This window comes from Sceloporus undulatus, chromosome 6 (genome assembly GCF_019175285.1).
Source record: "Sceloporus undulatus isolate JIND9_A2432 ecotype Alabama chromosome 6, SceUnd_v1.1, whole genome shotgun sequence".
Lineage (NCBI taxonomy): Eukaryota > Metazoa > Chordata > Lepidosauria > Squamata > Phrynosomatidae > Sceloporus > Sceloporus undulatus.
In genome coordinates, this window is record NC_056527.1 from 118,425,834 (window position 1) to 118,671,825 (window position 245,992).

Genomic DNA, 245,992 nt, shown 5'->3' on the forward strand with positions numbered 1-245,992 from the left:
TTCCAGAAAAGGAACTGTTCCCAAGTTGAAAATTTTCCCCAATTTCTATTCCTTTTAAGTACAAATCTCATCATCCCCAAATCCTAAAGTTTGTAGGAAAAAAAGAGGGGGGATAATAAGTTTTCCTAAGCAGAAAGCTTTTTCCAGGTCCCTTTCTTTGTAAGAAAAATCCCATCGTTCCCAATTTCTGGGATTTGCCATTTAAAACAAGGAACTCTTCCCAAGCAGAAAGTTCTTATGGGTTCCTAACTAGGCATTTATGGGGTCAGTATTTCACTTAATTTTTTAAAGGAATTGTTCTGAAACGGGAAATATTTCCAGTGTTCTTTTTGGTCAACAAATACCATAATTTGCTAATTCTGGGACTTATCATCATCATAATAAAAAGGACAATGTTTCCTAAATGAAAAATTGTTTCCAAGTTTCTTTCATTCTGGACTACAAACCCCAGATTCCCCAAATTCTGACCCTGGTGATCCCAAAAACTGCAGGAGAGAGAGAGAAGATGCCCTTTTCAATCAGAATCACCAGAAAGTCATACATAACTTTCTGCATGTTCCCAACTTGGGAGATTCCAGAATTTGTAGTTTCCCCCTAAAAAGAAACTCTCCTCCCCTGACAGCTGTTTGTTTTACTTTTGGGGGTCGCCCCTAAAAGCTAGACAACTGAGGTTGGAAAGAGGTTGGGGAGCAGGAGAATGCAGTTGGATCAATGGGCCCTTTGACCCCCAAAGCATCCCATTTGGGCATCCAGAGACCCTGCAATGACGTCAAGCCAGCGAGGCCTGAATGCCGCCGTTGGCAAGGGAAATCCCCAGCCGGTGCCAAGAATGTGCCCCAGGCCCGTCTCTCTGAGAGCATCTCCATGCGCCCCCATGGTTGCCACCGCCCCCACTTCCCTTGCCAAAAGTAGGGGCTGTGAATGCAGGGGGTCAAGGGGCTTTTTTTAGCCATCTGCTGGACCCAAAGGGGACTGGTGGCCAGGAGATGCGCAATGCGTGTCCCCGAGAAACCTTTCTTGCGAAACCCACATCATGCCCAGCCTTTCCTTTGTCTCACTGGAAAGCATGGAAAAAGTGTGGGATTTTAAAGGACTTGGGGGTCCTGTTTCCCATGCAACCCCCCCTCCAACAAGCTCTGTCATTACTGTACATACTCATGTATAAGTCTAGAAATTTAGGTCTGAGGTGACTTATCCACAGGTCAATATTAGTACTGTACTTGAACTCTTATTTCAAGAAGGAAGCATCCCTTGGTGAAAGGCAAGAGCGCAGTCTGTCTGGAAGCACTAACCCAGCCTTTAGGGTCAGCAGAAACAGTGAGGACCCAGGCAGTTTTCCATGTTCTTTGGCATCGTTTTCCTTTGCTTCGTCCTTTGGCTCATTTGCTACATGCTCCTAGGTGTTACCCTCGACTTATCCATGGGTCATATCAACATCCTTCATTTTGACCCCCAAACCTGCCCTCGACTTATACATGAGGCTGGCATATAGTTGAGTATATTATATACAGTATTTTATTATTGGATTGGTTTTATAAACTGCCTTCCTCCTGGTGCTCAAGGCAATGCTCTCAGTCCTCTTGGAGGTCCAAGACACACTTCTTCCCTGCTCTTGCGGTACAGTGGCCAAGGAGAGACTGAAGAGGAGGAAATAGAAGGAAGGAGGGAGAGATGGAGGAGGAGAAAAGAAAAGAAGGAAGGAAGGAAGGAGGCGAGATGGAGGGGGAGAAAAGAATAGGAAGGAAGGAGAGATGGAGGAGGAAAGGACTAGAAAGGTAGGCTTGCCCATCCCTGTATTAAAGGCATGGGAGCCTGTCTGGAAAGGCAGTCTGCGGCCTCCTTGAAGAGGGGCTCCTGAGTCTTTCCACGGCTGCTGTGAGCCAGTGTCCCCTGCTTGACTCTGGTTGCTGGGCACCTTTCCTTCCTCAGAGAGGAATGTCCCTCTGCTTTGCTCATCTTTGTGACTTATTTGGGGGCTATTCTTTCGGGGGGGGGGGGGGGAAGGGGGGGGCAAGAGGATGCCCAGGCCATTCCCCTGATGGGGAGATGGATGGATGGACAAAGAGCAGCAGTCAATGTGAAGACCCCTGGTTTCACTCTTCCCCCCTCCAGAGAGTGGGGGGGGGGCAAGTCATTCCAGTGGGGCCTTGGAATCTGATGGGGTTTTCAGGACCCCAATTGCACCCCAACATCCCTGGATGCTCAGGTCTCATTATATGCAATAGAGTGGTAAAGAGGTGTCCCTTCTATAAAATGGCAAGAGCAAGGTTTGCTTGATGCCATTTGTCTATTTCGTATAATTTTATAATAGTGTTTTCAAACGATGGTTGGATGAATCTATGGACAGACTGTATGCAGCGCATCAGGGGTGCCTCAGGGAAGAGTGGGGTGGATGGGGCAGGAGGGCAGGGGGCGAAGGAAGGAAGGAAGAATGAGGAGGAGAAAGGAATAGGAAGAAGGGATGGAGAGAATGAGGAAAAGGAAGAAAGGAAGGAAGGAGAGATCGAAGAGGAAAGGAATAGGAATGAAGAAGGGAATGAAGGAGAGAATGAGGAGGAGGAAAGGAGAAGGAAGGAGAGAATGAGGAGGAGGAAAGGAAGTGGGGTGAAAGGAGATTTTTCCCAAGCCCTGGCATACCCCAGTTGCAAGGGTGTGCCTCTTCAGTAGGCCACCCTTCCTCCCCATCCCTCTTTTCTTCCTGCCCCATTCTCTCTCTCTCTCTTTGCCATCCATCCATCCATCCATCCATCCATCCCCTCGCTCTCCTCCTTTCTCACCATTCTTGGTGCTCCCTCCCTCCTGCTGCCCTTTCTCCTGCTGCCTTCTCTGGTCCCTTTTCCCGTCAGTGTTCCCCTGGGCAACGGATGCCTTTCTCTGGGGCACAAAGGCACCCCACAAGAGGGGCACACCCCCACAGTTCCTTGGCTGGGGCAGCCAGAGGTGGGCCTAGTTGCCCCGGGAGATGGGCCGGGGAGGGGGTCCCCGTGGCCCTATAAGAGGGTCTTCTGGGGCAAAGGGAGGCCAGACGCAAGCCAAGCATTGCCCCAGCACCCTCCAGCTTGGAGCCCAAAGAAACAGCCCTGGTCACTTTGGTCAAGGATGAGGACAGTCATCTTCCTGTTTGTGGTCCTTCTACCAGCGGCCTCCCTGACCCCAGTCCACTCGCCCCAGGTAGGCTGACCCCTGGCCCACAAGGCCAGGGGTCAAAGGGCAACTGGAAGGCCCAGGCCCAGAGGGTTCCACTATGGTAGGGGTAGGCAACCTTTTTGAGCCAGGGGCCGGGTTGCTGTCCCTCAGACAACTGGGGGGCCGAAGCCAAAAAATAAATAATTTAAAAATTAAAAATAAAATAAAATATATAAATAAACCAGGACAAATGTAGGACAAAATTTTCAAATGGAAGATACTTTTTTAAAAAAAAATGGAGGACATGTGAAAAAAATTGCTGATTTTAAAAAAAATGTTAATATAAATGCATGTTTCTGAGGCTTCTATAGACAATTGCCCCCCAAAGGCCCCAGCGGCATTCGGTGGCAGGACCAGGCCGAGGGCCGGTCCCAAGGCCTTGCCAGGCCGCATCCGGCCTGCGGGCCGCAGGTTGCCTACCCCTGCACTATGGCAATGTCCAGACTGGCTCAAAAGCCCCCAGTTTTGTTCTTTCTGGTTTTATGGTGGAGGTCCCACAATATTAGCTGTCAGCTCCTGGTTCAACCAGAGACTTTTTGTGCCAGTTCTTCTGTGTCCAGAGGAGGGCAAGCAAAATAGGGAAAGGTCTGGAAACCCCAAAGTTCTATGAGGAGAGACTTAGGATGCTGCTGGGTCTGTTTAGCCTGAGAAGGGAAGGTTAAGAGGTGATATGATGGACCTGTTTAAGTATTTGAAGGGATATCATTGAGGAGGGAGCAAGCTTCGTTTCTGCATCTCCAGAGAATAGGACCGAATGGAGCAATGGATGCAAACTATAAGAAAAGAGGGCTTGAGTTGTATCATCCTGCATAGAATCCTAGAGTTGGAAGAGACCCCAAAAAGAGCCCTGATTCAGTCCAAGCCCTTTCTTCTGCCATGCAGGAACTCTCCATCAAAGCATCCCCATTGACAGATGGCCATCCAGCCTCTGCTTAAAAACCTGGGGTTAGACTGGATGGCCCTTGGAGGATCCCTTCCAACTCTATGACTCTAAGAATAAGGCTATTATAGTGATGGGTTACCTGCAACCTTCCTCCAAAGATGCTGACCATTGCCCTTCCTTCTCAACACAGGCTTTCTTAGAGATCCTGGGGGAAGATCTGGAAGCGCTGCTCTCAGAACGCGATGGGGACCCCCTTTTGCTCCCCCAGGACTCCTTGACCCGGCTCTTGGGCAAACAGCGGCCCTTCCTCCGTGGGACCCCCTCCGGCCTCCCATCGGCGTCTCCTCCAGATGAGGCCTGGATCCACGTCCTGCGCGACCTCCTCAACACCCAGAAAAAATTTCGGGGCCGCACCAAGAAGATGATGATGGGCCAGCAGGGCTGCTTTGGGATCAAACTGGACCGAATCGGGACCCTCAGTGGCCTGGGATGTTAACCGTGAGTCCAGATATAGAATAAGAGGGGGAGACCTTGGTCAGGGTTGGGGGGCAGAGAGATGTTTAGGGAGACAGCATTGGCATACTTCATTTAACAAAGCCTCTGATAAAGAAACTTCCTTTTCATATAGACTTTTTCCTCCTTGTCCTCTGTCCAGTTGGGTGTGTTTTCTAGCAGCATCAGCATTGAAAGGATGGTGAAGGAGAGCTGGAGGGACAGACATGTTAGTGTTGGGTTGCATCAATATGACTGCCATAAATAATGCAATGAAGCTTGATCTGGGAAAGAATGGGATTTTTATTTGGCCAATATTACTAATATTGTGTGGGTCTACCTCCAAAGGGCAAGGCAAACAGCAGCTGCCTCCATAATCCTTTATTAAGCATGCATGAAGAGCAAAAAAGATTAGTTCTATTTTAATATACTATGTTTGTATATATGGTATTTTTTAATGTTGTAAGCTGCCCTGAGTCCCAACAACAACAACAACAACAATAATAATAGATAAAAAGGAGGGGAGCAGAGAAGCCCGCCTCACCAGCAAACTACATTAAAGAAACATAGGCTGCGTCCGCACTGCAGAATTAGTCCAGTTTGACACTGCTTTAACTGCCACGGCTCATTGCAATGTAATCTTGGGATATGTAGTTTTGTGAGATGTTTATCCTCTCCGTCAGAGAGCTCTGGGGCCACAACAAACTACAAATCCCAGGCGGCTTGGAAAAGTTACACATTTGTAACTGTAAGTCCCAGAATCCTGGAACGTTGTTCTTTGAAAAGTTATCAGGTTTCTTGACCCTGATAAGAAAAATGGTGGATTTCGGGAATCTGGGTCTCCAGGTCAGTAAAGAGAGAGAAAGGAAGAGAGATGGAAGTCGGAAATGCCTGGATTTTTTTATTGATTGATTGATTAATTGATTGATTGATTGCTCAGTATGGGGGGCTCACATCAAATTCGAACAAACTACAGTGAAAACCTATTTCATACAAATTTTGAAGATTTGATATAATATGTTTGGGATTTAATATTAATTCTGTGGATTGGATACAGATTTTTGGGTGTTGATACAAATTTGGGGGGTTTGATACAACGTGTTTGGGTTTGTCGACAACAACAAACTTTGTTTCATGCACAAAATTATTAAAAAAGATTGTACTGTATATGAAATCGCCTTCAAGCTACGTGTATAAAACATATAAATGAATCTTCTGTTTAGACTCGGGTCCCATCTCCAAAATATCTGACAAAGAAGTGTCTGCAAATATTCCCAAATCCAAAGAACCCGAAATCCAAAATACTTCCGGTCTCAAACACTTTGGAAAAAGGACCCTCAAACTGCATCTGTGTTTTCCCAAAAGTACTTCTTATCCTTTTAATGGTGGGCTGTTTTAATGCTTTTTAAAATGCTGCTGACACTTTGCTTGCATTTTAGCGCTGGTCTTTGTGTGTGTTTTCAATGCGCCGCAAGAGTTCAAACGCTGCGGACCTTGTGCTGATTTAATCATATTTAAAATCTTTTGTTAAAATGCATTTTATTCTTTTCATGGGCGATATTTTTAGATACTTTAATAATTTAATTCTATTTTAATGCTCACTCTTGTAAGTTGTTAATTGCACTGTTCTTTTACATCGTAAGCTGCTTTGAGCCCCATTTTAGGGGGATAAAATACACATTTTAGAAAACATAATAATAATAATAATAATAATAATAATAATAATAATAATGTATTACTATTATTATTATTTCCAAAAGTTGTAAGTGGCCTTGATTCCAAGCTTTGGGGAAAAGGCGGATACAAATAACCATCATCACCATCATCCACCTTCCCCTGTTTTTCCTCTCTTGCAGGCCTCCAGCCTTTGACGACGCTCCTGCGGGGCAGACATTCTCCACCAGGACAACAGCACCCATGGTGCTGGCAAGGGTCCAGCTGCACTATCCCCCCTTGATGGCTTTGGAAGAAGGGAGTCCTCCTCCACCGAAAACTATAACTCCCCTCTGGCTAAAACCCACATTTCTCTCTCTGCCTGAACACACTGCAATTGTTATACCACTTCTGTACCACTTTAACTCACGTGGCTGTGGCTTGGGCCTATGGATCCTGGGATCTGTAGTTTGGGTAAGGACTTTGAATTCTACTGTGCATTCCTCTACAGAACAGAATTCTGAATCCATCCCTCCAAAACTACAAATCCCAGGATTCCACAGGAGGGAGCCATGTTGGTTCAAAGAGTATTAAAGTGGTTTCGAAGTGCTATAACTGTGCAATCTGGACACTCCCCTGGGCACCTCCTTCCCCTTTATATGGTGCTTGCAACCAACTGGAATATGATTTTGGAGAGGGTTGGTTAAGAAAAACAATGTTTGCAAAGCATTTATGTATTTCCGTTTGGTTCCCTGCGTACTCCAGGTTACAAAAATAATACTCATCATCATAATCTGGTTTAGTAACTCTACTGTATGTGTGAAACATGGCATTAAGCCAGTATGGAGTCAGTGCAATTGAAACATCAAGGCAGGTGTATGTTTATATATGTGTGTGTGTATAACATATGTGTATATACTACTTATATATGCATAAACATATACATATACACACACATATATACTTCTGTTTGGCAGCTCTGACCCCATATTCTCAAGGGTTCTGGGTTATTCAGTGCTGAAGAAAAGGCATATATATCCATATAGATAGATATAGATATAGATGAATGAATCTATCTGTCTGCCTGTCTGTTTGTCTATCTATGAATCTGTCTGTCTGTCTAGAAATTTATCTCTCTATGAATCTTTCTGTTAGATAGATGGATGGATGGATGGATGGATAGATAGATAGATAGATAGATAGATAGATAGGAAGGATAGGCAGACAGATTGGATAGATAGATAGATTGTCTGTCTGTCTGTCTGTCTGTCTATGAATATATATATATTGTTGTTATGTGCCTTCAAGGCAAACCTATCTTGGGGTTTTCTTGGCAAGGTTTGTTCAGAGGAGGTTCTCAGCCAGAATGGAGGAGGAGAGGCCCATTCAAGGCAGGAAAGTGGCCAGAGAGTGTGCTTAAACAACTGTTTCCTGCAAAAATGCAGGTTGTTGCTTTTTCTCCCGAGGTGAAATAATGGGATCCGCCACACGGTGTCGCCCTCGCTCCCTTGAGAACTCTGGAGTCAAAGCAGGGAGCTTCTTTCACCTTTCACCCTTCCAGATGTTGTACTGCAACTCCCAGCATTCCCCATCACTGGCTGTGCTGTCCGGGGCTGCTGGGACTTGCAGTCCAACACCATCTGGAAGCCTGCAGGAGCCCTACCTGCGACTTACAGACTTATAGGTGGGAAGAATCATGTGTCCCGCCTCCAGATGTTGTTGGACTGCAAGTCCCAGCAGCACAGGACAGCGCAGGCAGTGATGGGCGATGCTGGGAGTCACAGTACAACATCTGCAGGGACATTATATCCCTTCCCAGCTTGCAGAGTCAAGTGTGGGGTTCATAGGGCCCTCCAAATATTGGATTGCAAGTCCCAACAGCCTGGCTAGTAGCACAGCTGGCAATGAGGGATGCTGGGAGTTGTGTCCCAAAAACATCTAGAGAGTGAGGCAACTGAAAATGCTTGTTTTTTATGAGGCTGCTGCAAATGGATCCTTTCAGTGGATGCTGGGAATAAAACCCTTTTCCAACCAATAAAAGCCCAACTTCTATGCAGAAATGAAAAGAGAAATGCTAGTTTTAATTTGGGATGGGATGGGAGGGAGGAGAAAGCCCATCGTCCCCTCCACAGCTGGAAGCAAACCTAGGTTTATCCCAATGCAGCAAAACCTTTGCTGAGAACATGCTTCTCTCTGGCCTTATAGATGTTATTCAGGTAGGTATATATATATATTATTATTTTTTTCCTGGAGTCGGATTTCCTGGATTTCGCAGCTTACTCAGTTTATGGGAAAGAGAATGGAAAGAGGAGAAAGGAAAAGGGAATGGTAATAATAATAATAATAGGGTTGTACCCACCTAAAGCATATAGGAGAGGCCTTGCAAAGAAGGAAACCAGCTGGGAAAATCCCATTAAACAGAAGAACCCTTTGCAAGGAAAGGAAGCTGAAGGTCAGGTCCTTTGTCCAAAAACAATGGAGAAAGAGGACTGGGGTTAATGGGATTTGGGATGGTTTATGGGCAGCAGTGGGCCTGGACCTATACCTTGGCCTAATCCAGTTCACAATTTGGCATTGCTGCAGCAATGTTTCATGTATTTCTTTGGATAACAACTCCCAGCATCCCCAGCCGGCATGCCTCGGCCTTCCTCTGAGGCTGAGAGAGTGCAGGTTCTATGGCCAAGTGGAGATTTGAACCCTGGTCTCCAGAGTCCAATGGTTAAACCACTACACCACATTGTCTCTCCTTGGAGGCTACAGCCCCCTGAATCCCCCACAGCCTGCATGCTGGGAGTTGTAGTCCTTGGAAGTCCATCTCTTGGCCAGTGCATAAGCAGAGTGCCTTTCTTTGTCGTTGTGTGCCGTCAAGTCATTTCCAACTTACATCAGCCTTATTATCACAGGGTTTATCTTGAGGCTGAGAGAGTGTGACTTGCCAATGGTCACCCAGTGGGTCTTAATGGCCGAGCGGGGATTCGAACCCTGGTCTTGAGTCATAGTCCGATGCCCAAACCGCTATGCCTCACGAGCAGACTGGATCATTAAATTAAATGGATAATTAAAGCACTTTCCCCCCACTAATAGCCACTTCTCTGGGATCTGTAGCTCATTGACTGCCTTCAGGATTCTCTATGGCAAGAGACATGCAAATCTATATAACACTATAGAACGACATTATTGTGTGCCCCCAAGCTTTTTCAACACACAGGTTGTGAACTGTGCTTTGTCAAAGCCGGTTAAACCAGGTTTGCTCCTTGTTGCAAGGAACTGCACAGACTTGCCCTTCCGGAGTGTAAACCCAAGCGCCTCCGACACCGGATTAAAACCAAATGTTCTTGTTCTGACAAGAGAAGCCACATCTCCACCAGAAGACTGAAAAAGAGGCTCCTGGGAAGAGAAAGGCATTCTTCCGTTTCCTTCTTTCCAAGACAGCTTTTAACCCAAGCCTTTCGGAGGAAGGAATTAAGCAAAAGTGCAAGCCGCCATGAGGACTAGAAACAACATACAAAACAGGTTTCTCTGCGCATTGCCATTCAAACACTGTGGGCCCTTGGGACCCGCTGGGGTTTGGTTCTCGGGCCCTCTGTGGAGAATGAAATCCGTGGGTACTCAAGTCCCATTATATGCAATGGAACATTATTATTATTATTAGTAGTAGTAGTAGTAAGAGCTGTAGTGGTATTACAGTGGGTCCTTGGTATCTGATGGGGTTTGGTTCAAGGACCCCCATGGATCCCCCCAAATTTGTGGATGCTCAAGTCCCATTATATGCAATGGGGTATATTGTTATTATTATTTGCAGTGAGCCCTTGGTATCCGCTTGGGTTTGGTTCTAGGACCCCTATGGATCCCAAGTCCCATAGCAGGCTAGGAGATTCTGGGAACTGTAGTCCAAAGAGCATCCCGTAATTTTGCTTGTCCAAAACGCTTGCTTGCCCCTTGGGATTGCAATTGGCCAGCCAGAGCAGATTCCCCCATACCCTTTGCACTATAAAGTCCAGACGGATCCAAAGGGCAGGAGACTCTGACTCAACCGGAGGAAGAAGGTCCCAACAGTCAGAAGTGTTTGATGCTAAATGGCCTCAGAAAGTGGTCAATATCCCCCCCAAACCAAGTTTGATGGTCTACCTTTCAGGGAGGTTTTGGCTCTATAGATTTCCTGCATGGCTGGGGGTTGGACTAGATGACCCTTGGGTTCTCTTCCACCTCTGCTATTCTATCATCCAACATTAGGAAGAATGCTTCCTAATGGGAGGCTTGTCAGGGTCGTCTTAGGGATGCTTTAGGGTTCGACCAGATGCCCTTTGGGTCTCCTCCCTTCCAGCTCCACAATTCAATGAGCTTCCAACATCATAGATAGGCAAGGAACTCCATCTTGTGGGCTACCTTTTAATAAAAGAGAGAGAACTACTGTTTTTATTAAATAATCAATAATTAGAAGCATTTTTTTAAAAAAGTGTTTTAAATTAGTTTTTCCCCCAGACAACTATTCTGTCCTATTTCTGCATCAATGCGTGGGAGGAGCATCTCTGAATGAATTAAGTCCACTTGCAAATTTGTGCAAATTTGTACACATTTCCATCATATAATTAATTCTTCTATATGGCCAGGGGCTGGGATGGATGACTCTTGGGATCCCTTCCAACACATGGATTTTTGTCCTTATCTTTTGTTCAAAAGGTAAAGAGAAATTTGGGGCATACACACACACACACACACACACACACACATATATGTATATATTTTCTGGGAAGCACAAATTTGGTTAAGTTCACATTAAAACGTCAACAAGAATTGCAACCTCACCTAATGTGGAATCAGCAATTTCAGTGCCATATTTTGGCATCTTGAACTTTCCATTTCATAAAAGACAAAAAGAAAGAGGATGGCTTGAAAGACAGATGAATGAATGAACAAATGAAAGAAGGAAGCACCAAAACCTTCCCCCAGAAACAAAACTTCCCCGAAACTCTTAGCAACATTCCCTTCATTTTGGTTTATAAGATACATTATTATTATTATTATTATTTTAATAAAAAAGTAACATCACTGCCTTCAATATGAAGGTTAACGAATAATACAAAAGAAACGGCGCTTATGACATCACAGGTCATTCCCCATGACATCATCAATCAGCGCCCGCGTTTTAGGCGGAGGCACACGGTTTCAATGTCAGTAAGAGTGAAACTCATCTCCCTTCATCCGTTTTAGCTTCTCGGCAGTGGCATCTCATTATCCCAGTGCGCCAGTTGCGCAGAGATGACATCACCGCTGGGTTTCTGCAGAGATGACATCCTGAGCCAGTGCCTGGTATATTCGTCCAAGCGACTCTTGGTCTTAACAAGGCAATGCGAGATATTTCGAAATCCAAAGCTTCACTTCTCTTTGTGACATCATCAAAAAGTGCACTGTTTTCCTGATTGTCACACGGTTACATCATCACAATAGTCCCTCACATTTCCACAGCGTTTCCATCCAGGTTTCCAGCTCATTGGCTGGAGGTTATGCTGTCACAGCCTTGCTCCCAATGACATCATACAGCGGCTAGGTTTCGTCCATCTTTGCGCAGAATATGATGTCATGCGCAAGTTTTGCTCTTACATGGGCAACATTACCAACATTATCACAAACACACCAACAGCTAGTTATCGTTCTTTGGCTTTTGGGTCACATAATGTGAGGGGCTGGGCCCCCCAAGTGTACAGAAACCCCATAATAGAGGAACAGGCCCACTTTGTATCAAATAACTCTCCCTTTTCCCAGAATTCAATCCAAAAAGATGGACGATGAGTTTCTATAAGGCCTCTGGTGATTTCCTCAAAAGAGCACCTGTTACGGTGAGGCTAAGCATGGCGGTGGTGGCGGCACAAACAAGCTCACAATCTCCATTTTGGAAACCAAGTGTTCACAAAATGGCTGCCGTCAAGCAGTTCCACTGGAAGAACTTGATTTTCTCCTCATGTTTCAACGTGGCAGCTCCCCAAGGCAGCCATAATGGCTATCTCCAAACTTAGAACATCTGCTCCTGAGGAGTAAGAGGAGGGCAGCCATTTGGGGTCAGTTTCACAGTATGGGATGTTGACGTCGGTGCGGCCATCTTTGGCATTTCTGTGTTTCTGAGGGATTTCTGAGGTGATGGCGCGAGGGCACCGAGGCCTTGGGAGAGCCAACTGCCCACAAAATGACTCAAAATGACCAGGAACAGAAGAGATGGAAGGTATCTGGCCACCATCTTCGCCATTGTAGAAGAAGGCAGCCATCTTGGACAACAGAACTGGACTTAAAAAACAATGAATTCCTCCAACTAGTGAGGAGAAAACTATCCGCCATCTTCACCACCGTTCTAAAGAGTTAAGCCTCTTGGCAGCCCTTCCAAAGCGGAGGAGGAACAAGGAAAGGAAATAAGAATACGTGGCTCTTTTGTTCCAAAACAGACAAATGGAAAAAAGGGAAAGGAGGAGGAAAATGGGAGGCAGATGCTGTTCCCAGTCAGGATCCCTGTTCGCTGCTGGAGAGGCCTCAGGAAGGTTCTGGAAAGCAAAATATTCCATGCCTTCCGTATCCCGCACCTTCTTTTGAGTCAGTAATGTCCGGTTTTGGCCCCGACGGACGGTCCTGCTTTGCTCTGGACATGCATGTTCTGGACGCTGGACAGGATCTTCTTTTGGTGTCCGGCTAAAGTCACCCCGATTCGGAGCAAATCTCTAAGAAAGAAAAAAAGGAAAATGGTTGGAACGCAGAACCGTTTCTCTCATTTGCCCTTCCATATTGGCCTAAGCTATGTCTGCACTGCGCAGTTATACCGGTTTGATATCACTTTAAGTGTCATGGCTAAGGGTTCTTTGGATTTGTAGTTTTGTGAGGCATGTGGCATTTTCCGCTACTAGAGTGTCAGTCCGATGAATTGTAATTTCCCAAATTACTCTGAGAAAAAGGACAGAGAATTAAATTGGGTTCCAGACTAAGTATTCTTGGGATTTGTAGTTTAATGAATGACTATTGTACTCTAGTGTCCTCTTCTGAACTATAGTTCCCAAGAGAATTCCTGAGAAGAGAGAGATCGAGGATTAAATTGAGATTACTTGGGAATTGTAGTTCAGGGGAGGATGCCAGACTTCTTTAGCTGAGGAATCTAATTTCTTCCCCAAACTACAAATCCCAGAATTCCTTACAATTGAGCCAGTGAAATGGGATCAAAACTACTCTAATGTCTAGGTTTCCCAAAAAAGTAGTGGTCTTCCAGAATCCTTCAGGAACAAAGCAAAAAGCTGGAAAGCAAGTATTCATTTGGAAGAATGAAAGGAGAGACCTAGGCTGCATCTACACTGCAGAAATAATCCAGTTTGACACCACTTTAACTACTTTGGCTCTGGGCTATGGAATTTTGGGAACTGTAGTTTGTTGTAGCACTAGAGCTCTATGACAGAGAAGGCTAAATGTCTCACAAAACTACAATCCCCAGAATTCCATAGCACTGAAGCTGTGGCACTTAAAGTGCTGTCAAACTGGATTATTTCTGCAGGGTGGATATAACCCAAGTCCCATGCGCTATATAATGGTCAAAACCTTTTTACTGTTAAGCGACATAAGTCTTTGACCATCTTATGTGGCACACGGGGCTTTGATTTCCTTTCCTTCTTGCCTTGCAAAACCCTTCCCCGTTTTCTTGCAGTCCTGCTCACTCACTCGGTGGACAGTTGGCTGACCAGTTCGAAGGAGGTGAAGCCGGCGTTGGCAAAATTCTCCTCGTAGCGGCCCATTTTGATGGCCCGAAGCCAGTCCCCGACGGAGCCGAAGGAGGAGTAGTGGGGGAGCCGCTGGTCCAGGAGAGGATGGGAGGGCCTGAGTTCGAGAGAGAGGAGGAAAAACAGAGAGGAAAGTGAAGCAGAGAGGCTGGGCAAGGAGGGGGACATTGGCAAAACAAAACCAGGGCACACAGGGCTCAAGACCTAGGTCCCCTTGAGAAGTGAAAACCGTGGCACCATCAGCCACCCCCAGCCCTACTTGGACTCCCATCTTCCCCACTCTGAGGCTACATCCAGACAGACTGGAAAGGTCCCCAAGGTTGCTTCTGTCCTTTCCAATTTTACATAGTGGTTTGAATGCTGCGCTGTGACTCCGGAGACCAGGGTTTGATTCCCTGCTCAGCCATGGAACCTGTTAGGTGACCTTGCGCAAGTCACACTCTCACAGCTTCAGGGGAAATCTTACCAAGAAAACCACAGGACAAATTTGCCATAAGTCGGAAATGACTTGAAGAACCTCCCAAAATGCTGCAGAGGCAACCATGGCCAGCAAAAACTGTCTATCCCGAGAACGTACATTTCTCTAGATACATTTCTCAGTTCTCAACTTCTAGCTCCCATTTGTTTGGGACTTCAGGTCCCAGAAGCCTCAGCCAACTTGGCCGACAGTCAGGAATCATGGGAGCTGGAGTCCTTTGAATCTTCAGGCCCAAAGGTCAGGAACCACTGCTCTAGAACCCTCTGGAATTGCTGGGTGGTTCTCCTCCTGGCCATTGCAGAGCCTTGTGGCCCTTCCACATTAGTCACTATGGTCCCACTTTAAGTGCCATGGCTCCACCCTATGGAATTCTGGGATTTGTAGTTTAGGGAGCAATACTTGGCATAATCAGCCAAAGAGCTCTAGTGCACCCCCCAAAACTACAAGCCCTGGGGTTCCACAGCATGCGGCCATGGCAGACAAAGTGGAAGCATAGTGTAGCATGAAAGGGCCCCAGATCTTGGGGGTGATGGAAAGGATGTGGGGAAGCCAGGGACCAACGCACCCTCCGTTCCCCCGGGAGACAATCTTGAGGCTGGCAGGGTTGCGGATGAGCTTGTCCAAGGAGCTGACGATCTGGGCGAATCGGGGCCGGGAGTTTCGGTCCTTCTGCCAGCAGTCCAGCATCAGTTGGTGGAGGGATGTGGGGCAGTCCGTGGGGGGAGGTAGGCGGTAGTCTTGCTCAATGGCGTTGATCACCTGGGCAGAAAGAACAGGAAGGTCACATCTGGAACAAGGCAGGCGCCTCTTGGGTAAAGCATGGCATAGTGGTTTGAGCACTGGACTATGACTCTGGAGACCTGGGTTTGAATCCCTGCTCAGCCATGTAAACCCACTGGATAACCTGGCCAAGTCACACGCTCTCAGCCTCAGATGATGGCCATGGCAAACCCCCTCTGAAGACACTTGCCAAGAAAACCCCATGAGAGGTGCGCCTAAGGGTTGCCATAAGTTGGTAACAAGTTCAAGGCACACAACACCACCAACAACAATGGACAGAGCCTGTGCTAGTAGTAGTTTCAGTGTTGGACTACAAATCTGGAGACCAGAATTTGAATCCCCGCTCAGCCATGGAAACCCACTATATGCCTTTGGGCAAGTCCCACTTTCTCAGCCTCAGAGGAATGCAGTGGCAAACCTCTGAACAAATCTTGCCGAGAAAAACCTGTTTTTGGAGAGTTGTTTTAGCAGTCTTTTAATTTTAAGGACATTTTAGCTGTGGACTCCTGCGTTGGACAAAGGGCACGGTGGGCCAAGTGACCTTTGGGGTGCCTTGCAAGGCTGTGATTCAAAAGAATCAGAACAGGGTCACTCACATCCTGGTTAGACATGTCCCAGTATGGCCTCTCCCCAAAGGACATCACTTCCCACATGACGATGCCGTAGCTCCACACGTCGCTGGCAGAGGTGAACTTGCGGAAGGCAATGGCTTCGGGGGCTGTCCACCGGATTGGGATCTTCCCACCCTGAGGAGAAAGCGGTTTAGGAACTGACCAGGGAGAAGGAACAACTACAAAGGGAAGAAAGAAGCCAGCCAACAACCAGCATTTTTAAAGCAAAATAAATCACAAACTTTGAAGATTCACACCCTTAAGATTCTCAGGGTTTTCCAATACTCCATATTCCCCCTGCCCCAAAGAGTCTAGATGCAACACGGGGGGCCATTTCACATACCAGGGAGCTGGTGTAGGTGGGGTCAGATGAATTCTCCTCGAGGAAACGAGAGAGCCCGAAATCGGAGACTTTGCAGACAAGGTTGCTGTTGACCAGGATGTTCCGGGCGGCAAGATCCCGGTGGACGTAACTCATGTCAGAGAGGTAGCGCATGCCCGAGGCAATCCCCCGGAGCATGCCCACCAGCTGGATGGGGGTGAACTGACCGTCATTCAGCTGCAAGGGGACAAGAGAAGGGACAGGTCAAATCTGCAAAAATCAAAGCCGCAAATGTGGAGGGCTGACTACATCCCAATCCTCAACATTCCCTGGTGTTGCACAATGAGACCTGAATCCAACTGGTTAAGTGACATGGGGAGGCAGAATTCCTGAGGGGGGCAATGCCTTCATTTTGGAACCACCATTGCCGCCTTTGCTGGACTTTGTTCATTCCTGAGCAAAGCAGCTCACGCTTAGAATAAAACAAACTTCACTGAAATGTGTTCTCTGCCTTCAGGTTGATTCTGGCTTATGAAGGCCCTCTCCTAGGGCTTTATGGCCAGATTTCTTCAAGAGGAAGTTTGCTGCCATTGCCTTCCTCTGAGTCAGAAAGAGCATGACTTGCTCAAAGGTCACCCAGTGGGCTTCCATGGCCAAGCAGGGATTCGAACTCTGTTCTCTCAGAGTCCTACTCCAACAGTCAGACCACTACAGGTATAACCTGGTCATTAAAAGAGTTAAAATACAGTGAAACCAGCTATGCTATTAGGACGCCACTAAAATTAAATGAAAGCATTTTAAAGTCGTAACAGTGAGAATAAAAATATAGCACACATTCCCATGAAAAGACCCTTTTGCACCGCCAGGTGACAGGCAAGAGAAATATTGCCGTTCAGAGAGAAACTGAGGTCAGGGGAAGGCATAACGCCCTGCTCCTGCCTGCCATGGCTCTGCTGGAGAAACCGGCGCACGGGCCCCCATTCGAGTCCCCTTACCCGGAGGAAGGAGTCGAGGGCCCCGTTCTCCATGAACTCGGTGATGATCATGACGGGGACGCTGCTGGTGATGACGCCGTCCAGGCGGATGATGTTGGGGTGCTCAAACTGGCCCATGATGCTGGCCTCGCTCAGGAACTCCCGGCGCTGCTTCTCGGTGTAGCCCCCCTTCAGCGTCTTGATGGCCACGTAGATCTCCTTCTTGCCGGGGACCTTCAGGAGGCCGCGGCACACCTCCCCAAACTCACCTGCGGGAGGCAGAAGCTTTATTAGGCGCACTACAACAAACAAAGTGATAGAATTGAAAGGTATAGCCATGTCAGTCTGTAAAATGAGAATGTAAAAGAGAAGGCTAGATGTCTCACCAAATTACAAATCCCAGAACTTCATAGCACTGAGCAATGTAATTAAAACGGTGTCAAACTGCATGATTTCTGCAGTGCAGATTAGACCCGGGTGCTCCAAAATGGAGAAAATAAATAGCTATTCCCGTTGTGGGAAGTATACATTTCAGGGAAATTTCCTGCAGAGGCGACTCCTATAAGGGTTATCCTTGTTTGTCTCTGTCCTTACGAAAGGAATTCCACCTCAATGTGGAACGCACACCTGAGAACCAGAAAGGAACTCGACTTTTTGGAGAGGAGCTGCTAGTGGGAGACCCAAGGAATGAGGTCTGGATGCAAACCCAGTGACTAAACTCATTCTTCGGAGAGGTTTCATTGTAGATGACAAGATGGGAATCCCGTTCCCCAGTTTCACATGTAAGGGGTCTTGACTCCTGAGGAAGATCTCAGGAAGGGTCCCATCCTCTTTACCTGCGCCAATGACCTCCTCGATTTTGACGTACGAGACGTCGATCTCTTTAGCAAACTCCCGCACGGCTTCATTGGGATCCTCATAGGTGAACGGATCAATGTAGACTTTGGTGCCTGAAAGAAGAGAAAGAGCCAGTTAGCAGAGCTCAGCAAAACTGGGGGGTTTTGGACTACAATGCCCACAATCCCCCAGGCCAAAACTGTCGCCCAACAACTCCCAACTGTGCTCAACTCCGGTCATGAAAAGATCCCTTTCAAAAGTGACAAACCCAGCTAACCGGAATCCAATCCCTGCACAAACTCTAAATGAATACAACAAATGTCCCATCTCTGCTGGCTAACTTGACAAGTCTACAGAATAGGACAGAAGAACCCAGAAATATGAAGGGAAATAGATTCCTTTCACAAATAATCATCAAAAAAGAGCTTTCTGTAGCATTATTCTTACACATTTAGTCTTATAATATAATATTCATTGAAGTATAAATATTGTGATGCTATGATGCGACTTAACCATTGAACTATATATTTTTGGAGCTTGAAAAGTGTTTTCAGCAATTTCAACATTTTAACTGTATTTTTCTTCATTTAATAAGCAATCTATTTTAATATTGTAACCATTTTATTCTGTTTTAGTGTACCACTTTTCTAAGTTTGTAATTTATTGTTCTTTTAATGTTGAGAGCCGCTCTGGGTCCCAGTTCTGGGGAAAGAGTGGGGTATAAGTAGATATAAGACTAAGAATTGAACTAATGCGCGGCAGTGTGATGCTACGATACGATGAAGAACATTGGCTTTCATGGAATGTATGTGACTGCGCTGTGATATAATAACACAACCATACAAATTCCATGAAAACCAATGTTCTTCATCATAACAGCAATATCACACTATCTCACATTAGTTCAAGGTCCAAAGCATATAGCCTCAAGCGTCTCAATGCTTCTGCTCCAATGAATTCACAGTCAGTACCTGCAATAAAGTTAATCCATACTAAATCCTCATTTAGACCATTTTTGTACTTTGCAATTAGTCCAAGGCCAACGAAACGCGTTTCTTCTCATTCTATTGCAAGGCATGGATGGCCAAAGGCAACGCAAATCTTGCTAAGACTGTATTTCCAGACTTTGCAAGAGAAACACATTCTTTACCCTCCAGATCAACATCTATTCTTGCCTGAATTTTCCCCCTCTTTGTCCATGAAAAGCTCCTTATGGATACGGCCAAATCAATGTGACACATGCCCCATCCAAATGGCCCCGCCCACTACAGCCTGCTTTGCCCCTCCCACAACCTCATAGGCTCCTCCCGCTGAAACCAGAATTGCCGCCATGTTTGTGCGCACTCACCGTGCCCAATCAGGTATTGTCCAGGTTTGTCCGAATATTCTGTCTCTCGCGACCGGGAGGAGCCTTGACGCCTGTCGGCGCGGAAAGAAAACACGAAAGTCATGAAACTGGCTCCTCCCTTGGCCACACCCATGCTCCCACTTGCTCCGCCCATTCCTTTTAGCCACTCCTACCGTCCGCTGGATAATCCCAACGTCTCCAAAGTTAGAACGGTATAAAATCCCAAACATTTTAATTCCACGGGTATTCGTTCCATCTACCTACTTAGGACCATATTTTTGCCATCTTAGCCTGCATCTGCACCACAGAAATCATCCACTTTGACACTACTTTAACTGCCATGGCTCAATGCTATGGAGTTCTGGGAGCTGTCATTTGTTGTGGCAGGGAAGGTTAAATGTCTCATAAAACTACAATTCCCAGAATTCCATTGCATTGAGTTGCGGAAGATAAAGTGGTGTCAAACTGGATTATTTCTGCGGTGCGGATGTAACCCAAGTTGCTTTCATTGTTCACCTAAAAAAGGGATACAGAGAACACTTCAGAAAACAGTCAAAAGCCGTTTTGGAATTTTTTTCCCAAAAGAAAAAAGCTGTGCTAAATTCTTGGGTTTTCTGCAAAAGTTTGGGTTTTTTGTGAACCAAAAAACTTGCTTTTTTTGGTTTAAAAAAATGTTCAAAGGAAACGAAACATTTAATGCAAAAAACACTGGTTTCTGCAGACAAATATAGGGTTTTGTACAAACTAAATATTGAATTTGGGGAAGAAAACCCCAAAAGCATTTTTGCACAGAAAGCAAAGTATTTTGGTCAAGATCCATGGTTTTCTACACATAAACACTGGGTTTCTTTTTAATGCAAAGACATGTGGGCTGTTTTGCAAAGCTGTTTGTTTTTGCAAAAATCCTCCAAAGTGTGAAAAAACATTACCAAAATGGCACACAGACAGACACACACACACACACACACAGAGTCAGACCCTTATGATCTCAGCCAGCGGGTGAAATTTTTAAATAAATGTCCTTGTATAGAAGAAGGAAACAAGGATCACAGCTCAATAAGTCCCTCCCACTCCCACCTGGCCCCTCCCACCCTTCGGTTTTCGAACTGAGAGCCTTACCGGAGGCAGACAACAGCCACAATGACCACCGCCAGGACCAGGAGGGCCCCCAGGGCCGCCGTTCCGACAATGAGGGCCAACTTCTCCGTGCTGCTCCCTGAGTCTGCGGAGAGAGGAGATAAGAGAGAGAGACTGGGTGCCCAGTTTGAATTCTGGGAAGGAAGGGGTCCGGATCTGGACTGAGTCAAGGCTCAAGGGCCAAAAAAGAGAGCCTGAACATCTCTGAGAGGAAGATCATCTCTCCTAAGCTGTGCTAAGGATCACAGAACCTACCAGATTCTAGGGTATAACGGGTCCCCAAAGACCATGTAGTCTAGCCATGCCAATGGGATGGGTTGGCAGATATCCCAAGGGTAATCTAGACTAAGCTCTTGCCAGTGGAATGAGTTGGAAGATACTCCAAGGGTCATCTAGACTAACCTCTTACCAGTGAGATGAATTTGGAGATATATCAAGGGTCATCTAGACAAACATCTTGCCAATAGGATAGGTTGGAAGATACCCCAAGAGTCATCTAGACTTGCCAGTGGGATGGGTTGGAAGATACCCCAAGGGCTATCTAGACTAACCACTTGCCAGCGGGATGAGTTTGAAGGAACCCCAAGGTCTATCTAGGTCAATTATTTATTATTATTATTATTATGAACATTTATTTATATAGCAAAGGTCAAATAAAATAAGAAGAAAAAAAGAATAAAAACTTGCCAAGCGGCGTACAATCTAAAACAACAACAACAACAACAACATTACATGGTGAAAATATCTCTAAAATAATACTAAGTAGTGTACAATAAAAACAAAGTAAGCAGCAAGATTAACAACCAACAATTCGGAATGCCTCCCTAAACAAGAGTGTCTTCAATTTGGCCTTAAAAGCCGCTAAGGAAGGAATAGTCCTGAACTGTGTGGGGAGGCGATTTCAGGAGCAGCGCAAGAGAAGGAGCGGATTTGCGCAGGGCAGGAGGAGACCCTTGGCTGGGTCAAGAGACCGATGTCATAGGATCTCAATGCGCATCAAGGGCGATAAGGAGAGATGAAGGGCTTTAAAGGTCAGGAGAAGAATTTTGACAAGATTATAAAGAAAGAATCTGCGTTGCTTGGCTGTAGCCTGGATCTGTGGAGCAAACGATAACGAAGAGTCAATGATGATAATCGCTGCTCAACACCCGGTGAAATCTATGGGGAATTTATTGGGAGCTAATAAGATTTTCCCAGGGACAGGGCCTAAAGGGAGAGCAGTAAAGGACCCAAGACAGAACCTGGAGGGACTCCAACAGCAAATGAGACGGGGGCAGAAACCGGACCTCCTGTAACCACCACAAAAGATCTGTGTGTCAGGCAGGATTTAAACCAGTTTAAGACTGATCCCACAAAACCCAGGTCTTGGAGTAAATCCACCCAGAGACCATGATCAACAGTGTGTCAAATGCAGCAGAGAGATCCAGGTCAAGCCCTGGGGATGCAGGAAATACAGAGCTAAAGCATTCCTGAGAAGTGGACCATCCAACCTCTATTTAAAGACCTTCCAAGACCAAAGAGTCCACCACCGGCCAACTCCAGAATTGCAGAGCTGGAAGGAATCCTAAGGGTCCTCTATTCCAATCCCAATGCCAGGAATGCAGGAAATGCAGAGCTAAGGCAGTCCTGAGAAGTGGGCCATCCAAGGTCCACTAACCCTCCTCCAAGGAAGGTGAATACAATAAAATAAAGCCCACCACTTATTGAGGGAATCGTTCCGAAACATCTACCATCAGGAAATCGTTCGCATAAGAACAACCTTAAGGGACCTTGCAAAAGGAACTTCTTCCCAAAGGTAACTGCCCCATGATCCCCCCCCCATTACCAGAATAACTTCTTGGCTTTTCTTTTTTAAAAGCTTAAATGGGGGGGGGGGATCTGCAGGGATCACTCCAGGACAAGCCCACCTGACATATTCCTCTAGAGCTCCAAGGATTACCATCAAACTAGGAACAGATAATCTAGCCAAACAGTGAAATTTCACAATTTCCAACGGGGCCGATGGGTTAATCCCTTGCAGCTAAGACAAGAGACCGGAGGAAACCGTAAGCCGTGCAATTCCATAAGATCCCATGTTTAATCAGGAAAATAAGTGCTGGAAACAGGATGAGGTATTAATCCTGTAGCGTCAGACTTTTTTCATCCATATTCAGTTTAGAAAAATCCAGAGTACGGAGAGAGAACCCTATTTTGATGCCTCTGTTATTGTGTCCAAAACTGCCAAATTCTCTCTTGCACCAAATAGAATTAGTTCTGCCCTGGCACTGTCCACAGCCCTTGCTGGACGCAAAAGATGACCACAGAGATAAAGACCTGAAGAGCTGGGAGGGATCCCAAGGGTTATATACTCCAACCTCTTCCAAAATCCACAGCTAAAACAATAAATCCACATCCTAAATATGAAAAAAATATTTGAAGATGCATATTATGCAGAGCAGAGGCTGAGATCTCTATGGCCTTCCAGATGTTTCTGGACTGCAATCCCCAGCAGCCCTGAGCCACACTGCTAGTGTGTTTTGCCCTGGCATCATCCACAGGGCAGTGGTCAGAAATGCTGGGAGATGCAGTCCAACAGCATCTGGAGGTTTTTCTGCTTCTCATCCCTGGGAAAGGAGTATATTGCAAAGCAAAGGAAAACTGCTTCATATACCATTTGGTGAAGCCTAATGGACCTGACTTGAGAGCAATGGGTGAACAACGCTACCTCTGAAGGTTAGGCTTACTCACCAACGCCTTGGGTCTGGAAGGCCCTTTCTGGCCCAAATCCACCGTAGCCGGCCTCAGAGCGCGCTCGGATCTGGACGCCATACACTGTCCCACGGCGCAGTCCAGTCAGGGCCACCTGGTTCATAGATGTCTTGACAAACATGGGACCCCCGACGCCCTGCGAGAAGAGCGGGAGGTCAGCCCCTGGACCCTGGAATGGGACTCCAAAGCTCCCACAGAAAGAACCACAACAATAGCCATTCAAACCCCAGAGTGCAGGCCATGTGTGGATGTCTTAAAGCTCTTCTAAATAGAGTACTTAACAATATTCTAAATATAATGCATTGCAGTGGGCCCTTGGTATCTGCTGAGGTTTGGCTCCAGGACCAAAATCTGTGTATGCTCAAGTTCCATTATATGCAATGGCACAGTGAAATGGTGTCCCTTATATAGAATGGCAAAATCAAAGTTTGTTTTAATCTTTGCAAGCTGCTATAGGTCCCAGTTTCGGAGGAATGGTTGGACCACAAATCCCATAACCCCCCTATGAATTTCCTGGAGGATTCTGGAAGTTATAATCCAAAAAAGTAACTTCCCCAACCTCTGATCACAATATCCGTCTCTAATCTCAAAGGGAGGGAGGTTTAGAAGCCTTGCTTGCAATGCAGTGGATAAAAAATCCTTCTTGCACGTTTTCAGCCAGAAACCCCATTGGATGCGTTCACCGCGAGATTCTGGAGGCTTGAAACCTCTGGAATACCTCTGTTTTAAAGTTATGGGATCTCCCAAAACATCAATGGATTGAATTAAACAGGATTAGCAGGAGCGGTCATGAGATGAATTCCAAAATTAGACCAATAATGCCTTTAATTAGGCCAACCTCAAATGTTTTGCGAGTATTTTGTACTCCTTTTAGGTGGTGTAATAAAAGCATTATCCTAAGATAGGCTTTAGATTTAATTTAATATTGGGTCAATCAACGAAAACGTGTACAATTTGTCATCTGGGGCTGAGGGCTGGCCCTGAAGCTGAGAGTGGAGGCGAAAGCGGCCAAGAGAAAAGGAGGGAAGAGGCAGCGGGAGAAGCATGTTTGCCCTCATCGGAATTTAGGAAAGTTTTCTAGTTCAGAAAATTTAATCAAATCAGCCTGTTTCATGTTCTGTCAGTTGAAGCAGCCAGAGGATTCATGTGCTGGTGATTAAATGCCTTGTGCTACCATTGGACTTGTGTTAAAAATGTTATTGCTAATTGAAATGCATTGGCCATTTATGAAGGAGTTGGAGATGGAGAGAGGAAAAATTTGGAGTCAAAGGTTGGCTGTACTGATTCCATAGCCTTCCTTGAACCCTGACCTCAACCTAAGATGCCTCCAAATTGGACAATTTGAGCAATAACAGGGCTGTGATGCCCTTCGATGACTGGGGCTGCATGCGCACAACACAAGTGAATGGCTCAATGTGTGTTCCATGCCGACAGGGATGGGTAACCCCCTGAACCGCATTTGTGATGGGAATTGGGGACTGCAGGTATTCTCCACAAATGAGTTTTTCGAAGGACAAGTAGTGTCCAGCCATCTGAAACTGACCAAACTGGGCAACAGATCATATCAGGTAAAAACCACCTTGACTCCGAAATCCTGGGTCAGAAACACAGTACGGACAGGTTTGCTGTTCCACAAGTGCAAATGTTGGTTAAGGAGCAACTGGCGAAGAGGAGCGCAGGACTCTCTTCCGCCTTTGCTCCCCCCACTTTCTCCGGCTCACCTTCTCGTAGTACTTGACCTCGTAGTCCAAGATGCTGCCGGTGGGAGGCTGGACGGACGGCCAGGCCAAGGTCACCCCGTTGGGACTGACTGAGGTTTGCTCGATCTCGGAAACAGGCTGCGGAACTGGGGAGATAAGGAACCACAGGCGTTATCCCTCTTGTTTCTCTCTCCATGTACTGAGACCAGGAGATGGTTGCCTCCAGCTCAGAACATATTGAAGAAACAGGACAGCTGACATCTAAACTAACTGCCAAAAAAAGAAAGAGACCCCTGGAAAAAGACCACAGCTAAGTGTGGATCCTTTGGGAAGATGTCACCGAGTCTTTGCCGTTCCATTTTTAGCAGAGAGTATCTTATCACTTTGGGTTCATTCCTCCTTCTGCTTCCTGAACGTTATCAGATGTTTATAGTACAAACATGTATTCCATGTCAGCATCATTCCTCTCCTCTGCTGTTTCTACACAAGGTTTCACTGGCTGTTAATCACTTTCTCACTCATCAGGGACTGTTTTAAACAGCCTCCCTATCTATTTGTTTATTTACCTATTGGCATCCCATTCTGTATCGCAAGACTGCAGGCCAAGAGCCAATTGAACTACAATTTAAAACGACCAGGAGCAGCGCTGAGCTTCCCTGCCATTGAGGATAGTGAGCCTGCTCTGGGTTTTAGTCCATCAGCAACTGACAAGTGAAAACAACGTGAAATAATGTTGGGGAAGAAAAGACATTCTGCACATGCCCCAGGGGACCCTCTCCTTCATTTTTCACAGGTACAATTCCAGCCTCATATCTAAAAATCCTTTTGGAAGATGGCCAGGCTCATGAAGGAAAAAAACAGCTGGGTAAAAAGAAGAGAACTGTAGCTATTGAGGAGCTATCTCCTCCAAAGATCATAATGACAAAATCTCCAGCTAAAACATCCCTGAAAGAAAGAAGTAGGCAGCATGAGCTTTGTAGACTTAGGTCTACTTCCTCAGATGTAGGTTTAAGTCTCGGAAAGCTCCTGCTGCCAACATCGTTGTTTCAGCAAGTCTTCAAGGTGCTACAAAATCTCTTCACATACGGATTGTACAGATGAACATGGCGAATTTTTGAATTCTATAACATTCCTGGTGAACAGCTATCCAACCATTGCTCAAAATCCTCCAGCAAAGGAATGCATAGCAGTTTTGCCTATAGCACAGTGATAAAAGAGGCTCTGTGCAAATAATACATTTGCCTGCTCCGAGGATAGGATAATATGGGATGAGGACAACACTTTGCCTTTTTTCAACCTCCCAGTACCCAGAATAAATGTTGAAATATGAAAAATGGAAAAGAAAGTTCCTTCAAGCATGTGCAGAGGGCCTTTCCCTCCACACAGCAGGTTGACTGTGGCTTTGCTGCACCTGAGATTGGTCAGCATATACCCCAAAATGGACACAAGGATCAACAGTCCCCTGACATCCCTCTTTTCAGAAGCAGGTTCTCTAAAGCACAGCAAACTGAAGAATGGAGGGGGGAAACCAGGTAATTTATTTACAACTTCTTAACACTGCTTTCCTAGGCACTTCAAAGTTATTCCCAGCACAAGCCATAAAAACATAGAACAATAATCCCAAAGAAGATAAGGAGGAGTTCAAAAACCAATGGAAAAAGGACTCCTTTGGGCAAAAGGCCATTCCAAGCCACTTGCTGGCCCTGTTTCTAATCTCACTAGAAACAAACATTTGGAAGCTCAGTCTAAACCCATGCTGGAGATATAATTTGTGAACTGTAGTCCAAAAAAGGGAATATCTCTCCATTCTGTGTCCAGGCTGTGGTGGATTCTGGGCACTGTAATCCAAAAAAGACACTTTCCCAGCTCTGGACCCTGCTGGCTGAAAGGATTCTGGGCTTTGTAATCCGAAAAGGAACACTTCTCAGGTCTCTACCCAGCTGGAAGGAACCTGGTTCTGGGAGTTGGCATCCCAAAAAAGAAACTGTTCCTGCTTTGCACTCAGATCCCAGAGTAGAGGTATACTCACCATCTTTGTTGGTGGTGATGTTAATGGACTCCGAATGAGGCGGGTTGTGGCTCAGATCCGAGACGCCGTTGACTGCTTGGATCTGGAAGGTGTAGGTGATGTATGGCTGCAGTCCTTCCACAGTCACCGTCCGGTCCACCAGCCCCCGGGGCCGGGGTGCATAGGCCAGGCGGGTGCAAAGCCGGCAGCTCTGCCGCTCCGGACACTCGGTGCAGAGGACATGGTAGGCCACGTCATCCCGGCCACCATTTTCCAATGGTTCGCTCCACTCCAAGAGGGCCACCGAGCCGTTGATCTTGGCTACGATGCTGCGTGGCGCAGACGGCGTGGCTGAGCAGAAGAAATGGAAAAAGATGCACTGTTATTAATTTCCTGTTGGGAGGGATCACAGAGGAAGGAGACTCTTGTATTCACACATTGGGATCCTTGTTGTCGGGGAGTTCTGGGGAAATTACTTGTGCAGAAATACAGATGGTTTTCTAAATGGGTAAATGTGAGGTTATTTGCGCAGAAAGCATATTTCCTCTGCAGAAAACTGTTTTCTGGGCAAAAGCCACTTTTTGTGTGTGAAAAACCATTGTTTATTTGCCTGGAACGATTCAGGATGTACAAATAAAAAATTAAAAATGGCCTGGAAATATGGATCCCCCCCAGAGCAGAAAGCATATTATGGAAATTATTCATCCATTCACATGAGGACAAAATATTTGGGATTTTTACCTCCCTAGTGAACCGGAGAGGCAACATTTAGGTGCCTGATTTGGTTTCCATTGCACGCCAAGCATGTAACATAAAAGTAACTGCCATAATGATAAGACATTGTGGTGTAGTGGTTTGAGTATTGGATTAGGATTCTAGGAGACTAGAGTTTGAATCCCCACTCAGTCACGGAAACTCACTAGGTGACCATGGGCAAGTCGCTCTCTCTCAGCCTCAGATTTAGACAAACCTCTGAGCAACTCTAGTTAAGAGAATCCTAGGATGGGGCTATCGTAAGTCAGTCAACCTTAAAACGCAAAAACCACAACAGATGTGGTAACAGACACTGAAGTAAGGTGGTTGGGAAACCATGCATCAGTGGGACCGATTCATGAAAGATGTCTGTGGCTATTGAATACACTCTCTCAGCCTCAGAAGAAGGCAATTGTGGCAAACGTCCTCTGATGAAATCTTGCCAAGAAAACCTTAGAAGAAGGCTGCCATATTGGATGCGGCATGGTTTGAATGTGGAACAAGAACTACGAGAGACCAGAGTTCAAGTCCCCTCTCAACCATTGAAATGCACCAAGTGTCCAGGGCAAGTCATGTTCTCTCAGCTTTAAGGAAGACAATTTTGCTTTAGGGTCACCTGAAGCTGGAAACAACCTTGGGTGTATCTACACTGTAGAAATAATACAGTTTGGCACCATTAACTCCATCCTACAGAATCTTAGAATTTGTAGTTTTGTGAGGTACCAGCACCACATTATTTCTACAATGTAGATGCACCCCTGAAGGCACAACAACAACAACACGTGCCATAAGCAATGATAAACAACCTTCCCCCAAAACTCTTCCCAGTTTCCAATCACTCACTGGTGCACTGTTTTGTCACGGGGTCCTTCTCCGTCCGGTAGAAACCGACCCGACAAGAACACTCACTTGAACCCGGAGCCTGCGAAATGCTGTAGGCAGGGCATGGCTGGCAAGACCCCTCGCCCTGGGACGGCTTGAACATCCCTGGTGTACAAGCTAGAAATGGAAAACAAGGGGAAAACATGACTAAATTTCACAATGGCTTCTGACCAGTCGTGCCAACAATGTTTTTCAATAATAATATAGGGGGGTGCGGTGAATCCTTTTAACTTTCTGGCCCTCCCCGCTGCAGTCAGGCCTTGCTCACCAGTGTGGGAAGATATCCCCATGTTAAGCCATACATTGGTCAAACCAGAGAACAAAAATGACCAAAAGTCACTTCTGGCCACTGTTTTGGCCGGTACGTGGCTGAAATCTAGGCATTTTCTGTGGGAGGTGCAGGGTTCGAAAGATCTTTTAGGGCCCTTTTGCATGTTTGGGGTAGTTCTGGTATGGGTTTTGGGCAACTGTCACCTAAAAATAGTGTCAATATAAAAAAGGAATACTGGGGAGGATTCAAGGGGGCACATGGAGGCTGCTCTTTCACCTTCTTCACAAGCGCTAAATGCAACTCTCTTGCAGCAACAAGTGGGTCCTCTGGGATTTTTGGGGTCACCATCCAAAAAAAGCAACTTTCCCAAGCTCCGTGGTGTTTGTTTGAGACCTAAAAGGGAAAGTTCTTGAATGTTTGCCTCTGAAAAGCTGGACAAACGTGGTTGAAATGGGAGATGTGTTCAAGGACACCCAGCTCTTCCCTCCCACTGACCACCGCCTGCAAGCTGGCTATCCTTGACCCCCAGATATTTGGCATTCTTTGAGCCCCACAGAGCAGCCCCAGGGAAGCCGGCCGGGAGTTCAGAGACCCCTTCCTTCTCAGGGCCAGGGCAGAAGAGCCGAGAGAGAGCCAGAGAGAGAAAAGGCAGCTATAATGGGGGAAAGAGGGTCCTTTTGGGGTCTTTCTTGGAGACCAGAGAGAGTGGGCTGGGAAGGAAGGGGGGGCAGGCCAAATGGCGGTCAGTTTTAGGGGCTTTAAAGGGGCTTTAATCCCACCTTTTCCTGTTCCCTACATATCACATTCTGGATTTATACCCCCGCACATAACCCTTGCTCCCTCTCTTTTCTTTTTCTCACATCTGTACATTTATTAGGACAAATCAATGCATCGCAAAAACACCTGCAAGCTTTCGGATTCTCCTGAATTCTTTGTCAGACTGGAGAGTTCAAAAACCATCCATAGCGCAGGGAAAGAGGAGAGGCTTTGCAAAAGCATAAAGACTAGACCACAGCAAGATGGAAAGAGCCAAGAGGATTAACTGGTTGCTGCTAAGTACATTTGGTGGGATCCCTATGTGTTTTGAGGGAGAAATAATGGCCCATTCCCTCATTTTGGGGAAGTATGAAAAAGCTGAATGAATGGAGAGGTTGGACCCGATCTGGTCTCAGGGCCAGCAGCATTATTTTGTCTGCATCCAGGCTGAGCCTCCCTTATCCGAAATGCTTGGGACCAGAGGGGTTTTGGAATTTTGTCAGACTCTGAACATGAAATGCATTTATGTTTCTCATACCAATAGCCCAAAGGTAAATTTATACACAATATTTTGAATAATTTTGTGCATGGAATGAAGCCTGTGTACCTTGAACCATCGGAAAGCAAAGGTGTCAGTGTCCCCATCACCCATGTGAACCATTTTGGAGTATTTGGGATTTAGGAATTCTAGATAAGGACATCATCTCAAACTGTAAACCTTTGCCCTGTCCATTCATTTCCTTCTTCAAAGTCTCCTCCATTTACATGTGCGCATACACAACCTCCTTATGTGCGCATGAATTGAACATGCTTTCGCTTATCTCTCTAGATCCACGTCAGGCTTTCCGGATCTCAGGGCCTGGCTCTCAATTTCCAGGTTTTATGGCTTGCTTGTTCTCACTCACTAGGCTGCACTGCCCTCTCTGACCAGATGGAAGTCCAGGGTCTGGAATGGAGCCCATCTCAAACAATGCTTGCAAAATTGTCATTTTCCTGAATTTTCATTTAACATCCTCTCCATCCAGTATTCTGGGAGTTGCAGTCCAAAAAAAGTTACATTCCCAAACTCTGGAAACCAGGGTCCAGCGCTGGCATGAATTTGAGACTTCTTTGGGGGGATTTTGGAAGCTGAACCCACAACTTTCCTAAGTTTTAAGATCCAGATTGTTGTCCAAAAAGTAATTTTCCCAAGCTCTGGGGTATAGATCCCACTGTGGGAGTTAAATCCCCCAAAAAGTAACTTTCCCAAGGTCTGGTTCCACATTTCATTCTCAGAGGGATTGTGGGAGTTGCAATCCAAAAAACAATAAACACTCTACTAAGATCTTGTTCCTGATCCCCATTCTTGGAGCTGTAGTCCCAAAAAGTAACTCTTCCCAAACTCGGCTTCCAGTTCCCAGATGTGTGTCTCTAATTAATAACTTGCTTGTGTGGAATCCTAGGAGTTGCAGTTTGAAAAAAGTAACTTTATCCCACCTTGCCCATCCTTCCACTAGCCATACCAGTGAAGGGAGGATTCTGGGAGTTTCAGCCCCCCAAAAGTAACTTGTCCCAAGCTCTGGCAGGAAATAGATTGTCTGTTGCTAACAAATAGATTTTTTTATTCCCTCGTTGTGCAAATTGATTCGTTAACTTCACAGAATTTGCTGACAGAAGATGCAATGATTATTCCACGGGAGAGACTTTGAAGAAGGAGAATTAATGGAGGCAGGGAAGGCAGTCTGTTTATTGGCCTTATTCACCCAGTTTGGAAAAATGACCTTTTTGGGCTGGCGCTTCCCAGAATTCTGGGACTTGCCATCCCAAAAGGGCCACTTTATTAGGTCCTGTCCTTTTGCCAAAGACCTCAGACAATCCAGGGGGGCATCTATGTCAGGACCGAGGGCTAGTTTTGCTCCCACGGGACCCCCATTACAGGCTGCACCCCCCAGCAAGCCCAAAGAACTCCCTTTCCTTCTGCAGCCCTTCTCAAAATGGCAGCAGTTTAGTCCCTCTCAAAATAGCTAGCACATATACATTTGTTGCCTTTTGAGAAGAACTCAAGAGGGGAGCAGAGTTATTTCGGGGTAGTACTGAGGCCTGGGGTATTTAGAGGCATGGGATGGGGGTATTTTCCCATATTTACACATCTTTGGAGACTTTCCCCATGATTTGGGGGGGCAAATTTCAGGGAGGGTTTTAGTGGGAGCTGCCAGGGCCAGAAAGGTGAAGCCCAGGGGACTGCAATTTGCCCGGCCCAAGAGGGGCCTTAGCTACATGAGTGATTTACCATGAGTTCCCCGGACTCACTGCTTACACAATGCAGGGCCAAAACCCAGCATGACCAGACGTCCTGCTTTTCCAGGACATGTCCTACATTTCAACCTTCAGCCCATGCAATTTTGAGCATGTATGAATTTATATTTATATTAATTTCCAGCTTTTATTTTGTAGTTCATTTTTCTTAAATATGCTACATTTTATGGTGCCTAGTCCTCCTTTCCAGTTATGACATCTGGTCACCCGGCTGAAACCCAGAATTGGGTCCGAACTTTCTTTACGATGCCCACACCTGATTTGGGGCTTCTTCAGACTAATCTGCATTTCAATAACTCATAATTGGCTGTGGGTTTGCAGGGGGGTTTAAGTGACAACAGCGGTTGCCTTATTCGCATGTGGTCCTCTGTCCAGTACAAGTCACTCTGTGGTCAGCAGTAGGTGTCCAGTGTCAACAGCATGGCTGGCTACCTGATGCTGACCACAGCAGTGGCTCCGTGAAACAAACAGGGGCCACATGGAAAGGCAGCAGTCAGTCATCACTGGGGAAAACCCACAAGGCAAGGGGCAAATGTTAAGCAAATCTGTGGCTAGACTACTCCAGGGGCAGCCCAGACTATTCTGGCAAGTGTAGACAATAATAATAATAATAATAATAATAATAATAATAATAATAATAATAATAATAATAATAGATTTATGTATAGCCCGCCCAATCACAAGGAATCCGGGCGGTTTACAGCAATAAAAAAACATAAATATAAAATATAAAAGACAAGCCCTGGATTACCCTTTATCACAGAAATCAGCTTTGACTTTTGGGGTTTTGATTATTTCTCTGGTCCTCCAGAGAAATTCTGCTGGAAATTGACTATAGAGTTGCACTGCAAGACTTAAGGGGTTACCAGAGAAAACACTTCTCTAGACGTTGTAGGTTGTGGTGCAGTGGTTAAAATGCCAGTCCTGCAGCCACAAGGTTGTGAGTTTGATCCCAAGGTTTATCAGCCTTCCATCCTTTTGTAGGTTAGTAAAATGAGTCCCCAGCTTGTTGGGGGCAATTAGCTTACAGATTGTAAACTGCTTCGAGAGTGTGGAGTTCACTATTAAGTGGTATAGAAATGTAAATGCTGTTGCTATTGCTACAACATGATTCTATGGTAAATATCTGACAGATGTTGATCAGAGAGTTGTGCAGGAGGACCTAGAGATTCCTAGAGAGGTGATCTCTCAGGTAAAAATGTAGTAGTTTTTTATTTGCGTTCCCCCCTTCCCCCTTCCACAGGGGTCCTGCACCCCCAACCCCGGCGTATGTGGAGGGACCACAGTATTCTGATTTCCTCCCATTCACAGCCTCCCCCGGATCCCATTCATGTACCTCGGCACTTGGTGTTCTCCTCGGAGGGCTCGTAACCCGCGCTGCAGGTACAATCCGTGACAGTCTGTTCGGCCCACTGCCCATCCTCCCGGCAGTACATGCTGAGCGGGCGGGAGCTGACCTTGATGGCGTTGGCCACGCACTGCCCAGTGACCGACATGACCAGCTCGCGGGGCACCGTCTCTTGGAATAGGGTAAAGTTGACAGTGACGGAGGGACACTTTTTGTAGAAGAGCCGGACGGAGAGCAGGGCCATGCAGGCCCCTTGGTCTTGGAAAGCCAAGTAGAAACCCGCCTTGGAGAGGGGTCCGATCTTGAGGGTCTTCACATTGACCTTCCCAGAGGCCTCCATACCCACCCGTTTACGGGTCAAATGCTCGGCTGCCACGGTGTCCACTTTCACGTAAGGATTCTCCATCCAGGGCGGGAAAGTGGCAGTGGCGATGTCGCTATCCGCCTCGTAGAAAAAGACGTTGAAGGTCTCCTTGCAGGAGCGGTTGACACGCGGGATGGAGAAACATTCCACCACTGTGAAGCGGAGCTCGGCGTAGATGTGGGTGGCGCCTGAACGAGGCACGAAAGTGGTCCGGAGCCAGTTGTTCTGGTTGGGGTGCCGCACGCCACACACCTCGAAAGTCCGGACGCTGTTCTGCTCCTCGTCCATCCCGCTCAGCTCTTCCCACTGCCAGGAAGGAAGGAGGAAGGGGGAAAAGAAATCCAGCAGTCAGACTGATTTCTGGTTTTTAAGCTGTCATAAACTGCTTTGAATCCCAGGGCCAGGAAAATGATGGGATATAAAGCATAGAATCAGAGAATTGGAGTAAACCTTATGCGGGGATCCGTTCTGGACACCGCCCCCCCCCCGCGTAAGGCAAATGCCATGTTAAGTTAGGGACCCATTCAATAGAATGGGGCTCATGCTCGTGGCGTGCGTGCGCCATTCAATAGATTGCAGCGTGGCTTCCACATAAACCAGAAGCCACATATGGCACGCCCACGTATGGAGCAGATGCGCTGTTCTGTTCTTTAAATGTAAATCTTTGATAGTGGAAGAGACTCCCTGAAGAGGTGGTGGTCTCTCGTCCATTGGTCTTTTTCAATAGCAGTTGGATGGCCCACCTGTCAGGGGTGTTTCAGCCGTGATTTGTTTCTGCATCACTCCAGGGCTGGACTAAATGACCCCTAAATGTTCCGCCTCAACTGCTCTATGATCCTCTGGCTAACGGCTTTATTACAGCATGAGATTTGGAGCCTTGCAACTTGTGGAAAAGCTCATAATGTTTAAAAACAACCCGCTAGTCCCAAAGGTGCCCCACAGCTGCCTTTTCCCAGTGGTGCCGTTTTCCCATGGAAAATCCCCCAAAGCTATCCAATGGGAGAAATACTAGATTTTGAAGGAGAGGAAAGGATTCTTTTGGTGGGAAAACATTTAAACATCCTCATTCCATGGTGAGGATCCTGATCAGAGGAAACAAGAGGAAAACTGTGGCTAGGGTTTATTTTTGGCCATCGAGTCTGATAAGTTTGCTCCAAGGGTGGCAAGTCTATTTAAAATGGGCGACATTTCCTGTCCGACGTGAGATGTTGCCCCCCTCCGGTCCACCCCCAGAAACTTTTCTTTTCTTAAGAGATTAAGCAACGGATGTAGCTTGTATAGAAAACGCGTTCTTTGTCTGGGCTTGATTTTTGGTTGTGGTGAAGCAGTTGAAACCACAATGCGAGATCCCAGCCGGCTTTTGCAAAGCCACTCACTTGGCAAGTTCTCCAACCGGAACCAAGAATGGAGGAAGGAAGCTGCTAGAGGAGATGTCAAGGAAGGGATAACTAGCTGCGTTAGCAAAATAAAAAATAAAAAATAGATCCTCCATGGCCAGAAAAGGTCTACCTTTAAATATAGTTGGCCTTCCATATCCCTGGAGTCTTCATCCACAGATTCAATTATCCATGGCTCAAAAATACTCCAAAAATACAGTTGAACCTCCACATTTGCAACTTTGACTTTTGTGGGTTTGATTCACACATTCTCTCTAGGTCCACAGAGTTGCACTGGAGGACCTAGAGATTCCTAGAGGCATTTGGAGGTCCCCCAAGACAACTCTATGGTCAACATCTGGCACATATGGACCACAGAGTTGCACTGGAGGACCTAGAGAGGTCTCTAGGCGTGAAGTTGAAGGCTTTCATGGCCGGCATCCATAGTTTTTTGTGGGTTTTTGGGGTGATGTTCTAGAACATGGCCACATAGCCCAAAAAACCCACAAAAAACTACAGTTCTCTAGGCATTTGGAGGTCCTCCAGCATGATTCTATGCTCAGCCTCTGGTGCATGTTGTCCACAGAGGTGCATTGGAAATTCCTAGAGAAGTGTTCTCTCAAGTTTAAAAGTAGTGGGTCTTTTATTTGTAGTTCTTCCAGTTTCCCCAGGGAACGTGGAGGACTTGTTGTTGTTGCAGCCAGTGTTTGATTCCCAGCTCAGCCATGGAAACCCACTGGGTCACCTTGGGCAAGTAGTCACACTCTCTCAGCCTCAGCAGGAGGCAATGGCAAATCTCCTCTGAATAAATCTTGCCATGAAAACCCACTCGCCTTAGGGTCACCATAAGTCAGAAACAACTTGAAGGCACAACAACAAAAACGACAAAAACAACAATAACAACAACTTTGGTTTTGAAAAACTGGCAATTAAAAAAATAATGAAACAGGTGGAAGGGGGGCTGAATCTTTAGAAAAGTCGAGTTGTCGCCCCTTGAGGTGCCTGGGGTCCCTTTCAGACTCCACAATTGTAGTGCTATGGTTCCACTTTATACTGCCATCCTCTCGAATCCTGGGTTTGTGGTTTAGGGAGGTACTAAAGGAGCTCTTTGACTAAGAAATCTGGGTAGCCCTTGTGAAACTACACATCCCAGGGTTGCTTAGGATGGAGCCGTGTAAGAGGGTTCCTGGAGAACAATTCAATTCTCTTTTCAGCTGGAGGGCCACGAAACCAGTCTTGAGGTCTGCATGTGGTCCCAGGGTCACTCTGCCCTGCCTGACCCCTTCAGCCCCAAAAGCAGTCTGGGGCTCTGCCCAACAGACCCCTTCCTCCCTTACCTGGCCATCCTCAGGGAATGTCGTCCATTTCAGGTCCGCCGTTTCCAGCTTGGTGTTCATGAGACTTTCTGAAAGGGACAAGAGAGAGGAGATGAAAGATGCAAAGCTGATGGTTGGGTAAGTCATTTTGAGAGAGTGGGGTTTCAGCACCAGGAACCTTTTTTGCACAAATGGGTTGCCTTGGAAATAAAAAGAAAACCTTCTACCCCAAGAAGGAACAACTTGGGAGCAGGAACACAAAGATGCACACACCCCAAGATCCTGGTTGTGATGCTCCTTCAAGATGCTCCCAACTTACTCCTAAGGTTCTCTTAGCCAGATTTCATCAGAAGAGGTTCACCAACATGCCATACTGGTTTGGTTTTGGGCTAAGACTCTGGAGACCAGGGTTCGAATCCCCGCTCAGCCACGGAAACCCACTGGGTGACTTTGGGGAAGTCACACTCTCTCAGCCCCTCCAAAAAAAAACAACCTTTGATAAGTCAGAAATGACCTGAAGGCACACAATGACAACCTCTGAGAGTCCTATGCCAACAACACAACCTCAAGCTGGCTTTACAATATGTTAACTCACACACACCAATGTTTTACAAATGAAAGCTGGGACACATGTGTTCAAAGAGAAGCAAAGAGATCCTTTTGGGAAAAGAAAGTCATCACCCCACAGCCTCCGTTCTAAAAAAACACCCTGTTCATTTGTTGCAGAATGGCAGCCCCATCACAAAAGCACACAAAGTGACTTCCTTTGGACTACAACTCAAAGAAGCCTCCCAATTGGTGTGCAAGCCAGAGAATCATAGAATCACAAAACAGATATCAAGAACCTATCTATATGCAAGAATAATGAACGAATGGAAGAAAAGAGAAGCACCATCAGTAAATGACTGGCAACGGAAAGTACTAGATATGAAAGGCCCAGAAGATCTTAACAGGAAGACTGGAGAAAAGTTAGATAAATGAGATAGAACTCCAATAACAAAATATTGTGAAATGAAAAGGACTTAAAGAAGTAATGTAAATAACATCAGATTGATAAATAAGAGGAATTACTTAGGAGTTTATCACACAAAGGAGACTGGGAGTTTATCCCAGGAAAACCATGTAAATACATGGAACGATTTCACACGGCGTTGCACAAAACCCGCCATTAAAGTGGTCACAAAGGAGCATTAATGCACATCTTTTTACTTTTGGGATTTCATTTCCAACAATGCATTTCCGATATTGCTTTATTTGCGCAATTGTATGTGATAATCATTTGAGCAATTACTTGCCATTTCTGCATCATTTGCAGGATGCTTTAAATGCGGTTTGATCTCTCTTTAATGCCAGAATCAGTCCCAGAGGGATAAACTCTTTAGTAAAAAAAAAGGGAGGGAGGGAGGGGGTAAATTACATTGTGAAACCTTTAAAGGATCATGATTATGTAAAGAGATAAGCGGTAATTAATAAACAGGAAGGGAAAATGAGCCATCACCAATGGATTCAGCAACAGGAAGTGAATTACGTTAGATGTTCAGCAAAATAACTGATTTTGAAAAGGTACGAATCTCTATTATGTTTGTATGTTTTGTTTTATTATATATGGAAAATTAATTTTAAAAAGCAAGCAAGCTGGGGAACTGCAGATAAAACAGGACTGGGTACGTATCCAGAAGCGGAGCTACTCTGGAGGGACTGCAACTCCCAGAATGCCCTCCTTCCGGACCCTCCCTATTAGGAGATCCTCAGAGGTTTTTATCCCCATGGTCTTTGCCATCTAGCCTCAGCCGGAGGCACTGAATCAGGAAGCCTGTTCTTGCTGCTGCACAGCAAAAGGTTTTCACTTTCCAAGCCGCTCATTAAAGGAAACACGAGTTCCAAAGATGAAAATGGGATTTTGAAAACTGAGTGGCAGACAACCAAGTCCAGGGTTGCCATCATTTCCTTCTACCAGATCAGGATAAACGTATGCAAGAGAGGACTGGGGTGGTTTATCAACCTATAAAAAGCGCCCCCCCCCCATGTACTACATTTTGATATTTAACACTGCAGACAGTCATTGCAGACAGAAGCCTTGGAGTCAACCAGCCACAGCTTCAAAATATTCCCAAAATATACACCATTCCAAAAAGAAAACCTTGATTTTTGCCATTTTATATAAGGGACACCATTTGACTACGCAAGTCTATGTGATGGGACTTCAGCATCCAGGGATTTGGGGGTCCATGGGGGCTCCTGGAACCAAATCCCAGCAGATATCAAGGACCCACTGTAACAACAACAACAACAACAACAGGCCATTGCACATAATGGGACTTGAGCATCCAGGGATTTTAGGATCCAAGGGTGTCCTGGAACCAAACGCCAGCAGACACACCAAGGTCCCACTGTATTTCTGTTGTAGTTTATTTATATGTTGCCATCAATTTACATTCTGGTATTTGTAGTTTGTTGCTTCAACCGGCCCAGAAGGATGAAACATTTTCCAAGCCCTTCACTTTGGGACAAATGGTAAACCTAACTGGGCACTTTTTCTGAGCTGCGTAAATTGTGATGTTAGACGTTCATGGCTTCAAACTGCCCTGTGAAGTACCACCAAGTGATGGAAAAAGGGTTCCTGGGACCCTTTGCAAGGAGTGATACTCTAGGGGTCTTTAAAGGAAAATGAAAATCTAGAACCTCTGGATCCCCTGGAGATTTGGGACAGGTGCCCCGCGCATGGGATCCTCATGAGACAGCCACCCCTTCACCCCCAATTTCCACCAAATCCCTCTTTTTGGAGATTGTAATCTCCGCCACGACAGGAGGAAGGATCCTAAAGTTGCTCAGAGGCGCAGCATGGATTCATTTAAATGCATGCAAATTCCCAACAGCCCGGTCTCCCCAAATAATATCTCAGGAAGCCAACGGCAACAATTCCCAGGCCTCCCACTCCAGTTTAATATCAAGCAGACACACCTCGATATAAACACCAGTTGGGACACTATAAACTCTGCTGCTCCCACATTGGGCAAAGCCTCCCCCTCTTTGTAGGGACAATAATTCATATAATCCCTATACTTTGCATGCGCCTCCATGAGGCAGCACCTCTGGTTAAATTTGGACTGCATCTGCACCGCAGAAATAATGCACTATGGCGCCGCTTTAACTTTCTATGATGGAAGCAGGGCAGCCAGAAGTCCTAACACCACAAAATGTACGGCATCCAAAAAAAAATAGAGGACATTCCAAAATAAAAGCTAAGAACACTCATATAAATGTAAATCCATGCCCAAAATGGAAAACATTTTGGAATTCCTCCTGGACAGAAGGCTTAAATGTAGGACATGTCCTGGGAAAGGAGGACATCTTGTCACCCTGTGTGGAAGTGCATTCCTATGCATTTGCTATTATACATTAGAATAGCATTCCTATTCCTAAATGCTATGGAAATCTGGAGTTCGTAGTTTGTTGCGGCACCAGAGCTCTCTGGCAGAGAAGGTGAAATATCTCACGAAACTACAAATCCCAGGATTCCATAGCACTGAGCCATGGCAAAGTGGTGCCAAACCTAGGGTAACCAGATGTCCTCCTTTTCCCAAGACAACTCTACTTTTCATCCTTCTGTCCAGGAGGGATGTCAAAATGTTCTCCATTTCGAGCATGACTGAGAAGCACACATTTACATTTTTTTAGGTCCTACACTTTCATTGAACATTCTACATTTTACAGCACCTTGTTCAAAGTACCCAGACTCCCTCCTTTTCCAGGACATGTCCTACATTTTTCTGCCTAGGAGGAATTTCCAAATGTCATCCATTCTAAGCATGACTAAGAAGCACGGATTAATATTCCTACGGGTGTTTGGAGCTTTTATTTGGCAAGGCCCTCCATTTTCTTGAACGTCCTACATCTCACAGCGCTTTGTCCTCCTTTGTGATTCAGAGGTCCGGTCACTCTGCGTTATTTCTTGCAGTGCAGATGCAGCCTAGGACTTGGACAAAGGGCTTTTTAAATTGCAATTCCCATAATCCCCCACTTCCAGCAGCACTGGGTATGAGGGATTCTGGGAGTTGTAGTCCACCCCACCCATCCACCCACCCAAAAGACCAACTTTTCTGTGTTTTCCCAAGCCCTGTCCTCGCATGGGAGCCGAGCCAGCCTTGCGAAGGGGTCAAAGGTGGACGCTGGGCTGGTGGAATATTTATAAAAAGCAGGACTGGCGTCATTTCCCCAATGCGCCAGGCCATCAGCACTGCCAGGGCCCCCGCCCAAGGCCAGGAAACCAACGCCCATCACCCCCTCGCTTGCATCCGCATCAGTAGCAATGCCCCAGACGTAGCCTTGAAGTCCTGCAGAAATACACACGAAACTTCACACATCCAAACTGAAACCAGCATCTGCCATCCCTCCATGTGTCCTGGGAAATGGGCGCATGGGGGACATATCCCAGTCAGACCTCTACATATCTCTCTTTGGATGGCACTTAGGAACAAAAGGGAGACCCTTGTTTTGCAACATGCATGACACGCAACCCTTTCACTGAAGGCACACAACACTCAGACATAAAATACCAAAGTCAGAAGCATGTATGCCATAGGAGTTTATCACACTGGAGCTGATTTCAGCATAAAAGAGAGATTAAAGCGCATTTTTAAAGCATCCCGCAAATGAAGCAGAAATGGCACCATGAGAAATTGTTTCATGTAATTACGAGATTATTCCGGGATATTCATGGATAAACTCCCGATCTTCTTCGTATGATAAACTCCATAGTGTTGGTGTTGTTGCTGTTGTGTACCAAGTCAATTCTGACCTATGGCGACCCTATCATGGATTTTTCTTGGCCAGTATCTTCAGAGGGGGGTTGCCATGGTCATCCTTGGACCACTTGCCCAAGGCCACCCAGAGGGTTTACATGGCCGAGCCAGGATTCAAACCCTGGTCTCCAGGGTTGTAGTCCAACACTCAAACCATTATGTATCCCTGATATGCCCTTTCCAGAGCTTGGGAAAGTTATTAAAAACAAAAAAGTACAATTTCCAGCAAGGACAATATTTTGGATAGGGTTCGGGAGGACCCAGGTTCCAGTTCTCACTTGGGTATAAAATATCCTGGGTTAAACCACTCAGGATGCATCCACACCACAAAAATAATGCTCCAAAATCTATCTGCAAATTTCCAAAAAGCTTAAATAAATTACGCGGTGCTGCAATCTACCTGCGTGTTTGTTCCATGCGCTGGCTGGGAAAGCCATTTTCTTCAATGTCTCCACCACAATCCCCCATAAATTCCCCTTTTCCCCTACCCACCTTCCCCTCCAGCCTAGACACCGGGCAAAATATGGCTCCTGATCCCCCACAACTCTCCAAATTGCACCCCTCTTTCCTTTTTGTTTTTGCTGTAGGCCTTGTTCCACCCCACATGCAGAGCAGCTATGGGGGCTTGAAATATAGGGCCGAAAAGTGGGTCCAGCATCCCCAGGAGGAGAGGAGAGACCCTGGCACTATATCCCCCCCCAACCACGGTTCCCCGTCCCAGACGAGATAAAGCCAAGAGGAAATTAAAAACACAAGAGAACATGTTCCCCATCAGATGATAAAAGAGGTTGTTGGGACATCGCCCGAGGGTGGGGCGGGAGGAAGGAGGGCCGTGTGTGTATGTGAGTTGTGTGTCTGTGTGTGTATCAGCCAGGGCAACACTGGGAATTTTGGGTAATTACAGGGCGACGCCAAGTTGGTTGCGATGCCTAAGGGGTGCAACAGTGGGACGGGACGGGAAGCCAAAGACAGGAGGGGAAGAAAATCATTAAAAAGGAGAGGTTAGGAAAGAGAGGGAGGGTTGTATTATTTGTCTAACATTAACATACAACACACAGCATTTAACACACAAGGCCCAGGTTGCACTTTCAAGCTTGCAAAAAGATCGGAGGGTCTTCATTTAAGGGACATCCCAAGGAGACGCAAGAGAGCATTTTTTGCACCTATAAAAAACACCTTCCCCAACCTGCAACCCTCCCAATGTACGAGAGGACTGCAATTCCCATTATCCCAGGCCTCCCACACATTCAGAGGGCCTCAGGATGGGGAAGCGGGGTATAAGTCTTACAATGCAGACTCTCTTTTTTATGTAATGTTTTGAATGGAAAACATCTGCCCTGTTCATTTTTGCTTATAGGGCAGTGCAACCCCAGGGATGGGAGGAAGGCAGCCTGCAAATGAAATGAAATCAATCCATCCATCAAATCCTCTGTTCTCTTGCTTCTGGGCTGCTTAAGTCGCCCGCTTTCCCCATCAAAGGCCCTGGAGTCGGGGGCCTCTTCCCCGCTCGCCTTCATTCCTGTCCTCAATCCATCCCAGATGTGCAAGGATTGGACTCAACAAAAGGTGAGAGTGGGTTCCAGAAAGAGGAGGAATATACGAAGGAGTGGAAAATACAAGAAAGAGTGGTACCAATACCCCTGGGCTCCTTGGAAAGGGAGGGAAGTCCAGTTTGGCCACTGAAAGGGAAGAACTGGGAACCAGTTCCAGAACAATGCTAGAACCGATAGGAAGGTATGTGCGTATATGCCTTCAAGGTGCCTGTTATGCTAACACATAGCTCCGGTACTGATAATAATGATGATGATGATGATAATGCAATTTAGGTTAATGGTTTTATCGGCTCAAGGGTCCTCTGTTCTGGATCCTCAATGCACCTTGTGTGCCTTCAGGTCACCTGTTGACCCATGGCAACATAAAGCCTCTTTATTAGGAACAGGCAAAACATAATTATCAATAATAATAATAATAATAATGCAATGCAAGTTAATGGTTTTATGGGATCAGGTATCCTCTGTTCTGGATACTGTGTGCCTTCAAGTCTTCTGTTGACCTATGGCAACATAAAGCCCAATATTGGGAAAAGGCAGGGCATTATTAACAATGATAATAATAATAATGATGATGATGATGATGCAATGCACGTTAATGGTTTTATGGGATCGAGCATCCTCTGTTCTGGATCCTCGGTGCACCCTGTGTGCCTTCATGTTGTCTGTTGATCTATGGCAACATACAGCCCCAATATTGGGAAAAGGCAGGGCATTATTATTATGAATGATAACAATGCAATTTAGGTTAATGGTTTTATGGGACCAGGCATCCTCTATTATGGATCTTTAGTGAAGAACACCCTGTGCACCTTCAAGTCGCCTGTTGACTTATGGCGACACACAGCCCTGATAGTGGGAAAAGGCAGGGTCTTAGTATTAATGATAATAATGTGAGTCAGGTTTATGGTTTTACGAGACCAGGTATCCTCTGTTCTGGATCCTCAATACTGGACACTCTGTCTAGGGAAGTCGGATGAGTTCCATACAGTATTATTCCAGCTGAGGCCTGACCAAAGCAGAATAGAGTGGCATTATTAATTCTCTCGATCAAGACCCTATACAGTACTTCTATTGATGCAGCCTTTTTAGCTGCTGCATGACACTGTTGACTCATGTTCAACTTGTGGTCTACTTGGACTCCTAGATCCCTTTCACACATAAGTCTCCTTAAACCAGGTGTCCTCCATCCTATATCTGTGCATTTCATTTTTTTGCCCGAAGTACAGTACCTTTCATTTCTCCGTGTTGAATTTCATTTTGTTAGCTTTGGCCTAGCTTCCTAACCTATTCAGGTCATTTTGAATTTTGATCCTGTCCTCTGGAGTATTAGCTATTCCTCCTTATTTGGTGTCAACTGCAAATTTGCTAAGCATGCCCTGTATTCTTTCATCTGAGTCATTGATAAAGATGTTGAATAGCATTGGGCCCAGGACAGAGCCCCACTGGACACCCCACTGGTCACTTCTCTCCAGGATGAAAAGGAGCCATTGCTGACCATCCTTTGGGTTCAGCCGGTCAACCAATTACAAATCCATGTAACAGTTGCCTTGTCTAGCCCACATTTTACCAGCTTGTCTGCAAGAATATTCTTTCATCCAAGTCACTGATAAAGATGCTGAATAGCATTGGGCCCAGGACAGGACCCCACTGGACACCCCAGTGGTCACTTCTCTCCAGGAGGAAAAAGAGGAGCCATTATGGATGCTGGTCATCTTGTTCTGACCTCAAATGGACTTGTGCCCACTTTGCTGGCATTGGGCAGCTCACAAGGACCACCTGAGAAGGCAGCTGACCACTATCACTGCAGAGAGAATCAAAAACCCAGACCAAAAGTAAGTTTCTTAAATTTGGGGTAAAAGGGGGGGGGGAGCCAAATCGTGTGCAGATGTCGTGAAGGCACTCCGCACCCGATTTGGGGTTTGGGTCCTGCGTCATACAAACAGGGTGCGGCGAGCCCAAGGGAATTTGGAGTAAATCACTCAGGTAGGCAAGCCCTAATGCGTTTGAAGAGCCCAAGCTCTTACTGTTTCATGCCGCCTTTGGTCCTCAAAACCAGTTTAGGGTTGCCTTTGGGGGAGATTGTTGGAAACTGTTCTTAAAGTTGCCTTTCTGAAAAAAACTTCTTTTTGAAATGGTTTTAACCTGTTTTTAAGGGTATTTTTAAAAATCTCTAGAAGCTCTGGCAGGCTGAGAGGCCATAAAAGCTTTCAATAAATACATTTATTGGGGAAGGGGGGAGAGCGAGGCCTCCGAGGTCCTGGTCCTGGTCAGAAACAACCAGCATCCGGGTTGCCTTCCCGCAAGGATGACAAATCCCATCCTCCTGGTGCCCTTCAAAACCGGCCGGAGGGGTTGAGGATGGCAGAGGAAGGGGAGCCCCACCCTCTTAATTAAAGCCAGGGCACGGTTCCCAGGGCCCTCGTTTAAGGCAGGGCTGATGGCTTAATTAGAGGCAGCCGCGCATCCCGGCCCCAGGGCCAGCGCAAGCGGGCCAGGTGTCAGTGGGGCCCATAAATGCACCTTTAACAGCCCCCCGTGGAAAAGGGAACCGGCCATAAAAACCCCTCCCTGGGCAGGAATCCGGGAAGGGGAAGCAGCCTCACGGCAACACAAACCGACACAATGCAACACAAAACTAGTGCTTTTTTTGGAGGGGGGGTTGGGCTCTGTGGCCATGTTCTAGAAGAGTTTATTCCTGACGTTTCGCCAGCATCTGTGGCTGGCATCTTCAGAGAATGCTGGCATGGAAGTGAGTGGTGTGTGTGTGTGTGTGTTTGTGTGTATACACTCCATTCATTCCCATGCCATTATTCTATGAAGATGCCAGCCACGGATGCTGGCAAAATGTCAGGAATAAACTCTTCTAGAACATGGTCCCATAGCCCAAAAAACCCACAAAAAACTATGCATGCTGGCCATGAAAGCATTCGATTTCACAAAACTATGGCACCCATGAATCTGGATTTCAGTGTGGGATATCTCCCTTCTCCCAAAATACTGGGCAGTGCCTTTCAAAGTTCAGACTGAAAGCCAGAGCAGATCCCTTCATCCAGGATGGTTCCATCCCTGCTGTCCTTACAGTGGCAGGTAAAGACATTTTTTGGCTGCCAGGCTTTTGCATGACAGGGATGCTGTTTTGTTTTTGTTTTAAAAGAGTTTACAGGGCCATTCAGTCCAACCCGACTCTGCCATGCAGGAACACACAATCATTTGCCCAGGGATTTGCCATGGCTGACCAGGGATTCGAATCCTGGTCTCCAGAGTCATCATAGTCCCTGCTGGCCTTTGCACAAAGATTTTGAAGTGGCCTCTCTTCCACAGTGACCAGCCTGGCCTAGTGGCTTGAGTGCTGGACAATGGAGACCAGGGGTTTTGTCTAACAAGGGTGACCTTGGGCAAGTCGCACTCTCTCAGCCTCAGGAAAAGACACTGGGAACGACGGTAATGTTTTTGCAAATAGGAAGGAAGAACCAGATGGACCCTGACAAAATATGGGGATTCCTTTTTAAGCAAGTATCCCATCTCTTGTTTTAGAAAACAGACAAAGCTTGTGAAAGGCTCCTTCAAGAGCACTACAACTCCCAGTGTCTCCTACTGAGATTCTGGGAGTTGCAATCCAAAAAATTTCTAAACCCCGCTCCCTTCATTCTTTGCAAGGATTCCAGCAACCAGCCAGTTGCCTCCCAAATCTGGGCCTGCCGTTTTCATTTTGGAGGCAATTAAAAATATTTTTATGCTACCAGGCTTACATGGGCACTGTCTATGGGTTTTAGAGTTTTGTCTAAGAGTTCTGGGCAAGTCACATGCTCTCAGCCTCAAAGGAAGGCAAGGATGGCAACCTCCTCTGAAGAAATCTTGCCCAGAAAAAAACTCCATGATACAAGGTCCTCCTTCTTTTTGTTGTTGTTAGCTGCCCTCAAGTCAGTTCCAGCTCATGGCGACGACCCTGTGAATAAGACATCTCCAAGAATCCCTATCCTCCACTGCCTTGCCCAAATCCTTGCCCATAACGCCTTAGGGTTGCCCTAAGTCAGATATGACTTGAAGGCACACAACACACAGACAGAGCCAGTCAGGCTTGAATTCCCCCAAAATAACTAAATCATGACACGAGACACAGGACAAGAGGAGAAGGGCAGGTAAAGTGGGACATGGCTGGAGAAGAGGGAGGCTGTAGTATGTATGATGGCTTATGTGCAATGGACGGAGCAGGTTGGACTGATTTACACAGAATGGGGTTTGACTAGATTGCCTTTGGGATCCCTTCCAACTCTAGGACTGTATGACCTGAGCAGGAACCTGGGTCTCCAGGGGCCTCTTGGAGGACTTTCAGAGAGGAGCCACAGGTCAACTTGACCACAAAAAACAACAGGGACCAGTGTGGTGTTGTGGTTTGAGGATTGGATTACAACTCTGGAGATGAGTGTTCGATTCCCTGCTCAGCCATGGAAACTCACCGGGTGAGTTGCATACTCTCAGCCCCAGAAAACCCCATGATAGGTTCACCTTATGGTCACCATAAGTTCAAAATGACTTGAAGGCACAATCATGAACAACTAGTGTGTGGTGTAGTGGTTTGAGCCTTGGACTTTGACTCTGGAGATCAGGGTTCGATTCCTGCTTAGCTATGAAAACCCACTAGGTGACCTGGGGCAAGTCATACACTCTCAGCCTCAGAAAACTCCATGATAGGGTCATCCATATACGATCACTATAAGTCAGAAATGACTTGAAGGTACACAACAATAAAAGCAGCAACAACTAGCATAGTGTAGTGGTTTGAACATTGGATGATGACTCTGGAGACCAGGGTTCAAATCCCCGCTCAGCCGTGAAAACCCACTGGATGACCCTGGGCAAGTCACAAACTCTCAGCCCCAGAAAGCCCTCCCTGGGACAGATGGCCACCCGGCAACCATATAAGGGACAAGACCAAAGACTTTTCTAATCCAACATTTTCCATACCCATAGCGACCAGCGCTTGACTGGTGGGACCCAAGTGCCACTAAACCCTCTCCATTTCATATTCCCCAGCATCTTGTACACAGAGGCATTCCTGATTAATAGCCATGGATGGCCCCAGTCCTCCTGAATTTGTCCTACTTCCCATCGTAAAGCTTTCCATGAAAGCGAGCAACATCCCACCTTGTGGCAGCGAGTTCTACAGTTGAACTATACACTGAGTAAAAAAGTCCTTCTTAAACAAGCATTGGATGTCTCTCTCTCTCAGGAGCAATTTAGCCACATAAACCTGCATGGCAGAGGCTTGGAATAAACAGCCAATACGGTGGCTTACGCATTGGACTAGGATGCTGGGAGGCCAAGGTTCGAATCCCTGCTCAGCCATGGAAGCTCTTGAGCAAGTCACACACTTTCAGACCCAGAGGAAGGCAAACCTCCCCGAAGGACATCTTGCCAATCAGTGGCAGCATGGTACAATGGTTTTATTACTGAGCCAGGATCCTGGGGCACTAGAGTTCGAATCCCCACTCAGCCAAGGAAGCTCTTGAGCAAATCACACACTTGCAGCCCAAAAGGGAAACCTCCTCTGAAGATATATTGCAAATCAAAGGCAGCATGTTATAATGGTTGGACTGCCCAGCCAGGATTCTGAGACACTCGAGTTCGAATCCTTGGTCAGCCATGGAAGTCAACTGGGCGACAAGGGCAAGTACGGCTCTCTAAGCCTCTAGATAAAGCCCACACCAAACCTCCTCTGAAGAAATCTGGCCAAAACACTGGATGGCCATTGCCATTGGTCATAGTCCACTTGAAGGCACATGGCAACCACAACAGACCAGCAACAACAAATACAGTATTGGCAATTTGATTTTCAGTTCCTTTACTTATTATGGAACCTGGCTTTTCCACAGTAACTTCACACTGTATCAGGGTTTGTGAGTTGTCCACCCCAACCCCAAGATCCCTTTGCTGGTCAATCGCTTGCCAGTTCAGATCCCATAAACGCAGGGTGACCAGATGCCCTCCTTTCCTCGACATGTCCTACATTTTCAGCCTTCTTTTCCAGGAGATATTCCAAAATGTCCTCCCTTTTGAGCATGACGAAGAAGCACAAATTTACATTTATAGAGAGTTTTTAGCTTGTATGAGGCCATGTCCTCTGTTTTTACTGAATGACTTACATTTTGCAGTGCCTTCTCCACCTTGGCAAGGGTGACCAGATGTCCTCCTTTCCCCAGACATGTCCTACATTTTCAGCCTTGCTTTTCCAGGAGGAATTACAAAAATGTCCTCTAATTTGAGCATGACGAAGAAGCACGCATTTACATTTATGTGTTTTTAGCTTTTGTTTGGCAAGGCCCTACAGTCTCCTTGAAGGTCCTACATTTTGCAGTTCACTGTCCTCCTTTGTGGTTAGGACATCTGGTCACTCTGCACAAACACCTAGGTCAGTGGTCTCGCTCCCAGAATCCCAGACCATTGGCCAACATGGGGGCTGAAGTCCAAATCTCTTAAAGGGCAGTTTGGAGACCACTGGTCTAGGTCAGCTCTGGCTTTCTCATCCCGACATACATCACGTTACACTGAACCATGGCATCCATTTCACTTTCCAAACTGTTTTTACTCTCAGCCCCCTGAAAGAATTTAGTCCAAGCCGGCAGCTATCGCTGCTCCTTGTGGCAGTGAGTTCTACAGGCCTTCCTGTGAAAAAGGGAACAGTTTCCGTTTTAACCTGTCCCATTCCTCCCAACCTTTTTGCAAACCCATTGCAGAGATGACAAGTTAATCTGAGTGCAAGCTGCTGCAGACGCCTGAAAACACAACAGGCTAAACATTGGTGCTATTATCCCAAAACTGGAAATATGCCATCGGAACAGTCATGAGATGTTTCTCGTTAAAAGGAGGGGGAAAAGGACGAGAGAAAGATTGAGAAAAGAGGAGGGCAGGGGCGGACGGGACAGAGGTTTATGAAGTTATAAACAGCGCGCAGAACATCATAAAATATTTCCTCTCTTTCTGGCTCTCTTGCAACACCATCCATCGCTCACGGTCATCCCACGAAAGCGACTGGAAGGAGGCCAGAAAAGGCAAGCGTCTCTGCCTGGACACAAAACAACCTGCGCAGGTCTGGCGTCTCAATTAGGCGCAGAGACGGGAGGGATCGCTCTCTCAACTGTTGACAAGGCGTAATAGTTAAGGAGAACTTCCATGGTCAGGCACAGTATTATCTCTCCAAAGGATAGGGGTCACCAAAGAAGGAAAGCATCCCTCACCCTCACTTTCGCATCCCGATCGCCTGTGACCCTCTGGCCAAAAGGACCCACGGGGCAAAAGGACGAGTTTTCCATCTCCTCTTTCCAGCCGCGAGGCAACTGCCACTTTCTCCCAACTTAATTACTCAGATACTCCTCTGGAGAGTTCAAAAGGCAGAGGCAGTATCAGTCGCTCTTTGCCAGAAGCACCTGGGAATCAAAGGCAGAAAGGCGGCCAGCCCAACACTTGGGAAAGTCCTTCTGTTTGCACTACAGCTCCCAGAACCCTCTGGGAAAGCCCCTCAGTTTGCACTGAAACTCCCAGTATCCCCCCGGGGGGTTCTGGGAGTTTCAGCGCAACCAAGGGGCTTTCCCAGAGGGTTCTGGGAGCCGTAATGCAAACAGGACTTTGCCCAAGCCTTCCTCTATGCTAATGGTTTCCAAACTTTCGTCTTCCAAATGTTCTAGACTACAACTCCCAGAATTCCTGAGTATTGTCTAAACTGGCTGCAGCTTCTGGGAGCTGAAGCCCCAAAATCTAGAGAAATAAAGCTCAGGAACCATTGCTCTACATGCACCATGCACTCAGACCTACAAGGCTTGAAGGTAAAGAAACTGCCTGTTCTCTTGTCCACAGCACTGACGGCTGGGGATGATGGGCTTTGTAATCTGACACTTACTGGGAGAGGAAGGAAACTCTCCTGGATGTCAACAAACAAGGCATCTCTTTTGTTTGGATCTCTCTGGGGGGGAGGGGATTTTGGAGTTCCCCCTTTTTGCACATGCTTTTGATGTTCTTTTGTAATGTACTGCACACTCCTCCACCTCATTTTGAACCTTCCCAAATTTAGTCCTCCAGATATTTTGGACTATTTGGGAATCCTTGCTTTAAACTTTCAGTGGCTCCCAAGCTTTGGTCCTCCAGATGTTGTGGACTCCAGTTTCCACAATCCCTGACTGTTGACCAAGCTGCCTGGGGCTTCTGGAAACTGAAGTCCAAAACACTTGGAGGAACAAAGTTTGGGAATCCTTGCATTAAAGAAAGGCAGCCGCAGCAACGCAATGCACCCTTAAAGCAATTCTCTGGCCTTTGCCCCTGGTTCTTCTTGGTGAAGTACAGAAAGGGCAGCCTGCAAGCATGGACAATCCAGGCAAGATAGGAGCCTCCGCCGTGCAAGCGTGTTCACAACAGTGGGAGGGAGGTTGTTGCATGATTCCACATTTGATAGTCGGCGCATTTGCCTCCCCAAGGAGCACAAGGATTACAGATGCGGCGGAGGCGAAGTTTTGAACCTCCTCTTTGATGGCTGAGCCAAGAAGCTGAGATAAAAAGGCGCCTCGTCTTCTCTGCGGTTAAGAGGTGGGCCAGGCCCAGGCCCATCCTGGCATTCTCAGGGATTTTGAAAGCCTTGCAATGCTCCTCCGTGACCCAGAAGCAACCAGATCCCTTTCTCAAAGACCAGAGATAAATGGATCCTCTACCTCAATGGCTCCCCAACTTTGGCCCTCCAGATGTTTTGGACTTCAGCCCCCAGAAGCCCTAACCAGCTTGCCCTATAGTCAGAAATTCTGGGGCCTGAAGTTCAAAACATCTGGAGGACCAAAGTTTGGGATCCACTGCAAAGTGAGGGTTCGTAGACAGGTACCGATTCACAATCTGTCGGCTGCAGGTCTACGGCGCATTTCCAAGAAAGAAAGAAATGGTTGTAGGTAGAAGGCACCAATATGATGCCAGTCCCTGGCATGCTGGAAAAATGAGAATGCCAGTTCCCTACATCAGGTAGCATGAGATGTTCTACTTTAATGGAAACGCAGGGGTTGGATTGGATGGCCTTTGGGGTTTCTTCCATGAATCTATGCATGCATCACATGCGGCACCTCTGTAGGGCAGGAGTGCACATTTGAACCCTCAGCCCCACAAAGGAGTTTATCACACTGGGGTGAATTGAGGCATTCAAGAGAGATTAAAGCACATTTAAAGCATCCTGCAAATAAAGCTGAAATGGAAAGCTTATCACACATAATTGCGCAAATAAAGTGATATCCGAAATGCATTGTTGCTGAAATCCCAAAAGTAAAATGTGCGTTAATGCTTCTTTGCGACCACTTTAATGATGGGTTTTGTGTGACGTTGTGCAAAATTGTTTCGTGTAATAAGGTGAGTTTTCCAGAATATTAATGGGATAAACTCCCGATCTCCTTCGTGTGATAAACTCCATAGTGTTGCCAGGTTTTCAAAACAGCCATAAGGCACTGTCAAAATTCATGTCAGGAAGGATTAACCATCAGGAAGTATCTGTTTGTTGTTGTTGTGTGCCTCCAAGTCAATCTTGACTTTGGCGAACCTCTCACTGGGTTTTCTTGCCAATTTTCTTCAGAAGGGTTTTGCCATTGCCATTCTCTGAAGCCACTTGCTATGACATCTTGCACCAAAGCAGGATGAGCCCCCTTGGTCTGGGCCAAGCTGCCCAAAATGGGTACAACTCTAACCCTTGGGAGAGAGAAGGGGGGATAAAGAGCAGAGGCACACACACCCCAGAGATGCTGAGACCCTTGGGAATAAATTGTTATTGGTGTTGTTATTCATCTCCTGCCTTGTTCCAATTCTGGGATTCAAGGCAGCATTGTTGTTGCTGCTGTTACTGTTGTGTGCTTTCAATCATTTCCCACTTATGGTGACCCTAAGGCAAACACTAGAGAACCAGTGCAGTGGCTTGAGCATTGGACTACAACCCTGGAGACCAGGGTTCGATTCCCCACTCGGCCATGGAGACCCACTGGGTGACCTTAGGTGAGTCACACACTCTCAGCCCCCAAAACCCCCATGATAGGGCTGCCTTAGGGGCACCATAACACAATAACAAGGTGAGCCTATTGTGAGTTTTTCTTGTCAAGATTTGTTCAGAGGCGATTTGCCATTGCCTCCCTCTGAGGCTGAGAGAGTGTGACTTGCCCAAGTAGGATTCCTGGCCAAATTGGGAATTGGAACTCGGTCTCCAGAGTTGTACTCCAACAAATCTACACCACTCTAGCTCTATCTCAAGGCAACTTACAAAAGTTAAAACCTATACAGCCTAAAAAGCAAACAGAAACCACACAGAAAGGTCTCCACTTGCCCAGGGAAGACTAGCAAAGAGGGTGGACATCTAACTTCTCTGGGGTCTAATCCGAACTGCAGAATTAATGTGTTTTGACATTTCTAATGGCATAATTAATGCATTTTAAATTATAACTTTAGCTGCCATGGCCAAGTGCTACAGAATCCTGAGATTTGTACTAACTGCAAATCCCAGGACTCTACAGCATGGATCCATGGCAGTTAAAGCAGTGTCAAACTGCACTATTTTTTGCAGTGCAGATGAGACCCAGGAAGGGAGGCAGCCACAGAAAAGGCAGATGTACCTATGGGGATGGTGGGACATCCTGCGCATAGGGACAGGGAAGAAGTATAATGTGGGGGGGGGGGGGGGAGACGTGTTCCTGGATTCTCCAAGACACAGCCCCACATCCCCTCCACCCGCAGCTTCAGAGACAAGCAGGAAAGCTTGCCATGGGGGGAAGCTTTGTGGGGGGAAGCCCTGAATGCCCCACGTGGGGCCAGCCAAAGAAGAAGCCACAATAGAGGAATTCAATTAATGTGTTATATGCTCCAGTGCGCCTCCACAGCCTTGGGAGAGACCTGACCTCCAAGGAGGAGGGGAATTGCAAGAAAGTGAGCAAAAAGTGGAGACTTGTGGGGAGGGGGGTGCAGAGATGGGGGAGCAAGGTGGGTTTTGCAGTCTACCTTTGTGGGGGGGGGGGTTGTGGGTGAGTGTCGCACTTGCTTTGTGCAACTTCTGCTTTTTAAAAGGGGCCTCCCAGTGCAGGTGAGCAACATCTTCCTCCAAATTCCTTGACTGCCCCCCCTTCCTTGTTGTGCAGGTTTTTCTTTTTTTAGGGGGGAGCAGTTGTGGAATTTGGAGAGAGAGAGAGAACCAGGAGGGGAAAGCCATTTTTATCTCTCTCTCTTTCAGACCCTTCCGTTCTTAATCCCTTTTCAATGAGATTCCCTCACTCCAGCTGGGGATGAATGAGTGAGTAAGAGGGGAAATAAAAGAGAAGGTTGATACAGAGAGAAGTGGGGGGATGGATGGATTGAGGGGAAGGAAGGAAGGAAGGAAGGAAGGAAGGAAGGACTCCCCAAAAGAGGAAGGCACATGCTCTAATTCCAAGAAGGATCTGGGTCCTGAGATTAGCTGGGTGTCAATGAGGGACAGGATTCCCAAAATGTATGGCCCCCAAGAAAATGAAGCATGCAGGATTCCTGGGTTCCCTGGTCAGAGGACAGATTTGGGGGAGATACTCCATTTGTGTGTATATGAAAGAGAGAAAGAGAAAGAAAGAAAGAAAGAAAGGAAGGAAGGAAGGAAGGAAGGAAGGAAGGAAGGGGTTGGAGTTTGTGGAGAGCCAGTTTATCTAATGAAGATCCTAGCCACAATTTGATGCTAATTTGATGCCCACAGAAAATGGTTCCTGGTTTACACAAATCAAATCCAGCAGGTCCTTGACTTCACTCTCCCTTTTACAAATCCACACATACACCCATCAACCATACAACTAGCACAGGCAGGGATGTGCAGACAGGCTGACTACTAGGCCATGCTTGTGACCACTAGGTCACATCACTGACTACCTGAGCATGCTACTACATCTCTATTTCTTCATCTTCCAATCCTCCTCTTGCTTTCACAGCCCACCAAGTCTTCCTGAGTTACTGACTGGAGTGTGGGACCATCAAAGGTTCAGATGCTCTCCAAGTGAGGTTTCATTGGGTGATAATATGACATGTTGTCATCCTCATCATCCTCATCCAATTCATTTACAGTCGGCCTCCCGTATCCACAGAGTCTTTAACCATGGATTCAACCACCCATGGCTTAAAAATATTCCAAAAAGATATACATTCCAAAAGGAAATAGTTGTAAACCACTTAGAGATAGACTACTTAGTGCTGTATGCAGCGGTATATATAAATGAAGCTGCTATTGCTCTTTGCCATTTGATATGCCACACTCTCTCAGCCTCAGAGGATGGCAATTGCAAACCCCCTCGGAAGAAACTCACCAAGAAAATCCTGTGATATGTTCACCGCATTCGGGTCGCCATAAAGTTGAAACGGCTTGTACAACACAACACACAGATAAGAGACACCATTTTACTATGCCATTGTATCTAATGAGACTTGAGCATCCATGGATTTTGGTATCCATGGAGGCCCTGGAACTGAACCCCAGGGCCCACTGTATATCCCATCTTCCCCTCAATGTTGGGACACAAAACAGCTTACAACAGTTAAAAATAACTAAACTGACCACACTCTGCACCCATCTTCTTGCAATCTAGTAGAAAACACCTTTGGAAGTAAGTCAGCTATGGTTTGGAGGGGCATAATTTTGACTGCTTTGGGGGGGATGCCAATTCTGCTCTACCCCCTCAACTCCCCACTATTTCCAGGGGACCCAGATGTTTTGGTCACCAGTGTTCCCTTCCTTATCCTAACTCACTCAAATCCCCCATGAAAAGTGTCCCTCTCTTCTTTTGTGCCATTAAACAACTGGATTCCATGTTCCTCCCCAACCCAGAAAACTTAGGGGTCCTGGTTCCCCACTTCTTCTTTTAGGATGGGGATGTATTCCCTCCTTTTCTCCCAGAAAACTCAGGTGAGTCTCCCGCCAAACCTTCCCAGCATCTTTCCTTCCAGGCCCCCCAAGTTTGCAATTGGCCTTTGCAAAGCTGGGTTTTGAAAAAAGGCCGGGGAAAGAGAAAGTGAGAAATAGATTGTATTTGAAAAGAAAAGGCAGATGATGCTTAACTTCAGTCTCCTGGGATGCTATTTGAGGTTGAGGGGGGAAATGATGGATGAGGAGGAGGAGAAGGGAGGAAGGGGGATCGAAAGGTGGAGGAATAAAAGGCGAGGAATTTGGAGATGAAAGGCAATTGCAAATCGTTCAGAGGAGGGGGAAAAAGGGGGGGACCCCAATGTTGGAAGACAAATAAAGGCAAGGGGGGGGGAATTGATTCCTTCTTTGGAGTGCTTGGTTGCCAGGATCAATGGGGGATTCACAACACTTTGAACGGAGCCTTTTAAAATAGATCAGATCCATGCTGGGAAAGGGGAGCAAGGAACCAAAGAAAGAACTTGGGGAAAAGAGAGCCTTCCCTACTTCATGGCTCCAAACTCAACATCTCTTCTGCCCCATGGCAGAGGAAGGTGGGCTTCCCCAAATTTGCATCCCCTCAAATGTCTTCCTAGAGTCTCAAGGGAGCTAAGGCTGCATTCACACATATGGAAATAACCCAGTTTGACACCACTTTCTTTAACTGTCCTGGCTCAATGCTATGGGATTCTGGAAATTGGAGTTTGTTAAACTTCCAGAATCCCATAGCATTGAGCCAGGACAGTTAAAGTGGTGTCAAACTTGGTTATTTCTGCAGTGTGGATGCAGCCTAGATGTGCCCCAAAACTTCCACATCCCCTGCAGCAACAACAAACACCCAAGTCTGAAGGAACCCAGGAATCCTGAGTTCAACGCCAGGCGAGGGTCTGGTGTGGGTGGTCTTTTTAGGGGGCAGATCCAAGCCCTGGATCCCCACAGACCCCCTGAGTGGAGACCCCTGCACCCAATGCCCCTCTTGCCTCACCTTCAAGGGCCAGGGCTGCTAGGGGTAGCCAGAAGCAAAGAAGCCAAGCCTCCATGGCACCGGGGTCGGTGGGCACTCCAGAGTCGTTCCTCCTTGGCAGGGCTGTCGCTGGGTGGTGGTGATGGAAGGGGCAGCGGGGGTCCTCAGCCCCAGAGATGCTGATGCTGGTGGTGGTGGTCCTCTGGGGCCAGACAAGCTTAATCCCCAAAGCCCAGGCAGGGTCATGAAAGAAAAATTCAAATTAATCCCAAGAACAGGAGAATGTCATCTGGCAGCTGCTGGAGCAACAGACCGAGAGAGACGGAGATCTGCCCCCCCCTTGGAACAAAAATATGATGATTATTAATATGATGATGATGATGACTCCAAAGGCAGTCCTTGCGCAGGAGGAGGGAGGGGGATAGATCCCAATTAACTGCAGGCAGCCCACCGCCTGTTCCTCCTTCGCCCTTGTCTTCTCCCTCTGTTTGGGCTAAAAAAAGAACAGAAGGGGGGCACGACGCTCCATAAAAGTTTTTAAGCCAACCCCCCTTTTCTCAAAAATGAGTCTTTTTCCTTTTGAAAAAAGAAAATGCAGACAAACAAAAAAAAAGGGGGGGGGGGGAGCCAAACCTTTGGAGGAAAACAATCCTTTTAAAAACAGTCCAGACCACCCAAACTTCTTCTTCTTCTGCTGCTGCTGCTGCTGCTGCTGCTGCTGGAAAAAGGGGGGTGTCCTCTTTCCTTGAAGTGGGGTGGTTTTCCTTTAGACACAAAAGTGGTCCCAGTTTGGATCCAGCTCCGTCTTGCGAAGAAGTCCCTGAAGGAGGAGAAAAAGACACACGTCCAAAAGTCAGACCTTGATTTGAAAATATAGCTAAGATTCCAAAAAGTATACCCTCTTTTAAGATGGAGAAAAGAGAAGGAAGAGCAAGAGGAGGGCTAAGTCCCTGGGCAACTTTGCTTCTGTGGGATTTTGGGGGGCTGGAAGGGAGCCTGAGAGGCAGCCCAAGGCAGGCAATGACGCCAGAGGAAAGCCATCCCTCTCTTTCTGTCCCAGGACCAGACAAAGGAGCCCAACAGCAGAACCTCCCCCTTGACTCCAAAACTCCCATTTACAAAGAAGAATGAAAAGACATCCATGAGGAGCTGCTGGGCACCTTTCCTCCTCCTGGTCTCCTTCTCCTTCTCCTTCTTCCTCTTCTTGTTCTTGGAAACCAGAAAGTCCTGCTTGGCAGAATGTCTCTCTCTCTCTCTGGAGGAGTCTGGACAAAGGAGCAGCCTCTCTCCCCCAAAAACCTGCAAAGTGGGGAAGAGAGAGAAAGAGAAAGAGGGAAAGGGAGAAGAAGGGGGAAGCCAAGGCCTCTCTGGGGGGGGGGGGGGGGGGGTTTGAACCAAAGAAAGAAAGAAAGAAGGGAGGACCAGAGGAAAGGAGGAGGAGGGGGGAGAAGTGGATCCGGGTTAAAAGGGGGTTTTGGGGAGTCCAGGAGTGCCACTTTTAGTGGCACTCCTGGACTCCCCAAAAAGCTCCCCTAACTTCTTAAAACCCCTTCTCCCCCCCAAAAAAAATTGGAACATAATTTTGTACCTTTTCTGGAGGGAAGGAAAAGCCCTTGGCAAGTTGGCAGTGAGGCCAGACCACCTCTTGGCACCCTCCCCCATTCCTCTGCACCCCTCCCCCCCAAAAAAAATCTCAGTTCTGGGGGGCCCCTCCAAAGGAAGGGAGAAGGAAAGATTCCCCCCCCCCAAATCTTTGATAATAATAATAACAGTAATAATCATACAAAACTGCCACCTGCTCTGAAGGAAGAAGAGAGGAAAAAGCAGGAGCAATACTTTGGGGAGGTTGCTGGGGAAGGGTTTTTGCCCCAATCCCCCAACACTTTTCCAAAGGATTTGCGAGAGCAAAGGTTTCATTGTTCCTGAAAACAATTAACACACACACACACCCTGGAGAGAAAGCAACGTTGGAAACTGGAGGGAAGGACCTTTCTATCTCCCTCCCCCTTGCAGATATGATAGATAGATAGATAGATAGAGAGACGAGAGAGGAGAGAGAGAGAGAGAGAGAGAGATTTCCCCCTTGCAAAGATATATGTGTATCTTTTCCCCTTGCAAAGCATATACGTATATGTATCTTCTTTTCAAATTATATACATATATTTCCTCCTTTCAAATATACATGTATCTTCCTCTTTGCACTATATATATATATATATGTATGTCTTGCCCCCTTGCAAATATATACTATGTGTGTGTGTGTGTGTACATCTTCACCTTGCATTTGTATATACATGTATGTATGTGTGATATGTGTGTTTCCTCCTTCAATATATTACACACACACACACCCCTTGTAATATATACATATACACGCAGCTTTCCCCTGTGTGTGTGTGTGTGTGTGTGTTGTGTGTGTGTGTGGTATATATATATATATATATCCCTCTAAATATATCTTTTCTCCTTGCAAACACACACACACACACACACACACACACACAGACCTTCTGGGTGCATCTATACTGTTGAAATATTCAGCTTGGACACCACTTTACCTGCTCTTGTTTCAATCCTATTGAATCCTGGGATTTGTAGTTTTACAAGGCCTTTAGCTTTCTCTGGGTGAATCTACACTGTAGAAATAATGCAGTTTGACACTACTTTAGGGGATGTAATTCCACCCTATGTAGTTTTGCAAGGTCTTTGTAGCCTTCTCTGCCAAAAGGGGCCGGTGCCTCACCAAACTACAAATCCCAGGATTCCATAGGATGGAACCATGGCAGTTAAAGTGGTATCAAACTGCGTTATTTCCAAAACTGTAGATGCATCTGTAGCGACTGTTCTTCTTGCCACAGCTGGGGAAACGTCAATTCCTAAAGGAAGGATGGGGAAGGAATGATGATTTGCCCAAGGCCAAGCCAAAAATCAGTGGCAGAGGTGCAACTCAAACCCAGGTCTTCCAAATCAAAGGCCAACCTGGATATCCTAGAACCGCACACCCTCAGCACAAGTAGAGAGCCTTCCTATTTTTATAAGGCTGGAAAAGGAAACAAACAGCCAAAGCACACTGCAAAAATAATCCAGTTTGACACCACTTTAACTGGCCTGGGTCAGTGCTAGGGAATCGAGAGCTCTCTGACAGAGAAGAAGGCTAAAACTACAATTCCCAGAATTCGCTAGCACTGAGCCAGGGCAGTTAAAGTGGTCTCTGCAGTGTGTCTTGGAAATTTCCATTTCTATTTGAGCTATTGTGAAATGCATGGCCTCCAAGTATCCCAGTTTAGGGAGGACACCCCCGATTCCTCCTCAGCTGTCCCCCCTTTTCCAGCAGCTTTTAAAAGATTCCAGATTGCCTCTCCTCCTCCTTCTCCGCTTTCCCCCTTGGTCCACTTCGACTGTTCCAAACCCAGTTCAGCAACAAGGACAAGAGGAGACGGGGTGAGGGTGACCAGGTGTCCTCTTTTTCCAGGACACACCCTACATCTCAAACTTTGGTCCCAGAGGAATGTTAAAATGTCCTCCATTTTGAGCATGACTAAAAAGCATTCATTTATATTTGTGTTGTGTGCCTTCCAAGTTGTTTCCGACTTATGGCGACCCTAAGGCAAACCTATCCTGGGGTTTTCCTGGCAAGGTTTGTTCAGAGGAGGTTTGCTTCCACTGCTTCCTCTGAGGCTGAGAGAGTGTGATTTGCCTAGTGGGTTTCATGGCTGAGCTGTGAACTGAACCCAGGTCTCCAGAGTCGCAGTCCAACACTCAAACCACGCTGGTTCTTACATTTCCATGGCTGTATTTTTATATTTCCATGGGTGTTTTCACCTGTTCTTTGGTCACGTCCTCCATTTTTCTCGAATGTTGTCCATTTGGTGGTGGCGTTGTCCTCCTTTGCAGTTATGACATCTGGTCGCCTTGGACAAAGTGGAATCCTGTCCTTCCCAGTCAGCTCAGGCCAAAGCAAACTGCTGCAGCTGCTCCTAGTTTGTGGGTTCTTCCTTATTATATAAGGAAGGCACACAACACAAGTTTTCTCCATCTTGGCTGCACTTAGGTGTAGCTTGGCCACACGTGTCCTATGTTTCATCTGTGCAATGTTGGAGGGCATGCATGCACACAGAAACCCACTGGGCCACATGGTACCTAAACACAAACACACACACATGGTCAACATTATGTGCCAATTTAGAAAGCTGTGCATTGCAAGGCCAGGAAACTGGTACAGTGTCACACTTGGAAGGCAGTGAGGGAAAGACATTGAGGAGGCTGGGATAATGGGGAGCCAAAAGGGTCGGAGGAGTGGATGTGTGTGTCCAAACGGAGGATTCGGAGGCGTCATCCGAACCCAGCTCCTGACCCGGGAGAGGCTGAGTTTCCTGCTGCTTTCCTGCTTGGCTCCAGCCGTCCTGAATGAAACAATCCCCTGCCCTTTCCTCTCTGGCCGGAGACATCACAATCACACGGGGAAGATGAGGCCGGAAAAGTGCGAGTGTGTGTTTGTGTGGCACACATACACACAGAGAGAAATGGGGTGGGTGTCTACAGGGATAATATTATCCAGGCTGGGAAAAGCCACCAAACCCAAGATGACCAGATGGCCCAACTGCAAAGGAGGACAAGGCACTGTAAGACGCAGGACCTTCGAGAAAAATGGAAGACATTGTTGTTATTATTATTATTATTATTATTATTCAGCTTTATTTATATAGTGCTGTAAATTTACACAGCACTGTACATCCAATCTTTTAATTAGACGGTTCCCTGCCCTGAGGCTTACAATCTAAGAAGACAGGACACAAAAGGAGAAGGGAATGGTGTTGGGGAAGGGGATCAGGTCCTGGAGTTCAGCTTTCCTAAAAACACCTCCTAGAAATATAAAGTCATGCTTCTTAGTCAAGCTCAAAATGGAGGGCACTGGGGAATTCTTCCCGGAGAGAGAAGGTTGGAATGTAGGACATGTCCTGGGAAAGGAGGATGCTTGGTCACCTTGGACAAGGCACCCCAAAATGATTAATGGAAGAGCCAAATAAACGCTAAAAACACTCATATAAATGCATGCTTCTTAGCCATGCTCCAAATGGAGGGCATTTGGGAATTCCTCCTGGAGTGAAGGCTGACATGTAGGACATGTCCTGGAAAAGGAGGATGCCTGGTCATCTTGCATTAAACTGGTTCCACTGGAGGGGGGGGTTGTCCATTTTCTGGCCTTGACCCTTTCTCAAAAGAAGTCAGGGATCAGGATAAAGATAAAACTAAGGCCTCTTGTCTGGTTTTTCATCCGAAGTGTGGAAAAGTACCGCAAGACGGTGGTGATGACAACGGCTGTCCAGTTTGGCCGGCTTTAAAGGAGGATTAGGGGCAAATGCAGGGAGGATTAAGGCTATCGGTGGCTACTGGTCCCAATGGTCATATATATTTCTCCCAGTCAGAAGCAACATGCCATTCTCTCTTTGCTCAGTTACTGGGAGGAAGGTGTGAAATGGAGGATGCATTTGTTTTGGTCTGGTTCGTCTCCTCAGGGCCCTTCTGGCATTCTTTCATAGCTTGGGGAAGTTTATTCTGGGGTCAGAAAGTCCCAGAATTTTCCCCAGAGTTGGCCATGCGACGGCAACTGGTTGCCCACTATGGCAACTGAGACTGCTGGGCTAGAGACCCTTCAGGCCCTTCCAATATGAGAGTCTTAGGCTGCATCCACACTGGAAAAATAACCTGGTTTGGCATGGTTTTAACTGCCCTGTCTCAAGGCTATGGAATTCTGGGAGTTGGAGTTTGTTGGGGCCCAGAGCAGAGCTCCCAGAATTCCATAGCCTTGAGACAGAAAAGAGTTAAAGTGGGGCACAACTGGGTTATTTCTCTAGTGTGGATGCAGCCCAGGGTTCAAATCTCTTCTCAGACACCAAAGATTATCACACCAGGCCAATCCCGTTATAATCCCATCATTATCCCACTATTATCTAGGATAATAATTAATAATGGGAGAATAGTCTTTCAACCACTGATCTTTTCACACAATTGCGCAATTACGGAACATTAAGCGGTCAAAAACGGGGAAATCGCGCTTTTAGCTTCCATACCTGAGTAGCCTTGGGCAAGTCATACTCTCTCAGCCTCACAAGGAAGCAATGGCGCACCGCCTTCGAATAAACCTGGACCAAAAAACGGAAGGAAAAGCAGTGAGATGTAAGGGTTCCAGTGCAGGACTTGGCCATGGAAACAGAATGGGTTACAACAACATAAATTCAATCCAGTTTGAGAATGCTTTAACTGCCCTGGCTCTGGCTAAGGCATCCTGGGACTTGTAGTTTATTGTGGCACCAGAGTTCTCTGACAGAGAGAAGGCTCAATGTCTCACAGAACTACAGTTCCCAGAATTCCCTAGCACTGAGGCAGGGCAGTTAAAGCGGTCTCAAACTGGATTATTTCTGCAGTGTGGGTTGCACCATAATTACTGGTAACTGGTTGTTTTTTTATGGGACAACAAGACTGCAAGAAAGTCAAATTTTAAAACCTAAGGCCAGCCGGAAGAGGGACATTGCTCCCTGGCTTCCAGGCACTTCTCAGAACTAGCTGTTAAAGGGGCTTCCTGGGATTTGGGGAGGGATTCCTCCAAGTTTGATGCTGTTTTATCAATGCCATTTTTATTATTATTTCAAGGAAGCAATAGAAAACCAACAAGCCATTCCCATCCCATGATTGTTAACAGCAACAAGCTCCTTTTCAAACAGAATAAACGGCTTCTAAAGTAACTTTAAAAAATATATTTCCATTTCCATTTAAAGTAACTAAAGAAAAGTACATTACATTTGAAGTAACCTTTCCAAACCTCTGATGTTGGGTGAACCCAATAATGTGGACCATTTTCCTGGGCTTTGCTTCTTTAACAGAAAACGTGCGAACAGAGGCAGAACAAAATGGAAAGAAAAGAGAGAAGTTCTTACCTCTCAAAAAAGGAAGAGCAGTTCAACACATTTGAGCTCATTTTGGTCCAAACCAAACCATATACAACATGGGAAAGGAAAGCGCCAGCTCAGGACAGTAAACAGATGCAGGTTGTGCTTCCCTTCTCCAAAATGCTTGGGCCCAGAAGTATTTTGAATTTCAGATGTTGTTGGAGCATGGAATATTTGCATATACATAATGAGATCTCTTGGGGATGGGACCTAAGTCTAAACATGACATTCATTTAGGTTTCATCATACATACCTTATTATACACATAGCCTGCAGATAATGTTACACATAATGCTTTTAATAATTTTGTGCATGACACAAAGTTGGTGTACACTGAACCACCAGAAAGCAAAAGCGTCCCTGTCCAGCTCCCCAGGAGGACCATTTCGGAGTAGTTCAGATTTTGGAAATCTGGATAAGGAAGGCTCTGCCTGTATGTGTGGAACCTCCTAGACATGGCCTCAAGGCTTCTTTCAAAATGCATCCTGGGATTATTTCTTTTACCAACCTTAATTTTTCTTATGATTTCCATTTTGCTGGCCAGATCTATGCTTTTTTTTTAACTTGGTGAGGTTTGGATGGTGAGAAATGCATGCCCTTTTTCTCTGTCTTGCCGCTCAATGCATGCTCAGGGAGGGATTTCCCTTCCAGTTATTGGCAGGCACACATGGCTACAGTATGGTAAAAGCCCTAGATGTTAGAAGAAAACTGGCTCTCCCCACCTTTATTGTGTTGGAGATGATCAGACAGGGGACGAAACGTCCTTGTCCCATCCTTCTCCTATTCTTATAGTGCAATTGCAAGAAGATTTTAATACAATGTCACACTTCTCCTGTCATTATCCCGTCCAGAAAGTGTGATTGATTGCAATTGCACAAAAGACTTTCAAATTATGTTGCACAGATCCCATCATTGAAGCGCCATTGGCTGGCATTTTGCGTTAACGGGAGTTCGCATTAATGCAATGGCGCTTCAATGACGGGACAGTAGCGCTGCAATCTTAAAGCCTTTTGTGGGATTGCAGTCAAAGCTGGGATAAGGATGAGGGAACGATCAGTCCTTACCCCGTCTGTGTGTGATGATCTCCATGGTCTACTCTAGACACGTTGCTGCAACCTGACACCCAAACAGTTGTGTTTCTCCAGCCCAACTTCACCATCTCAATGTCGATGCAGTTAAAACTTTTCCAGCTAGACAGAGAAGGAGGAAGAAAAGTGAGCACAAAAAGACTTTGTAAAAAGGAGCTTCTTTCCAGAGGCATTGTTTGATAAAGAATGCTCCTATCTTCCTCCAGCTTTCTCCCAGACATCCTGCAACGCACCACCTTCCTGTCACCAGCCCCAGCAGGCAGACACACTCCTTTAGAAAGTGGTGGAGTCTGGATGGCCATCTGTCAGAAGGAATGCTTTGATTGTGAGTTCCTGCATGGCAGGATGGCCCTTAGGATCTCTTCCAGCTTTATGAGTCTAATCTAAGTCCTGGTTTCCCAATACACCAGTTTGCCAAGCTAGGACTGTCAATTCATTCAGGCAAATGTGTTGTGAGTTTAATTAGTTCTTCTCACGTCTCCAGAGACTGGGCTGCACTCTACATGTGCTCAGGAGCACCCTCATCTATCCTACAGGCATGGAAAACATACAGGTTCAGGGTCCAAACTCCACCTCAGACAAAGCCCCGACTGTGTTTCTCTCCGTCAGTCTGTGTATCTTTCATCCCTTCCTTCTTTTGTCACTTCCCTATAACCTATTCATTTATTCATTAACTTTATTCAAGGTTTTGGAAAGCAGAGGATGGAATGAATGCGTTGCAAACAACATGTACTTGGAATTCACTAGTTTTGAGGGATAGCAAGGTAACAAAGGCATATTTGGGGGGGTTGCAGGATGCAAAGGCACATTTCCAACCTAACAAGAGCCAAGTGATTGTATGAACGTGTAAAAAGTTGAACAGTTCATACCGGCTGAGTCTCCCTTATCCAGAATTCTGACATCCAAAATACTCCAAACGCCAAAACATGTTTCATGGGTAGCCGAGAGAGTGATGCCTTTGCTTTCTGATGGTTCAATGAACACAAGCTTTCTTTCATGTGCACAATTATTAAGAATATGATGTACAAAATTCCCTTAGGGCTACGTGTGAAAAAGGCGTAGACAAAACATAATGGAGTATTGTGTTCAGACTTGGACATATAAGCAAATGCAGGTATTCCAAAATCTTGGGGAAAATCCAAAATCTAAAGCACTTCTGGTCCCAAACATTTTGGAGAAGTGAGACTCAACTTGTACCAGTTTTCTGAAAAGAGAGGATGGAATGAATGAGTTGCAAGGAGGAGGAAGACAGGTGTTTATGATTAGCTCCCTTCTTTTGGGGAGAGCAAGGCAACCAACAAAGGCACGTTTTGGGGATGGGCCTTGGTCTCAAACAGAACAAAAGAGCTAAACCTATTTATTCATATGTAAAAGGTGGACAGTTTGTTACTTACTTTGTTAGCTGTTTTCAAGAACCTGTTAAAGAGTTATTGACACATTATTTCCCCCCAGGTTTTAACTGGCCTTCCTATCATCAGTCTTCCAAAACAAGAGCAGAAAAAAAGGAACCAGGTGCAGCAATGCAATGCCAAGGGGCAACCTGGGTCTCCAACCAAGGAGTTTTCTGTGTTGCTAATAGAATCTGAAACGTTTTTCCTGTCCTTTGAGATCTTTTGCAGCCAGAGAAAGCAATGGCCTCTTTCTGCAGGATCCCTCCATTACTATCTAAACTCAGAACAACCACCACAACATCTTGACAAAATGCAGGCCTGTGACTAACACTGTCATATTCTTAACACCTTTACTGGATGAAGAAGCCAGTGGAGCTTCGAAGTCTTGTATTTTGTGCATTTGGCTGACCCCATGAAGGTATCGCTGCTTTGTGGATTTTGGATGTTAGAGTGTAGGACCCCCCCCTCCTCCAATACCAAAATCCAGGGATGCTGAAGCCCTGTTATATTTAATGGTGTAGTGAAATGGTGTGCGTTATATAAAACATAAATCTCAAAAAAGGCAAAACTTTGATTTTGCCATTTTTGGAATTTATCTCTCTTTGGAATATTTCCAACCTGTGGATGACTGAATCCATGGATATGGAGGGCTGGCTGTATTGCACTTCTCCCCAATGAAGAAGATCAGCAGGTTATTTTGCCAGTACTCTGAGGAATGGCAGGAATCAATTCCTTCGAAAGCTTGCAGTGTGTATTTTGTGCATTTTGCTTGGCCCCATAGAGGTATCACTGCTTTGTGGGTTTTGGATGTTACTGTACTTTTCTCCCAAAGAGCTACTGAAGAGGATCCGCAGGTTGTTTTCCCAACACTGAGAGCAATGCAGGAATCAACGACTTAAAAAACAGCAAAGGAACTGTGCTCAAAGTCTCTGGCTTTTGTTGGCTCTAGGACTCTCCCGGCCTCTGGTTCCCATTTCTCCTGGTGGAAAGAATCCCAACCTTTCTGGGAGGTCACTGGCCAGAAAACCTGTGACCGGTGGCCACTGGTCCGGGGTTATCTCCCCTTGCCAGCCCCATTTGCACACACTTCCCTAGCGCCCTGTGGGTCAGGCGCCGGGCAGGAAACTGAAGGGCAGAAGCCATTTGCTAGCCAGGAAGGGCCAGTCACAAGCCACTGCCCAGGCCCCAGGACAAGCTTTGCTGCCACCAACATGATGGACAGTGGTCATCGCCACAGAGGCCACTGCAATACCCAGTGGGGCATTTCACCAAAAGTGTGGCACAGCGGTTTGAGGGTTGGGCTATGACGACTCTGGAGATCAGGGTTTGAGTCCCAGCTCAGCCATTAACCCAGCTGGGGCTGCATCCACTCTGGAGAAAGAACCGCTTTTCAGCATCCTGGCTCAAGGCTATGGGCTTCTGGGAGCTGGAGTTTGTTGTGGGGCCCAGAGCATTTTAAATCCTGTTTCTGCACAGGGTAAACCGGGTGTGAAAAGCTCCTTAGTCTTCTCCGCCAGAGAGCTCTGGTGCCATAAGAAACAAGCTTCCTCCAAGCAGCCCTTCAAAGAGAGCCATGCCAGTGGCCAGTAGGCACAGTGGCCACATCCTGCCAGTTTAGGGGCAGTCTTGGAAAATGTGCTTTTGGAGGGGTAAATCTGAGAATGCCTCATCCAGCATAGTCACTGTGCAAAGGGCTAGTAGCCATGGAGCTAGTAGACCTTCCAGCTTCAGGAGCAGTCTACCAGAGCTCAACCAGACCTCTCCCTCCTCGGTCCAGCAGCCTTGTCCCATGCCAGCTCTTTTGGTGGCTTTGGGGACACTTCCAACCCTGGGCTGCCCTGGGCAACTGCCTGGCCCTCAGTGGCAGCCCACTCCTCACCCCAGAGGGTTGTGTGTGTGTGTCTTTGTGTGTCGGTCTGTAGGATTTGTTGTGTAGTTCCCCTCCTTTTCTCACTCCAGGCCTCTTTTGGATGGAGGAATTAAGAGTCGGCTATGAGCAGCTCTCAATCCAAATTGATTCCAGACAGAACCAGGCCAGGAAAAGCGGGGCGGCGCTTGGGGGGCAATGGAGGGGGGTATTCCTTTTGGGGAGGGAGAGGAGGAGATGATGGTCTCTGGCTGGCTAGTTTAAGGGCTCTATAAAAACCCAACCTGTTTTGAATTAGGCTGGCCCCTCTCTCCCCCCTCCCACCTGACACCCCGATAAATTTAGAGTCTGCATCCGGATTTAGGATTTATTTTATGTGGGGGGGGGGGAGATGAGACAAAAGGAGGAGAAACAGAGGAAGGGTGTCCCTTTTATGGGTAGGGTTTCAGGGTGACAAGAAGGAACCCCACAAGGAAGAGGGCTGAAGAAGAGATGCCCTTCTTTTGTGAAGGTTTTGGGGGTGCCAAGAAAGAACCCCACAAGAAGGATGGTTGCCTCTCTTTTGTGCAGGATTTGGGGACGGAATCCCACAAGGATTTGGGGATGTCAAGAAAAATTTGGAGGTGCCAAGAAGGAAGGTGCATTTGTGCAGGATTTTGGGGTGCCAAAAAGGAACACTTTAATTAAGAGGAATGGAATAGGGGTGTCTCTCTTTTGTGCAGGATTTGGGGGTGACAAGAAGGAAACCCATAAGGAGGAGGAACGGAGGAGTAGTGTCCCTCTTTTGTGTAGGATTTGGGGTTAACAAGAAGGAACCCCACAAGGAAGAGAGATGAAAGAGAGATGGCCCTTTTTAGTATAGGGTTTGGGGTGCCAAGAAGGAACCCCACAAGGAGGAGGGGTGCCTGTCTTCTGTGCACGATTTGGGGGTGGCAAAAGGGACTCCACAAGGATTTGGATGTGCCAAGAAGGAACCCTGCAAGGACAAGGGCCGGAAGAGGGTGCCCCTCTTTAGTGCAGGATTTGGGGGTGTGAAGAAGGAACCCCACAAGGAAGAAGGCTGCTTCTGTTTTGTTCAGGATTTGGGGGTTCCAAGAAGGAATCCCACAAGGAAGAGGGATGAAGGAGAGGTGAGCATCTTTAGTGCAGGATGTGGAAGTGCCAAGAAGCCCCACAAGGAGGAGGTCTGAGGAAGAGACACCCCTCTTTTATGCAGGATTTGGGGGTGCCAAGAAGGAACCCCACAAGGAAGAGGGCTGGATGAGGGCTGCCCCTCTGTAGTGCAGGATGTGGGGGTGCCAAGAAGGGTGGAAGGGGGAGAGAGAACACAACCACGTGGAACCAGATCCCTGCCAGAGTGTGGGGGGTGGCGCGTGTGCCCCCAACACGTCTGTCCAGATGTTCCTCATCTGTCGGCCAGCCTTGCGTGTTTTGAATATCTCCATTTATCTTCTCCCTGCGCTGATATTCAAAACGGCTCAGGAGCCAGAGAGTGGATTTTGAGGCCAGAGGGAGAGGAGGGGGCCATGCCACGAGGCGCTTTAGGCAGCCAGGACCCCAGCCCAGCTCCCTACTCTGCAGGGGGGTCGTGTCTGCTGTAGACAATGTGATCAAAAGCAGATTGTGGTTCTCTCCTTCTACACACAAGCACACACATACCCACTCCATCTTGTCTACATGGGTTTTTGTAGCACTTCCCCCCTGGACAGCCCAAATCTATTATCCTCCATTCCCTCCTCTGCCTTAAATGTGGAACTCCCCCTCCCTTCCACAAAAGGGACCCCAACTCATCCCTCCATTCTCTCTGGGGCATGACACACACACACACACCCTGTAACTCCAACCCACAAAACCTCTTTCTCCCTCCCCAAGATTCAGCCCAGGAGTCTTATATCCTAGCCAAATTTGTGATTTTATTGGGGACTACAAGTCACAGCATCCCCATCTAGGAGATTGCTGGCTGAAAAAAAGTAACTTTCCCCAACTCAAATCCCAGCTCTTGGAACTGGGGGGAAAACATCTGAGAGGAAGGGTTATTATTTGCAGCTTGCAGGGGAGGAGGAAACTACAGAACCCAGAATCCACTGATTGGAAAAAATCTGGGAACTGTATTCCACAATGGGTCACTTGCCCTTGCCTCCTTGGCTACAAATTGATGGGAAGGGGCCAGGTTTGGGAGGTGAGGTAGCTTGGGAAGAATATATATATATATATATATATATATATATATATATATATTACAAGTATATACAGTATATTACAATTTCCATTGAGTGGAAAAATTATGGGAGTTATAGTATACAGCGGCCACTTTTAATTTGTCTACTTGGTGGGCAGGGAATTATGGAAAGAGGGACTAGCCTGGGAGGAAGAGGGGTATTCACATTCTGTTAAGATTGCCCTTTCTTTGGACTGCAGCTCCCAGAATCCCCCAGCCAGCCATGGCTAAAGTAGTCATTGGAGCTGGCTGGGGGATTCTGGGAGCCATAGTCCAAAAAAGAAGCATGGGAGCTGTAGTCCATAGAAAATGGTGTTTTTTTTCACCCCACACTCTGCTCCCAGCCCCATCTCCCTGGTCAATCTTTGCCTGAAAATTGCCATTTTTTGGGGGAGGGGGGGAGTCCTTGATCTTTCCAAGTTGTTTCCTCTAGTTCCCCAACCAAGGGACATAGGGGTCCCCAACTTCCCCACTTTAACCCCCTCTGTGCCACCCCATTAGTGCTATTAGCCATCTTTTTTTCCCCTACTAACCCCCCCTCTAAAAAAAAAACCCCATTCCTGGAAAATCTTTTTGTTCTGGGGTTCCTCTTGGGAAGCCCTGCGAGGGAGGAAACCCAACCAAGCTGAGGAAATGACAACACAGCCATTATTTGGGGCCTATTCTCTGCGCTGACCTCTTCTTCTCTTGGAGGGATCCTCTGTCTCCATCAGACATGGCTTGTGCGTTATTTGTATTTCGTTGCATTGGCGCTGGGGGGAATGCACCAACTTTTAGAACTACAGAAGGTCCCTGAACCCTGTTCCACCCAAGGCTCCGCTGCTGCATTGGCACTGGGCCTTGTTGAAGTTGGCAGTGGCTGAAAGGAACCAAAGCAAGCCTTGGGAAACCGAATTCTTATTTTTGGACCACAAGTTCCAGAATCCCCCACCAAGCCAGCCTTCCAAACTGCCAAGCTTGAGAAACCGACTTCTTACTTTTGGACTACACATTCCAGAATCCCCCACCAAGCCAGCCTTCCAAATTGCCCCGCTTAGGCAATTCAAAATCCTTTCCCCAAGCTTGGCAGTTTGGAAGTCTAACTTGCTGGGGGATTCTGGAACTTGCAGTCCAAAAAGAAGAGCAGAACAACTTCTAGCGACGCCTCACCTAAAGGTCCTGGGTCTCCAATTTTTGTGGTCTGTCTCCAGCCAGGAGATGACTCAGTGCTAGGGAATCCTGGGAGCTGTAGTTTATTGTGGCATCAGAACTCTCTGATAGAGAAGGCGAAATATCTAACAAAACGACAGTTCCCAGGATTCCTAGCACTGAGCCAGGCAGTTAAAGCAGTGTCAAACTGGGTTATTTCTTCAGTGTGTTTTGGATTTTAGAGGGGTGGGGAGTCTGTGTATTTACTTAGCTTCCTCCCACCCCAGTTTACACACTGCAGAGATCATCCAATTTGAGATTGCTTTAAGTGCCCTGGCTCAGTTCTAGGGGAACCTGGGGATTGCAGGTTGCAGTGGCACCAGAGCTCTCTGATTGAGAAAGCTAAATATATCACAAAATGACAGTTCCCAGGATTCCCTAGCACTGAACCAGGACAGTTAATGCAGTCTCAATTTTTTTTATTTCTGCAGTGTGTTTTGGACCCAGGACTCACCCTCCACTCTGCTTTAGACAATTTGACCAAATCCAGGATTCTGTAGAATGGAACCACAGCAGTCAAAGCGGTGTCAAACTTCATTATTTCTACAGTGTAGACATACCCCTTATTATACCCTCTTGGTCATATTCTAATGTTGTTCAGCTATCCAAAGGTTTTAATGTGTGCAATGTAAAGAGGAAAAGGATTTGTGGATTCGTTGTACAGTCAACTTACAGACAGATTGCTTGTCATCCGTCCAAAGAGCCACGCCGTAAATGCACCCTTTTGGATAAACAGACCTGCCCTCTCACCTCTGATAATGGTTTCCGTTGCAGTTGGTGGCAGAACAATAACCCATGGCAGATGAATGCCTGGCAAGGGCTGGAGGCATTTCCTGCAGGGCGGGTTGGGGGCCTTCAGGAGAAAGGAAGGAGAGAGAGATCATAAAGCAGCAGCCACCAAATAATAATGCATTTTGCTGACACTCAGAAATTACGGAGCAACACACAGGAGCCAGGCTCTCCGTGTTTCCCAAACGCTGAGCAACAAAACAGAGAGCCTCTCTTTTGCGCATAGAGAGGTTCAGAGACAGGACTCCTGGGTCCTTTGGGGGAGACTGGCTGAATCATCATCATCATCATCATCATCATCATCATCATCATCATCACACAGCACTGCGCACACAATCAATTTAAATAGATAAAATAAACCTGCCTATGACATACATTCTAAATAATTAAACATAATACATATTAATACATCTTAAGAGTTGAACAATAAAATATAGCTGAAGCATCAGTGATTAGTTAAAGTGGTGCCAAACTGGATTATATCTACTGTGTAGATGCATCCTTAATGGGTCTTGTTTCCAAGACAGCGTCACAAATAAATGCGCTCAAGTTTAGCCATTCCTTGAGACTGGCGTCTGAATGATGAAACACAACTTGACTGGAAAGAGATAACAGATACATTTTAAAACTTCTACATGTTTTTAAAATGATGTTGTAGTCTTTTAATTGTGACTGTTTTAATGGGTTTTAAGGCCGCACTGAGGCTGTCCATCGGCTTCGCGCTGTGAGCCTCTTGGGTCCCACTGGGGCAGAAAGGCGGCCTGTACATAAAATAACATAAATAGTGAGGTATGCCAGAAATGACATCATCATCATCATCATCATCAATACAGTGCCATGAATGTTACACAGCATTTTACGTAATCATCTAAAGAAAACAAAACCGCCTCTGGCGTAGAATCTAAAATCATAAAATGTTAAAACAAACAAGCTGATCCATTATAATATTTCTAAACTATAAACTATAATAGAACACGCGCAGTTTAATGCACTTAATCTAAACTGTCTCAAATTTCTTGGAGGCACACATCATCAACAAGAACAATTGGCGACTAAAAAGCGCTGACCATCCCATAGGAGTCAATCCAGACTCCCTACAGAGGTTGTTGGACTACAGCTCCCAGCATCTTCACCACTGGATGGGGATGAGGGGAGCTGTAGTCCAGCGAGATTTGGAGGAATGTGTGGGATTCCCATCATTCAGTGTCCATGGGCTTCGGTGGTCATGTCCGCATCCTCCTGGACATCTTTTTCGGACTCTTGTCCTACACAAAATGGCTGCTTCCATGGCAAAGCCATAAGGCCCTGGCTGGTCGCTGTGGCTATAGAAAGCCATTGCTTCTGACGATGTGGACGGCCTTGTTGTTGTCGATGTAAATGTTTATTTTTTAAAAATCATCTTTAAATAACAACAACAACAATAGTCAGACTGTTAACAGAACAAACAAAGACATAAATACACCGTACATATAAACATATATAAGGCAAGGACATAATACTGCATCAACTGACTAACACAAAAACAAAGCTTTACTGTTTAATTGTTTTTTAAACTTGTATTTCGCATGTTTTATAGCGATTTAACTTGGATTATTTTAGATTTGTAAACCGCCTTGAGCCCCTGTAAATAAACATCATAATGATGATGATGATGATACCCAGACATACTGTTGCTAAACTTCTATGATCATATCCACACGTTTTGAGGAAAGTGGGATATAAATAAATATAAATAATCTATTTATGATTGGGACTCAAAACAGTTTACAATTTTGGGGGAAATAAATAAACAAATATAAATATAAACAGTCTGTTTATTATTGGGGCTCAAAGCAGCCTGCAATTTAGAAACACAGTGCCATTAAAAACAAACAAACAAACATACAAAAGTGGCCATTAAAACAGACTATGACAGTGTTTCTTTATTCACTTGATTGGTTTAATTAAAGGGCTCTTCTTAAACCGTTTCAGGCCGGCCACAGTTTGGCTTTTGCCACATTCACTGTCTGCACCTTTTATTTTTACTTCAACATGTTCATTTAAAAATATAGGTTTGGTTTCTCAGCCTGTTTTCTTCCCTGCGACATTTGTACTATTTAATCTGAAATTAAAAAACACCCCTGTCTTTATCTACATTTTGCCAGGAATCTTCTCTCTCGCCTCAGAGGAATTTTTGTGTTTGTGTGTTAAAAGTAAACAAAGCAAAGGAGGATTAGAAACTCTTCATACTTCGGTTTTTAAATTTTAAAAATGAGTGAAGAGAATGTTCTAGTCACTTTTTAAAAATGTATAATAAAATCTGTAAATTAGTCTAATAATTGCCGAGAGCCGGCCTCGAACTTACGACTTTGGAGTCTTTGGGTCGCCATCTTGCACAAAGAATCTAGTGCGCAGTCGCGCTTTCCGTCCTCCGCCGCCATCTTTGATTTTTGTCCCCTTCCCGCGCTTCCTCATTTCATATAGAGCGTTTGCAGGCTCATCGCCATCTTTCATTCAAAACGAGGCTTACCCAGAACGCTTCGCGCCGTTCCTTGTCCAAACATCCTCTGGATTCAGTACAGTACTGTTACCGCTTTAGAAGGCCAGCGTCGGAGACCGGAAGAGCCTGGAGGGACCTTCATGACGCCTCACTCTATGGTCTCCATGGTTTTAGATAGGGCTTTTTCACTCCGGGAGCCATTTTAGATTGAAAACGAGGCTTGAAGTTCTATTTTTTTTTAACCAATAACCGTCCCTAGCCTGGGACAGGAGAGGAAGAAAGGAGCCAAAGTAGCAAACAAAGAAGTGGAAAGGTTGGGAAATCCAAAAGCGAAGCGATGGAGGGTGGAAGGGAGCTGGGAGTTTAATTGTGGGAGGAAGGAATCATAGAACCATAGAGTTGGAAGAGAGGAAGGTACAGGAGGAGAGAAAGTCAGAAAAGTAGCTAAAGGAAATTGGAAGTTGGGAAACTCCTTGGCCCCAGAGCCAGGAAAAGTTACTTTTTGGACTACAATTCTCTGCATGCCCCAGCCATAAAGCAGACAAGGGGATTCTGGGAGTTGTAGTGCAAAAGGGCCTTAGTTTGACAGGTAGACTGCTCCTGCAATGGGAGTGCAGGCTGCATAGAGTGTTTTAATACTGTCATAGTTTAATTCTGTTTTAATGGTCAATTTTTAATGTTTTTTTTAATTATGCTGTGTTTCTAAATTGTAAATTATAAAAAAAAATTATTTGAGACCCAATAGATAATACATTATTTATATTTATTTATATCCCACTTTCCCCCAAAACTGTAAGCTGCCTTGAGTTAATAATAATAATAATAATAATAATAATGCGCTTTCTTTCGCAACCTGATCTACCTCAACTGCATCCACACTGTGGAAATAATCCGGTTTGGCAACGCTTTGACTGCCATGACTCTGGGGAGTGTGGTTCGTTGTGTCCGTAATGACCCTAATCCTAACTTTCCTTTCTGATTATTCACAGGCTGTGGCTCTGGGACCTGCTTTTTGGCCATCCTTGTCCTCCGCGCCGTCCCCCATGATGGCTGGGACCTCCAACCTTCCCTACGGCGAGGACCGCGACAGCCTGCCTTGCGCTGCCCCCACGCCGCTCCCGCCCCCACCCTCCCAGGGCCTGACCCCTGACCCTGAAGTGGTGCTGACTCCAGAGCACCATGCGGCCCAAAGAGTGAGCAGCGGGATTCTCCGCTTACACCGGGAAGGAAAACTCCCACGCAGACAGGTAAACTGGGCAGCAGATCGGGAGCAAATGGAGATATTTTTACTTTCCTGGACTACAATTCCCAGAATCCCCCCTAGCCAGGAGAAAGAAAAGTATTGCTGCCACCAAGCCTTGTATTTTGAATTAAGCACCCCCCCCCCCCCATCTTCTTCCAGGTGCATTTCAGTCTGGAGTGTATCTCTGACAATTCTGGGGCGATCAGCCTAGAGCCCCCCGAGAAAACCGTGGAGCCCCCTGAAGTCCCCAGAATCAGGCTGGAGAGAGAACTCAGCCGAGTTTCCACAGAGGACACAACGCTGCCTCCTCCCAGTCCGTTGGCTGCGCCAGTTCCCCACAGCACCCTCGCACTCGGGGCAGAGGTGCAGGCAGCACGAGAGAAGGGCTTCAACGCCCGACAGGCGGCAGAGGAACTGGTGCAGCGCTCATTTGTCACCCGGTGCGCTCTGGAGGCTCGGGTGGGAGAAGGTGAGCAAAGATGTTCAAAGTCACGGCTGGAGAACTCAGGGCCTCTCCAGGAATGTCAAGGCAGGAGTTTGGTGGCCATAGAGGGGACCCCAAGGGCCACCCAGACCAACCCGCTTCTGCCATGCAAGAATACTTAAAATCCTAGAATTGGGAGAGACCGCCAAGGACCATACGGTCCAAACCCATTTTGCCATGCAGGAACACATAGGATCCTAGAGCTGGAAGAGACCCCCCAGGACCCCCCAGTCCAAACCCCTTCTGCCATGCAAGAATACATGTTGTTTGGTGAGACAGAAGGCAGTAGGAAAAGAGGAAGACTACAATGCAAGCAGATTGAGGAAGTCATGGCTGCTACCCTGAGTACATAGAATCCTATATAGATTCTTAAGAGTTGGAAGAGATCCCCATAGGCATCCAGTGCAGCACCCTTCTGCCATGCAGGACTACATAGCATCCTAGTTGGAAGATACTCCCAAAGGCCATCCAGCCAAACCCCATTCTGTCATGCAGGAACTCAGAATCAAAGCACCCCCAACAGCTGGCCATCCAGCCTGTTTATAAACCTCCAAAGAAGGAGGCTCAACCCCACTCTGAGTCCTCCCAATGGTGAGGAATGCTGGGAGTTGTAGTCTATCCACACTGGCAGGATTGCAGTTCTTCCCTGATGAAGCAAACAGAAGCTCCCCAGCTGTGTTGGATTGCAATTCCCCAAATCCCCCTGTTAGCATCATCTGACAAAATGTGTTACAGACCACTTCTTTGGTCTTTAGTGTGCCGTGAGACTCTTTGTTTTGGGGTAATAGATGAGCATGGGGATTTTTACACACGCAGATGTAGGGAGAACAAGGAAGAGAGAAAAATAAGTGTTTTGGTTATGGTGCTTTGATTGAGAGTTCCTGCATGGCAGATTGGGGTTGGACTGGATGGCCCTTGCGGTCTCTTCCAACTCTAGGATTCTTTGCAAATATTACTTGGTTTCACACAGTTTGGAGTCAGCCTCAGTTACAGGCAGGTTAAGTGCGATGCAGGGCCACATGGCACCCTCAAAAATGAGTTTCTAGTCCTCCTTGATACCTCCGAAATCCCCAGACAATACTTTTTTCCTGCTCTTTCAAGTCTCCAGGAGCAAAATTGCAATCTTTAAATACATCACAATGCAGCCCTGTACTGTTTAAGATGAAAATATGCCCATTTTTTGAGAACCAGAAGCAGACCTGGGTCTCCTTGGATTTTTTTGTTTCATTTTTTGGCAGCCCATGTGGCATGGAAGTGGCCCCTGAACCTGCTGCCCATTGCCCATGGCTGCCTTGGTTGGACCTGGCAAAGACTTCCAGTAAAATTAGGCAGCTGGGCACAGTGATAGGGCCATAGGGCACTCTTTCAGCCCCCCCAAGGGAAGGGCTTGCCCATTCCAGGCCTCTGAGGGAGGCAACTCCACTGCAGACAGGAAAGAAGGGAGCAGCTCTGCAACTTTGCACCTCTTGAGTCTCATCCTGGAAAGCTATGGATTGCCTGGGAAAATCTGCCTCCTTGTGACTAAATGTGGTACTACGCACTTGTAGCCGAAATTCACACAGAGACACACAATGCATGTGATTACAATCACAGTGGTCCCTTCACATTCGCTGGGGTTAGGGGTGAAGGACCCCTGTGAAAGTGGGAAAAATACCAACAAAAACCACATCGTTTTTTGTGGGTTTTTCTGGGGTCTCTGTGGCCATGTTCTGGCAGAGTTTCTTCCTGACGTTTCGCCAGCAGCATTTGTGGCTGGCATCTTCAGAGAATGCTTTGCCTGGAAAAAGCGGGTCTCTATCTACTGTGTCAGCCTGGGAATGCAGGAGGGACTTGCAGTGTCTTGTTCTGTTGCTGATGGCAGGCCTCAGGCTGGGAGGCTCATGCAAAGGAGGATTCATGTCTGCTAATTGGGGATCATTATCTGCTGGGAAAGCCCCGGACTCTGAGTGGTTTCCCATTTGCTGAGTCCTGATTTTGCTATTCCTCAGGACTGGTAGCCAAATTTTGTTCACTTTAAGGGTTTCTTCTTTCTTTAGAACATGGCCACATAGCCTGAAAAACCCACAAAAAACTATGGATGCCGGCCATGAAAGCCTTCGACTTTACAAAAAACCACATCATTCTTTTTACCTACAAGAACACCTCTCTAGGAATCCCCAGGTCCTCCAGTGCAACTCTGTGGTCAACATCTGCCAGAAGTTGATCCTAGAATCATGCTGGAGGACCTACAGTTGCCTACAGAAGCGTTTCCTTTAAGAACCTCTAGGTCCTCCAGAACAACTCTATGGTCAACTTCTGGCAGAGTTGCACTGGAGGACCCAGAGATTCCTAGAGGTGTTCTCTCAGGTAAAAACAAGTGGAGGGTTTTTTTTTTTTTTTGGTTATTTGTGGTTTTTCCACATTCACGGGGTCCTGTGCCCCTAACCTCAGCAAATGTGGAGGAAGTGTGTGTGTATAGATATAGATATATAGATACAGCCCCCCCTCTAGATTTTGCCATTTTATATAAGGGACACCATTTTGCTATGCCATTGTATATAATGGGACTTGAGCATCCCTGGATTTAGATATCCCTGAGGGTCCTGGAACCAAACCCCAGGAGATACCAAGGTCCCTGTGTATCGACAACGCAAAATCATCCTGAGATGCACACTGGCACCATTCCTCTAGTAATACATACACAGGCCAAGTTCTAGGTGTTTGGATTTCATGATCTTGGAGCTGTGAGTCGAGAGACATCCTTTATTACAGATGTTAGTTTCAACCTCTCTAGAGATGCACTGGACCTTGGTCTCCCTTTCATATCCCTCTACAGCAGTTCTCTCCAAACTGTGCCCTTTAAGGGATTTTGGACTTCAGCTCCCAGAATCCCAGACTATTGGCCAACATGGCTGAGGCTTCTGGGAGATGAAGGCCAAAAGCTCTTAAAGGACAGTTTGGGGCTGAATTTGGTGGGGCTAGAGACTTTCACCATAGGGCATTATGGTTTCTTGGCCATTATCCTTTGTAACTGGTGGCTTAGGGGCTTGACTGTAACTCACGTTGAGTTTATTGTATACACTTGTCCCTCCATATTTGCTAGGGTTAGGGGCACAAGACCCCCGTGAATATGGAAAACCTGCAAATAACAAAGCACCATGTTTTGACCTGACCAAAACACCTCTCTAGGAATCTGACAGACACTGACCATAGGACTGCACTGGAGGAGCTACAAAGGCCTAGTGGAGTGTCCTCTCTAGGTCCTCCAGGGCAACTCTGTGGTCAACGTCCGACAGACACTGGTCATAGAACTGCATTGGAGGAGCTACAAAGGCCTAGTAGAGTATCTTCTCTAGGAATCTCTAGGTCTTTCAGGGCAACGTTTACTTAAAAGTTGACCACAGAGTTGCACTGGAGGACCTAGATATCCCTAGAGAGAACATATTAATCAAATCTGTGAATAATCAAATCCACAAGTATCAAAGCCACAAATATGGAGGGATAAGTGTATATAAAAAACTGAAAACATTTTTAATTAACAATGAGGAAGCAAGCAGTAATTCTTTTAAAACTATGTGGCCCTCCAGGTGTTATTGGGACTACAGCTCCCAGCATTCCTCACCACTGGCTCTGCCAGGAGCTGCAGTCCAGCCGTATTTGGAGGGCCTGAGATGCTTCCCAGCGGGATTGTAAGTCCTTTCCTTGAGGAAGAGGTGGCTTCTTCTCTACCCCATATACCTACACCAGCCTCTGATTTCTTGGGCCTTGCAGGTATGAACATCCCCCGGGACCAGCGGCTCTATCAGGGGCTGGTCAGCCTCCAGGTGCCCAAAGAGGAATTGGTAAACTCCGCTGTCCAGGAGAAACTGGCCCTGGTCCGGCACCGTCCTGAAGGCAGGCAGGTGAGTGGTGCGCGTCCATTTGGGCATCCCTATCCCCTTAACATAATCCCACACAGAACAGAATAACTATCCTGTCCTCCCTCCAGTGTAGGCCAGAAGGGAAGAAAGGCCATGAAGCAGAGCCTCTGAATAAGGAATAGACCTGTTACTGGCTGTATCTGGTTTTCTATCTCTTGGCTCCGTCATTAATCAGAACGGAGGCTGCAGTCAAGAAATTATGGTCCAAAACACACTGCAGAAACAATCCACTTTGAGACTGCTTTAACTGCCCTGGCTCAGTGCTAGGGAATCCTGGGAATTGTAGTTTGCTCTGGTACTAGAGTGCTCTTGACAGAGAAGGCTAAAAGTCTCACAAAAGGACAGTCCCCAGAATTCCCTAGCACTGAGCCAGGGCAGTTAAAGCGGTTTCAAAGTGGATTATTTCAGCAATGTGTTTGGGACCTGGAAGGGTTCCTGTGAAGGAACTAGACAAGATCCTCAAGTGTAAAGATGTATCACTGAATGCTAAAGTCAGGATGGTCCATTCCATCCTGTTTCCCTTTTTTTTATGTATGGTTCTGGAAGGTGGACAGGGAGAGGACCAACTCATTTGAAATGTGGGGCAGGAGGCGAGTCTTAGGATGTCATGGACAGCAAAAAGACCAATAAATGGGTCCAGGAGCAAACCAAACAGAACTTTCCCTAGAAGCCAAGATGGCTAAATTGAGCGTGTTGTACTTTGGACATTTCATGGGAAGACAGGACTCTTTAGGAAATGATGTTTGGTGAGACGGAAGGCAGTAGGAAAAGAGGGAGAACGCATTACAGGCAGATTGGCTCCATTGAGGAAGTCATGGCTGCTGCCCTGCGTTTGCAAGACCTGCTGATAAAGGGGCGACTTGGAGGTCTCTTGCTCAGCGGGTCACTCGTAATCAGCATTTAACCACCCCTTGCATCCCTAAGGACAGGTTGGACGGCACTCCCAGAACCCCCTTCCCGGGGGTGACTGGGGGATTCTGGGAGTTATGTCCAACCCAGGCTGGATTAGTGATGGTTCAGGTCCAACACACTAATTTTTCCTGGAAGCAAAAAATCCCCCATGGTCTTCTCCCAATATTTCCGTTGCCTTAATGGCAGGCTTGGGGAATGGGCAGCATTCAGGACTGGCACCTAACCCACCGTTTCCTCTCTCTCTGCCAGGAGCCTCCCTGCCTGGGCCCCGACTTGCTGGCTTTCTATAACCCCAAGGAACTGTTCACCGAGACCCCCTTCTTGGAGGTCGAGGGGCTGCCGCCCTTGAAGCTCCAGCCTCGGCCAAGGGACCCGGCCACGACGTTCTTCATGTACCGGAAGTTGCACCAATGGGATAGCTAAGAGGAGGATTTTGGGGGAAGCTGTTGGCACTCTTCCTGCAGGGAAAAAATGGACTCCAACCTTCTTCTGTGAGACACTGGGCTATTTATTTAGAAGGGAATCATCTTCCCTATCCCTTTTGGCATGTTTTTATACATAAAAATGGAATTGCAACCCTATTTTGCATGTCTTTTCCCTCCTATTATTGCTTAAAGGCTTTACAAGCAGCTGCTCAGATTTAAGGTAGGGGTTTGCAAACCTTGGGGATTCCATCTCCCAGCATCCCTCACCTCTGGCAAATCCAGATGGGATTTATGAGCCCAAAACAGATTATCAACATGAGAACCATTGTTTGTTAAGACTCGTGGCTGAGGATGAAGACTTCTCTGGCTGCATCCATGCTGGAGAAATAACCCGGTTTGGCACAGCTTTAACTGCTCTGGCTCAAGGCTATGGAATCCTGGGAGTTGGAGTATGTTGTGGGGTTCAGAGCAGAGCACTGCTCCGCTCTGGGCCCACAAGAAACTCCAACTCCCAGGATTCCATAGCCTTGAGCCCAAAAGTGTTAAAAGCCGTGCCAAATGGTTATTTCCCCAGTGTGGATGCGGCCTTTCATGGTTACCCCTCTCTCTGCAATTGGAACAAAGCACAGAAGTCTCCCTTGCTGAATGGCTTGGAGGCTTTAATCCTTGGGTGTCCTGGAGTTCTTTGTCCACAAAGCGAGACCAGAGCAGGTAATAATCTGTAGTCTTTTTTATTTATATATAGAATCAACATCTTTTTAAAGATAAAACTCCAGCTTCGAAGAGGAGCCGCTCCCTGCTACTGAGGCGGGGGACAAGGGGAGCCATTGGGTCCTGGCCCTCCCCAAAAGGCATTGTGTCCTCACTGGCAGCATGACCAGCTAATGTTGCATTTTGTGGGTGTTGTCCCATCCACTTAGCTGTGGGGGGCAAAGACAGATAGTGACAGCCTGGTGGGGCTTCTCTCATCAGTGACTGGGTAGGCCCCATTAAAACAGTTGAGCAGGTAGTATGGCGCTGGGGCAGGCAGTGGCCCCTTTCCCCCTCTTATCACGCAAGCAAGCCCTATAGTAGCCTCAGCCCTGGCCTTGGTCAAAAGGAGGTGTTTCTGGTGAGAGCTCAGCACTTCCGCTCTTCTCCCAGGCACACAAAGGAAAAGAGAAGCATTGCAAAGGAAGAGGAGGCCTATGGCATTGGACAGGTAGGCAATGCTCTCTGGAGAATTCAGGAGAAAACCCATGTGCCCCACTAAATGCTGCCTGGGACCAGAGGTTGTTCCTCTCTGGAGAAGGATGGTGCAAGTTCTATACGCAGGAAGGGGAAGTTGCTTGTAGAGAAGGCACCTGTCTTCCATTATTTTCCTTCTCCAACCCAGACTAGAGTTTAAACCCCCCCCTTTTTTTTTTTGTTCTGAACTACAACTTCCCAAATTTGGAATATGTAGCCCACAAGAAAAATGTTTTGATCTACTCCGCAGTCCACTCATACCATCTTTTAAAAAAAGAAGTCTGATACCCATAGAAAGGCCTTTCAGGCAGAGGTAAGGAAGAGTGGGCAACCAAAACCTCACCTGTGCTTCCACACGAAGGTTTCCCTCCTTTGTGCAGAAAACAGGGAGAGGAAGCAAGTTGGCAGCCAGGTGTGATGTGTGTTTGTGTGTGTGGATACACCAACCAGAGAGAAAGGCGGGGGTGTTCTGTCTTGTCATGGCCCTGTTCCTGGCCTTTCTGCATTAAAGACCTGGTTGGGGGTGCAGGGAGAAGGAATGTGAGCATCCTCCCCGCAGCCCCATCCCATTTGCAAACCTCTCCCTTCCCCAGATGCTCAAAGCAGGGGGCAGAGACAGGGAGCAAAGTATTCTGGGACTGGATCAGGCTTTGCATCTGCTAGCAACTCACAAGGAAAGAAGCAAGCTTGGTACAACCGCCATTTGAGTAATCCCCCCCACACACACATCATTTCCATTTTACAGTGCCCCCCAATTCCCACACCAGGAGTTAAGCTTCTGCTCGAGGCCTTTCCCAGATGTGCTGCTCTTTGCCACCATCAGCTGCAGAGTCTTGGATACCTTTAGGCTGTGGCCAACCGAAGGTGCCCTCACAAAAGAGCCATGCTAGGCTGCTCTTTTGCCCCCCTTCACTCACAAATGGAGGGAAAGGTTCCTGTCCTTCCCCCCCGAAGTGTCCAGAAATCAGCTGTGGGGAAGGGGGGGGCACACCTGCCTATTGTTTCCCGGCAAATTCTGGCAGGTCAAGGAAAGAACTGCTGGCATAGAGTTCCTCAGTGGCCTCCCGGGTGAGTCTTGTGGAAGAGATAGATGGGCCGCTGGAATCCTGTAGGGAGACATCCAAAAGAGGATTGGTAAGCAAAGGGCTCTGTGCGCAGAGGTGCTGCTGCCCCCTCCCACTGGGATCATGACAGCCATCTCTCAGCATAACAAGGCTGGGAGTTCTGCCGACTCCTAGACACCAGCCAACTGTGCCTTCCAGCAGCCCTATAGCAAATGGAGTCAATAGTGAGGCATGCCCCATTACCTTTTGCTGTGTTCCTAGGCATGGCTACCAGTTCATAGCTGGAGAAACCAACTTCAGGTGAAGTCAGGTAAGAGGGGAACTGGTCTGGCTTCAGCTTGATCCGGTTGAAATGCCTGGATATCGTTTCCTAGGGGAGGAAGGGAAAATTAATGCCAACAGATCACAGAGGGAAGCCCCAACTTCAGTTATGTGCCCCGCAGTGGTGAAAGCAGGGTAAGACGGACTTCCACCTAAACACACACCATTTATGATGGTGATGGACTTCAGCCATAGAAAGGATGCTACTGCAATGGCACCCACTCCAGAATTGTGGGCTAGTGGAAAACTATGAAGCACTTGCCTATGCGCAGAGTGTGTTTCTCACAACAGGATTTCAAGACCTTTCATTTTATCAGGCTGCAAAAAGTACACTTTTCTAGACCCCCAAAGAAGGACGGGGACCGATGGTGGGGAGAAAGAAGCCACAGGCAGAACTCAACAACAAAACAACCTTTTTTGTGAGGGGAGGTCTACAACTCCCAGAACAACGCAGTCACCGTAACCAGTCAATTCTGGGGGTTGCAGTCCACAGAAAAGGAATTTTGCTGAACTATGGATCCCTATCTGCCCAGGTGTTTGCCACTTTTCAAGGAACGGGAGCATGGCAACCCTTCCCCAACTTCCCTCCCACCCAGATTTTTAAATATATCATTGTGGATAACTTTTCACCCCAAAACATGAGGAAAATAGCTCACAGGCCTTTCAACTTCTGCATTCTACCTCAACCCTCAAAAAGGCCTTTTCCAGCTTGCAAATGGCAACTAGAGGTATCGTGGTATCACTTATAGTGTGACAAAAACTGTACAACCCTGCATTATTCCATCCCACATGAGGGTCAGTTCAGGGCCTATGTGTGTCTCAGACACAGAGGAACGTTACAGACCGCCCAAAATGGGTGGTCTCATGCCGCTGCCGGTTGCTCCGCGAGGGAGCTACAGCAGCCAAACAGCGTGGCTCCCTCGCGGAGCAAAAAGAAGCCCCAAAATGGCACGCCACGAGGTGCTACTCGCACACTCACGGCATCATATCCAGGGCGCGACGTGCAGACGCTATGCGTTTGGCACGTAAAAATGGCAGCGCCCATGTGGACGCTAGGTCCTTGGCCAATCCCTAGCATGTGACGGGGGCACCGCAAAGGCCCGTTTGTAACAGGCCAGAGATTCCTTCTTGAGAGCAATCCCCTTCCATACTATCTTTGCCATTCCCCCCCCCCTGACTTTTTCTAACTCCACTTTCTAACATCCTGGAATTCAAAATGTTGATGGCTTGGGGCCTGCAGTTCTACAAGGCCAAATGTGGCCCATACACTGTCAGTTGTGCTGAGGCCTCTCTTCCTTGCACCCAAGGGACAGTCCAGCGCAACAGTAGTATGGAAGCTCTGCCTGCCAGAGACACAGACGGACAGGGCAACAATTCTCACCGTCAGATTCTTCCTCTTCTTGTAGGAGGACCAGGCCTGGGGCTCAAGGATGAGGATGCCCCCAGGGCGCAGGTGGCGGTAGATGCGCTTGAAGAGGCGCTTCAGGCCCTCGTCGCCCCAGTTGAGGTGCACCCACTTGGTCAGGCTGAGGCAGAGAATCACATCGTACTCGGACTTCTGAGCCTCCAGCAACTCATCACGCTCCAGCACATAGTTGCCCTGTGGGGAGACAGCAAGAGGGGCTCTCAGGGGAGGCCAGAGGCAAGACAGAAATGCAGCCACCCGCAAAAACTGAGATGGGTTGTCTTCTTCTTTGTGGAACACAACTCCCAGAATGCCATGTATCCCATCAGGATTCTGGGAGAAAAAGGTTTCCTGGGGAGGGAGTACAGTAGCTTGTCATACACCAGTAGCTTTTTCTAGATCATAGCTCCCAGAGTCCCATGCTAGCTAGGGGACTATGACAGTTGTAGTCCAATAAGTGATTTTCCCCAATCTCTGGAGAAATGTAAAGCCTGAGATGACTGCCCCAAGCCCTACCGATTCCTTTTCCCCTCAACAAACCAAGAGAGGTCAAGGGCAGGGTGAACAGATGTCCTAACCACAGAGGAGGACAAGGCACCCCAAAATATTAGGACATGACCAAGTAAAAGCTAGAAACACTCATAGAAATGCAAATGTATGCTTCAGTTATACTCAGAATGGAGGACATTTTGAAACTCCTCCTGGACACCAGGTTGAAATGTAGGATACATCTTGGAAGAGGAGGATGTCTGGTCACTCTGGTCAAGGCAAAGGAGGGTTCTTTGCATTGGAGAATGGGGATAATACAGCAGCAAAGCCTGAAAAGCTCAATGCCTCTGTCAGGAATGACACCCAGGCACTGGGCAAAACCCAGCCTGGTGTGGTTAACAGAAACAGGAAAGGAAAGCACAGACACTCACGGCTTCAATGAGTGTGGTCTCTCCTGGCCCACAAGCCACCTGGACCTCTTGCCGCCCAAGTCTGAAAGGGTGGGAGTGGGTGCAAAGCACCTGAGACATATAAAGGCACTCTCTCCCACACCCCTGGCTCCAAAGTCAGGAGGCACCTGGCCCATTTGTGGTGGAAGTGCCCTGTGTAACTTTCTGGACCCGCACTCAAGGTTGCCTGCTGCCTCCCTCCTACACACAAGCTGGACTTTTCCTTGGAGGGGTGACAGAAACAGGTGTGTGTGTTTCAACTGCTTCTTGCTGGTTTTTCAGCTCCCACACAGAAGCTGGACAAACCAAAAGAGATAAATCAAGGCCGCCTTGGAAGACTGCAGAAATGCAGCCATGGAGGAGGGTGGCCTGCCTCCAGGAAAGGGATCCCACCTGGTGGGCAACACTCCCAGAAGGGCCTGGCTTTGCTCCAATTCTGGCATTGAAATAATGGAGAGGATGCTGGAACTGGAGACACATAGCAGGAAAAGGCTGAGCATGCCCCCCACTACTGCCATTTCTTCCTCCAGCCTGTAAGGACTGACAATTCAGCAATGTCCAGCACCTTGTTTAAAGGCTCCAAAGCCAGTTAACCTTGTGCAGAGAGCTAAAGGGGGGGGGCTCAATATTTGTCAAGGAAGTGGGCCTTCTCAAAGCCACTGGCCTCTCCCTGGCCAAGGAGGGGGCTTGAGAAGAAGGAGGGCAGGGAATCAGTGGAGACCAAGCTCCAACCTTTTCTGAGGGGCAGCAAGTGAGAACTCCTTATGAAGAAGCAGGGCATGTCCCCTTTGCATCTAGGGAGCCAATAGTGGTGCCAGGACCAGCGTCCAAAGCATCGCTTGCATAGTTTTAACACCCCTCCCCTTCTCACATGAAGCAGCTGAAAAGGAGAATGGGTGGAGGTTCAAGTGCTCTTGTTTTGCAGTTCAGGGGCAATTCTGAGCCCTGCAGCAGGTGCCATAGGTGAAGCCAACCATTACGCCCCCTTGTCTCTTCCACCTCTGTGGTCTGTAAAAGCATGGAGTTGTGTGCAGGTATGTGTGTTTTGGCCTCCTCCAACAGACAGCCTGGCCAATAGAGAAGGCAAACAGACCTCAGCAATCCCTTCAAAGAGGAAGAGAAGGCCAAGGTGGCCCAGAAAGACGTTTTGGTGGAGCCCTCCTTCCACCTTCCCTCTGCTTTGCTTTTTTCTGGCTCTAAGCCCACCTCTCCTCCATGGCCTTGACAAAGCTGCTGGGAATCTCTCCCTGCACTCATAGACTTGGAAGAGAGCTCAAGGGCCCCGATCCAGTCCAACCCCTGCCATGCAGGAACTCTCAATCAAAGCTTTCCTTGTGACAAATGGCCATCCAGCCTCTGTTTAAAAATCTCCAAGGAAGGAGACTTCACCACCCTCCAAGGAAAAGTGTTCCACTGTCCAACAGCTCTTACTGTCAGGAAGTTCCTCTTAAGGTTTAGGTGGAATCTCTTTTCCTGAAGTTTGCATCTATTTTTCCAGGTTCTGTTCTCTGGAGCAGCAGAAAACAAGCTTGCTCCCTTCTTAATGTAACACCCCTTCAAATACTGAAACAGGGCTATCATAGCCCCTCTTCCTTCTCTTCTCCAGGCTAAACAGCCTCAGCTCCCTAAGTCTCACCTCATAAGGCTTCATGGTTTCCAGACCATTCACCATTTTGGTTGCCCTCCTCTGGACACAGTTCCAGCTCTCAGCCTGACTTCAGTTCCAACCCTCCCAGAAAGCAAATGCTGAAATCACCAGCGCTTGTCGTCTCACCCTGCTCCCCGGACCATTGGGGGGAAAGGATGCAGCTCCTCCAAGTCACTGAAGAAGACCCTTGCTCTCAAAAACCAGACCAGACCCATCAGGAATGTCAGCCTAGTCTTGGAGTGCCCCCAGTGCCAACCAATGCTCATAGAGTCCTAGAGTTGGAAGAGACCCCAAAGGCCATCCATTTCAACCCTCTTCTTCTGCCATGCAGGAAGACAGTCAAAGCCCTCCCTGGGACAGGTGGCTATCCAGTCTCTGTTTAAAATCCTCCAAAGAAGGAGACTCCAGCGCTCTCCGAGGGAGGAAGACAAGCCACAATGTGTATTTTCACTGACGTGTTTTGACCAATGTTGCTTGTTAATTGTTGTTGTTCCCCGCCTCAATGCATGGGGAAAAGTGGCTAAGAAATAATAATAATAATAATAATAATAATAATAATAATAATAATAATCAGTGATTCAGCTCTCGTCCTAGAATCCTAGAGTTGAAAGAGACCCCAAGGGCCATCTAATCCAACCCCCTTCTGCCATGCAGGAACTCACAATCAAACATCCTCATTGACAGCTGGCCATCCAGCCTCTGCTTAAAGACCTCCAAGAAAGGAGACTCCACCATAAGCTTTGAGGGAGTGTGTCCCACTGTCCCTCTTAATGTTGAGGTGGAATCTCTTTTCCTGGAGCTTGCACCCACAGTTCCATCGCGTCCTGTTCTCTGGAGCAGCAGGAAACAAGCTTGCTCTCTCCTCAATATGACATCCCTTCAAATATTTAAAGGCATTGTGAGGATTTTCCAGTCTGAAAAGAGGAAGCTTATTCACTCTGCTCCCACCAGGTCCAGGCTTGCCAGCTCAGCCATGGCTGCTCAGTCAGGTGAAGCTACACACCTGGCGAGCTCCTCTTCCCGCCCCCATCTAGGATGGGAGCCCAATCAGAGGTGGCCGGCAGCCAATCACTGGCTCCTCCTCTTCCTCCTGGAAGCTCCACCTCCAACACCCAAATCACTATTCCTTGAGAGCATGTCTACACATGGAGAGTGCACCAGCCCCACGGTTGCCCCCTGACTTGCCATTCACAGCTGATCAAAAAGACAACTCCGTGGGTGTCAAATCTGGTTCAAAAGTCCCAGGTGCAGACGCATTAGGCGCACTGAAGAAACCAGATCCAATAACGTCCAGACAATGATACCTTTACTGGGAAAACCAAAATATACAATTACGTGTTGCAAGCTTTCAAAGTCACACTGGCCTCTTCACCAAGCAAACAGCAGAAAGAAATTTTGCTGCTTCTGGTCTTAGTCCAGATGGTATGGAGGGCTATCTGCAAGATGACACTTTCCCCTTTTGTTGGCCATGGGGTCACTGGCCCCCATGGGAGATGCTCAAAGTCAAGGAAATGTAATCTCCATTTGCAATTCAAAGAAGATGTTTCCTTGGCATCCAGAAAGTCTCCTCCAATTTCTTTCCCCCGTTTGGCTGACGAAGAAGCCAGTGTGATTTCAAAAGTTTGCAACATGGAACTAGGCATTCTGGTTGTCCCAATAAAGGTATCACTGTTTGGATGTTACTGGATTTGCTCTATGGCCAATGGGGCTAACCCTAGATGGTTCTGTGAAAAAAACAGAGTATGCTTGACTTGGGGCCAAAAGGGACTGCAAGGACCATGCTGCTTGAAAGTGCTTTAACTGCCCTGGCTCAATGCTAGGGAATTAAAGGTACTGTAGTTTTCGAAGACATTTAGCCTTCTCTGTCAGAGCTGTCTGATGCCACAACAAACTACACTTCCCAAACCTCCCTAGCACTGAGCCAGAGCAGTTACAAGTGCTTTTACGCTGGATTATTTCGGCCATCTTTTGGCCCTAGGACTTCTGTCCCAGAGCAACTCATGGCCACTGGAAACCGCCATCAGCAGACCAAGCCTGGAGCCAAAACGAAAGCGGCTTTTGTCTTTTATGGCTGTTCCATGCTGTTCTTTAGCTGAATTTTCACATGTATGTATTGAACTTGAATTCAATGGCGCTCCATGGATTTCTTTCCAAGGCTAATGCCACACTGCAAGAACAAAGCAGTTTTGACACCACTTTGAATTCCATGGTCCAAAACACACTGCAGAAATAAACTAGTTTGAGACTAAAGCCTACTTCCTTAGATGCATTTGGTTCAACAACCTATATTTCAATTACTTTCAATTTTCTCAAATTGCCTCCGTATTTGAACTCTGCCTTGGTTGAAACAATTAATTGCCATGACCAAAGTGAGACTAACTTTTTCCTTTAGTGTGGAGCCCCTCTCTTGCCTTACCTGGACAAAAATGACGTTGTTGGGAAAGACTGTGGCATCCGCTCCCTCCTGGGGCACCCTTGGAGCAGCGATTGGACCCCGGCTGGCCATGAGAGAAGCCGGAAAGGTCTTCCTGGCGGCGGAGGCAGCCCCCTCGTCCTTGCTCTTCTGCTTCTGCAGGTGCATCTCCTCAGAGAGGTAGTGCCGGATGTTCTGGCGGGCCGAGTGGATGAGGGTCCCGTCAATGTCCATCCCGACCATCCTGGAGGGCCCCCACTTCTTGGCCACGCTTAAGGTGAGGTGCCCCACGTTGCACCCCACGTCCAGCACTTCTTTGCCCTGGAACCACTCCGGCTTCATCACCCGCAGCCGGATGTCCTCACAGTCGGGGTTGCGGTAGCCGTAGTACTTGCAGTAGTTGCCATACTGGAACTTGTGCTGGGGCTGCCTGCGGGGCTGCTGGTGCGAGGAGGAAGTGGCCTGGGAGTGGCGGCACCGGGGCACGCTGCGCCCCCTCTCTGGGCTGCTCCTGCAAGGCTGGTCGCTCACAGTGGAGGTGGCCCCTGGGTGCCGGGCGCCTGCCCCTTCTGATTTGCTACAAGTCCTGCGCCGCTTGCGATGATGCCGGCTCCCTGTGCTGGCGGTGGAAGAGGCCACGGAGGCGCATGAGGGAGTTGCGCAGCCCCCCGAGGCCTGGGGGTGGCTCGGCTGAAGCTCCTTTTGGCCAGCAGGCAGCAGCGGGGAGACCACTTCGTCCCGGCAGTTGATGGCTGTGTTGAGTTCGTACGGCTGTGGGGTGGCCCCGTTGCAGGGCTTCTGGCACGACTTACATGAGGGGGCGGCGGCAGCAGCGGTGGAAGAGGCAGAAGTGGCAACAGTGGGCTTGGCCCCTCCGCCGCCGTCGACGCTGGCCCCCCTCTGTGCCCCACGGTGCCGGTGCCTCTTCCGTCCGCTCTTGATGGGGGAGGCCAGGATGGGGGGGGTCCTCCTGAGCGTTGTTGAGGCTCAAGGGGTCAGTGATGTCTTTGGGGATAAGAATCTCCACAGGGTCCCTTCCCTTGGCCGGCAGCGGCGATGACTTGGGGGTCTCGGCGTTGAGGGCCTGGTTGACCTCCTCATCCAGGAGGCTGTTGAGGTTCAGGGGGTCAAAGATGTTGCCTCCCAGGAGGAACTCCGAGGGGAGGACCGGGTCGCACTCTGAGTTGATCCGGCGGCGGCGCTTGAAGGCCAGGTGCTTGAACCCACCACCACTGGTGTTGCAGCTGTTCCGCCTCTTGCCTCCTCCTCCTCCTGGGGGTCTCTGGTGGGGGGCCTGGAAGCCATTGCGGGGCCTCTGGAGCTCGGGAACACCGTCCCCCTCCTCAGCCGACTCCTTGGGCAGGGGTCCCCCTCGGCGGGGAGGGTAGGGGTCCCGGTTTGAGGGCGCATTGATGGGGGTGGCAGCCCCCAGCCCCTGCTCTTCTTGCCCCCCAGCCTGGGCCGCCTCTCCTGGGCCTTGGCTGCCTCCACCTCCTCCATCGCCCCTCTCAGACCCCTGACCCCCAAGAGGGACCTCCCCTGCCCCACCACGCCCTTTGTTTGGGGGCTTCGGGAGCGGAGGTGGTGGGGCTGGGACTCGGAAGGTCTCCTTGTCGGTTGCCATCTCGATCATCCCTCAGGACAAGCCTCTCACGCTGCTGACTCCTCAGCTGCAGCTTCTACTGCCGCTGCTTCGACTTATACTGTGCCTCCCGCGCCTGCGCAGTAGCGCCCCTTTCTACCGCGCAGCCTCAGTGAGCTCCCGCTTCCGCGCACGCGCATTCACTCCCTCTCCCTCCCTGACTCAAGTCAGAGCCATCCGCTCGACGCAGTCCCTCCTATTCTGTTGGCGGCTCCTCCTCCTCGCTCATTGGTTGGCGCATGCGCACCTGAGCCAGCGACCTGTCCAAGGAAGAACGCTTCGCGTCTCCCGCTTCCCCGCGATGGCAAACTCCCCCCTGCGTCCCGGGTTTATATACGCCGAGGGTGGGGTCGGAAAAGGCCACGCCCCCTCATCGTAGTAAGAGCCAATCAAAGCCAGGCACCCTCACCACCCGCGTGGATCGGGAGCCAATCAGGATGCTTTGCTCTGAGGGAGCCCGAAGCCGCCGCTCCCCTTCTTCGTCCCGCCTCCTTGTTCGTATTTCGGCCAATAGGAGGGCAGCGTTGCACTGCCTCTAGCCAATCAGAGTTCAACACTCGTTCTCCGGAGGGTCCTTGCTCGAAGAGAGCGGCCCTAAGCAAACGCCTGCAGCAGTGTTACTTCAAGCTTTTAAGTCGCAACAAAAAACCCAAGTAGATATATATTTTTCCCACGCTGAAAGCGTTAAAGAAAATCGCTCTGTGACAGGAAGCGAGCTGTCAACCGCCGCAAACCCTGGCCATTGTTTTTCTCAGGCATTGTGTTAGACTCCTAAACTGTCCCCCTCGGCGCCGTCGCTGTGAGGAAAACAGCCTCCTCACAAAGTATCAGAGAGACTGTATTTTGAGCAAAATGGTGCTTTGGGCATCAACCCCTTCAGATATTTATTTTGTTTACAGGAAGGGAAAATAAAAGGGGAAACTGTTTTTAAAGGGTTCCCAATATGGAGAGTTGTCAACGGCCACACGGCTTCGCTTTCCTTAGCCGCGCAACGTACGCCGGGAGTTGTAGTTTTAAGGGAAGTGCTGCGCATGCGTGGGAGGACCGCCCGCCGCCTCCTTTCCCGAACTGCGCAGGCGCAATAGATGCGTAAACAAACTCAGGGCTGTGTTTCCATTCCAAGGCAGAAAGGAAGGAAGCTCTTTTCAGGCAACGAATGTGGAGAGAAGGCTCTGAGGAAGGGCCTCCTGTGACAGTTCTCGTGCAGTGCTGCATCGGCACTGAAGAATTAATGCAGCCATGGCCCAGTACTATGGAATTCTGGGATTTATTATTATTAAGCTTGATTTATAAAGCGCTATAAACTTTGCAATGTAAATTTACACTATAAATTCATACATTGATTTGTAGTTTAGTGAGATACAGTACTTAGCTTTCTCTGCCAGAGGGCTGTGGTGCCATAACAAACTACAAATCCCAGAATTCCATAGCATGGAGCTGTGGGTGTTAAAGTGGTATCAAACTGTTCTATTCCTGCAGTGTGGCAGCAGCCATAAGGAGCATTTAACAAACCTGGACCCCTTTTTCTTTTTACCTCTAATCCCAGAAGGGTGATAGATATATAAAGTGTGTGTGTGTATATATACTCTCAGACATGTACAGTGATAGTGCTCTATAAATAAATGGCGATGATAATATATATAGAAAGCTGGGCCAAAGCTAACAAAATGAAATTCAGCACAGAGAAATGTAAGGTACTGCTCTTTGGACAGAAAAATGAAATGCACAGATATAGGATTATGGGGGAAACATGGCTGAACAAGAGACTTCTACGTGTGAAAGGGATCTTGGGGTTCTAGTAGACAACAAGTTGAACATGAGTCAAGAGTGTGATGCGGCAGCTAAAAAGGCCAATGCAATTGTAGGCTGCATCAATAGAAGTATAGTCTCTACATCAAGGGAAGTCATAGTGCCACTCTATTCTGCTTTGGTCAGGAATAATATTTCATCCAGTTCTGGGCACCACAATTCAAAAAGGACATTGAGAAACTGGAGCCTTGTGTTCAAAGGAGGGCGACTAAAATGGTGAAAGGTCTGGAAACCATGAAGCCCTATAAGGAATGACTCAGGGAGCTGGGGATGTTCAGCCTGGAGAAGAGAAGGTTAAGAGGGGATAGGATAGCCCTGTTTAAATACTTGAAGGGATGTCATATTGAGGAGGAGGGAGCAAGCCTTTTTTCCTGCTGCTCCAGAGACTAGGACCCAATGGAGCAATGGATGCAAGCTCCAGGATAAGAGATCCCAGCTCAACATTTGGAGGAATGTCCTGACAGTAAGGGCTGTTTTCTGTTCTCTTTTTCACTTGAAGGGGGGATTTAGTGGCTTGGATGCTGAGAATGCTTTGGCTCACAAGGTATTATTTGGCACCAACTCCCAGCATCCCTCAGGATCGACTATGCTGGCTACAGGGCTGTTGGAGGATGAAGTTCAGAAAATGGCTTCACTTTTTACCCATCTCAGTAGTGACTTGTCTTCCAATGTGGCTGGAAAGGGAAAGCATACAAAGGAGACTCCAAGGCTGGCTTCGCTAGGGCAGCCTGGATTGATACCCGAAAATCTCTTAGAGCAAGAGGGAAATACTGAAGTGTGTCCTTGGGGCTGCAGGCGGCCTTCCAAGGCCGTTTTTGTGGCCCTCAGTCCCATGTGATCTACGCCATGCTATGTCTGCAGCGCCCTTCAGCACTTGGCAAACAGGCCAGTCCCTGCGCCAGAGAATAAATGGACATACTGTACCTCAGACATTAGGAAAGGGAATACACAAAAAGTGGTGGCAGAATGTTTCTGTCTCCCTGGCCATCTCAGACCTTGAACCAAAGAACTACAAAGGTACATTGGAAAGAGAAACAGGACAACTGGAATTCATCCACAAATTACAGTCCCTCAGCAATGGATTGAACAAAGATAGTGGTTTCCTGACTCACTACAATACACACTTCAACACTATCTGACCCCATCCTCATCCATATATTCCCCACATCACAGGTTAGTCCCATTGCAAAATTGGACCTGCTACTTCATCTCCATGTCCAAAGACCAGTTTCCTATCGCCTTTGTGCACTGATGGCCGTCGTTAAAGCTGGACCTACAACTTCATTTCCATACACAAAGGACTTGCCATTTGAAGTGTGTGTGTGTGTGTGTGTGTGTGTGTGTCCTTGCCTGGCTTCCACTCCACCAAATGCTTCTGAGGAAGAAGACTGAAGTCTAGGAGAGCTCCTCATGCTGCCAACTTCTTTCTTTCTTTGAGCCTCAAAGTTGCTACAAGATCTCTCTATGTACTGATTCTACAGACTAACACAGCTATATCTTTGAATTCTATTAAAATGAGCAAAGTGTTATTAGGATTCAAAGGTATAGCTAGATCAGTCTGTAAAAGAGGTCTTGTAGCACCTCTGGCACTCACTGAAATAAACAAATTGCCAGCATGCGTTTTCCTAGACTTAAGCCTCCAATCTGTTTAAACACTGTAATAATTTAATTCTATTTTAACGTGTCACTTTTGTATGTTTTTAACTGTGTGAGAATTCAAAGCTATCTGAGGAAGAAGACTGAACTCTAGGAAAACTCTTGCTGCCAACTTCTTTCTTTCAGTGAGTCTTAAAGGTACTATAAGAGCTCTATTATTGAATCTAAATGCATCTGAGGAAGTAGACTTTAGTCTAGGAAAGCTCCTCATGCTGCCAACGTCTTTCTTTCTTTCAGTGAGTCTCAAAGGTGCTGCAAGATCTCTCTCTGTTCAGTTGTACTGTGTTTTAATATTGTAAGGTGCTCTGAGTCCCAGTTTTGGGAAAGGGCAGCATATATAAATAAATGTTAGAATACGCAGTCTGACAAATGCATCTGAGGAAGTAGACCGAAGTCTAGGAAAGCTCCTGCTGCCAACTTCTTTCTTTCCGTGAGCCTCGGAGGTGCTACAAGATCTAAGTCCTGATATTAAGGCCCCTTTTGGAGCAAAGCAGCCGATCTCTCCAGCAGCAAAGGAGCAAACTGGCCTCCAGGCAAAGCAAAGGCCACAGAGCAAGGATTAATAACCTGGCAATCTCTGGAGAGTGTGAAACCAGGCCTCCTTTGCAGGGCTGTTGGTCATCCTTCCTTCCTTCCAGCCTGCTGTGTCTCTCTCAAGGTGAGGATTCAGAATGCACTATTAGGCCTCGTTTTAAACTCTGAACTGAAGCCCTGGTGCGTTCAATGGGGCTTACTCCCTAGTCATTAGGCAAACGTCTATGCAGAAGTTGGGTAAAGGTAAATATTGGGGGAACTACAACTCCCATTATCCCCCAGGCATTACCAGGGCTTATGGGAGGTGTAGTCCCTCCAAAGAGTAAGGACTTCCTAGGGGAAGAAGATGATGTAAAAGCTCCAAAGAAGCCATTATTTTCAGTCTAAACCAGCTTTCTGGCTGCCTTCCACGTGGGTTTGCGACTCCACACTCTTTAGTCCCTCTCGGCTCTCCGTAGTACTGTAGAGCCCTGCTTCCGAGCATGCGCAGTCTCGGCGGCTGTGGGCGAGAAGGGGAAGAGCCGTCCACATTCCATGAGTCATTCATACGCTGCGTCTACAGCAGGGGCCCGGATGGAGGGTGAGTGAGCGCATGCGCAGTGCACTTTGCAAGAACGAGGGCGTGTGGCTGAGACGCGCATGCGCAGAGCGGCGGACCATTTTTGGCGCGAAGGGCTGAAAAAAGGCGCCAAGTTTCCAACCTTAAAAGGGAGGATTTTTACCTCAGGAAACGTCCTTTGGCGTTTAATGAGGTGATTAGGAAGCGCTGCAATTTGAGTTTAAAATAAAAAGAACCAAGTCCTCGACTAACGAGGCAGAAAAGGCTTCCTTTCTTACCTCATACTTTGAGAGAATGAGCACAATTTTATTTATTTATCATTATTTTTCACATTAATTTTTTACTCTTTTATGCATCTTACCATCAGCGTTTTCTAATGCGCCCACATGATTATTTCCATTTCCGTATCTTGATATCATGCCCTGTCAAAAGCAGTTCTTATTGACAGGATTTCATATTATGTTTCCATATATATATTTACATTATTTTACATCCCTCCCACATACTTTGGCCTTCTGCTTATCAGGCTGGGTTAAAAGTTCTCTACAGCAATCTTTATTTCTCTTACATATATATATATATATATATATGTAAACTTTACCACTTCTATCTAGAAACCACTTTCATATTCATTGTTATATTATTACCTCACTGCTTTTCAACATGTTTTCACCACATTGCTGCCAGATGCTTCTAGTGATGTGTTTGTTTATTGTTTTCTCTTTAATTTATATTGTTGTGTCCTGGCAATATCTGCAATGTTTTATTTCATTTCATTTACATCCTGCCTTTCTTCCTGGAGGGACCCAAAGTGGATCGCAGATGAAACCTTTAACATCATTATAAAATTCAAACAAAACATCTATATATAAAATCACTTAAAATTATACAATAAAAATATAAAACTGCATAAAATATAGTTAAGTTAAAAACAGACTAAGATAAATGTATTACAAATATTTCCATCCCGTCCTCTGTCCTGAGGGCTTGGCAGGGATAAGCAAAGTTAGCATGAAATAAGGAATGTAAAATATGTACCATTTAAAATGTACATGGCCATTTATCATGTAAAGTGTTATTTTACATGGTAAAGTAATTTGACAAAGGCCTATTATATCCAGTTGAAACAGAGGAAAGGGCTAAAACAGTTTTAAAAATGCATGTATACACTTAAAAGAAGATTGGGCCCTAGTGGTTTATATATATATAAAAATTAATATATGGAGATATTATATATGAGTATTGGCCATAGGACTTTCCTCTGCATTTTCACACAGGTGCATTTGTATAAAAAATAGCTATATATATATATATATATATATATATATATATATTTGTGTGTGGCTTTAATTGCATAGAATTGTTTAATCCTTTTTCAAGGGGGGGAATTGTATATATTGCATTTTTTAAAGGTTGTACGCCGCTTTGATTGAGGTAACAAAAAGCAGAATATAAATTAAAGTTTTATTATTATTATTATTATTATTATTAATTAAAAACCCCATAGCCAGCATGAACCACACAAAGCTATATTTCGTCCTCCTTTGTTAATTTAATTACTGCTATTAAATATGAAAAATGTCAAAGCAGTGTACAATGATAACGAAGGCATATATGTTAATGTGACTACTGGCCATTTAAAAGTGAAGGCAGCTTCCATCTTCTTCTCAAAATCAAATGTAAAAGTACAGTAGTTATCCAGAATGTTCTAAAATACTATTTTGAGCAGCTGAAGACAACGGAAGCCAAAGCTGTCTTGCCAAAACATTCAGATAGCACTGTTCCTGAGTCCCAATTTTGGGAGAAGGAGGTTGCCATAATTGTCCACTTTTACCAGGGACAAAATGTAGGACAAATTCAAGACCAAACTGTAGGGCAACTGCAGGACAAAACTCAGCTCAAAATGTAGGACATTTAAGGTCCACCATTTTTCTTCAATGTCCTACATTTTGGGCTGAGTTCTGTCCTGCAGTTGTCCTACAGTTTGGTCTTGAATTTGTTCCACATTTTGTCCCTGGTAAAAGTGGACAATTATGGCAACTTATAGATAATAATGTAGTCACAATAGTAATAATAATACCTCAGTTGTTTTAAAACATTTATATTCTAAGTGGTTCATGGCATCTTCTGGGATCTATAATAAACTTGTCAGAAGTGCTTTTGGGTCGTTTTTGAATCATGTTCTCTCCACATTTATCTCGCAAATGGCTCCACAGTGTTTTTATATGGTCTTTATGTATAAAATATAATTTAATGAAAATAATAACAGAAGTGAGAATAACAATCAGGGTTGAATTTAGCCTCAGGCCCCAAAGCACCCTGATTTAAAGGTTCCTTGTGCAACCCTAGTTTCTAGTTTCCAGATTGTAGCCCAGTCCAAAAGCGCAGAGAGACACAGCAGTCTCCTGGCTGCAGATCTCCTTGCAAAGGCCAGCTTCATTGCCACAGTCCAAAAGAAACACGTAAGACAATCCATACAGTCAAGAAGTGTGTGAGCTTGTTTATTTATACTGATATAAAGGTACAGTAACTTTACGTTAGACTCCAGGTCTTCTTTTCATAATATAGTAACAGTTGTGTTTTTAAAATCTTTTCTAGAAATCTGATAGAAACGTCTGGACTTTCGAACCAACTGTACGTATAATATTCAGACATTTACTTTTTCTGCTTCTAGGCCGCACCTAAAAGAGAAGTAAAATTAAACCTTTTCAAGTTAAGATCTGAGGCTTTGGGTGAGTAGTTAGTGGCAGTGGATTTAGGCTCTGGGGGTAAAAAAGATACTGAATTTGTCAGATTGACTGCCCTTAAGATCCTACTGTCTTGAAAGCTTTATACTGTACTCAGAAAGGAGATAACCCCAAAGGCATGGCTATGAGCCTGATGAACAGGCAGAAATCTCTTTAAACAAATCCAGATATGGAAAGTCAGTACTGTACATATAATTTGTTTTTTAAAACTTGGTGAGAAAAAACCCATTCAAGACAAACCCCAGAAAGGCCTCAGAAAGCGAACTGTCGCTTGTTTGTTTCTGAAGCCTAGCCTTCTTTCATTCTTTTGTTCCTACAAAATTTCAGTACCTGACCTTTCTTTGTGGCTGAGGGACACCGGTGTTAAACCTTCCTTGCGCTCAAACCACATAACAAAAGTGTTTTGCTTTTACAGTTAGTCATAGCAATTCTTAATGCAATTTGATTTGTACTTTTGAACAATTTAAGTGCATGTGAAAAGCTCTAAACTAGACCAAATAATTCTTTTTTTAATGGTTTATTGAAAATACATATAAAACCCCCACAAAACCAATAAACATATTACATTACATTACATATTGTATACAATACCTTACCCATACAGACATACAACCTATTACTAACAACCAATTTTAAAAGATGAAGACTTCAAAAGCTAGATCACTAGTTAATAAATAATAATAATAATAATAATATATTTATTATTATAAATATGCTTTATTTATATAGCACCATAGATTTACACAGCGCTGTACATACAAACAACAAAATAAAACACAAAACCGCCTCTCCCTTTTTGAGTTAGTTAAGTTTTCCTATATCCGTTACTTTTCTTGCCAAATAATATAACATACATTTCTGTAATTGCCTCAGTTGTTAAGCGTCCTTACAGTCTTCGAGACAAATTGAAAAATTAGTTATTTTGCATCATTTATATCTTTAACCCATCTATCTAATTCCCAAAACATATCTTCTTGGTAATTCATATTATCCGATTAACAAAAGTCATATTCTCAAACACCATCAGATTTGTAACTTATAGTATGTTACTAACTTTAGTTGGATTTATAATATACTATTGTTTCCTTCTTGATTTAATTCAGTCGTTTTGTAAGGATCCAGTCCGTTAGTCATTTGATTTAACTTTAAAGTACAAAAGTTTTTCCAAAAATTACATTACCGGAGTCCAATCCTCTTTAAATTTTCCTAATGAATTAAATTTAATCAAAGAAGACCAAAGAATGCTTAGATCCATCGCCCTGTTACAAAGAGTGGCCAAAATAAGGGGACGGGACGGGACTGGAGAACATTCAATGAAATAGACAAAGAAAAAAGGAGACCTATCTCAGGATGTTTAAAACAAGGGTCCTCTTAGTCTCTAAGAAGCCGGATGCTCTCAGCTCATGAATGCGCATAAGGACTTCTTCAGGCCCTCTTGGGACTTTTGTGCTGCTTCTTGAGAGCATCTGCAGGTCTTTTTTAGCAAACAAAAACACAATTGTGAGCATCCTGGGAGGAGGGACACTTCTATTTCTGCAGGGAATGGCCAGCCAGATGCATCCAGCAGCCCTCAAGCAGATTGTCTGGGAAAGCAAAGAGCACAGGTGTTTGCAGTTTGCATCTAGTCTTTCCCCCTTCTCTCCTAAGATTCAGACTTTTCAGTCTGCCTTGAAGGCAACCTTCTGCTCTCTTTGCTTTCTTGGAGTTGTGCTTCTCAGGTTTGAACACATTTGCCCACACTCAGCCAAGGCCGCTTCTCTGGGGCAAAACACCTGGAGAGGGTGACATTACAGCCGTGTGGTGTCTCCTCTGATGAAGGGGGATTGGCACCTTTTGGGGGTGAAAGGACACTTCTCTCTGAACTTCTGACTGCATCCCCTTTGCGCTGAAGAAGACTTTAATGTGTGGGGAAATACAGATCAGGCCTTGGGAAGTGTGCCAAGGTTTGGTATTGAGAATGCTCCCTCCAGTATTATTTGGATCTTATATTTCCCTCCTCCTCCTCCTCCTCCTCCTTCTCCCTGATTCCATGGAGTTTGTCAGACGGAGGCAAGCTGCTGAAATCCCAGCAGAAATGGGATTTAAAAGTCTGGAAAAATCCCTGCAAAAGTGGGTTGTTTTCCAGACTTGTTTGTGTAAAGGCGAAATAACGTGACTTTAACCCCAATGGAAAGTCTCCAAAACCCACTCCTTTTTATACTGTATTCAGAAGTTCACAAAAGTGAAAAGGAGTGGGGTTTGGTGACTTTCTGTTCTGATCAATGCCACGTTATTTCGCCTTCACACAAACATTGTCTGAAGATCTACCCGCTTTTGGGTTAAGCCCCAACGGCGTTTGAAAATCTACCCACTTTCTCTACTTCAAATTCAGTTTCTGCACGGGATCCGTCTGTCCCGTGTGATAAACTCCTATGAGTAGAGTCCCATGCCTTTTCCAGCTGTGCTATAGGCAGGAACCTGTGGGTCTGGAGTGGAGAAATTGCTGTCCATGGGTTGCAGGATGTGGGACCGCCAGACTTTTTTGCCAGACCCCGCATCAGCCTCAAGCCCAAATTGTCCCCCCACATAGCAAAAAAATTGTTGCATATCAAAGAAGAGCCCCCCACTCAGCCCTACACAAAGGCCTTGGAAACCAGCTGGAATTGGCTGAAAAGAGGCATGGGAAGTCACACCTGGTTTTGTTTTCAACCACACAACAGCCAGGTCTTCTTCTTATTGTTATTATTATTTCCAGAGCGTGGAGCCCACTGAAGTGGGGCAGAGGGACAAAGCTGCCCCTGCAGCTGCCCTCTGTTGTTGCCCAATCCTGCCTTCAGTTTATGAGAAAGAGGAGTGATTTCTGCTTTTTATATTGACAGCACAAGTAGAAATCCGTTCTTCCTACTTGTATAAGACTGGAGGGGGAAACTGTAGATTTCCATTTCCATTTGAATGATCACATTAATTAGCTTACTTGCTAATTAGCTTACTTGCTGTTCACCGCTATGATCTTTGGAATAGCGGTATATAAATAAAACAAATTATTATTATTATTATTATTATTATTATTACAAATGCCATACCCTCCAACTGTCCCAGTATAGCAGGGGCAGTCCTGAAAAACCCTTTGCCATCTCACTGTTTCAGCTGCTTTCCAAAATATCCCAGTTTCTCTCTCCTCTTCCCGCTTTGTCCACAGGTTCCTTTAATTGCTGCAATGGGCAAAAGTAGTTCTTTCTAGATTCTGAATTAATTAATCCAGGTTCTTTTTCACTCTCTCTCTCTCTCTCTCTCTCTCACACACACACACACATTCACATGCATTTCTATAAAATTGTTATGTCCATGTGCTGAGTCCAGCTCACCAATTGTGGCTAGATTGGAGTATTAGGATTAGCAACTGAGAAGAAATTCTAGTATCTTTGGTATCTTTACAAAGAACAATGTAATGTATATATTTTGACATACTTTTAAAACCTACGTCTCCTCATCCTTTTTAAAACAAGGTGGACGAATACAGACAAAACACTCTTATGCACAATGAGAAGCCGGAAGAATAAAGGTGGTAAGATCCACTTGCATTCTATTTTTTGTTTTTAAATACACAGTATATATCTTTTAAAATAAGTACTTTGGGAAGAATATTGTGGGTGGGTGGGTACTGCTGAAGGGGCAGCAGGGCTATTGTTCTCTGTAGGGCTGCAAATAGTAACCCAACCATTTTCTACACTCATTTTTAGCAAGTCCCTGAAGAAATTACATAGAGTTTGCCATGTAGTCTGCTAACCAGTTCTAGAATGGAGGGAGAAATAGCTAGGCTGATACATGCCTCCCCCAACAGACACACACACTGGATGTCTATTGAAAAACTAGAGAGAGGAAGACCTCCCCCCCCCCAGTTCCTGCTCTTACCCAGAGCTTCCACACCAAATGGTGTTCATTAAACTTGATAGTACTGTATAGTACCCTTAAGATAAATGAACATAAGTTCAACTAGTCAGTGTTGACGTAGAATCTTTTCCCCTGTAGTTTGCACCCACTGTTCCATGTCCTGTTCTCTGGTGCAGCAGAAAACAAGCTTGCTCCATCCTCACTATGACATCCCTTCAAATATTTAAACAGGGCTATCATCATATCACCTCTTAACCTTCTCATCTCCAGACTAAATATACCCAGGTCCCTAAGTCAGTCCTCAGAGGGCTTGAGGGTTGCCAAACCTATAATATTTATAGTGTTTGTTGTCAGTTTTTTGAGTTTCGTTCCCAGCTGGCCTTCACTTGGAGAGAGCACTTGCATTTCTGGAACATTCAAATGGATGCTGAAGATGGTGGACAGTGGCCCAGGTTAGCTGGGGAGCGTGTAGAAAAGCATATGGAGGGTTTTCTGTCTCAGCTCCCAAAATGTCCTGAGCCAGCCCTCTCTGACAATAGCAATGCCAGGAAAGTTATTTTTGGCACCACACAACTCCATGGCCATTTGGCCATTTGTCCATTTGCAGGCCCTGGACGTTACCTGTACAAACGTTGCTGTTTAGTGCATACTATCACTGTTATTTGGGTATTATAAACATTAGGCTATGTTTTTAATGTTTTCAGCGGTCACGAAACTGATTGTAAAAATGAACTTTGCTAGACCCCACCATGTTTCCCTTGCAAAAAAGAAATCGGACAAACTCCCAGGAGAACAAAAAGATGCAGACGCAAAAGGGACTTCTGCTCTTCTGAGCCAAATTGCAGGAGATGGAGTGGCAACCAAATGCATGAAAGCTGCCAAAACCCCAAAGAGGAGGCAGAAAAAGGGAACTACTAGTACAGAAAAGGAACCAAGATTGAAAAACAATCTGGGCAAGACCAAAAAGGTAGGTGGAGATGTATGTTTTGCTGCCTTGAGGAAGGATTTCTGAGTCAAATCTTTAGCATAGGAGATGCTCTGGATCCTTGCCTTGGCGGCTCAGGTAGGGAATACAACCCTCTAAGAAGCATACCTTCCTCCCTCCCTCCCCTATAAAACCTCCTGCCTCTAAAAGACACCCATTCCACACTCATAGCACAGTTTCACATTACATATTTATAGCATGGTGAGTCCACTTTAAATGTCATGGCTAGATCCTACGGAATTATGGGGTTTGTTCTGGATAAGCAAAACAGAATACGCCATTTTCTGTTTGAAAAACATCTTGAGAGCCAGGCAGATCTTCACAGGGAAAAGACTCCAAAGCCTCAGTTCTGTCACTATGCCTAGTTTCTTATATTCACTCCTTTGGATGCACATAAGGCAGATCCAGAGCCAGGTAGGATGCTAGGAGAGCAGGTGGCCCTTGAAGTCAAGAGGCTCCAAAGTACCATTTAGTTTAGGAGAGGGACAGGAAATGTATGTCACTGTTGTTGTGACAACATTGCCGCCACCTTTAATTTAGTTCCTTTGCGTCTTGCCTGTCTCCTAAGGCTCAAGGTCCCCCACAACATGGTTTAAAAAAAAAAGACAACAAAACTGTTTTAGCGTAGTATTTTTAATAGTACTGTTTATTTCATTGTTTGGGATTATTTTTATAAGACTTTTGCATCAAATTGGTTTTAGGTGTCAGCCATCTGTATTCTTGGGTTTTTTTATCCCCAGATTCAACCATCCGCATCTTGAAACAATTAAGAAATGATATAAATTCCAAAAGCAAGCTTTGATTTTGTCATTTTATATCAGGAACACCATTTTACTAAGCCACTGTATTTAATGGGAGTTGAGCATCCAGATTTTGGTATCCAGTCCCTAAACCCAGCAGATACCAAGGGCCCATTGTAGTAGTAGTAGTAGTAGTAGTAGTAACACCCCGTTGTATTTGATGGGACTTGAGCATCCACAGATTTTGGTATCCATAGGGGATCCTGGAACCAAACCCCAGTGGATCCTACCAAGGGCCTACTGTACTTATTTTGATTTGATAGGAGCTGCATTGGGTCCTATACCAGAAAAGAAGACAGGAGAATATACATAAGAAATAGTTAATTAAATATTAATAACATTTATATTTTATAGTGTTAACATGTGTTATAGTTTTATAATTTAGCTACTATTATATATTATATATATATTTAGCTACTATTATATATCACACTCAATCTATTGAGTGTGAACTGCTTTGCTTGTTTTAAATGAAAAGCTGTACAGAAGTGTTTTGAAATGAATCAGTTGGTAACCAGTGCAGCCAGAACAAAACCAGGCCAAGATCCACTGTTTGTTTGGCACCAAATGAAAGTTTGCCTGCCATTTTTTGGACCAACTGAAGTTTCCCAAGCGGGTTTTAAAAAGCCGCCTCACCTGTGCTAGTTGGATGCCTGTGTTTGTCATGCAACAAAAGGGTTCCTTGTTGTGTTATTGCTGTTTTGTTTGCTCATCCCTTGACAGAATGAAGGTTGCCTCACTGACGCACAGTTTGAGGAGATTTTCCAGAGCGTGCTTCGAAAGGCTTTGCAGGAGAGCCTTGGTATGCTGGCACAGAGCGAAAGAGAGGCCATTTGTTTACTCAGTTGATATCACACTTTTCTCCCCAGAGTGAGACGCAAGTATGAGAAGCGGGGGAGTGGGGGCCATCAGAAAGAGGTGCTCAGTGGGAGCTACAGACTTGAAGTCATTCATTTAGTCATAATTTGAGATGAGTTTATATATCATTAAGCTTTATACAGACCTTTTGAATGACAAAACTGGAATGGATAAGCATTACACAGGCATCTTTTGTAGCATTTCCTAGAGACCCTGCTAAGAGGTCTAGGAAAGGGAGTGCCACTGCAGCTCTGTTGGTTCTCTGGCACTCTCCAGATGCTGCAAAAGGCGCTTTCCAAACAAGTATGGCAGAGGTAAGGAAAGTGTAAACTTGTGGGCCTCTTGCAACTCTTGGGGCCCTGGTTTTCAGCTCCTTGAGAGATCCCTCTCCAAACCTTCAGATCTCCCATTTTTAAAAATTGCGTATGATTTTTTGGCCCCTAAATATCCAAATGCATCTCAGAACTGCTGCAAACTGTAGCAGTTTTTCCCTACAACCTCCAGTCCCTTCAAAGACTCCAACCCCATCCCCTGAAAATAGGGCAGGTGTCAAACTAGGGCTGCGTTCCCACTATGATTTAAAGTGAATTGCTGATGGAATTATATGACCATTGTTCCCATTTGAAACCAGTTCCGATCCTACTGTGACTGGCTTCAATTGCAATGAAATGAGGCAAATGCAAAAAACCCACTCTTTCCTGACACTAGTTCTTTGGTGGTTCTTTTAGAAAGAATTGGTTCCAAAGTGTGTTCAACAAGTGGGAACAACGGATCTGAATTGCATCATTCTGGAAGGGAGAGACTAATGGCAGAGGGGTGTTTACCATCACTCCTTGGTTTTTGTTGTGGAACAGCAAGGGGACCAGGGGATAATGGGTTTTATAACATTGTGGGATTCCAGTGTTAGGTATTTTAGTTACTGCTGAGAAACAAGCAGTTGGAGGGTTGACATTGGCGCGTTACAGACCGCCTGTTTGGGGCGGCCTGTAACCGGCCCTTTCTCCGCCGGATCGGGGCCTCAGCTGCCACAATGGCAGCCTCCGAGGCCCCGATCAGCCGCTTTCCAGGCCGCGGGGAAGCGGCAAAAGGCCGCTTCCCCACGGCCTGGAAAGGGGTGTCCTCGGGGCTTCAAGCCCCAAGGACACCCAATGGTGGCAGGGAGGAGGAGAAAGGGGCCACTTAGCCCCTTTCTCCCTTGTGTCGCTGGCGCAGCCATCTAAAGGCTGCGCCAGCGATGCAAACCGCAAAAGGAGCTCCGTTTTGGAGTTCCTTCTCATGTCGCGGAAAGGGCGCTCTACGTGCCCTCGCGTGGTGCGAAGACATCATGTCCGCGCCACCCCGATTGGAGGCAGCGCGTTCATGACGTCGTAATGGTGGCACTGTGTACATAGGGCACCGCCATTTTGTACATCCTGGGGACGTCCTGGGGTGAGGTGCGTGCGTAAGGCACGCACTTTGTCTAACCCTAGTACATCCCCAGGACATACTTTATGCCCGTGCGGAACAGGCCATTTATAGCTATGATGAGGGCTGTAACTATAGCCGATTATGTTGCGAAAAAATATATATTCTGGATTTTAAGTCTACAATCCTATTTATCTAAAAGTAAAGCCTGTTGAAATCAAATGGATTTACTTCTGAGTAAACAGGTACTGGATTCACCATTCAGAATATTTTGAGCAACGAAACTTGGGATGTGTGTCAGCTTTTGAAGATAACATTTAGAGCTGGCTATGATTATCACACAGTCTGACATCAACTCATTTCCACTGTTTAAACTTTATGAATTCATAATCCTTTGCAAGTCTAGATTATGAATCTATTTATAGCTGTTTTCATTTCTGGTTCCAGAAAACTCTGGGAAGAAAGCTTTTCCAGCAGAGCTTACTGAGGAAGGAGGCCCAAGAAGGTGAGTGCTGCCGCTCTGTTTCTCTGGAGCTGGCTCTTTTGACTGACTTGGTTACACAGGTGTTTTCTGCATGTTCTCAGAAGCACCCTTCATCCCCTGTAGAGTCTCTAAACACAAACCAAAGCAAACAAACCAGAATGGGTGAGGGAACTGAAGTTATAGGTAACACTCCATGCTTTTATCTGTTTTGGTCTGATTTTCTATCATCTTTCGCATAGTGCAGTTATGGAGGCCTGCTCTCTGTCAGCCTGACCTACCCGACATGAATATTGTAAAACAGGCTTGCCAGAGCTTTTTCTTAGCAAGGCTCCTGCATTTTTACTAGCTATGTGACAAATAGTAATTCAGCAAGGTTCCATCCACACTGAAATAATCCAGTTTGACACCATTTAGTTGCCATGGCTCAGAGCTATGGAATTCTGGAAACTGTTGTTTGTTGTGGCACCAGATCTCTCTGACAGAGAAGGCTAAATGATTCCCAAAACTACAGTTCCCAGAATTCCATAGCACTGAGCCATGGCAATTAAAGTGGTATCAAACTGGATTATTTCTGCAGTGCAGATGCAGCCTCTGCGAAGCATTTTACAGCATACATATGTAATGATTAAAACCTGAGGAATATCTTCCTGCTATGCTGCTGTGAACCATACAAGAGTCCTGCCGGAGACAGACCCTGGTGACAAGACAAAATAAATAAAATGGTGCAATTTCTGTGCTAAAAAGTGGCATAGACTTGACACTCTGAGTTTCGTGTGTCCCAAGAAGTGATGCTGCTTAGGCCTGTTGTAAGAGAGCAGGGGCCAGATTCCTTTGCTGGAGACAGAAAAATGTGAAACCAGCAAAAGAGAAATCCAATGTTGAGCATGGTGTTTCTATCATTCCTTGTTAATCTCTAGGCTAAGGAATCATAGGACTCTATCTACATTTCTCTCTTGCACAGAGAGCCAAACAACAGCTCTCTGACACCTTGTCCCAACTCTCAAGGCCTTGTTTGATTTATGGAAGGATTGCAGTATATCGTGTGTTTTGACAAGAGACATTAAAAAGCCTTTTGGGCCTGCTGATAAGAAGGACAGAATGTGGAATGAATTACCTCCCATCCCGTGTGGGAGTTACAAAGCTCAACGATGCCTCACCAGTGAAAATGGTGTGAGATTCCTGAACTCACCGATATTATTTAGGCAAAGAAAGGCGACAGCAGCAGCAATAGTCTGCAGGCCTGGAAGAATCAATTTTCGGCCTCAGGGTGGTGCCCAAGTACCGGCAATGTCTCTCGCATGTTTTAGATGCGTCTGGTTCTGCTTGCTAGTTGCCTGTTCTTCCCAGCCTTGCTCTCCAACAGCAGATTGTGTGCAAATGTGGGAAACAGAGCTCTGGTCATGTGTCATTACCGATTTTTTAAAAAGAATTCCAAGGTCTCCAATGGTGAAAGAAGTAGCAGAGGGAAGAGCGGGTGCTTAAGACTCCCTGCCCCCATCCGAGTCATGCAAGTCCCCTTTGGACTTCCAAATACAGATTTCCACATACAGTACCAGTAATCGCGCCTTTGGAATCTGTATACAAGGCAGTGAAAGGAAAAGAGTCATCCCACACACATTTCTCAGTCCTCTAGGGCTCCCTCAAGGCATTTTAGAGCCTTTGTAAAGCAGAAGGAAAGTCCCTGATATTTCCCACTCTGAGCGATGGGAAATTGAGGGAAGCCTCTAGTTTACAGGACTGCTTTGCCTGGGAGAAGAGAGTAGTAGACTGATGGTTCTTGAAGTTCTGGGGGATGAATTCTCATGTGTGTATGCCCTTCAGTTGAAATCATAGAATCATAGAGTTGGAAGAGATCCCCAAAAGGGCCATCCAATCCAACCCCATTCTGCCACGCAGGAACTCTCAATCAGAGCATACACAACAGATGGCCATCCAGCCTCTGTTTAAAGACCTCAGAGGAAGGAGGCTCAAAGACAGCATATTCCACTGCCAAACAGCCCTTACTGTCAGGAAGTTCCTCCTAATGTTAAGATGGACTCTCTTTTCCTCTCGCTTGCATCCATTGCTCCATTGTGTCCTATTTTCTGGAGCAGCAGAAAACAAGCTTGTTCCCTCCTCAATATGACACCCCTTCAAATATTTAAACAGGGCTATCATGTCACCTCTTAACCTTCTCTTCTCCAGGCCAAACATGACGAAAACCAAGACACCTGTGGCTAAGCAACATCACAGTGTGGCCAATATGACAAATGTTATTAATGAGGAAGAACAAACAAGGAGAGGCTGCAGCCATTTGCTTTTATTATTTCTATATTTAGAGTACTTCAACACCACCCTTCAGCCAGAAAGGCTTGCAGCAGAGCGGCTCACACCTTGTTAGTTTGACAGTGCCCTGCCCTCAGACTGACAGTCTAAATCAATAGTTTTTAAATGGTGGGGAGGGACCTGTGGATGTGTGTGTGTGCGCGCATGTGCACAAGAGTTGCTCAAAGGGGAGCACAAGGCTTGGAAGCTCTAATCCTTTCCCCTCCTCCTTTTCCCAAACTTTTTTGTGTGGAAATTTTACAGACGTATTGAGTTAAATATTGAATTTACATAAATAAAACTGTTCTAATTTGAACGACGCTATTTCCTTATAAAATGGTAAAATGTGATTATATATGAATGTATGAGTGAATATAGGCATATTATCACACAACGTTGCACAATGTTGCCATTATCCCATGATTATCCTGTGAATAAAGAGGAATTCTAGGGCCGCTTTTTATTCACAGAAAATTTTATTCACAAAAAAATCCCCAGGAATAAAAAGTGTTGCTAGAATTCCTCTTAATTCATGGGATAAGTGCGGGATAATCGGGATGTCGCACAACGTCGTGTGATCATCTTGACTGTGCTCCTGTCTTTTTTGCCAGTGTGATGATCTCCGTGGAGGATACGCATGTGCTTCTGACCAAGCTGCAGCATCCCCAGGTCTTTAGGGGTGCTTGGATAGTTCCTTCCTTGACACTTTTTTTAAACTAGTGTGGCTTGTTTTCATTTTTCTCAGGGAGACTTTGGAGGTATCTCTGGCTACCAAGGAAGGCGTCTCCAAAAATAAAAGTGAGGAGAACAGCAAGGCAGTCCTTTTAGGAGCAGAAAAGGATCATGAGCTCAAAATGAAGAAACACAGCAAACTCTCTGCAAGCAAGAACAGAAAGGGGAAAGGTAGTTCTTTGGGATGTAAACACAAAGATCCTCCATTGGGCTGAGAAGGGGCTGTGCAAGAGCGCAGCATTTCTGGCCAGAGGCAGGCTTGTTTTGGAGGCAGGGAGGGAAGCATGGCAAGAGAGAGTCAAGGGAAAGGGGCCACCGCCAGAGCGCTGTGGAGCAGAGTGGAAAGCCACATTCTTTCCAGGGTTTCAAAACAAGTCACCCCTGCCGACTGCAAGACAACTCATAGTTTCCTCCTCCAGCCAACTACAGCATCGGCTGTCACCCCCCCCCAATTCCCCTTGTGTTTTTCTAGAGAGAGGAACAGTTTTATATACACACACAACTTGTTTTTCTTTGTCTCCTGGCAGATGTGAGACCAGGAGCAGACAATGGAGGGTGTAAGGAAAAACGGAAAGCAGCGCTCAAGAAAAAAGTTCAAGGCAACGCCCGAGTCATCATTGACCCAGAGGAAATGCAGCAGGAGCAGAAGGCAGACGGAGGAGGAAGTAGTGGCAGTGAGCTGAACCCTCCCTCCCTCCCTGCTGCTCCAAAGGGTTTCAGGGAGGATGGACAAATGGGGGCATGGCTGGGGCTCAAAGGCCTGAGATCAGGAAAACGGCCCTTAGGCAGGCAGGCAGGCAGGCAGGCCTGGCATCTGCAGATCCCAGGTTTCCATAGGATGTAGGCATAGTGCTACAATGGTCTAGTGTGATAGGGTCCTCAGAAGGGGAACTCACTGCCCTGTATATGAGGAGTTGTTATTATTATTTAATCTTTTCCCCAACTTTGGGATTCAAGATATTCTACAAACATTAAAATGGTTAGAAATAACAAGCTCACCTCCTTTGAAAGCTTACAAAAAGGTTATGCATAATTTGTTGTTGTTCTATGCCTCCTTTTCTTGACAGAAGTTGTTCATTTGCAAAGTTGCATTCCTCCAAAGCTGAGAGACTGACTTGCCCAAAGCCACCCATTGGGTTTTCATGGCTGAGCAGGAATTTGAACCCTGGTCTCTAGAGCTGTAGTCCACTACTACACTGGCTATCAATACAATTTAAAGTAGCTTAAAAACATACCCATTAGCAAGCAAGAACAGTTCAACATACTATTAGCAACTTTTTCCCTATGAGCAAAAGTCTCTTTACCGGGTGTTGGAAGGACTCCATGGAGGGGAGCTGGTAGGATAGCTTCTAGTATAGGAAGGGATCTGGGAGCAGCCACTGAGAAAGCCATCTCCCGCATTCCTCCCAGCTGTTTCTGTGGAAGTGGTAGTTCTCCCTTTGTCAGGCCTTTTAGAAGTTCTTCCTTTGTGATGCTGCAAAAGAGTTTCATCTTAAATTGTTATCGGCAATCTGGCATTCCATTATTGAAGGACAAACAACCGAGAGCCTTCTGAGAATGGAAAGTCTAACAGATTTATTGTGATGGAATAAATCCTTTGGGGATTAGAGGCCACCTCATCAGACACTGCTACTTTTGACAGATAGATGAGAAGAGAGGCAAGGACGCAGGAAGAACTGCTTGCAGTGGGATGAATGGTCATGAAATGCAGCCTTATATAACCTTAAACGTATACAAGGTAAACGCAGTGGCTGTTCCAAAAAGCAGTAATAAGTGATAACTAAGGGTGAGGAGATCCTAGCTGGGAGGTAATAGGTGATAGCCTCGCTGGGTTAATGTCATGCCTGCACTAGAAAAGGAAACCAATTTCTTGATTCACGTCTAAATGAGTAAGAGCCAAACTTACTGAAACATTCTAGTTCAGCAGTTTAATTCTGACATCTCCCTTTGAAGTTCCATCTTACTGAATAATGATATTTGGAGTCAGCAACAGAATATCCTGGGAGATTTGGTGTCTCTCTGGTTAGTTTCTAAATGTGTTGCAGTTATGAACCTCTTACCTCTATGTATGTATTCTGTATATATTTGCCTAAAAGCTGTTGTCCTATCTGCAAGAAAAAGCAGACATGAGAATCTGCAAGAGGGAGAGCCTCAAACTACTGTAGGGGAACATGTTTCTTAGGACCAACCAAAATAATGAGCCAGCTTATTGGTTCTTCAGGATATTCCATCTTAATGGATGAAAATGAGGCATGCTATTGAAGCCACAAAGTTTGACATGATATTAGCTTCTCTTTCCTCTCTTGGCCAGCTTGCCTAACATCCAACAGTACAGTGAATGTGTGTGTGTGTGGGGGGGGTGTTGTTGTTTACTTACGTAGGTAGCAAAAGGGATTGTTACCAGGTGATTACAACTACCACATAGGACAATATTCAGAATAACATATGAGTTCCTCATGTTCTATTTGATGTCCGGTACCATTTTGCCTGGGTTAATGTGGGCGCATACTTTGGATCTACATCTGTTGCAGGCTCTGGTCCATGTATTAATGTGTGGCCTGTTGTTGTCAGTGAGTAGCTGTTTTAGATTAGAGGCTTGCTTGCAAGGGGAAAAAGGCTTACCACCCAGGGCCTGCGAGTGGAGAGTGCAAGTCATCCAGTCATGAGTTGGTTTTAGCTGGGAGCTGTTATGTGAAAAACAACCCATGTTCTGTCACATTCACTCCTGTGGCTTTCACGGTTCATATGTGTTTTCCTGTCTTCCAGAATCTGTGAGTGCTTGCATTCTTGAAGGCCAAAGGAACAATTAGAGATGGGGCCGACCTATAAGCTCCTAGAACAGAGACTCATCTTTCAGAATGGGAGAAAATAGCAACAGCATTTACATGTCTATACTGCTTATCAGTGAACTCAGCATTCTCTAAGGCTCAATTTAAAGTGTGTAAGCTGGGTACTCATTTTAACAACCTACAAAAGGATGGAAGGCTGAGTGGACCCTGGACCCCTCTGGGATCAAACTCACACAACCTTCTGGCTGCAGGACCAGCATTTAACCACCATGCCACCAGGCCTCTTTAAATAGGGCATCTTCATGGGGCAGCCCTTAATTTTGGGACCCTACAGAGACTTATTCTGAGAGCCAGCATGATGTTGTCATTTGAGTGTAAGACTGAGAGGCCAGGATCTGAATCCCTGCTCAGCCACAGAAACCCACTGAATGACTTGGAGAAAGTTCCATTCTCTCACCCTCAGAGGAAGGCAAATGCGCAAACCACTTCTGAACAAGTTCTGCTAAGAAAATCCCATGATAGGGCTCACTTCAGAGTTGCCATAGGTCAGAAATTACTTGAAGCTGTAGAATAATTGCCACCATGGCTAACCATTCATGTTAGAACGGATTATCTCAATCCACTCTGACCGATGAACCACCTATGCCAGTGATGGTGAACCTTTTTGAGGCCGAGTAACCAAACTGCAACCCAAAACCCACTTATTTATTGCAAAGTGCCATGTCTCTCTGGTTTTCTAGTAACAAACTCTGGCAAATTCTGTGCTGGAGCGATGGCACATGTGCCCACAGAGAGGGCTCTGAGTGCCACCTTTGGCACGCGTGCCATAGGTTTGCCATCCCTGACCTTAGACCGGTGGTTCCCAAACTCTGGTTGTCCAGATGTTTTGGATTTCACCTCCCAGAGTTCCTGACTGCTGGCCAAGCTGGCTAGGGCTTCTGGGTATTGAAGTACAAAACATCTGGAAGGCCAAAACTTGGGAATCACTGACTTAGACCATGAGTGATGGTCATCTGCAGCACCTACTGAAAATACATTGATTTAACAGAATGTTAGTCCAACTTTTAGCAGAACTTCCAGAGCTGTTTACAGAAGTGAGAGAAAACACAAAAGTATAACTTAAAAGAAAATAAAGAAAATGAATCAATTAAAAGCTGGGGGTAGATGGGGGTGTCTGCCTGGTATAGACAAAATAATGTTGGTCTCAGGTGAGCCTCTGCGGAGGGAACTCCACAAATGAGGTGCCGCCACAGAGACGTTGAAACCCACTGTGACTTGTCTTTTCTTGTTACTGACCTAGAGTGGTGCATTGCATGGGCCCAGTGCTCTTACCCAAACTGTGAGAAGTGGAGGCGGCTCCGCAATGACATAGACCCAATGCTTCTGCCCGAGGACTGGTCCTGTAGTCAGAACCCAGGTAAAACAGAAGATAAGAAACTGGTGGGCCTTTGCTGCTGAAGGAAAAACTGGGTGACAACAGGTCAAAAGCAACATCTTTAAGAATCCCAGCCCTGATCAAGCACAGCCATCTCCCCTCATCTTGGCCAAACACAATCCCTGCAGATTTCTCTTGCACTGCTCTTCTCTAAAGAGCATTCACCAATGTTTCTAAGATGAATGGAATCATTTTATTCATATTGTTGTTGTGTGCCTTCGGGTCCTTTCCAACTTATGGCGACCCTAAAGCAAACCTATCATGGGCTTTTCTTGGCCAGATTCAGAGTAGGTTTGCCATTGCCATCCTCTGAGGCTGGGATTGGAGCATGTAGATGAGCTTCTTACCCCTGACTGCATGACAGAGCTGTTAGTGACCAAAGCCCAGCTCTCCTTCTCCTCATATCATGCTGCCTTTGCATTCTTCTTTATGGTCATATTGGGGACACTGTTTGGTTTTTTCCTGCTTCTTTTTAATGTCTGGATGAGTCCAAAGTGATTCTGTGTGTGCCTTTCTGCTCTGGAACTGAGCAATCCAATCCAATCTAGACCTGATTTGCTTAGTTTGTCAGATTTGGCCAACATGGTTGCACAGTCCTAATTACAAGTAATTTGCTATTTGTAAATAGTATCCTTTTAGAGATATTTTAATCATGTAATGTTATTTTAGATTGTACGCTGCCTGGAAGATTTTTATTCCTTTTTTAAATTCTTTTTCCCCCTCTTATTTTATTTGACCCTTTACAGCGCTCTATAAATAAATGTTAATAATAATAATAATAATACCGTAAAGCAGTGGCTCTTAAATTTTGCCCCTCCGAATATTTTGAACTTAGGCTCCCAAAAATTCTGACGGTTGGCTGAGCTGACTGGGGCTTCTGGGAGCTGAAGTCCAAAAACAGCTGGAGTAGCACAGTTTGGGAACCACTGCCCTAAAGGCACCAGATCTTGTCTGATCTTGGAAGCTAAGCAGGGTCAACCCTGGCTGGTATTTGGATGAGAAATCCCCAACGAAGACCAAGTGCTGGAGCCTCTATTTCAGAGGAAGAAACTGGCAAAATCTCCTCTGAGTATTCCTTGCTTAAGAAAACTCTGTGGAATTCATGGGGTTGCCATAAGTCAACAGGCGACATGAAGGTGCGCGCACGCACACACACACACATTATTTCCAAGCCTTTGAGAAGAGGAGTAAAGAAAAACAGGAGAAAAAAATACACATTTATTTCAACTATGTGATGTTTCATCGGAGTATTTATTATCTCTGGCAGATCTCCAGTACAACAGCTGCAGCATTCCTGAGGAGACATGCTCAGGATCTGAAGATGAGGTGGTCTACTCGCTTTATTTTCCAGGGTCGCTCGTGTGGGCCAAACAATATGGACACCCATGGTATGAAGGGAAAAATGGCTTGCTTTTACAAAAAAGATGATTCCCCTCAACCCTTAACTTGGGCAGGGCTCTTAAGCACACACTTCCATGGATACAAGGTCTCCTTGACATGAATGAGACAGTACTTTCAAGTGCCAAAATCTAAAGGAGAGAACTGTAAATACCTCAAGGTGGTTTTAAAAGCACAGCTGCACAGCTGCCTTTATCATGCCATGCGGTGGCAGGGAGATCCTAGTTATGTGAACAGCACACTGGATTGTCAATGGAAATCCAGCACACTTGATTTCCATTGCCAGCGTATCAGGATCAGGATCAGGCCTTGAGAGCAGAACAAAATTGCTCCACTGCTGGCCCCAGCACCGAAGAGATCTGGCCCAGGTGTCTCTCAGTGATAAAACTTAAACTCTTCTTTAAGGGGAAAAAAACCCCAACAACCCATAGCTGAATGTGTCTTTATGCAAGCTTTCCAACTGCTGACCCCTCTTGAGAAGCTTAGCCAAAAGAGCCAAGCTTTCTTAGCGCTTTTGCCAGGACAGCAGCTGCAGTCTTTTGATGGAAAACTGGCCAAAGATGGGGCCTCTCATTTTGAGAAGGGGCAGGAACTCCTAAGAAACATTTTTCCTCTTTTATGTCCTGCTCATTATGTGGAGGGATGTCTTCTATGCATTCTTGGTTCTGTATGGAAGAGTCATCCGTTTGAGGCACACTGATCCCGATTGCACTGGACCTTTCTAGGAACTGCTTTGCTTTTTAAAACTTGCAGTCTTGAGGGCAGACTTGAGGCACAGCTGTGTTCTGCACAAAGCCCTTGTACGTTATTGGCACTCAATCAATGTGAAAAGTTGCTCTGGTGGAGTGGCACCAGAGGGACAGTGGCCAAGCTAAACTTGAGGAAAGCCCAATGTTTGCTTCCATGCTAGAGGCTTTTACTACCATGGAAGAATTCCTTTTCTGCAGTTTGCTGGAAGAGGAGTTAAAGCAGACACTCCACTACCACTTAATATATTCAGGGCTTGGAGAAAAAAAACTTTTGGACTACAATTCCCATAATTCCCTTTAGATTCATCAACAAGGTTGAAAAACAGAGAGATTGTAGTCCAAAAGGTAATTTTTCAAAGTTCTAAATATGGTGTTTTATTATCTTGCAATGCCCTTCCCAATGGGCAAGATTATCTTTATTTCCTTACAGTAAGTCCCCTTCAACAAAGGTTCCTAGCCCTGTCCATTCAAAGTTTCCTTCTTGTAGATTCATTGATGTATATTTCATTGCTTCCAAGGAATTCAAGGTGGCATATTTGGTCCCCCTCTAAAAAAATATTGTTGCAATAACCCTGTGAGGTAGGTTAGGCAGACAGATAGGAATTGGTCTGGTCTTTTAGTAATATCTTTTGATTGTCTCAATATAAATTTTTAACTGTCAAAAGGAGAACAATGAGAATGAGAGAAACAGTTAGACAGTAATAGTGGTGTTGCAACAATTAGAAGAGACTATCCAAGTGGCAATGAATAGGCTGTTCATCACTTATCCCCATCCCAGGTTTATCAGGAGACAATAAAGTGGCTGAACCTACAAACAACTATTTAATGTAAGGCACAGGAGTCCCCCAAACCCTCAGGAGCACTTCTTGTATTCTTCCATTAGATTAACAATTTCAGCCTTCAAAATAATGTCCTATTATTTTTTCTGAAACAAACGTTGGTCATACATTCCCCATCTTCCAGTCCTCTGATTTTAGCAATCATCATTTGTTAGTGAAAAGGTGACAATTTTCATGATCAAACCCTTTGTACCATATGGAAAAGCTGTGTTCCCCTTTCAAGACATATCCAGAAGTACTTTTTAAAAAGTCATTAACTTCAGGTTGCTCATTACCATGTCTCAAAAGTAACATATTGCCATCGCTTGCTGCACTGTTGGGGAAGGAACCCATTAGATTCCTTCCTGTGCTGTTCTGTTAGCAAATGTGACCTTTTGAGAGGGGAATAAAACCTTGGGATTGATGAGTGAATGGTATACACCTTGAAAAATTAATGTCAACTTCTAAAAATTCCCCTCAAAAGTAACTAGGAACCATGACCCATTCTATCAGTAGAATAACTTCATTTGGCTACCTTGCTTTCAGAATGTAATTTCATGACATCCTTAGTGCCTCCCCCCCCCCCCAAACTAACTAGTTATAGGCAACTGGCTTACTCGCAACTCCTTGTTTCCCACCAGTCCCTCTTGATGTTCTTGTGGAGGCAGTTAACTGGAGCCAGCTAGGAGCTGGCAGGAGGTGGGGATTGAATTCATATCCTTGTTCTCTGTTCTTCTTTATCCATGCGCTTGTAGGTGGCCTGGGATCATAGAGGCTGACCCTAACTTCGGAGATTATCTCCTGTTTTCTTCTCAGAGACATATGCTTCCCGTTAAGTATTAAGTATATTTGCTGCCATAATTTGCATGCTAGTGGAATCCATTCCCTATATATGTATACATATAACTATATCAGGGTTGAGTAGTTTTGGTGGGTCCATGAGCCAATTTTCTTTCCCTGGAAAGCTCTAGGGGCCACATGAATTGCCATTTAAAAAAAGAAAAAGTGGCCCAATGTGCACTTTTGATCAAGAAGAATTGGTAGTTTTTCATGTTAAGCAGTGAAGAGGGACCTGAAACCTATTCATGAAAGGCAAATTACCACTCCTGGAGGCTTCCAAGTTAAGCCATTCCCTTTTATTTTGCCAGGGAAAGGAGGGGAGTCATTTGGGGACCACAAAAACAGCCTTGAGAGCCTTGCTTTGCAGACTCAGCAGCTGCATCCCAACTCAGGGTGAAGGGTTCTCACACAGAGTGGTGCTTGCTTGACAGGTGCCCCTTTGCTGCCTTGCACAAGCATGGCCATCCACAGCCGCTGACATGCTCCATTTCCATTCCTCTTTCAGTCCGAGTACCACGTGACCTTCTTTGGCAACTCCGTAACCCAGGCTTGGGTCTCTGCCTCCATGCTAAGGAGCTTTGGTGAAGCAAGCATGGAGAGAAGTAGCTTGGTAAGGGGAGTGGGTTCCCCTCCTTTCCTTAGGGATGTTCCTAATGTCCAGTGCAGAAGAGGACAGGGCACCAAGAGGTTGAGTGGTATCAAAATGAGCAAAAGGGAAAGTGATAGCACATCTGTCGGAGATGACAAAGAATGACTGGAACCTATAGAAAACAGAACAGATTGTTAAGAGAGCTTCTATGAGAGGTGGTTGTGGTGGTGTTTAAGAACTATAAGCACCTCTTTTTAATGCTTTGGTGGGTGGCTTTGTTTACCCCATTCCTGTCCTTGCTCCACCTTGCCCTCATTCTTGGTTTTCTCTCTAAAATTCTACTCTTCTCGAACTTTACTGTTTTCTGAGAAAGACTGTTGACTCAATAGGACTCAGCTATACAATAGATTTGAATTGGTCTCAAAGCCATCCAGCTGTCGTGACTTCCCTCAAGATACCCAGGGAACTCTTGTTCTGGAAAGAACAAACTAGACAAAATGGTGACAGATTTATGTATTTAAACTGGCAATCTGAATTTAACAGCAGAAGTGGCATGTCAGTAAGGAAGGCAGAATCCTCTCCTATTTCTTAACTCCCCAGAGCTCTGCTCCCCAGATGCATCCTTTTTAGTCAAGCATCAGCGTCCCCCATCCACCACCCCCAAATCTGGATATTTTTGTATTTCTCTTTCAGGCCAAGCTGAAGAGAAAAGGTGACAAGAGGAAATTCAAAACTGCTCTCAAGATGGCAAAAGAAGCACAGCAAATAAACATTAAGGTGTGACTGGGGGCAAGAACAGAGCCCCTGATCTTCTTACCCAGGTTGCTTCTCCTTTAACCCTTTTCACTGGAATAATGGTCTTCTTTTTCTCACACCTTTTACATAGAATGTAGACAGTGGCCTCTCCAGGCTGTTGCAGACCTATTGTGTGGTCCTTCCGTGGGTATCCCTCCACCGCCCAAAAACTGATGTCAGTTTTATTTTTTCACCCCATGCAGAAATGTCAGTGCCCCCAGTCTGAGGTTGGGGCCAGCAGAAGTTTTCAGGGCCACTGCTGCTTCTAATGAAAAGCTTCCTCATTCTGGGTTCTTCCCATTCTTGCCTTCTGCTTAGTGTAGTTAGGACAGAGCTGGGCAGGGAGTGAGGTGGAATAACTGACTTCCTTGGATTATTCTCCCTCACTTCCTTTTGTTGCAAGAAGCTTATAGCAGTGCTACTCAAAGCGGTGGTCCATGGACCAGTGCCGTTCTATGAACTGTGGGAGGCTGGTGTGTGGCACGTTTCCAGGGAAGAAAGAAACAGTTGTAGCCAACGGGTACAAATAGGGTGCTGGTCTCTGGCATATTGGGAGAAAGGCGTTTATCACATGGAGGTTATTGGAGCTAAGATCAGGGGTGAGTGCGGGTCGAACAATGCGAATTGACGTTATAACGTGACTGTTTTTTCACCCCTGGTTGCCCATCCATTGCCCTTCCGAAACGAGGGGGAGTCGAATCCAAGGCAAGTCACGTGATGCGGATTCAGGCAAAGCGGAATGAGTGCAAATTGTATTTCTACACCGGTGCATACCATGGGGATTCATCGATTGGAATTGGGACCCTTGCACATGCTCAGTGGGGCTCTGAAGGCATCCTGAACCTTGGCACTTCCGGGGTGAAGAAGGGAGCCTGGCTCCACGGAATGAGAACAAGCTGCCCCTTTCTTCTCTTCTTCCTCCATTCTCTTTTTCCCATCCCTGGCAGCCAAATTGAAAGGGTCCTCTGTCCAGAGCCCCATCCTTCATTTACCCACATCTACATCCTCCTCCTATTCCTCCTCATCTATTCCATCTACATCTCTCCTTCCCTTTGTAGCAGTTGCCTTCTCTTAGGTTGCATCCACACTGGGGAGATAATCTGGTTTAACTCCACTTTGACTGTCCTGGCTCAGTGCTATGGATTCTGGAACTGCAGTGTCCGAGACATTGAGCCTTCTCTGCCAGAGAGCTCTGGTGCCTCAGCAAAAATAACTTAAATTATTTTATTATTATTTTTACAATAAATTATTATATTATATTACTGATGGGAGTTGGAGTTTGTTGTGGGGGCCTGGCTGAGGCTATGGAATTCTGGGAGTGCCACTCTGCCTCCAGCCTCCTTGGTCTTTCCCTTCACATCTATCTGCCTTCTCGATCTACCCTCCATCCCTAGCCTCACGTGAAGGATAGGGAATGGCACCTATCTCTAAATGCTCTCTGCTTCATCCGAATGTATCCCCACCGGCAAATTATTCTTGTTGTTGTGTTGTTTGTTGTTGTTGTGTGTTATTTTGCAGTGAAAATTTTATTATTATTATTAATAATAATAGAATAATAAATTCTTTCACTGCAAAATAACCAGTGTAGAAACTGCAGTTCTACTTGGAAGTAAACCCTGCCTCCCCCCTTGGCCCCACTTTGGAGGACTCCTGCCCCCACCCCAAAGATTCCTTTAGAAGCTTTACTAACCCCGCTCTCTCTTCTGTGCCCCCCTCTGCTCCCTTTTCCTCGCCAGCATGTCTCCTCTCCACGTTAAAACTGAATGCATTCATTCAGGGGGAGCAAAATGCAGCATGGCATCATGGGAAATTTGCAACCGGGGGTTTTGCGGTGGTATTCAAGAGCACAAGCAAACTGGCATGCACACCTGACCAATCGCAGTGAGTTTCGAACTGACTCGATGCAATCCTGTCAACTCACTTTTTAGCAGACTCGCCAAGAGGAGCCAGTAAGGATTCAGTTCGGAAGCCCCGCCGCGCAAGAGCTCCATGAAAGGAACTAGGTGTGAAAATACACAGCGTTATAACACATCAATTCGCATCTTCGACCCGCACTCACCCCAGATCTGTGCTCCAGTAACCTCAGTGTGATAAACCCAAAGTGCCAATCCATCACATTTAACTTAAGAAGAACTAGGATTTTATTTTGGTTTGGGCAGCGACAGGAATGAGCACTATTCAGGCGCAGCCTCTATTTAATTTCTCAGCATGGAGGAACTTGTGCAAAGCCTCATTAAATACGTGAAAAAGGAGCACTAGTACTAGTACTTGCAGCTGGGGGGATTGCACTCTTATTTGTTTTTACCTTTAGAATCCCTTGTGGAACCTTTTCTTTTCTCATCTGGAACTTGGCACTGCGTACGTAAGGCTTGCAGCCATGCAAAGCAGCCAGCTGCTGTTTCAGATGGAAACCACCTGGTGACATCTCCCCTGTTGTGAGACAAGGAGGTCGCACTATGGGGCATTTCAAGAGAGCAGTTAGACATTGCTGGCACATCCTCTCCTTGGATAATACTACCAGTGTCCAGTAGCGGGAGACCAGTCGGTCTGCCCTGTGCCTGGCTTACTCTGCTGCAAGCATTCACTTTCATAAACCCAGCGGCAGGGAAGAGATCGGTGGGAACACCTCTTTTTTTCTTCACAATTTATTTTTCATTTCAAAAACAATTTTTACAAACAAATTTTGCTTTGGTTCAAGGGAATTATAAACCATTTTCACACAGCCAGAAATCATGCTTGTACCTGTGAGGAGTAGAACCTCAGTTTAATTTAGGTGGGGCTCCAGTTTGTTTAGGTGTGTATATTGTTTATAATCACCTTTCCTGCAATGAGATACAGATGGCCCTCCTTCCCCTAGTTTATCCTTTCTGCAGCCCTGTGAGGTAGGTTAGGCCCGGAAAGAATCAAATGCCATGAATTTAGGGTTAGGGCAAGGGGCAGAAGGGGATACCCAATTAGGAATTTCAGTGCCACAGCCAGCCTTATGTCTTGGCAGCAGGGGTGGGCCAGGCACAGCCCTCCAGAGGTGGTTGGACTGCACTTCCCTGCAGGCTTCTCGCCAGCAGAACCAATGGGGAGGAATACTGGTTCTTGCAGTACAACGACATTTGGAGGGCCACACCATTCCACCCTCAGCGGAGTGGGCCCATTGGCCTAGATGCAGTTTTTAGTGCCATCTGTGTCCTCCTTAAATCAGTGGCATGCACACAAATGCTAACTTACCAGTTCCCTTTGATTCCCTTGGCTTACTCTAGTTGGGACTAACCAGGGGTGAGAATCATGTTGCTCTGCAGGTATGGTTGGACTGCAGCTCACAGCAGCCCTAAACCAGCATAGCCAAGGGTAAGGAATGCTGGGAGCTGTAGTCCAGACACATCTGGAGGGCTGTACTGTGCCAGTCCCTGAACTATTGCATGCGCCCAACCCCCACTAAGCAAAATAGGGACATGCAACAGAAACATCTATGGAGTTTTATCACACAGGACAAATCCCGTGCAGAAACTAGATTTAAAGTGAAAACAACCTGCTTTTGCGGGTTGTTTTTCACATGACATTTGAACCCAAACAGAAAGTAGAAAAAACCCACAAATGCAGGTTGTTTTTCAGACGACGTTTGCATGAAAGAGAAATAACGCGAAAATAACCCAAATGGAAAGCCGACAAAACCTGCTGCTTTTTACTTTCAGGAAATTCCAAAAGAACAGCTTTCTGTTCGGGTAATTTTTGCATTATTTCTCTTTCCACCAACGCATCTGAAAAACAACCTGCCTTTGTGGGTGTTTAGCAGATTTTAAAATCCTGTTTCTGTATGGGATTTCCCTCTGTGTGATAAATTCCTATCCCTGATAAAGAAGCTGGTGAAGTTCAAAAGTTTGCATGATGTATTTTGCACCACTTGGTTGGCTTAATAAATATATCACTGTAATAAGTGGGTGTTTGTGTTTATGTTTTGTTTTGTTTTTTGGATTTTGCTGTGTTTTGCTGCATGGCTCACACAGCTTCCCCTGAATGTATATGCAACAGAAAACAGTCATTTAAAGGGGATCGAGTAACGGTGAAGGCAGAGAATGCAGTGCACTCCTGCTTTACACATTGGTTCATCTCTTCCTTTTCTCCTTTACTGGACCAGGAGAGAATAAGGATGTTTGGATTCCACAGTCGATTCAGTGAGAGAGCGTCACCCCAGAATGAACAAGGTAGCTTGGAGTGTTGCGTGGCATCAGAAGCCACAGGGATGCTAAAAGGCAGATACTTCCCACCTTGGCGATGTCCCACCCGCCACCTCTCTTTCTTTTTGCACCGTAGATCACATCACAATTGTTTGCAAATCGTCTGCCAAGAAGAGGGCTCAAGGATCAGGGGGCGAGAAAAAGAAACCTGCAACACCAAACAAAAGTCAAGAGCAGGTTAGCTGAGAATAGTTCAGTCCCAGCACTAGTTAAAATGTTTATAGACAACTTTAAATTGGGCTGCTGCAAAAGGTCTTCACATGTTAAACAACTGATGGTTAGAAAGATGCTCCAGGTTAGGCCTGTAAAGTACCCTCTGTTTTTTCATTAACAAACAGTGTCTGTTTTCCAGCTTCTTCCTGGCAGACCAGTGATGAAACCTGATGTAAATGGCAAGAAGAAAATCAAGACAAAACGTGAGTTTTTGACTGATAAAACCATCCTCCCCAGTAGCTTCAATCCCAGGCCTCTTTCCTGTTGTTAATCCATGGCTCCAAACAGAGGACCAACCAGGAAACCTTGGGCACTAATGAAAGAAACAGCTATAATTGTCTTGTTCATGCAGGGGACAAAAACTTAGCAACTGAAGACCTCCCTCCTTTGTCAAAGAAGAGCCGGAGAGAGGTGCCATGCCCCAAAGCTGAAGGTTCTAGCAAAGCAAAGAGACAGAAGAATGGCCAGAAAGGTAAGAGGGAGAGTCCCAAGTTGCTCACATAGAGTAGAGTGTATCTGTACTTCACACGTATCACAATTGGATACCACTTTTTTTGGCATGGCTTCACCTACAGAATCCTGGTAATTGTAGTCTGGCGTCATCCTTAGAATTCTCTGCTAGAGAAAATTGTAGTAGCTCTAGCCCTAGTCCACCAAATGAAGCCGTGGTAGTTAAAGTGGTATCAGAACTCTATTACTGAGTAGCACAAGTTGTTGTTGTTAATTGCCATCAGATCACTTGAACTTGTTGTGACCTTAGGTATGAGAGACCCCCCAGGATCCCCAGTCCTCCAGAGCCTTATTCAGGTCTTCCAGGTTCAACACACACAGAATATACCTTTGGCAGTAAAAGTACAGGTTCTGAACTTGCTAAATCACAGCAGGAGATGGAATCTGAGGTGTGCAATGTTAGCACCCATCAGGGACATAGACGGAGTTATTTCACTCTTAGACAACTGGAGTGGTTTAATTCGGAAAGAAAGAATGACTGAATCAGTCTTGCCACACGGCGGGGGGGGGAGATGATCATTCCCTTCCCCAGGAGACCCTAATGTGTCTCTGTGTTCCTCTCAAGGTCTTCGGAAGTCCACTGTGTCACAGCGTAAAAGTAAGAAAGCCAAATGCCTCAGTTCTTGCACAGAGAATAGCACCACCGACTTAGCACTCTCCAGTTATCCAAGCAAGAAAGACCGTTTGGAGATGGCCAAAATCTTCCTGATGGCAGAAAGCAAGGACACTGGGGGCCTGGAGGAACCATGCGAGTCTATGGCATTTGACCAAGATGGAGAAGAAGCCTTTAGTAGCCAGGAGATGGACTGTCCCAATGACTTTTCCTTGGCCTTATTTGAAGATTAGTCTTTTGGATGCAATTGAGCCACCTGCTTCTGAAACGAAAGAGTCCAGTCCTTAGAGAAAGGAGCCATATAAATAAAGTAAATGGATGGTCTCCCTCTGAAGCAGAAAAGGATTGATAGCGCTGGTAAGGATAAATAGCATCAAAAGTAACCTTAGATTAGAGAAACATACCAAGAAGTGTGGAAAGAAGGCTGTTAACAGTTTTGATTCTTGAATTTAATCCACCTAGGAAGTTGGTGACAGCTTATTTTTAAACAGGGCTGTAAAATTTCCTCTTTTCCGTTCGTTGGTTAAACAAGCAGCTTGAAGCAGAATCATAAAGAAGACATAGAAAATAGAATTACCTTCCGGTAAATCTGAACAATTCACTTAATGTTTAATGCAAAGGCAAAACGACAAGGAAAATGTAGACACGAGTTTTGCCCCAGTTTGTAAAATGACAAACATGTTGTTTATGTTCTTTCATATTCTAAGGTGTTAAAGGAAAGATGTTTCATTATAATTCAGCAACATTTTATTAAAAGGTTTGTTTTAACGGAACGTTCTCAGTGTCCTTCAGTTTTGCCACAGGAGAGTGAGGGAACACATGGACATGTGCAGGTTTCCAAAATGAAAGGTTTTAAGAATGGAGATCCTCCCTCCGTTTTTCAAGCTTGACGGCTGCAATTGCCTCTTGCAAGTGGGATGCTGCTAACACCTTTCTCCAGAAAACAATGAGAAGCCGCTGGTGAAGAGCTCATGGTCAGATCAATGTTTTTGGGGTCCTTTATAGTACTAATCCTTTGTCCACAAAATACAGTAGCATGTATTCACAAATGTTGTAGACACTGACTATATATTTGCTCATTGGGGCAAGCTGAGGGTGCAGAAAGTGGAGCCTGCAGGCGGCATGCAGCCTCATAAGCCTCCCACGGCATTCATTTCTATTTATTTACAGTATTTAGTATTATTATTATTTATACCCCGCTTTTCTGCCCTAAAGGCTCTCAGAGCGGTAGTTACTCAGAGGGTTCCCTGCCCTCAGGCTTACAATCTAAAAAGACATGACAGGAAAGGAGAAGCGAATGGTGGTGGGACCACCCTCCCTTTTTAAAGATTCTGCTGGGAAATGGCCCAAACCACTACGAATATAGGATAGTTTGGATTGACTTACTTCCCCCAAACCCTGACAAAAATGGCAACCCTAGAGGTCATCTCATGTCCAGCCACTCCAAATAGATTTCTGGAGTGTGCCAAGGGGCACAGGATAGAAAATGGCCTCTTCCCCCATCACAAGTTGCCCAACATTGCGATATGCCATCCTGTGATTTGTTGTCAGCTTTCGTTTGTTGTGGCGCATAAAACTGCCTTTGCCAACATGCCATGGTTTGTTGTCCATTTGGAAAACCGAATCTCAACCCATGGAATATTGTTGGCGTTCGAAGAATGCTGGCATTCAAAGTGCCCAAGAGTTAGCAGGCGCTAAATGTATGCTGCAATGCATCAATGGCTCTTCTAATTGAGCAAATGGAGATGTTCCCACAATTCTGCTGTAAGGAGTGTCTTAGTTTAAAAGAAAGCAACCCTGGGCTGTAGAAACAGTGGTAAATGGGAATAATAAGAAACCATGGTCTCCTTGAGATGTGCCCAGGACACACAGATTTCTCCCAACATGTATGTAATCTAGTTTGAGACCACTTGAAGTGCCCTGGCTCCATGCTCTGGAATCCTGGGATTTGTAGTTTGTTGTGGCACCAGAGCTCTCTCAGAAAACTACAGTTTTTGGTATTCCATAGCATTTGAGCCGTGGCAATTAAAGTGGGTTATTTCTGCAGTGCAGATGCAGCTTCAGCCTAAATCAGCCAGCATGGTGTGGTGGTTTGAGGGTTGGACTAGTATTCCAAAAGACCAGGGTTCAAATCCCTGTTCAGCCATGGAACAGGTCCCACTCTCTCAGCTTCAGAGGAAGGCAATAATAAATCTCCTCTGAAGAAATCTGGCCCAGAGAATCCTAGGAGAAGGCCTTCATAATAAGTTGGGGACATCATCAAAGCCAAAAGGAGGTCCAGAAGCCACATACATCCATGGCCCAAAATGGCCCACTATACTCCAGTAGCCTGGCTCCTTCTGGGGACAGGGCTGGCCAGATTTTTATGGGTGGCAGATAGAGAGGTGTGCAGAAGTCAAAACTGTTTTACCTTGGTTGGAGGTCCCAGTCCACAACTATCCCGGCATGTTTTCTGTATTGCGAGATACCGCATTGTAGCTGCCAAAAGGGAATCATGAGGATTGGCCTGTGGCCTGGGACCTCCAACCAAGGTAAAACAATGGTTCCCCCCCCCCCTTAAATTTGGACTGAATTTGCATGTTTTACCTCTACACCACCAAAATGTTCCTGATGCAAAAACATGGAGGCTTCTTGAGGGATTTATTGTCCTCTGCCTCCAAAGAGGCCTGTGACCTCACTGGAATGGAGACAAACTGGATTGCAAAAGAGGGGTCCCTTTTGAGATGCAAAGGGACTTTAAATTCCCTGGACTTTTGAAAATCTCCCTATTGCGCATGGCCAGAAGGAGAAGGAGCCTGCCTGCAAAAGATAGCCTTCCCATTATAACAGCTTAAGTAAGGACAGAAATAACAAAATGCAGCCATCTGACTAACATCTCCAATTTTTGTTCTCCTGTTTGGTTTGTAACATCTTGCCGGATGAAGAAGAAGAAGCCCTTGGAGCTTCCAAAGCTTGCAGCAAGTATATTGTGCATTTCAATTGGCCAATAACTGAGGTAAAGGTATCACTGATGGATTTGTTGTTGTTGTGTGCCTTAAAGTTGTTTCTGACTTATTTCAATTCTAAAGAGAACCTATCATGGGGTTTCCTTGGCAAGGCTTCTTCAGAGGAGGTTTGCCATCACCTTCCCCTAAGGCTGAGAGAGTGTGTCTTGAGGCAGGCAAATCACAGCCCTCCAGATTTTGCTGGACCGCAACCCCTGGCTTTCCTCACCATTGGCTGTGATGGCTTTAGAGCTATTGGGAGTTGCAGTCAAACAACATCTGGAGGGCGATAGGATTCGTATCCCTGGCTGAAAGTATCCCAGACGTATCCCAAGCGGTGCATTAACAGCTTCATACATCTGTCTTCCCAGGGAGGTTCCCATGACGTTACAAGGTGAAGGGTAGAACTGTATCTGCCATTAGCCATTATTTAACTGCTGAAAGTCAGTTATGGAAGCCAGCTATGGCTTCTGTGGTCCAAGTGTGGGCATGTAGTAGTGAGCAACTTTCCTGTAAGTAACTTATTTGAAGTGTCCTTTCACCCAGTAATGGGACATGTGAGTTTCCTTCCAACAATAGCACACAGTCTTTAAACGAGGAACCCTTCGAGTTGATCTTGATCCATGGCGAGCCAATGGATGAGACATCTCCACAGGGTTTATCACATGGGCAAAATTGGACGCTTGAAATGGTAAGAACCCGTTCCTTATCCAGCATATTAGGCACAATTGCACAAATGGTTTTCACACAACGCTGCATGTAATCCACTCAGAATTGAACAAGAAAGAGACATGAACCAGCAATTAGGCACTTTGGGGAAAACATGCCAAATTCATTTGTTTCATTCACGATATCACTTTTTGTGTGTGTGTGTGAGAGAGCTATTTGTGGTTTATGAATGGGATTCTCACTGTTGTCAGATTTCCCATGGTTCTTTGGGGCGAGTTTACTTCCTGTGCGTTGTGTTTCCCAGTTGCCGAGAGATATGCAGCCTTTTATGCTGGTTTATTTAGGACTTCAAATGTCTTTTGGGTAATGTTTTGTTCTTTTAGATAGTGTGGGTTAATCCCAGATTCTGCACAGGATAACAACACTTTCTGTGTGAAAACCATTTGCGCAATTGTGAGTTATTCACGGGTTAATCACCTTTTATACTTCTAATCCTTCTAAACCCAGTGTGATAAACTCTAGACTCTTTGTCCTCCACTGCTCTGCTTAGGTCTTGCAAATCCAGATCTTCTAAATAGAGTCCATCAGCCTTCTTCTCTTTCTTCTTCTTCTTCTTCTTCTTCTTCTTCTTCTTCTTCTTCTTTCCCACTTTTCCTAGCATTATTCTTATTTCCAGTGAGTCCTTCCTTCTCATAATGTGTCCAAAGTATGACAGCCTCAGTTTGGTCATCTTGGCATCTTCCAGGGAGATTTCTGGCTTGATCTGACCGTTGATCTGACCATTTCTTTGTCTTTTTGGCTGTCCATGGGAACTCACTACTCCAGATGAGGCCCAGCAGATGCGGAATATGGTGGGACTATTACTTCCTTTGACCTGAAACTGATGGTTCTGTTAAGTTACAAGTTACAATAGTATTTGCCTTCTTTCTTGTAGCATCACACTGTTGTGTCATTATCAGTTCTGGTTTCCCTCTCCTAGAAATGCTCCAGCCTGTCAATATCTTTCCTCATCTCTGGTGCCCAGAATCAGACACAGGATTTTTCCAGGTGAGGTCTGACCAAAACATCACAGAGAGTGGTACTATGACTTCCCTTAGCCTGGACACCAGCATTAGATTGCATCCACACCACAGAAATAATCCAGGTTGACGCCACTTTAACTCAGTGCTATGGAATTTTGGGAACTGTAGTTTTGGGAAACATTCTCTGTCAGAGAACTCTGGCGCCACAACAAACTACAGTTTCCAGAATTCCATAGCATTAAGTAGTGGCAGTTAAAGTGGTATCCAGCCATAGAAGTGCATTGCCTTTTCTGGTGCAACATCGTACTGCTGATTTTTGTTAAGACTCTGGGTTTGCTGAGACCTCGAAGGTCGATTTCAAAGATCCTTTCCCACAAATAACTGGTGTCAAGCCAAGGTGTCTCCCGTTCTATAGCTATACATCTGATTTTTGCCTGTCCAAATGCAGTGCCTTTTATATTTTGACACCCCCCCCCCCAATTTAGACCCAGATCTCCAGTCTCTTCTATGTTGTCTTGAATCCTGATTCTGTCTTCTGAGGTTTTGGTTAGCCCTCTGGCTCTGGCATCGGCTGCAAATTCAATGAAGCAGCTCTCTGAGGAAAGAAGCCAGACTGTTCAGAAAACGCTTTCCCAGGCAAGTTGGAGAAGGAAAAACTAGGCCAACTTGCTTCATCTGCATAATTTAATGAGAATCTGTTAGTTTCTTGGATATAGGCTCTGCATGGTGCGTCTTGGTTGTGTGTGTGAAGAATCCTCAGAGAGGATAACAGAGGTCTGTTCCATAAGAATTTCTTCATGGATTAGTTTCATCAGGAGTGTGTTAAATTGGCTGCATGCGGAGTGTGTGCCTGCGTTTTCCCTCCGAATGTTCTTTCCCCTTCACTTTGGGGCTTCCAGAGGAGACTGCCAGCTTTTCTGGACCCCACAAATCCATTCTTAAGAGACTCCATCCTTTCTCTGCCTCTCAGTTGCCTCTTGTCTTTGGAAGATTTTTTGGGAGAGTCATAAGGGAAGGAAGACACAAACCACAACGCTGCGGGAAATGGCGTTTTGCCCAAGGTCATCCAAGGCAGGGACAGAAATAGTGTGTGTCTTGTTTGTGTGTATATATATCTCCCTGTTTCCTGACTTCCAGGCCCATGTATGCCACAGCCTATCAATAGGAAATTGGCACGCGGCAGGACCCTGATTTCATACATGGCTGGGCATAACTGCTTTCGCCCAGATTCCAAAACAACCCTCTCCAAAAGGCAGGTGCCATTCTGCATTTTCAAAATGTTTAGTTATCAGGACGTGACTCTTCCTCAATGCTTTCTCTTCATCTTCTTCCAGTCGGCCGTGTCAGATTTGCTTTCGCTGTGGCTGCATGCAATTTTGTGAGGCTTTCCCATTTTGAATTTGGTTTTAATCCTCTTTGATAGCCATTCTGGGCTACTCTGTCCGAGCGAAAAGGCAGGGAAGAAGGCAAGCAAAGCACAGAAATGTCCCAACGCCTCCTGTCTCTCCTAAAGGATTCTGCCCTGAGCGATCATTTGGTCATCTGCACATTGGAGGACAAACCCCGCTGACCGGCAGGCCAGAAAAAAGAGCATTTCCCAACTTCTAGACGAGTAGCATATTTCGTCTGGGATTTATCGTCCGTTGAAGGAGCCAAATGCTGAGTCACGACCCAAAAACGCTGCATGAACTCCCAACAATTTGGGTACATTCCTTCCTTTTTTAAAATAAAGGCTGTTTGAAACCTAAGCGCACAGCCTGCCTTTAAAGAAAACCCCCACAAATGTTGGAGTAATCAGGCACTGCCCCAGGCTGTTGCCTCCCTGCCCTTAGGGCCCAAGTTACCTTGGGACTACTGCAGCTCCTCAAAGCATACACCAGGAGCATGGGAGTTGTAGTCCAAAAGTAGCACTACTACTTCCTGTTCTTTGGTGTATTTAAGTTAGCTACTGCGGGGAAGCTGGAAATCAGACCAAATGGACTTCCTCCTCCTTTGGCACCCGCTGAGAGAAGGCAGTTTGGACGTCTGAGGCACCAACATAGTAATGAGAAGTTCCTGGCTTCCAGCCCCATGTATGCCACAGTCTTATTATTTATTGAAAGCATTCTTGTTAAGACACTCATAGCAGCCTCTGAATGACTGGTAAAACAAAAATGACACAATGTTCTGCCCTCATGCATGTTGATGTTATTGCTGTTGTGTGAATCGATGGGTCGGTTCGGCAGCGGAGCGCATGGTTCACACTACATTTGACCCAATGGCATTTTCTTGCTGTAAAATAAAATAACCCACTTGTGGTTCACATTGACAAATGAATTGGTTCAATTTGAAGTGTTTTCAGTGGGATTGTTTGTTTTCCTCCGTCCATCACTGCAATTGCTTTTACGTACTTCCATACAAGCGTCAAAGGGCAGGAGAACGCAGGTTGTTAATTCCCACTTCTCCACCCAGCGACCCTTTCTCATGTCATAGTAAATCAATTCCGATCTACATCTCATTCACACTGACACTGAATCGATTTGTGAATCTGATTCTTGAAATCGATTCTGATCCACATCTGGGTCACATTTGCGCAGAATCGATTTATCAAAAAAGAAGCGGAAAAAATGATTTTTCTACTATTACATTATTTTTTATTAACAACAACAGGTGGGACAACTGAGAGATAGCAAGACCAGACGACAAGTCAGTGAGTAAGATGTCCAAGTCACACTCTCTCAGCCTCAGAGGATGACAAAAGGAAACCCTCTCTGAACTGATCTTGCAAAGAAAACCTTGTGACAGGGTCACCGTAGTCAGAAGTGACATGAAGGCACACAATGACAAAAATGGATCCCTGTCACAACAACTCTTGCTAAACAAGCCTCTTGCATCTCATGTTGATGCTCATGTTCTCTTGGGAGATTGGGAGTTTATCCTGTGAATATCCTGGAAAAATCTTGTAATTATGCGAAACGATTTCACACGACGGTCGCACAAAACCCGCCATTAAAGTGGTCACAAAGAAGCATTAAAGCGCATCTTTTTACTTTTGGGATTTCATTTCCAACAATGCATTTCCGGTATTGCTTTATTTGTGCAATTGCATGTGATAATCATTTCTGCAGTTACTCACCATTTTGTTTGCAGGATGTTTTAAATGTACTTTAATCTCTCCAAGCTGCCATTATCCCCAGTGTGACAGACCCCTTTGCAGGGTTGCAAAGGCAAGTGAGTGTAAACAAGGGCCAAGTGGAGCGTCAGACAATCAATACCTCCCAGCGTCCCCCGTATCCTGAGTTGACCTGAACTAACGACAACGGAGAGAGTTTGGCAGAGAGGCTTGGGGAGAAATACGGACCCAGTCTGTGGCTTGTTAGGGCAGTTTGCATGTGAAGGATAATTGGGAAAAGCCGCTGAATAGAAAAGCCCCCGGTTTCAGGCCAGCCTTGAGAGAAAGGCGCAAGGCAAAACAGAACATTCAGGATAAATATGTTCTTAAACAGTTTGGTTGTGTAACACAATTGTGCGCGCTTCTGGTTACACTGCCAGAGCTGGAAAAGAAAGTAAAGCACAGCTAAAACACTCAACTCATTTCTCTTGATTGTGACTATTGTCTTTGCAGCAGTTTAGCTCAGGAAGGCATCTTCATCCAAAATGCAGAATTAATGCAGTTTGGCGCCACTTTAACAGCCGTGGCTTGGTGCTATGGAATCCTGGGAATTGTAGTTTGTTGTGGCACCGGGACTCTCTGATATAGAGAAAGCTAAATGTCTGATATTGGCATTAAAGAGAGATTAAAGTGCATTTAAAGCATCCTGTAAATGAAGCGGAAACAGGGAGCGATTGTGCAAATGATTATCACACTCGGTTGCACAAGTAAAGCAATGTTGGAAATGCATTGTTGCCAAAATCCCAGAAGTAAAAAGATGTGTGTTAATGCTTCTTGGTGACCACTTTAATGGTGGGTTCTGTGCGACGGCATGCGAAATCGTTTTGCGTAATTATGCTATTTCCCCCCGGGATATTTGTGGGATAAACTCCCGATCTCCTTCATGTGAGAAACCCCTCACAAAACTATGGTTTAGAGAATATCATACCAGTGAAAAAGTGGCGTTGGTTCAGATTATTTCTGCAGCTGGAGACAGAAAAGAGAGGAGTAAGGAGAGAAAAAAGGAGAGAAATGTATAAAATGATGATGCATGGAGTGGGAAAAGTTAGAAAAGGAGGTGTTTTCCCCCTTCTTTCTTTCCAGAAGTCAAAAGGGGATCCCATCCTTTGAAAACGAAGAGAGGGAGATTCAGGCCAGAGAGAAGGGAATATTTCTCCACCCAAATCAGAGTTTTTGCTGCCACAAAACGAAGCCACGGATCAGATGCCAACCTGGGAGGCTTCCCAGGCAAATCCAGCCCTGATGCGGCTATAAGGAAGGCCTATTAGTCACAACGAGGCAGCTATACATTATCCTTTATCTCTAGGACCAGAGGGGGAAACCCAAAAAATAGCAAGAGGATAGACAGACTTTTGGATGCACCCGGCAGAACGGACCGTGTGTCCTGACTGAAAGATCCCATGGGTTCCAAAATGGTCCAGATCCATACTATACATCCGTCCAGATTAGGCAGGAATTGTCCTGATTGATCCTCTGTTGCCTCCCTTTGTCTTCAGCCTCCTCTGATGGCTGCAGAAATAATTGAGTTTGGTCTAAAGCGCTGCAGAAATTATCTAGTTTGGGGCAGAACATACCGCCGAAATAATCCAGCATAAAAGCACTTTTAACGGCCCTGACTCAGTGCTAGGGAGTCCTGGGAACTGTAGTTTGTTGTGGCACCAGAGCTCTCTGACAGAGAAGGCTAAATGCCTCACAAAACTACACTTCCCAGAATTCCCTAGCATTCAGCCAGGGCAGTCAAAGCGGTTGCAAACTGGATTATTTTGGCAGTGCGTTTTGGACCTGACTGGTCTGGTAGAGAGGAAAGGAAGGCGCAGGCTCTTTCTCAGGCAATAGTGAACTGCTGCAGACTCTCCTCAATACATGATGCCCTTCCTTGCTAAGGACTTTTGCCCTCTTGATGCCGCTTGGACACAAACATGTCCCAGGTTTTACTTGCAAAATGTTGGATGGTGTTCGATTCCACTTTTCCAACTTATCTGTTGTGTTTCAGCCTCGTTTTTACCCCAAGAAGCTCAGACTGGCCTGTGCCCTGTTTTACCCTCAACAACAACCCTGAGAGGTAGACTTGGCTGAAAAAAAGGCCCAGTGTCACTCTTGGTTTCACAGCTCTCGGCAGGGATTCGAACTCAAGTCTACCCACAACGGTCATCCTTTGTCCCAACTTGGCTGAAAAACTGACCAAGTGTTCCCCTCTTTTTCATGGCTCTCAGCAGGGATTCGAACTCAGGTCTACCCCCACAAGGGTCATCCTCTGGCCCGACCAACTCCCCTCACCTGATGGGCCTCCAGGAGTGTTGGATTCCAACACCCATTACGCCCAACCAACAAGGCCAAGGCTGGCTGGGGATGATGGGAGCTGGAGCGAGACACAACAGAAAGGTGTCCCTCAAAGGCTGAAACGGTGTAATATGTGCCAAACCCCTTTCCCATCCCAGGGCTCTTGGCTGGGCTTTGGGGTAGAAAAGGGGTCAGGGAGAGAAGCGTGTCTCTCTTAGTCCCATTCTAGGTTGAGTGTTGGCCCCAAAGTGTGCCCTTGCAAAGCCTCCTGTGTCCCAGAGCGGCCTCCCAGCGGCCTCCCTCCCTGGTCCCTGCTTAGCTTAGAATTGGAATCTGGCTTTTATTGGGGATGGGCAGGTTTAGGGGTTATGGATGTGTGTCACGGCATTTTAATGGTGTTCGCTGCTTTGATCTGATTGGAGACGCCTGATAGCAATATATTATTATTATTATTATTATTATGGTCAGATCCCCCCCAACACCCCCCCAATATAATAAATAAATGTCTGCAGAATCAACAACACACAACCCCCGAGTGGTGGGCAATCTTTGTGTTTGTCTGGATGACTGTCCACAAAGAGGGCTGAGTCCCTTTTGGGCTCTGGCCCCCAAACCTTCCCTGGCAGAGGAGGAACATGGGGGGGGGGGCGAATGGCAATCTTTGCAAGGCTGCTTTCCTTCCTGGGCCCCTCTCCCAGCCCCCCATTAGAGAGACCCCCAAGGAAGTGGGCCGGAGGGGGGCTGCCTGGGGTTGCTGCTGGGCCTTGGCTTGCTCCTGCCAAGGCATCTCCGGGCAGAGGCTCTGCTGCCTTTGCCTAGTGCTCTGGCCCTCTTGCTTGCTTCCCTCCCAGCTGGGAGACGGAGAAATCCTGTTGGACCCAACGGAAATCCGTGCTTTCCTCTGCCGGATACACACCATTTGCAGCAGCAGAAAACAGAGAGAGAGAGAGAGAGAGGGAAAAGCCCACCCTCTTTTCCTTTCTCTTTTCCTTGCTGCTGCTGCTGCTGGGAAAAGGAAGAGGAGGAAGAAGAAGAGGAAGAGAGCTGGGATGGTGGCATCCCTGGCAGAAAGAAGGCTGAGCAAGAGCCTCGTCCCCCGACAAAGCCCATCATCCTGAGCTTTCTCAGCCCAGCAGCCTGTAAGTAGCCTCCTCCTTTTGTTACAAAAGCCCTTCCTTCCTTCCTTCCTTCCTTTCCTCCAGCGGATGTTGGCATCCCCCTCTGCTTCCTCCCCAGAACAAGGTCCAGCAGGGGAGGATGCTGCCGGGGCTGCTGGGGCATCCTCCTCTGCCCTTCTTCTCCTTCTCCTTCAGGGTCTCCACCAGATGGACCCCCCTCCTTTCCCCAAACCTCCCCTCCGTATTTGAAAACATCTCTTCCTCTGCTGCAAGATTTGCGAAGCATGCGTCAAAGCCAGCCATAACAGCCCCCCTCTTTCCCAATGCCTTCTCCTGATACAGTTTTCAGGCACAGAGAATGGTTCAGGTCAATGGAAAGAACCTGGGGGGGGGGTTGGCTTGGAAGGGGACCGTAGTCTTCTTTCCTCCCCTTTTTTAAAGCAGCTCTTTCAGAGATGTATGCTGATGTTTTGGACTCTGGGGAGGGCAGTCTGTCCCTTCCTCCCCCAAACAGCCTGCCTGCCTTCCTTCCTATTCTTTTCTCCTCCTCTATCTCTCCTTTCATATTCCTTTCCTCCTCAGTCTCTCCTTCCTATTCTTTTCTCCTTCTCAATCTCTCTCTCCTCCCTCCCTCCCTTCCTTCCTTCCTGTTATTTTCTCCTCTTCAATCTCTTCTTCCTTCCTTCTTATTTTTTCTCCTCTTCAATCTCCTTCCTTCATTCCATCCTTCCAATTCTTTTCTCCTCCTCAGTGTCTCCTTCCTTCCTTCCTTCCTTCCTTCCTATCCCTTTCCTCCTCCTCAATCTCTCCTTTCTTCCCTCTTCCTCCTTTATAATGTCACTTTAATTGTTGTTGTTGTCCTCATCCTCCTTTATTTTTGCCACAGTTCTGGACTGCGGAAGGCAAGAGACGGAGGGAAAATGCTCGCTTGGCAAAGGAGAGGGATGGCTACGAGATCCAGAACTGGCCTCAGCAGGAACCTTTCTTCCTAAGGAAAACCTTGGGATCTGGCCCATTCATCCAGCCTTTAAAGACACACAACCACACACAGACACAGACACGGAAACCTCTGCTGCCAAATCCGACTCATTTCCCATCCGTTACTCGAGAGTAAGTAGGTCTGGGGCGGGTGGCACCGATGCCTGTCTTGGTTGTATTCTTTGGAAGAGATGTAGTTGAAAAAGATCCCCAGGCTTGATGTGTTTTTGTGTGTCTCTGTGTGTGCATAAGAGAGAAATAACAATCAGGTCTGCTCACACAAAACAAGATGGTGTAGGATTGTTTAAAAACATCTCTATTGCCCCAAAACGATGACGTTATTGTTATGTGTTTCTTCAAGCCATTTCTGGCTTATGGCAACCTTATTATGGGGTTTTCTTGGCAAGTTTCTATGGAGGGAGTTTGCCATGGCCTTCCTCTGAGGCTGAGAGGATCTGACTTGCCCAAGGCCACCCACTGGGATTTATGGCTGAGTCGGCATTCAAAACTGGGTCTCCAGAGTCCTAATCCAACGCTCAAACCACTGCACTGTGTTGTTTGTATAATGCGAGGTTAGCATACATGCATGCCATGGGATGCAACCAGAGGTGTGTTTTGTGCAGGAGTTTTTCTCACCTTGATGGAACGAAGCAGAACAGTGAAGAGCTTTTCCAGTAACAAGGTCTGCGCATGAGAAATCTTCACCTATAACCCTATAAGCCCCCCTTGTGCCCCAAAAGGGAACAGAAATGTAAGGTACTGCACTTGGGGCGGAAAAACAAAATGCACAGATATAGGATAGGGGACACCTGTCTGAATGAGAGACGTCTACGTGTGAAAGGGATCTGGGAGTCCAGGTAGACCACAAGTTGAACATGAGTCAACAGTGCGATGCGGCAGCTAAAAAGCCCAATGCGATTTTAGGTTGCATCAGTAGAGGTATTGTCTCTAGATCAAAGGAAGCAATAGTGCCACTATTCTACTGTATTCTGCTTTGATCAAGAATATTGTGTCCAGTTCTGGGCTCACAATTCAAAAAGGATCTTGAGAAACTGGAGCCATGCGTCCAAAGGAGGGCAACCAAAATGGTGAAGGGTCTGGAAACTGTAAAGCCCTGTGAGGAGCGACTGAGGCAGCTGGGTGTATTTAGCCTGGAGAAGAGAAGGTTAAGAGGTGATACGAGAGCCCTGTTTAAATACTTGAAAGAATGCCATATTGAGGAGGGAGCAAGCTTGTTTTCTGCTGCTCCAGAGACTAGGACCCAATGGAGCAAAGGATGCAAGCTCCGGGAAAAGAGATTCTAGCTCAACATTAGGAGGAACTTCCTGAGAGTAAGGGCTGTTCGACAGAAGAAAACACTCCTTCCTCGGAGTGTAGTGGAGTCTCCCTCCTTGGAGGTCTTTAAGCAGAGGCTGGATGGCCATCTGTCAATGGGGATGCTTTGATTGTGATTTCCTGCATGGCAGAAAGGAGTTGGACTGGATGGCCCTTGGGGTCTCTTCCAACTCTATGATTCTATGATTCTACTGGGCTAGATGGGACAAGAGTCTGTCTCATTGTAAGGGCAACAACCTACGTTCCTATACAGAAGGTCCAAGGTTCAGTTCCCGGCAACATCTCCAGGTGTTTAGGAAAGATCTCCTGGTGAAAACCCTGGAGATCCGTAGCTGTTGCCAGTCAGAATTGACAGAATAGGCCCAGATGGACCCAGGGTCTGTCTCAATGCAAGCCAGTTTCCTTCACTCGGACGTCCATTATCCCACAGAGAATACCCTTCGTATCCCACATTCAGACAAAGGCCCCCATAGAAAGGTTATTCTCCGCTTCTTCTCCTACTCAGGGAGGTTCCTCAAACCCTTGGCCTAAACCAGGAGCACTTTCTGGAAGCACTGCAATCATTGATCCATTTAAATTTTGGCAACCAGGGGCTAATCTTCCCTGGGCCTGCTTTAATCCAGATTTATTCAAATGCGTTTGTTTTATGAAAAAAACACTTAGGTTGGGTCTATTTTTGCTTTTAAGATCATGTTATCTTATTAGTGGTTTGATAATGCAAGTTTGAATCAGGGCAGAAGAAGCGCCGAGTTGCATCAAATCGTCCCATACATTCCTCCTGATAGGTGTCCAAAGGATTCTGGAAGTTGCAAATAGATCTAGAGGACACTGTTTGTAGAAGATGGACCTAATCTAAGGATCCCACATCCAGAGCTGGGGAACATTATTTTTCTGGACTGCGTCTCCCAGAATCCCTACTTGTCTGTTTCTTTATTTTCTGCCTTTACCCCACTTTGGGACTCAAGGCGGCTTAGAATAGTTAGAACAGACACAGCTAAAAATTCACATTGTTAAAATGTTCAAAAGGTACATTTGGTCCTCCACATTTGTTCTTTGACTTTTGCAGGTTTGATTATTTGTGGTTTTGATTAATACATTATCCCTAGGAATTTCTAAGTCCTCCAGCGCAATTCTGCTGGACGTTGACCATAGAGTTGTGCTGGAGGACCTAGAAGTTCCTAGAGAAAACACCTCCCTAGCCCTTTATAGGTCCTCCAACATGAGTCTATGATCATCTTTTGACAGACATTGATCATAGAGTTGCACTGGAAGAGCTGGAGATTTCTTGGGCAAAAAGAATAGTGTTTGTTTTATTTGAGGGTTTCCCACATTCGCAGGGATCCTTGACTCCGATCCCAAGCGAATGTGGAGAGACCATTGTAATTCAACAATTAATAGAAAGAAAAGTATGGCCATTAGAAAGAAAGAAACAGCAGATATAAAGGAAATTTTGCAAGGCCCTTTTCCCCTCAACAGTCAGTCCCAAAAGTCTGCTGAATCAAAAGGATTGTTTACAAAAGGATAGTCCAACTCCTCTGGGAAGTGAGTTCGAGAGAAGCCCTAAGAAGGTCCTTATATCTATTCTTGGTTGACCAGTAAGAAGCTGGGCCTATTAATGGACTGAACTTGGGCTCTCCAGCCTTCCAAGGATAGGGAGGGAAGCGGCCTTCACAGAGCTTGGGAAAGCTGGATTGTCTCTTTTGGATGACAGTGGGCCTCCCACATTCGCTGGGTTTGGGGACACAGGACCCCCATGAAAGTGGAAAACCTGCACATAGTTTTAAAATGTTGTTTTTAACAGGAGAGAACACCTCTCTACGAATCTCTAGGTCTCCCAGCGCAACTCTGTGGTCAGCATCCACTGGAAGTTGGCCATAGAATTTTGCAGGATGACCTACAAATGCCTAGAGAAGCTGTCTCTAGGAGTCTCTAGGTCCTCCAGCAGAACGTCTGAGAAGAGTTGGCCATAGAGTTGCATTGGAGCAGACTCTCTGGAGCAGTGGTTCTCAATCGTTGACCCCCCAAATGTCAACGATTTGGGAGGGATAAAGTGTTTTTAATTGTTATATTTTATATTTTACTGTTGTCAACCGCCCGGATTGGTTTGCCAGAGGGCGGTATAGAATTTATTATTATTATTATTATTATTATTATTATTTAGACTTCAACTCCCAAGAGGCCCAGCCAGTATGGCCAACGCTCAGAAATTCTGGGAGCTGAAGTCCAAAGCATCTGGAGGAGCAAAGGCTGAGGGAGACCCACTGCTTTAGAGATTCCTAGAGAAAATGTATTAATTAGATCCCCAAAAATCAAAGTCGCAAATGTAGGGAGCCAACTCTATGACTCCCAGAATCCCCATCCAGCATGGCCAGTGACTTTCCAATCTCTCTTGCTTTTGGTGCATCCTTAAGCTGTAAATCCTAATAACCTCCCTCTTATTCTCTTTTCTCCCCTGGTGCATAAGATGCTTTAGTCCCCTGCCATCCCAAGGCATCTCTTTGCAACGTACCGGAGTCCGCCTGCCCCTCCACCGCCGCCATGCCGCCGCGACCCTCGTCCGGGGAGCTGTGGGGGCTCCACCTGATGCCCCCACGAATCATGGTGGACTGCTGCCTCCCCAACGGCATGATCGTCACCCTCGAATGCTTGCGGGAAGCCACCCTGCTGAGCATCAAACACGACCTTTTCAAGGAGGCCAGGAAATATCCCCTGTTCCACCTGCTGCAGGTGAGCAAAAAGAGGGGCGGAAAAACAAAGGAGCCTTTGGTTTCCAGGTACACAAGTTAGGGGGCATGCAATGTGCCAGGACCTCATGAGGAACATGGGATCCTAACTAGAGATGCAATGTCTTTTTCTAAAGGAAATAGTCTTATTAAAAGTTTTAAAATAATATTTAAAATCACAGAAAAGAAAAAGAAAAAGTCTTCTGAATATGTTTTGGGGGACAGTTTACATTGTCAACAGGCTTTTAAGTTTTCAGCATACTGTATATACTTGACTATAAGTCAGTCTCATGTATAAGTTGAGGGTAGGTTTGGGGGACAAAATTATGGATTTTGAAATGACCGTGAATAAGTCGAGGGTAAAATTTAGGGACACATAACAAAGGATTTATGAAGCAAAGGAAAACTTGCCAAATTCCAGCAGGAATAACTGTTTGTGCTCACACTAAATGCTAAGATTAGACTCTTCCCTTTCACCAGGGGATGGTTCCTTTTTGAGATATATATATATATATATATATATATATGAGAGAGAGTTAAAGTACAGTCAGCCCTTCTTATACACAGATTTCTTATACACGGATTCAAGCATCCACGGTTTGAAAATGTTCAAAAACAGTATAAATTTCCAATATCAAAGCTTGATTTTCCATTTTTTATAAGGGACACCATTTTGCTACAGCATTACATTTAATGGGACTTGAGCATCCACGGATTTTGTTATCCACGGGGGATTTGGGAGCCAAATGTCAGCATATAACAAGGGTCCAATGTACAGTATTTACATTGACCCATGGATAAGTCGACTCAGATTTCTTGGGTCAATTTTTTGACTAAAATTTCTTGTACATGAGTATATACAGTACTTTAAATGCATAATAATGGATATGGCGAGGATCCATTGAGTTAAATATGGATGGGGGGAGAGGTCTCCTGGGTGAGAGAGGTGGCCTTTGGTCTTAGGCTTCCCATTTCCTTTCTCTGTCATCCCTCTGCCTCCCAGGAGGAATCTTCCTACATCTTCGTTGGAGTGACGCAAGAAGCTGAGCGGGAAGAATTTTTTGACGAATCGCGGCGCCTTTGCGACCTGCGCCTCTTCCAGCCCATCCTGAAGGTCATTGAGCCGGTGGGAAACCGGGAGGAGAAGATACTCAACCGTGAGATCGGTGAGCCAGAGGTTGTAATATATATGTTTTTATGCTGTGATCCTGCCTTGATCCGCAGGGAAAGGCGGGAAAAGATAAATAAATGTTATTATTATTATTATTTATTTTATTAAACCAAGAAAGACTGATGGGCCGTGGGAGGTCAGGGCCAAAGGATAATAATAATAATAATAACAATAATAATAATTTATATCCCGCCTCTTTAAGGTCAATCGGGGCAGCTAACAGTAATAAAATACAATACATCATACATCAAAATCTACTTCCCCCCTTAAAAAGTTATTAAATAAGTTATAATTAAAACCAACAAATTAAACAACATCAACACATACACGTTATTACAAAACAAAACAAGACAAAACAGTGAACTGTGGTAGCATTCTACTTAGATTTCCAGGGAGGACCTTAGGGACTCTCATGAGAAGAGGGTTCCTGAGGCCAGAATTATCTGTCCTGGAAAGGCCTGCGGGAAGACATCCGTCTTGACAGTCTTTTTAAAGCTGTCTAAGGATGTCAATTGACGGATCTCATCCGGAGGCCGTTCCATAATCTGGGGGCGACGATGGAAAATGCCCTCTGGGAGGTAGCCGAGAGCCTAGATGTTTGTGGCTGAAGTTGGCCTCTCCCAGAGGAGCGGAGTGTGTGGGAGGATTGTAGGGGAGAAGGCAGTCCCGGAGATAGCTTGGACCCAAGCCATTTAGGGCTTTAAAGGTGATGACCAACACCTTGTACTGGGTCCAGAAGCTAATGGGCAGCCAGTGGAGGGACTTTAGAACCGGGGTAATATGGTCCCTCCTGGATGTTCCAGAAATTACTCTGGCTGCCATATTGTGTACTAGTTGCAGTTTCCAGACCAAGTACGAGGGTAGCCTCATGTAGAGCGCATTACAGAAGTCTAGAGGTGAGGTTACCAGCGCATGCACAACAGTCTCCAGATCCCTTACTTCCAGAAAAGGGCGCAGCTGGCGTATCAGCCGAAGCTGATAACAGGCGCTCCTGACTGTCGCATTTACCTGGTTCAACATCAGGAGCAACGAGTCAAGGAGCACCCCCAGACTGTGAACGCAGTCCTTCATGGAGAGTGTGACCCCATCCAGGACTGGAGGTTGCAACCCGATTCTTGGTTTCGGGGCCGCTACCGTGGGCACCTCTGTCTTGTCTGGATTCAGCCTCAATCTGTTTTTCCTCATCCAGCCCATTACTGCCCGAAGGCATTCATTGAGAGGAGACGCCATCAGAATTCGAGGCCGACGAACGAGACACGGAGAAATAGATCTGGGTGTCATCAGCGTACTGATAACACCCAGCTCCATAACTCCGAATGATCTCACCCAGCAGCTTGATATAGATGTTAAATAACATGGGGACAGAATAGCACCCTGTGGAACCCCACAGGTGAGCTCCCTCCTACTGGCGCAACTGTCCCCGAGCATCACTCTCTGGGATCTGCCCAAGAGGAAGGAGACCCAAACTCGATAGCAGAGTTTGGAGAAGTTGCTGCATTTTCAGCTACAGATCCCTGTATCTCCTGGCCAGCATCAGGGTTTCTGGAAATTGAAGATGACATTTCCCAAATCATGATAGAAGTGACCATTTCTCAAGGTTGCTGTTCCTTCTGAGGAATGTATATGTTTGCTTACATTTCTTCTTCTTTTTTTAATTTTTAATAATGTTTATTGCTTAAAAAGACATACAGCATAAAACATACAACACAAACAAAGACATAGAAACCCATTCAAACCCATATTTATAAACTTCACATGTACGTTAATATCTAAAAAAGGACGTACATGTCAAAATCAATAAGCATCTTACATTAATACATACCGATCCTTTACCTATGTGTTTTCTATTCTATCCATTTCTTCCTCCAACCTTTCACCTTCTCCAATATCATGCCATTACCTTCCCTTACCAACTTTAAACATATATTTTTCCTTTTCTTGAACCTTCTGATCATTAAACTTTAACTTCTTTACTCATAAACTCTTTCTTTCTTTCTTTCTATCTTCAACCTCTCCTACCACTTTGCAAGGATGAAAAACTTCAAAGATTTTAAATCTCAGGACATTTTGGTGAACAATTTGCACAGAAGACAGCCTTCTCTGCACAAATATGACATTTTCTGTGCAATGGGGAATTTCCCGTAAAGTGAAAGATCTGATCAGACTTCATCATTTTACCAACGAGGTCAAGGAAGACGCCCCTTTCCAAAGCCAAGGAACATTTCTGTTCTGCTTTCTGTTCCTAATCCTTCTCCGTTCCTCCTTTTCTTCCTTTCTGCCAGGGTTTGCCATTGGGATGCCCATCTGCGAATTCGAACTAGTCAAGGACCCTGAGGTGCAGGAATTTCGGCGGAACATCCTCTCAGTTTGCCGCGAAGCCGTGGAGACGCGGGGGTCCGCCGGGCCCCAGAGCCAGGCTTTGTATGTGTATCCCCCCAATGTGGAGTCTAGCCCCGAATTGCCCAAACACGTGTACAGCAAGCTAGACAAAGGTAAGCGGGGCAGGAGAAGGGACCAAGCGGGTGGGCAGAAAGCGGAGTCTTGGCCGACACGATGGCCGCTGTTTGGGAGGAAATATTCGGAAGGGAGGAGAGAGTTTTCCTCTCTTTAAAGAGAGAGGTAAAGGGTAATCTTCCTCTAAGGCTGCATCCACACTGCAGAAATAATCCCGTTTGAAATCACTTTACTTGCCATGGCTCAGTGCTATAGAATTCTGGGAACGGTAAGGTTTTTTTAGACATGTAGCCTTCTCTGACAGAGAGCTCTGGAGCCCAACAAACTGCAGTTCCAAGAATTCCATAGCATTCAGCCATGAGAGTCAAAGTGGTGCCAACCTGGATTGTTTCTGCAGTGTGGATGCAGCCTTAATCAGAGATGGGCAACTGTGAAGGGGACGGAGGGCATTTCCCCATCTCCAGCCCACAGGCATGAATGGACGTGATGCAATGTCACTTTCAGTTCCAGCTGGAAAATGACTGATTTAGGGGTCATAATGCAGAAGGGTAAAGGGAACCCAAAATACCACGTTTTCGGATGGCTTAGGGGTGTTTGAGGCTGGAAAAGCAGCCAGTGTAACAAATTAAATGGGGCATCTTTGGGCTTTCAGGGCCTCCTGAGAGCATTTCAGGATGCAAAATTAGACCTGAGGACCACAGGAAGTTTGCGAACTGTATTTTCCTCTGCCACAAGTGAGCCCAACTGGATTACACTTGTCCCTCCATATTGGCTAGGGTTAGGGGCACAAGACCCCTGTCAATATGGGAAAACCACAAATAACCAAAACATCATGTTTTTACCTGAGAGGACACTTCTCTAGGAATCTCTAGGTCCTTCATTGCAACTCTGTGGTCACTGTCTGAGAGAGACTGACCATAGAACTGTGTTGGAGGAGCTACAAAGGCCTAGTAGAGTATTCTCTCTAGCAATCTCTAGGTCCTCCAGTGCATCTTTGACTTAAAGTTGACCATAGAGTTGCACTGGAGGACCTAGAGATTCCTAGAGAGAACATTAATCAAATCCGTGAATAATCAAAATTGCAAATATCAAAGCTGCAAATATGGAGGAATGAGTGTATTTCTGCTTGTGTTTCTTCCTCTGAGGAGCCCAAGGCAGCAAGTAAGGGGAGAAAGTATCTGTATGTGTGCGCATATGTGCGAGAGACAGAGAGAGACAGACTGACCCTTTCCCTGCCCCACAGCGATTACTTTTTCTTCTTAACTGATAACGTTTCCTGCACATACTCCCCTAAACCGCAAGTGTTAAATGGGTTAGGAATGAATGAAATCAAAGTGGCGTCAGCAGAACTGCCACAATGCATCACTTGAAAGAGCCCCGTTTCCTTTTATTCATCTTGATTTTTTAAAGCAATGAGATGCCTCCTTGTAATATTTTGCAAGGAGAAGATGGAAGGCTGGCCCCAGGAATCCTTCAGAGGTTGGGAACTTTCTGCAGTTGAGGGCTGGCGATAGAGAGCCGGGGACCTTGTTTCTGAAGCCACTTTCAAGGCATTCAAATCTTATTTTGTTCTCATACCTGAGAATTAAAAATGTCAAAAGTTTTCATCCTGGTGGTTGAGTTGGTGAGACAGTTTGCACTTTTCTTTCTATTATTATTATTATTATTATTATTATTATTGCATTTTATGACTTTGTACGTGAAAAATTCATTTCAGGAAAAACATTGCATTTTGTAGAAAAATATGTTGTTGTCCCCCCCCCCCCCGAAAATTGTTGTATTTTGCACATACACACACACAAAAACATTTCGTTTTACCCGGCATAAATGAATGGCAAACACTAGTATCATGTACAGAATTACTTCGGTTCTGAAAGTTAAGCTTCAGTAGCGCACTGCAGAACTTTATTCAGAAACCAAAGATGTTTCCAGCAGACTTAGGTTGCCAGGTGCAAATTTACAATGCTTACACTGCATACTTTAACACCTAGCAATTCAAAGTTTGAGTGGGCTGATATTTTATTCACCTGTAAAGGAAAGCATTTTTGCATTACCTCTCTTCCTATGGTTGTCTTTCCTTCCAACTCCATACTTGTTAACCATCTTGAGGAATAGTCATCCAACACCATCAAGAATTGGTGACAACCATTCCCATCATCCACTACTTAACTAATACAGCATTAAAACACTGCAAGCAACCAACACATTTTTCTAGCTATACATCATGGCAGGAAATCAGAGGGAACTCAGAACCAGACAACTATATACAGTTGTCCCTCCATCTCCACAGATTTCTTTATCCATGGATTCAACCATCACAGCTTGAATATATATATATATATATATATATATTCCAAAAAGTACACCTTTTGATTTTTGCCTTTGTATACTATATTTAGTGGGACTTGAGCATCTACATATTTGGGTATCCATGGAGGGTGCTGGAACAAAACCCCAGCGGATGCTGAGGGTCCATAGCATGTTTATATATTTGTGGATGCATACATATCCAGTACAATAAATTTGTGTTAACAGATTTTTGAAGCCCCCAAAAAGTAGGGCCAAAAATAATAAAATGTGCAAAAACGGTCATAATGTGTGGAGATGTGTCAAGACCCCCTTTCTCATGAAATGTGCAAACATTCTTTAGGTCCTTGGCACTTTCTCAGCTTCCAAAGTGTTGGCCAGTGGTGAGGGACCATTCTTTTGGGAAGGGAAGTCTGGGGGGGGGGAATAATGACTTAACTGAGCCAAGCTTTTGGGGTTTCCCCCCTGCCAAGTCCCTTGTGCTACCCCTCCCTGCCATTCTGTTTCATCCCGAAATGACGGTTGCTTGTCCTGCTTCTCCCCTCCCTTCCCCTTCCATCTCCCGAAGGTCGGATCATAGTTACCATTTGGGTTATTGTGTCTCCAAACAACGACAAACAGAAATACACCCTCAAGACCCCGCACGACGCACTGCCGGAGCAGGTGATAGCCGAGGCCATCCGGAAGAAGACCCGGAGCATGCACCTGTCGCCAGAGCAGCTGCGCCTGTGCGTCCAGGAGTACCAGGGGAAGTACCTCCTCAAGGTCTGTGGCTGCGACGAGTATTTGCTTGAGAAATACCCTCTCAGCCAGTACAAGGTAAGCGGGCCCTTTCTGGCCACAGATGTCCCTTTCTCCTCTCATTACACTTTTTGCAAGGGCTTAGTCTTACTATTGAGGGTCAGCATGGTGTAGTGGTTTGAACGTTGGTCTATGGCTCTGGGGACTAAGGCCCTCAACAGATGGGCCTTTGCGGCACCCTCATTACTTGCAAGGGTTGCTTGGTGGGTGGAGCGCCCACACGCCCAGCAACCCTCGCATGTAACGAGGGCGTCACAGCTGCGCAGCACCACCCACATGGGACACACAGCTATGATGTCGCAGCTGCGCAGTGTGCAAACAGCGCTGCACAGCTGTGACGCCATCGGGGCGTCATTGCAGGTTTGCTGAGGTGCAGCTGCGCAGCAAAAAGGAGCCTCTTTTTACTGCTCCTTTTTTGCTGCGCAGCAGCGTTGCACAGTCTGGTTGCTGCGGCACTGCTGCGCAGCAAAGAGAGGTGCCTCCCTGGCTCCTCTTTCTGGCGGTCTGTACCCCGCCATTAGATTGAATTCCCAGCTGGGCCATGAAGCGCACTCTCTCAGCCTCAGGGGAAGGCAAAGGAGAATCCCTTCTCAACTTCTCTTGCCAAGAAAACCCCAGGATAGGTTCACCTTAGGGTTTCCATGAGACAGAAATGACTTGAATGCACACAACAAGAACGGCATTAGTAATAGGATTACTATTAATAGGGAAATTTCACATCCTTTCTTATTTTGGGGCTTTTGGGAGGGCAAGTTGGAAGGCTCTCTGTATGGGGAAGTAAACTGCTGTATCTGTAGCCAAAAAGTACTGTATATACTCATGTATACGTTTACAAATTTTAGTCAAAGAATTGACCCCATAAAACTGGGACGAGTTATCTATGAGTCAATTTAAGTACTATATTTTAACTCTTTCCCTTCTCTGAGTAGAGTGGTGAAAGGTAATAGTTTAGTTCATCCTGAGAGCAAAGAAAAGAAGCACCAAACCCCTCTATTCTTTCCACCATTTTGATTTCTTGGGCAGGAAAATGGCAGTGGTGGCACCTTTTGATCCTTTTCTTCAAAGGAGTACCAAGAGGAATCGGGCTTAGAATAAAACATTTCTGTGTGAAGACAGTAAAGTTCATAGTTTACACTTTTTGTTACATGCCCCTAAGATTTATCCTCAATTTATTCATGAGTCATATCAAAATCCATAATCTTGGCCCCAAAATTTGCCTCTGACTTATACATGTGGTCGATTTATAGTGGAGTATATACCTTGAAAATCAGTGTGGATTTTAAAAGCTGTGCCTGGAGGCTTTGAGGAGCTTTGGGGTCAACCCTTGAGGTTCCAAGGGCCACATGCCCCCCAGTTAACGCCAACCTTGCCATCTCTTTCCTGCCACAGTACATGAGGAACTGCATCACCATCGGCCGCCTGCCGCACTTGATGCTCATGAGCAAGGAGAGCCTCTACAGCCAGCTGCCCGCCAACGTCTTCGTGCTGCCCTCCTATGCCCGGCGCTCAGCCACCTCCACGCATGTCAACGGCGACGTCCCCAGCAAGTCGCTTTGGTCCATCAACAGCCTCCTGCGGATCAAGATCCTGTGCGCCACCTACGTCAACGTCAACATCCGGGACATAGATAAGGTCAGGAGGGAGCGGGTGCTCGGCTTCCCTTTTGGGGAAGGGGCAAGGTGCTGCACGATTTGGATTACAGTTGCCCCTCTGTTTGTGCAGACTTTGAATCCGCATTCCTCGTTTACTCGCAAGGGGCAAACAAAGGGACATAAAATGGGGGGCGTGCCTGTGGGTGCCGCCATTCAAGCCAAGGAATATTGGCGGATTTCCATTTTCGTGGCAGGTCCGAGACAGATCCCCTGTGAAAATGGAGGCGACTGTATACTGCAGGAAGGGCAGCCCCATTCAAAAGTCTTTTCTTCTTGTCTGCTCCCTTTCTTGTGCTCCTGACAATTCCCAACTGCAGATAAAAGTAATTTAAAGATGCGTATAGAATTACAGAATCATAGAGTTGGAAGAGACCTCAAAGGCCACCCAGTCCACCCCATTCTGCCATACAGGAACCTACAACTAAAGCACTTCCTAAAGATGGCCATCCACCCTTTGTTTTCAATGACCTCTAAAGAAGGAGAGCCCATCATCCTCGGAGGCAGCCCAGTTCACTGTCAAACAGCTCAAACAGCAGATTTAGGACAAAATCAATAAATTAGACCCAAAAGGCTTTAATAAAAAGTCATTTAAAAAACTTGGCACCAAAATGGGGTTTATCACACTGGGGCATGAAAAGTGATTATTGCCCATTTAAAGCATCCAGCAGATCAAGGAAAAATGGTGAGTAATTGCATGAATGATTATCACACGCAATTGCGCACATAAAGTGATATTGGAAATGCATTGTCGCTGAAATCCTGAAAGTAAAAAGATGCACATTAATGCTTCTTTGTGACCACTTTAATGACAGCGTCATTGTGCAGCGTCGTGTGAAATCGTTACAGTGGTGCCCCGGGATACGAAATGATCGCGTTACGAAATTTCCGGGGTACGAAAAAGTTAGATTGGAAAAAACTGTTCCGGGTTACGAAATTTATTTCGGGTTACGAAATTTATTTCGGCGCGAAATTCAAACGCAAAGCGCGGCTAGCGGCTTTCCAGCGCTAACGGAAAGCCTTTTCGGGTTGCGAAATTATCAGGTTACGAACGGAACGGCGGAACGAATTAATTTCGTAACCCGAGGTTGCACTGTATTTGTAATTACATGCTTTTTCCGGGATATTTGTGGGATAAACTCCTGATCTCCTTCATGTGATAAATTCCAGTGTTGGTGCCAACAGGGCCTCTAAGGAGACGATAGTCCACAATCCGGGTGCCGCTGCAGAAAAGGCTCTCACAGTCTATTGTTTGCAATGGTGAGCGACACATAGGAAGGTTCCTCAGCCAGTGAAGCTGAAGGCACATAACAACAGCACAATGGCACATAACAACCCCAAAGTCCAAATGCACTTGGTGAGCCTGGAATGCTGAGTTTTGAAGTAGGATGGAAAATTTGGGTTCAGGTTTGCAGCCACCATTCCCTGGAGAAGGAGTAGGTGAAGTCTGAGAACCTGAAAAGGAGCAACACACACAACAGCTTTTCTGAGTCCCTTGTTTCTTCTCCAAACAAACTGGAAATTTTAGAAGGCTAGAGCATGGCATAGTGGTCTGAGCGTTGGACTACGACTCTGGAGACCAGGGTTCGGTTCCCATCTTGGCCATGAAACCCACTGGGTCACCTGAGGCAGGTCACCCTCTCAGCCTTGGGCAATGGCAAAACCCCTCTGAAGAAACTTGCCAGGAAAGCCCCATGAGAGGCTCATTTTAGGATTGCCATAAGTCAAAAATGACTTGAAGGCATACAACTCACATACATAGAAATGTGAAGAGCATGACTGTCTGCTTGGGTCTTCTAGCAAGGGAAGAGGCTGGTGATTCAAGAGCAGGGTGCCCTCCTAATTTCTCTTCATCCCCTTTCCTTCCTCCTCTCTCTAGATCTACGTCCGGACAGGAATCTTCCATGGTGGTGAACCCCTTTGTGATAACGTCAATACCCAGCGTGTCCCGTGCTCCAACCCTCGGTAAGTGTGATGAAATGTGCCAGGAAGGAGGAGAGGTAACAGTGGAAGGTAACTCAAACCAAAATCCGAGAGTTGCAGAGCTTGAGAGAGTTCCATTTTATTTTTGGGAACTATAGCTCCCAGGACACCTCTTAGCAGCCATGGACATGATAGATAGACCAAGGTTTGACTCCCTGCTCAGTTACAGAAATCAACCACACACTCTCAGCCTCTTTCCTGAGAAGAGAGTGGAGTATATGTACTGTTGGGTGAAACAGCATTTCATGCCCAGGATGATTTATAACATGTTCTGCTACTGCTGATTTTTCTGGCTGTAAATAGGGACCACGAAACGCAGCGGCCAAACACAAATCAAGGAACACGAGAGATGCTGCAGACTGGCTCATCCAGAAAAATCAGCCGTAGCAGAACATGTCACAAACCATCCTGGGCATAAAACACTGTTTGGAAAACACTAGAATTCTGGACCATGCCAACAGCTTCCAGATGCACAGGGAAGCCGTTGAATTCCACAAACACTTGGACAACTTCAACAGGAAAGAAGAAACCTTAAAGTTAGCAAGGTTTGGCTACCAGTCCTGAAAAACACCAAATTCAAGACCCAGCAAATGCAAATGAAAACCACCCCACCCCGAGACCTTTCCATTCAACTACAGAACAATACACAGATTAACATGGAAATCACTCCTCTCAACCAACAGTATATACACCCCACTCTCTTCCATGCCAGCGTTCTCTGAAGATGCCATCCACAGATGCTGGCAAAACGTCAGGAAGAAACTCTTCTAGAACATGGCCTCATATCCCAAAAAACCCACAAAAAACTATGGACGTTGGCCGTGAAAGCCTTCGACTTCACAGTGGTGTGGTTGTTTGAGTATTGGATTAGGACTGTAGAGACCACAGTTTAAATCCCCACTCAACTGGTTGACGTTGGACAAATCTCAGTCTTTTGGCATCAGAGGAAGAGAATGATGGAAAGGCTCCTCTTGCTGAGAAATCCCTAGGAGAGTTGCAATAAGTCAGAGTCAGCTTAAAGGCAGAAAAGAACCAGCCACAGGGACAATAGGGTTCAGAGCTGCTGTGAAGGTGGCACTGGGGTGCAGGTGGGCATCTCTGCTTGCTCTGTATTGTGTCCTTGTCTCGTTCCCCAGGTGGAACGAATGGCTGTCGTACGACATTTACCTGCCTGACCTGCCCCGAGCGGCCCGCCTCTGTGTCTCCATATGTTCTGTGAAGGGCCGAAAGGGAGCAAAGGAGGTGAGTCCACCTGTTCACCCTTCTGTAAGGAGATGCAAGATCCCCTTGCATAATAATATTAATGTTAATAATAGTATCAGTATTTCTCTCTTTCTTTAACTTATACCTTGCCTTTCTCCTGCAAGGGGACCCACCGTGGCTAACAAAACTTAAAATAAAATTTAGCTACAAATGTACTATTACAATATATGCGTCTGTATGATGAGACCGGTTGAGGCAAAAGAGGAAGCCCTTCTGGACCTAACTCCCTTTCCAAAGAAGTGACCCACAATATCTAAATAATATAACTAACTTCAAACAGAGATATATGCCTTCACAGCCCTTCGTGGTCAGTCAGTGACCGCAGCCGTGGTGCAAAGGCGTTATCAAAGGACCATTTGGGAAGAAAGTTGAAGATCTAATTCAATTTATAAAGATACAAGAAATGCCTTATTCCAAGACTTTGGGCTGGTACCAAACAACTTGGACTCAATTTGAACACTTTTTTTTACTAGGGGACACCGATCCAAGCATTTCTGGAAAGGTAGTCTGTTTTGCTTTTAAAGCATCATTTATAAAGAGGAAGCTTTGTAAAGATGAGTTGCAGGATAGATTCGAACCCCAACTATTTTTGAATATCCTCAGCTTTGCAAACCAACGCTATATAGTTTTAGTGTATCTGGTTCTGGCGCCGGTTTAGATTCATCTGAGCTCTTGTAGTTGTTGTTGTTTTTTTAAAAGATGGTTTTAACTTTGTAATGCAATGTATTGTTTTTACAGTGCGTTTGTATGTTTTATGCTTTATATGGATTACTTTTTGTAATGGCGTATGTATGCTGCACAAATAAACGTATATCTTCTCCCTTTCTGGCTGTGTGCCTACCAACCCTTCACGGTCTCCCTGCTTCCCACCCTTCCTTGGCAGGAGCACTGCCCCTTGGCTTGGGGCAACGTCAACCTCTTTGACTACAAAGACACTCTTGTGGCTGGGAAGATGGCACTGAACCTTTGGTCTGTCCCTCACGGACTGGAGGACTTGCTGAACCCCATTGGCGTGGGGGGATCCAACCCCAACAAGGTGAGACCCTGGCCATCCTTTGTAGGCCTCCTAGCAGCCCTCTCAAGCTGCCCAAATGATGCCCAACTTGTTGGTTGGCAACGCAAAGGTTTATAGGAATCAAGGCATCAGGGACTTGGCTGCATGTTTGGTCGCGCTGTCCAAAGTTGAAAAAATATTGGAAACAAGTCCACATATTGATTGAGAAGATGTTGCAAACAAAATATGAAATGAGGCCTGAAGTAATATTTATTGAACATGTTAAACACCTGACACTGAAAAGAAATATTGGCGAGTCTTATTATATTTAATATAGCACTCCCACCACATATGAATGTACGTTTCTTTTTTGTCCACATCCATGCCAGCAATTTGGAGAAAGCTTTTTTAAATGTATCATTGCTATCTGATGTGGGGTTTTATACCATTTGCACCCCTGCCACTTTTAGCTTCTTTCAGTGCAATTCTTCTTGGCTCACCTGTAATCTCAGCCTTTCCATCCTTCATCGTTGTATCCTTCCCACTTAAAGACACATCCCTACATGTTGGGAAACTGTCCTCTATTCCTCAGTCCTCTATTAGTGGAAACACTAATAACCATGGCTGGGTCTCCTAACATGAACAAGAAATGGCTTCTTCTTCTTCGTGGTCACTGTGAATCACGCAGATGGGTTCTTCTACAGCTGCACAGTAAAGCTTTACTGCACAGGTGCAGAGGAACCCATTTGTGTGAATTTGCAGATGACCACGTGAAGAAAAACCTTTACAGGTACGCAAGCTGTCCTTCTCAAAAGTGTCTGTGTGACCCGTATTCCTGGGTCTACCAAGTCAGGCCCAATCTCCTGGTGCATCTACACTAAGGAGGAGTATTGTGGGTCTCTGATGTGGGCCGTTGTAATGCGCTGTCCCCCATTTTCCCCCTTTTGCAGGAGACCCCCTGCCTTGAGCTGGAGTTCACCTGGTTCAGCCACACGGTGAAATTTGCCGACCCTGCGGAAATCGAGGAGCACGCCAACCGGGCCATGTCTCGGGAACTGGGACTCAACTATTGCATGGTGGGACTGGTAAGCGCTCTGGTCTCATCCCAAAAAATAAAGTTGGCATCCCCTCTGCCATTATCTGTGCCTCAGGCACTAAAGGGAGAGACAGGACGGCCCTGGATTCATTGTTAGAGCAAGCGAATGTTTGATATGGGGCTCTCCTAGACCAGGCAAATGCATTTGGGGATTTAATATTTGTTGGTATAGTTCTGGTTTCACTCCTAAAATATCCAAATTACATATTCATTGCCCCGGACTGTTTTCTGGCATCAGCTTCAACATTTTATTTACATTCTTCAGTGGGTTTCTTTTAAATTCCTTGGCATGACAGAACAAACCCAAATCATCAACAATAAGTACAAACATAACAATAACTATAATAAAATACAATTGAGATCATTAAAACGATTACTGAGACAAGAAAATAATTAAAGTATTTTTAGGGGCATAGTGCCTTGGTGCAATGGCACTTTTGGACCATAACACTCTCCCTAAAACGAATAAATACATAAAAACCAGAGAGGAGCAGATTGCTCTTCTAACCAAAGCGCTGTCCCAGCAAACCACGCTCCAGTTCAAAAGAGCCCCAGTCAAGACCCGAGAAATCTCTACAGACATCCTTCCGAAAGAAAGGAACAGTTGGCCAAACCTGCCAGAACCCAAAGAAGCAACGCTGTGAAGCCTCAGCACTTCTTCAGACTGGTCCAGGAGAGCCAGAGTCACCAGGAACCAGGACCTGAAGGCAATATGATTGCATTCAGAGACATATTTTTTCTAAACAGGGAGGTCCCAGATATCTGTCAAAAGCTAACAGCCAGGAGTTTGCTCTTGCCCTTTCCAAAAGCCATCTGCGCTGGCAGTCATTGCCATCGCATCTTGTGGCATAATACATTCCAGCCATGAATTTTGTGTTCTCTTTACCATTCCTTCGTGGACATCTGGCGCTTCTGGCTCCTAAGATGACTTTTTCTTTATCCAGAGGCCCTGGGAGAAATCTCCCCCATTTCTAAATGCACAATTTTTAAATCTATTTGTCGCCTGAAGGGAGGAGGATGGATCTGTTGGGATGGAATAGAGGAAGGACATGACGCCTTCCAAGATAAGTCTCTCTGCGTCTGTACAGTTCATCCCATGCCAGGAGGCTTGGGCATGATATATAATTAGGGACTTCTCAGCTAATGGTGGGATTAGTGCCAATGCTGCTGTCAAAACCTGACTCCTGACTAAAAGCCTTTGGGGCCTAACTGCTTGACTCAAAAATGTTGAGGCTCATGGCTTTCAAAATTGTTTTAGTTCAAACATTTTAGTTCAAAAATTTAAAGTGGGGGGAAAATGGAGAAGAGGCCTTTTTCGTCTCAGCCGGCTTTTAACTTCCCGACGCGTTCAGCAAATTTTAAATTATTTTTATTGCTTCATTTTGTTCTCAATCTAATTTTTATTCCTGTTTACAATCCACACATTGGTACTAAAATTCATTTGGCTAAAAAGAAATATATATTCTATGGTTTTTTCCCCTTTGTTTTCTCATCCGCTTGTCGGTCTTCTTATTCCTTTCTTCTTAAGTTCTTGTTGACTTCTTTGAAAATCTCCATCATTGAATCACCTTCTTTCTTTGTTCTCTTCTTCGCCTCTTCTTTTGAGTGTCATTTTTCAAATAAAGAATTTCCGTATTTCAGATCTTTAAACAGCTTTGCTTTAATCTTCTTGTATTGGCTTTATTGGTACGTTACTTTGAGATCTTGTGATGCAGAATGGCATATGAACATTTTTGATAAGCAAGAGACAGGTGACAAGACGGGAAAAAGGCTACTATGGTAGTTAGATAACACAAAGCCATTGAATTCTCTTTAAGGAAGCAAGCGAGGAAGAAATTCCCTTGTTTCCATAGCAAAAGCTTTTCTAGCTGAGAGAGAGAGAGAGAGAGAGAGAGAGAGAGTGTATATATATATATATAGCTAAGAGCTGGCAGGGGAAAATAAAGCAGGACGCATGGATTTGAAATGGTTTCCCCTGTGCTTAAGCAGGAATGAGAGACTTCATTGGGGAATTGGGGGCAAATTTTGGCCCCCCGTGTCCCACCCGGAAGGATGCACAGGTGTGTTTTCCCTGACCTGGAAAGGATGCAATGCCACTTTTGGTTTCGTCCCATTTTGGATCATTTTGGGAAGTTGTCAGGGGAGGCAAAATAAGTAAAACTATCATGCAGTTTTGCATCAATTTGGGGCAATATTTGGGCAAAAAAAGCTGTCTGGAAAAATTTGGGAGGGGTTTAGGATTTTGGAGATGCTATTCTTAGGGATTTTGCAGAACGGACAGAAGTCTGCATGCGGCCCATTCTCCTTCTCTGTGCTGAAGCCTTGCTTGAGATCTTGCTTATTACCTGCTTTGAGAGCCTTTGGCTTCAAGGGGAGGCATTTGGGGGTGTTTATACCTGAAAAAGGAGGGAAGCAATGAAACGGGGGCCAGCCTGATCGTGTCCTTCCCCCCCCCACTTCTTCTTTCCAGAGCAACCGTTTGGCCAGAGACAGCTCTCTCGATGAAAGCGAACTGGAACAGCTGCGGAATATCTGCAACCGGGACCCTCTTTCAGAGATCACTGAGCAAGAAAAGGACTTCCTCTGGAGACACCGGTGTGTGGGGCAAGGTCTCCCCAGTCTGCCCTATGGGAGTAGGGTTGTTTGAGTGGACTGCTTGGGGGCCAGGGCCCCATTACCCTGGGTCACCCTGCAAGCCACACAATCCCACACAACAGTTGGAAATAGCTCCGTTTTCCTCTGCACTCCCTCTCCAAATGGTGACAGGGAGTGATGCTGCATCCCTTCCTTTGCCATTTTGAGAAGGATTTCAGAGGAAAATGGAGATTTTGGGGTAGTACAGGGTTAGAGTGAGAGGCAGTGTCGTCTAGTGGTCTGGAGACCAGGGTTTGATTCCCCGTTTGGCCATAGGTGACCTTGGTTGACTCTAGAATGATTTGTTGCCGGACCCATTAGATTGTGATGTCGTTGTGAATATCTTAGCTGCGGTCGCACACCTGTTCCTGGACAACACCTTTTGAACCTCACAATTTCCCCCATACACTCTCAACTACAGAAACCCCTGTGTTTTTAAGATTGTCTTAGTTGCCATAAGTCTGGAGTGACTTGAGCGCACACAACAACAGCAGGGTTTGGGTGCTTGTAGGGTTAGGGGTATTTTTGTGTATTGCCATGCATTTGAGGAGTTTTCTGCATGATATGGGGACAAAAATAGCTTGATTATTGTGCCCACAACAAACTCTGACTCCCAGAATTCCACAGCCTTGAGCCAGGGCAGTTAAAGCGATGCCAAACTGGGTTATGTCTCCAGTGTGGATAGAGTTCTGGGTTCACAGGTGGAAAGACATGGGAAACTGGGCCTCACCTGCTCCCTCTTTTCCTTCCAGGCACTACTGTGTCAACATACCAGAGACCCTCCCCAAATTATTACTGTCCGTCAAGTGGAATTCACGAGACGAAGTGGCGCAGGTGAGTTGGACTCAGATCTTCAAAGTAACACGTTAAAATTAAAGCCAATAACAACAACAACATGATGTTGACAAATTGGAGCTTGTCCAGAGGAGGGCGACTAAAATGGTGAAAGGTCTGGAAACCATGATTCCCTATGAGGAACGACTTAGGGAGCTGGGGATGTTTAGCCTGGAGAAGAGAAGATTAAGAGGTGATATGATAGCCCTGTTTAAATACTTGAAGGGTTGTCATATTGAAGAGGGAGCAAGCTTGTTTTCTGATGCTCTAGCAAGCTCCAGAAACAGAGATTCCAGCTCAACATTAGGAGGAACTTCCTGAGAGTAAGGGCTGTTCGACAATGGAGCACACTACCTCAATGGAGAGTGATGGAGTCTCCTTCCTTGGAGGTCTTTAAACAGAAGCTGGATGGCCAACTGCCACAGGGGCTGCTTTGATGGAGAGTTCCTGCATGGCAGAAGGGGGTTGGACTGAATGGCTCTTGTGGTCTTTTCCAACTCTATGATTCTATGAGACTGCCCCTAGACAATCAGGATAGTTGGCAGGTGTGAGTTGGGGACATCATTTGGGAACATCACTGGTTTGCTAATCTCCATTTCCATGCCCCTTTTTCCTGTGCCGTCCCAGATGTACTGCCTTTTACGGGAATGGCCACTCATCAAGCCGGAGCTCTCCATGGAACTGCTGGACTGCAACTTCCCGGATCCAGTGGTGCGGGAGTTTGCCCTCAAGTGCCTGGTGAAGGGGCTCACGGACGACAAGCTCTCCCAGTACCTCATCCAACTGGTTCAGGTAACAGAGGAGCCCCAAGCGACACCAGAAGGAGGGCTACACCTTCCAGCCCAAGAGGCAGAGGAGCCTTTGCCTAAGGTCCATTGGCTTAAGGGGACTCACCTGTTAAAGAGGAAAGCTTCATAAGATGACCTCTGGGGACTTTAGAGCCAGACTGGAGGAAACACCTTGTGCTTCACAAGTTATTGCTTGCTCCTTTTCCTTTTTTTATCCCCCTCCTTGTCTTCCTCTTCCCCCATCCTCTTATTTTTCTTCTTCATATTTTCCCTGTTCTTCCCACCTCCACCTTTTTCTTCTTCTTTTCCCTCTTCTTTCCCTCTTTCTCTTTCTCCTTCTCCTCCACCTTTTTCTTCTTCTTTTCCTCTTTCTCCTTCTCCTCCTTTTTCTTCTTCTTTTCCATCTTCTTTTTCTCTTTGTCCTTCTCCTTCTCCTCCTTTTAATTCTTCTTTTCCCTCTTATCTTCCTTTTTCTTTTTCTTTTCCCTTGTTTTTCCTCTTTCTTCTCCTCCTTTTTCTTCTGCTTTTCCCTCTTCTTGTTCCTCCTCCTCCTCTCCTTCCTCTTCCTCTTCTTTCTTTTTAACTTTATTTATACCCCTGCCTTTTCTCAGAACTGGATCCCAGCATAGTTTACAGATTGCTATATAATATAATCACTGAGAAGGCCCTGAATGGTGTTACTACAAGCCTTGCCTGTGGAGATGGTGGGACTGAGGGATGGCAGTCCTCTTCTGGGGACCTCAGGGCCTGGGCATACCCATATAACCAAGGAGACAGCCTGGACTTCAGCCATCCAGATTTTTATCGGTCATATCCTCCACTTTGAATTCTGTCCAGAAGCAAACCAGTGGCCTTATACTGTCCCAGTAACTATTCCTGTTGGCAATGCGGTGTGAGATGACCGCTGTCAGAGAGCAAAGAGCAGGTACAAGGGACCTGGCATATCAGGGCTATACATAGGGAGACTTTCAGCCTTTGTTACAACTAAGAAAATGTACTTACGGATTGTAGATTGTGTCAGAGGTTGGAAAGTATGCTTTTTTGGACAACAGTTTCCAGAATCTCATAGCCAGCATGCCCATGCTAGCTGCATGGATTCGGGGAGTTGTGTGTGTGCCTCCAAGTCGTTTCAGACTTATGGCGACCCTAAAGCAAACCTATTATGGCAAGATTTCTTGACAAGATTTTTTCAGAGGAGGTTTGCCATTTCCTTCCCTTAAGGCTGAGAGTATGCAACTTACTCAAGGTTCACCCACTGGATTTCATGACCAAGCAGGGAATGAAACCCTGAATCATAACCCAACACTCAGACCACTGTGCCACACTGCCTCTCTCTGGGGCAGTCTTTTTTCCAAGCTCTGCGTTGAACCCTTTCCCCTTTGCTGCTATGCCTTCTGTATTTGTGTTTAAACTGAAGGACCAAACAAATCAAGCGGAAAGGTGAGAGTCACAGTTTGGGACGTTGCATGCAACCTGGTCACAGTTATGTGATTGCTTCCACATTTGACAGCGCATTTCCCTGCAACATCCCAACTGGGGATTCAGCCATAGAAGCCTCTTCATGCAAAGTTGTTGTTCTTTTTCTCGGTGACAGACTCCCTTTGAGGAATCTGATGGTTCCCAAAGCACCCGGCACGGTTGGCTAGTGCTGCCTCAAAGGGTTGCGAGGATTCTCGCTCCGCTTTTGGAGCATGAAATGCCATCAGACCTTCAGGGAGATCTTCAAGAAAGGCGTTAATACATTTTTAAGAAAAGGAAGGGGACAGCAGTTATGCAGGATATAAACATTTCTGCACAAATGGTGATCTGAAGAGGCGTTACATTCAGTAGTTAATCATTATATGACACTTTCTGCTTGCATGGTATTAAATGCAGGCCTCTATCCTAACTAGATGTAATTGTCTGATGTAAATGACGTTAGTTCTAGCTGGGATTACTAGAAGAATTTGAGTGTAACTATGCAGGGAGGCAAATGAGGGCAATAGCCCTCTGCTTCGATCTACTTGGAAAGGCAGGATATAAATAAATATTGTTGTTGTTGTTGTTGTTGTTGTTATTACTAATGGTTTGAAGAGTGGTATTGGGCAGAGATGTGGCAAAGAAATGCTTTCTGCATTAAATTTTCCCATGCTATATTTTTCCACGGAAAGCTGTGTGTGTGTGTGTGTGTGTACATATTTATATTTATACATCATATCTATGTTTATCGATAGTCATCCAGACTGTTCTACTGCATGCAATCCTTTAGCAAAAGAGAATGTTTGGTTAGTCATAATGAGTCAGATGTTTCTCAGCTTGAAACAGAACTGATAAGTAGCTGAGAGAGTGAGTAAGGTTGCTGTTGTTGTGGGCCTTCAAATCATTTCTGACTTATGGCGACCCTAAGGCGATCCTATCATGGGGTTTTCTTGGCAAGATTTGTGCAGAGGAGGTTTGCCATTGCCTTCCCCTGAGGCTGAGAGAGTGTGACTTCTTGCCCAAGGTCTCCCAGTGTCCAAACAAGGAATCAGAGCCTGGTCTCTGGAGTCATAGTCCAATACTCAAACCACTATAACATGCTGGCATAGAAGCATACAGTTGAACCATAGCAAAAGATATTTGACTGTGTATGTATACATACAAATACAGACACACAGAGCCGATGCTGGTGGGTGCCAGTGTCCATTCCTGAGCCGTCGGGTTATTTCCTACTCGGGATTGAGTTGGTTCTGCAGCAACGGAGCTAGCTTTGCTACCTTCAGGTCTGGTGGAGATTAAGGCTGGTGTAAAATTGGGCTTTCTCAGCAGTCTGGCCACTTTCTGTACAAAGCATGGCAGAAGGTGGGGAGGACTGCATCCTGGCCTTTGCCTCTGGCAGCCAAATGCCTTGAGCTACACATACCCCTCCTGCCCGCCTTTTTACCCCTTAGCTGGAGAGGAAAAAAACCCACCTGACGAATTTGATTCTCCTTCCGGAAGGTTCTTAAATATGAACAGTACCTGGACAACCCTCTGGCTCGCTTCCTCACCATGAAGGCGCTGACGAACCAGCGGATCGGGCACTTCTACTTCTGGCATCTCAAGTGAGTGCAGGGCTATTATTATTATTATTATTAATATACTTTATTTACACAGCTCTGTACATACAAACATTTTTTGTCCTTACAAAAATTTTCTGGGAAAGGGACTGTGGAGGAAGATTGGATTGCAGAGGGGCAGAATTTATTATTATTACTATTAACCTTTATTTATAAAGCGCTGTAAATGTACACAGCGCTGTACATACAATCTTTGAGTTAGACGGTTCCCTGCCCTCAGGCTTACAATCTAAGAAGACACAACACAAAAGGAGAAGGGAAAGATGGTGGGGAATGGGATCAGGTCCAGCAGTTCTCCACCTCCGAGGCCTGGACCAAGGCAGATGGACTGGAGGAAGGGCTTGGCTTCTTAAATAATGGTTAAAATTTGGCAAAACATTTGCAAGAGCCTTAAAGTATATCTTGGTTATTTATATTCAATATTGCCGAAAAGCCTTTCCGCCAATTAAGGCTGAAATCCCCTTGGTAACTTGGGGGTTATGCCAGTGTAAGTACACTCATCCCTCCATAATTGCGGATTTGATTATTCACAGATTTGATTAATATGTTCTCTCTAGGAATATCCAGGTCCTCATCCAGTGCAACTCTATTGTCAACTGTAACTAATAGTTGCACCAGAAGACCTAGAGATTCCTAGAGAGGACACTCTACTAGACCTTTGTAGCTCCTCCAATGCAGTTCTATGGTCAGTGTCTGTCGGACGTTGGCCACAGAGTTGCCCTGGGGGACCTAGAGATTCCTAGAGAGGACACTCTACTAGGCCTTTGTAGCTCCTCCAGCGCAGTTCTATGGTCAGTGTCTGTCGGGCGTTGACCACAGAGTTGCCCTGGAGAACCTAGAGATTCCTAGAGAGGTGTTGCCTCAGGTAAAAACATGGTGTTTTTGTTATTTGCGCTTTTTCCATATTCACGGAGTTCTTGCACCCCTAACCCTAGCAAATATGGAGGGACAAATATACTTTTTCAGGCATTGTGCACGGAGCTTTCCAGTACCTGTTTCTACAGCATTTTGACCCTGCTGCCCAACATGGCGTTAGTGGGGGATTCCAGGTCAACCAGGGCTTTTCCTTCACACCTGGGTGGGTGGGGGGTCATAAGGGGTTGGCAAGCTCCAAAAGAGAACTTCTTGCCTCCCTACAGGTCCGAGATGCATAGCAAACCGGTCTCTCAGCGCTTTGGGCTCATGCTGGAAGCCTTCTGCCGTGGCTGTGGAATGTACCTGAAGCACCTGAACCGGCAGGTGGAGGCCATGGAGAAACTTATCAACCTCACTGATATCCTGAAGCAGGAGAAGAAGGATGAGACACAGAAGGTACACACCTGGGATCCCGCTTCCCTTGTGGTTCAGTGAGCCATCTCAAGGCAAGGGCATGGACTGGGGCCAAGACACATCAGCACATGTGTGCGCTCTTTCAGTCTCTCTTGCTTGCACACTCACTTCCTCACACACACAAACACACAGGCATGTTTACCTATGGCTTGGACTATCTGTGGAGGAAGAACGTAAGGGGTGTAATTAAATCTGCACATCACTTTGACTAGCACCACCACCAGCCCCAATTTCACCAAATTGTGTCCACTGCAGCCTGCATTGCGGGCCACAAAATCTGGGGCAGGGGGCTGTTTATGGAACCCTTCAATTCAGGGCCCTGTCTCCTTTCTTGAGCAGATGATCTGTTGCTGGACAAAAACCCTGCAAGAAAGAATTAAAGCAGGGCTGGACAGAGATGGCAGATTGAGGGGGGTATATTTTTGTCCCTAAGACCCTCCAAGGGCTGCGCAGCCTGCCAAAAATGCCCCAGAACAACAACAACAACAAAAAAGGCAGTGGTCAGAAGTCGACTTCTGATTTAGAAAAAAATAGTTTTAATAGACTTAAACAGTAGAGGAGGGACAGAGGTCTATTTAAAACAGTGGTTCTCAACCTTCCTAATGCCGCAACCTTTTCCTACAGTTCCTCATGTTGTGGTAACCCCCAACCATGAAATTATTAATATGATAATATAAAATAGGTGTTTTCCGATGGCCTTAGGTGACCCCTGTGAAAGGGTCTTTTGGGAACTGCTGGTTTAAAAGATGAATCAGTGCCCCTTGGAGTTTCAAGCAGAGGCATTGAAAGGAAGTATTTTGCTGATGCTCAGAAGCAGTCTTGTGTCTGTGTTCTGTGTCTGTCCCCGTCCTCTCGGTGTCTTCCCCACCACTCACCCTCCGACCAAGATGCAGATGAAGTTCCTGGTCGAACAGATGCGGAGGCCGGATTACATGGAGGCGCTCCAGGGCTTCATCTGCCCTCTCAACCCCGTGCACCAGCTGGGCAACCTCCGGTAAGGCCAGCTTTGGCCATCCAAGGGCTCGGAGGTGGCGAGGGAGGGAGGAAAGGGGATCAGGATGATGATGATGATGATGATGATGATGATGATGATAATAATAATATATTTATATTTCCTTGGTCTCCTTCTATTGGCAAGTGGGAACTTTTCCCTTCTGACAGGCATTTAGAAATTGGCTGCAAGAGCTTTAATGCTGTGCTGTTTTATGGATTTTTATCTTTTGGCAGATTTGTTTTAAAGGGTGTTATAATTTTCTGGATAGCTTACCTGCATTTTAACAACAATTTATAATATAGAGTGGGGTCTTGTTATCCGCTGGGGTTTGATTCTAGGACCCTCCGTGGACAACAAAATCTGTGGATGCTCAAGTCCCATTAAATACAATGGCATAGTAAAGTGGTGTCCCTTATATAAAGTGAAAAAATTAAGGTTTGCTATTTGGAATTTATAATTTTTTGGGAATATTTTCAAGCTGTGGATGCTTGAATCCATGGATAAAAAATCCGTGGATAAGGAAGGTTGACTTTATATTTTACTTCAGTCTTTTCAAGCGCTTTTAATGGTCTTATTTATTGGAACTAAGACAAGATACAAAGGAATAAATGAGAATAAATACTCCCTGTTCCACGCCAGGTTGGACGAGTGCCGGATCATGTCCTCCGCCAAGCGCCCGCTGTGGCTCAACTGGGAGAATCCCGACATCATGTCCGAACTGCTCTTCACGAACCACGAGATCATATTTAAAAACGGAGACGGTAAGAGCAGAACGGCTGGATGAGAAGAGAAGTTGCGGCCGGGCGAAGGGGAAGGACAGCGGGGAAAATGAGACAAGAACAACAGGGGTCCAGGCTGAAAATGCTCCTCCTTTTGGGCCCATTTCCCCCAACAATGGCCATTTATGTGTCTCAGGCAGGGTTGCCCATAGCGGGATTGGAATATCTGTTCCCTGAAGTTAGTCCCCTGCACAGCATCAGTGTTCAGGCATAGAGGACTGAGCCCTTTCCCTCTCATCTAACCCTTTAAAAAGAAAGTACACAATAGCAGACACTCAGTAATACCTCGTGACCATGACTTCCACCGGCTGCCAGTCCCACTTTGGAATATTGAGAGACTGGGAGAGAGGAAGAACATTCAGGGGTAGCTGTATTGGCCATTTAAATAATAATAATAATAATAATAATAATAATAATAATAATAAATGTATATCCCGCCTCTCTGGATGGATGAGGCGGCTTACAATATGAATAAATACATAGTAAAGAATAAGATGGAATAAAACCCATTATCCCTCCCTCCAACACAATAACTTAAAATTCCCAATAAACAATACAGTGATAAAACTGATGCAGAGCCTGCATTAGGACAGAGTTAATCATGTTAAGGAATGCCACTTTGGGAACATCCTGGTACTGAGAGTTAAAACAAGACTGATAAGAAGAGACAGAATAGCTACACGTGGGGTACCCAAATGTATGCATTTTGTAGCCAATAGATGAATAGAAATGTATATATTTAATGTTCTACAGCCAATCACTGATGTATTAGAATTTTCTTTGTCTAAAGCCCTATATAATGGGAAACCACCTTTTAATCAGGTCTTTGGGAGGAAAACTATTGATTTAGAGATCATTTTTGCCCCAAAAGTGCACTTGCGGCAAACGTAGTGGGGACCACGCTCCGCTGTCAAATCGATCTATCAGTTTGGATCGCACACCGATTTATCTTTAAAAGTGGGAATGAGGCCATTGTCACCTTTCCTAGCAAGTCTTATCATCTCCTGATGCATCCAAAGAACCATTGTCTCAGTTGAGTCATATCAGCTTCTAGGGAAAGTTCAGCCCTGATTTGTTCTCAGACCCATTTATTTGTCTTTGATGATCTATTGTGTCTGTAAAAAAAAGTCTCCTTATTCTCCAAAGGCCTTAACATTTCATTTTCTGTCACCCCCAGACCTTCGGCAAGACATGTTAACGCTGCAAATCATTCGGATCATGGAGAGCATGTGGCAGAACCAAGGACTGGACTTACGGTATTGAAGCAACTGTCACTGCTCTGGGGCCAGGCCAAGGCCTGGAATGAGGGGAGGGGGCTGGGGTCAGACTTTATTTGGGGCAGACCACTCTGGTCCTGGGACTGTGCAGTCCCTCACCCAGTCTGCCCATAACCTGCCAGTTTGGCCCAGCATTTTAAAAATAAAATATAAGACTTGTCCCTCCCCAAGAACTTTTACTTCAGTAAATGCATGCCAGAAGAATATCATTTTCTTGGAGATGGTCCAGTCCATAGAAAACTAAGCTACGGAGATTTAATGGGTGGTTTTCAATTCAGGGTATAAATGTCATATTGTCCCTGCCCCAGGAGTATTGGGTGAGCGATTTCCATCCTACCACCAGAGCAACACCCAGAATCCCCTTGTTTAGCATGGCCACCAGGGGATTCTGAGAGTTGCAGTCCAAAACAGTGATTTAGCTCAACCACCAGTTTGGCTTTGTGTTGGTGTGAAGTTAGCAACCTAAAAAATCTCAGGGCTGAACTTCCATGATATGATGTTGTCTTGCGGCAAACAGTCCCAGTGCAAGTGGCTCAATGTGCAAATCAAGTGCAGTGCAATGGAATCATAAAATCATAGACTCATAGAATTATAGAGTTGGATGGGGAGCCCAAGGGTCATCCAGTCCAGCCCTTCTGCTTGTGATGAAAGAACGCCACAGCTAAAGTGTATCTTCATAGTAACCAAGCAGATGTCTTTAGGAAGCCCACAGAGGGGTGTAAAGAGTAAAGTACTCACCTAAACATGGCTTTCAAGACACATAGGGTCTCCATCTTTGGGGACTTTGTCTGATGGATCGCCTTTCCCTCTTTTGTGCCCTGTTTTTCCTTCTGGCCCTTTGCAGGATGCTTCCGTACGGCTGCCTGTCCATCGGGGATTGCGTGGGCCTCATTGAGGTGGTCAAGAGCTCCCACACCATCATGCAGATCCAGTGCAAAGGAGGCTTGAAGGGAGCACTGCAGTTCAACAGCAACGCCTTGCATCACTGGCTGAAGGACAAGAACAAGGGAGAGGGGTCAGTCGAGGGGAGGCGCAGTAACGCATGAGCCGCAGCACTTGGACAGAGGGCCCTTTCGTGGGCTTTGTTCCCGATCCCCATCCCAGAGAAGGGCATCTGCGGTTTGGGGGCAGATCGAAAGGGTGACAGAGACTGGGTGGGTCTCAGGCCAAATCTTAGGATCCCCGGTTTTCAAAGGTCATCTCTAAGTGGGAAACAAAGGGTCAGATTCTCCATTTTAGATAGGCTCAGCCCCAGGCAAGAGGAAAGGACAAAGCACACATCTCTAGCTCAGCTAATTTACACTCATCCCTCCATATTTGCGGCTTTGATATTTGCAGATTTGATTATTCACGGATTTGATTATTATGTTAAAATCTTGTCTGTCAGACATTGACCACAGAGTTGCCCTGGAGGACCTAGAGATTCCTAGAAAGAATACTCCACTAGGCCTTTGTAGCTCCTCCAGCGCAGTTCTATGGCCAGTGTCTGTCGGACGTTGGCCACAGAGTTGCCCTGGAGGACCCAGAGATTCCCAGAGAGGTGTCCGCTCAGGTAAAAACATGACGTTTATTTGCGGTGTTTCCATATTCATGGGGGTCTTGTGCCCCTAACCCTAGCAAATAGGGAGGGACAAGTGTATTTGATGCCGCAGTTCACAAAGGCTCTGCAAAAGGTCTATGCATTTATTTTAGCTAGCTTCTTCCTTTCCTTTCCAGGCATTGCGGTGCCATGGCTCACCCTCCTCTCTGCTCTTCATCCACTTTCTGGCTAGAAGCAAGTAGGCTAGATAAAATGTTCCTTATCATACGTATTTCCCAAAGTAAGTGGGAAAACATAATCCCCTTATTTCTGGCAGCAAACATCAGGGCTGGAGATGATCTTAGCTTACTTGCTAATTAGCGTAATGGTCTTTGGATTATATGTATATAAATAAAACATATTATTATTATTATTATTATTATTATTATAGAATGGGAAATATTGGTGTGTGAAGAGTGAATTTGTGTTTCTGATGTCTCCCTACCTGGTTCAGTTACGACGCGGCCATTGACCTCTTCACCCGCTCCTGCGCCGGTTACTGCGTGGCCACCTTTATCCTGGGCATTGGCGACCGCCATAACAGCAACATCATGGTCAAGGATGATGGGCAGGTGAGTGGTTTACCTACCACTCTATCCAACACACACACACACAGGATGTAAATCTTTTATAAAGTTCACTCTCCTAAACAAGGACAAATAATTGCCAGTTTTTATTTTCTTTACATAAAAATTTTCTGCATAAAATAAGATTTCTGCACAGAAAATAAAATATTTCTTCACAGAAAAATGCAGTTTTTTGTGCAGTAACTTTGTTTTCTTTCTGCTGAAATTCTATTTTTTGCATTTTAAAAAAGTCCATGTGCATATTTTTGTGTGAATTAAGTCCCAAACTATGGGACCTAAGAGTCTCCTGAGACTTCTCAAATTGCCATAAACCCATTTTTCAATCCTGTATCCCCCTTTCTGTTTTGTAATCTGTCTCTCTGTCCCACTCCTGACATTTCCATTTGCTGTTGAAGATCACCCTGTATTTCAGTTGTGCTATTCTCCTTGCTGAGTGTAAGAAGCATGTTACCAGTCCTTTGCCTATAGCAATAAACCATTATCCTACCCATTAACAACCTGTGATTGTTTTGGCAGGTTGGTGCCCTGAGTGCTATTAGAGCTAGTGAATAACAAGAAGTATAATTCATAGACATCTTAGTGAAGGGAAAGCTTTTTTTAGATAGTCTACATTAATGATAAGATGTCATGTCATTATCAAGTCATTAAATGACGTACAGATAGCTCACAAAGTTTCCATGATGCATCTGATGGTTTTATTGAATAAATTTCCAACACACATGGCATAAACATAACTAGAAAGCTAACAATATTTTTAGGGCGCAAAAAGTACCAAAAAAACCTGAACTGCATTTAAAAAAAAAAAGCTATGGCGCCCTGGTGCCGCAGTGGTTCAATGCCTGTCCTGCAGCCATTCACTCAAAACCACAAGGTTGCGAGTTCAAGACCAGCAAAAGGGCCCAAGCTCGACTCAGGCTTGCATCCTTCCGAGGAGGGAGCTAAAATGAGTACCCAGACTGTTGGGGGCAAATTAGCTTACTTGCTAATAGCTTACTTGCTGTTCACCGCAATGATCTTTGGAATAGTAGTATATAAATAAAACAAATTATTATTATTATTATTATTATTATTATTATTATTTCTTCTCCTTCCCGCAGCTCTTTCATATTGACTTTGGGCATTTCCTGGACCACAAGAAGAAGAAGTTTGGCTACAAGCGGGAACGCGTTCCCTTCGTCCTGACCCAGGACTTCCTCATCGTCATCAGCAAAGGAGTCCAGGAGTGCACCAAGACCAAAGAGTTTGAGAGGTGGGAACTGACACATCTTGTTATGTCTCCCTCGTTGGTTTTTAGATAATACCCCCTTCCCCTTCGTCACTTTGTCTTGTTTGCTGTTATTTGCTGTCCAGTGGGCTACCCTGAGAGCGAGAGACCCCCAGGAGCCCTGCTTATCCATTGCCCTGCTCAGGTCTTGCAAACTCAGGGCAGCAGCTGTGGCTTCCTTGATAAGAGTTCATGCACCTCTGTTGCGGTTTCCCTCTTTTGCCATTGCCTTCCGCTTTCCCTAGGAGCATTGTCTTTTCCACTGAGTCCTGTCACCTCACGATAGGTCCAAAGTATGCTAGCTTCATGTTGAGTCAGTTTGGCTTGTTCAGGCTTGATCTGATGAAACTCACATTTCTTTATGTCAGTCCTTTTACTGTAGAACTCTCCTCTGGCACCACATTTCAGGTGAGCTTATTCTCTACCTATCTGGCTTCTTCACTGTCCAGCTTTCACAGCCATACATAGAAACTGGAAATACAGGTGTCACCCTGTTTTCATGGACCTGGTTTTGATTATTCACAGAGGGGCGACTTCCATTAAAGTTAATGGTGCATGTGCACACGCCTGTGACACATGCACATGGGAGCATGCAGCCATTCAAAACTATGGGGCTTGAATATACGCGAATTTACAAATTTACGGGGTGGGTGGGTGGGGAATCTGGAACAGATCCCCTGCAAATTCGGAGGGAGGACTGTACTATAGAATGGAAGCCATGGCTGACCTGAGTTTGCAAGACTTGAGCAGGATAGTTGATCACTAGGTTTTTTTTTGGAGGTCTCTCATTTTCTCATTCAGAGGGTCGTCCTGAGTTGAAGAGGGCAACCAAGGTGATCAAAGATCTGGAAACCCAGCTGGTTTGGTGAACAGAATCTATGAGGAACAGTTGAGAGAGCTGGACTTGTTCAGAATGGCAATGATTGCCCTCCTGAAATGCCTCAAGGGCTGTCACTGAGAGGAGGGGGCAGTTTGTACCTGAATAAGAAAATGAGAGCCCTCCCAAAGCCCCGGTCATCAACTGCCATGCTCAAGCCTTGCAAACTCAGGTCAGCCATGGCTTACATTCTATAGTATTTTCATTTTCTATGTATGGCTGTGAAAGCTGGAAGAAAATCAGCTCATCCGAAATGTGGTGCCGGAGGAGAGTTCTACAGAAAACGGACTGCTATAAAGAAATGTAAGAGAGTTTCAGATCAAATCATGCCTGAAGAAGCCAAACTGACTCAACATGAAGCTACCATACTTTGGACCTTTCCAGTGATGACAGGACTCACTGGAAAAGACAATGCTCCTGGGGAAAAGTGGAAAGCAATAGCAAAAGAGGGTAGGACTAGGTCTAATGGCTTGAAGGTACAGGAAGAGCAGGTATTGACTGAACATTGGAAGGAACTTAGTGACAGTAAGACGATTGGGCAGCAAAACCCATTGCTTAGAGAGCTGGTGGGGTCTCTTTCTCTGGACATCTCCAAAAAGAGGCTGTGGGGTTACCTATTGGGAATGCTTCAGCTGGAGATCCTATACTGAGCTGAGAGGTTGGAGGTCTGGGATTCTATGATGCTGTTCTGAGACTCTCCCCGCTCTCTGGTTGCCAAACAGGTTCCAGGAGATGTGCTACAAGGCCTACCTGACCATCCGCCAACACGCCAACCTGCTGATCAACCTCTTCTCCATGATGCTGGGGTCCGGGATGCCCGAGCTCCAGTCGTTCGACGACGTGGCCTACCTGCGCAAGACGCTGGCCCTGGACAAGTCGGAGCAGGAGGCCCTGGAGTACTTCACCAAGCAGATGAACGAGGCCCACCACGGTGGGTGGACCACCAAGATGGACTGGATCTTCCACACCATCCGCCACATGCCCTTGAGCGAGGCCAACCACGACTGAAGCGGCCGCGGGAGGGACCTCCTCCAGCATCAGGGGAAGAGGACGCAATGCAGGAGCCTTCGCAGAAACCGGCAGCAACGGGCTGCACTCGGCCGGGATGTCGGTTCCTTGCCAGCTCCACGGGGAGAGGGGGGACACTTGTGGCGTGGGTACCGGAGGCAACTGGGTCCCTGGTTTTCTCTCAGGAGCACTGGTGTGCCTGGAGAAAAGGCAAGGAGAGGAAAGGGAGGATAGGTGGGCCCCATTGGGGGCGCGTGAAGGGGATTGGGGGCTCAGATGTTGAGGGGCAGGGAATGGGGCACAGGGCACCTTGGCTCCCCCATTGCCTGCCGGAAACCAGAGAGAAGGAAGTCTGCTAGCACCTTGGTTTGGGTTTGGCTCTGTTTCCCAGCCCCATTCGTGACATTGGGGTTCTCTTCCCCACCTTCATTCCTGAAGCAAAGAGGAAGCAAGGACCCCCTCTGCCACCCCCAGCTTGGCATCATTATACTTGAATGTCTCCCCATCTCTCCCCACTTTTTGGGGCCCTCTGGGAGGAGAGTGGGGAGAGGTAGGACGCAAAGCCGGGTCCGGGTCCAAGGAGGGAAGACTGAGGACCTTTTAGCGTTGAGGAACGGGCAGGAGAAGGAAGCGACAATACTTGAAAATGTCCATAATTCAAAAAGAAGAAAAAAATATGATTATTTTCTCTCTGTCTGTCTCTTGATCTCTTTCTTGAAAGAAAACAAATGATAAATGAAAATGTGAATTTGGAGGGGGAAAGTACTTCTGGCCCATATGAATCTATAGGACCCAGCCTGGGTTTTCTCCGGTTGCTTCACCTCTTCCTTGAGCTGGTAAATGTGACGCATATAGGAGGGTCATTGGCACATTTGTACGTCATGATAAGCAATCCTCTCTGTTAACCAGAACCCCAAAATCTTTATTTGCAGGGTGTGTTTTGTGTTGTTCCTGAGCAAGGCCTTTCCAGGATGCAATGTTTAATTTGTTGAATAACGAGGCAGCTGGAGAAATCATCACACCAAAGTTAGAAGAAATAATTTATAGTGATCTCTGCCACTGATAAATTAGCAAGGTTCCAGTGATTATTAATCTGGTCAGTCTTCATTCTATCGCATAGCAATAAACATTTATAGTGATCACTGCCACTGATAAACAGTTAAGTGGGACCCAAGGAATTGGCACAAGAAGACAAATGGGAAAGCAGCGGAGGAACAGTTAAAACATCGTGGAAATCGGAAAGGGGAAAGGATTCTGGTCTATCACATAGCAATAAATCAATGCAATTTACAGCAGGCACTGCTGCTGACAAATTAGGGGGGCAAGGAAGAAAATGGGGTGATTAGTGAAATGGGGGTGATTGGATTGGGGAGATATCCTATTGCATAGCAATACCCAAAGAATTTCTAGCGGCCCCTGCCACTGCTATATTAAGACTGGGATTAGGAAGGATCAGGAAAGGGAGAAGGAGGAGGATTTAGAGGTGAGGCCAATTTTCTGTGTATTGGAATTGCAGAAGTCGTTTGCCAATGTTAAACAAAAATTACAGATTACAAAGTGACCAAACTGCCATTTCCAATATTCAAAGGCACCAGGCTGGGGAAGGCATAGAAAAGTTTGGTCACTTTGCAAGTTGTAATTTGTGTTTAATGATGGCAAACAAATTCTGTAAACTCCAACACACACACACACGTATGATCGTGAAAATTACAAATTGCAAACCTTTCTTGGCCTTCCCGACCTGGTGCCTTTGAACGCTGGGAATGGTATAGAAAAGCTATAATTGCAAAGTGGCCAAACCTTTCTTTGCCATTCCCAGCCTTCAAGGATGACAGGTTGGGGAAAGACCTCGAAAAATTTGCCCACTCTGCCATTTGTAATTTGCTTGCTGTCATTAAACAACAATTACAAATGGCAAAGTGGCCAGACTTTTCTATGCTGTTCCCAGCCTTCAAGGTTGGGGAATGCTGTACCAAAAAACTGGTGCAAGCGGAAGGAGGATCTTGAATAATTCGGAGTCTTCCAATCCCAGCTCGAAATTTTGCCCCCTCCTGGGCCAGCCCCAGTTAGGGAAAGGGGGGGTACCCTTGGGGGGATTTTTGGGTATGTTTCTATCCATCTTCAGAAGTTGTTGTCGATATTCCAGACGTCGCCACTCAAGGCGTTGGCCGCCCCTTGCAGCGTCCAAGTGACCAGGGCCAGTTGCCGGCGGAAAAGGGTCTCGTCAAAGGTCTCCGGAGCCTCTCGCAAGCGGCCAACGTGCTCCAAAAGGGCCCCCAGCGTGTGGGGGCCCCGGCCGTGAAGGATGTGCCGGAAAGGGGTCTCCGTGACTGCCACATATTGGGACAAGAAGTAGAACTCCACCTGGGGAAGAGAAAGGAGAGGAGCCCCAGGTAGAGTGGAAAGGCCCAAAGTCCAGGACCTTGGCAAATAAATTGCCAAACTTCCACCCAGAGGGTCTGCCACTGAAGTTCAGAAGAAGAAAGCACACTTGCGCATGAAACTGCGCAGAGCTACACCTCTAGAATAGGAATCTGCTCCACACTGGTCTACCTTCCTGTGTGCCTTCAAGTCGTTTCCAATGCAAGGTAACCCTAACTTGGTTTCCTTAGCAAGATTTGTCCAGAGGGGTTTACCTTTGCTTCATCTGAGGCTGGGAGAGTGTGTCTTGCCCACAGTCCCCCAATGGGTTTTCATAGCTGAGCAGAGATTTGAACTAGTCTTCAGGGTTGGGTGGTGGGCCCTTGGTATCCACTGGAGTTTGGTTCCAGGACCTGCTATGGATACCAAAATCTGTGGATGCTCAAATCCCATTATATGCTATGGGGTATCATTACTACTACCACTACTACAGTGGGGTCCTTGGTATCCTCTGGGGTTTGGTTCCAGGACTCTTTGTGGATACAAGGGGGGTTGGAAAACGGTGTCCCTTATATAAAATGGCAAAATCAAGCTTTGCTTATGAAAATTTACATATATATTTGGAATGTTTTCAAGCGGGATGGTTGAATCAGTGGATTAAAAACGCATAGATATGGAGGGCTAAGTGTAGTCCAGTGTTCAGGCCTACTCCCTGAAGAGGAATATCAGAAGAGTACCATGGGCTACCTACCCCATGATAAGGAGTATCTGAGGAGTACCTGATGGGGCATACCTGAAGGCTATGACTGGCATTGGGAGCATTCCTTGTTCCGTCCTTGTTCTTCTGGGACCTGCCTGCCCTAAGACGCTCATGTAGAGCTCAACGTTGAGGAGAGCCACAACGCAACCCCATAGACCCCAGGCCCTGTTTTACCCCTCTCACCCGCATGATGCGGACATTGTACATGCGCAAGAGGCGCTCGTTGTGTTCCTCCGAGCCGTAGATGTCCTTCCGCAGCTTCTCGGCCGCCCGCGTGTAGTCGCCCCGAGCCGAGTACATCCACTGCAGGGTCAGCCCACGACTCTTGGAGGAAGGAAAGGGAAAGGGTAAGAGAGAGAAGGCCTTGGAGTAGTGGCAGGGTTGCAGGTTCCAGCCCAAAGGGTCAAGATGGGGCAGGGCCAGAGGTCACCTATGCACAGACAAAGTGTGGGGCTGGTTGAGGAACCAAAGAATTGAGGCTGCAATTACACAATGTGGCTGCTAGGGGGCAGTGTTGCATTGGAAGACACACCTGGGAAGCATCTGGCTGCCCTCTGGTGGAAGAGCCTGGCTATTACTATAATGCGTAGCCAAAATCCAGCAAACAGGGATACCTTTATGGGGCCAACCAAAGTGCACATTGTACAACATTACCATAAAAGAACGGTACAATTAAAAACAGAAAAGTGATATGTTAGAATAGGAGTCATTAAAACATTAAAAGAGATTGCTTGTTAGAAGAATAAAATACAGTTAAAAAATACAAAACTGTTTAAAACACTTTAAAACAATGCAGTACCCAGCCTGTTTTTTTAAAAGCCTGTCTGCATAAGAAAATTTTAACTTTTTTGGACAGCTAGGTGAGAGCATAGCTGTCACATCTCTTCTCCGGAGAAAGAGGGGTCTCCGGGGGCCTTTCCCATAGACAATCCAGACCCCTTACCTTCAGCTGGGTGGTGTACTCATTGAACCGGCCAATGTGTTGCAGGAGGACGTCTCCGTAGCACCAGTAATCCAGGGGCAGGAGGTGGTCATGGGTCAGCTTGATCAGCAGGTGACCCACCACCTCCGCCACGGTCTTGGCCACGGCGGGCAGGCGCCCGTAGAGAGCGCGGTTAAGGTTGTCGTAGGTGTCCAGCATCGTATTGAGGAACGGATACGGACGGGCGTCCTGGAAGCAGAGAACGGGACAGATGTAGCGGGACTTTGGTGAAGAATTTCTGAAAGCTTAGAGCTTGAATCTAGGCCTCTGATATCTGGATGCCTAGGGCAGGGTTTGGAAAGGCATCGAGTAGAGAGCTTAGAAGTACAGTTTTGGAGAACAGCACCCAGAACCCCCCAGTCACCACCATTAAAACCAATACCATTATTATGCTGTAATTGTTATTATTTGCTGCTGTCTCTCCATAGTAATTTCATTCAGATGTTCTGTCAGCCTCTTTGGAATTGCTGCTGCTGCTGCTATTACTATTACTATCACTACTACTATAGATGGTTCTCCCAATCCATTCATTCTTTATCCATGGGTTCAGGTATACATGGCTTGAAAACATTTTTAAAATATGTACTGTAAATGCTCAAAAGAAAACCTCTGCAAAGGAGAATTCCACGGCTGGGACGCCCCCAAAAGAGGTGAAGGCGAAGGCACTGCTGTCCATAGGGATGGCCTGGATCCTGAGGCAAAGAGGAGGAGAAGACGGTCAATTAGCAGAGGTCTAAGGTTGTTGTTGTTGTTGCTGTTGTTGTTGTGTACTTTCAAGTCATTTCTTGCTTATGGTGACATCAAAGCAAACCTGTAATGGGGTTTTCTTGGCAAGTTTCTTCTGAGGCAGTTTGCCATTGCCTGAGGATCAATACATTGATAAATGGATGGATGGATGGATCAACTGATAAATTAATGGATGGATGGGTGGATGCTGGGAGTGTGTGAGAGGGTTCAGCCCAGGCTCAAAGGAGAGGAGGGTTCAGGTGAGGTCAAAGCCCTTAACCTCAAATCTTACACTTCGGTCTCCCAACGCCGGCCTTGTTCGGTCATCTGGTCAAAGATGCTTTGGCCGCTGCGGTTCGGACTATCGACCTGCAGAAAAGAAGCCGTGAGTTGGGTTGTAATAGAGAATTGCATCTTTTGATACAGAATCCAAATACCAAACCATCTCGAACTTTTAACTCAGAGATTTGGGGGGGGGATTATTTTTGGACTGTAGCTCGCATAATCCTTCCCTGCCAACATAGCCCTGAGCTTGGGAAGGAAAATAGTACCACCTAATTGGATGTCCAAGTGCCAGACCCTCCAGACTCCATATAGTTTCCTCTTTTGGACTACAGCTCCCCAAATCCCTGGCTGGGGATTATGGGATCTGTAGTCCAGAAGAGAGCCCTTGGCCTGCTTCAACCCACCTGCCTGACGATGCTCTCAATGAGGCCGATCAAAGCTGGACTGGTCTTGGCAAAGAATTTGTCGTCTCCTGGAAAAAGAAACCAGGAGAAGAAAATCAAAACAGCACCGAGTGCGAGAAGCAAGTTTCTAGTCTCCACTTTTCACGTTCTGCCCCTCTTTGCTCATTCTCTTCTCTTTCTCAATCCCTTCTTCCCAAGGGATTGAAAAAGACCAACTCCTCTTGCTGATTTTGATCATCGTCTTTCCCTATTTCTCTCTTTTCTGTCCGGCGAAAAACTGGAGGGACGAGGGAAGTACTTGACCAGAGCTCAGAAAAGTTATCTTTCTGTCTGTCCATCCATCCATCTGTCCATCCATTTATCGATCGATTGATACATCCATCCATCCATCAATTTATTGAGGGATTGATCTATTTGTCTATCTATCTATCTATCTATCTATCTATCTATCTATCTATCTATCTATCTATCTATCTATCTATCTACCTACCTATCCATCCCCAATGAAAAGAAAGTCCAGCTAAAAACACCCCAAAAACTATATGTTTAAAAGTGATAACCGTTCTCTTACAAACCAAAAGGTGAAACACAATCCAAGCATGTTGGGAAATACTGTTTCATGGGTAAGCCCCTTCTGTCCCTGAATGAAGAGCCCGTACTCTTCTAAGTATTACAAGTCTTTGAGTTACATTTTCCCAGAATTCAGAATGGAATTGAATGAAGGCCCTAAGCTCCCAAATAGCCCTGATGCCTCCAAGAGTTGGGCAACGGCTACCTTTCTGACCCTTCAGTGTTGGCCGGACCCAGCTGGCTCCTTCAGTGGCCCTATGCTTGGCGGCCCCTTCCTTCCCTGTGTCCACTCACCCAGGACAGCATTGTCCAGACTGATGTAAGCAGCCGCCTTGAGGTGCAACATGGTGAGATAGCCCTGCAAAGAGATGGAGTTTAGCTTGTTGTGGTTGTTGTTGTGGTTGTTGTGAATGGCTGTCATGCCAATTCCAACTGAATGCAAGACCTCCAAGACACGCTGATATTAAACACACAGCCCAGGTCTTGCAAACTCTGGCATCCTTGAGTAAATCAACCCCATTGTAATGTGCCACAGTGGTTTGAGCATTGGACTATGACTCTGAAAACCAGAGTTCGAATCCCAGATTGGCCGTGAAACCCACTAGATAATCTTGGGCAAGTCACACTCTCTCAGCCTCAGAGGATGGCAAGGAAAAACCTCTTCTGAACAAATCTGGCCAATAAAAAAACATTATAGGGTTGCCTTAGGATCGCCATAAGTCAACTTGAAGGCGCACAACAACAACAACAAAATACGCTGGTCTACTTTTCTTCCTGCTTCCCACTTTACCAAATGTTATCATCTTTTCATGTCATTTCATGATATGTACAATTTTTAAATACAGGTTGAGACCCCCGTATCTGGAATCCCAAAATACAAAAATTACTCCGAAATCCAAAATCATCCATAAGAGAGGCTGAGAGAGTGACGCCTTTCCTTTCTGACGGTTCAACGTACACAAGCTTTATTTCATGCACAAAATTTATTTAAAACATTGTGTATAAAATTACCTTCAGGCTCTGTGTATAAAGGGAATATGATGAAACGTACTGTACATTAATATTGTGTTTAGACATGGTTCCCATCTCTTAAGGGATCGTGTTATGTATGTGCAAATATCCTGAAACCTAAAATCCAAAGCATTTTGGATAAGGGAAATTCATCCTCTGCGTGGGTTTGTATTTGTGTATACTAGAGGTAGAATTGCATAGTGGTTTGAGACTTGGACTACGACTCTGGAGACCAGGGTTTGAATCCCCACTTGCCCATGAACCCTATTTGGTGATCTTGGGAAATTCACACTCTCTCAGCCTCATGGGAGGGCAATGGCAACCCTCCTCTGAACAATCATGCCAAGAAAACCCCCATAGGGTTGGCATAAGTCAGAAACGACTTGAAGACACACAGCAACAGTGATATATATGTTTAGAATGTGAACTCCCTTGGGAAAGTGCCATTCTTTGGACTACAACCCCCAGAATCGCCCCTTCAGCTCCTGCTCACCTCAAGCCATTCGGTGGAGCCCACGCTGCCAAAATCCCCAGCATCCCAACTGACAAAAAGCAAGCTCCTTCGTAGCTGGAACCCTGCGCCATTGGAAACAAAGCAAACAGTCCTAACAAGTAGATTCCTAGCATATATCCCCCATTAGCACCCCCAATTGAGCACTAATTGGCTCTTTCCCTATAAATGGCGCATTTATTTCCATCCCCTTTAAGGCGGCTATCTTTTTTGACAGCCACATTCCATTTCGGGAACAAAACATGTCCCCTCTTTTCCAAACAGTTCTAATAAGTAGATTCCTAGCATAAGTTCCCCAGTAGAACCCCCAATTGATCACTACTTCACACCTTTTTCTATAAATGGCACATTTATTCCCATCCCCTTTAAGGCGGCCATCTTTTTTGACAGCCACATTCTATTTTGAGGTGTCCCCCCCCCCCAGTATCATTGTGATCCATCCACACTCCATGCCTGCTTACCGTTCCGCACCATAGCTGTAAAGGTTCGTGCCAGTTCCAGCAATATGGCAGTGCCAACCCCAGACCGGGCGGCTCCGGGTCCCAGAGAATCCCGCTGGGCACCCACAATCACATAGTGATCTAGGGAGAAAGAGAGAAAGGATTCTGGGAGCTGAAGTCCAAAACACTTGGAGGTGCAAAGTTTGAGTACCTAAGCACTCCTTAGAGGAGGATACCAGAAGGTGCACATCAGTCCCACTTACCTGGCTCAAAGCGACCTTCGATGCACCCAAAAATGTTGTTGATCATGACGGACTGCTTGAGGTTTTGAACCCGCAACTCTAGCCGGAAATCTGGTGCCCCCGGTCCCAGCTGGTAGGGGACCCCAGGCAGTCGACCATTCCAGGTTTGGGGGGCTGGGGGACCCATCACCTGTCTGCAAAGAAAAAGAAACAGAGGTTTTAATGAGGAGCCAGCCATCTTTGGGGATTAAATTGGGGGTGAGGATGCATCTGGACTGCAGAAACAATCCAGTTTGACACCACTTTAACTGCCATGGCTCAATGGAAGCTGCTTTAATTCTGCAGTGTAGACGCACCGCAGAGCACTTTCTCAGGAGTTCATCACACTGGGGCTAATTTTGGCATTAAAGAGAGATTAAAGCACATTTTTAAAGCATCCCGCAAATGAAGTAAAAATGGCAAGTAATTGCGCGACTGATGATTGCACACAAATAAAGAGATATCAGAAATGCATTGTCGCCAAAGTCCCAAAAGTTAAAAGAAGCGTGTTAATGCTTCTTTGTGACCACTTTAATGGTGGATTTCGTGCGACTTCGTGTGAAATCATTTCGCGTAATTACGCAACTCTTCTGGGATATGGCATAAACTTCCTATCTCCTTCATGGGATAAACTCCTCAGTAAACACTGGGGTGAAAAATGGTGTTGGAAATTTAATTAATTTACGTTATTAGTTCATGAAATCCTCAATTAATAAATTAATCGGGTAATACAAAATGTTCAGTTTTATTAGGCAGAAACAGTTATCTATCCAATCCCCTTTTCCCTCTAACACTACTTCCCCCAAACCAATGCCTCTACTTCTCCCAAGCCAATGCAAAGTTTCAGACTCCAACGCCTATCATCCCCACCAAAACGGTGCCGAACCCATTTGCAAGAGATCTAACCCGATCCCAAACCAACACTTTCCAGATGGGCCTGGATTACAACTCCCATCGTCTCAAACCATGTGGGCAGGGATGATGGTAGTTATAGGCTGGAAGGCTGTAGAGGAAAGGCTTTTCTGGGCCATTCCAAAAACATGATGGGAGGAGACTCACCTGAGCAGTCGGGCAGCTACCTCAGCGCTGATGGGGTGAGCGAGGATTTTGGGGAGTCCGGAGGACTGGACCGGGGGGAACTGGGTATGGTTGAAGGAGGGGAACCCAGGGCTATAGGGGTCCCCAGCCCCCATGTGGACCTACAAGAGTTTAAAGGGATTTGGGGGAAAGAGAGAGTAAGAGAAAGAGCCATTCGTCATAGGTCTCCATATCTAAGTGCATCCCACAAAAAAAGTGAAAATGGCGAGTAATTGCACGAATGATTATCGCACGCAATTGCGCAAATAAAGTGATATCCTTGGAAAAAGCAACAACAGGAAGCAGCTGTGGCTTCTTTGCAACTTCAAGGAGGACTCCAGATGGGAATTGTGGGCAGGGCGACCACATATGTCCTCCTTTTCCAGGACCACATCCTCCATTTCATTCCTCTGTCCAGGAGGAATTCCCAAATGCCCTCCATTAAGAAGCATGCATTTACATTTATGTGAGCGTTTGTAGCTTTTTGGGGGTAGTGTCCTCCACTGTTCTTGAGTGCCCTACATTTTGGGGCGCCTTGTCCAGGGTGACCAGAGGCCCTCTTTTTCCAGGACACGTCCTCCATTTCAGCCCTCTGTCCAGGAGGAATTCCAAAATGACCTCCATTGGATTTACAGTTATAGGAGTGTGCGTAGCTTTCATTTGGTAATCCCCCACCTTCTTCTTCAATGTCCTACACTTTGCGGTGAGGAACCTTGGTCACCCTGGAAGTGGTTCCACTTTGGCCAGTGGTCTTCCTAGGTCAAGTCCCCTCCCTAGACTTTCTTCTGAGACTCTCAGGACGACCCCTTACTCACGTGTCCATAAATGCTTGTGTTTGGGGACAGTCCTAATTTTCGGGGGTCTTGCAGCACGTCAAAGGGGTCTGGATAAATAAGGACGGCTTTGGCTTTGGAAGCTTCTGCGTTGGCCACCTAGGAGGAAAAAAAGAATAATTCGTTAATCTAGAGTCAATGCATTGTTGTTGTTGTTGTTGTTGTTGTTGTTGTGATCCTTCAAGTCTTTTCCGACTTATTGGGACCCTAAGGTGAACCTATAATAAACCTATAATGGGGTTTTCTTGGAAGGTTTGTTCATAGTGGGTTTGCCATGAAGCTGAGAGAGTGTGACTCGTCTAAGGTCACCCAATTGGTTCTTATGCCCAAGCCAGGATTTGAACCCAGGTCTCCAGAGTCGTCATCCAACATTCAAACCACTATGCCATTTTGGCACTTCTAATGGATACCCCACATTTTAAAAAAAACAGAGGTTCTGGGCCCCCGGCTCCAAAGTGATAATTTATTTCCTCCGAGTTCTCAAAATGTTATTCCTATTTCCTTCCCCTTTAAGGCAGCCATCTTTTTTGACAGGCACATTAAATAGTTTCCGGTCCTTGATTCTGAGCTGTGCCATGTTGCCCCCTGGTGGCTAAAGGTGACATTACAGACTGTCACAAGTTAAAGTCTCCCTTATTCGGAATTCTAATATAATTCTAATATATGTGTAATACAGCTGTAAATAAACCATACGGAATGAATTTAAATTTATATTAGTGCTTTTAGTTTTTGTTTGGTAATGTCCTACATTTTCTTGAATGTCTTTATCTGAAGAAATGTATCTGAGTTTTCTTTTTGTAATCTGCAAAATCTGGAGGATTTTCCGAACGGCGGGACAGAAATTATTTATTTATTGTATTTATTTGTATTTATTTATTTGTATCCTGCTCTTTTCCCAGAATTAGGGCTTCACAACATTAAAAAACAGTACAATTAAAAACATGGGGGGGGGAAGTACATTAAAAAGGAATTAAATTATTACAATGTTAAAACAGATAGTAGTTAAAAGAATAAAACACATTTTAAAAAGATAAAAGTAACAGAAATATATATATTTCACATAAAGACGTTCAAGAAAAATGTAGGCCGTTACCAAACAAAAGCCTAAAAACACGAATACAAATATAAATATAAAATATATAAATAAATTATATACATTATATAAATAAATTATATAAATATAAATTCATTTCATATGGTTTACTTTCAGCTATATTACATATGCTGTGTTTTATTATGTGCTCAACTGTATTTTCCTGATGCATTTATCGTCATAAAAACGCCTTCTTGGCTTGCGATATTCTTGCAGAACTCTGAGCAAAGAAAAGGCTTAAAACTACTTTACTGGCAACGAACAACTGACATTTAAGTCATTCATTTCTCCATTGCGCTGAACTTAAGGGGAAAAATCGCTTTCAACATTTGCATAGTGCTTTTCTGTCGTTGTTGTGTGCCTCCAAGTCATTTTGGGCTTATGGCAACCCTAAGGTCACCCATTGGGTTTCCATGACCAAACTGGGAATCAAATCATGTTCAAAATGGAGGACATTTTGAAATTCCTCCCAGGCAGATGGCTGGAATGTAGGACACGTCCTGGAAAAGGAGGACGCCAGGCCACTCTGCTCCCGAGGGAAGTCGTGCCTCGGTGGCCAAACTGACCTTCTCGGCATAGCTGATCTGGCCAATGCGGACGATGACCAGGTGGCCCTGGGGGTCAACGCCGCGCTGCTTCAGGAACGCAAAGTCCTCTTGGCGCCCGTAGTTGGCAAAGACCAGGTTTCCCTGCAAAAGGAGAGAGAAATGAGAGCAATCCCTACAATTTGCAGGAAAAAAGCAAATGAAAATAATACATCTTTTTAACCTAAGGGAACACCTCTCTAGGAAGCTCCAGGTCCTCCAGTGCAACTCTATGGTCAACATCTGCCAGAAGTTGATCATAGAATCACTCTGGAGGACCTACAAATGCCTAGATAAGTCTTTTCCCTAGGAACCTCTATGTTCTTCAGCACAACTCTATGGTCAACTTCCAGCAAATTGCACTGGAGGACTTAGAGATTCCTAGAGAGAACATATTAATTGAAAACGCAAATAATCAAATCAGCAAAAGTCAAAACCGTAAATGTGGAGGTTTTGCATCTTTTTTGGCCAACGCTTTAATGTTCCAGATGCTTGGGCATAGCTATGTCCCCATCTAGTGGCCAGAGGAAGAGGTACAACCCTTTCTATCTACCCCTGTACCATCTCTATCTTCCTCTATCTGAGAGAGGGGTTGATGGCGGGCCTTATACCGTGACGGTGCCAGAGGCGCTATAGGGACAATAGACCTCCGGGTCGCCGAGGGGCAGTTTCTCCAGCACGGCCCCATTGGCATCCATTCGGTGCAGAAAGCTGGGTTGCCGCCTGAAGGAGAAGGACAGAGAAGGTCTCACAAGACTTATGCAGAGAGACTTGTGTGCCCCCAAACAAGCCCTTCCCAATGCCCAGTGACCCCTCACGTCTCCTTGGTCGTCCCCCACTGACCAGTTGGGCCGCTGTAGCCCCACGTAGTGGCTGTCGGTCCAGCTGTGGTCAAGGCTGTAAGAGGCGAAGGCGTCCAGGACGTGGCGGGAGAGAGTGTCCAGGCGCGGGGACCCAGGTGGGTGGGGGGCCTCGCTCATTTTCCTATGGGGGGAAAGGAAGAGGAATCGCCATTCAGAATATATGGACACAGAGACACATCTGGGGGGGGGGTTGTCATGTCAGTTGTGCATCCGGGTTTTAGTCCAAACTTCAAAGAAGCTATCCAAGAGTCCCATCTCACTGTCTCACCAAAGTGGATTCAACCCATTGGAAAGCTCTTTTAAAATTTGGACTAGAACTCGGAGCGGATTCATGTGCCACAATGAAAGGAGATCCAACAGCTGCCAGCCAACTTGAACACAAAGTAAATCCAGCTGATTCAATGGCTCTAATCTGTTGGGTTTAGGCCACTGAGTGACCAACAGAATCCACAATAGAAGAAGGAGGGATCCAGAGGTTGGGAAAGTACCTTTTTTGGACTACAGCTCCCAGAATCCCCCCAGGCAGCATGACTGCAACTCTCAGAATCTCCTTGCCCTCTTAGCCATTCCCTTTCTGGGGACAAAAAAATAATGGGGAATAATTATAATGCTCCTGTAGTGAAATCTGGGGCTGGAGGAGAGTTCTGCAGATATCAATAAATGGGCCCTAGAGAAAACCAAGCCGGAGACCTCCCTCGGAGCCAAGAGCTCGAAACTGAGGCTGTTGTACTTTGGGCCCCGCATGAGAAGACGGGACTCGCTGGGAAAGACAACAATGCTTGGCAAAATAGAAGGCGGCGGCAAGGAAAGAGGAAGATCACATTACAGGTAAAGGGGCTCAAGGAAGGTTTGCAAGGGTTTGCAAGAACTGAGCTGCTATGAAAGATCGCATGACAAGTGGAACGACTCAACAAGGGTTTGCAAGTCCTGAGTTGGGTTGGAAGATTGCGTTGCAGGTGGAGGGACTCAGCCAAGGTTTGCAAGGCTTTGGAAGACCTGAGTGATGCCAAAGGACCTGGTGGTCTCTCTCTTATTCATGGGGTCGCCATATGTCAAAGTCAACAAGTTAACAACAGCAATAACAATGATAACAATGATAAGGAAGAGGAGAATCCCTGGCATTGTCATTAAAAAGTAAATTTGTCTTTAGGCCATGAACTGGATGAAAATAAAGAGGAGGAAAAAGGAAGACGAAGAAGAGGAAGATGGCTGGGGGAAGTCGATGGCTGAGTGCCATCCCAAAAAAGTAACTTTTCCAAACCCCAGGCCCTGTGCCAAGCCCAGCTGGACCCCATGGCAGGCTGGGCTCCCTCGGTCTCTCCATCCCATCCATCCTTTGTCCCTTTTTGGAGGGTGGCAAGTGCGAGGGAGGCTCTCACCGAATGGTGCCTTCGATCTTCTCCTCGTGGAGATACTTCTGGAACATCTCCCGCAGTTCAGCCCAATACATGGGGGCCCCGATCCGCTCGTCCTCCGCTTCGTAAGCGCTCTCGTCGTTTGCCATCACCAACAAGTCTCCAGGCGTCGGACACGAGGAGCTCCTCAATGAAGCGTAGCCCAGAAGGAAGCCTAAGAAGAAGGAGACCCCAGGATGGAGGGAAAGCATGGCTCAGAGAGGAGCCTCTCCCAAAAAGGAGTTCATTCCTGTTATCTGGAACTCTGAGACCCAAAATATCCCAAAACCTTTTTCATGGGTGGCTGAGATAGTGGCACCTTTGCTTTCCGAGGGTCCAGTGTGCGCAAACATTATTTCATGCACAAAGTTATTTAAAATATTATGCATGAAATGGCCTTCTGGCTCCGTCTGCCGTCAGCCCTCCATGTCCACAGGTTTATTTTACTTTTTATCCGCAGGTTCAAGCATAAAAATGTTCCAAAAAGATATAAATTCCAAAAAGCAAACCTTGAATTTGCCATTTTATATAAAGGAGGCCATTTCATTATGCCATTGTTTTAATAAGTCTTGGGCATCCATGGATTTTGGTATCAGTGGCAGTTCCTGGAAGCAAACCCCAGCGGATACCAAGGATCATAATGATGATGATGATGATAATAATAATAATACCCTATTGTCTATAATGGGACTTGACCACCCATAGATTTTCATATCCATGAAGGGGGGGGGGGTCCTGGAACCAAACCCCAGCGGATCCCAAGGGCTCAGAAACATAAATGAATTTTGTGTTTAGACTTGGGTCCCATCTCCAAGATTTCTCATTATATACATGCAAATGTTCCAAAATCCGAAAAACTCCCCAATCCCAAACATTTCTGGTCCAAAGCATTTTGGAGAAGGGAGACTCAACCTGTATTCATTATAGTTGGCTCTTTGGGGGAAATAATCCCTTCTTGTTCTTGCTCACATCCTGTGTGTTGTGTTGCTTTTGTTTTGTGAGGGGCATGCATCTTAGAAAGGAACTTTTCCAGCGGTTATCCTGACGGACTATGAAAATGACTTTGGTCAAGAGCAAATACGGACCTTAGAATTTATAAGAGACTCTTTTTCAGTAGATAACATCCAAGGGGAGCCGTGTTGGACATATAGCAAATCCAGTAAAAACAATCCACCAAACAGCGACACCTTTATTGGACCAACCAAAACGCACAATATACGTGTTGCAAGCTTTCAAAGCTCCATGGGTTTCTTCTCTGGAAAAGTGACTCTTTTAACTTCCGAGGTTTGTTTGTGTCCCTATCCGCCCAATGTCCTTTTTGCAGAGATCTACTGAAAAATCCAGTCAAAACCCCGCCAAACACTGTAACCTTTATTGGATGCACAATATACACGTTGCAAGCTTTCGAAGCACCATGGGCTTATTCTTTATCAGGAAAGGTGTTACAAACCAGACAGAAAGGAGAAATTGAAGATGTTAGTCCTAGGCCTGCATTTTGCTGTTTTTGCCCTTCTGGCCATGGAGAGTCTCAAAGTCCAGGAAATTTAACATCCATTTGCAACACAACAAGGACACTTCCTTTGCAATCCAAGATGTCTCCATCCTTTGTGAGGCTACAGTTTTCCTGATGCAAAAGCATGAAGGCTTCTTGAGAAATCCATTGTCCTCTGCCTAAGAAAGGAGCCTGTGTTCTTACAAAGGATGGAGACATCTTGGATTGCCAAGGAAGTGTCTTTATTGTTGTGTTGCAAATGAATGTTAAATATCCTGGACTTTGAGAAGGAGGAGGACCAGCCATCATCCTACAAGAAATGCCCCTCCAGACCATCTGAACTGAGAATAAAAACAGCAAAATACAGGCCTAGGACTAACATCTTCAGTTTTTCCCTCTTGTTTGGTTTGTAACACCTTTGACTGATGAAGAAGAAGCCAGTGGAGCTTCAAAAGCTTGCAACACGTATATTGTGCGTTTTGGTTTATCCAATAAAGGTTTTATTGGATTTTTCAGTGGACGTCTGCAAAAAGGACATTGGGTGGATGTGGGCACAAATGAACCTTGGAAGTTAAAAGAGTAACTTTTCCAACGAAGAAGCCAGTGGGGCTTCTAAAGCTTGCGACATGTATATTGTGTGTTTTGGTTGGCCCAATAAAGGTGTCTCTGTTTGGTGGATTTTGGATGATGCTGTACTACTTTTCCAGTGGGTGTGCAGGTGGTTTGAATGGTCAAGAAAAGGGACATTTCATACTGCAAGATTGAGACATGGAGCCATCCTCTTGCTCTCTGGGAAACGCTGCACAGTTATTCTGCTAGAGAAATAACTAACAACAACAAGGGGCTGCACCTGCATTGCACCGACCGAGGAGGATGCACTTTGACATTGCTTTCATGATTATTGCTGTAGGATCCTGCAATTTTCTGTTTGTGGTGCCACCAGCATTCTCTAAGAGAAGGCTAAACATCTCACAAATCTACAAATCCCAGAATTCCAGAGCATGGAGCCGTGGCAGTTAAAGCCATGCTGTCAAACTGCATTAATTCTGCAGTCTGGATGCTGCTGGGGCCTTTGACCGGAGCAAAGTTTGGAGAAATGGCTTTTGGAGGAGTCTACAATCTCCCGGACAGCATGATTTGCAACCCCAGAATGGGAAAAGGGGGTGGTGGGCTACAGATCCCCATAATCCCCCCAATTCTGGGAGTCCGTAGCCCCCCCTAAGAAGCCACTTTTCCAAATGGTTACCAAACAATGGTTCTCCCCATCCCACATCTGTGGCTGGATCCATGTGACCTGGTTTCTCTCACCCATGACGAAGGCGAAGAGGACCCCAAGGACTACATAGAGGACAGCTTTCCATGGAGGGCATCGTGCCCCAGCGTCCCTGGCCTTCTCGCCGTTGCTGCCGTGGCCTCCCAGCGTGGCTCCCGGAGGAAGGGGCCCCTCGGCCTCCACGACCTTCATCTGGAGCCCCTCGGGGTCAGGATCTGCGTCGGCCTCCGTGGGGTTTCTGTAGATGGTGTAGGACCTTCGGGGTGGCTTCTTGGTCTTCTGGGGTGGAGAGAAGGGGATCAGGTGAAAGGGTCTGGTGTGATCAAGGAGATTTGGGGTCACACACCTGGGGTGGGGGACAAAGCCCCCATCCAGGCCTCGTACTGAGTTGCTGACCCCCATCTTACCCTGCGCTGGTGTTGCAACTGAGCTCTCCAAAAGTCCATGGTGTCTTTGAGTTGCGCCCGGGGCCCGCCCTGCAGGGCTGGAGGGAGGAACAACACACAAGTGTGTAAGACCGCAATAGGAGAAAACCAAGGATCAAGAGGAGGGAGCCAACGCCAGAAGGGCGAGGCGGTTGGGTACGTGATAATTTATCGGGGGCTCCGGCTTTGGGGCTCTTATCAGGCCCTGCAGGCTGCCAGCCCAGCGCTGACGTCGGCTGAGCCATCTTCCCTGTCCCTGGCAAACATACATCTCTCTTGCCCAGGCTGCTGCCACCATTTATTGTTTCATTGCTTCTTTATTACTTATGGGATCTTGTAACACCTTTGAGACTAAAGAATTTATCACACGGGGGACAATTGGAAGTATAAACCGTCATTAACCCATGACAATCCTGCAGTTGTGATAATAGTTTTCACACAGCGTTGTGTTCAAAGCACTATTATCCCATGAATTACCTGTGATGATCCTGCAAATGCACTAATGGTTTTCAGACAAAGTCATGTTCAATGCACTCCTTGAATGCAATTACGCTCTGTCTCCTTGATGCGGGTTCTCTGCCAATATGTTCTAAATCCTAAAATGAATCTAGATCTAAATCTAAAATCTAAATAGTTATAAAATAGTCAGACAATGTTTAAAACACAGTGAAGAAAATGATAGCATTAAATTCCTATCAGGTTAAGAAGAACAGTAAAGAAACAACCTTTATTTTATTGTTATTAAAGGACATTATTCTCCTACAGAAAGTAAGTTGCAACCGTCCCCAACTCGGTGTGCCTCCTCCCCACTGTGTCTGGCTCCAGTTCCCATTATCCCTAGCCAACAGGGCCAAGGACCATGCTGGCTGGGGACGATGGAGTCTGCTGCTGCATCCCAATGCAGAATGGAAAGAGCGAAGGTTGGGGGAGGCTGAGGTTGACCGTTCTCCAATAAATGCTAGCCTTCCTCTCTTCCTTTTGCTGCTCTCTCTCCTTCCATCCAGTTAAATATTACCTTCTGTGTGCCCTGAGTCCGGAAAGACTGGCTCGCAGGAATGAAGCTTGGCTGCCCCAACGGTTCCCTTTCCCCCCAGATTTTCTGACCTTCCTTCCTTTCCAGAGACCCACATTGAGCGGCTGTTTCTTTTAACTGGGGCTGAAAGTTCCTGCCATCGTCCCAAGAAACAGCTTCAGACAGGTGCCCCCTTGGCTTCACCCACTCAATCAGGGTGCATCTACACTAGAAATAATGCAGTTTGGCACCACTTTAAGTGCCACAGAATCATAGGAATATATCACACGGAGCTTTTGAGTGGTTTTGGGGCTCAGTTCCAGCTCACTTCTGAAGTGTTTGCACTTCCAACGATGTGGTTTCATGTCATAAAGAGACTGTTTTATCAGACGCCATTGATTTCAATGGGAGCCCCGTGGGAATTGCTTCAGCAGCGTTTCTGAAGTCACCCCTCATTTTGGTAAAAACGGGGAAAAAGTGACTCCAGAGAATTGGCTTCCAGGCTGCCTTCGATGGCACTGCGATTTGGTCTGGTGTGGAAAAGCACTCTGATGCCACCCTCCTTGGCCCCTGCGTCCTGCTCCGTCATCCCTCTCCTCCTCCTTCATACCATCTCCTCCTCTCTGCCAACCAGCCGATCCCACCATCCCCTGTTTCCTCCTAGACCCCGATCTGCTCCACTCCTTCACCCTGACACCTAACCCATCATCCCCTGACTGCTCCTGCATCCCCCTCTCGCCCCCTCTCCACCTAACCCAATACAATATGCTCTCACTCCCCTTTGCTTGAGTCCGCATCACGTGACTTGCTTGGAATCGAACTGACTCCGCTTCCCCCTCAATTCGGAAGGACAACAGAAAGGCAGCCAGGTGTGGAAAAACATGACGTTTTAACCTCAATCCGCATTGCTAGAGAGGAGTGACTCTGGATCTGGTGTGGAAAAACATCACGCTTTGCATTGCTAGAACAGGAATGACTGCGGATCTGAGCTGCAAACCGCCCCCCCCCCAACGTGTGATAAGGTCCGTAGAATGATAGCATTGGTAGAGACCCCAAGAAGGGCCCTGATCCCGTCCAGCCCTCTTCTGCCATGCAGGAACTCTCAATCACAGCATCCCCATTGACAGCTGGCCCTCCAGCCTCTGTTTAAAGACCTCTGAAAAAGGAGACTCTGCCATAATCTCCATTGAGGGAGTCTGTTCCACTGTCAAACAGCCCTTACTCTCAAGAAGCTCCTCCTAATGTTGAGCTGGAATCTCTTTTCCTGCAGCTTGCACCCATTGCTGCATTGGGTCCTGTTCTCTGGAGCAGCAGAAAACAAGCTTGAAAAGGCACATTTCCAAGCTCTGCAGTCAAGGGTCAAGGGCTCCCTCAGCCGGCCATGTCTCTACCCCTAGGATCCCAAACCGTTCACTTTTGCTCCCCTAAACATCCAATAATGGCAGAGCAAGGAAGCCCAGTCTGTGGCTGATGCCATTTGGGGCTTGAATTGGAAATAACCTTTGCCCCCCGACTTACTGACTCTTGAGGAGACCTGGCTTTTTGGAGACGGCTTCCGAATTCGGTTTATTCCGGCAGTCCTGGTCCCTTCTCCCTTTGCTTCTGTCCACTTTCCTGGGGCCGCTCCTCCCTCGAGGCCAAAGTGACTTCTAGGCCACTGACCCCTGGACACAGGGAAAGGGAGCTCCCTCTGGACGCAGGGGGACCAGCCACGTCCTCCTTTCCCAAGACATGTCCTACATTCCCAGCCTTCAGTCAGTTCCAAAATGGCCACCATTTTGAGCATGCCTAAGAATCAGAAATTTATATCTCTGTAACCATTTCTAGTTTCAACTTTCTAATGTCCTACATTTTTATTTAATGACCTACATTTTCTGATGCATTTAGGATATCTGGTCGCCCTGTTTAGACAGCGCTGCTGCTATTACAGGCATGGAGCTGGAGGAAGTTACTTTTTGGACACCAAATCCTAACCAACATGGGGGATTCTAGAAGTCTAGCCCCCCAAAAAGTAACTTTCCCAAGCTCTGGCTGGATGATTTTAAACATGGGGGTCCAAAAGAGTAACTTTGCCCACCCCTCACCTCCCTTGCAGCTTCCCTACAGAAATGGTTGGGCAATTATTATTTTTGTCCAATGCTCCACATCCACATCCCAAAGTACAATAGCACCCCAAATCCACAAAACACAACCAACCCAAATGCACAAATGCACATGTTGCAAAGTTTCAAAGCTCCACCTGATTCTTCATCATGAAAAGACTTTAAAACCCTTTGAATGACGAAGATGGAGCTTGCAAAGCTTGCAGCGTGTGCTTTGCGCGTTTCCATTGGCCCAGGGAAGGTTGCACCGTTTGGTGGATTTTGGGTGTTATTGTACTTTGCGCTTTTCCTCTTCTGAATCTTCAAAGGATCTTCAGACTATCTCACAATATTGTAATAGTTTAATTCCATTTTAATTATCACTTTTGTGGGTTTTTAACTGTACTGTGTTTTTAGACTGTAAGTTGCTTTTGAGTCCCAATTTAGGGGGGAAAGCGAGGTACAAATAAAGATGATGATGATGATGTTAATTTGTTTTATTTTTTATTTATATACCGCTATTCCAAAGATCATAGCGGTGAAGAGCAAGTAAGCTAATTTGCCCCCAACAGTCTGGGTACTCATTTTAGCTCCCTCCTCGGAAGGATGCAAGCCTGAGTCGAGCTTGGGCCCTTTTGCTGGTCTTGAACTCGCAACCTTGTGGTTTCGAGTGAATGGCTGCAGGACGGGCATTGAGCCACGTGCCACCAGGGCTCCTTCAGTCCTTCAAATTCCCTTCCACAAATCCCCTTTATCTTGAGATAAATGTTGATGATGATGATGGTGATGATGATGATGATGGTTGTGGTTCTGATGGAGGGTTCCTAATTCAGGATTACAAACCTGGCTTCACAGACTTCTGCATCTTTGCACATTGTTGACAAAGAGTTGCAGGCTGATGCGCAGATGCAGGTCTTGCCCAGCTGCCAGATTTTCTTGCACCGCAGATTTTGAGCCTAAACTTTAGCTTTTGCATTTGTTTCCATTTAGGTTCTGAGTTCGAATTTCCCCATAGGGCTACGGTGTCCAGATGCCAAAAAAAGACAGGGTTCTTACATGGGGAGGAAGGGGAATATGCAGCCATATGGACCTTAATTGGGTACAAGTCAGCGCGCCTTGCTCCTCTTGTTGGTATCCCTTGTTCCACGCAATGAATAGCCTTGGGTTCATTCTGCTGCAGTGTTTTCTCAAGATAAAGGGGATTTGTGGAAGGGAATTCCAAGGACAGAAGTGAACTCAGTTCCTTAACCTTTTTGGGCAAGAAGGAAATGCCTCTTGGACCCGGATGCCTCCTCCTCCTCCATCTCACCGTTTGCTCTCTTTAACCCCTTGGTGCAATGGGGCAAAAGGGGAAAGATCTGGGGTGTGGGACCCATTCACACCATGTTATTATGGCGCTATGAGCCCACTTGACGCAATTGTAGTGCTATGAGTCCATTTTATGCAGTTATAGCACCATGAGCCCACTTTGTAAAGTTATAGTGCTATGAGCCCACTTGACACAGTTATAGGGCTGTGAGTCCATTTTATGCAATTGCAGGGCAAGGATTCCACCTTAAGCAATTATGGCACTCAACTACTTTATGCAGTTTTAGCACTGAGTCTGCTTTACTCAGTTGTAGCACTACGATTTCAATGTACAAAATTATGCTATGATTCCACTTTGCGCAATTATAGCCCTGATTCCATTTTACACAGTTATAAAGCTGTGAGCCCACTTCATGCAATTACAGCGCTATAAGTCTGCTCTACACAACTAGTCTATAGGGCTACAAGTGCTTTATGCAATGATAGCACTATGATTCCACTTTATGATGTTGTAGCGCTATCAGCCCATTTTACACAATTGTAGGGCTAGGAGTCCACTTTGTGCATTTATGGCGCTAAACTATTTTATGCAGCTTTGGCACTGAGTCCACTTTACGTAGTTATAGTGTTAGGACTGCATCTTATCCAGTTATAGTGCTAAGATTTCACTTTACGCAATCATGCTATGATTCCGCTTCATGCAGTTATAGCGCTATGATCCCACTTTATGTAATCATAACACTAGAAGTCCACTTTACACCATTTTTCTGCTATGAGCATTTTATGCAGTTATAGGGCTATGACTGCATTTTTGCAATTATAGCGCTATGGGTCCGCTTTATACGGTTTTAGTGCTAGGAGTCCACCTGACTCAATTATAGATCTAACTTTACAGCTGGCTGGGGGATTCTGGGTCTTGCAGTCCCAAACAGGAGCTTTTCCAGAATATCAAACACCCAGTATTCATGCAGAAATTTGTCTGAAAAAATCCCAGTGTTCACCATCTTGGCTCCTTTCCAGGAGATGCGAAGCCAATAAATCAAAGGTGAAAGTGCCTCTGGGCATGGGTAGAGTGCTACTGCGTATCCCAGCAGACTGCCAGGCAGGGCTGAAGTTGAGAGAAGGCAATTGGGGGAATATTTCCCATCCAGACTTCCTTCCTTGCAGGCTTGATAATTGTTCCCTTTTTGGAAAAGCAAAGCTCACAAACGGTGGATTTGTCCAGGAAGCAGGAGAACCTTTAATAAAGATAAGCAAGGGCTACAAAAGGAGGATTGATCGCAAATCCCATCCACCAGGAATCCTCCTTTCCCGGCCCACTTTACAAACCAGCTGCTCTCTGAAGTCCGTGAGATAAATATACAGAAAACTGTACATGTTTAACTTAATATCAAATATAAACTCTCATAAAATCCCCTTAGAACAAAACTTTACACACACACACACATATACACACACACATTCAGGAAACACTTGCAATGACTTGTGATGATTACTATTTACTTTGGGGAAAGAGCCAAGCCCAGGTCGGTTTTTTGGGGAGGAATCCGCTTTGGGTTTGAGTCCGAACTTTAAAAAGTCATCTGTCACATTCCTTTGGCAAATCCCTTTTGGACAAACCTTGCCAAGAAAGCCCCATGAAAGCAGCCTCAGGATTGGCGTAAGTCAGAAATATCGAGACGGAATAACAAATACACAAATTCCGAAAAGCAAAACCCGATTTTTAAAAATTATTTTGGTATCCAGAGGGGATCCTGGACCCAAACCCCAGCAGATAACAAGGCCCCGCTGTACGTGTGATTGACGGCTATCAATCACTCCCCTTGATTTTCTAGAAAGCCCCTGCAACATTCATTTTGGACCTTTTTTAAGTATGAATTTTGTAAATATGAAACCAAGGCGTGTGTGGAGAGTGACTATGAAATACCATTCTGACAATCAGTTTACTTCTTTGCTATCCTGGAGAGATTGACAGCTGTCAATCATCCCCCAAGTTTATATTATCTCATTTGGGACAATAGTGTTAACAGAACTTGAGTGTCTCCTCTCTCCAGTCTGGCTCCAGTTCTAATTTCCCCACTTCACAATATGATTGATACCTGTCAGTCACTTTTGCAACCACATCTCTTCTCGCATCCCACCCACATTGGCTCCATCTGACACATTAAAACCCTTCAGTGCAATCCTTCTTCTTGAGTTTACCTTGGAGTAAAGCCCATGAAACCCAAGGCAACTCACTCCGGTTGCATAGGACTGCAGCCTTTGAATAATATAATCCATAAGGATCCATTTACCCAGGAGTAAGAGCTACTGGGTGCAACTGGGCTTGCAGCAGCGGAGCAGGTGCAGAAGGGATTGCGCTGGGGAAGAGACAGCCGTCAAGGTTTTACATGCAGCGCAAAAGCAAAATTGGACAGAAATTGAGGAAAGACCTCTTCAGCTTCCCATGATCTGTATATGAATAGACCTCCCCAGTCCTCCCAGTTTCACTTACTGGGTGTCAATGGTGACCCTCAGAAACCGGCTCCAGGCAATCACCAATTTCAGACTTTCAAGACACTGAGCACAACCTGGGCAAAAGCTTTCTCCTTTTTTGGACTACAACTCCCAGATTCCCCATTGAGAATGAACAACTCACAGAATCCCCTTTTTGGATTATAACTCCCAGAATCCCCATTTTGGTCTACACAGTTCAGTATCCCTGTTTCTGACTATAGCTCTCAGAATCCTTGTTTCAGACTCCAACTCCTATAATCCCCATTTTGGACTACAGCTCCCAGAATCCCTGTTCTGGACTACATCTCCCAGTATTCCTGTTTTCTGACTAAAGCTCTCAAGAGTTCTTGTTTCAGACTCCAACTCCTAGAAGCCCTGTTTTGGACTACAGCTCCCAGAACCCCCTAGGCAGCCATGTAGTCCATCCCTCTTGGATGGAACTGTAGTCCTTGGCTGGATGGGGGATTCTGGGAGCTGAGTCCCAAACAGGAACTTTCCCTCCAGTTCTGTTCCACTGGATGTTCCTTGGCTAAATTTTGGATTTGTGGAGAATCCTTTCCTTCCTTCCTGCCTTCCTTCCTCCTCTGCTCCTTGCCCACTCCTCCGCATCCTACATTTATTTCTTCTCCTTTTCTTCCTCCCTTGGACAACAACTCCCATAAGTCAACAGCTCCGTAAGCAAACCCACCAACAGCTACAACCACAGACTTTGTAGGTCCACCACTCAGAGGCTGCCCACCATGTGGGCCTCTATGTGGTCATCCACTCCATCCCAGTTGCCCCACGTCAGCGGTCATCGCATGGCCATGACTCTTGGGGCTACCAAGTTCTGAGTCTCCATCCTCCGGCCACTTGGCTTCCTTCAGAACGGTTGTGGTTGTGAGGTTGTGGTCCCTTTTGCTTCATTTGGCAAAAAGGTTCTCCTTTCCGTTTCCTCTTGCCCAAACCAAGTGCGACGGATGAAGAAGTATCCATCGTGCGCAATGATGGCCGCCCTCATCTGCCGTCTTCTTTTCAAGATGGCCGCGAGGGCACCTGCGTGCCAAGCTGTCTCCTTTCCCCTTTGAAAATTTGGTATATGACTCATGCCTTGCACCAATTGCTTATTGTTTTTGAGAAAATATCCGTCCTCCAAGGCTGAGGTGCCCCGTCTTTCCTTACCACTTGCACAACCGCTGGTGTGTCTTCTCAGTTGCATGTCTCTCTTTCTAGCATGTGTGTGCGAACACCAACGTGAGACAAGGCAGGGTCCCAAACAGGACAGAAAACCATCATCCCCATGAGCCATGAGGTCGATAGGTGTGTGGGTGTGTCTGCTGTGTCTGTGTGCGATTGCATGTGCCAGTCAACCAAGGTGCCATGCGGTCAGTTGGCAACATCCTTCCCCCCGGATGAAAACGAAGGGATTTTTGGGGGGGTTGTCACGTGCCACTGCCTTGACACGCTCTGGAAACAAACAAGTTGACTTTGCCCCGCAGGAAACTGGAGTAGACGTTGAACAGCTTTTGCACAGTTTGTATGCTCAAGGTGGGAGTCGAGTTCAAATCCTGGGAGTCCACCTGCAAGAAGGGACAAAACCATCCAAATAGAAAGTTGGTATCTTTTACAGAAATGGTTTAGGAGGGTAACAAGCATGTGTCAGTTTTTGAGTTTAACAAAACTCTTTGTCACAACTCTTAGCATACACACACACACACACAAAGAGTAGAGTCTCGATTATCCGACATAAACGGGGGGGGGGGGGGGGGGCTGATAGTTGGATAGCCGAAAATGTCAGATAATCCGGAGGGTCCAAGAAAAGCCTTGAAATCACTATGAATTGCAAATGTATTGAAGCTTTATTGCAGTAACAATAAGAGTAACATTGCAGTAATGTTATAGGAATAACATTGTCATGTATAAATAGTCCTCTAAAAATGTAAAGAAATCACGGATCAACATTGTGATGTACAATATGTATTGTATAAACAGTTCAGTCCCCTGAAAATGTAAAGAAATCACTGAGAGCGAGGTTGGATAATCCAGAATGTTGGATAATCGAAGGTTGGATAATCGAGACTCTACTGTAAATATATAGGCATGTAATGACTTACAAGAAAAGCAACTAAAAGGTTATAAGTAACCTGTGCAAAGTTACCTTCTGGTCAACAAGGGCAAGTTACATTTCAAAAGGATCAAGAACAAAAATAGAACTACTTTATTGTCGTAAGATGTAACAGTATCTAGTGACTTCCAAACGTGACTTTTGTTGGAGAGCATTTCTAAAGGTCACACTGTCTCAGCCTCGGAGGAAAGCATAGAGCTGAGATGGAGGAGCTACAAAGGCCTAGTAGAGTATCCTCTGTAGGAATCTCTAGGTCCTCCAGGACAACACTGTGGCCAACGTCCGACAGACACTGACCATAGAACTGCATTGGAGGAGCTACAAAGGCCTAGTAGAGCATTCTCTCTAGGAATCTCTGGGTCCTCCAGGGCAACTCTGTGGTCAACGTCCAACAGACACTGACCATAGGACTGCGCTGGAGGAGCTACAAAGGCCTAGTAGAGTGTCCTCTCTAGGAATCTCTGGGTCCTCCAGGGCAACTCAGTCAACGTCCGACAGACACTGACCATAGAACTGCCCTGGAGGAGCTACAAAGGCCTCGTAGAGTGTCCTCTCCAGGAATCTCTAGGTCCGCTCCAGGGCAACTCTGTGGTCAACGTCCGACAGACACTGACCATAGAACTGCGCTGGAAGAGCTACAAAGGCCTAGTAGAGTATCCTCCCTAGGAATCTCTGGGTCCTCCAGGGCAACTCTGTTTTTTAACGGTCCACAGACACTGACCATAGAACTGCTCTGGAGGAGCTACAAAGGCCTAGTAGAGTGGTCTCTCTAGGAATCTCTCTAGGTCCTTCCATGCGACTTTTAGTTAAGGTTGACCATAGAGTTGCACTGGAGGACCTAGAGATTCCTAGAGAGAAAATATTAATAAAACCAGTGAATAATTAAACTCTCAAAAGTCAAAGCCACAAATTTGGAGGGATGATTGTACATACCGAAGGCAACAGTATGTCTCTGAGCATGTGCAAAGTACATGTGCAAAACCCAGCCTTTCTGTGTTGCCACCTCCAGACCTACCTGGGCATTGTGGCCGCGCAGGATCTCTCTGATGCTGCGCAGGTAGCTTTCGATCACCTCCAGCTGGAGAAGGAACCTGCGAATGTCTGGCTGCGTCTGCCTCTTGACCTCTCCGATGGCCGTTGCAAGGAGGGACTGGCCTCTCCAGACCTCGGAGGCCTGCCTTGACCTCTGGCCAAGGGAAGGGTGCAAGGTTAAAGCAACAGCTTTGAGGCCCAATGTTGCCCCCAAGATCCCCTTCCTCTCTAGCCCTAACCCTAACCAGGTCACAGACTTACATCCATGGCTCTCCAGGCAGGAAAATTCACCTTGGTGTCCAGGACGGTGATGGGTTCCGGTAAGTTGCAGGAAGTTCGACACATTTCCTCCTGGAAGGAAAAGAAGATGTTCTCTTCTTCACGTGTTTAAAATGTGCTTTGCAACTCTGGAACTCTTAGATTCCCAGGCAGGGGATTATGGGAACTGTGAAGACCAGGCAGGGGATTCTGGGAGCATTTTAGAGTGTCAAGGCTGTGCAAAGGATTCTAGGGACTATCTGAAAGAGTGTTAACACTCTCTGTTAAAAATGCATGAAGCTGAATAACAATAAAGGACCACCGTCTCCAAAATCTTTCTCTCTAAAGCTTGGGAAAGCTTGAACTACAACTCCCAGCATCCCCCAGCTGGCATATTCAATGGCTATACCAGCTTCTGGGAGTGTATAGTAATTATTTTTAATATTAATAAAATCCATTAATAATCAACTCTGCAAAAATCAAAGCTTCAAATGTGGACAGATAAGCGTATATCGCAATTGACCGTTTTGTGCATGTGCCATTTTGGTGCAACTGCGCATGTACGCAAATCCTGTTCACGGCTGCACAGAATAAACACAGCAAAACAAAATTTATTACTTCAGCCCATTGTCTTGATCCAGTGTTAAATAAATTGTGCCTCATAGCTTGAGAAAAGACTGAAATCCATGGCAAAACTGATCCTGGCAATGAGAAAGGATTGCAAGTGCCGCAGTGCATTCTGGGTATCCCTAGTTGCTTATGCAATACCAGTAATGAAGTGCCATTGGCTTTCAAGCTATCGCCATCATGCTTCATTCCTGTTATCGTGAACGAATTTACAGGCGTCCCCCATGAATGGTATGTTACCAGAGCATTGTGCATTATTCATGGGAGAACTACTGAATGCATGCGACGTCGTGTGAAACTCTTCCTTGCAGTTGTGCAATTTAGCCAGGTTTATGCCTTTTTCTTTTCTCTTTTCCCCCGTATGATGATCTCCTAAGAAACCACTGGAATCAGGCTGAAGGAAAGACAGACAGAGAGGGACCTACGATTTCTCTTTCCACCCGGCTGGCATCTTGGATGTATTTGTCCATGACGCTCTGGTCGCACAGGGGCCTCGGAGGCAGAAGGAGAGCCGGAGTCAGGAATCCCAACATCAGTAGGAAAAAAGTCAGCCCTGCGAGAGGAACAATGGAGAAGGGAGAGAAGGTGGCTCAGAACTTGCAGTCAGACATCACAGATTTGGGTGAACCCTTTTCTAGGACCCGTTTGGCAGCCAAAGAGGCTTTCCTGACAACTAGTTCCCTGGCAGACAAATGGCCATGTGCCAAAGGCACTGTGGCCGCATTGCCAGCATCGGAGTCCCGACACTGAGCTGGGGTTGGGCTGGATGACCTCTAGGAGCCCTTACAAGTCCATGGTTATAACCTCCTTGGGAACTTAGAAGTGTACTCTGTCCCTTTCGCATGTTCATGCGTATGTCTTGAGCTGTGCCTTCAGTTGCTAAGTGTGTTTGCCTGCTTGCCCGCTCCTCGAGGTCAAAATGAGGGGCATGGTCTCCCAAATTCTGCCATGAAATGAAATTTTCTTTCGGCCTCCAAATTTCCAGCATTGCAGAGAGTTAGAGAATCATTCCCCAGCAGAGCCCTTCTTTCTGCTGCGTCTGCATTCCCTTGGTAACTGTTTACCTTTTGCCCTTTTCTTGGGATGCCTCAACTCTGGGTCTAAAGGCTCAGCTGGCTTTTTCGAGTTCTAGAAACGGGGAAAACCTGAGGCAGAATTCTCATTTTGAGAAGCAATGCTCTAATTTTGCTCTCTCTTCAGTAGCTACACCTCTGCTCAACCCATTTTACCTTATCCATCCATCCATCCATCCATCCATCCATCCATCCATCCATCCTTCTTTCTTTAACTAAATTCGTTTGCCCAGTTTGGAAACCTTGCAAATAGACTTGGATGCTTCACATTTCAGAGGAAGCGCATGGAGGCTGTAACTCTAAAGCTGAATACAGAACAAAACCCAGAGGGGAAAATTAAAACAAACATCATTTAGGCACTGAAATAATTCACAAGTTGCCAAAGTCCTCACTTCAGCAGGGCTCCTGAGCAGTTAACTGCTTGCAAGAACAAGATATGAAAACACTCCTCCCGGGTATGGTTTTCAAAGCTCTTAGGAAGACTTTGCGGTTGCATATCTGCATGATTTGATGTAATCCCCCCCCCCCTTTAAAACCTGTGTGTTTGGACTGCCTGCCCTGTCTTCCTTGGCCTGCAAGGGATGCAGTTCCAAATTCCACACACATTCTGGTTTCGCATTTGGCTTTAAGAGCTACTTGAAGAGTGAGTTTACAAGCCTGCAGTGTTGACAAGAAAGCTTATCGCTATCTCCCAGTCCTTCACGCTTTAACTCATTCGCTTGAAGGGCAAAGGCAGCCCGATGCTGGGAATGGAGCTTGGGAAAGTTTGCTTTTGGACTGCAACATCCAAAATCCTCCAACTTACAGCCTGCTGCAGCCCCAAAATGCCCTTTTGCAAACTCTGCCAGGAAAATGCCCAATCTTTCCTCCTTACATCCTGATAGACAGACATGGGGAGATGTGCAGAGTGATCATTGTTGATCATAGGGTTTTCTTGGCACGTTTCTCCAGAGCCCTTGCCATATCTTCAGAAGCTGAGAGAGTGTGACTTGCCCAAGGCCACCCAATGGGTTTTTATGCCCAAGAAGGGAATCGAACCCTGGTCTCCATAGCCCAAACCATTACAGACATGGCTACCCCAGGAAAGGCAACATGAAACTGGACTCTTTTTTTGGGGTGAATTTTGTTCACAGTCTCAACTCAGCTGCAAATTGCTCACTTTTGAAATGCCAGACTACCTGGCAGGGCTGGCGTGAAAAATGACTGAGATTGTGGCCTGAAGTTTCACTGGCCGCAGTTTTCAGGTCCCACAATGGTGTTTGAGGATGCTGAGAAGTCCTGGATCTCAGCCCCGTTCCCCCTTTTCCCTGACCGCCATCTCTTCTTCTTCCAAAAGGACCCAAGGGTGAGTAATCCACTTCCAAATCTGAAGAGGTTTTTCCCTCATCCCTCCCGCTTCCCTTTCCTTTCTTGCTGCATCTTTTAGATTTCAAACACGCACTGAAATTTCCTTGGGTTGCCGCCGCACTGCAAAATAGTGTGTGTTGTATGCCTACAAGTCACTTCTGACTCATGGCAACCCTAAGGCAAATCCTGGGGTTTTCTTGGCCCAATTTGTCCAGAGGAGGTTAGCCATTGCTTTCCTTTGAGGCTGAGAGTATGTGCCCTGCAGCTCTCCAAATCTCCCATTCAGGGGATTCTGAGAGTTGCAGTCCCATCACTTTCCCAAGCTCTGGTGAGGTACATGCCTCAATGCGCAACGTGATAGCAAGCTGTCTATTTTTAAAAACAAAATTGGGGAGAATCAGGAAAAGAGGGCTTGGGAAATCCTTGTCCCGGGGGCTGGCATTCGGCAGTAGAGCTTTGCAGTGGCAAAATGGCAGGTGCAGCGGCTGGTGGCAGCATTGCCGGTTCAAAGGACCAGGATGGAGGTCCTTCTTTCTACCCCACAGATCTTTCCAGATCCAAACTGAGCCGATTGCAGATGCACCAATGTGACTCACCTGGAGGACTTCGGCCCACTCTCTGACCGTGCCCATTTTGCCATGCCAGCCAATTCCTCTTGGCTGGTGCCCAAGCCCAATCGATCGCCACCCTTGGCACCTTTGCTCCGACCTCCCCCTTGGCAGTCGCGGGAGACAACATTACTCACCAGGTATCCCCATAGCCAAAACGTCATGGTCCTAGGAACTAGCGGACCCCTCGCGCGCCATGGCTAGCCATGGGCCTCCGCCGTGGGGCTGCCAAAGGGTCTGTCCGTCTGCCCAATAAAAAGGAACCAGGTGGTCAACAGATCCTTTTGGTGCCCTTCTCTCCAGATCGCTCCAAGTCCGGTCGGTTCGCCCACCAAAAAGGTCAGTTCTCAAGGTGCTTCAGCCCCGATCCAGGCTACCAGGTGAGTTTGTGGTCAGCCTTACACCAAGCTGGGCCTCCTCTGCCCTACGGCTGGCCGACTCTACCCCACACCTTCAAAATAAGGTTTCCTAGTGGTAAAGCTTTCCTAGATGTCCTTAAAACAAAGCTTCTTCCTTGGAAGTCCTTGGAAGTCCTTTTGAGCCAAAAGGTCAAGATTTGGTGAGGGTCCCAAACCCTTGGCTAGCAGTGGCGGCGGTGCATGGCTTGCCTCATTTTGGGTTCCAGGCTTTTCCCCTCTGCTTTCACTTGGATTCTGGCTCAGGGTGGGGAGTAGGGAATGCAAAGGGACCCCCTTATTCCTTCCTCCTGCAGACCCCAGGGAAGCTGCAGAGCTGCGAGAGGCGTCCCACGAGGGATGGTTAATGTTTCATCCGCTTGCTCTGTGTCCAAAGTGGCTTTGGCCCCCCTGCGTCCGTCCGTTTGTCCGTCTGTTGGCTCTCTCTTGCTCTCTGCACCCTTCCTTCGCTGGACACAGGAATGTCACTGGACAAGACCTGGGGGAGATGGACACTTTTCCTCTCGGCCGGAAACCTGGTGGTTTTTTGCACAATAAAATAAATAACTCTCTCCCCGCCACCCTCCTCGCCTCTTCTTCCTCCTCCAGGTCAAGCCTTGGAGGCTTCAAGAAAAAGGCCCATGCCAGAGGAGGCACGTCGCTCACTGGCCACAGGCCAGCCGGCCACAGGTCCAGGCGCGAAGGTGGAAAAGGTCAGCCTGCTGGAGGCCAGCCAAACAGAGAGAGGTTTCCAAAGGCGAGCTGCTGGGAGCCGGACGCTGCCAAAAAGAGGCTCCCGGGAGGAATTGACACTTCCTCACGGCTTGGCCACAATGCTGTCCTCTGCAATGACCCCCAGAGCATGGGGCAGACCCCTCTCCGGGACAGATTGGGGCCTGCAACTTAGGGTCTTTCTACGGCCAATAATGCCTTCTCTCTCTGGCCCAAGACAGTTTGGCCTGTGGCGATTTGGCTCTCGATTCCAGTCTTGGGCTGGATTTGGCCCCTCAGGGTGCATCTGCATTGGAGAAAAAACACAGTTTGACACCAGTTTAGCTCCATCCTATGGAATCCCATCATTTGTAGGTTCGAAAGGTCTTTATCCTTCTCTGCAAAAGAGGACTGGTGCCTCACCAAACTACAAATCCCAGGACTCTATAGGATGGAGACATGGCAGTTAAAAGTGGGAACAAACTGCATAGTTTTGAAAGTGTGGATGTACTTTCAGATAACATTTTCTCACCTTGGATGACTCAGAGTAAAGATCAGAGCAAAACCTAGAATGGTTCAACTGTCCCAAAGACATGGGAGCCACAGACCCCCACTGACCTTTAAAGACCCTCCCAGGACTTCTCTCCTAAACAGCCCAGCATCCACACCCTCCATCTTTTTGAAGGACCTGAGGGGATTCAGAGGTGTCCCTCCTCTCTGGGATCACCATTTATCCCTTTTATTTATTTGCTCTGACTTCTTTGTCAATTTCACTGGCATCCTGCCTTTCACCCAAAGTGGCTTTTAGCCCTGCAGACTCCCAGCTACTGGATACAGAGCCAAGCCAGCATCCCACTTGCTCCCCGGCTGTTGTTGTTGTCATTTTTTCTGGCTGGTGTGGCTTGTTGAATTTCACATCTGGCAGCCAGCCACAAAGGGCAGAAGATGACTATAGACATCTCTATATTGCCATGCAACTTAATGGCAATCTGATAGATTTCAGAGGGTTTTCTTAGGAAAGGAGTACGATCAGTGAGGCAAGTAGTTGCAAAACCAAATCAAATCTTCTATCAAATCTTCTATCAATTTTCGTTTTTTGATAGAAGATTCGATTCATTGGTTTTGCAACTACTTGCAATTACCCAGGCAATCTGACAGCAGCTCATAGTGAGGTAAGTTGATGCAAAACCACTGAACCAAATCATCTGTCTGTCTGTCTGTCTGTCTGTCTGTCTATGGTTGCCTGGGATGCTGTTTACATCGCTGATGACACACAGATGATTGACATGCATTTTGAAGTGGCACAAACTAGTGGGGACGACAACTGAGTAAAAAAAGAAGCTATTACAATGAAAAGATCCGCTTTCATAGTGGGAACAACAGACCTTTTGGAATCGATTCACCAACACGGAGCGAAGGCGAATTGCAAACCAGTTTAAATGTAAGTGGGAATGAGCTCCCAGAGGTGGTTTTGCCAGCTTCTTCCTCTGAAACAGTCTAACAGCAGCTAGGATTCATTGTCAGTCCTTCTGGGGAAGGGTCTTCTTTTTGGTCTGCTATTCCCAGAATCCAAATGCTCAATGCTCAGACCACTACCACACCTGGTCCTGTTGACAGGCAAACAAACTCTTTTTGGACCAAGTGCAAGGTGTCATTTTGGAGCCCTTTGTGTGTGACCCATCCAAAGCCTCCTCACCTGGGAACAGGGAAATCTGGAAGGGGGTCTTTGCTGCTCCTTTTCCCCAGAGAGGAGAGGAGAAAACAAGGAGAAGAAGATGGGGTTGGCCTGGGCTCTGAAGGGAAGGGAAAGAGAAGCACATCCCATCAGTGACCCATCTCCTTCCCCCTCTGAGCCAAGAGGAGTTGTGTCCTCTTCACTGTTTGATTTGCTTCCATCCAGAAATAGTGTCCGAACCACCTGTCCCTCCGAGGACTGGACAGTTTGGACAAGGGGCCAAGAGTTGGATGGTGTACCCTTGTGCCCTGTCCAAACAACAAAACAAAACACCCAGAGAGGCCGGTGTGAGATGAACACACAACTGCGCAGTCGGAGCATCATGTTCTGCTTGCTGGATGGGGATCTCAGTCCCTGGAATAAAGCCAATATAAAGGTATCCCAGCCAGCCGCTTACTCTGGGCCACCTTCCCTTCCCTGTCCTCCTTCATTTGCACACTTTCAGCCTTCGTCTGCTTGGGTCTTTGGGGAATTTTGGACTTCACCTCCCAGAAGCCCTTGTCAGCTTGGCCAACAGTCAGGAAATCTGGGAGATGAAGTCCAAAATATCTGAAAGACCAATGTTTGGGAACCCTGCCTTTGCACCAGGGCTTTCTCAACACCAACTCTTGTGCAAAGTCTTGGGAACAGTTGTGCGAAGGTGAAAAGGTGGTTCTACATGATTTCAGAAACATCGGCACCTAGATGAAGTTTGTTCAGTATTAAGAAGGGAGGCATTTGTGTGCCAATAGTTTGCTCTCTATTAACTCATCAGGAAAAGAAGAAGAATGGGGCAAAATCTTGCCTTTCCCAGTTGTCTCAAACTGCAGCAGCTTTTTATATCTTGACTGTTCTTCCTCCTTCTTAACCTTTGCCATCTTGACCACACTTTCATGCTGCTTGGTCACTCGCATCCCAGTTGTCCTCTGCGAAACGTTGGCAGGTGTCTTTCAAATATCAAAATCCCAGGCGGAGAAAGTCTTTATAAAGTTTGAATGTCACCCTTTGCATTTTGAGTTCAGACTAGCAGCCGGTGCAGACCCTTTAAGAAGAGCGTTATGTGTTGCTATCTATAGGATACGCCAGTCCACCATCTTGCAGTGCTGCATTTTGCACTGTTGGTAAACTTACCCTTTCCTCTAGAGGAACTTTCCCAACCCCAGCAATCTTGGCTGGAGCAGATGTCAGCTCTTGCAAAAAAGCCCACTGTCTGCCCAGTCCTGGCATGGCCAATGGTGCTATCAAAGGCGAAATGTCAGTTCCTCTTGGCTCCGCAGCTGGTGCTCTGTGTTCTGAACACACTCCGGATGATGCCAAGATCCACCTGGCATGGAAACTGCAAGGCTGGCACTTTCTGGATGCAGCTTGTGACCCTCAGGGTTAAAAGGGGCACAGAGAGGCAGGATTGGGGCAGGTGTGGAGGAAAGGAGAGACGATGGACCTCCTTGGATCTAGGGTTTCTGCAAGTTAGGGACAAGTCGCTGGCACACAGTCGGGGTGACCAGATGCCCTCCTTATCCAGGACCTGTCCTACAATTCAACTTTCTATCCAGGAGGAATTCCAGCATGTCCTCCATTTGGAGCATCCCTAAGAAGCCCATTGAGTAGCATTGCCTTCGCTGTTCCCTTGGAGAAATGCATCTATCCTCATCCCTCCATATTTGTGGCTTTGATATTTGTGGATTTGATTACTCACGGATTTGATTAATATGTTCTCTCTAGGAATATCTAGGTCCTCCATTGCAACTCTATGGTCAACTTTAACTAAAAGTTGCACTGAAAGACCTAGAGATTCCTAGAGAGAATACTCTACTAGGCCTTTGTAGCTCCTTCAGCGCAACTCTATGGTCAGTGTCTGTCAGATGTTGACCACGGAGTTGCGCTGGAGGACCCAAAGATTCCTAGAGAGGTGTCCTCTCAGGTAAGAGCATGGTGTTTTTGTTATTTGCGGTTTTCCCATATTGATGGGGGTCTTGTACCCCTAACCCTAGCGAATATGGAGGGACAAGTGTACTTGGCAGCCTGTCCTTAGGGCAAACGCAGTGAGAGGATGAATCCTTTGAAGGCCCCATTCACACTATGATGAAATTATCCAGTCTGGAAACCTGGTTATTTCCCCGTCGTTCAGATTTGCACCAATTCTGCTACTCAGTGTAGTTTGCATGCGAGGAGGGGGGCAACGAAAAATCCCATTTAAACCCATGCATTTGGCACCAGATCCCTTAGCAGTTCTTTTTTTTTTTAAGAGCTGCAATAATCTGCATTTCAATGTGAGTAAGCTATCGGATCAATTCAGATCGCACAGCCACCATTCAGGAAATGCCTCCGTTTTGATCCGGAACGGTGGCGAATGGGAACTTCAGACCGGATTTAAATGCCATGGAGAGATTTGCTGCCTTAGAACGTAGTGGGATCAGATGTAAATCTCTCTGTGCAAAAAACGTAAATGCAGCTGGCCCCTACTTATTTTTTCCGAGGAGTAATAGCAGCAGACAAGACTCGCACCCAGCGCTTGGGGTGTATTTATTTCTCGGAGGGGAAAAGGACAGCAAATGCATCAGGCAATGGGCTGCTTGAGAACACAAGGCAAATGTTGCAGTGGTTTTTTCTTTAATTCCAGCACGGTGGGCAAATGAAAGGAAGGATTTAGATGTAGGTTCAGTCAAGGGTTTTCTGGCTAGTAAAGTACTCTAGAATTTTAAGCTTTGTCTTGCTCAGAGTTCTAGAAGTATCTTGCAGCCAACAAGGCATCTTAATTAAGGAAAATACAGTTGAGTGAGTCAGTATATGTAGCTTATTGAGTCAGCATAGCCTAGTAGTTTCAGCATTGGATTATGACTCTGGAGACCAGGGTTTACTTGGAATCCTGGCTAGAAACCAGGATTTTTTAGGGCAAGTCACACTCTCTCAGCCTCAGAAGATGGCAATGGCAAGCCCCCTCTGAATAAGTTTGCCAAAAAAGCCCACCATGATAGATTTTCCTTAGGGTTGCCGTAAGTCAGAAACGACACAACAAATATAGCTTTAAATGACCCATATGGAATGAATTTGTATTTTTTGAGCTTGTATTTGGTCATGTCTTCCCTTTTTCTGGAGTGTCCCACATTTTGGGGTGCAAAATGTCTCCCTCTGCAGATAGGACCCCTGATCACTCTGCACATGCTCTGTGCCCCTGAAAGGGCTCTCCTCCACAGGAAAGCGGACTCCAGGAGGGAGGCAGGTGGGCTCCTATGAAGCAACCTTTGTGCCGAATCACAGGCCGTTCCGAGTGCGAGCCATGCTTCAAGGACACTGCCCTCTGCCAACCTTTGCCAACCAGAGAGAGCTTCTGGATGCAACACATGCGTAGGATTGCCTTGGCAAGACTTGCCATTCCCTTCCTCTAAGCTGCTGAAAGAGTGTCACTTATCACCTAGCAGGGATTTGAATTCAAGACTCACAGAGTCCAGGGCCACATTGCCACATTATCCCCAGCCTCAATTGAGAAAGAGAGGGGTACAGTGGTTTGAGGACTGGACTATGACTCTGGAAACCAAGGGTCAAAGCCTCCCTTGGACATAGGAACTCCCTGGTTTCTTATCCATCCATTTGGAAGATTTTGAACACTGAAAACTTTAGAGCTGATTTTAAAAGGGCATTCGATTCCCATCCATGGATGCTCAAGCCCCATTATATGCAATGGAGTTTTGTTGTTGGTGTTGCTATTATTATTATTATTATTACTACTACTACTACTACGGTGGGCCCTTGGTATCCACTGGGGTTTGGTTCTAGGATAGAACCAAATTTTGTTATCCTCTGTAGGTAACAAAATCCATGCATGCTCAAGTCCCATTATTGTTGTTGTTGTTGTTGTTGTTGTTGTTGTTGTTGTGGGCCCTTGGCATCTGCTGAGGTTTGGTTCTAAGATCCTCCATGGATAACAAAATCTGTGGATGCTCAAGTCCCATTATATACAATAGGTTGTTGTTGTTGTTGTTATTATTATTATTATTATTATTATTATTATTATTATTATGGTCCCTTGGTATCCACTGGAGTTTGATTCCAGGACCCCTTGTGGATACCAAAATCCATGGATGCTCAAGTCCCATTATATACAATGGGTATAATTAATATTAATATTACAGTGGACTCTTGGTATCTGCGGCTGGAGTTTGGTACCAGGACCCTCTGTAGGTACCAAATGGTTGCTAAATTCCCTTTCTCTACAATTGCAACATAAAATGACATCCCTTATAAAAAAAGAAAGAAAGATAAAATCAAGGTTTGCTATTGGGAATGTGTATATCTTTTGTCCTATTTCGGCCCATGGCTGGCGTGGACAGGGAGGGCCCACTGCGCAACCTACACAACAAGCTCCACAGTTGGCTGTGTTGTTTGCAAGAGGCATTACGTTGTGGAGTGAATGAAGCCAGCCCCCACAACAGGAAAAGGAGAGCCCTCCCATGCTTTGCTGCATTCACGTAGGCCTGCGCATCATGCGCCAACATGCAGCCACATTGTCTGGCCCCACGTCCAGGAGAGGACAAACACCTTTCCCACACTCTGCCATGGCCATTGTTATGATACTTCCTCCGGCCAGAGGTGACCCCTTGATGCTCTCGGCAACAAGGTGCCGCGCATCCGAGAGAGTGTGCATGCATGCACACACGGCCACTCTCCTTCTGACAGGAATTCTAGAATACAATCCTAAAGTTGGAAGGGATCCCAAAGGGCAATCCAGTTCAAGTCCATTACGCCATGCAGGGATACACAGAATCCTAGAGTTGGAAGGGACCCCAAAGGGCATCCAGTCCAACTCCCTTCTGCCATGCAGGAATAAATACACAGATTCTCTGAAGATGCCAGCCACAGATGCTGGTGAAATGTCTAGAAGAAACTCTTCTAGAACATGGCCACAGAGCCCCAAAAACCCACAAAAGGGACCCTAAGGGCCATCTGATCCAACCCCATTATACCATGCTGGAATAAATACACAGAATCCTAGAGTTGGAAGGGACCCCAAAGGGCCATCCAGTACAAGTCCATTATGCCATGCAGGAAGACATAGAACCCTAGAGTTAGAAGGACCCCCAAGGGCCACCCAGTCGAAGCCCTTTCTTCCATGCAGGAATGCGCAGTCCCTGTGACAGGAGGCCACCCAGCCTCTGTTTAGAAGCCTCCAAAGGAGGAGACCCTCAGAGCCAGCATCTTCCAACACTGAACAGCTCTTCAGGAAGTGGAATCTCTTTTCCTGTGGTTTGAATAGAGATCCCTCTGGGGACCACTTCCCAACTGGGTCACGGGCCAAAGGCTCCGTCAAGAGGCGGCAGGTCTGGCGCGTACCTGACTCAAGCCTAGGCCTTGTGGGGTGACCCACCGTCTGTGATCCCCTGGGGTTCAGGGTACATCGTTTCGGACCAAGAGAGCTCAAGAACTAGGTCTCCCAAAGCCACACACATGTACGAAAAGAGCAGGTTTAGGGGGTCATCGTAGAATCTTACAGCCGGAAGGGACTCCAAAGGTCATCTACTCCAGCCCCCTGCAGCCATGCGGGAATCCACAACCAAAGCAGTCTTTAAAGATGCTCCTCCCAACCTCCAACCTCTATTGAAAGGCCCCCTAAAATGGAGAACCCTCCACCCTCCAAGATAGTCTATCCCACTCTTAAACAGGATGCATAAAAGCAAATAACAGTACTTGCCTGCAGGGAAAACTACTTGCCCATAGGGAACCACTGGAGAATACTTGCCCATAGGGATAGAGTGAGGAGTACTTGCCCATAGTGAAACATGGAATACTTTTCCCTAGGGAGACATAGAATACTAGCCCATAGGGAATCACTAGGGAATATTTGCCCATAGAGAAGCATTGAAGAATACTTGCCCATAGGGAAACATAGGGGAATACTTGCCCATAGAGAGTATTCTGTTTCCCTATGGGCAAGCAATTCCCAATGTTTCCCTATGGGGAAGTATCCCCAATGTTTCCCTATGGGCCAGTCCTCTCCTCTTATTCCCTATGGGCAAGTATTCACCAAGGATTCCCTCTGTATGGTTTCTCTATTTGCAAGTATGTTTTCCCTATGGGCAAGTCCTGTCATTTGTTTTAGTAACTCACTCCTCAAAGCAGCCAAGTTATGAGTAACTTGTGTTACTCATAACTTTGTACTATAGGTGTCCCGACTCTGGGTGTCTCCTGACCAGGCTGGCTCTGGGGATAATGGGAATTGCAGTCCAATGCATCTGGGAAGCCTTGAGAAACCTTGCTAAATCAGTCATAGGTGGGGGGGGGCATATATCTAATTTCCCAATTTACTATAACTTCTGTCCTCTTTCTTTCCCTGCCATTTTGCCTCCCATTAATATTAACCTGTAAGCACACCAGAGACTGGGCCTAATAATAATAATAATAATAATAATAATTAGAAGGCCCAGTCTCCGGGGTACTTGACATTGCCATCCTCTGAAGCTGAGAGAGTGTGAATTGCTCAAGGTCACCCAGAGGGTTTCCAGGACTGAGCAGGGATTCGAACCCAGGTCTCTAGAGTCATAGTCCAACACTTAAACCACAAGGCCTGCTGGCTCTCTCCATACAGTTTATATACAGATGATGATGATGATGATTGCAGAATTTTTTATTCTTCCAAGTCTCCATGAACAGAAATGGTGCTATATAAACTCTATGGAGAGAGCCAGCATGGCCTTCTGGTTTAAGTGTTGGACTATGACTCTAGAGAGACCTGGGTTCAAATCTCAGCTCAGCCATGCAAACCCAATGGGCAACCTTGCGTGAGTCTCAGCCTCAGAGGATGGCAATGACAAACCTCCTGTGAACAAACCTTGCCAAGAAAACCCCAGGAGAGGTTTGCTTTAGGGTCGCCATTAATTGGAAAAGACTTTAAGGCAGACAATCACAAAAACGATCTGGAAATGTCATTTTCTTGGTAGGAATTGGTGCCAAAATTTTACTCTGCCAAATTTAGCTCTGAAGGTACACACCTTTTTACTTTATGTGTAACACTCTGGTCAGTGTAAACACACACACCCACAACACTGATGGCCTATGTCAACAACTGAACAACAGCCACAAAGGATGTGTAGTTTACTCCTAAAATTAACTGTTTTCCCTCCACTTTCCAGGTCCTAAGAATGCAGAAAATAGATAATTTATCTGGCTTCATCTGCACTGTGGAATTAATGCAGTTTGACACCACATTAACTGCCATGGGTCCATGGAATTCTGGGATTTGTAGTTTTGTGGCACCCGATTTATTTGGGCACAGAAGTACAAAAAAAAATCCCCTAAAACCAACACCTGTATCTCCAATCCTTGCAATAAGTAAATAAAGATGTCTGCTAATTCAAATGCAAATATGTTGCTGATAAATGAAATTATGTAATGTAATAAAGAATATATGTATAAATATATAAGTGAGGATGGAGGGAGTGGTTTGTGCATGGTCCAAATCTCCAAGATTAAAACCAGGTGTGTGATGCCCCCCAAGACGGGTATGATGCCAATGGGTCTTGGATTCGATTCCTGCCTTGGCTTCTGGCCGCATCAGTCAAGCGTCTTCCCCGTCCGGCACAGGAAAAGCTTTTACAGATTTTTCAAAGAGTAATTTTTAAAGGAAGGAAGTGAGTAAGTGAGAGTGACCGCTGGCCGGAAAGGGTCCCCCGAGTGACCACTGGGCCCAGGCAGTGGTCCCCGGCCGTCCCAGCTTCTGGGCCCGGCTTAGGCAGCCCCTGGGAAAGGCCAGTGGCCGGAGGTCAGAGGTCGCCCTGGTTGATCTGTCACTGCCTCCGGCGCCGCTGTTGTTTGGAGACAGGACAAGGATCGATGGAGCCAGGTCCGGGTCGCGGATCAAGGCTTCCGCCTGTGCAGCGCGGCACGTATGGCCTCCCCGGCCTTGGCCCTGGACCAGCGGCCCTGCTGCCAAGGGGAAAGCCAGACCAAGGGAGACTCCCTGGCCCTTTGGACACTGGCCCTGCAGGCAGGCCTCCAACCGGTGCTGCTGGCATAGGATTTTGCCTGTAGAGACTGAATGGGCCAGGGCAAAGCAGGCTGGGTACTGAATGCCTACCTCCTGTCTTGCAAAGGGAAAAGATCCCAGGGGGATCCGGTGCTTTGCATACTTGCCATGCAGGCAGACATTCAACTGGTGCTGCTGGCACAGGATCTTGCTTGCAGTGACCAAATGGATAAGAGCAGTGGATCCTGGGAGCTTGGATGGCTGGGTTCCTCTCCCTCAAGGGAAATAGGTCCCAGGGAGATTCTATGCCTTGGACACTGGACCTGCAGACAGGCATTCAACCGGTGCTGCTGGCACAGGATCTTGCTTGCAGAGATTGAAAGGGCTAGCACAAAGCATGCTGGATATGTGGGTGTCTGGGTTCCTCCTCTGCCAAGGGAAAAGATCCCAGTGGGATCTTCTGCCCTGGACACTTGATCTGCAGGCAGAAATTCAACTGGTACTGCTTGCACAAACTGAATGGGCCAGCAAAAGCATGCTGGGTGCTTTCTTTCTTCTCCTGTGAGGGGAATAGGCACCAGTGGGCTCCTGTGGTTTGGACACTTGTCCTGCAGGCAGACATTCAACAGGTTCTGGTTATACAGGACCTTGCTTGCAGAGATGGAATGGGCTAGCACAAGGCATGCTGTGTACTTGGTGCCTGGGTTCCTTGCCCACAAGGGGAAAAGATCCCAATGGGATCCCATGCCTTGCCCTGCAGGCAGACATTCAACTGGTTCTGCTAGCACAGAAATGGAATGGGCCAGCAAAAATAATAATAAATAATAATAAAAATTTTATTTCTATACCGCCCTTCTATATAATCAGGGCGGTGTACAACATTATAAAACATCCATACAACATGTTCAATTCAAAGAATTAAAATGCAACAATATAAAACATTAAAACAATCTAACCAGCTTGCCACTGCTGGCAGAAGGGGGGGACTAATTGGGGCATATGTCAGGGAATCTAACCTGAACAGAAAGTTTTAAGCCCCTTTTTAACTGGGCCAGGGGTGGCCGAGCGGAGCTCATTGGGCAGAGAGTTCCAGAGGGTCGGGGCGAATGGTGAAGGCTCTCCTAGATGTAGAGGCTAGCCTGCCCCTGGGACCCTCAATGACCGCTGCCCAGATGTTCTGAGAGAGCGGGGCGGATTGTATGGGGAGAGGCGGTCTTCAAGGTATCCTGAGCCCAAGCCATTTAGGGCTTTATAGGTAATAACCAGCACCTTGTATTGCGCCCGGAAGCGAATAGGCAGCCAGTGCAGGTCTTTGAGCACTGGTGTTATATGGCTGGTTCTGGATATGCCAGTAACCAGTCTGGCTGCCATATTTTGCACTAATTGTAGCTTCTGGGTATGGTACAAGGGCTGCCCCATGTAGAGCGCATTGCAGAAATCCAAACGAGAGGTTACCAGAGCGTGTACTACCGTTTCAAGGTGCCCTCGGTCCAGGAAGGGACGCAGCTGTCGAATCAGCCGAAGCTGATAACAGGTGCTCCTGACCGTCGCATCCACCTGAGCTGTAAGGTGGAGAGACGAGTCAAGGAGCACCCCCAGACTGCGTACCGAGTCCTTCACAGGAAGCGTGATCCCGTTCAGGACAGGTGGAACCACCGCCATCCCCGGACCGGGGGAACCTATCACGAGCACCTCCGTTTTCTCTGGATTCAGACTGAGTCGGTTTTCCCTCATCCAGCCCATTACTGACTCCAGGCAGCCCACGAGAGGAGAGATGCCATCCCCGGTCACTGCATCAGTCGGAGACATAGAGAAGACTATTTGGGTGTCATCAGCGTACTGATAACCCCGCGCCCCATGCCTCTGGATGATCTCTCCCAGCGGTTTCATGTAAATGTTAAAAAGCATGGGAGACAGAATGGCTCCTTGAGGGACCCCAGTTTTAAGGGCCCGCTCGTCAGAGCACACGTCTCCCAGCTGCACCATCTGGGACCTCCCGGAGAGGTAGGACCGGAATCACTAGAGCGCAGTGCCCCCGATACCCACCTCTGCCAGGCGCTCCAGAAGGATACCATGGTCTATGGTATCGAAAGCCGCTAAGATGTCCAAGAGCACCAACAGGGACACGCTTCCCCTGTCGATGCCCAGACGGAGATCATCGACCAAGGCAACCATGGCCGTCTCAACCCCGTAACCCGCCCGAAAGCCGGTTTGAAATGGGTCTAGATAATCCGTTTCATCCAAGATCGATTGAAGCTGGATTGCAACCGCCCTCTCGATCACCTTCCCCAAAAATGGCAATAGCGATACTGGCCGATAATTATTATGCATCAGGGGGTCGAGGGAGGGCTTTTTTAACAGCGGTTTTACAATGGCCAATTTCAAGCTGGATGGAAATTGCCCATCCCTCAAAGATGTATTTATAATCCGGTGTAACAATGAGGTTACAGCCGGTCCCCCCGAGCCGCTAGCCATAAGGGACAGGGATCGAGAGAGCAGGTTATCTTCCAAACACTTCCAAGGATCTTGTCCACATCAAAAGCATGCTTGGGACCCAGATGCCAGTGGTTTCCCATCCCTCAGACATGTTCTGTGCAGGCAGAAATTCAACTGATGCTGCTTGATAAAAGTTCTCAGTCTCTTGGACATAGGTTGCAGAAAGGTATTCACTTGGTGCTGGTTTTGACTGCTTTTCTGGCATAGATTCAACTGGAGCAGAGGATGGCAGGACCCCAGCTGCAAGGGGAACAGTGGCCCATGCCTTTTGCAAACCTGCTCCACAGGTAGAAATTCAACTGGTGATGGTTGGTTCTTGCTGGCATGGATTCAGTTTAAAAATAAATATAAAAACAGGTCAGAGGAAAACATGCTGGGAATCTGAGCGTATGGGGTTTCCTCCTTGCAAGGGGAAAAGGGGGCCATGCCTCTCAAGCTCTTGTGCTGCAGGCAGAAATCCAACTGGTGCTGGTTGAATCATGCTGGCACACATTTCAGGCTGTTTAAAAGGGTAATGGGAAGGAAGGAGGCCCAGAAATCTTGGGTTCTCTAAGGAAGGAAGCTAAACTGAATGATGCATCTGTTAAAAAAGAAAAATCAGCTAGAAAATTACATTTCAGAATTCATAGAATCATAGAACCATAGAATAATAGTTGGAAGAGACTGCAAGGGCCCTGATGCAGTCCAACCGCATTCTGCCATGCAGGAAATCCAGATCAAAGCATCCCCGACAGATGGCCATCCAGCCTCCGTTTGAAGACCTCCAAGGAGGGAGACTCCACCAGACTCCAAGGGAGTGTGTTCTTCTGTCGAATAGCCCTTACTCTCAGGAAGTTCCTCCTAATGTTGAGCTGGAATCTCTGTTTCTGGAGCTTGCATCCATTGCTCCATTGGGCCCTAGTCTCTAGAGCATCAGAAAACAAGCTTGCTCCCTCTTCAATATGACAACCCTTCAAGTATTTAAACAGGGCTATCATATCACCTCTTAATCTTCTCTTCTCCAGGCTAAACATCCCCAGCTCCCTAAGGTGTTCCTTGTAGGGCATGGTTTCCAGACCCTCCACCATTTTAGTCGCCTTCCTTTGGACACATGGTTCCAGTTTCTCAATGTCCTTTTTGAGAAACTGGACACAATATTCCAGGTGGGGCCTGACCAAAGTAGAATATAGTGGCACTTCTCTTGATCTCTAGACACTATACTTTTATTGATGCAGCCTAAAATTGCACTGGCCTTTTTAGCTGCCGCATGGCACTGTTGACTCATTTTCAATTTATGGTCTACTAAGACTCCTAGATCCCTTTCACATGTAGAAGTCTCTCATTCATCCAGGTGTCCCCCATAATCCTATATCTGGGCATTTCATTTTTTCCTCCCTAAGTGCAATAACTTACATTTCTCCGTGTTGAATCTTATTTTGTTAGCTTTGGCCCAGCTTTCTAGTCTGTTCAGGTTTTGAATTTTGATCCTGTCTTCTGGAGTATTAGATATTCCTCCTTATTTGGTGTCATCTGCAAATTTGATAAGTATGCCCCCAATTCTGTCCTCCAAGTCGTCGATAATGATGTTGAATAGCCCTAGGCCCAGCCAGGATAGAGCCCCACTGGACACTCCACTGGTCACTTCTCTCCAGGATGAAAAGGAGCCATTGCTGACCATCCTTTAGGTTCGGCCAGCCAACCAATTCCAAATCCATGTAACAGTTGCCTTGTCTAGCCCACATTTTCCAAGCTTGTTTGCAAGAATGCCAGTGTCAAATAACTGAGGACCATTCGCTGGCTTTTTATCTGGCTTTGGGTGCCATGTTTAAATTCCTCCCTCCATTCAGCCTCATTCAGTAAGTATCTTTGGCCCTGTCATAGGAAAACGGTGAGCATTCATTCGTCCTCAGTGTTCTCCATCTGTGAAATGGGCCCCATCAGTTCCAATTAAATTACATTTATAGCAGGATCCACACATTAGGGCTGGATGAAGCCTGAAATCACAATCAGTTAAATCACATGGCTGTCCGGATGAGACTGAACTCAACACTCCCAGAAGCCCCAGAATGCTGGGAATTGCAGTCCGACAATAGCTGGGCAGCCACATGATTCACACACAGACCCCACGCACACACACAGTAAACCCAAATCCCACTAAACACAGAGAGGGTTCTGTCTTGTTGGACTACTTTGAGTCCCATTTTTGGGAACAAAGTGGTATATTATTTGTTTGTTTGTTTGTGTATTGCTTTCCCCCAAAACTGAGATTACAATTTAAAAGCACAGTACAAATTAAAGTCCAACGAGACGCTTCTCTCTCTCTCTCTCTCTCTCTCTCTCCAAGGAGAGTTTGGGTTTGCTATGTGGGGTCCGTGTGCGAATCATGTGGCTGCCCAGATATTGTTGGATTGCAATTCCCAACATTCTTCATGCTGGCTGGGGCTGCTGGGAGTTTTAGTCCCGTCACAGCCAGGCAGCTGCCTGTTTTTGGGATGTGCTAAAACAAATGACAATACTTGCCCATAGGGAAACCATACTTGCCCATAGAGAACCACTGGAGAATACTTGCTCAAGGAAAACATAGGAGAATGCTTGTCCATAGGGAATTATAGGAGATGTTTCCTATGTTTCCTTATGGGCAAGTATTCTCCAATGATTCTCTATGGGCAAGTACTGTCCTTTGTTTTAGTGGGTCCTCTGTTTCCTTTCCCTGGTTTAGAGTTAATGGGGAATATGTGAGATTTTGTGCCAAAATCCTTCCAAGAAATCCTGAGAATCCCCACCTTCTCTTGGTGTTTTGATGGGAACTTCACAAGCATTACAGCTCTTCCCTTATCAGTCCTGTGTTTTGAGATTACATATATTAAAGGAGGTAAAGGAAAGTGTCAGAAAAGCAGTGACCTATTCCAAGGAGAGGAAATGAATGCATGAGTTGCATGGAGCGTCCTCCACACTCCTCCAGGTCTCAAGGCAAGGAGATGAGCAAGGAAGGCGATCTCAGATGGGTCACGTCTTCCTTTGTCCCAGAAGTTCTGGGAAAAGGGGCGACCTGGTGTCACCCCAAAAGGGGTATCTCCAGGAAACCAAACTGGGAAGGGTGCCCAACAAATCCCAGAAAGAGCGAGCTGCTGGGAAACCTTGCAGGCCTTCTTAGAATCATAGAGTTGGAAGAGACTCCAGAAAGGGCCATCCAGTCCAAGGCCCTTTTGCCACGCAGCAGGAACTCTCAATCAAACCATTCCAGCCTCTGTTTAAAGACCTCCAAGGAAGGAGACTCCATCACAGACTCCAAAAGAGTTTGTTCCACTATCAAACAGCCCTTACTCCTGAGAAGTTCCTCCTAATGTTGAGCTGGAATCTCTTTTGCTGCAGCTTGCACCCATTGCTCCATTGTCTCCTATTCTCTGGAGCATCAGAAAACAATAAGACATCCTCCTCAATAAGACATCCCTTCAAATATTTAAACAGGGCTCTCATGTCACCTCTTAACTGTCTCTTCTCCAGGCTAAACATCCCCAGGTGGCTGTTCAACAGGGGAACAGACTCCTTCCTCAGAGTATAGTGGACTCTCCTTCCTTGGAGACCTTTAAACAGAGGCTGGATGGCCATCTGTCAATGGGGATGCTTTAATTGAGAGTTCCTGCATGGCAGAATGGGGTTGGACTGGGTGGCCATTCTTGGGGTCTCTTCCAACTCTAGCATTCTATGATTCTATGTAGTTGCCCTCCTTTGGACACGTTCCAGTTTGTCAAAATCCTTTTTGAATTGTGGCGACCAGAACTGGACTCAGGATTTTTCCAGGTGGGGCCTGACCAAAGCAGAACAGAGTGGCACGATTCCTTCCCTTGATCTAGAAGACACTATACTTCGATTGATGCAGTCTAAAATCACATTGGCCTTCTTAGCTGCTGCATCACACTCTTGACCCATGTTCAACTTGTGATCTACTTGTACTCCTAGATCCCTTTCACACATATAAGTCTCCTTAAGCCAGGTGTCCCCCATCCTAGATCAATGTGTTTCATTTTTCCACCCCAAGTGCAGTTCCTTACATTTCTCTCTCTTGAAATTGAGCCAGGGCAGTTAAAGCAGTTTCAAACTGCATTAATTCTGCAGTGTAGATGCAACCTTAGGTGGATTCTGCAGTGTGTTTTGGACCACAGTTCCCCATCAAAAGACAGGTGGAGTCTATAGGGTCTCCCCAGCCTAGCATAGAGGTTTGAGCATTGGACTAGGACTCTGGGGACCAGAGTTCGAATCCCAGTTCGGCCATATAAACCCACCAGGTGACCTTGGTCAAGTCGCACTCTCTCAGCCAAGGGAGGCCACAGCAAACCTCCTCTGAACAACTCTTGCCACGGAAACCCCAGGACAGCTTTGCCTTAGGATTGCCGGAGGTAGGAGAAAGGAAAGGTCTTGCTTTGGTGCCGCAACTGTGGGTCCCTCTTTTATCTTATTAGCTGTGGCTGATGGGTCTGAAGATGCCACCAGTGCCAGGCCTTTAGGGAGCAGAGGTGCGAATGCCAGGCAGGCGGTGGAAAAAAGTTATTTCCGACCCGGTCCCGATAAGAGCCATCTTCCAACACGCAATTGTGACGACAAGGCGGAGAACACACTCTCTTTGTGGGATCATGGGCCACGATTGGGAAAATGCCAAAGATAACACTGTTCCCCATGTGCCACGCTCCAAAGGAATGCCCCAGTCCCCATTTTGGATCAAATAAGCTGCCTTGGATAAGATTTTCCAGATGTGTGGGACTAGAACGCCCATCCTCCCCAGACAGCATAGCCAAGTCTGCCTTTCTCTTTTTGTCGTTGTGAGGCTTCAAGTCATTTCTGACTTACAGTGACCCTAAGGTGAACCTATGTATTGAATGAGAACTCCCATCATCCCCAGGTAGGCTGCCCTTCTCTTGTTGTTCTGTGCCTTCAACTCATACTATACTTCCAGCTTTCTAATCTATTAAGGTCATTTTGAATTTTCATGCTGTCCTCTGGGGTTTTAGCTACTCCTCCTAATTTGGTGTCATCTGCACATTTGATAAGTATGGCAAGAGTTGCTCATTTGCCATTGCCTTCCTGAGGCTGAGAGTGTGTGACTTGCCCAAGGTCATCCAGTGGGTTTCCATGGCTGAGGGGGGATTCGAACCCAGGTCTACCGAGTCTTAGGCTGCATCCACACTGCAGAAATAATCCAGTTTCAATCACTTTCAGTGCCATGGCTCCATCCTATGGATTCCTGGGATTTGTAGTTTGTTGTGGCACCAGAGCTTGTTGACAGGGAAGACTAAATGTCTCACAAAACTACAGTTTCCAGAATTCCATAGCACTGAGCCATGGCATTTAAAGTGGTGCCAAACTGGATTATTTCTGCAGTGTGGATGCAGCCTTAGTCCAACAAACCTCAAGTCACCACACCACGCTGGCCAGGCTAAAATGAATCTGCCTTGCAGAGCAGATGAATAACCCTCTTGATGCCCCAGCAACCATTGGTCAGTGTTTGGTCACTGTGCTAAGGACTCTAACCCCCATCTGCCTGGGCTCAGAGGCCATGCTCACATAACTCTGGCTCATAGAGGCATCTTTCCCTGCACATCCGCTTACATTTCTTCCATATTCTTTGTAGGAAAGGAAAACAACCAATCCACTTTCCCCCTTTTAATGGGTTTTCCTTGTGCGTCTTTTCCGCAGGGCTGGCCTAGAGCAGGCAGGGATGGCCCAAATCCAGCAGCCTTGGCCTAAAGAAAACAAACTCCCCCATTTTGGCTTGCAACGCATTTTTATCTCCCTGATGGATTCAAAACAATGCCAGTTTCTCCGTCTCCCGCACCTCCCCAAAACCCCTTTTCCTGTCATGGCTGCTGCACCAAGGGCTCCATGCACAACCCAGACAAAGACACACATGTCCTCTTGGTGCAGGTTGTCCCATGTGGCTGCGCCTTCTGGAGATGGCTGTCTGGGGCCATGTCACTGCTATTGTTGGGGTTTCGTTCTGTAAAGAAAGGTAACCAGCATTTCCACCAGCTGTTCTGTTATCCCAAAGGCAATGTTTGGTTCTTGGTGTGAAGTAACACACTTCTTTCAAAATGAGGTTACTACTGACCCATATCTTATGCTGGTCAGTAAAATGGGCTACTTGAGGAAGTGGTGGACTCTCTCTCCTTGGAGGTTAGATGGCCTACCTCTCAGGGATGGATTCCTGCATAGCAGCGGGTCATTCTAGATCACTGGTCATCAAACTGTGCTCTTTAACGGATTTTGGACTTCAGCTCCCAGAATCCCAGACTATTGGCCAACTTGGTTGAAGTCCAAAATCTCTTGAAGTCTGGGGATGACTGGTCTAGATGATCCTTGTGGATCCCTTGCAACCCTATGACTATATGACTGGCTCCACATATCGACAAGGCAAGGTGCCAGAATCAGTGGAGGATTGTTTCCAAACCAGACCATAACAGAATTTCCCCAACCTGGTGCCTTTCATATCTGTTGGGGAGACAACTCCCATCGTCCCCATACAGCATGGCCAATTTCCCAACCCCATTCCACTGCCCCAGACAGGCCCATGGCCTCAGACCCCGCTACCCCTTATCCCAAGCCCAGCTTGGCCACTCTCCTGTGAAGATCAAGATACGGGACTCCATCTCTTAATAAAGATGCTTGAAAATGCTTTACTTCTCAGAGATAAGTCAGAAACGACATACAGCCCTGGTACAACACAATGCAGACAAATGCACACAGACACACACACTGAGATATAGTCAACACTTTGTGAAGTCACAGGACTACAAAATTTAACTTCACTCCAAACCACACGAAATAAACCAGGTCTGCCAATCGTGAAAAAGGGAAGGGGAACCCAACTTGGGTAAGATAATTCCCATTTTCATCCCAGGAAAGTCAGCCAGAGTAGCTGAAAGGGCGAGTAAGACTACTTCTCTACTTCTTATCCCACTTCAGTTTCAGGGTGTTGTTTCTTGGGGTACATGGGGACCATAGTCAGCCTCATACCTAGATCACCCTACCCAGCATCCACAGAAAAGGGACAGAGATCTAATTTAGTCAATGGAGAGGGGAAAAAACAAGCCTCAGATTCTGTATTGGGATATTAATGCAACATGTCAACCATTTTTGAACCCCAGGAGAAAGAGTTGTGGGTTTTGTAGTCATTGGTGATCCTGGAAAGCTAGGAGACATCTTTAAAATGGGGGGAAATGCTATGCCCCAGTACAGTGGGTCCTCCACATTCCCTAGGTTTAGTGGGAACCAGACTCCCATGAAAGTGGAAAACACCACTATTTTTTGTACCTGACAAAACACTTCTCTAGGTCCTTCAGTACAACTCTATGATCAACATCTGCCAGAAGGTGGCCACAGAATTGTGCTGGAGGACCTACAAATGCCTAAAGAAGTGTTCTCTCTAGGGATCTCTAGGTCCTCCAGTGTGATTTCTGCAGATGTTGCCCAGAGAGTCAACCTGGCAAACCTAGAGAGTCCTAGAGAAAACATATTAATCAAAACCATGAAGAATCAAATCAGTAAGAGTCAGAGCCACATATGTGGAGGCCCAACTCTACAGCCAGCAGAGCAGAATTGGTGCCGAAGGCCAGGATCCGTTCGCACATCTTGCAAATTCAGTCTGGCAAGATGGAGGCATCTCTGGACCCACAACTGTTTCGGGAAGGCAAGGAGCCTGTGCGGCTCAGGAAGGACCACAAAGAGAGCTCACTGGCGGCCCTCAATTTACTCCGGAGCGATGCGGCAGACCCGGATGTGGATGGCGGAGTTGTTCCTGGTCCTGGCCATTGGCTCGTCACTGTCCCCCTCTGGCTCAGCCACGTCGACCAGCTCCACGGTGGAAGTGTTGGCGGCCAGGCGGAAGGAGCCGCCCCCGGTGGCCTCCAGCTGGAGGGCGATGTTGATGGCACGGTTGATGGCCAGGCCCAGGCCGTGGATGCAGATCTCTGGGCAGCCGGTCCCGGGTGCAAGGAGCTTCTGGCAGCGGCTCAGCTGGGCCTTGAAGTCTGTCTTCATGTTGACGTAGATGTCACTGTGGCGGCGAGGAAGGCGGCGGGGCAGGCGGCGGCGGAGAGCGTACTCTGTCTCTGTCAGAGGGCCTGGCGGGTCGGACATAGTGCCTGGGGGGCAGAAAGCAGAGAAAACAGAGATGATGGGGGGGGGGGGGGTTGGGGGGATCAAGGTACCCACACTGTCTGCCCAGTGCATCCCAGCCAGTGCCCCCATGGCACCATCCACTCCTAAACTAGATGGCAGATGCACCACTCCTCCCTCTTGGGGCACCTCTGTGCCACCTGCTTTTCCTTCCCTGGAGCTCCTGCAGATAAAGTGGTGTCAAACTGCATTATTTCTATAATTTAGTTTTATTTTACTTTTAAATAATCTTTATTGGTGTTCAAAATAAAAAAAACAACTATAGACAGCCACACATTAACATACATACAACCAAACACTACACAAATATACAAGAAAACAAACAACAACAACAACAGAAAGTGAACTAATTGGGAGTTTCTTTTAAATCGAGGATTGTACATACTTTTTAAAGCTGTTAGCGGAATGGGGATGTTTAGGCTGGAGAAGAGGAGGTCAAGGGGTGACATGGTAGCCCTGTTTAAATACTTGAAGGGATGCCATATTGAGGAGGGAGCAAGCTTGTTTTCTGCTGCTCCACAATGGATGGAAGCTGCGGAAAAGAGATTCCAGCTAATATTAGGAAGAACTCCTAAGACTGTTGATTTTGGAAGAGACTCTCTTGGATTTTGGTGGCGTCTCCTTGTTTGGAGGTCTTTAGACAGAGGCTGTCTCAGGGAGTGCTGTGATTGTGAGTTCCTGCAGGGCAGCAGGGGCTTGGACTGGATCAGGGCCCTCTTTGGGGCCTCTTCCAATGCTAAGATTCCTGCAGACCCCCCCCCCCAGTGTCTGCTGCCTTCCTCCCCCAAAAGCAAAACCTGGGGGCTTAAAATCCTGGGGGCTGGAGGATGCCCTCAGGACCCACCCCCTGGGCAGCCCAACACCAGCAGCCCTGGCATCTCTTAGCCCCCACGCTCGATCCTCCCCTCCAAACAAGCTCCACAGGAGAATGCCCCCCACTTTTCTCCCCCACCAAATCCACCCACAGCCCCTTGGGAAGGGCAATACAGACTCCTAATAAACCCCTATTGTGACCCCCCCTGCTCTCTTCCTGCCCCCCCTCTGCGGTGCTCGGCTGCAATCCCCAGGATATTTTAATGCTGATCCCATAATCCCCCAGAGCCAGTTTTGGATGCAGCTACCAGAATCCCCCCATGCAGAGATCAAGTTTGGATGGCAAGTCCCAGAATCCCCCCCAGAAGCCAGTTTTACTGTACTGCGGTTTCCAGAACCCTTGTGTACTGCAGTACCCAGAATCCCCTCTCCCCCAGAGACAGCACAGTCCTTGGGGATTCTGGGCACTACTATGATAATTGTAAAAAGGGGCTTTTCCTCTTGCAATGTTAGCCCCCTGGGGACCCCCTTTTCCCACCTTCTGCCAGCAGCAGGGAGCCCTTCCTTCCCTCTCTTCCAAGGGGAAAAAAGTTGCCTTCAAAAGGGCAGCTGCTCTTGGCTTCAGGCACGCACGCGCCGCGCCGCTTCCGGTTCCGCTTGGAACCTTGAAGCGTGGAGGAAAGCGGAGAATGAGTCGCACGCATGCGCACAGAGTGTCTCCACTATAAATATAGGAATACAGAGTGATGCAACGGATTCTAACTCTCGGGTCGCTTCGGCTGAAAGACAGAGATAGGGAGGCAGAAAATGTAGAAAACATTTTAGGACGCAGTTATGAGAGCACTTCAAATTGTTTCGCACACTGCAATGTTTCTACAGCTATGAGGCCCTAGAGCTCTCTATCAGGTCAGTCTGGATGCCTCACCAAACTACAAATCCCAGGATTCCATAGGCTAGATCATGACAGTTAAAGTGGCATCTAACTGCTTTTATTTCTGCAGTGTGGCAGAAATAGCTTTGGTCTACTTCACTCCATGCATCAGGCCAAATAATCCAGTTTGACACCACTTTTTAATTGGCATGGGTCAATGCTAGATAGCTATGGAATCCTGGGATTTGTAGTTTATTTTGGCTCTAGAGCTCACAGACAGAGAAGGCTAATTGTCTCACAAAGCTACAAATCCCAGCACTCCCAAGAATGGGAAATAGGCCATCTGAGGGCCATCTGCATTTGAAGCACTTTCAGCTCCCTTTTCAAAAAACAGTGGTCCATGCACTTTTCACAAATATAGCATTTATAAATGGTTGTTGTTGTTGTTGCTATTATGCAAAGGGATCTCGCAGCACCTTTGAGACTAATTGTGCAAATGAAGTTGTAGTGTATGATTTCGGAGATTTTGCCAACTTCCTCACATGGCATTATTGTTGTTGTTGTTGTTATCTCTGTTTATCGCACGGTGAAAATGAGAGTTTAATAAACAACCCAGGAAAACTCTGCAATTGATATTAAAATGCCATTAAAATGACACTAACGCAAGTGCCATTATCCCGTGAAGAATCGGGTAAATCCAGTTAATAATTTGCTTCTGTTTCTTGTCTAGTTATTGCCACTTTAATCACGTTTCGTCTCGACGTCGTGTGAAAACCATTTGCATAATCGTGGGTTAATCATGTATTATTCACGGGATAATAGCACTTTGCATGCGGCATCGTGTGAAAACCATTTGCGCATTTGCGGGTTAATCACAAGTAAATCACAATTTATGCTTCCAATTTTCCCCCTTGTGATAAACTGACAATGTGAAAGGGCAGGATGGATGTCCCTTGTTGCCTCTTCTGACTCTATGCTTCTCTCTCTCTCTCTCTCTCTCTCTCTCTATCTGGTCTTTTTTGACCTGTGCCCCGTTCCAAGAGGTGTCCATCCAGCTCCTGTCCTCAAACTGGTTTATGGTTGCTTTCCTGACCTTCCTCTGGAAAGTCCCAGGTGAGACCAGGGCATTCCTTCCACTGTTTTCTGGGGGATGGAGGCGGCCGGAGGGTCAAGGGACACTTTCCATGGAAAAAGAAAGCCTCCTGGCCACGCACCTGGCGCACGCCGGTCTCTCTGGGGAAGCCAGACGTTTCCGCCTGTTGAGCCAAGAGGCTGGAAGGACAAAAGTCAAGGGCTGGGCTGTCTTCTCTGGGCTTCAGGGCAAGGAGAAGCTCAGGGCGAGAGCACTGTCTTGAAAACCGCATGTCGGTTTCGATGTTGGACTACGACTCTGGAGACCAGGTTTGAATCTCAGCTTGACCATGAAACCTATTTGGTGTCCTTGGGCAATAAGTCACACTCTCTCAGCCTCCTCAGGCAATGATGGCAAGCCTCCTCTGAACAAACCTTGCAGAGAAAACCCAATGGCCTTAGGGTTGCCATAAGATGGAAATGACTTGAACACATACAACAACAGCAAATCTGTCTGTCTGTCTATCTATCTATCTATCTATCTATCTATCTCTGTGTTTTCTGGGGGCAGCCCCACTCCAGCAACATCCTTTTGGACTATTGTCTCCATTCCAACGTAGCTTGGAAAACTTCATTTGGTTGGACTATGACTCCCATACGCATCATCATCATCATCAGCAGCAAAAACATCTGCTTTATTATATGGAGCCAAATGTTCCAATATATGGCATATGGGTTGAGTCTCCTTTATCCAAAATGCTTGGGTCCAGAAGCGTTTTGGATTGGGGGGGGGGGGTGTTGGAATCCCTGCATTTGCAATATAGGTCCGTAATGAGATCCCATGGAGATGGGACCCAAGTCTAAACACAACGTTTTCCAGGCACAGGATTCTTTTTCAGAAAGATGCCTATATACCCAAAAGGCACCAGATTCTCATCTGATCTTGTAAGCTAAGCAGGGTCAGCCCTGGTTAGTCCTTGGATGGGAGACCACAAATGAATATCAGGTGCTGTTTGACTCTATTGCAGAAGAAGGAACTGGCAAAACCACCGCTGAGTATCCTTTGCTTAAGAAAACCCTGTAAAATCCATGGGTCACCATAGGTCAACAGGCAGCTTGAAGGCGCGTAGACGCACAGTCTTAATCCTCCTCTTTCTTTCTTTCTTTCTTTCTTTCCATCCGCCTCTGTCCCTCTCTGTCCAGCCAGCCCTTCCCCTGCCTCCTCCTCCTCCTCCTCTTTGCAGGTGGGTCCCCATCTTCTTCCTCCTCTCTGGCTATAAAGAGGAGGAGGAAGCCTTTGGAGCAGCCGGGCTCCTTGTTTGGGACGATGGGCCTCTGGAACTGCAGGAAGCCAGACCCCAAAGGCAGAGACCAGGATCTGGGCCCCCCAAGCCAGACCCCCAAATGTGGGGCAGAGAAACAGCTCCTGGAAGAGGCCTGGGGCAAGGGACCCCAAAAGCCACCGGGGCCACGCTGCCCTTGGGCCCAGAGGTGCCTCGGGGCCTTGAAACGTAAGGTTCGGAAAGCGGGGTCCTGGGGAGACGTGGAAGGGCCTTGTCAGTGGCAGCCCCTTGGATTTGGGAGCCTTTCTTAAGGGGTCCTTCCTTGCTGTGCTGCTTTCTGATAATGGCTTTTGGGAATGGAAGGTTTTTAAAGAAAGGGCTTCTCAGAGGATGCTGTGTTATTTTAATCATACTGTTGTTACTTATATGTTTTAAATGTTAATACTGGTAATAGCTCAATTATATTTTAATGCTGATATTATATATATACGCATAAATATATAAATATATACAAATATATACACACAGAGAGAGGAGGCGCCCTTGGTGTCCATTGGGGTTTGGTTCCAGGACCCCCCCCCCCATGAATACCAAAATCCATGGATGCACAAGCTACATTAAATGCAATATGGTATGATGATGATGATGATGATGATGATGACGACGACGACAGTGGGTCCTTGGTATTGACAGAAGCAAAGCTTGGAAAGCATTTATTCTGATTTTCTTTTGGACTGTAACTCCAGAATATTCTGGTAGCAGCAATCCAAAAAAATGATTTTTCATAGGCTATTTATTACAAGGCTGTGGCTTATGGTGGGTTTGGGGGATGATGGGCCATCTCCTCCATCTCTTTCCAGCTCTGGGCCTCTCCATCCGTTCCCAAACCCTCAAGTTCGGAGAGGACTGGGTCTTCCTCTTCCTCCTTGGCATCTCTATGGCCAGTCTGAGCTTCGGACTAGATGTTGTCACCTCCAAATGCCAACAAGGTGAGCCTCCTTCTCTCCCCCCCTCCCCCCCATCACACCTTTGACTCCATGGACAGAGTCTATGGGGCTTTTGTTTTGCACTGTGAATTATATGCCCTATATGGCCCTTTTGGCCCCTTTCACCACTAAGACCCTACAATTCTCTTTCTTAGTCATGGCATCCTAGACTTTGGATGGACACCCTGACGGTCACTGGCTCTAGCCTCCTTTTGCCACTGCAGGGACCATTGAATGCTAGAGACAGAAGAGACCTCCAAGGGCCATCCATGCTGCCATGCAGGAACTCTCACTCAAAGCCCTCCCTGGGACAGATGGCCCTCCAGCCTCTGTTTAAAACCCCCCAAATAAGGAGACTCCACCAAACTCCAAGGAAGCGCCTTCCACTGTCGAAGATCCCTGACTGTCAGGCAATTCCTCTTAATGTTGAGGTGGATTCTCTTTTCCTGCAGCTTGCACCCATTGCTCCATTGTGTCCTAGTCTCTGGAGCAGCAGAAAACAAGCTTGCTCCCTCCTCAAGATGACATCCTTTCAAATATTTAAACAGGGCTATCATCATATCACCTCTTAGCCTTCTTTTCTCCAGGCTAAACATCCCCAGCGTCTCCCTGAGTCGTTCCTCATAGGGCAAGGTTTCCAGACCTTTCACCATTTTAGTTGCCCTCCTTTGGACACATGGCTCCAGTTTCTCAACGTCCTTTTTGAATTGTGGTGCCCAGAACTGGACACAATATTCCAGGTGGGGCCTGACCAAAGCAGAATACAGTGGCACTATTACTTCTCTTGATCTAGAGACTATACTTTTACTGATGCAGCCTAAAATTGCATTGGCTTTTTAGCTGCTGCGTCACACTGTTGACTCATGTTCAACTTATGGTCTACTAAGACTCCTAGATCCCTTTCACACGTAGAAGTCTCTCATTCAGCCAGGTGTCCCCCATAATCCTATATCCGTGCAGTTTATTTTTCCTCCCTAAGTGCAGTGCCTTACATTTCTCTGTGTTGAATCTTATTTTGTTAGCTTTGGCCCAGCTTTCTAGTCTATTCAGGTCATTTTGAATCTTGATCCTGTCCTCTGGAGTATTAGCTATTCTTCCTAATTTGGTGTCATCTGCACATTTGATAAGTATGCTCCCAATTCTGTCATCCAGGTCATTGATAAAGATGTTAAATAGGATCCATGACTAAATATTGTTTGTTTTTTCATTGCTATTGTTTCCCCCCTTGATCCACGTGGAAAGGCAGGTAAGAAATTATTATTATTCATATCCCAGACAGACAGAATGATAAGAGCTGGGTGTATACTAATTAGCATTGTTTTAAAGACATTTTAATCATGTAAGGTTGTTGTTGTTTTAGACTGTATGTCGCTTGGCAGGTTTTTATTCCTTTTCCTCTTCCTTTGCTATGTAACGCACTTTATAGCACTCTATAAATAAATGATGATGATGATGATGATGATGATGATGATGATGATGATGATAGTAACCACTGTGTTCTGGGTGCAAGACATCCACCAATGAAGCCTCCTCCTGAGCGGCAGGCATCCAGCCTTGCCTTCAGAAACTCCATGGAAAGAGCCTCCTCCATTTTCTGGGGAACCTTTTTCCATCGACTCAAAGGACGGTGAAGGGATGCATTAAATTAAACAAATAAATGCAAAGCTCTCCGTCAAACGGAAAAATAACTAGATAAAGTTTCCAGTGCAAACCAAACATACTTGGAGTTAGACCTGTTTTGGGACCAGGAAAAGGTCTTCAAAGGGATAGCCATGTTAATCTGCTTTAGCGTAACAAGACATAAAATGAACATAAACTTGACACTCTCAAATTTGGGGTTTTCATCCATGGCAAGAACAAATAGATGTTCATAGCTAAGGAAGGGAAGCATATCCCCCATTATTCGTTTCCCAGCTGAAATAGCCAGATGTGAAGAAAAACAGGTCAGCGAGATTTTGTCCCGCGCTCAAACCATTATGCCACACTGCCTCCCCAAAACCATGTCCAAGGAGATTAGCCTTTGCAGAAACACGGTCTAAAACATGGCCACAAAACCCAGAAACCCCACCCAAAACGGAGGCCTTTGGGATGCCTCCTCCGAAGGGCCGCCGTGGCCGAGGTCGACGCAAGGGCGGTTAACAGCAAATCCTTATGGTATAATTTGCTTAATTATATAATTGTATAATTATATAATTATTATATAATTATTTAATTATATATACAATGACATAATTACACAGTTGTATCGTTTTATACTTTACGATTTTTAGATCGCACGCCATTGGTAGGTTTTAATGCTGAATCGGTGAGGTCTGTAAAGTTCCGATGTAAAATTTATGGTGCAATATAAATAAACAACAACAACAGTAATAATAGTGTAGTGGTTAGAGCGTTGGACTAGGACTCTGGGGATCCGGGTTCAAATCCCCTCCACTCAGCCATGGGAACCCACTGTTTGACTTTGTGCAAAGTCACACTCTCTCAGCCTCAGAGGATGGCAATGGCAAACCCCTTCTGAAGAAACTTGCGCATTGAGTCCATAAGACAGTCAGCGAGCCGCTTCGCACCCGTCTCTTTCTTCTACCCCACATCCAGCCAACCTGTGGGTCTATGAGGAGCTGGCGGACCATCGCTCCCTGCAGTACTTCTCCTGGGTCTTCTATCATGCGGCTCTGGCCATGGTCTCAGCGGCTTCGGCCAAATATCTCTCGCCGCAAGCAGCCGGTGAGTGGACCTTCCCTCCATTTTCTGCCCACTTTTTGTGATGTCACATCCCTGGAAGATCTAGGGAGATTGGCAACGCTAGCATGGCATCGTGGTTTGAGCATTGGACTATGACTCTGCAGACCAGGGTTCAAATCCCAGTTTGACCATTAAAACCATTGGGTGGCCTTGGGTGAGTCACACTCTCTCAGCCTCAGAGGAAGGCAATGGCAAACCTCCTCTGGATAAATCTTGGCAAGAAAACCCCAGGGAGGTTCTCATGCGGGGGACAATCGGAAGTATAATTAGCTCAGGATAATCCCGCAATTGCGCTAATGGGTTTCACATGACGTCGTGTTTGAAGCACTATTATCCTGTGATAATCCTGCAATTGCGCTAATTGTGTTTTCACACAACCCTGTGTTCAAAGTGCTATTATCCCATGAATTACCCGTGATAATCCCACAATTACACTAACAGTTTTCACACAACATCATGATCAAAGCCCTATTTTTCCATGATGTTCCTGCAATTGCACTAATGGTTTTCACATGACATCAAGACGAAACGTGATTAAAGAGCCCTTATCCCGTGAATAACCAGGAAAGAACCAGACTTTTCACATGAATGCCTTTTCGCTGCTTATTACCTGGTTATTCCTTGGTTATTCATAGGATAATGGCTCTTAATCTCATTTTAATTGCGTTTTAATGTCAATTGTGCGATTTGCACGGGTTAATCACTGTTTAAACTCCACATTTTCCCCTGGCTGTGTGATAAACTCCCAGGATAGGTTTGCCTTAGGGCTATTGGAAATGACATGAAGCTACACAACTGCATTGAAAATGCAAGAAGTAGATCTGACCCTCTGCTGCGGCCATGATCCATCCAGGCATTATTCTGCGTGACTTCTATCGAAACAAACCAAAGATTAACTTTTGCATATCTCTGGTTTGTTTCAACAGGGTTGTGTGCGCATGTGTGTTGCATGCCTTCAAGTTATTTCCAGCTTATAGTGACCCTGATGCAAGCCTATCATGGGGTTTTCTTGGCAAGATTTATTCAGAAGAGGTTTGCCATCATTGCCATCCTCTGAGGCTGAGAGAGTGTGACTCACCCAAGGTCACTCAGTGGTTTTAATGGCCAAACTGGGATTCGAACCTTGCTCTCCAGAGTCCAACACACGGACCACTGTGCCACGCTGTTTCTTGCAACGTGGTTTGCACACAATTTCCATTTGGATCATGCTTGGATATTGATCCCTATTGAATCCTTGAATCTCCCTTTAACCTTTACCTTTTTCTTTCTTCCTTCCTCCTTCGCTCTCCAAACACACTCAGGCTCTGGCATCCCAGAACTCAAAGTGGCGCTTCGTGGGGTGGTCTTGCACGAATTTTTCACGTTCTGGACCTTCGTGGCCAAGCTGGTGGGGGTGGTTTGCACGCTTGCGGCTGGGAGCACCGTCTTCCTTGGGAAAGTGGTGAGTTGAGAACAGACACATTTCCGAGCATCATGTGTTTGTTTGGGCATGTGCTTGCGTGTGATTACTCACAGTTTTTGCTTTATTTGCAGGATGCTTTGAATGCGCTTTAGTCTCTCTTTAATGCCAGTCGGTCAATAACTTGGTCACCCACTAAAATGGACTAATATTTTGAATAACCCTAGAAACCCTCCTAACTGTCTCTGATTATTTTAATTGATTATTTTAATAATGAGTTTTTATGAGTTTTTTGGGCTCTGTGGCCATGTTCTAGAAGAGTTTATTCTGACGTTTCGCCGGCGTCTGTGGCTTTGGCGTCTTCAGATTATTTTAATTTGTTAAATGTTATTTATTATTCTTATGTAGGGATTGTTATGTATTAAAAATAAATTATTATTGTTATCATCATCGTTATTATTCTTATTATTATTATTCCAGTTAGCCCCAGTGAGATCAACTCCTCCATGTCCATTGCCTTCTTGATCACTCTTCCTTCCGTCCGCAGGGTCCCTTCGTCCACATGGCCACCATTCTGGCCATGCTGCTGGGCAAAGTCATGGTCAAGTTTGCAGGGTCAGCGGAGGTAAGGCTGGACAACCCACTCCTTGCCAAGCCAGGCACCTTCCAGCAGGTGATGCACCTGTTGCACCTTGATGTACTTACCTGGATGGGAACGTGTCCATGCATTCGGTGTCTTTGCAAGGGGTTGCCACATACTGTGTCGTTGCTGGGTTTTTTGCTCCTCTCCAGAACCCCGGGCGCAAATACGAGCTGATGGTCGCGGGGGTCGCTGTGGGGGTCGCCTGCTGTTTTGTGGCTCCGGTTGGAGGTAAGACATGAAAAGACAAATGCGCAAGTTGGGGGAATTGGGGACACTTGGGGGGGACTTGGAAACTTTACCTTATTTTGAACTACATGTCCCAAAATCCCCCAGTAAGCCATACCAGTTAGGAGGTCCTAGGAGCTGTACCCCAAAACATATAGAGCTATTATTTAAAAGAAAGGGTGAAAGAGAAAGAGGAAGGAAAAAGCAAACGCTCTCAATTGTGGAATGGCCTCCGGTCTATTCTGAGAGCGTTTGGGTTTCCTATTTCCCCCTGGACCACAGCTTTTCAAAAATGCAATTTTACAGGGTACAGTATTTTCAAATTTAAATTGGTTTCAAAGCCTGCTTCTAGCACTTCACCCGTAGCATATAAAGTTTGGATTGAAACCTGGAGCGGACGGACACACATGCCATAGACTGGCATGGAGGTTTCCCAGTTTTCCCATTTCTGGATAATTTGGCCTCACTGGGGCAATCTCTGCCTCCCTTTTTCTGCCCCTCTCGTTCTCTCTTTCTGCCCCAGGGGTCTTGTTTGGGGTGGAGGCCACCGGAACCCACTTCGCTGTCCGCGATTATTGGCGCGGTTTCTTCGCCGCCACCTGTGCGGCCCTCACCTTCCGCCTCCTGGCCGTGCTCAACAACACCCCAGGTAAACACTGAACCCCGTTTTGGGAGAAAGGCGAGATATAGGTCTAATAAATACAGTCGAAGCCCCCCCCCCCATTTGTGGATTTGATTATTTGTGGCTCTGATTAATATGTCCTCTCTAGGCTTTTCATGCTCTTTTGTTGATGTCAGGGCAGCATATGGAGATGTTGACCAAGACGGTGAAATTTTGCGCTGCTGCAATTAAGATCTGTGAAAATACGGTTTTAGCAAATGATTAGGTTTTTACTATTTGTAAATTCAGTTATATTTTATGTCTATATTTTATATTCTTTATGAGTTATACAGTCTGCCTTGCCATATGCTTGTATGTATGAATGGGGAGTGCTCCCATGTGCAGCGCAGTGCAGCACAGGTGCGCACCCCATTCATTCTATGGGGCTTGCCATCTACATGACCTCAAATCCGCATATGGCAAGCCCATGCATGATGTGGGCACACTGTATTTACATTTATATTCATATTTTACTGATGTCCATCGATGTATGTATCTTACTGATGTTCACAGTATGTACGTATTGTATGTATTGTATGTATTCGTATGCATTTAGGAATATGGTCATTGACCACAATAAAGCGGTTAATCGAATCTGTTCTCTCTAGGAGTCTCTCGGTCCTCCAGCGCAATTCTGCTGGACGTTAGAAATAAGAGTTTTGCTGGAGAACCTACAAGTTCCTAGAGAAAACACTTCTCTGGGCATTTTCCTCCGGGAAAAGGCGGAATATAAATGAATGATCTTATTCGTAGGTCCTCCATCATGATTCTATGGTCAGCCTCTGGCCGATGTTGACCACAGAGAGCTGCACTGGAGGAGCTGGGGATTTCCAGAGCAGTGTTTTCTTGGGTTAAAAGAATAGTGGGATTTTTATTTGTGGCTTCTCCACATTCACAGCGGTCCTTTGCCTGAACCCCAGCAAACGTGGAGGGACCACTGCCAATGAATGAAGTCCAAGGCAGAGAAGGAGGGGGAAATAAGCGTCTCTTTTGCTTTCTTGGTGGGGTTGTGCCACCTTCCTGGCAAGGCCAATGTTGTGCCAATGCAATTGCTGACTGTGTCCATTGTTTCCCATTGCTTTCCAGAAACAGTGGCTGTCCTTTTCTGGACCAGTTGGCGGGTCGAGTTCCCCTACGATCTTCCGGAGCTGCTCTCCTATGCCATTTTGGGGTGAGCGTCCAGCGGACGGAGAACCAAAGGAAGAGGCTTCCAACCGTCCAGATTCGGCAGGGAAGGTCCCAATTAATCCTCTTCCATCCCACTTGTTTGAGTCCTTTTAAAGTGTCCCGGTTTCTCTTGCCTCCTCCCACTTTCCACTTTTCTCTTTATGACTTTATGGCTGCAAACAGAGGAGGAAAGAAAGTGGATAGTAGCATGTTTCTACATACCTTACACCGCATGATGTTGTAGTTCTTCATTTTTCTTCCTTTGGGAGACAGTTGTAGGCATGTGTCTTTTGTCGAACTTGTTTTTCCATCTAGTAAAAAAGACTTGCTTCTATAGCCATATCCTGCAGAAAGAGAATGAAAGCACTGCAACAACGATTCCCAGACTTTGGTCCTCCAGGTGTTTTGGACTTCAGCCCCCAGAAGCCTCAGGCATCTTGGCCAATGGCCTGGGATCCTGGGAGCCAAAGTCTGAAACACCTGGAAGGCCAGACTTTGGGATGGCTGCACTGCAACGCCATAGAAAGCCTTTGCTGTCCACTGCATTTCCCATAATTCTGTATGTATTTCCATGCTCCCAGAGTGCTCTCCGGCGGACTCTGTTGCATCTTCCTTTTCTGCCATCGGAGCATCCTGATGTTTCTCCAGAGACGGACGAGGGTCAAGCGCATCATGGCCAACAAGTAAGGGGTCCAGCCTGGTTTCCAAAATTGCACAAGAAGGCTCCAACAACAACACCACACACACACACACACATATGCACAAAAAGCCCCACAGATACACAAGAAGTGTTTAAAAACACTTCTGTAGTCTTGAAATTGGCAGCTCATGGAGGAAGAGGGATAGACATGCAGAAAGTTTCCAGAGTATCCCCAGAGCTGAGTAAAGTAACTTTTTGGACTACGTCTCCCAGAATCCCCCAGCCAACAATCCCTTTTTGTGTGCAATATTTTTTTTTTACTTGTTCGTTAATTTTGTTTGCACAATATAGATATATATGCAGTGGGCCCTTGTTATCCACTGGGGTTTGGTTCCAGGACTCCCGTGGATACCAAAATCCATGCATGTTGAAGTCCCATTAAATACAATGAGGTATTATTATTATTATTGTTGTTGTTGTTATTGTTATTATTGCAATGGGCCCTTGGCATCTTCTGGGGTTTGGTTCCAGGACCCCCCCTTGGGTACCAAAATCTATGGATGCTCAAATCCCATTAAATATAATGGCATAGTAAAATGGTATCCCTTGTATAAAATGGCAAAATCAAGGTTTGCCTATGGGCATTTTAATAATAATAATAATAATAATAATAATAATAATAATAATAATAATAATGTATTTATATTCTGCCTTTTTCCAGGGGAATCAAGGTGGATTACAACAGAAGTATAAACAATAAAATACCATAAAAATGCAAATTCCCGCAAAATCAGTCCCACACCCCAACCCTCCCCCCAAACATAACACAAAAGACGAAGAGAAAAGAAACTGAACAATAAATGGATTAAGACTAAATTAAATTAAAAATTTCAAATACAATTTTGCTAAAAATTTCAGGGAGATTTGAGTATGATATTTAAGCATTTTCAATCAGTAGATGCTTGAATTGGTGGATTAAAAAATCTGTGGATAAGGAGGGCTAAGTGTATTTTTACTTGCTAATATATATGTAAGTGTGTGTGTGTGTGTGTGCGCGTGTGTGTATAAAATGTACTTGCATATATATATATATATATATATATATCCACTTATTTGCAGAGGAGAAGAGATTTAAGCACAGCTCGCATCGATACTCCACCTTCTGCCCCACAAAATTGCACTGTTTTAGTATTAGTGTATTTTGTGCAAAAGGCACACATTTTTGGCTCCTTAAACAATGTGTGATTTTTCTTGTGTGCTTTAAAGTCTTTCCCAACTTATGCCAACCTTATCACTGTGTTTTCTTGGCAAGGTTTGTTCAGAGGTTTTTTTGCCTTTGCCTTCCTCTGAGGCTGAGAGAATGTGACAGTGGATTTCTATGGCCGAGTGGGAATTCGAACTCAGGTCTCCATAGTCATAGTTCAATACCCCTCTCTGGTTCTGAGTGCAGTTTCTACACAATTGAATTTTCCTGGACGAATTCCCAAAGTACATGGAAACTGCCCAGAAACCTTTCTATCCCTGCGGAGCAAAAGGAAAGACAATTCTTGCAATGGGATTTAGGTCCCTAATATCAACACATCCCACCCAAAACGTACAATTATCTTTTCCATCTGCAGCAAAATCTTGCATGCTGGTTTTATCTCTCTCCTCCTGGCAAGCATCACTTTCCCACATGGATCGGGGCAGTATATCGGCTCGAGGGTAAGCGTGTAAATCCGTGTGCAAATCAGAGTGAGCATCCCCTCTTCAGCTAATATTAGAAACCCCAAAGGGTCATCTCTGCAGAAGCTGGAGCATGAAAGGTTTGGGTCACAGAAAAGGAAGGAGTTATTGGAACAATGTGCAAAGATAAACCTGTGGATCTCACTGCCACAAGATAAGAGATTGTGCTGCATGCCTTTGGGTCGTTTGTGATTCATGGCAGCCCTAAGGAAAAGCTATCAAGGGGTATTCTTGGCATGATTTGGTCAAGGGTGGTGTGCCTCCATGGCCTCTTTTTGAAGCTGAGAGAGTGTGACTTACCTGAGGTTTCCCAATAGGTTTCCATGGCCGAGCCAGGATTCGAACCCTGATCTGGAGTCCTGGTCTAGCACACAAACCTCTACCTCACATTGGGGCTTGCATCTACACTGTAGAAGTAAAGCAGTTTCCTGTGGAATCCTGGGATTTGTGGTTGGGTGAGGCGTCTACACTCTTTGGCAGAGAAGGCTAAGGACCTTGTAAAACTCCAAATCCCAGGCTTTCTGTAGGACAGAATGCACCTAAAGTGCATTATTCCTACAGCTTAGCAATATTAATTGCTGTGTGGCTCTCCCAAGAGTTCCATCATGGCCAAGCGGGAATTGAACCCAGGTCTCCAGAGTTGTAGTCCAATACTGGAACCACTGCACTGGTTCTCAGAATACAAGCACCGTAAACTCATCCATCTGTCTTTCTCTTTGCCTCCTCCTGTGACTCCATCCCCCATCATCCCCTCCAGCTGTCTATGAAGGAGCTGCTGGAGACCTTCTTCAGCAACGTCAGCTGGGGTCTTGAAGAGGCCAACAGCACCCATCGTCCCCACTACTCCGCTGACCCTGGTGACTACTTTGGGTGGGCCCATCCGGACCTCTCCTCCCTGGAGGTGCTCTCCTTCTTCCTCCTTGCCAAGGTGCGTCTTGGGTTGCAGAAAAGGAGGACAGACGGACGGACGGGGCAGTGGGTCTCCCTGGGTGCCAAAAGCAGGGATTGTGGCCACGGGCAGAGAAGGGGCTGGCATGCTTTCTAACATTTCATGGGTGAAAAGCAGGACACGCGTGGTCAAGCGACAACAGAGAGTGGTCAACGTAAATTAATGAAGAATGCACAAACTGGGAGAAGCTGCAGCAGTTTGCTTTTGCCTGAACTGACTGGGAAGGACACCGTTCTCTTTCTTTTTCTCCCAGCTGAATTGCTGCTCCTCCTAGTTTGGTGTCATCTGCAAATTTGATAAGCATACATTCTATTCCTTCATCTAAGTCATTGAGAAAGACGTTGAATAGCCCTGGGCCCAGGACAGAGCCCCACTGGACACTTCTCTCCAGGAGGAAGAAGTGGAGCCAGTGCTGAGTGTTCGGCCGGTCAACCAATTACAAGTCCATTTAACAGTTGCTTTCTCTAGCCCACATTTTACAAGCTGGTTTGCAAGAATGTCAAGGAGAACCTTTAGATCCTTTGTGACATGCCCCTAAATTTTACCCTCGACTTAGACATGGCTTATATCAAAATCCATAATTTTGGCCCCAAAACAGGCCCCCGACTCATACCTTAGGATGACTTCTAGGAGTTTATCACACGGGACGGATCTCGTGCAGAAACAGAATTTAAACTGGAAAAATTGATTTTCAGACAAGGTCAAGAGTTAACCTGAACAGAAAGTGGACAAAACCCACAAAAGCGGTGTGATTTTCACACGACGTAAGGGTCAATGAGCATTAAGTGTGACATTAACCCGAACTGAAAGTAGGCAAAACCCGTTCCTTATTACTTTCAAAAAGAAAACATTGATATTTTGTAAGAGAATGGAAAATTAAAAAGTAATAATAAGAAAAAAAAAAGGTTTTGGAATATTTTGGGTTTCTGGATAAGGGAGATTTCCCTGATATTTCATTGGAATCTTTGTTTTGTGTGTCTCCTTGAGTCCCATATTGGGAGAAAGAGGGACTACAAAATAATACAAGAGAAAACATGGAGTCAAGGAGGGGTCCTATGCCCCTTCATGCCCCCCGCAATCCACTCTTTTCCTTTCTCCGCAGTTCTTCATGGTCCTCCTGGCCACCAGCATGGTCATCCCAGCCGGATATTTCCTCCCCGTCTTCGTCTACGGTAAGAAACCCAGTCCTGCTTTACCGCTGGCTGGACTCCATAAATTGTGATCTGCCCACAGAGCTTATGATATAGGTATTTTAATAACAAATAATAACAAGATTCTGAGTTTGCAAGACCATTTGTACAAGACTGTCACTCTCGGGGTCAAAGCCAAGTTGACCACGCGTAAGGTCTGACCTCTGGACCAGATTCAGGCCATTGGACATGGCTACTCTGGACCACTGGGCATCACCAGCCTGCTAGGAAAGGTATCTGCAGTGGTCCCTCCACATTCCCCAGGGTTCAGGGTGAAAGACCCCGTGAATGTGGGGAAACCGCAAATAAAAAACCACTAAGGACACCTCTCTAGGAATCTCCAGGTCCTCCAGTGCCACTCTATGGTCAACATCTGCCAGAAGTTGATCATAGAATCAAATAATCAAATCTGCAAAAGTCAAAGCTGCAAATGGGGAGGGCCAACTGTATATGGATTTTTCTTCTGCCACAGGTGCTGCCTTGGGCCGTCTGTATGGAGAAGTCATGGCCAAAATCTTCCCAGATGGCATTGTCTCTGAAGGAATCCACATGCGCATCACGCCTGCTGGGTATGCGCTGGCAGGTAGGACCTTGGCAAGGAAAAAAGCCTCATATTAGTTTTGCTTGGACGACAGTTCCCCCAGCCAGGGGATTCTGGGAAATTTAAGTCCAAGTAGGTGAATAGTTTTCTAAGCTCAATGCCAGCAACAACATGCACTGACAAAACTGACCCATGGCCTTCGCTGTAGGTGCAGCGGCTTACTCCGGGGCGGTGACCCAGACCATTTCGACAGCCTTGCTGACCTTCGAACTGACCGGTCAGATGTCCCACATTCTGCCAGTCCTGGTAGCTGTCTTGGTGTCCAACGCCATCAGCCAACGCTTGCAGCCATCCTTCTTCGAGGGCATCATTATCGCCAAGAAGCTGCCCTTCCTGCCCAAACTCTCTGTGGGCAAGAGCCAGTGAGTCAAGCCCCCCATCTATTCTTTTTACCTGAGAGAAGACCTCTAGGGATCTTCAGGTCCTCCAGCACAACTCTCTGGTCAACATCAGCCAGAGGTTGACCATAGAATCACGCTGGAGGACCTACAAATGCCTAGAGAAGTGTTTTCTGTAGGAACTTCTAGGTTCTCCAGCACAACTCTATGGTCAATGTCCAGCAGAATTGCGCTGGAGGACCTAGGGATTCCTAGAGAGAACATCTTGATCAATAGACAAGCAGCATCATAAGTTAAAACTCACATCAACTTAAAAGGACAAACAAGATATACACATATTAAAACAATCCACCTTTGAAATCCATCATTCAAAATTCACAATTTAAAAATCATCTGGATAAGCCTGGTATAACCTCTCTTTGGAGTATATCACATGAAGGCTTCCGGGCAGACTATGGAGTTGAGACTGCCATGGTTGCCTTAGTCGATGATCTCCATCTGGGCATGGACAGGGGTAGCGTGTTCCTGTTAGTGCTCTTAGACATCTCAGCGGCTTTCGATACCATTGACCATGGTATCCTTCTGGAACGCCTGAAGGAGTTAGGCATCAGGGGCACTGCGCTCCAGTGGTTCCGTTCCTACCTCTTGAGTAGATTCCAGATGGTGCAGCTGGGGGATGTGTGCTCCAATAAGAGGGAACTTACATCTGGTGTCCCTCAAGGAGCTATTCTGTCCCCCATGCTATTCAACATTTACATGAAACCGCTGGGAGAGATCATCCGGAGACATGGGGCGCGGTGTTATCAGTACGCTGATGACACCCAAATCTGCTTCTCTGTGTCTCCGACTGGTGCAGTAACTAGGGATGGCATCTCTTCTCTAAATGCCTGCTTGGAGTCAGTAATGGGCTGGATGAGGGAAAACAAACTCAGTGTGAATCCAGGGAAAACGGAAGTACTGGCGATAGGTTCCTCGGTTCCGGGTGGTGAGATCTGTCACCCAGTCCTGAATGGGGTCACACTCTCTTTGAAAGACTCGGTGCGTAGCTTGGGAGTGCTGTGTCCCTACCTGGACCGTAGGGACCTTGAAACTGTTGTACATGCTCTGGTAACCTCTCGACTGGATTTCTGCAACACGCTCTACATGGGGCAAACCTTGTACCAAACCCGGAAGCTACAGTTGGTGCAGAATATGGCAGCAAGATTGGTCGCTGGTAGCTCCAGGCCTGACCATATAACACCTATTTTGAAAGATCTTCATTGGCTGCCTATTCACTTCCGGGCTCAATACAAGGTGTTGGTTTTGACCTATAAAGCCTTAGATGGCTTGGGCCCAGGGTACTTGGAGGACCATCTCTCCCCATACAATCCGCCCCGCACACTCAAAACAACAGGGATGAAACTGTTGGAGGTCCCTAAAGACACGCCATGTGAAGACCTCACAGAGGGCTTTTTCTATCGCTGCCCCCAAACTTTGGAACAATCTCCCTGTCGAGCTCCGTTCCACCGCGTCCTTAGTTCTTTTCAAAAAGAACTTGAAAACATATTTATTTCTGCAAGCCTTTCCACCATAATCATTTTATTCTTTGCCCCTCTACCAACGACCCTGGATTGTGTACCTGCCCTGCCCTTGTATTTCTACTTGATTGTTGTTCTTTTTTAATGCTGTTTTTAACTTTTTATCGATATGCTTTTATCTGTATTGTAAGCCGCCTTGATCAAAATATTGGAAAGGCGGGATATAAATAAAATTTATTATTATGATTATTAAGGCGAATGAGACTTTATCCCATGAATAGTCCAGAAAAATCACGTAATTACATGAAACGCTTTCACGCGACGTTGCACAAAACCCACCATGAAAGTGGTCATAAAGAAGTGCGTGTTTTTACTTTTGGGTTTTCAGCAACAATGCATTTCCAATATCACTTTGCACGTGATAATCATGTGCGCAATGACTCGCCATTTCTGCTTTATTGGATGGGTGCTTTAAATGTACTTTAATCTCTCTTTTAATGCCGAAATCAGCCCTAGTGTGATAAGCTCCTTTCATGGGGTCTCCATAAGTTGAAGTTGTCTTGATGGCAATGGGCCTCTTTGGCTTCCAGGGGCCACAATCTCTACGCCGAGGACTTTATGGTGACTGACCTCCAATACCTCTCCTGGGAAAGCAAATACAAAGACCTCCGGAGGCTACTTAAAACCTCCAGCCTCAAGCAGTTCCCGCTGGTGGATTCCCAAGGTAACCATCCTTTGCTGGCAAACCCTGGACCCTGGGGCCCTTGGAGAAGTTACTTTTTGGGAGCATAGCTCCCAAACTCCCCAGACAATGCATCCACTGCCCATGGAGCCTTGCCACCAATGCATGGTTCAAGCTCCAGGAAAATAAACTTTCTGATGGTGCAGAGTTGCTCAGCTGTGGAATATGGACTACCTTGGAGGGTTGGTGGAGTCTCTTTCGTTGGAGGTTTTGGCTGGATGACCATTGGTCACAGGGAGGGCTTGGATTGTGTCTTCATGCATGGCAAGGGGTTGGACTGGATGGCCTTTGGGGTCTCTTCCGACTCTAGAATTATTTGTATTCCTGCATGGAAGAAGCGAGTTGGACAGGATGACCCCTTCCAACCCTAGGATTCTAACTGGACTCCAGTGGTTGTAGCCTCTTGTCATGCCGTTCTAGATGGAAAATAGTAACTTCTCCAAGAGCTGCTCTGCTGGTAGCCCTTGGTGGGAAGGTGTCCCACCCTCTAAATCCTAACCCAGCTCTCCTCCTCAGAGTCTCGCATCCTTTTGGGGTCCATCAAGAGGAAGCATCTCTCCAGGCTTCTCTCGGAGCAGCTCAGCTCAGAGAAGAGGTTCCAGCATCTGCTCCACCAGTCGGAGGAAACAGCCAAAAAGAAGGAAGGCGTGAGTCCTCTGACCCCACTGACCCCACTGACCCTCACTGAGTCCCTCCCTTGTTGGCTGGACCCTCTGAAGAGCGGATTCAGCCCTGAGTCCCAGCTGCCTTGAAGGAGTATTTCTCATCTTCTCTCTTGCAGGAAACAGGCCCCAATGAAGGGAGAGGAGATACATCAGGTGAGGACAGAGGGGTTTGCATCCATTGGTCGAACCAATCCACAGCTTGGAAATATTTGTTAAAAATAACTAAT

The 245,992-nt window shown here is 46.3% G+C and overlaps 10 protein-coding genes and 1 long non-coding RNA gene across 53 annotated transcripts in view; 6 read left to right on the forward strand and 5 right to left on the reverse strand.

Moving 5' to 3' along the window:
• The first annotated feature begins 2,936 nt into the window (after nucleotides 1-2,936).
• Nucleotides 2,937-7,265, forward strand: LOC121935341 (C-type natriuretic peptide 1-like). The gene is made up of 3 exons (XM_042476767.1): nucleotides 2,937-3,171; nucleotides 4,260-4,567; nucleotides 6,418-7,265. The coding sequence occupies exons 1-2, from the start codon at nucleotides 3,100-3,102 to the stop codon at nucleotides 4,563-4,565; spliced, it is 378 nt and encodes a 125-aa protein (XP_042332701.1). The 5' UTR covers nucleotides 2,937-3,099; the 3' UTR covers nucleotides 4,566-4,567; nucleotides 6,418-7,265.
• Nucleotides 7,266-11,191: 3,926 nt separating this feature from the next.
• Nucleotides 11,192-72,054, reverse strand: EPHB4 (EPH receptor B4). Of its 9 annotated transcripts, none has more exons than XM_042476368.1 (20): nucleotides 71,942-72,054; nucleotides 64,504-64,629; nucleotides 62,564-62,635; nucleotides 57,653-57,859; nucleotides 56,514-57,312; nucleotides 36,285-36,352; nucleotides 33,196-33,877; nucleotides 28,499-28,654; nucleotides 26,924-27,253; nucleotides 24,916-25,040; nucleotides 23,174-23,330; nucleotides 20,429-20,531; nucleotides 19,310-19,380; nucleotides 17,961-18,074; nucleotides 17,146-17,393; nucleotides 16,172-16,387; nucleotides 15,814-15,963; nucleotides 15,003-15,196; nucleotides 13,901-14,056; nucleotides 11,192-12,918 (listed from the first exon to the last, which is right to left on the reverse strand). In XM_042476368.1, exons 5-20 carry the CDS (start codon nucleotides 56,566-56,568, stop codon nucleotides 12,795-12,797), a joined length of 2,949 nt encoding a protein of 982 aa, XP_042332302.1. In that variant the 5' UTR covers nucleotides 56,569-57,312; nucleotides 57,653-57,859; nucleotides 62,564-62,635; nucleotides 64,504-64,629; nucleotides 71,942-72,054; the 3' UTR covers nucleotides 11,192-12,794. The 9 variants fall into 9 exon arrangements, with proteins under 9 accessions (XP_042332302.1, XP_042332306.1, XP_042332303.1 ...); XM_042476372.1 differs by having other exon boundaries at nucleotides 63,428-64,629; nucleotides 71,942-72,041; XM_042476369.1 differs by lacking the exon at nucleotides 71,942-72,054 and adding an exon at nucleotides 65,101-65,148.
• Nucleotides 72,055-74,522: 2,468 nt separating this feature from the next.
• Nucleotides 74,523-81,578, forward strand: PPP1R35 (protein phosphatase 1 regulatory subunit 35). 4 transcript variants are annotated; one of them, XM_042476377.1, is made up of 5 exons: nucleotides 74,523-74,772; nucleotides 75,449-75,706; nucleotides 75,862-76,171; nucleotides 79,937-80,067; nucleotides 81,247-81,578. In XM_042476377.1, the coding sequence occupies exons 2-5, from the start codon at nucleotides 75,503-75,505 to the stop codon at nucleotides 81,418-81,420; spliced, it is 819 nt and encodes a 272-aa protein (XP_042332311.1). In that variant the 5' UTR covers nucleotides 74,523-74,772; nucleotides 75,449-75,502; the 3' UTR covers nucleotides 81,421-81,578. The 4 variants fall into 4 exon arrangements, with proteins under 4 accessions (XP_042332311.1, XP_042332312.1, XP_042332313.1 ...); XM_042476378.1 differs by having other exon boundaries at nucleotides 74,765-74,873; XM_042476379.1 differs by lacking the exon at nucleotides 74,523-74,772 and adding an exon at nucleotides 74,881-75,048.
• A 559-nt stretch (nucleotides 81,579-82,137) lies between these two features.
• On the reverse strand, nucleotides 82,138-92,408 carry MEPCE (methylphosphate capping enzyme). Its single transcript, XM_042476375.1, is given in 5 exon segments — nucleotides 82,138-83,755; nucleotides 83,957-84,083; nucleotides 85,416-85,634; nucleotides 90,442-91,399; nucleotides 91,401-92,408. Coding segments are annotated over 5 exon segments (2,028 nt in total). The 5' UTR covers nucleotides 92,072-92,408; the 3' UTR covers nucleotides 82,138-83,702.
• A 3,656-nt stretch (nucleotides 92,409-96,064) lies between these two features.
• On the forward strand, nucleotides 96,065-126,573 carry ZCWPW1 (zinc finger CW-type and PWWP domain containing 1). Of its 14 annotated transcripts, none has more exons than XM_042477533.1 (18): nucleotides 96,065-96,203; nucleotides 99,237-99,272; nucleotides 102,871-102,926; nucleotides 103,960-104,222; nucleotides 105,764-105,842; nucleotides 107,750-107,807; nucleotides 110,836-110,993; nucleotides 111,350-111,496; nucleotides 114,912-115,028; nucleotides 116,314-116,434; nucleotides 118,767-118,842; nucleotides 119,357-119,461; nucleotides 120,134-120,217; nucleotides 124,365-124,431; nucleotides 124,541-124,641; nucleotides 124,817-124,880; nucleotides 125,030-125,149; nucleotides 125,753-126,573. In XM_042477533.1, exons 3-18 carry the CDS (start codon nucleotides 102,905-102,907, stop codon nucleotides 126,031-126,033), a joined length of 1,863 nt encoding a protein of 620 aa, XP_042333467.1. In that variant the 5' UTR covers nucleotides 96,065-96,203; nucleotides 99,237-99,272; nucleotides 102,871-102,904; the 3' UTR covers nucleotides 126,034-126,573. The 14 variants fall into 14 exon arrangements, with proteins under 14 accessions (XP_042333467.1, XP_042333463.1, XP_042333457.1 ...); XM_042477529.1 differs by having other exon boundaries at nucleotides 96,074-96,203; nucleotides 102,871-102,929; XM_042477523.1 differs by lacking the exon at nucleotides 96,065-96,203 and adding an exon at nucleotides 96,558-96,659 and having other exon boundaries at nucleotides 102,871-102,929.
• Nucleotides 126,574-136,772: 10,199 nt separating this feature from the next.
• On the forward strand, nucleotides 136,773-173,497 carry LOC121932579 (phosphatidylinositol 4,5-bisphosphate 3-kinase catalytic subunit alpha isoform-like). Of its 5 annotated transcripts, none has more exons than XM_042471337.1 (23): nucleotides 136,773-137,045; nucleotides 137,911-138,134; nucleotides 141,802-142,064; nucleotides 143,064-143,226; nucleotides 145,514-145,723; nucleotides 148,561-148,811; nucleotides 150,183-150,425; nucleotides 152,322-152,407; nucleotides 153,562-153,667; nucleotides 154,572-154,724; nucleotides 155,633-155,767; nucleotides 158,249-158,373; nucleotides 159,165-159,246; nucleotides 159,874-160,038; nucleotides 162,993-163,096; nucleotides 164,251-164,422; nucleotides 165,328-165,434; nucleotides 166,074-166,195; nucleotides 167,391-167,469; nucleotides 168,335-168,505; nucleotides 169,524-169,641; nucleotides 170,754-170,905; nucleotides 172,520-173,497. In XM_042471337.1, exons 3-23 carry the CDS (start codon nucleotides 141,876-141,878, stop codon nucleotides 172,803-172,805), a joined length of 3,219 nt encoding a protein of 1,072 aa, XP_042327271.1. In that variant the 5' UTR covers nucleotides 136,773-137,045; nucleotides 137,911-138,134; nucleotides 141,802-141,875; the 3' UTR covers nucleotides 172,806-173,497. The 5 variants fall into 5 exon arrangements, with proteins under 5 accessions (XP_042327271.1, XP_042327275.1, XP_042327272.1 ...); XM_042471341.1 differs by having other exon boundaries at nucleotides 165,334-165,434; XM_042471338.1 differs by lacking the exon at nucleotides 136,773-137,045 and adding an exon at nucleotides 137,137-137,391.
• Nucleotides 173,498-173,832: 335 nt separating this feature from the next.
• TFR2 (transferrin receptor 2) lies at nucleotides 173,833-192,817 on the reverse strand. Of its 8 annotated transcripts, none has more exons than XM_042471346.1 (20): nucleotides 192,701-192,816; nucleotides 190,648-190,796; nucleotides 190,153-190,229; nucleotides 189,781-190,024; nucleotides 186,966-187,155; nucleotides 185,567-185,707; nucleotides 185,335-185,446; nucleotides 184,706-184,828; nucleotides 183,029-183,145; nucleotides 182,196-182,335; nucleotides 181,119-181,291; nucleotides 180,877-180,996; nucleotides 180,398-180,480; nucleotides 179,188-179,251; nucleotides 178,324-178,391; nucleotides 177,927-178,003; nucleotides 177,516-177,600; nucleotides 176,870-177,097; nucleotides 176,110-176,250; nucleotides 173,833-175,169 (listed from the first exon to the last, which is right to left on the reverse strand). In XM_042471346.1, exons 3-20 carry the CDS (start codon nucleotides 190,189-190,191, stop codon nucleotides 174,927-174,929), a joined length of 2,388 nt encoding a protein of 795 aa, XP_042327280.1. In that variant the 5' UTR covers nucleotides 190,192-190,229; nucleotides 190,648-190,796; nucleotides 192,701-192,816; the 3' UTR covers nucleotides 173,833-174,926. The 8 variants fall into 8 exon arrangements, with proteins under 8 accessions (XP_042327280.1, XP_042327278.1, XP_042327282.1 ...); XM_042471344.1 differs by having other exon boundaries at nucleotides 190,648-190,766; nucleotides 192,701-192,810; XM_042471348.1 differs by lacking the exon at nucleotides 190,648-190,796 and having other exon boundaries at nucleotides 189,781-190,021; nucleotides 192,701-192,817.
• Nucleotides 192,818-195,541: 2,724 nt separating this feature from the next.
• On the reverse strand, nucleotides 195,542-204,391 carry LOC121933283 (erythropoietin-like). Of its 3 annotated transcripts, none has more exons than XM_042472773.1 (5): nucleotides 204,254-204,391; nucleotides 201,514-201,641; nucleotides 200,465-200,554; nucleotides 200,187-200,357; nucleotides 195,542-198,626 (listed from the first exon to the last, which is right to left on the reverse strand). In XM_042472773.1, the coding sequence occupies exons 1-5, from the start codon at nucleotides 204,264-204,266 to the stop codon at nucleotides 198,489-198,491; spliced, it is 540 nt and encodes a 179-aa protein (XP_042328707.1). In that variant the 5' UTR covers nucleotides 204,267-204,391; the 3' UTR covers nucleotides 195,542-198,488. The 3 variants fall into 3 exon arrangements, with proteins under 3 accessions (XP_042328707.1, XP_042328706.1, XP_042328708.1); XM_042472772.1 differs by lacking the exon at nucleotides 204,254-204,391 and adding an exon at nucleotides 202,341-204,223 and having other exon boundaries at nucleotides 201,514-201,644; XM_042472774.1 differs by lacking the exon at nucleotides 204,254-204,391 and adding an exon at nucleotides 202,318-202,351.
• The window catches only part of LOC121933281 (chloride channel protein ClC-Ka-like), a 46,895-nt gene continuing 5,225 nt past the window's right edge, over nucleotides 204,323-245,992 (forward strand). For 2 of the 5 annotated variants that reach the window (XM_042472768.1, XM_042472767.1), the window contains exons 1-18: nucleotides 204,323-204,496; nucleotides 228,265-228,334; nucleotides 230,436-230,564; nucleotides 233,157-233,285; nucleotides 234,605-234,744; nucleotides 235,250-235,327; nucleotides 235,495-235,573; nucleotides 236,094-236,219; nucleotides 237,318-237,402; nucleotides 237,980-238,081; nucleotides 239,658-239,742; nucleotides 240,521-240,691; nucleotides 241,815-241,884; nucleotides 242,375-242,485; nucleotides 242,652-242,865; nucleotides 244,949-245,082; nucleotides 245,617-245,747; nucleotides 245,882-245,918. In XM_042472768.1, the coding sequence (XP_042328702.1) occupies nucleotides 204,323-204,496; nucleotides 228,265-228,334; nucleotides 230,436-230,564; nucleotides 233,157-233,285; nucleotides 234,605-234,744; nucleotides 235,250-235,327; nucleotides 235,495-235,573; nucleotides 236,094-236,219; nucleotides 237,318-237,402; nucleotides 237,980-238,081; nucleotides 239,658-239,742; nucleotides 240,521-240,691; nucleotides 241,815-241,884; nucleotides 242,375-242,485; nucleotides 242,652-242,865; nucleotides 244,949-245,082; nucleotides 245,617-245,747; nucleotides 245,882-245,918 (2,065 nt within the window). Of the gene's footprint in view, nucleotides 204,497-228,262; nucleotides 228,335-229,553; nucleotides 229,804-230,435; nucleotides 230,565-233,156; nucleotides 233,286-234,604; nucleotides 234,745-235,249; nucleotides 235,328-235,494; nucleotides 235,574-236,093; nucleotides 236,220-237,317; nucleotides 237,403-237,979; nucleotides 238,082-239,657; nucleotides 239,743-240,520; nucleotides 240,692-241,814; nucleotides 241,885-242,374; nucleotides 242,486-242,651; nucleotides 242,866-244,948; nucleotides 245,083-245,616; nucleotides 245,748-245,881; nucleotides 245,919-245,992 lie in introns of those variants that run through there. The other 3 variants (XM_042472769.1, XM_042472771.1, XM_042472770.1) reach the window with 3 other exon arrangements.
• Nucleotides 206,604-214,351, forward strand: LOC121933285. Its single transcript, XR_006104508.1, has 2 exons — nucleotides 206,604-206,663; nucleotides 214,061-214,351. It is a non-coding gene; the product is annotated as an uncharacterized LOC121933285 (long non-coding RNA).
• On the reverse strand, nucleotides 224,017-227,038 carry POP7 (POP7 homolog, ribonuclease P/MRP subunit). Of its 2 annotated transcripts, none has more exons than XM_042472776.1 (2): nucleotides 226,889-227,038; nucleotides 224,017-225,503 (listed from the first exon to the last, which is right to left on the reverse strand). In XM_042472776.1, the coding sequence occupies exon 2, from the start codon at nucleotides 225,496-225,498 to the stop codon at nucleotides 225,109-225,111; it is 390 nt and encodes a 129-aa protein (XP_042328710.1). In that variant the 5' UTR covers nucleotides 225,499-225,503; nucleotides 226,889-227,038; the 3' UTR covers nucleotides 224,017-225,108. The 2 variants fall into 2 exon arrangements, with proteins under 2 accessions (XP_042328710.1, XP_042328711.1); XM_042472777.1 differs by lacking the exon at nucleotides 226,889-227,038 and adding an exon at nucleotides 225,923-225,976.

Bases quoted from the DNA above. Each gene is read 5' to 3' on its own strand.
- LOC121935341 (XM_042476767.1), top strand. From the start codon at position 3,100: ATGAGGACAGTCATCTTCCTGTTTGTGGTCCTTCTACCAGCGGCCTCC. The intron at 3,172-4,259 runs GTAGGCTGACCC...TTCTCAACACAG, and splicing joins CCCCAGTCCACTCGCCCCAG to GCTTTCTTAGAGATCCTGGG.
- TFR2 (XM_042471345.1), bottom strand. From the start codon at position 190,191: ATGGACTTTTGGAGAGCTCAGTTGCAACACCAGCGCAGG. The intron at 185,708-186,965 runs GTGAGAGCCTCC...TTCCCCCCATAG, and splicing joins AAGATCGAAGGCACCATTCG to GAAAATGAGCGAGGCCCCCC. The intron at 184,829-185,334 runs GTATAAGGCCCG...CTCCTTTTGCAG, and splicing joins GCGCCTCTGGCACCGTCACG to GGAAACCTGGTCTTTGCCAA.
- EPHB4 (XM_042476368.1), bottom strand. From the start codon at position 56,568: ATGGAGGCTTGGCTTCTTTGCTTCTGGCTACCCCTAGCAGCCCTGGCC. The intron at 18,075-19,309 runs GTGAGTGCGCAC...CTCTTCTTTCAG, and splicing joins ACAATACCTGATTGGGCACG to GCACCAAAGTCTACATTGAT. The intron at 15,197-15,813 runs GTGAGTGACCCT...CTTTCTGCCCAG, and splicing joins GGGACATGTCTAACCAGGAT to GTGATCAACGCCATTGAGCA.
- POP7 (XM_042472776.1), bottom strand. From the start codon at position 225,498: ATGTCCGACCCGCCAGGCCCTCTGACAGAGACAGAGTACGCTCTCCGC.
- LOC121932579 (XM_042471337.1), top strand. From the start codon at position 141,876: ATGCCGCCGCGACCCTCGTCCGGGGAGCTGTGGGGGCTCCACCTGATG. The intron at 154,725-155,632 runs GTGAGACCCTGG...CCCCTTTTGCAG, and splicing joins GGGGATCCAACCCCAACAAG to GAGACCCCCTGCCTTGAGCT. The intron at 168,506-169,523 runs GTCAGTCGAGGG...TACCTGGTTCAG, and splicing joins GACAAGAACAAGGGAGAGGG to TTACGACGCGGCCATTGACC.
- LOC121933283 (XM_042472772.1), bottom strand. From the start codon at position 202,362: ATGGATGGATGGATGGATGGAT. The intron at 200,555-201,513 runs GTAGGTCCCTCT...TTTTCCTTCCAG, and splicing joins GCCGGGTGGAAAGAGAAATC to GAGGAAATGTGTCGAACTTC. The intron at 200,358-200,464 runs GTAAGTCTGTGA...TCCCTTGGCCAG, and splicing joins CTGCCTGGAGAGCCATGGAT to AGGTCAAGGCAGGCCTCCGA.
- ZCWPW1 (XM_042477521.1), top strand. From the start codon at position 96,719: ATGCGCAGAGCGGCGGACCATTTTTGGCGCGAAGGGCTGAAAAAAGGC. The intron at 115,029-116,313 runs GTAAAACAGAAG...TATCTCTGGCAG, and splicing joins GTCCTGTAGTCAGAACCCAG to ATCTCCAGTACAACAGCTGC. The intron at 116,435-118,766 runs GTATGAAGGGAA...ATGCGCTTGTAG, and splicing joins AAACAATATGGACACCCATG to GTGGCCTGGGATCATAGAGG.
- PPP1R35 (XM_042476377.1), top strand. From the start codon at position 75,503: ATGATGGCTGGGACCTCCAACCTTCCCTACGGCGAGGACCGCGACAGC. The intron at 76,172-79,936 runs GTGAGCAAAGAT...TGGGCCTTGCAG, and splicing joins GGAGGCTCGGGTGGGAGAAG to GTATGAACATCCCCCGGGAC. The intron at 80,068-81,246 runs GTGAGTGGTGCG...TCTCTCTGCCAG, and splicing joins ACCGTCCTGAAGGCAGGCAG to GAGCCTCCCTGCCTGGGCCC.